Source organism: Fringilla coelebs (assembly GCF_963513975.1).
Source record: "Fringilla coelebs genome assembly, chromosome: 1".
NCBI lineage: Eukaryota > Metazoa > Chordata > Aves > Passeriformes > Fringillidae > Fringilla > Fringilla coelebs.
In genome coordinates, this window is record NC_140028.1 from 150798074 (window position 1) to 151086431 (window position 288358).

At 45.7% G+C, this 288358-nt stretch overlaps 6 protein-coding genes across 25 annotated transcripts; 2 read left to right on the forward strand and 4 right to left on the reverse strand.

The window, feature by feature from the left end:
* Positions 1-757: 757 nt before the first annotated feature.
* ACKR2 (atypical chemokine receptor 2) lies at positions 758-4342 on the forward strand (the record flags this gene model as incomplete). Its single annotated transcript, XM_084214324.1, is given in 4 exon segments — positions 758-778; positions 782-901; positions 1492-1549; positions 3225-4342. Coding segments are annotated over 4 exon segments (1317 nt in total).
* Positions 4343-6595: 2253 nt separating this feature from the next.
* Positions 6596-8181, forward strand: CYP8B1 (cytochrome P450 family 8 subfamily B member 1). Its single transcript, XM_084214209.1, has one exon. It carries the CDS (start codon positions 6611-6613, stop codon positions 8138-8140), a length of 1530 nt encoding a protein of 509 aa, XP_084070335.1. The 5' UTR covers positions 6596-6610; the 3' UTR covers positions 8141-8181.
* Positions 8182-9869: 1688 nt separating this feature from the next.
* OBSCN (obscurin, cytoskeletal calmodulin and titin-interacting RhoGEF) lies at positions 9870-196176 on the reverse strand. 18 transcript variants are annotated; one of them, XM_084214518.1, is made up of 110 exons: positions 195970-196176; positions 185859-186976; positions 178721-178990; positions 175338-175598; positions 172372-172674; positions 171060-171326; positions 169488-169763; positions 166278-166550; positions 163065-163340; positions 161924-162199; positions 160956-161231; positions 156353-156628; positions 154973-155248; positions 153603-153878; positions 152446-152721; positions 150709-150984; positions 149932-150198; positions 149074-149343; positions 148511-148774; positions 146932-147198; positions 146504-146616; positions 145390-145543; positions 143907-144068; positions 143080-143184; positions 142151-142417; positions 141293-141562; positions 140234-140500; positions 137894-138160; positions 136559-136825; positions 135429-135698; positions 134486-134752; positions 133511-133777; positions 131600-131872; positions 127249-127515; positions 126089-126358; positions 118760-119023; positions 117640-117906; positions 116515-116778; positions 113290-113553; positions 112279-112542; positions 111723-111986; positions 109340-109603; positions 107751-108017; positions 107132-107395; positions 106211-106477; positions 104892-105158; positions 103945-104211; positions 102446-102712; positions 100418-100690; positions 97293-97559; positions 96185-96451; positions 95333-95599; positions 92962-93228; positions 91093-91359; positions 90053-90325; positions 85972-86238; positions 83455-83727; positions 82022-82294; positions 77792-78064; positions 75416-76768; positions 74575-74853; positions 73808-73886; positions 73330-73448; positions 72350-72547; positions 71908-71940; positions 71721-71819; positions 71031-71249; positions 70188-70254; positions 70064-70083; positions 69630-69758; positions 68802-68941; positions 67650-67850; positions 67229-67311; positions 66176-66349; positions 64265-64424; positions 63684-63800; positions 62323-62487; positions 60191-60349; positions 59032-59209; positions 57058-57171; positions 56034-56201; positions 55118-55220; positions 54426-54555; positions 53226-53331; positions 37011-37316; positions 34285-34408; positions 33833-33966; positions 33346-33458; positions 31504-31672; positions 30857-30938; positions 30198-30398; positions 29609-29669; positions 28920-28997; positions 28630-28802; positions 28058-28084; positions 27625-27777; positions 26850-26895; positions 26361-26438; positions 21928-25501; positions 21231-21356; positions 19950-20060; positions 19673-19840; positions 19142-19264; positions 16747-16917; positions 15286-15406; positions 14227-14466; positions 12888-13111; positions 12361-12436; positions 11634-11783; positions 9870-11258 (listed from the first exon to the last, which is right to left on the reverse strand). In XM_084214518.1, the coding sequence occupies exons 2-110, from the start codon at positions 186961-186963 to the stop codon at positions 11081-11083; spliced, it is 27534 nt and encodes a 9177-aa protein (XP_084070644.1). In that variant the 5' UTR covers positions 186964-186976; positions 195970-196176; the 3' UTR covers positions 9870-11080. The 18 variants fall into 18 exon arrangements, with proteins under 18 accessions (XP_084070644.1, XP_084070643.1, XP_084070633.1 ...); XM_084214517.1 differs by having other exon boundaries at positions 21231-21353; positions 96185-96454; XM_084214507.1 differs by having other exon boundaries at positions 96185-96454.
* A 10473-nt stretch (positions 196177-206649) lies between these two features.
* On the reverse strand, positions 206650-234990 carry LOC311159164 (uncharacterized protein). Of its 3 annotated transcripts, none has more exons than XM_084215086.1 (9): positions 234890-234990; positions 229183-229309; positions 224888-224996; positions 224496-224662; positions 222641-222742; positions 220348-222127; positions 217547-217669; positions 216103-216283; positions 206650-213394 (listed from the first exon to the last, which is right to left on the reverse strand). In XM_084215086.1, exons 4-9 carry the CDS (start codon positions 224639-224641, stop codon positions 213153-213155), a joined length of 2574 nt encoding a protein of 857 aa, XP_084071212.1. In that variant the 5' UTR covers positions 224642-224662; positions 224888-224996; positions 229183-229309; positions 234890-234990; the 3' UTR covers positions 206650-213152. The 3 variants fall into 3 exon arrangements, with proteins under 3 accessions (XP_084071212.1, XP_084071211.1, XP_084071213.1); XM_084215085.1 differs by lacking the exon at positions 234890-234990 and adding an exon at positions 234513-234657; XM_084215087.1 differs by lacking the exons at positions 224888-224996; positions 234890-234990 and adding an exon at positions 234513-234657.
* Positions 234991-241268: 6278 nt separating this feature from the next.
* IBA57 (iron-sulfur cluster assembly factor IBA57) lies at positions 241269-245633 on the reverse strand. The gene is made up of 3 exons (XM_084208324.1): positions 245318-245633; positions 243657-243988; positions 241269-241675 (listed from the first exon to the last, which is right to left on the reverse strand). The coding sequence occupies exons 1-3, from the start codon at positions 245566-245568 to the stop codon at positions 241284-241286; spliced, it is 975 nt and encodes a 324-aa protein (XP_084064450.1). The 5' UTR covers positions 245569-245633; the 3' UTR covers positions 241269-241283.
* A 10234-nt stretch (positions 245634-255867) lies between these two features.
* Positions 255868-257327, reverse strand: GJC2 (gap junction protein gamma 2; the record flags this gene model as incomplete). Its single annotated transcript, XM_084216518.1, has 1 exon — positions 255868-257327. One exon carries the CDS (start codon positions 257325-257327, stop codon positions 256077-256079), a length of 1251 nt encoding a protein of 416 aa, XP_084072644.1. The 3' UTR covers positions 255868-256076.
* Positions 257328-288358: the final 31031 nt, after the last annotated feature.

The window sequence follows — 288358 nt, forward strand, 5'->3', positions numbered from 1 at the left end:
ACCAGCCCTGAAATTGAGTTAATATCTTGTAATAAATTACAGTAAAGGCCACTTTCTCCAGTGACTCTCAGAGGCATATTTAATTCTCTGCTTCAGGGCAGAAACTCAATTAAAAACAAAAACTTATTTCATTTTAATTGCTGGCCTAATGAAACCTCTGTCACCTGCAGCTTCCTTGTGTCTGTGTCCAGTGTCTCAGCTCTATGAGTGGCTTCTTGCTCTCTGCTAATGTGTGTGTTGCACACATAGTAATATATATTTATTACAGGATATATTTTAAGTGCTGCAGCAGCTGATGGTGGCGGACGTGGAAGTGGGTAAAAGTAACACAAATTTCTCTCTGTGAATCCTCTGAGAATCTCTGTGGATGTGGAGCTGTGGCCATCTGCTCCTCTGCTCTCCTGTTTTTACCAGGCTGGTTTGGGGTGAATAAAATGCACTGGGATTGACACAGGGGAAGCCTTGGCACAGCCAAGGTGTTCCCAGGGCCCTGTTTGTTGGTGAGATGAGGAAACGAGCAGGAGTGTGACACCTCACCCATGCTAATGCCCAAAAACTCCTCCAATAAACCACTTCATCAGGAATGCCTTTGGCAGAGGCCATTTCTGGTCTGGGGGATGAGGGGTGAGGATCCTGCAGCATCAGATTTCCTGGAAATCACAAGGATGTTTTTACAGCAGGGGCTCAGCCCCAGCAGCTGTTCTAGATGTTGTGCTCAAACACAGGGTGGAGATTATTTTTCCAGAGCTGCCAGGGAATGATAAAAAGCAGGAAAACATAACAAAACCAGGGAGGTTATGCTGAGCTCACATTTCCTGACTGTCCTCTTGCACAAACGAAAGAAGTTCCTAAAAGCCTGGTTCAAGCTTCTGGCAGGATGGAAGGAGGAGAAGAAGCTCCTGTAAGTGCCTTTTCTGCTTCTTGCTTGTAGGCAAGGCCACACAAGAAACCTGGCAAGGCTCTCTTGTGTTTTGGAGGGGTAGCCAGCTTGGGGCTGGGATTAATTTCTGAGCTCAGCCCTCCCTTCCACTCTGAGGTACGGGTTGGGGATGTGGACACCAGTGCCGGGCTGATGTGGAGGGAGAAGGATCTGGCAGAGGGAGAAAAGGCATCTCAGTGGGCTGGAAGAGACCCCAAATGCAAATTTAGGAATGGTTTGTCCTGGTGTGGGCAGAGGGGGTGTGAGGGGGAAGGTGTTTATGAGTCTCGGGTGTTGCTGTGATCAGCAGGGTGTGCAGCTTTGGTTTCCTCTCGAAGGCCTGCAGTCACAGCTGAGGGTGAATTTCCTCCAAAATATGACACAGAAAAGAAATTTTTAAAAGCTCATTCCCAGACAAGTCTTTTTGTGGCACTTTCCCATAGCAGATCCCTGCTCTCCGACTGCTCTGTCTGAAGTGCTCTGCAGTACTTGCCAAAGTACTTGCCAAAGAACTGTGAGACGGCACAAAAACATTTCAATCCAGCTCAAACCCATTTTTCTTTTATTTTCAGCTGCCTGGAACTGCCTGGAATGGGTATTTCAGGAATTTCAGTCATGGGACCGCAGCAGGTACGTCCAGAGCTTCACCCCTTACGGCTGCACACCCACTCTGAGCCTGTGGGGTGGAGGGGCACCCCTTTCCCTGGGTGTTTGTGGGGAGGGAGCCATCCCTAAACCCTGCAGATCTCTGCAGGGACAAACAGATCCTCGAGGAGAGACTGGAGCTACACAGCCAGGCCTGTTTGGGATTGCTGGAAAATGAGCCCCAGGAAAAAGATGGGTAGCTTTGGCCATGGCTGAAAAAATGTCTGCTTTAGGGGTAGAGGGGTGTTTGCGCAATATTTTGCAAAATTGTTTTTTGTTTTGCTGCCAAAAGATTAACCTCGATTATTAAACTATTCATTAACCTTCAAAGTGCCAACAGCACCAGGCAAATCCCATCTCCTGCTGTGTGAAATGGGCTCCTCAGTGGCAGCTTTTTTTCTTGAAAATCAGATCCCAAAATTAGGAGGCTCCAAATTACTCACCATTTCGTGAAATCTGGGCTGCAGCCATATAAACAGTGACGCCCACAGTTCCAGGGAGTGACCACCACAGGGGTTGTCTCATGCAGAAGTGATTCCAGCAATGTTCTTCCAGCTGAATCTCTCCCTCTCACCATAATTCAGGATTGGATTCTGGTGCCTACATGCCCTTACCTTGGATGGGTCTTTGAGCAGCCTGGGATAATGGAAGGTGTCCCTGCCCAGGGCAGGAGGGTTGGAACAAGATGTTCTTCAAGGTGCCTTCCAACCCAAACCACTCTGGGATCCTCTGAATTCTGTATTTTCCACTTACTAATGCCTTTTACCAGAATCCATGTCTTGTTGTCCTAGAGTTGGCATGGAGAGGGGTCTTTGTCCTCCAGGAGCAGGGAGGTGTTCAGCATTTCCCCTCTGGGAACAGCCCCACTGACATAAAGGTGCTGGTGGCAGGTTCTTCTTTACCAAGAGTTGAGATGTTGCTTTCTCAGTAGTGACCCAGGTGAATATAAGCAGCTCACAGTGAGCTGTGGTGGTGGATTTCCTGTCATTTAGAGCAGAAACTTCACAAAAAGCTTGTGGTGGTGCCAGGAGGAAGTAGTGACTTATGTTAGAGGAAACCATGCTCATTCATTTTTATGTGTCTGAGTAAGAAAAGCAGAATTAATTTTGGGTTTTGGTTTGGTTGTTTTTTTTTGGTTTTTTTTTTTTTTTAGTATGTACATTTAGACAGCTATCCCCATACTTAGGCAAAGGCCAAGTTGTTCAGGACACAAAATACTCACCAGACAGTGGCAGAAATTTAAACCCATGAAATTCCAGAACCTGCATGGAGCCTACAAGAAAGATGAAGAGGGGCTTTTTACAGGAGCATGGAGTGACAGGACAAGGGGGAATGGCTTCCAACTGAAAGAACATGGGTTTGGACCAGATATTAGGAGGAAGTTCTTTGCTGTGAGGCCCTGGCACAGGTTGTCCAGGGAAGCTGTTGCTGCTTCTGGATCCCTGGAAGTGTCCAAGGCCAGGTTGGACAGGGCTTGGAGCAACCTGAGATAGTGGAAAGTGTCCCTGCCATGATTGGGGTTGGAATGAGATGGTCTTGAAGGTCCCTTCCAGCCCAAACCATTCTGTGATTCTATGAGCTAAAGAAAAGCCCTCTGTGATATGCTGTTTGCTTCCTATGTGAATTGGAACAACACTTTGATCCTTTTCCTTGCTCCTAGGCAGCCACTGGTCAAACACAACCGCAGGAGTGACAGCAACACCCACAGACACATGGCTGGATGCTGCCAATTTGAGTGAATACCCGTATGAGTACCTGGATGAGGAGGATTATGGGCTCTATGGCCTCTGCACCAAAGAGGAGGTGCTGTCCTTCAGCAGGGTGTTCTTGCCATCATTTTACACCGTGATCTTCCTGGTTGGAATGGCTGGGAATGCTCTCCTGTTTACTGTCCTCCTCATGTACATCAAGAAGAAAAAGAAGATGACTGAGCTGTATCTGCTGAACCTGGTGGTTTCAGACTTCTTCCTGCTACTGACCCTTCCTTTCTGGGCTCTGTACATTTCTCAGTGGGTCACCTGGGACATCTTGTGCCCATTCTTGAATGCCATGTACACTCTGAACTTCTACAGTGGCATTTTCTTTGTGAGCTGCATGAGCCTGGACATGTACCTGCAGATAGTTCATGCTTGGTCTCCTCACAGCTCTACGGTGTGGAGGAATTCCATCTGTGTCTTGCTGGTGATGTGGATCCTTTCCATAGCTCTCTCCATTCCTGATGGCCTCTTCACCAGCACAAGGCAAATTCACAACCAAACCACTATGTGCACCCAGGATTATGGCCAGCAACACTTACTTTGGAAAGTTGTCTTTCGGGTGATTCAAAACACCCTGGGATTCCTTTTCCCCTTCCTCTTCATGACGTTCTGCTACTCCCGCATTGCCTGCGTGCTCAACACCTCCCAGATACCTGGCTCCAGGAGAGCTCTCTGCTTAGTCCTTACTCTGGTGGGAGTCTTCTTTGTGCTGTGGTGTCCTTACAACGTTGTGCTCATCCTCCACTCCCTGCAAGATGTCGGTGTGATCAGGAGCTGTGAAAGCAGTAGGAAACTGGACTATGCCCTGCAGATCACGGAGAGCTTGTCCTTTGTCCACTGCTGTCTCAACCCATTGCTCTATGCTTTTGTGAAGAAACGGTTCAGGGCATATTTGTGGAAGATCCCTCAGGCCATTTTCAGGAGAGGTGCTTTCTTTTCCATTCAGGACTCCCAGACGAGCCTGTCTTGTAGCAGATACGCAGCTGAGATAGAAATGTTGAGCATCACAAATGCCTCATAAATATTTACATTAATTACATTATTTACGTTATGTGTGAGCCCTCTGTCCTGCCCATGATGGAGTTGGTGTGAGCCCACACCACTATGTAACCAGATAGCTCATCCTAGCAACAGCCTTGAGATGAGGACTTTCCATACTGGGATTGGAAAAGTACATGTGGGATCTGTTTCTGTTGCAAGTGGAATTATTATGAAATAGTTGTCCTGATTAACACTCGTGGAAGAAACCCAGTTCCCATCTGGAGTATGTGAGGCAATACCAAATAAAGGATCAGATTTCTCAATGTTGTGCCTTAAAAAATGCAAACTAAAACTTGAGGAGAGATTCTCCTCCTCCCTGGCATGGGCTTTACATGGATGGAATTCCCTGCTCATCCATCAGGCCAGAAAGACTGCCAAGGCATGGCTTTGCTCCTCCTGACTCTTACCATCTGCCAGATGATTTAACCAGGATAATCTTGTTTTCTATCAGGAGATAAACAGGAAGGACTGGACACCTTTAAGCTGAGTTGTTCTCTGTAACAATGAGCTGTGCCACACGGACCTGCTGGGTAGGGAACTGTGGCTCTCCAAGGGGCAGAGCCTTGGTTAGAGATCAGTTTTATCATCAGCTGATTTGAGACAGTTTGAGCAGAACAAAGTCCAGACCAGTAACACTCAGTGAGAAAGAGATAAAAAGGGGGCTCAGCAGAACAGTGGTGGAGGTATTTGCCTTCCAAGATCCAGTCTGACAAGATAAAAAAGATCCTTGAGTACCACCAGTAACATAAATATTGGCTTTGAAACACAACAGAGTGAGAGCCTGGCCTGAACAGAAGAGCACAGAGAGCTGATGGTCAATAATTATTACCCAGTGCAGCTTTGAAGTTCAAGGTTCTGAGTTTGCTGACTTTTATTTTTAAGCATTATTTACCCCAAATGCTCCTGAACCTTAAATGGTCCCTTTCCATCCTGAAAACCTATTAAGTCTGAAAGTTGCCTAGAGTTGTGCAAACAAAATTATTAAGAGAAAGTACTCATCACATTTATTTTATTACTACTTAAGGTTACAGGACTGAGAAGGGCTTTGAGTTGATCACTGCTGTTATTTTTCTTCCCAACATTGCTACAGTGTTTTTCCAAAATGGTAAGGTTGGGAGCTTTCCTTAAAAAAACAAAGCCAGAATAAATATTTAGCTGATGCTATGATGTGGCCTTCACTCCTCGGGTCAGGTCACTGGAGGGAACGTGGAAAGGGACAGCAGCTGGGAAGATAAAAAGATGAAGATTGTGATCCCAGACAGAGGAAGGCTCTTGGGACTGTGAAAAACTTCTGATGGGATACTCTAGGGAAGAGCAAAGGTGAGGAATAGAGAGGAGTTAATGTCACTCTCCATCCTGCATGAGAAGAGGTCCAAGCACCAGTGGCTGGGACAGGCTGTGGTGACAGTCTGGGTAGATCAGGGTGGCACCACCTGGAAGAGCAGTGCCAGGGGACAAGGAGTCCCTGACATTGTCCCCAGCCCCCATCTGGAGAGAGGTAACAGGGGAGTTTGAGAAGCAGAAGGGAAAGTGGGTAAAGCAGAAGTGCTGTGGTCCCTATGGGCACTGCTCCCCAGCCAGGGGCTGGATGGAGCATCTGGACACTCTGGACTCCTCTGGTGCCAAGCAAATGCAGTGGCTCAAGCTCTCCTCACTTGTGGGGCAGCCCAGCTGCTTTGCTCTGCACTCAGACAGAGCAGTAGCACTTGCACTGCTCATTGGCAAAGCGCTCCTGGGACAACGTGCTGTGAAGAACCCAAAATGCCAGAGACTTTTCCTTCTCTTGGCTTTTGAGACCAAATCAGCTCAGCTGTGACCCCCTTCCTGTGCTCATTTCCAGTAGCATTTCCAACATCCACTCTTGGTTTCATTTTTTCAGTGGGTGTCCATAGCCTGGTCTTAAAGGCAAAAATCACAGAGTGGGATTCTCTGAACATTTTCCTTATAAAATCTGGGCTCCATGCAGCCTAGAGAAGGAAATTTGCCTCATGCCAAAACCCATCCCCCTAATACAGCATGGATACTCCCAACAGGATTCCAACATACCTTCCACCTTAAAAATCTCTGTTCATCCAGGAATGAGTTCACCCTGAAGAACACTCCACAGGGGCAAGGCAAACACTCACAGCCAATGAGGACAAAGGCTGTCAGCTCTTCATCTGCCTGTCAGCTGCTGGGTGGGGATAAAATACACATTCCTGCCCCAGCCTGCCTCTAGTCCCCGCTCCTGGACAGGCACAGAGCTCTCATGGTGCTCTGGGTGGTTCTCCTCTGCACCTTGGTGTCATCACTGCTTGGTGGGCTCTATGTCCTGGGCGTGTTTCGGAGACAGAGACCCAGTGAGCCACCCCTGGACAAAGGTACCATTCCCTGGCTGGGCCATCTGCTGGAATTCAGAAAGGACAGCTCAGAGTTTCTCAAGAGGATGCAGAGCAAACACGGGGATGTTTTCACGGTGCTGATCGGTGGCTATTACTTCACCTTTGTGATGGATCCTTTCTCCTTTGGCAGCATTGTGAAGGAATCACGATCTAAACTGGACTTTAGGACTAATGCAACTCAGCTGGTCGTGCAGGTTTTTGGCTACAAGCCCATCGAAGCCACTCACAACATAGTTCATACATCAAGCACAAAGCACCTGATGGGAGATGGCCTCACTGTCCTCACACAAGCCACCATGGAGAGCTTTCGGAAGCTGCTGCTTTTCAACCTGAGCTCAGGAGAGAAGAGAGTGTGGCAGGAGGAAAACCTCTTCCACTACTGCTACAACATCGTCTTCAGAGCTGGGTATCTGGCTCTGTATGGCACTGAGCCACCCCAAGGGGCAGGGAGCCAGGAAGAAGCTGAAGAGCAGGATCGCCTCCACTCCAACCAGCTCTTCCAGGAGTTTCGTAAGTACGACCGCCTCTTCCCTTGCCTGGCCTTTGCTCTGCTGTCTCCCAAGGACAAAAGAGAGGCTGAGCGGCTGAAGAGACACTTCTGGAACGTGCTGTCTGTGAAGAAAGTCTGGCAGAAGGACAATATCAGTGGCTGGATAAGTGATCAAGACAAACTTCTGGCAGAAAACGGTGTCCCCGAGTACATGCGGGAGCGTTTCATGTTCATGCTCCTCTGGGCATCCCAAGGCAACACGGGCCCGACTGCCTTCTGGCTCCTCCTGTATCTGCTGAAGCACCCAGAGGCTCTGAAGGCTGTGAGAGATGAGGTGGATAAAGTCTTGAAGGAGAGCGGGCAGGAAGTAAAGGCAGGGAGCCCCCCAGTTACTGTCACTAGGGACATGCTGAACCAGACTCCTCTGCTGGACAGTGCTCTGGAGGAGACCCTGAGGCTGGTGGCAGCCCCAATACTGGTCAGAGCTGTCCTCGAGGACACCTCCCTGAGGACAAGCAGTGGGACAGAGTTCACCCTCCGCAGGGGGGACAAGGTGGCTCTGTTCCCACACATCTCCGTGCAGATGAACCCAGAAATCCACGAGGAGCCTCACAAATTTAAGTACGACCGTTTTGTAAACCCAGACGGCACCAGGAAAGATTTCTACAGAAACGGGAAGAAGCTGAAATTTGTCAGCATGCCTTGGGGGGCAGGAGTTTCCACCTGTCCCGGGCGCTTCTTTGCTACTGCTGAAATGAAACTGTTTGTGTTCTTGATGCTGAGTCACTTTGACCTGGAGCTGGTTGATGAGGAGGAGGAGGTCCCAGGCATAGACATCAGCCGCTGGGGATTCGGCACCATGCAGCCTGTCCGCGACGTTCGCTTCAGACACCGGCCACGCTTCTAACCCGGGGAGTCCTGGGGTGGTGTTTGTTCTGGTGTCACCTGTGGGACAAACTGTCTGATCTCATGGTTGTCAGATCCGTGCAGTGCCAACACTGATATGATCTTGTTTGCTCAATGTTTATCATGGCTTTTGTTGTTACCTCCTCCTCGTGTGCTGCTGTGTGCGTTGTGTTGGTTATGGGATAGAGGGTAATCTGCACAGAGAGACAAAAGGTGCCCTGCCAGGCTGCTCCCAGCCCCATCCTGGGGGCCATCAGCCCATTGAAAGCCAGGAGGAGCACAGGGTCAGATTGGCAGGTGGGAACTCAAATTCAGGGCTTCCAAGGAATAAGGTTTTTGCCCAGGTTCCTCCCGGGGCTACACCCGCAGAGCATCAGCCCCACGGTCCCAGCATGGAGCTGTGTCATCAGGAACAGCTCTCTGGATCACCACCTGGGATAAGGGGGGTTGTGTCAAGGCAGGGGAGGTGCCTGTGCTGTGTAGGGGAAGAGCATTTTGGGACTGCACAGGACTTTAAATAATAATGTGTTTGGGAGAGGAACCAAAGGGGGATAAAAGAGGGATTTGGGTGTTTCAGGGAGGAAAATTGAGATGTAAGGGGATGAAAAGAGCTGGTTGGGTGCAAATAGGTGACTGACTGGTCCCTAGACTTGTCTGGTCACACCCTATACCTGAAAATTTATTTTCCGCATGAAGTATCATTGGCAGGATGGCATCAGCTTGTGGTGAACCCCTGAAAGGTCAGAGAGCAGCAAATATCCTCTCCAGAGATGTAAGAATTTCCTTGGGGAAATTTTCTCTTGTTTATGGTTCCCTTCTTGTGTCTGATGAGGCTTCCAAAGAGAACAACCTCAATCCCTTATGGGCTACAGCCACTGTGATTTTATAGCCCTCAAACATATTTTTTATCTGCTGAATCAGTGCAGGATAAAACTTTGCTCTACAAGCTCTGCTTTGCTTGCTCACCCTTCAACAATTAGGACTCTCACCACTTGCTTACGGAAGTTAAACCCAAGCCTTTCCTGTGTGGAGAACAGTGGATTGATTTTAATGCTGACACTAACCTTGAACTTTGGGGATTATTTGTGGTTGAGGAATGAAACTCAAGCATTTTCACGTGTCCAAACATCAGATCCAGATTCTGCTTTGTCCTGCAAAGGGCAGGATGATGTTGTAACTGCATGTTAAGGGCAAACTATCCCAGCCTGCCACACTGGTCATTAGCTCTGTCCTCATAGTGGTGGTGGAAATTCAGGCAGAAACTATCAAGCAGTTGGGGCAGGACCAAGGGACAAAAAAAAAAAAATTCCTGTAAGGCTTGACTGCAACTGCTGATATTTCCATTAGCAATTCCATCACCTTTTCACTCCTTCCATGCTCCAGCTATAGCTCTCACCTAGTTTTTTTGTTATCCATCTGAAGCCCTTCTCACATTCTGGTCCATGCAAGCTCCAAACCATGCCCAGGAATGCTTTGGGGTAGCTGGGCAGCTCAGAGCCATCATCACATCCTGACCAGGTGATGTCCTCGTTCCAAAGCTCTAGGAAAAGGATTTTTCATGTGGATGTCCTGCATGGAAGTAGTTCCCAGCTAATAGACAGTGTATAGAGGTTATCACAAAGAGCCCAGGTCAGAGTGGAGGGGTGAGGGATGTGTGCTGCACAAATGTGGATTGGGATTAGGGAAGGGATGTAAAAGTAATAACAATGATTCAGCAGAAAAATCTGGCTTTATTTGCTCGTCAGAATGGTTTATTTAACCAAACGGTGTTGAGTCTATAAAAGAGCTCAGACATGCTCAAATGCATGCAATTGTGAGAAGCAAAAGAGAAAAGTCATATATGGAAGAGCATGAAAGCTCCAAATAAGTTAATCTATAATTATGTTTTTTATGTTTAGATAGGCTTTTCCCTGGCACTGACCTTTCCATCCCAAAGTGCACCAGCAAGAGCAAAGAACCAGCCTGTGCCAACGAAAACCTGACTGGATTTGTGAGAGAAGTTAAATTGGACAGGATCCAGAGTCCTGAAAGGTTTCCTGGGGGGCAGCTCTCATTGCAGTGTCTGTCTTGTGTAACTCTCCTGTCCCAGAGAGCTGAGCACGGAGTCTGGCCCTAAGCCCTTGGGTTTCTCTCCTCTAGCACACTTCAGCATTCACATTTTACAGTCTACAGAGTTGGTGCCTGCTCTCCACAGCACAGGGAAAGCTCCTCTGCTCTCAGTCACAGTTCCTGCTCTGCATGCTCAGCAAGGGAAGGAGTCATGATGTTCCATCTTTCAGGTTTGGAACAATATGGGTTAAACTTGCTGGGAAAGAGCATCCCTGGATAAACAGCCTCACTTTTAGTATTGAACTGTAATGTACTAGGAACTGTTTTCTTGTTCACCTTCCTCTAAACCCAGCCAGACACAGCTCTGAGGAAGCCTCCTCTTACTGTTGCTCATACGGGAAATTGAGAGATACATCAATCACTGCAGAGAAACTCAAAGGAACACTGAAGTTATGAGTACAAAGCAATGACACAGCCAACACCATCCTTTGCAGAGGAAAGCAGGGTTTGAAGGTCAAAGAGGAACGTGACATTTCAGGATTTTTAAAAAGAATTAAAACACTCAGCCTTTGCCAGGGACATTGCTGCCACATCTCTAGGTAGATGTGTCCCTGCTCCCCAGGGAAGAGCAGCTCAGCTTCAAAGTGGCAAAGTCTCTTAGTGGTACAAAATCTGCATGTTACAAGGTCACTGTTGGGTTTGCTGCCTTCACTGAACAGTGTCCCAGTTCCCCCCACGAGTCTCACATACCCAGAAACAGCCCGTGGCAGGAAGGACACACGGACAAAACACAGTGGGGTGGGGCAGAGAGCAGCTTGGCAGGAGGGTTGGTACCAAACACCCGGTGCAGGAGGGCACAGGGAGGAGATTCCCGTCTGTCACCACATCCGCATCACTGTGCAATCATGAGGCCGTACTTGGAGCACAGCAGGCCTCTCTTCTTTTCCCGTTCCATGAGGAAATTCCTCAGTTTGGTGGTGGGGAAGGTGACCAGTGCCTGCTGCCTGTTATCCAGACCTGTCTCCTGGAGCCAGGGGCTCTGGAGGCACTCGGAGGCTGAGGGCCTTCCCCTAGGACAGACAGAGGTGAGGGGTCAGTCAGGGGTCTGTGCTGCAGGGGGAGGCTGTCACAGACAGATTTGATGAAAAAATCTTTTGACAGGGTTTTTCTCCTGAGAAGCTGAGAGGCCTCAGAAATGAAATGTAAACAATGATTATCTGCTGCTATGGAACGCAACACGTGCATCTTTGATTGGTCTCATGTGGTTATTTTTAATTAATGGCCAATCACAGTCCAGCTGTCTCAGACTCTCTGGATAAAAAAAATCCTAGCAAAGGATTTTTCAGAAAATATGTCCATGACAGGAGGCTCCTTGCAAATGGAGAGAAGGGGCAACACCCATGATGCACCCCAGCTGTGCTGCAGGGAGGGCAGCAGCCTCTTACCACGGGTTTGCACACAGAGTGCTCTGGAGGAAGGACACTGCTCCCCCGGAGAGCCCCGCGTAGCACCGCGCCAGCTTCAGCTTCCCCTTCCTGGCTGTTCTCAGGAACTCACAGGGCACGTCCGAGCTGATGGGGTAGTTGGCACTCAACCTGCCCCAGGAGGAGAGAATTGAAAACATGAAGCTGCCTCCAGCTCTGGGGCTCCCAGCATGAGGAGGATGGGGAGCTGTTGGAGCGAGTCCAGAGGAGGCCACCAAAGTTAGCAGAGGGATGGGGCACCTCTCCTTTGGGGAAAAACTGAGAGAATTGGGATTGTTCATCCTGGAGAAGGCTTCAGAGAGACCTTAGAGGCCATTCCAGTGCCTAAAGGGGCTCCAAGAGAGCTTTCAAGATGGACTTTGGAAAAGGGCTTGTAGTGGCAGGACAAGGATGAACAGTTTTAAATTAAAAGAGAAGAAATTTATATTATATATTGGGAAGAAATTCTTCCCTGTGAGGGCATTGAGGCCCTGGCACAGGTTGCCCATCCATCCCCTCCATTCCCCAGCTTTCCATGGCATTGCCAAAGGAGGGGCACAGCTGAGATTAACTCTCTGAAACTGTGATTTTAAAGCCACTCACAGGGTAGGGTACAATCAACTGACTCATATGATGGAGGCTGGAATTTAAAATCTGAAACTGTGATTTTAAAGCCAGTAACAGCACAGGGAGCAATCAGCTGACTCACATGATGAAGGCTGTGATTCCAACAGACCAAATATCAGTCTGGGGAAGGGCTCCTTGCTCTGTCAGCAGTTCTGGAGCTGGAAAAGTAAACTTGTGTGAGGCAAGCTCCTCTCCAACACACTGAGAGCAGCACAAAAGCACTGGATACTTTCATGCTTTGCTGCCTTCCCAAGAGGGAAGGAGAGGCAGCTCCCAGGACAGAGAGCTGGTTGAGGAGCTTCCACAGGGATGCTGATTACAGTGAAACCGTAAGAACCTCTGGGCAGCTGGCAGCAATGCTTTATCCCTGGATAAATGGACTCATGGATGCCAGCCAGGGGGGCATCGCTGTGAGCTCTGTCCCCTGTGGTCTGCAGTGGGACAGCTGTCACCACTCACTGCTCCCACAGACTCACACTGGCACTGGAGAGCAGCACCTGGAAGGCTTTTCTTGCTGGGACCACCTGCTGTCTTGACCAATGTTTGTGTCTTTCTGTTTATCAGAGATTGCAGAAAAGCCCCAGGTCGCTGTGACTGAGCTCTACTCACCCATGGTCTCCACATAGTCAGAGCATTTGTCCATGGTAATAAATTTGTCTGGTGTGTAGAACTGTGCATTGCCAAAATCCAGGAGTTTCAGTAGGTTGGGCTCGGTGATGATCATGTTCTCAGACCTGAGGTCCAGGTGCAGGATGTTGTGTGCATGGAGGTACTCGGTGGCACTGAGGATCTGCCACAGGTAGTCTCGGACCTCCACCTCTGAGTATGATGTCCTGGTGAGAGAAGGGGGATAGAAAACACAGGTGTCCTGTCTGCATGCCCAGAAATGCTTTTCTACACCTGCTGTCACCCTCCCCTGGGTGTCTGATCCCATCAGACCCTTGAGAGTCAAGAAGAAACAACTCTAGTTTAGCAAATCAGCTCTGTGTGGAGAGGCTGGTCCATCTGTGAGTTAGGTTTACAGATGCAACAACAGGATGTTGTAGAGCTGAAAGAGAGAAAGCCGATTTGATGCCCACCATTCCCTTTTTTAATCACAGGATTTCAGCAGATCCATTTGGTGCCACTGTGAGAAACAATGAATCTTCCTGACCATCAGTAAACCTCCATGTCATGGTGTTGGGGTTAACAGGTGTTGGTGTGAGGAAACCCTTCATGTATCACACTATGGGAGATAGTGATGCCTCAGGTTTCAGCTTTTATATTTTCACATTCTGTGCTGCTTTAGTGTGTGGGTCTGAGCTTCACATCAGGGCATGGTGAGCTCTGTGCACAGAGCAGGGAGACAAAACAATTCCTGCTCCAGCTGGGCACCAAGGACAAATGAGCCAAATCTCAGGCCAGGAGCACAAACCCCGTGGGCTGGAGAGAGAAAAACAAGCAGGGTGGGACTGCAGGGGCTAAAGCTGGGATGGGACAATGAACTGCAAGGTGCAAATGGAGCAGAGCTGATCCCAGGGAGAGACCCCGTGCCCGGCCGGGCATTTTGGGGCCATTTTGGGTCATCTTGGGTGCAGCCCTGGCTGGGCTCTGGTGCTGCCCAAGGTGGATCCATGGAGGAGATCCTTTGGATAAATCCCTGCTTTATTCTTTAGCTCTGTCCAGCCTCTGTTCTAGGTCAGCCTTCACAAAGCATCAATAGAGTTTCATATCAACCACTGTAAACTGCTTTCAGCATCTCAGCTGGGTGGCCCTGAGTTGTCCCTCTCTAGTGAACTCAAGTAATTTTTTATCTCCCAAGAAGACACAGAACAAACACTTTACAAATCCTGTGTGCAGTGCTAGCACAGTGGAGGAGATGGAGAGGGATGATCCAGTTTGTCAGGAGAAAGCAACAGGTATCTTCCTCCCAACAGCAGACTGGAAAGCTCTTCCCTCGTGTTCTTACCGTAAGGCCAAGGAGTGGAGCAGCTCTGGCCCCACACACATCTCCTGGATCAGCACCAGGTGCCGGGGGCTGACGTAGGCCCCCTTCAGCTGGGCTATGTTGGTGTGATGGAGCTTCCTCAGCACCTGGTACTCCAGCAGCACAGCCTGCTTGTCCTCTTGCCAGTAAGGGATGATTTTAGCGGCCAAGGTCTTGCCGCTCACCTTCTCCCGGCACTGCCGGACGATGCTGAATCGGCCCCTGGTGCAAAGGAACACAAAGGCACGTTAAGCTTCTCTCCTGATCTTTAAAACCACCAGGATCCCATGCTGTGGTTTTCATCTGTGCCTAGTGGGGAGTTATTGCATCTACTGTCACAGTTTGCACATCCTCCTGTGTCTTTAAACTGTAAAGTCACTTTAAATAACAGGAGTGAGAGCTTAACTCCTTTGGAGAGAGAGGAGAGAGCAAGAGAACTACCCCTGTTGGCAACAGAAATCAGTGTCTTTCTTCTAGGCAGAGAAAGTTGAGTCCCAGCACCCTGACTGCAGTGATGTCTGAGCAAGGACAAGAAACTTTGTTAGCCCTGGGCTTATTTAATGATAAATGAATTGGCTGCTCCCCTGCCCAGCACATCTGTTGTGACAGGAGAAGGGGGGATGGTATTAAACTAAAAGAGGGTTAATTTAGACCAGATATGAGGAAGAAGTTATGTTTTACAGTAAGGGTGGTAAAACAACCTTGGCCTTGAGCACTTCCAGGGACGGGGCAGCCACAGCTCCTCTGGACAGCCTGTGCCAGGGCCTCCCCACCCTCACAGGGACCAATATCCTAATATCTAAGCTAAACCAACTCTCTTTCACTTTGAAGCCATCCCCTTGTCCTGTCCCTAAACCCCCTTATGGAAAGTCCCTCCCCATCTTTCTTGTAGGCTCCCTTCAGGTGCAATTAGGTCCCCCTGAAGTTTCTCTTCTCCAGGCTGAATAACCCCGATTTTCTCAGCCTTTCTTTGTAGGAGAGCTGCTCCATCACATGTGGGATTTCCCTCTGGGTCATTAGGAACTCAGCTGGGCTCTCTACCTTTTGATCTCCGTTTGGAAGGCGTAGGTCTGGTAGGTTGGGAAGGGCTCAGGAGGTGAGATCATTTCACTCTCTTCTTCAGGGGCAGCTGATGGGAACTCCTGCGTGGCAGCACGAGGCTCTGCAGGGAGAAGGGGACAGGCTTTACATGGGAAAACAGCTCTGTGTGGAAACTGGAGCCTCTCTGAGTCTCCCCTGCTATCTGTGAATGACAACAAGCAGAACTTTCTCCAGGGGACTCTGTGTTCCAGCTGTGGCACCCACTCCTACTGGAATGCAGCAGATCCTGCTCTGTCCACCCCAAACTTCCCTGATATGGCCACTGCAGACAGAATGAGATGGATTCTATGTTGTCTGCCATGGTATCAATTTCCCTCTTAGCACTGATTCTTATTTTCTCACACAGCAAGTCCTCAGGATATGGTAAAAACTGTCAAGAAATTAGAAACTCTGATTAGAAATTAGAAGCAATTAGAAAAATTGTGGTTGGACATTTCAGAGCAGCAGCTGGAACTTGTTGCTCTGGTTCTGGTGTGTGGTTGTGTCCAAGCACTCCCTGAAATACTAAAGCATCCCTTCAAAGCATCTGGTTGGAAAAGCTGAAATATGATAAGAAATCCTGAGAAAAAGGAAAGCAGAGGACTTGGGGTGAGTTAAAAATATCTCTGTGAACCGATTTTTACAGAGCAATCCTCTCCATTGGGAGGAAATTCCAGCTACACCATCCTTCTGTTACTTTACAGAAGGGACATTTCCTTTGCCATGAGGATATGTTTGCTGTGGGGCCATGGATCTCTTAATTTTAAAAACATGTGTGCAGTACAAAGTAGTCAAACGGTGGCAAAAATAGTAAATCAAGATTTCAGTACTTCAGATACAAAATACAGCTGGAAAATTCACCTCAGAAGGACAATAATTCCCAATGGAAAACTCCAGAATAGACAAGTTAACTACTGAATTTAGGATTTAGTCTGTAATATAAGCAAGTCCAGAGTTTTCACCAGTGCAAGACCTGTATCAGTAGATAAATGCCTCCAGTAAAACATTTTTTTTACAAGACCCATTTCCTCATAGTCTCAAATCAAAACTGTGTCTTCAACAGGTAATATACAGCTCCTAGGTTGTATTTTATTATTAAATTTAATAAATATTATTTTAATAAACAATATACATTTATTTTTTATATTTTATCATATTAAATTTTATATAGTTACACATTGTTTATATTTACATGATGTTGTTATCTTGAGGCTTTTAATATGTTTATACTTATTCCCCTGTGTCCAGAACTAGAAAATAATTAGAAAGTAATTTAATTTTAGATGCAAAAGCCCTGAACAACCCTGAGCCAAGTGGAATTGGCCTTGATTCACTTGCTCTTGGCTTCTGGGTCAACAGCTGAAAAGATACAGCGGGTTTGATGCAGGAAAATCCCAAAGTTTTCTTGGTGTTTGGTCTTACCCATCTGATCCTTGCCAGTGATTGTCACTTGGGCAGAGGGGTGGCTGTAGGGGCCCATCCCTGCCTTGCTGCTGCAGGCTGTCCTGAAGCTGTAGATGAAGCCCTGGGGGAGATTTCTGGCATAGTAGCAGCAGTCAGTGATGTCAGAAGCAAGAGTTGTCCACTCCCCATCTGAACCAAGAGCAGACAGAAAAGAAATCAGGATTCATTTTAAGGTGGTCACAATGGCTTGCAGATTTTTTGAGATTTGGGGTTTTGTTGTGGGGGTTTTTTTGCTGGTTTTTTTCTGCTGTTTCTCTTCTTTTTTTCACCAGCTTTATTTATGTGCTGGGAATGTGGAGAAACCAACTTACCATGGCCAACTTTGGGGCTCTACCTGTGTCATTCTTCTCTAAAATCAGCTGGTTTGTATCTGATAATTCCAAATTGTGCCAATATTGTTCCAGAGGAGTGGTGACATTTTCCTGTGCTTTTTTCTCTTTATCTAATTCATGCCACCAAACTCTACTGGAAATATACATCAAGAACTCCAAACAAAAGATAAATCACTATTTTTTTTCCCTGTTAGCTCTGTATTGAATCCAGCTGAGACCATGAGGCTCAGGATTCCTGGGCAGAACCGTCCACTAACACCAGCAAACCCAGTGTTTGAAACATGGGGGTTTTACTCAGCTTTTATGAAACTCAGATGATTTCTCATGGAATTGGAATTGTAGGTACATTCTGGACTCATTATTCATGAGGACTCAGTTAGGAAGGAGAAAATGCCCAGCAAACATTTAATCAGCATTCCTTCCACATGATGTGCACCCTGTTTTGCTGCTGTGCTCAAGGCTGAACCCAACTTCCTGCAACTGCCTGAGATTAAACCCATCCTTCCATGCAAATAAAATCTGTCAGAGAGCCTCAAACCATTGGATAATCAGCAATTCCCCACCCAAACCCAAGGTATGATGATTTTACAGGTTAATGGTTGAATTGGGGGCTGTTTGTGCAAGAAGGAGCAGATACAGCTTAGAAATAGAGACAAATATGTTCAGAAGCAGCATAGAAAAGCCTGTTTTCAAATAAAGGATAATAAAAGAAATTTATTCCTGATTATCTGAATCCTCCTGTGTTCAGGAGAGCAGGATTTTGCAAGTTCCTGCCAAATACACAGAACACAGTGGAAAATTGTAGATGCTGTTTCCCATTTTCCTTCCTAATTGGAAGAACTTGTGTTTGTATCCTCTGCAAAATCTCTCCTACAGTTGTGTCAAAAGGAATAAGGATAAAGAAAGTGGTGTTGGAGGGAAAGTGACTCACACCAGCTCCAGAGGGAAAAGGCAGAAAGCTGCTGCCCATGCTAATCCAGAAGGGAGGGTTCGTGTGTTTGTTTGTTTGGAGAATTAAGTGAAGGAACATGGAGCAGCAGAATCCAGGCTGTGTTTGTGTGGCTGCAGCAGGAATTGCTATCAGACATCACACTCATAATAACAACAGCAAATCCATCCCAAGAGAGACAGAACAGCCTTGGGGATTTGATACAAAGCTTTTGTAACTAAACAGGAAAACATCCACTTTTTACAAGGGCAGATGGTGACAGGATGAGTGGGAAGGGCTTTAAACTGTGAGAGACTTAGATTAAATGTCAGGAAGAATTTATTGTTCAGGGGGTGGGGAACTCCTGGCACAGGGTGCCCAGAGCAGCTGTGGCTGCCCCTGGATCCGTGGAAGTGTCCAAGGTCAGGTTGGATGGGCTTGGAGCAGCCTGGGACAATGGAAGGTGTCCCTGCCATGGCAGGAGGGCTGGAATTCAGTGGTTTTTAAGATGCCTTCCAACCCAAACCATTCCATGATTAAATGATCCACTGACTTTCACCAGCCACTGGACCAAGCCTCAGAAGAAAATATCAAAGGGGTGATGCAGTTTTGTCAAACTCTTGTCTTATCCTGGCTCTTTGCCCTAAGCTTCCTCCACAGTCAATAGGAAAAGAAAGCACAGCTGTTCAGCAGAGGACAAATTGCCTGTTTGATAAATAATTTTTCTCCAAGTCTGTTCAGAAAGCCTGAGCCTGGGATGGTGTTGTTTCATTAGTGTCTCATTTTGTCAGATTACTCAGAGCTGTGTATCAGACCAGACATTAGCTGCTCACTTTTTGGTTGTAGCTTCCACACAGCCTCGTTTAATTCACACTTTAGCAAAGCCTTGGTACGAATATGCAAATTCCAGGTTGATTTAACCAGTAAAACCCCTACCTTTTAGATTGTTAAATGATAGCTGTATGAATCCCATTCCTAAGTCTAAACTGGGGAGTTAAATCAGGCTGTTTCTGAATAACCATAAAATTTCCAGCTGGTGAAGAGATTATACAAACCAAGATGTTCCTTGCAAAGCATCAGGACAGCACTTTACCTTCAGTCTTGCACTGGACAGTGTAGTGGACAGGGGTGTTGGTTTCCACAGGTTTCCAAACCACCTGCACTCCATCCTTGTAGACCTCCACGATGTCAGGGGGTGGAGGGCTGGGGGGAACCTCTGTGGAGAAGAGGCACAAACCCCATGAAGTGTTAACAGCAGCACTGCTGTGATACAAAACTCTACACCCAGCATGTCTCAGCTGCAGATATATTATTTTTATATATATATATAAAATATGTGTATGTTTTTTATGTATGCATGCATATACACACAGCTAGTGGAACAGCAATTTTGCCATCCCTAATTTAAAGTCAGTAGTAAGATTTTGGAGTGGCTCTTAATCTAGAAGAGAAAATAAAGAGTGAAGAAGAGGGAATGAACTCTGCACAGCCTGTGGACCACAGCAAGGGAGAGATCTTCCTCTGCACCCATGTGCAGAAATCTCAACTCAAAGGTACTGATAGGTTACATTTCTGGGGACAAAATTACTTAAATCCCTATTTCTGTAGCTACTCATTCTCTCACCTGCTTTTCTTATGACACAAGAGGTGGATGCTGAGCCCAGAGAGTTTGTGGCCACACAGGTGTAAATACCAAAATCCTCAGCATTAACAGAGAGAATCGTTAACAGCTGGAAGTGTTTGAGCGTGGATGAGATGAGGATCCGGCTGCTGCTCTGGACAGCTATCCCATCTGGAAAGCAGCAGATGGGGGACATAAACACCCTGCAAATTACACCAAGGTGTAATTTGCAGGCCCTGTCCTGAGGGTCAGGGGCTCTCTGGAGGGATGGCAGTGTCACCTCTGAACCAGCTGATCTGCAGGGAGGAGTGAGCTGCAGTCCGGCACGAGAGCGTCACGCACTGCCCGGCGGCCGCAGCCTGGTCCGTGAGCTCCTCGGTGAATGATGGGGCTGCAGAGAGGAGGGAAAGGGGGGATTCAGGGTGGCCTGGAGAGCTTTGTGGAAAACAAATCCCTCCAGGACATCAGAGAGCATTTTTAATGGTGTCAAGAACCTTTCTGGTTCATGGCGTCCCATTCCTTTGACCACCATTTGGAAAATCCCTCAGGCACAGAGGACATTGGTGAACCCTGTTCACCCATGGGTGTGACAGACCAGATGGATCTTGGAAAATCCATGGGGAATATCTGCATTGCCCAGCCCTGGTACAAAAACAAATCCCTGCAGGACATCAGAGAGCATTCTTAATGGTGTCAAGAAAATTTCTGGTTCATGGTGTCCCATTCCTTTGACCACCACCATTTGGAGAATCCCCTGGGCACAGAGCACACAGGTGAAGGAACCCTGTTCATCCATGGGTGTAGTGTGACAGATCCAGATGGATCTTGGAAAATCCATGGGGAATATCTGCATTGCCCAGCCCTGGTACAGCTAAAGCAGCAGAACAGCTCAGAGCAGAGGGAGACCCTGTCACAGCAAGGGTTTTCTCAGGCCGAACCTAAATGTGGGGACAAAACTGAATAATGGAATTTCGAGGATGAGGGGATCAAATAGGACAAGAGGAAATGGCCTTCAGTAGCCTCAAGGGAGGTTTAGTTTGGATATTAGGGAAAATATCTTCATGGAAGGTGTTGTCAAGGACTGGAGGAGAATGCCCAGGGAGTCACCATCCCTGGAGGGATTTAACAGATGTGTGACACTTGGGAATGTGGTTTAGTGGGGGCCTTGGCAGTGCTGGGGTAATGGCTGGACTCAGTAAACATAGAGGTCTTTGCCAACTAAATGATTCTATGATTGAGACAACACAAGAGAAAAGAAGTCATGAAAGATGGAAATTGGAGAAGAATAAACCCTGTAGAGCATTAAATCTGCTCCTATCTCCACAGGAAAGAGGGAACTCAGGTTTTCTTTTGTGTTTCTCCACAGTGGCCAGGGGCTGCCAGCCTCCTACAGCTGCCCTTCCCAGTGTTTGTCTGGGCTCTGCTGAATGCTGGGACAGTAACATGACCTCAGAAAATGCTCCTGCTGGAGCCAAGGGGAAACTTGCCAGAGATACAGCACTTCTTTCCTGAATCACCTTCTGGGCGTAAAACTAACCAATGACTCCTGCCCCAGCAATACCTTTCTCCTTTGGGATGAGGCTTGGTAGCTTGAATGAAGGGAGTGCTGATTTCCTCTTCAGAGATCCTTCAGCCCCTATTAACAGCTCCTTTTCTGCTGCCTCACTTCCCAGCTCACCAAACTCTGCCATGAGAAAGGATGAGAAGTCATTCAAGGCCATCCTTCTCCCCGTGGCATCTATTTGCAGTGACAGTTCTGCCTTCACACATAAACAGTCACAGGTTCCCTTATTAACCAGCCTTTGATTAACAGGGAAGTCTGTGACAGCTGCTGCAAACAGAACAGGGGCCTGGAAGAACAGGGACTATCCAGGGATGGCAGAGAGAAAAGGGCAGATCCCCATGTCCAGTAACCAGGGTGATTTCAGCTTCTCCCAGTCACTTTAACCTGAGAGATTTGCCAGTTCAGATGACAACTGCAGCAAGGAAAGCATCACCCAGCCCTGGTCTGCTTCTGTGCAACCTCAGACAGGGAATTTGAGCCCCTTCCATCAGTGGATTAACCCAGCTGGCTCTGCACTGAAGCCAGCCAGAAACAGAGACCTGATGGTGGAGACTGCTGAATTCAGGACCTGCCACAGCCAGATTTGCAATTCCAGTCTAACCACAGCTTCAAACATGCTGGGGGAAAAAAGGGTAGCTGTAGCAGAGCCCGGTTATGGCAGCAAATCTGTGAAGGAACAGAGGGAAATAATTACCTTCCTCTGGCTCAGGAGATGTCTTTCCTTTTAGGATTCTTGAAATGTGGGCAACAGAAGCTTTTACTTTCTTCTTCAGACTCTGCTCCACCGACTGCTCCACTGAATGAGACCTTGCATATGGCTTAAAGAGTCCAGGCTTGGTGTGGAAGGAGCTTTTCTGCTTCCCACTGGAGTCCTTTTGGGAGCTATACATTTCTTTATGGCTCTCTGCCCCTTTCCCCATGGCTAATAAGTTAGCTGCCTTTGAATCCTCAGATATTTCCAAACGGTTCTTCCTGTTCTTGTCTTCCTGTTCCCTGATGCACAATCTTTTATCCTTATGGAGATGTCCTGCAGGAGGGGACCTTGCCCTTTCACCAAGAAACATAAACCGTCTAGGAACTGGTTTGGGTGAAGGCTTCTTATAGCTCAGGAACTCAAATGGGAAATAAACAATGTCATATAAATCTGAGAAATTCAAATAGGCTGGCTCCACTTCTGAGATGTCAAATTTTTGGGGGCCGCTGCCAGGACTGGGTGTTTCATCTGACAGGTCTTTGATTTTCACCAAAGAAACTTCTGGGTGTTTGCCAGTGTCCTTGAGCACTGGCACGTGGATGGCTCTTCTGGCAGTGTCCAAGCTCTCTGTGGAGGAAAGGCTCTCTGGGCTGGAAGGAGAGGTCTCAAATGCCAAGTCCTCCAGGTGCTCACATTCATGAGGAACTGTCTGTGCTCCCTGCTCTTCCAGGACTGCTGGCTCCTCACTCACAGCAAGGCAGGGTTCTGCAAGGTCATCCTGCTCAGCGACTTCTGCTCCTCCACCCTGTTGGGCAGAAGGGAATGAGGTGCCCATGTGTGCTTGGCTGCCTTTGTAGGACATCTCTCTGCGAGGAGAAATGTGCCTCTTGCTTCCCTTCTGTCCAGAAACTGACTCTGCCCAAACATTCATCTCCTCAGAGAGGGAAACCATCTCATCCACCAAGCCCTCCAGCACAGCAGACTCCTCGTCACTGTAAAAAGAAGATCTGTGGTGTGACAGCTCCTGGCCATGATGATCCCTGCGGAGCAGTGGTGGGGCAGCTTCTCCAGCATCACCTCTTCCACTTTCTAAGGCAAAACCCTCACCATAACCCTCTGGATATTCCTCATATTCCAGTCCATAGGCTGAAGCTGGAGCAATTTCTGGTTGTGAAGCAGTTAATGCACCTGAGCTGCCACTCTCCAGACCATCCGAAATCCCAGCCCTGTGCTGCTCAAGCACCCCATGTCCAGCCTTGGGGAAAGGAGCAGCCACAGCTTGTCCAGCTGCTGGGCTTCCACTTGCTGTCACAACAGATCTCATCTCCCTGTGAACTGACACCTCTGTGTGCTCTTGATTTTCACCCTGCCAGGCCTGAGGGAGGGCAGTGCTTTGGGAGGACTCAGCTCTGGCTGGGTGTCTGCTCTCCAGAGCAGCAGGCTCTGAGCCATGGCCTTCAGGAACCTTCTGGGGTTCGGCTCCTTCATGGGCCAAACTGGAAACAACCCCTGGGACAGCTGAGCTTTTACTCCTCCGAGCAGCAAGTTGTTCCTTGCTGGGAGCCTGCTGTGCTCCATGGGAGACCAGAGCTGGCGCTGATCCTGGCGCTGGGATTTTGGGAGCAGCGAGCTGCTCTCCCCTCAGGACAGCTGCTGCTGTGTCTAAGTGAGCAGGAGCCTTCTTGTGTGCCTGGCTTTCCTCACCGCGGGCTGATGGTGCAGTGATTCCTGTAACAGCTGCTTCTGCATCTTCCAGGACAGCAGATCTCACATCTTTATGGGTCTTCAGCTTCTGAGGAACACCTTCACCAGCTGCAAGGGTACCTGGCTGTTTGCCCAGCATGACAGTAGCTGCTGGAACACTTTTCCCAGGAATTTCCTCACTTTTGTCTTTACATACCAGAAGTGATTCAGTTTCTGTTTGCTCTGTTGGAGCAGCAGAGCTTTCATGCTCCATGAGTTCAGATTCAGCGGTGCCATGAGCAGAAGTCTTTTCATCTGAATGTTTCTGCCTTTTGTCTTTCCAAGGTGGGGCTGGGGCTGTCCTTTTGACAAGCAAACCTCCACCTGTTAGGTCTGGGTGGGTGTGGGTGTGAGCAGACTCCTGGGGCAGACACACACATCCCTCAGGAGGAGGAGAAGACTTTGGGGTGGGCTCTGACTGTGTGAGGGTTGAAATGGACTCTTTGCCCCCCTGAAAAGCAGAGTCAGAGGCACGGCCAGAGGCAGATTTACCCTCTGTGCTCTCGTGTTTTGGAGCTGATGGTGCTGTTACATCTGAGCACTGGGCAGTTGCAATGGGGCTTTTGCCTTCCAAACATTCAACGTCCTCCTCAATCTCGGTGGCTTTTGACTTCTTCAGTAAACGCTTCCTATTCTCACTCCTGTGGGGTGACACTGGAAGCCCCTCTGCCTGTTGTATGACAGCAGCTGGGCACCCATTCCCCTCACAGTGTGTGGAGGGAGAGGGTTTCTCTCCTGAGCAATCCTTGCTGGCTCTCCTGGCGTCCCCTTGCTCCGCTGTGCCCGCAGAACATCCCTTGCCAGGCCCTGCGGAAGCGTCGCAGTGAGCGCTGCCTTCAGGGCAGCTTTCCTGGGACAGCACATCACAGTCCTCCTCCAAAATCTCTTGTTCCCTCAGGGATCTGGAGGCTCTCAGCCTGTAGTCATCCAGGGAGCGGCTGCGGCTGCCGGCAATGGCAGGGTGCGGGGGCTTCCTGGCCATGTCAAACGATGCGGATTTGGTCAAGGATCCCAGCAGACTTTCTCTGCGATCATCTCCTTCTTCTTCTTCTTCTTCTTCCAGTTCAAACTGCTCAAGGAGGGGCTCACGGAGGCCGCTGAGGGGCACCTTTGAATACCCAGCCTTCCTGAACGTCCTCCTGGCTCTGTCCAGGTGCCTTCTGAACTCCCTGCCTGGTGACGAAGGCGGCCTCGCAGGCAGCTCCGTTGCTTGGCTGTAGAAGGTGCTTTTAATGACGCTCTGCCTGGGAACACAGGCAGATGGCTTCTCTGCCCCATCCCCTGCCTCTTCCCCTCTGTCCTTTTCAGATAAAGGTGTGTCTGGTTTTCCTTTCTGATGCACAAGCGATGTGCTTTCCGTGGAAGCTCTCAGGGATGAAGGCTCAGCAGCGCCGCTTTTTTGGGATGGCTCTCCCCGCAGGCTGGGAAGGAGCCTCTCCTCTTTCTCCTGTAAGATACTTGCCATGAGCTCTTTGCTTTCTGTGGGTGATTTATCCCCCACCTCAGCTTTCATTGAAGCATATTTCCTCCGCATGGGTTTGACTGGTGGCATGGAGCTTTTGGAGTGCTCCCATTCACTTGCACGTTTCAGAGGCTCGGGATGGCTCGTGGCATCAAATACGGGCAAGTGCAGTTCAGGGGTGGAGCCAAAGTGCCTCTTTTGGGGGAAATTCGAGTTCTCGTTGTCTGAAGAGGAGCCACTGGTGCTGGATGAAGTGCTCTCCTCAATGAGGTGTCGGGAGATGGCCAGGGAGCTGTTGTCGTGGGTCCTTTCCAGGATTTCTGGGATGGACCTCATCACCAGGATGGATTTGTAGCACATCAGGGAGCGCTGAGAAGGAAACACAACACAGCACAAGGAGATGGGAACATGGTGGGAGTATGGAAAGCAAACACACCAAAATAATTCCTGCACCCATGAGTCTGATCAGACACTGCCACCCTCTGCACGTGTCACCAGTCCAGGCCTCATTTTCTCTCCAAATCTTCCCTTTCACTGACATGACATTAAATTGGCATTAGGAAACACACTTTCTTTGGTGACTGGGAGGAAACAGGACCCTGTTTGAGATTTCCAGAGTCAATCTGGCCGCTCAAAACCAATGGAAAGGAGTTTTTGATGGAAAACATCAGATGAGAGACTCGCTGGCGTAAACAACTTTAAATCCTTTTACTGCAATACAACCTACAGTGACTTAGGCCAGCAGAAGACCTACCAAGTGTAGGGGATGGGATTCCTCTGCTCTAAATTCTGCCATGTGGGGCATCTCAGTTGAAGCTGGGCCTCTCCTTCCAGCCAGCAGAGAGAAACTGGCATGTTCAGAAGGCAATCAATCCAATTATTTGAGAGAACTTCAGGAAAAGAGGCCTTTTCTTGGCACCTATCTGTAATTCAGCTCCAATTGCAAAGGCAGCTGAGGACACCTAACTCAGGCACAACCTTGTGTCTTACAGGCTCCTGCTTGGGTTTCCAGGCAGTAAAAGCCTAGATAATTCATTCCTCACACATCCATCTCTCCTGGGCTTTTTCCCAGCTCCCAGCCATGCTCATTTCTCTGCTGAACTCGCTGTCCTGACCCTAAAGATTTTCAAAGATTCAGATATTAAATCATCAGTTATAATATTAGAAAATTCAGCAATTAAAAATAGATATAACTAAACAGAATCAACACAGACTGGGGGCAACTCACCTGCCACTTGCTCCGAGCCACAATGAATTTGAGCTGCTTGGTGTTAATGAAGTGAGCTGCTTCAAGAGGGACATTGTGCTGCCAGGTGGAATGAGAGGACAACCATTGGTTAAAAAATCCTGATTCCATTTCTTGAGGCGTTTTTGTGGGGGTTTTTTTTTAGAATTCTCTCTTTACCTAAATTGTTTAATTTAGGAAAGTTACAGTAGATCAACTGCTGCAGTCCTTTCATAGTTAAATTGCAGACAAAATCAGCTTTTCAGTGATTAAATCAAAACCTGTTCAATACCTGTCATGAAATTCTTTTTGCTGTTGGCAATTTTTTTGCTCTTTTCCTTAGTGATTTAAGGCTTTAAAATACAAACTTTGGTCTGCAAGGCCAGTTTCCTTTCTGTACTGATGTCACAGAACAAGAGGGCATGGCCTCAGGTTGCACCAGGGAGGTTTAGCTTGGATATTAGGGAAAATTGAGGACCAGGACAGACTTACCATGAACCATTTGTGGGAAAGACAGTCCAAAGCACTCGGCCTGGATCTGGTAAGAGAACAGATTGACATTTGAGTGGGAAATCCCCTCCAACCGCAATCACTGATCTTCCTGAAGGTGCTGCTGCATGCTGACACCTGTGTACAGCACTCAGGGCTGTGTCCTTGGGATGCTGATTTGGGGCACAGAAGCCAAAAAGACACACAGCAGCTTCCAACTCAAGGCTGCCTTCCCCTGAGTGGAAAACATCCTTCTTTTTTCAGTCTGACACTCCCCACAGATGCTCAGGAAGAGCTCATGGCTCTTTGCAGAGCTCAAGAATGTCCAGAGCAGCTCTGAGAGTGACTTTGCCTCTTTAGGCGGCCAGAGTGAAAATAGCTTTGGCAGCAGGCAGAAAGAGTAGGAATGAAATCAAAATCAAATGCCTGTAAATATGCCTTCAAGCCAACTTTTGTACTTGAGGTTGCTTAATGAATGTGGTCAATGTTATTTCATTCCCTCCATACCAGTCCGTGCTCTTCCCACTCGTCTGTGTCATTCCAGAAACTCCTCAGCCTGGAGGAGGCAGGGAGCCAAGACATTACCACACCAGGGAGAGGCCAATTTGGCAAATATCTGAGTTGTGGGCTGGGTAATGGGGAATTATGGGGAAGAATTAGGGGGAAAATGAAGCACATCTCACACAGCTTTCTACTTTTCAAACCAAATGATGAGCTGGGATGTGCCTGCTGAGACACCAGCAGCTCTGCACAGAGGGAGGCACGGGAGGGCACTCACTTGGGCTGCTGCTGCAGGATCCCTTTCATGAAGTCCTTGGCATCTTCACTCAAGTGAACAACATCAGGAATGGTCCATGAAATTTCCCCGTTCTGGATATTTAGGAGAGTTTTCCTGTCGTTCTCCCCAGCAAATGGAGACTTGCACGTGAGGCTTATTTATTGGACACCACAAAATGAAAGGAGACAGGTTTTAGGTTTCTGTTTTCTGTTCAAATGACAGAAGCACAAATGCTCACGTGGGGCTTTTAAATACTTGAGAGGCTCCGTGCCTGGGACTTGCAAGGAGCAACCAGGAAATGAGGAAACCACAAAATAAATTGTCCTTATTATGGAAGGACTGAATGCTCCACTCAAATCCCTCACTTGAAAGTGCTGAACCTCTGATGGACAAAGGGTTATGGAGGGAATGTTTCCAAGATTTATTTATTTACCTTAAATACGTGATGACTCCGACAGCCCTGAGGAGAGAGGAAACACAAATGTCATTTTTGTCACTATTTTTTCATCCTTCTCAATCCCCTCTTCCTGCCACTAGACACCCTGAAACAGCAAGATCACCTTCTCCTCACCTTTCAATAATAATAAATCCCAAAAGTGATTGGTTTTTTCCATTTATTTTCCCCCTTCAATATTTTTTAATTGTTCTCAAGCAATCCCTAATTTTTAAAGCACAGATAGAGGAAAGGACTCAAAATAATTCCTTTTTTAAACTTTTTTTTTGCCTTTTCTAGAAATCTCTTTAGGATCATTCCCTCTAGTTGCTGCCTGGAATAGAGATCATCTCCTCCAAGATGCTCCTTTGCATTAATTAGCAGTCAGAGTTCAATTATGGCTGAAAAAAAAATTAGAAGGAGCTTTAAAAGAGCCTTGATGGCTTTTGGATTGTCAGCGTTCGCTTTCAGTTTCCTGTGTTGTAATCACTGCTCCATTTACTAATTAACAGCTAATGGAAATTCAGGACATTGTGGGCCTGGAAAAGCTTTTTGAGAAAATGAGAGATTACCAGATATCAGTTGCTTTTGACACTGGTGACTGGGAAACAATTTCTGGGGCAACAAACTCCGGAGAGCCGTATTTGCTGTACTGGGGCTGCACGGGTGTGATCCTCTGGGCAAAGCCAAAGTCACAGATCTTCAGGTCTTCCCTCTCAGGATAAACCATGAGGATATTCAGTGGCTGTTGAATGAAAAATAAATAAAAGGGGAATTTTTTCTTGAGAGCAGGGAGTATTTTCAGTTGTAAGAATAATTCAGAGAACACCCAATGCCTGGCCAACACGTCATTGCTGATTACCTTGATGTCCAAATGAAGGATGTTGTTGTCATGAAGATATTTGATTCCTTCCAAAATTTGCTTGATGTACAGTTTGACCTAAGAATTGAGCCCATTATTAAACAATTATTAAATAAGCAATTATTAAACAGGGACAGTAAATGGGAGAGTCCCTGATTTCACTAAGATTTGATCATTAAAGGTCCCTCCCAGTCCAAACCATTCTATGATGTTTCCCTCTGAGAATTTATCAAAAAAAATTATTTTACCAATAAATATTGGACATCTATCTACTAAATTAGAGATGTGAAACATTTTGAACTTTTAGCACCAAGGATGTAAAAAAAATCTCTTAGAAACCATAATTTCAGCTTTTCTTTTAAAGACAGAAAGGGAGTAGATAGAATACAGTTACAGGGGATAAAGTGGTACTAAGTGGAGATAGGAGCTCCAGATTACAGATAGCAAAGAAATGATGACAAGAGAGCAAATATAATCTTCTTTTTTTGGTGAATGCAATCCTGGGGGTGACCCCCCTGGCTGTTTGTAGTTATTCCCCAAAGAAACCCAACTAGCAATGAAAGTTGCCAGGAATACATTGTAAAGGCTGATTCTGCTTTGATGGATTATCACTGGTTCAAAGACATTTCTCATATTCCAAAAGGAAAATGCAGAAAGAATCAACTCTGGGCTTTCAAATGAGAAATTACCTCAGCTTCAGTGACCACGCTCTTCTTGAACAGACGGTCCAGGAGCTCTTCATTGGAGCATCTGACAGTGGCATTAAGGGACAACAGAACCGCATGGAAAAGCTTATTTTGACTCTGGAGCCTCCTCCATCCAGCCAACAGCAGAGTTCACGAGGTGATCTCAGGCTGTGGGATCATCATGAAAGCCTCTGCTGCAGCAGAGACTGGGCTGCTCTAAACCTGGTGTCACTTCTGCTAAAATCTGCCTGTTGATTTTGGGGGTTCTGCATTTCCCTCATGCTCACCTGGACTGGATCTCATGGAAACAGAGCTCACAACTTCCAGATGTTATAAAAAACTAATTTTGGTGCTTAATGACTCATTCACACTTGTATATACAAGTCTGATTTTTCTCACCCAGCAGGAGCTGAGGATTGCAGTGGAGCTCTCACAGAGCTGTGCTGTCCTGCAGTGCAGAGAAGAATTGTGTGTGCCCTTTTCTCTCAGGAAAAAAAACAAACAAAAAAATTATTAATTACTTAGATATTTAATAAATGAGCTCTACCCAGTACTTCCCAGCCTCTTCAGCCAACTGCACAGAAAAGGATACAACTCCAGAATCAAAATCAGTGTTTTTCGTGTTTCAAACTCATCCAGGAGCCTGGTAATTCTGTCATGGGACAGAGAGGCGAGAATATCCCTCTCTTGATGAGCTCTAGACTTGGTTTTGCTCCTCAGAGGGATGAATTTGGCAGCACAGGACACCCTGTTCCCTTTGTGCACCACCCGTTTCACGAAGCTGAAGCAGCCCCTGTGCAGGAATTGAAGGACAAACCCCGATCACACCCGGGCAGAGATTTTCCCCCAGCCTGGCCTTTGACAGCTCCCTGCTGCTCCATGCTTCAGTTCTGGCTGTGTGTGAGGTGCTGTTGCCCTCTCCTGGCTGTCTCCAAAGGAAAGCAACGTGTTCCCATCGAGGGAAAAGCTGCTGCAGTTGATGCAGGCTCGTGCTGGTGCTCCTGCATCCCTTGGACAGACCAGGTGTGACAGGCTTGGGATGCTCCTGTTGCCAAGAGGCCACATCCAGGCACTAATCTGTGAGCCTTTGGACGTTTTTTCTGGTTGGAGCTGCCCCAGCACACCTTGGAGTGACATCCCACTTCTGCCTTTATTTCCAACTTCTCAGGACCCACTTCTGCCTCAGCAGCTGAGATGGGCAATGAAGATATTCCCTGGCAGGGATGCTGTAGAGTTGGAAAATTCACTTACCTTCCAATCTCCTGCTTAACCTCATAATGGGAGTGGAGCTTTCTCCTGGTGGCCACTTTCTTTCCTTCTTGGTCTTTCTTAGCTTTGGAAATGAAGAAAGACAAAAGGGTAAATATTCAGACAACAGTGCTTTGCTAATAGTGTGAAAAGTTGTTACAGGACTTAAGGCAGGAAAAATCAGAGGGGTCTTCTAAACTTCTAAGGAGAATTAAGTGGAGTTGTTTGATAAGAGAACATGTCCAAATGAACTTTGGGGTTGCCCAGAGAAGTGGCTGCCCCACCCCTGAAAGTGTTCAGGTTGGATGGGGTTTGGAGGAACCTGAGATAGTACAAGGTATCCCTGCCCATGGCAGGGGCTGGAATTAGAGCATCTTTAAGGTTCTTTCCAACCCAAACCATTTGGGGATTTTGGGATTTGATTTTATCCTGGATCCTGCCAGACTGGCCATGTATAAATGCTTCACAGGAACACAGAACACATTCCATGCAGGTACCAGAACATGACTGCAACAAATTACACATGGCCATGGCAGTGGAGGCAACTTCTGCAGCTGAGAGGATGGCATTGCCCTCACAGGTGACAGGGTGGCATTGCCCTCACAGGTGAGAGGATGGCATTGCCCTCAGAGGTGAGAGGATGGCATTACCTTCCCGTACAACGAGCTCTGCTTTGCACAAAACTTCCCCTCCTGCATTTTTGGCAACACAGGTATAAACACCACCATCTTCCAGGGCAGCATTGTCCACGGTTAAGAAATATGTTGTTCCTTCCTTCCCCTGATGGACTCTGTCACTGTCTGTCAGCAGTGAAGTGCCCTGAGGGAAGGAAATGACATTTTGGCACTGGAAAAGCCAAGATGGAACAGATGTTTCTGCTCTCCTGATGCCTCAGGTTTCTGCTTTTATATTTTCAGATTCTGTGCTGCTTTAGTGTGTGGGTCTGGGTTCATATTATGGGAGTGAGCTCTGTGCACAGAGCAGGGAGACAAAACAATTCCTGCTCCAGCTGGGCACCAAGGACAAATGAGCCAAATCTCAGGCCAGGAGCACAAACCCCGTGGGCTGGAGAGAGAAAAACAAGCAGGGTGGGACTGCAGGGGCTAAAGCTGGGATGGGACAATGAACTGCAAGGTGCAAATGGAGCAGAGCTGATCCCAGGGAGAGACCCCGTGCCCGGCCGGGCATTTTGGGGCCATTTTGGTTCATCTTGGGTGCAGCCCTGGCTGGGCTCTGGTGCTGCCCAAGGTGGGTCCATCGAGGAGATCCTTTGGATAAATCCCTGCTTTATTCTTTAGCTCTGCCCAGCCTCTGCTCTAGGGCAGCCTCTCAAGGCATCACTTCAAGGAACAGAGCTACAGCACAGACTATTTATGTGAGCAAACCTCATGGAGAAAATGCTGCTCAGGGGAGTGGTGGAGTCACCATCCCTGGAAGTGTTCAAGAAAAAACTGCATGTGGGTCTGGTTGACAAGGTAGTATTCTGTCAGAGGTTGGACTCAGTGATCTTGGAAGTCCTTCCAACCTTAATGGTTCTGTGATTCTGTTTTGTTTTTTTTTTTTTTTCATAAATGCTCTGAAGAAAGGGGCAGGATGGAGTGTGTGTGATAAAGAGCAGGTTGTGAGTGTTTGCAAAAGGTCCCTGTGACAGTAAAATGCAAGATAAAAATATATAATACAATATGTACATATATGTATATAATACCACAAATATGAAGTGATGCAATCCTGTTTTCCCACATAAAATCTCTGTTTCTGAGGTTTTCTATACTAAACTGTAACAAAAATTTAAGTTACAGTAAATCACTCCACAGCAGCCCCAGTTCAGTGCTTGGTGGGAGCTAAAAGGTACCAGATCCTAGAAATTATTAGGGAAGAAATGAAGGATAAGACACAGAGTATGATTTGATAAATGCTTGGTTTGCCCATGGTGTGGCACTATTTGGTACATCATCATCATCATCATCAGTGTCTTCTGTAAGAGCCTCTGGATGAGGATATTGACAGATTTGGTCTCTTCAGCCTGGAAGGGAGGCTCTAGCAAGATTAACAACAATGTTGTAAGGAATAATAAATAATTTCTCTCCCTTCTATGGGATATTCATTGTCCTTAGTCACATTGATTTTACTAAGCAGTTGCAGGAAAGATACAGAGCCTGGAAGTCACGCTGGCAATTGGGATAAGCCACTCAATCCCATTCCTGCCCCCAGACTGCAGCACACATCTCAGTGGCACTCAGGTAGAAACAATTTCTCTTCCTGCTCCTTTTGGTCCCCAGAACCATCTTGGTTGCCCTCTCTGCAGGGGGACATGGTGACAACACAGGGAGGGATGCACAGGTAGTGGTTCAGTGGGAGCAGCTGGTTCCATAAACTCTGCAGACACGATCCAGAGTCAGTGTGAGAGGTGTGGGAGGAAAGAGCGGGTGAAATTCCCCATGGAATTGTGCACTGCAGTCCTCACTCTCAGCCAGAGAAGAGCCTGCACTCACCTTGAACCACAAAACCGTGGGCTGAGGGGTTCCTTCAATGACTGCCTGGAATTTGGCACGTTCCCCAGAGTTCACCTGCACATCCTCTATTGTCACTTGCATGTAGGGAGGACCTGGTGAGAAAAGAGCATTTGCTGCGTGCACAGCACTGCAACTTCTTTCCCAGTGTGCTGACAGGGGTAGAGTTACTCAATGGGATTTATAGACAGTCCAGTTAGGATGTAACAGGAGTTTAAAGTCAAGTCAAGAGGTACAACAGCAATGTATTTGGGGTTCTTCATGCTGAAATTACTTTTAGGCTTCTTATCTTAGCTATTACTTTGTGTTTAATAAACACTTACCATTCAAAAATGAAACTAAAATTAAATTTAAAAAAAATTAATTAAAAAAATTTAAATTAAAAAAACCAAACAGTTAGGAGTGGTTACCAAAAGAGAAGACAGTGAGAATCATGAGACTGGGAAAGGGAAACAGGGTTTGGTCTTACTTGTTGGAGTCTTCTCCTCAGTCTTATACACACGAGTTCTTTCTGTGGTCTCAATGTAAACTTCACTGTGCACGTCCCAGACCACGTCTCCTTCTCTCCTGTACCAGCCTCCTGCCTCTGCATCTGGGGACGTTCTTTCAAGAAACCCAAGAGAAAAGATCATGGCATAGCCACATACAAGAGGTGCAGGATTACACCCTGCCATTGATCTGTTTAACCAGCAGACAAAGAGTTATTTGCTTAAAATTAATCCAGGAAGAATTTTGTTTTGGGCGGGGGATTAATTTCCCTCCAACTTTTTTTTGCCCTTCTTTGACAAAGCATTGTCACCAGGATTCTGAAAATAACAACAAACCTACAAGGAACTGTTTGGTGCAAGAAAAGCAAGTTCTCTGTGGTGGACCCAAAGTCAGAAATCCAGATATTATGGATATGTGGAGGTGGGCACTTACCTGTTGATGGGAACAGTGCGTTCCCCAGTGCTTTCCCCTCCAGCAGCCTCCTCTTCCCTGGAAGGAGCAGGGCTGGGCTTTGGCACCCCTGGTTCTTCAGCTGGAACCTCCCTCTGTGCTTTGGCTGGCAGCAGAAATTGGGCAAGTTAGACCTGCCACCCCATGAGACCACAGCCAAACCCCAGAGCCAACTCTGGAGCCACCTGAGGTGTGCCTGTGCCAGGACTGAGCCCACCTGACCTCAGCTGGGTGCAGCCACTCAAGGTTAGAGGAGAGTTTGGCACTTTTGCAAAAAGCACACGAAACAAAGGGGTTGGGCAGCACCAGAATGGTGGCACTTGGCTGACTGGGCTAAACTGACTGCTCTGTAAGGAAATGCACACAGACAAAGGTGGAAAAAGCAGCTGGTAGGGACAGGGAAATACAGGTGAGCTGGAAGGATAGTGTGGGTTCACACAGCCTTTGTGGGAGATAATTTAACCATGTTTGAGTTCTGGCTCGTGGCTGTGAGGAAGTCATGGAATCACACAAGCATCCAGGTTGAAAAAGACCTTTAAAAACAAGTCCAGCCATGAACCCAGCACTGCCAAGTCTACCCCTGAAATGGATTCCAGGGAATAACCCAGTGTTAGCTCTGTCCACATGAATTCTTCCATTCAGCTTTGCATTAGAACAGCTCCTGACTCACTGCTGTGATCACAGACAGCACCAGGGACATGAGTGAGCTCACATCCATGTGAGCTGGTGGTCAGGGCAGGTCCTGGCTGAGGACATTCACAGAATTCCCAGAATGACCAGGTTGGAAGAGACCTTCAAGGCCATCGAGTCCAACCCAGCCCCAACAGCTCAACTCAGCCCTGGCACCCAGTGCCACATCCAGGCTTTGTTAAACACACCCAGGGATGGGGACTCCACCACCTCCCTGGGCAGAATATTCCAGAACTTTATCACTCTTTCTGGGAAAAACTTTTTCCTGATGTCCAACCTGTATTTCCCTTGGTGCAGCTCGAAGCTGTGTCCTGTGCTTCTGTCTCAATATGATTGATATGGGGGTAATATGGACTCTTAAAGAGGACCTGGTGACGTTTTAGCATCAGCATTGCTGCACCTCCACTGGAAAATGTCCTTGTACAGCTCTGAGTTATACCAGAACAAGGTCTGGCATCTGGGGCTTGATGAAACCAAAAAATGGTGCAGCTTGATGGCCGTTTCAGTTACTTTTCTTCTTTTATTATTAGTTATTTTATCAGATATAGATTCAAAAACTGCTTTGATCTCACATTCCAGAAGTACCTGATTGTCTTTTGATATTGACCATTGGAATTACACCATAGGATAAAGTGCATCATCTCCTTTTTCATTTAAGGAGAAAAGGTTAAATCCAGAGGAGTCTTCTATCCAGCAGGTAGGAATATTTTAGGGAGCACTCTAGGGATGTTTGGTGCTGGCTGGTTTTGGAAAAGAACAGGTGTTTCTAGAAATCACATCAAACAGCTCCACTGGGGTGGAAAAACATGATTATTCAAGGAATTACTGGATCAGAGATCCCAGATTGTAGGGTTGTGCTGTCCTATCACCAGCACTATTGAAATATTTACCTCCTTTTTATTTAAGGCATGTGAACGTAGAGAGAGGTGTCAAGTCTCCATCTGATTAAAATAATTCCCATAACATGTTTAGTTTAGCACGGATGAAAGACCTGCCAAACCATCTCATTCGTTATTGTATTTTCTCTTTAGCTGTGACTGAGGAAATAATCTGCTAGGTGACATTTTACTTTTGAGTCATCTCACTCCACCATAGGATTATTTCCAAAGATGATTTGTGACTAGAAAGGAAAGAAGGTTTTAAAGCCCTGACATTTTTTTATGCTGTTATTTTGGGACTGATTCCATGAACAGCTTTTATTCTTGCTAAGTAAGAATATTTATTTTTTAAGGAATTATCTGGAGTTTTAGGGCTGAAGGTTCCTTGGCATTGTCCTTTGAGTTAACAGTGGTGGAGAACAGTTATTCTGAGTTGACACAGAGACAGCTGAGACAAGTTGTTACAGCAGAAGCAGAGGAAGAGTGGAAGGGTTGTCGCTCATCCATGATTTTTTAAAACAACAGAAAGACAAAAGGATTGTTCTCCTGGCAAGACAGAGCCACATACACAGCTGGTTTTAGTCACACAGAAGCTGCAAGGAGTCTGTCCAGGCTCCAGGGTCAGTGAAATGCAGGTGAACTTGGGGCACCCATCCCTCTAGAAGTCTCTGACAGTTGGTTTAGGATATTAAAGACATTTCCAGCTTGTTTATAGCAAACAATAAAATAAAGAAACCTCCCTTACCCACCCCACCAAATCAAAACCCAAACTATTCTCTGAATGTCAAGGAGGGATCTCACCCCACCTTCTCCCCCAAAAGTACTTGAAGCAAAACCAGGGAAAAAGCCCAAAGGTGGAAAAGATGCCCTATTCCTTAATTTTGGGCAGGTGATGAACCAAACTCTATTTCAGCCATGCTTTTCAAACACCTCCTGCTTCCAGAAAGACCTGGCCCAAACTTACATCCAACCTAACCCCAACCCACCCTCCATGGTCTGAATGCCCTCTCTCTTAATCTCCATCTGCTCAAAACACAGCGACACAGAAAAACGACCTTAAAACCATCATTACTGGCATGCCCAGTATTTTCCTGTCTCTCAGCTCCCGGGGGCCATCTCCCAGCTCCACACCCAACCTACCATGGCCTCCAGCAGTCTGGGTTTGGGTGCTGGCTTCGTGAAGCACCACGGCAGGCCCGGCTGCTGCCGCCGAGGGCTCGGAGGGAGCGGGGCCAGCAGGGCCAGCAGGGCCAGCAGGACCAGCAGGGCCAGCAGGGCCAGCAGGGACGAGGCCAAGGCCACCCCCTGCTCTTGTGCCCGGGGGAAGAGTCACCAGCAGCGACGCCGAGTCCAGCAGCTTTCTCAGGGCTGTCTTGATCTCCCGGTCAGCGCGCTGCAGCGAAGCCTGCACAGAAGTCTCCGTCTCTGACTGGGGGGAACTCATTCCTACAGACAAGAACAACAACTTTTCTCTCTTCGGGGCAAAAAGAAAAGCAGCAGCACCATCCAGCCTGTGGAAATATCTGCCACCGTGTCATTTTCACCTCTTAGAGAAGGGAGTTGGTGGAGAAATGCTTATTCCAGCAGGAGGGAGTGTAGCTGAGGGCTAAAATAAGAAGGCTGGCAGAAAATGCTTTGGAAAGGTGTATCTCCCCAGGCTGGGGACATTGTGCCACCTCTGTGAACACCTGGCCTGTTCCCAGACAGTGAAACAAAGGATCCATCTCCCAGCTCAACCCAACGTTGGCTGGTCTGTCAAAAATACCTTTATTAATCCTAAACTCACAGAATATCCTCAATGGGAAGGGATCCACAAGGATCATCCAGTCCAGCTCCCGGCCCTGCACAGTCACCCCAACAATCCCACCCTGTTCCTGGGGGTGTTATCCAAACACTCCTGGCAGCTTCAGAGCCGTGCCCATTCCCTGGGCAGCCTGGGCAGTGCCCAAACACCCTGTAGGGAAGAACCAACCACTGGGTGAGACAATGAAATGAAGGAAGATGTTATCCAGGGAAGGAAAAGGAGTGAACAGGAATCAGCCTCATCAGTGACTCTGGAGAAGGGCAGGGGAATGAAGGGAGGGCTGTTCTTTCTCATCAAAGTCTGGCAGAAAAGCCACCCCTTGCTCTAGGGTGATGTGTTTGTCCTGCTTCACGATGTCTGAATATTTCTGATGGGGTGGGAAGTAGAAGGCTGGGATGGGATCACAGACTGCAGGAGCTCATCTGACCCAATCTCCTGCCTGATAAACCTCCCACAAATCCTGAAAGGGCACAACAAAGGGATGGATGTACCTAGGGAAGCCCCCACGTAATCATGAAGACAGAGAAAATACAGGTCAGGTTAAGACAATGATCACGTTCATGATGCAGATGCTCACCAATCAGGAGAGAAAACTCAAATCATCACGTGGTTTGAGGAAAAAAAACCAAAAAGAGAATTTGGAATAAACAGCTCTGACTTGTTTAATGTCATTGACATTAATGCATCAATGAGCATGTCCCATAGGGGTTTTGATTCTGTTCTTTTCCTTGCCTCAAGAAAGTCCCCTCCCTATAATTCCCATTATAGACCTGAGGAATTGAAGCTGAAGGCTATGTGTGGATGAAGACCTCTCACTTGATTTTTGTTTTCAATTATCATGATGGTGACAAAATATTTATTTTCCTGAATCTGTTCATGGAAAAAAGCAAGATTTGCTCACATGATGCCCCAGACTGCCCATGAGTGTTCATCAGCACTGGGCTGGCTGGAAGACAATGAATATTTTCCTAGAGAAATACCTGGATTCTCCTGTGTTCCTGCTGTGATTTCTGCCAGCTGGTGCTGTCCTGTGAACTGGGCAGCTGCCAATGAGGGAAATGATTGGAAAGGCATGAAGCATTCAGTTAGGAAATATATCCACAGGAGTATAGATATAGATCTAGAGGTTATATAGAATCACTGGTCTCCTCCATGCTCTAACCATTTTCCTCCCTGCCTAGGGAATACTACACCACTTCCTTCTTTTGGACACTGATTCAGGCTGAGAAACTTTTATTATCCCCTAAGGTACACAGACCTCACAAACACCACAGGGATGACACCCTGTGATGGACAACCTCTTTCCCAGCTCTAAACTCTCAGTCTCAGAGAAGGACCCAAGAGGATGTGAATCATTCAAGATTCCTGAGTTGGAAATATCCCTAAAAGTGGATTTTTTTTCACTTCAACATTCCTGAAACTGTCCATAAAAAAGGAGCCAGAGCCCAGCTGTATTAATATTCTTGGACTGCAACCCAGTTCCTGCTGAAGTCAGCGGGAGAAGAGGATGAGCTGATGGAATATCAAGTGCTGTAACAAAGAACACAGAAACCCAACAAGTCCAGTGACAGCTGATGCAAGACATTTATTGATTTAAACTCAGCATCTAACAGCATATCTTGCACTTGCCTTTTTTTTTTGTGTGTGTGGTTTTTTTTTTTTTCTTTTTTGTATCTCAAGCAAACTGAAGTTTCCACTTTATTAATACCCATTTACCTCCAGGAATTTCAGTCAAACATTCACTGTATTAAAATCTTTCATACAGCTGTATCTTTTCATCTACAGGAAATAAATCCCCACACATCTCATTAGTTATCTACACAGTTTAATCACTTACAAGCATAATTTTTAACCTCTAGGAAAATATTTTGAAAGTATATGTAATGAACTTTTCATAAACCTTTCAGTTTTTGAACAGAGCCCTGCATAGGATTTTAAAAATTCCCTTCAATCTATTCTCTTTTGCTTAAATATCAAAAGAAAATGTAAACAGATGTTAATTGCTTTGTGCTAATGAATCAAAGTATAATTATTTCTTCTATCACCATCTGAAGTGCAGCCTTAGAGATTCTTTAGAAAAACCTGAGTGTCGACCATACCAGGAGGAAAGCTCCACATTCCTTTACACATCCTCATTATCTTTTGTTTGAATATTATGTTTTTGGAAGGCAATCACAGGGCAAAATCTTTTCTCAGCAGTATCATCGTAAATCTGAATAAAATCCACTTTCTTCAGTGGAATTATTCAAGATTGATACTGGAATAACTGTGATCAGAATCAAACTCAAAATAAAAGAACTATTTTTAGCTTTGAAAGCATTTCCCTGTTGTGTGTGTGTTACTTTCCAATGTACAGTGCAATATATGAAAAAAGCACTAATATATATACCCATCATATTGCTTCATTATAAAACAAACAGTATAAACCAAGGAGATGTTATAAAAAATGGGATAGTACCATAAAGGAAGCTTGATTTCCTTCACCACTGGAAAAGCATCCTATATCATGAAGGTAGTGCACACGACATCCTGAGTGGATGTTGAAAGTGAAAGGCTGTGAAATCAATTTGTTCATTTTAGTCAGCACAAGGTGCAGCTGCAGAAGGAAAATAAAATAACTTTTCTACAAGCACCTTTTGTGAATTCATTCCCTGTTGGCAGGAATATTGCCTCCAAAACAAGCTCCTCAACATCACCTGGCTGGGAAACCCTGAGCCAACATCATCCATTCCTGCCCAAGGCAGAAACTCCCTCCACCCTCTCTCCTCATGCTGCTTAGAAATTCAGCTGTGCCTGAGCATTTCTGGTTTCCCTAAACCACAAATGAACACTTCTACAGAGCTCAGCTGGGACAGGCTGTGGGGAACTTTTCACCCCACATCTCTGTCACCAGGGAGGGCCAGTGCAGGGTCCTGCTTGTGCCTGGGAGCTCATCTCTTCTCAGAGCAGCTTGTTGGAGGTCTGGGCTACACCCATTTATTTTTGGTGGAGCCAACAGGGATGGGCTGTGCTCAGTGCACCTCAGCCTCCCCCTCATGCAGCATTCCTGCAGGAAAGCTCCAGAGGAACCCCACGGTCAGTCCCTCTCTGAGGCATCTCGACCTTCCTGGTTACAGTAAAATGATGCAGTTGCAACTGGCAGCCCGATACATTTGGAACAGATCTATGTTTCAACTGAATATTTATGGTAAAGCTCTTTTTTCTCTCTTTGTTTTTTTTTTTTTCTTTTAACCTGTCTTTGTGCTCCTGCTGCTTTGCCATAGCTCAGTGGTAAATTCCTCTTATCACATATAAGGGACATCATGGATTAATCTGTTAGCAGGAATGTTTCACCACTGGCACATTCAGGAGAACAAATCCTCATCCAGTCATATTTATTGGCAAAGACTACATTTGTGGTCCTTTGAAGACCACATTTGTGGTTCTTTGTACTTGTTAACGTTTGATTGCAGATGCAGAAATTATTTTGTGCAGCACATTATTCTATCAGTGCATGTTAACTGAATTATATTTCAAAAGATATGGTTTATAAATCCACCACACTAGAATGCAGAATAATGAAACCTACATTATCAGACAACTAGGAAGTGGACTTGAAAATATCAGTCATTTATAAAAGACAGTCTTTTTCACTTAAAGCAGAAGAGAACAACAAAACCCTTGCTTCCTCACAACAGTGGGACTCTCTCCACTGACTAGAGTCAAACTGGGATTTCAACCAAAAAAATGCCTGAGCAGCCCTTTGAATCCCTGGTATATGTAATATCTACTATATATCTCATTTATATGGCAGAAGGTTAAAAAAATACAACCAGACTGTGCATCTTGAAAGGTTTATGAAGACATTTTGGTAGAGCTAATTGGTGTCACAAGTGTAGAGCAGAGCCAAAGCACAGTGAAGCTTCATGACCTTTGAGCCCACACGGTGACAGGAGACACCCCCTGTCCTGGGCTGCTGAAGGATGCTGAAAAGCTTAGATACTTTCACCTCCTTGCCACACCAAAAAACTGGCACATGAAAAAATTAGTAACTTCATGGACAAAAAAACCCCCACACTTCCTCATCTATATTTCTGTCATAGGTAGAAGAATCAGGCTTTTCCTAAACCTCCCATCACTGCTCCACTATGGAATGATACATGTTCACCTAGATCAAAGCTTTTAAAGCTACAAACTGTTCTGACAGACTGTTCCCTTTAAGACTGGAAAAGCTTGACACATCATATTTAAATACATTCCCTTGTAATCTTTGCCACCAACTCCCCTCGCCTACAACAACTCTGATACATTTATTTATTGTTTTTAACATAAAGCTGCTTTCTTGGGTGTTAAAAATCACGCTCGCATCGCGCTCAGCTCTGGGAGAGGTCCTCTGTGCTGATGTGCAAGGTGACAGGCTCGCCAACAGTCCCGTAGCTGAGGGTTCTGGTGGACACTTCAGTTTTAAAGCTGGGCTGCCCGCTGTCGGCGGAGCGCTGGAGCTCGGTGCAGAAGGAGGGCTTCACCGTGAAGGAGGGGCCGGGAGGCGCCGCGCGGGCGTCGCTGACGCGGAAGGAGATGTTGGAAGGGCCGGAGGACTTCACGCCAGCCACCCGAGAGGCTGACAGGAACACGGCCCCGGGGACGTGCTCCTCGTACTGGCTGAAGAACCTCTGCCGGGGCTCGGGCACCACGGGCCTGCCCAGGCTCAGCAGCACCGGCTTGCCGATGGTGGGCTCGTTGATCTCCGTCTGCAGCACGGAGATCTCGCAGGGCTTCTCCACCGTGGCCTTCTGATCCTCACACCTGTAGGTCTCGCCTTCCCGAGGGACGTAATCCTCCAGGTCCTCCAGAGTTAGGAGTTTGCCATTGCGGGTTAAAATCTTGCGGTCCCGGGTGCTGATGTCGTCGGTGTGGGGCTCCTCCGGCTCGTCCACGATGACGTTGTCCTCTTCGGGAAGGATGTCCTGTATGACTTCAGGCACCTCCTCTCCAACAGGCCAAGACACATCCGCTGCATCGAGCCCTTCCTTATCCTCTGGACTCACTGGGGAGAACAGGACTTGGTGCTGGTCGCCAGCAGCCATCCCAAAACTGAAGACCAAAGGCTCACCCCCGCAGGCGAGCAGAGGGGAGGCGGCGCCGGACCCGCAGTCAGCACGTGGATCCTGAGGGCAGCTCTTTCCTTCAGTCCCATAATCCATAAACGAATCACTTCCTAATTGCTCGGACCCACACGGGGAGTTTCTCTCTTCGCTGCTGACTTGAGGTCCCTCCTGCTCAGTCGTGTACACCAGAGGCTGGATGTCACCTTCAGAGAGCCCCTCATTCGGCAGAGACTTCGACTGCTCCACCAATTTATTGTTGGAGTTGTTAGTATTTGGATCATCTTCTGGGGAGCGCTTCGGCCTTGAGCTGGGAAAAGTGAACGTTAACACCCCTGAATCATCTTTTTCTTGTTTTACTGGGGAAGAACCTCTTTTCCTTGTGGGCTTTGGTGACTTTTTCACCTTGAATTCAATTATTTCTTCCACTTCGACCCACTTGGGCTTTTTCTCTTCCACTGTGCTCTCCACAACGGTGTCTCTCGCCGCTGCCCCTTGCATGTCCTCGTGTTCTGTGACATACAGCCTGGGAACAGCAGCAGACTTTGGTGCTGCCTCCTGCTCGTGTCTGTGGACAGGCTGCCTGATCTTGGAGACGTAAACCGGCTCCGGAGCCGGCTCCACCCGCGGGGAGCGGGAAGGAGAATGACCTGAAGGAGAACGCGCAGGAGAAACCCTTCCCCTTTGTCGTGGGCTCTTCACCACCGTGGTTATGGTCTCCTCTCTGGTGGCAGAAAGGGGTGGAGGAGTTGGTGGGAAGATGAGACTTTTTGGGGAGCCCCGCTCCACCAGCACATGCCGCGGTCGGCCGAGGGCGCGGCGTGGGGTTAGTTTGGGGTGAGCATTGCAGCTTTTGGGGAAGCGGTCATTTTGGGAGGGACACACACGCAGAGCACACACCCACATGCCCGGCTCCACTTCCTGATCCAGGGAAAACCCCCGATCCAGTGCCCTTTTCCCCAGGGAAAAGCCCAGCTCCATGAGCCTCCTCTGCTGGGTGTGAGCACACAACGAGCACGTCCAGCTGAGAGATGCTCTGCTGGGTGCTGCTGTATTTCGTGTGCTTGTGTTGATCACCTACTCTGCTACTTTGGACCCCCCAAAATTTTAAACACTTAAAGATTTTAACCTTTTCCTGAGTATCCTTGGCTGAAATCCTAATTCCATCCACCTCAATGGCTAAATGTCCTTTTTTGCATTGTAGGGTTGATGTCTTCTTAATAATATTTAATTAATGCAACATAGCTCTCTTTTTTTTTATTACAGCCTCTTTTGAGACCAGAGATCTGCATTTCCACATGCAGAACAGTTACATTGAAAGGGATTAACCCTTAAAATATGGATTATCAGGAAAAGAAAGTTACAACATCTCCTGCACAAGTCATCTATGCCAAAATGAATTTTTTTTTACTCTTCACAATACCATTAGTGCAGACACAGCCTGACCCTACTGCCTCCAATAGACACAGGAATACCAAGCCAAATTGGGATATATAATTATGATTTCTCAGCATATTTCTGCTGGCTTTATTTTCAATTTTTTGACTGAAGTTGGGCTGGTGGTAGATGCCTCATCCCTGGAAACATTCAAAGTCAGGCTGGATGGGCTCTGAGTAGCTGATCAAGGGGAAATTGTCCCTGCTCACAGCAAGAGGCTGGACTAGATTATCTTTAAAAGTCTCTTCTAATCCAAGGCCTAAAGCCATACTTAGCATGCTATTTTTCCTGCAGGTTTTTCCTGTGGTGTTTCTTACCTTTATTTCAGGTAAATACGTTTCTGCCAGTGTTTTCCTGGCAAGCACAAGGAAGCCAATGCTCCACATCTGCACCAGTGGAAATCACAGCAAAACTCATTTTGTTTCTTTGCTGAGATTCTGTCCCTACCTCCAAGGAATGGGGCTAAAAACAAAGAATTAACTGAATGGTCAAACAGTGGCCTGAATTGAGATTAAGACAGCAGTTTTTTAATTCCTCTCTTCCTCCTCACCATTCTCCAGTCACAGCCACGTGGAGCTGAAGGTCACCTCCTCTGCTCCTCAGACATCTCTGCTCTGACTTTTGCCCTTGAGAATGGAGAACCTGTTTATAGCCACCATGTAAGACTAATCCTCTTGGCTTTACTGCAGCCTTTCTCACCTTCTGGTCTTATTTTTGAAAACTTGTACTTCCTTCTCCTCTGGAGATCAGGTTTGTTTCCACCTTCAATCTCCCTTTGAGCACGTGGTGGAGTCCAGGACTAGATCAGCTACAGGGAGATTTATTTCCTTGCAGAGCACCCTCTTTTCTGCTCATTTCCACTGCTTCACTCTTTTCTCTAAGTTTTCTGCAGTTTTTCCATAGACCTTTAAGGTCTGTGTAGAGCCTTCCTACTGGCCATGGTGCCTTTCTGAATTACACATAATTACATCATTTAGATGAGAATGAATCCTTCCAGCACACCATGATCTATGTTGCAAAGTTAAAATGGGTTTTTTGGGGTCTGGGATTTGCATATATGGACATTGTTCAATCCCATCTCTCAATTATCTACTATCTTCTGCCAGTAGTTTTAAAGCTGTTTCTGTTCATCAGCTTCCTACAGATTAAGAATTGAAATCTGCCCTTTCAGAATTATTCCCAAACTTTCCCCCATCACTATCCCAATTTCAGCTGAGGTCCACTCTTATTTAAAGTTCATGACCACAAAAGGAGGGGAATTTCTGCCTGAGATTCCACTCCTGAATTTATCAAACTCCTTTGAGACAGCAGCCCTTGATTTAGGAATCCCTCCTGGAGCTGTCCTGAACAACAGCCTTTGGAATTGAGAGCTCAGAAATTTAGAAATCAGCTTAACTGATGGTATTTTGTATTAATGAATATTATTTGATCTTTGATCCACCAGTATTAATGCTGCTGCTCCTGATACAGGCACAGAGATGAGGTAAAATGAAATTTACCACGTTTTAGATATGGACTGGCTCTGAGATTCCCTCCTGCTCACAATATTTCCAAATGTGAGATTAAAAATAAATAACTCTCTGTTCAGTTGCCCCGGTCTGAATCCTGGTCCTTGAGGTAGTACAGGTAAAAACACTTCATTTTCTGGTTTTTGCAGGGTGAAAAAGATCTAATGGCTTGAAATTTAACTGAGCTTATCTGCAGCTTCTGGGAGGGGAGACTTATAACCACTATATAAACCACTGCCTCCAAAAGGGCCAAGGGCATGAGTCTGCAGGAATAATCCTCACAGACAACAATAAAAGGGAAAAAAGGTAAGCAACTCTTAACCATCCTTCAGCTGAAATTTTAGGTCTAACAAAAATAAAACACATCCACTTAAGCCTCTTGTCCAAGTCAAGGGCTGATTTTAGAATAGTGCAGCAATTGAGGGAAGGCATTTCCCCAAAATATCCGTTGCATATCTCCTTCCTGCCCTCAGGACATGGTTGGAGTGGCTGGGAGCTGCTCTGAAATCTGTCCCAGGTCAGAGTCCCCCTTTCCAGCACATGAAACAATTTTATTATGCATTTTTCTATGGTACTTGAGAAGATAAATTAAGATTTTAATGGCTGCTTGGCTTTTAGGCTGTGTATGACTGAGAAAATACTGCCTTTTGCAGTAATTATTCTTTGTATTTTATCGGCATCCAGTATAAACTAGGCTCAAAGTATCTAAAAAGACCAAGTCATCAGGACAATTATTTATATTAGAAATATAGAGATAGAAGGGGATAAAAATATTCATCTTCCTTCTGCTCCATCATACAAACCTTTCCTGAAAAATTTAAAATAAAGCCAGAAGAAATCACTCTAAGTTCTGATATATTTGTTAAATTGGTAGATATTTTCAGGTAAACCGTTTTCAGCTTTTTTTTTTTTTTCATTCAACACTGAAAGTCAGGCTCTACCTTCCCCAGCACTTCTGAAACTCTACCAGCATTAGAAGGAATATTTTTCCTGTGTAATATCAAAAAAATAACTGTCCCAGGCTGTGTCTAACACCAGTACTGCTATTTTTGGAAAAGAACAAAAGGACTTTTTTTGAGGTGGTCACTTGACATGGCACAGAATTCTGTGGGATCTGGGAGTGAACACACTTGCATGGCCAATGGACACAAGCTTGTTACTGGATCATGCAGAGGCAGCAAGGCAAAAAAACCACAAATGTTACCCAAAAAAAAAAAAAAAAAATCAGCACTTACATGATGATGGTTTTCTTGGGCACTTTAGTCTCTTGTTCAGTGACTACAAAGAGAACAGTATGAACAGCATGGGGTTAAAGAAAGGCAAAAGCTGAAATGATTAAATTATCTTTGCTCAGTTCATCAACATAAACTGGAGTGAAAAATAACCAACTGTACCATCCCATCCATGCTTTCTGTGGTTATTTCCAGCATCATCTTTAGTGTTGCTGACCAGGAATGAGAATCCAGAATGCTCTCTGACCATTTAGCTTTGAAATTAAATATTTTGTGGAGAACGATTTGGCAGAAACTGTTTATTCTACCATTTTTGTTTGCTAGGTCAAAGCTAGGAAACAAGGTCCTTATTTAAATTTTCTTTATCCTAAAATAAGGTAGTGATGGTGTCAGAAACCTGAAAATGCCTCAACCTGGAAAATCCTGGAGAGCGGAAATTCTTTAAGCTGTGCTTTCACTTCCTAGAAAAAAGAGTTCCCCAAACACTGGACTGTGGCCAAAATTTTGTGGACTGAATGCAAAATCCAACTGATAAATATAAAAATTAATATCATTATCATCAGTAGAGAAAATCATCATTAAAAAACCCAAACCCCAAATCCTAGGAAACCAGGACAGCCCAGTGTCTGCTCCATCTCTTTTTTTTTTTTTCTGCTCTAATTTGCAATTTTTCCTGACCCTTCTCCCATGACCAACTGGAAGCTGTTGATGAATATCAAGATCAAAAGTTTTGATTTCATGGTGCTGCAAATATTCCTTAAAACTGACATTTTTAAAAAGTAGAAAGGTCCTGTTTGAAGAACTAACTGAGATTTTCAGCAGGTTTCCCATCCTCTCCACTGGAATAAAATTAAGATACTCTTTGACCAACACTGCTTTGAGCACACTCTGAACTGCTGAACCTATTTCAGATCTAGAAAAAAAAAAAAACCATCAGCAAGCCCACTTTTTATTTAATAAACTAGCAAAATATCTAAAAAACCCCCATAATTTAATCTCCAGCAATTGGTTTTCAGTTTTCCAGCCTATAATAAATAAACCCTGGTAATTTTCAGTCAGTGCAATTTAAGCGAACTGCTTCTTAAAAATATCTATAAAATCACAAACACTTCTTGCCCAGGGAATTTGGAGTGTCTGTATTATTTGTTTAATAACTGGTGATTAGTGCTGATGTTTTCAATGGTGCCCCCAAACCTGCATTGACTGAAAATTAAAAATACATTTAAAATATTAAATGGCATACTTTAATCTAATTTTCCTTCCACTTCACTTCCAAGGGCTCTTCCCTGCCTCAGGTAAAACCACAAATTTGACCATAATGAAAAAGAATTTTGTGCAAATATTGATGTTAATTTCTGACCTAGAGCTCATGGTTTTTTTGCAGAGCCCTGTTTATGTCTGTAAAGATCTGTAATCATTTCCCAGAGATTCAAAGGAGTTGCTGCAGAACTGGGTGAGTTTAAACAAAATCTGTTTGGAAATTTGAGTTTACACTACCTGAGTAAATAAAGAGCAAAATTATTTTCAAGTATTTATCCCTGGACACAATTACAATAAACCCATTTACCTATCCTTAGTTTTTTTTTTTTTAATAACTCAAAACTTATTTTAAATGGTGGAATTATAATAATACAGTGATGGCAGATGAACTGAGTGCTCAAACAATTTACCACACTCAGGTTAAAGATTTTCACTGAATTTTTAAATCACTATTCTGCAGTTTTCAAATGACTTTTAGAAATCTCATTAAATGAGATTAATCCATACTCACTGAACAGATGAGTAAAAATTCTGAAGTTCTGATGGAAATGTTTTAATTAATTGGAATATATGCCTGATAATAGGTGTTCTCTACAATTATTTTAGCAACAATGTATTTAGATGAGAATTAAGTAATAAAACCTAAATAGTTCAAAAAATTTAATGCAATCTCACAATGTCTGTATGAAAAAGTCTCTTTAATGGCTGCTCTATGAATGTTTGTTCTTGAAGTCCTCCCACAAGACACCAACTGTGATATTTCTATTTGTGGTGGATGTCAAAGAGATTCAATATTCAAAAATTCAGCAGGCCTGGGATGAGAAAGCTGAAAATGGCATTTAACAAATTGTCTATGTGCTGTCCGAGGTGTGAGGGAGGATTTGAGCAATCCTATATGGAAGGATAGAACCACACGAAAGTAGGATGAGAAAATTTGGGTTTCTTTTCTTTCTTTTTTGTTTTCTTTTTTGTTTTCTTTCTTTTTGTTTGTTTTTTGGGTTGTTTTTTTGTTTTTTCCTGTTGTTTTTCCCCGAGAGGAAAATATTCTGCATCCATTTTTAGCATTTTTTTTAGGATTTATCATTTCAACTTTTCAAGAGCATTTTAGGCAAACAGCTTTGCAAAGCAGGAGCTCCTGATAAGCAGGTTAAAAGCTGTAAGCATTAGGGACAGCCCAGACATCTCTTTGGTTAATAGATTAAAACATTGGCTTACAAGGGATGGAACACTGAGCTTGAGTGAGTTCTCCTTGCTATGGATGGATGGATGGATGGATGGATGGATGGATGGATGGATGGATGGATGGATGGATGGATGGATGGATGGATGGATGGTTATTTATGGCCTTTATTACAATTTTTAAGTCTCTTTTCTCCACTCACAAGAAGCTCAAACCTATTTTTGCTGCTCAGTTCATGCTGCTGACATGAACCAGAGGAGCACTGCTCTGTTTTCACCTCCTTCTGCTACACTTGGAGGCTAATCTGCAAAACCTGACAAGAACTGCTAAAACTAGTCCTAAAAGGGGCAATTCTTGCAATCCTTGATGTTGGAAAAGACCCTTAAGATCACTGACTCCAACTGCTAAGCCAGCACTGCCACCTTAAACCCTGACCCAAGTGCCACATCCACAGATCTCTGAAATCCCTATAGGGCTGGTGGCTCAACTCATGAACACAAGAGTATTTTTAATTATATAAATGGGATCTCTCTCAAAAATACCCCACCAAAACCTAAACAAACAAACTCCCAAACCCAGACAACCAAAAGGCTCCGCTCCTGCAGTGACTGACACAGCTGCAAAGGCAGATGGGGCTCTCCTGAATTTGCACTGGAAACTCTGTGGCCTGGCCAAAAATGAGACTAAACCATGGTGATAAGACAATAAAAATAATGAGGTAAATACCCTAATCAGGGAGCATCCCACAGGGGCAAACTCCTGTGCCCTATTTCTTCAGTAACACTCAGAGATCTGATGCTCCCCTGTGTTTTAAATCTTCCTTGTAAGAACTTCAGAAGTATTTTAGTGATTTTTAACAAGGTGGCTGCTACAAGGCAACTGAAGAACCTGCCCAAGGCTCTGCATGAAATCTAAGGCAAATCTGTGAAGGAATTGTTGTTGCCTGGCTGTTGCTACTTTGGGAATTTTTATTTATGGCTTTGTCTCCACTCCTGTACCTGACTCCTCCTCTTGTATGGTCTTGTTCTAGGTCCTGACCTGCCCATCCATATGGAAATGCAACACCTTTCCAAGGCACTGGGCTTTGCTTTTCTTTACAAATAATCAAATTAGTGAGCCTGGATGGATAAATCACACCAGAACATGCCAGAGCACATCGGCCCGGGTGTGCAGTGTGCAGGTTAAGCAGCGAGGTGCAAAGCAGACACAGTCAACTGGAAGTCAAAGAGAAGGGTCTTCTTTCAGCTACACTTTTTTTAAAGTGTCTCAAATTCTTCCAATATCCACAGAAAGAGGATTTTTTTTAAGCAACCCTCCATTGACTTCAGCGTAGCGACCAGGTGTGGCTGGAGGTAGATCTCAGCTCACAAGGGATCCCTTAGTCCAGTGGTTTCCATCCTTTTTGGATTTGGTCCATCCAAGGGACCTGCAAACTCCCATAATGTGAATTTGAACCAAAGAATTTTGGTTTTGATACCCATGGTCTTGGACTGTGGACCATCACCAGCTGCAGGTCAGGGGCTCATAAACCACTGGACTAACGGTATCCCAAACCATGGGTTTGGTTCAGCAGAATAAACAGTACAGAAAGGCAGGAGGAGGAAAACTAAAATAGTTGCCCCTTGGGTGCCTCATGAGACCCAGACAGTGGTAATTTCACAGGAACAGAGATAAATGAGGTAAAACTCAGCCCCAAGGTGCAGTGAGCCAGGAAGCAGACACAGGATCTATTCCCTGTTGGGAGAGCAGTAATGTTGTCCTCTTGGTGGAGCTACAAGTAATCCCACGTTCACAAATAGGAAGGATTGTGAGGATGAAAAGAGCCTTCATGACATCCACCTGTCCTCCAGGTCTTTGCCAGATGAACCTGATTTTTCCCCAGGCAGATCAAGGCTGGTTACTGATTCTCAGGAAAGCAACGAGTTCCCTCCTCGGTCAAGTACATTATGCCAAATTCATCCCTGGTGCCATTCTGCTCACAACAATCCTCTTGCTCCATGGATCAGCCTATTTTCTCCACTGGCCTGAAGCAGATCTCCCTCTGTTTCTCCCTGGAGATGACTCAGGGATCTATTTTTTTCCCTATTACTGAGTTCAAGCAGTTGCACACATCACAGAACAAATTTATTTCATGACATTTCTGAAGCTTCCAGGCAAACTCCAATTATATTTCTGTAACCAAGCTCAAAATGAATTTTTTTTGGTTTTGTTTATGATTACAAAATAACAGCAGATGAGAAATTTGGGGCTGAACACACACATTTGCAACCCCCAGAGCTGAAAACGCTCCTAAAATTTTATACAACCCTTGTTAGCTTTTATAACATCTGCCTGAAGTAAACTTCATCAAGATACACCACCCTGACAGAGATTTATTTGTGTTCCTCTACATCCTGCACACAACTTTTTTTTCTCTCTTTGGGGCATAGAAAAGACAAAGAATTCAAGTACTTGAAGGTTTATTTGGCTGAAAAAATTCTAGTGTTTCTACACTTACACCACCCTCCCTGTAATGCTTTTTGATGGGACTCTGGGAAAGAACTAGAAGGAAAACATGTTTAAAATGAAGCCAAGAAAGTTCATAGATCAGGATGCTAATCTTGGTAATTTATTGTGGATGAATCCTCTTAATGTAATAGCACAACATTTGTGTCTACAGAGGGCTGGCCCAAAGGTCCAGCCTGAGCAGGGTCCTGTCTCAAACAGGGCCAACAGCACAGGACTGTAGAAAATGATGAAAAAATAGGAGTAGAGGATTATTTATCCCTGAATGTTATTCCAGACTCCAGCATTTTCTGCCCAGCAGCTTCATGACTCAGAATGTTGGCTCTTAATGGAAGCTGATAATGTCAATTATGCCCTTCAGCTGGGTTCAACACACTTGAACTCCTGTTGTTATCACAAGACAGTGTGGGAATACCAAAGCTGAGGAAAGAAGGTCCTAGAGCTGTTGGTAAAACTCTGGCTTTTGTTAACCATGCCTCCACAGAAGCCTGTGAAACCAAGGTTTGGAAAGGCCTGTGCCTATCCCAGTCCTCTCTCTTGCCCTCCAGATCTGTACCTTACCTATTAAAGGTGGTCCCTTGGCTGTGTCACCTCCTGAGCTGTCCAAGAGAGACAGGACTGGCTGGTTCACACTCAGCCACACCAGGACATTTATAAGATGCACAAAGAATCCATTCCCTATGCCAGGAAACCCTCCCCAGGGAGAGGTAGCCATGGATTTAAACTGGGCTGTGATGGGTTTGCAGCAAGCACTAACACACTGTGTGGAAATCCCTGGGATAGGCAGTGATCCCAGGAACTTTGGTCAGTAATGACCAAAAGTTGTGAAGAAAGATGCCTTTTTGGATGGGTGTAAAATCAATTCTTATTGCCCTACCAATCCAGGTGAAACTGGCAGGAAAAAAAAGGAACTGGCTCTATGGCTATCCCTGGACAGTCCTAAATAATGGATGAACTAATCATTGCTGAGGACACACTGCTGTCAGTTCTGCTTTCCCAGTCATCCCCCATGTCCTTCAGTGGTATTTCAGGAACAATCCCAACATTTCCAAGTTTTCCAACAACACACAACATTTCTTTTTGCACTAGTGGTGGCGTGACAAACCCTTCATTTGCTCCTCCTTTTCCATATAATGCATCCACATTATATGAAGTTGATTTTCCAGGCTTGGAAATCAACAGATGATGATGGGCACAGAGCCGAGCTGCCCTGTGCCCATGCACATCTCCAGAAGACGTACAGGTACATGGACACCAACAACCAACACGGGTAAGATGGCAAAAAATACTGGAATTTTGTTGTTTTTAGGGCTGGTGTACGTACAGAGCTGGGCAAGGGTCGTACCTTCAATGGTGATGGCTTGGTCTCCTCTCCTCTCCTGGGTCAGGGCTGCGGCGCTGTGGTGGTAAAGCTCTGCTCCACTTTTGGCAGACCCTAATCTGTTCATCAGCTGGAGAGAATGGTGCAGTGCCAAATGAAACACAGGTTTTTTGTTTTTGTGTGATTTTTTTTTTTTTGTGTCATGATAAAACCCTGCCTGTGCTACCCTTGGAAATTCAGTGCTGGCAGAAATTGGTGAAGGTGTGAGAGCAGTGCCAAGCTGGAGTTTGAAGGGACACTTTGCTGCTCGATGGAGTTTGTGGTTTTTTAACCAAAATTATTCACACAGATACGTTACAGCACATCTGAAAACTTATTTACTTAATTACTGGGTGTTTGCTCTGCAGCTGGGACTCACTCCTGGGGTAACTCTGTCTCTGCCTACAGGCCCAGATTCCTGCTGCACACACACTGAGGTGGCCATAAAGAGGATTTTTGTTGTTTATCATCCAATAGTTACTGAGTTTTACTCAACCAAAGGAATTCTGGACCTTAGGATCTCGGTCAATGGCAAATGCAAGGTAGTTTGGTTTTGCTAAAATTCCAGTAGAATTCTTTAAAGTATATCAAACTTCCTAAACATTTCTGTGAGCTGAACCATTTCCCATGGAGCAGCTGACCCACGCTAATTTGCTAAACCAATACCAATTTCTTTTATTGCCAAGCCCTCAGAATTTCTTATGTTTTATTACAATGAATGCATAGACTATGGCTAATTTTCATAAAATATCTTAAACTTTTAAAGATTTATCAGCTACTTCCACCTATGCTTGCTAAACAGAACAGGAATTTCAGTGCTTTATCCTTCTGTTTAGACTTAATTTCTTTTTTTTTTTTGGCCCTGGAGTGTTTCTAGTCCTAATTTAAAGACAATCCAGAAACAAAATATCACATCAGAATGGTCACAAATTTTGTAAGAATTTCCTCTAGAGATCTAGATCTGAGTATAAGCCTCAGAACAAGCTCCATCAATTCTTACTTGTACCAACAAGCTGTCAGATCAGAATATTCTGGAGCTTTTGGACATTCACAATCCAGACCTAGCTCAAGACTATCTATAATATTCTTATGAGCAATTCCTCAGCCATGGGTCTCTGCCAGTAAAATGAATTCTCCTGCCTGTACCATTTCAGATGACAGATATTGAAATATCTCCAAACTTACCTCGCATTCATAGTGCCCCATGTCTTCATTGGAAGGGTTCTTGACCACCAGGACTGCGATGCCACTCCGTGGTTCACTGAAAGTCTGGTATTTGCTGGTGTCCTTCAGCAGCACCCCATCCTTGTACCACCTGAGTGGGACAACATGGAGCATAAGCCAGGAGAAATTATGCAGCATCAAGAGGTCCCCAAGATCACTGACCCATCCATCAACTCTGGAGCTGATCCTTAGACAAACATTTGGATCCTGGGAGGGAGGGCTGCAGGGGGGTAGATCACACCTGGATATAAACCTGCACATGTTTATGAGGTTCTTCCCAAGAGATCTCCTCAGTCAGTGCTGGAAAAGGGCTTTAAATGATGACAAGACAAGATTTACTGAGCTTTTTGTCTGAATACGTGGTAAAATCAAGTCAGGTGTAAGGCAGGGGGGATAAACAGTGATAAAATGTTGTTCAGGGCTTTAGATTGGACAGGGTCCTCCTCAGGGTCTATCTGCAGGTATTTATTTTCAAGTTCTAGCTAGAATTAATTGCTGAGAATCTCAGGAATGTCTGGATCATGAAGAGCCAGCACTGGGATTGGGTTAAGATAGGAGACACAGTAAAGAAAGGGTCATAATCTCAAAATGACTTTTCTGACTATGCAAAATGGGAAACCAGGATTTGTTCCCATGGGAGCTGTAGGACTGACCTGATCTGAGGCCTGGGTGCTCCTTCCACAGTGCAGGTGAACTGGACATCTTCACCCTCGACAAGATAAGCATTTCTGACCTTGTTCACAAACCGTGGGGGCACTGCAAAAAGCAAAGGTAAATGTGACTGGTCTCTGGAAATATGAATAGATAGGAAGGGCATGTCCCTGACCAGATAATTTTCACAGGGTCTAAAGGATACTAAAAACCAAATTTTTTGACCTAAAAACAGTTGCCTGCACCTGTATATGTATTTTTCGTAATATTATCCAGTATATGTTGTATAGAACCTCTGGAATGTCCTAAGATTTGTAACATCATAGAAACATAGAATCTTTTAGGCTGAAAAAGACCTCTGGGGTCATGGAGTCCAACCATTAACACTGCTAAGGCTGACTGTCAGCCACATCCCCAGGTGCCACACCTAAATGTTTTCTGAGCTCTTCCAGGCATGGGGACTCCACCAGCTCCTTGAGAAGTTTGTTCTGGTGGTTGACAACACTTTTGGTGAGGAAACTTTCCCTAATCTCCAGCCCAAACCTGCCCTGCCCAGCCTGGGGCCGTTCCCTCTCCTCCTGTCCCTGTCCCCTGGGATAAGATCCCAAATCCCCCCGGCTGTCCCCTCCTGGCAGGAGCTGTGCAGAGCCACAAGGGCCCCCCTGAACCCCCTTTGCTCCAGGCTGAGCCCCCAGAGCTCCCTTCTTTGTCCTCCAGCCCCTTCCCAGCTCTGTTCCCTCCCCTGGACCCACTCCAGCCCCTCAATGTCCTTCTGCTCATGATGAACCCAAAACTGACCCCAAGGCAGCACAGGGGACAGTCACTGCCCTGCTCCTGCTGGTCACACCGTGGCTGGCACAAGTTTAAGGTATTTCACAGCAGACCCCCTTAAAACACTGCATCTGGGCAGGAGTTTACCTTGAACAAGGATCTTTCCCAAGGTGCTGGCATTCCCAGCAGGACTGGAAGCAAAGCACATGTACTGTCCCGTGTCAGCCCCTGTCAGGTTGTCCAAGATCAGTGTGCAGGAACCATCAGGATCTTCTATTATAATGTGGTGGGGATCCACCTCCACGGGCTTTCCATCTGAAAGGGAAATGATTTCTTTTAAAATGGCTTACTGAGAGTTTCCTCCTCAGGAATTTCATCCAGCTTTTTGTGCCTAGAGGGCTGAGAGCTGTATGCTTGCAGCTGGTGTTGGGAGTTGAGGAATCAGCTCTTCATCTTCATCCAGCTCTCTATAAAACATCATCCAGGGCAAAGTACTGTTGAAGGACCTCACACATCACTACTCCTCATTTAAAAGTGAAATGATCCCAGAGTACATTCTGTGCAATCATAATTCTGCTTTTTCAGCCAAAGGAGCACACCCAAAATGCCCAAAAACACAATCTCTAGACTTGAGTATCTCTAGGGGATCAGCTCTGGGAAAATCCTGACACCTTAGGTTTTAAGTTTTTTGCTCTGTGTTGGTGTGCAGCTTTTATCTTTATATTAAGTGTTACTAGAATCTTTTCATAGGGTGATGGAGACAAAACAATCCCATTCTAGCTGGAGACTCCAGGACAATCTCTTCAAACTTCAGGCCCAAAGCATGAACAACATGAAAAGAGGAGGGCAGGCAAGCAAGCAAGCAGGGAGGATGAAACTTCATCATTTAAAGCCATTAATTGGACAGTTAACTCCAATATGCAAATGGACTAAAATTTATAAAAATGTGAGATCTCTTGACCAAGCCCCCTTTGGCTTCCATCTTGGAGCCATCCAGGTGCATCCACGGTGTGGCCTTTGAAGGCTCCTCAATAAATCTCCACTTTATTCCCCTTAACTCTGTCTAGCCTCTGTTCCAGCTCCTTAAGGCATCAACCCACAGCCCAGTTACCCCAGCAATATGGAGAGGGAGCACATCTGGAGGGTGCATTTCACGCCCTGCTGCTCGTACCTTTGTACCAGCTGATGGATGGCTTGGGAGCTCCTGTCACCTTGCAGGCCAGCTTGACTGTCTCTCCCAGCTCAGCTGTGCAGTCTGCCAGCTCTTCCTCGAAATCTGGAGGGACTGAAATGTCAGAGGAAGCGTGTTAGTCTGGAGGAAAGGGCTCTGTCCATGGCACGGCTGCAGCGGAGATAAGAATAATTTCTGCAAATCTGCGAGGTTCAGAATGGAAAAAGGGAACAGAAAATTTTAGCAGCTCAAGAATTAATAGGTGACATGCTCTCCTTGCTTGTCTCTGATGAAATTCAGTCTGTAACATGTCTATTGTTGGATATAAAGTTAGACCATATGAAAAAAAGGGAATTTGTTGCTGAATTATTTTAGACCATGATTTTAATAAGCACATCCATTTTTCAGACAACACACATCTGTCACTGTTAAGGCAATTCCTCAAATGAAATGGAGCCTGGGTATCCAAACCAGCATTCTTCTGGTGTCCTTACAATAAAATCTATATTTTTACTGAATCATAGAATTATAGAGTGGTTTAGGTTGGAAGAGACCTTAAAGATCATTGCATTCCCACCCTTGCCATGGGCAGGGACACCTTCCACTCTCCCAGGCTGCTCCAAGCCCCATCCAGCCTGGCCTTGGACACTTCCAGGGATGAGGAAGCCACAACTTTGGGCAACCTGTTCCTTTATTAAGTGACATTTATTTTAACCCATTGCTACCATATGAAACCATACAAAATTATTCTGATAGTCTTTCTCACTAAACCACTTTACTAAAGGCATAGAAATGAAGTGCTCAGACTTGTTTTCAGTGTTTATGGACTAAATCCAATGCTGTTCTGGCATTTTAAGATGCCAGATTTCCTTACACTACAGTGGGCACCATTTGAAGCTGATGCCTGGAAAATAAAAAGATCTTATATCTACTGATAGATTTTGTAGATTGAAAATTGGTGGAATCTCAAATGACGCTGAGACTGATGAAACGTTAATGACCAGACAAAATTCCAAAGTAAACCCAAGTGCACAGATAGAGCAGTGTAAGCCAGGAACAGAGTAAAGAGCCTGGAACCCAGTGAGGTCACAGGATCTTTTGTACTGGGTATGTAGGACTCTGGATCAGGGTACAGCCCCAACTCTCCCTGCCTTTCCTCCAGGAGAGGTGTTTCAACCCTCAGATTATCTTCTAGGCCTCACCTGGACTCACTGCACCAGCTCCATGTCCATTTTATTTTGGAGACCCCACAGCTGGACAGAGCATTGCAGGTGGGATCCCACAAGAGCAGAGCCAGAGCAGAGGGGCAGAATCCCCTTCCCTGGACCTGCTCCCACATTTAACGACCATAAACAGCTTCCCTCCCTCTTTTATAACTTCCTGAACCTTATGTTTCAGGTTTTAGCTTTTATATTTTCACATTCTGTGCTGCTTTAGTGTGTGGGTCTGAGCTTCACATCAGGGCATGGTGAGCTCTGTGCACAGAGCAGGGAGACAAAACAATTCCTGCTCCAGCTGGGCACCAAGGACAAATGAGCCAAATCTCAGGCCAGGAGCACAAACCCCGTGGGCTGGAGAGAGAAAAACAAGCAGGGTGGGACTGCAGGGGCTAAAGCTGGGATGGGACAATGAACTGCAAGGTGCAAATGGAGCAGAGCTGATCCCAGGGAGAGACCCCGTGCCCGGCCGGGCATTTTGGGGCCATTTTGGGTCATCTTGGGTGCAGCCCTGGCTGGGCTCTGGTGCTGCCCAAGGTGCATCCATGGAGGAGATCCTTTGGATAACTCCCTGCTTTATTCTTTAGCTCTGTCCAGTCTCTAGTCTAGAACTCTGTTCTAGGTCAGCCTTCACAAGGCATCAAACCAAAGAGACCATCCAAGAAGAAAACCAGCGAGGTTTGGGTTGTCTGGTGAACCAAGGAGACCATCCAAGGAGAAAACCCGTGAGGTTTGGGTTGTCTGGTGCCACACTTACTCCAGATGGGCTCGCTGATCCTCTGCTGGATGCCCAAGATCTCCTTCACCCAGGAGTTCTTGATGTTCACGGTCCGCGCCTGCAGCAGGTACTTGCGCACCAAGTCCTCCCGCTCGTGCCAGATCTCAAAGGCCCGGTCATCTCCTTCCACCAGGTCATTCACATCTATGTTGTTCAGCTGAGTGACAAAAGAGGCAAGAAAGTCACCACAAATCCTGTGTTTTTAAGGAATTCCCAACAGCAAAAAAGGGATTTTGTGCTTTCTTCAAAGATTTTTCGGATCGCGCGAGCAAGGCAACGTGGCTTTGGATGAAGAGCAATCAGAGCTGCTTTGAGAGTTATTTTCCCTGCTATATTTGACTTTCTGGTTACCAAACTGACATTTTTGTAGGGTTAGTTTTTCAGGAAAACAATGTCCAGCATTAAAAGCTATCCCAAGGGTGGAACATACTGTCCCTAAGGGCTGGACCCAGGCAACATGGAAAAAAAAATAGAGAACAGGCAGTCTCTGGACAAAGCATGGAAATGCTTCCATTTTATTTTTCTTGGAAAATAAAATCTGTCTATGAATTTTGATAAGGACTTTCATAAAGTCCTGGCTGGGCTTGGTCACAAACTCCATGGGTTTTCTGGTTGGTTGGCTGGTTTTTATTGGAGTGGGAGCATCTCCCACCTTGTGAAAACACTTTCCTCAGCTTCTGGCAGTTTTAACCCTGAATGTCTGAAGATGAGTGGGTCAAATGCTCTGAATTTTTCCATTTCTGAACAGGAATTGGTGTCTGGAAAGGACATAACCAGCAGAGATAACCCAATGGAATTTAGCAAATAAGATTCCTTCTAATTTACTCCCAGTATTACAGATTGCCAAAACCAGAGATTTACAAATGTAAGAAAATATTGTAGGCAGCAAAATCCACATAAATATAATATATTTATGCTGTTAATTAAATGAGGTAACAGAAATAAATAAATGCTTGTACTTGGAATCTCCTTGCTGCATGGTAGAAGTCCACCCTGATGGTTTCTGACATGTTTAAAATAGATATTTTGGGATAAATGTAGATTCTACTTGTACTTTTTGAAGCAAAGGAATAACTCAGAAGGATTAGAAGCTCTAATTGACAGAGAAATGCTTTATGTGAGGATAAAGGGATCAGACCTTCATGATGTTCTTGAAGATGTAGCTGTAGGTGTCTGTCTTTGTGTCTCGCTTTGGTTTGCAGATCACAATATAATTTTTGAAGAGGAAAACATGTCTTTTGTGTCCTTTCCATGCCATTCGAGCTCCTGGAGCTCCTTCCCACACAATGAAGTGGCCCTGACAGGAAAACGAAGGAAGAGCACAGAGTGATACATCAGGAATAATTCCTACAGTTATGTCTCACCATCATTTTTCAGTGCCCAGATAATAAATGTTTGCATCATCCCCTGATGTATCTCTGGTTTATTAAAGCACAGCAGATGGTTTCTAATGCTAAAGGTGACTCATCAGGCACAGCCAGTGGTTGTCATTCATGGACATTTAAATGGTGTTATTTGGTGCCAGAAAAATAGACAGCCCTTGTCAGGTAAAGACAGTCTTGGAAATATTAAAGGAAAATTGTATTTTGTGTATTGTACAGACACTTTATATGATGATTTGGTCAAGTTCACCAGAGCAGGACATTCATTTCACACAGCCTGAGACACAGACAGATGAATTAGTGACATGGGTTTCCCCTGGCATCTCTAGGGAGGAGTAAACACTCGAGGGGTGTGACTGGACAATTTTTGGATGGCTAAATATGAAGAAGTGAATTCCCACAATTTAGCCTTACAACTCCACTCAGCAATGCACCGTGATTCCCATGGAAAACACTGGATGCAGACAGAATAAATTACTTGCCTGCTAGAACACAGTAAATCTATAAAGAGACAGGAATTTGAGTGAGGATGCTGGAGGTCCTAGACTAAAGTGTCCTAATAGCTGGGTCACCTAAAAAGGCACACACCTGGTTCATGGGATAAGCCTGGGGGAGCACATGGGTCTGTTGATGACAGTAACTCCAGGAGCTGCCCCATGTTGCTTCCCAATAATGAGTTACAACCCTTCTAGACCATGTAGGGCCCATAAAAAATTTTTTTGTGTTTGATGAGGAGGTCACAAAGGCAAATAACTGCATTGTGTGTGAATTATTCCATAAGCATCCATGCTCTGGTGTCTCAAACCTTAGTGGTGCCAGAACACCCATTTCTGGGCAGCAGTAAGTGAAATAAGCAAATCATCTCTTTCAGATTGATAATAGAATAGAATAGAATAGAATAGAATAGAATAGAATAGAATAGAATAGAATAGAATAGAATAGAATAGAATAAATATATATTTATATATTTTATATATATAAATGTAATATATAATAATTTAATAATATCTAATAATATAACAATTATAATTAATATAATTATAATTAATATACAATTATATATTGATATTGCAATATTAATATAGCAATAATATAGTAACATATTTATATGTTAATGATATGTAATAAATAACATAATGAAATATCAAATATTAATATAAATTGTATTTACATAATATATTAATATAGATTATATTAATATATTGTATATAAGTGTATATATATAAATGTAATATATAAGATTTCAATAATGCATAAAAATTAGCTGTATAACAATTATAAAAATCAATACATAATGATACATTAATATTATTACAATATTAATATAGTAATAATATATTAATATAATAATATAGTGATGAGATATAATAATTAATAATATATGGGATGGAATGAAAATGGAATGGAAATGGAAAGGGAATGGAATGGAAAGGGAATGGAATGGAAAGGAATGGGAATGGGAATGGGAATGGGAATGGGAATGGGAATGGGAATGGGATGGGATGGGATGGGATGGGATGGGATGGGATGGGATGGGATGGGATGGGATGGGATGGGATGGGATGGGATGGGATGGGATGGAATGGGATGGAATGGAATGGAATGGAATGGAATGGAATGGAATGGAATGGAATGGAATGGAATGGAATGGAATGGAATGGAATGGAATGGAATGGAATGGAATGGAATGGAATAGAATAGAATAGAATAGAATAGAATAGAATAGAATAGAATAGAATAGAATAGAATAGAATAGAATAGAATAGAATAGAATAGAATAGAATAGAATAGAATAGAATTTATAAATAATTTTCTCCTAGGAATTAGGGCTCCCTAGAGACTGGGGAGGGCACACCTGGAGCCAGCAGTGCTGGGACATTCCCGTTACCTGGCGGATGGGCTCCCCGAGGCTCTCCAGGGTCCCTGGGTAATTCTCAATGAGTGAGACGTGCAGGTTGTTCTCTGCCCTCCTGGTAAGGGCAGACACAATGGCATAGGCCTGCTCCAGCAAAGTGCAGTTCTGGCTGTTCCTGGCCTTGTTTCGGATTAATTCCTGCAGGTGAATGAAGAAAATATCAGTGGATAATCAGAGAGGAAATAAGCAGTTCCTTCAGAGCCAAAGATTTTCTCAATTCCTGCTCTGTCTCTTTCATCTCAGCAACTTTTATCCCATTTTTTTTTCACTACAAACTGGTTAGATAACAAAGTCTTTTCTTTCCTACCTACTCAGCAGTATTAAAGACTAACCACTTTGGCTTTTCCTGACATCAGCTGATGCCAAGCAAAGATAAAGTTGAAACAAACACCAGATAGGCTCTGGTGGTTGAAAACCAAAAGTTCCAAAGTGATCCTAATGCACACATTGCATTTCTCTTCTGCTTACCCTCACAAGAGCAGAGTACAAGGAATTCATCTACTGAGTCAACATTTGATTAATAAAAAGAGAGGTTGGAAAAAATGTGAAACGGAATTTTCCCTGTTCTTCCCACATTTGGTCCTGTTCCTCTCTTTCAGCAATGAAGGCATGGAAAATGCCTTTTCTCCTCCAAAAGACCCTTAAAAGTGTTGGTGTTGCGTGCAAAACTGTGTTCAAAAGTAGAAAGTTCTTCAAAATATCCAAACTGCTCATTTATACAACGCTAGTATACATAAATATATTGCCATGATTATTTTCTTCCTGAGTATCCCAGTGCTATTTCCCATGAAAATGCTGTTTAAAATGCTGCTCTGAAATGTTTGCTTATGGTCTAAGACAGTAGGAGAGATGCAAGCCTGAAAGACAAAATATTTCAGGGTGGTAGAATGGGACAAAACTTTTCAGAAAACAAGAATTTCATCTTACTATAATATCAGTATAAAAGGAAAAGCAGTGGTAAGTCATTATCTTAGACATGGAAATGGCTTATTTTTATAATGTAAATGTTGCTGAGTTGGAAGAAAATTTATACCTGTCATCCAATATAATTTATATTATATTCTATTACATTACATTATATTTTTACATATATTTAAAGATAAAGCTCACTGAACTTTCTGGGGTTGGATTCTGTGAACCTCCACCTGGATTTATATTTACAAAACAATTTAGAGAACATCACCACTGGTGATGATTAATCTCTTATTTACCCAAGCAGTTTTCAATTGTAGTTTTATCAGAAGGAAACCAACAAAGAGGAAATAAAAAAAAGAAATAATTTTCTGCACAAGCTTCCCAGAGCAGAACATAAACCTGTAACAACATCTGTTTACCTTAATTATAGTCTGGTACTGCTGGATCCTGTTTATGGGTTTTTCCAGGTAATGCTGCAGTGGTGGGATAAGTGGCTGTGAGGGATCTTCATTAGTTAAATATTCATCTGTGTATCTCTGAAAAAATACATGATATAACAAGGAAAGGTTGTTATAAAAAGCAGTAGAAAAAATTCTGAGTAGCTGGAGCAGAGAAACAAGATTTTCTTGTCTATATTTATGATTTATGTGGTTCTCTTGGTCTTATAATGTGGTGACCTTTAAAATGTCCCTTAATTACATAAACACAGCCACATTCATGCCTGTATAATCTTTGTAATATTAATAAATGCACAAGAATATGTAAATATGTTCCCATATTGGCCATACTGACCAGAAAAAGCTAGAAAGTGAACTAAAAATTTTTGGTTTTAATAATTTTTAAAGTTTAATTAATTTTAAGCTACTAAGTTTTTGCTATTAGATTTAACAAAAAATGCTACACATACTTTTGAGGTTCACATTTATGATTGATAATGACATTTCTTGATGCAGTGGGTTACAGGATGAATTTCCCACGTGTGCCTGGACTCCTGCCTTACCTTGTAGAAATCCTGGACAGCTTTGCTGACAACGATGGACTCTGCCTGGATCCTTCCCACCAGGTACTGGATGTACCTGTTGAACTCTGCTTCGTGCTTGATGAAGGACATGGCCACGTCATCGTCAGTGTCACAGCCCTGCAGGCTCCTCAGGAACACACTGTGGGGACAGGAGCACAGCACCTCTCAGGAGAAGGGGCTGGAATGAGGCTGAAAACACAGCCCCAGCTGCCAGGCTGGGCATCAGGAGATGTCAGGTGAGCACAGGTTATTGTGGGAAAATTGTCCTGGATTGGAAAATATGGGTTTGGAGGTGTTCTATTTGCCATCTGTCAGAGGTGGGGCAGTTCTCTCTGTCCATGGGGCAGTTTTCTTTCTCTCTCCCACAGCCCATCCTCCCTCCAGCAGATCTCTGCTGTCCATGGCCAGTGAGTGTCCCTGCAGGGCTGATCAAATTCCACCATCCCATGGGGAGATGCTGCGCCCAGGGCAGGAGCCAAGCATTCCTACCTGGATACAATCTGCCCTGGAACAGCACAGCAGCCTTTGCCCCCTGCATTCCCAGAGGAGCAGCTTTCTCCTGCCCTGCATTCCCAGAGGGAGAGCAGGCCCATCTCCAGCAGCCCTGGAGCTGCAGAGGAAAACTCCCCCCTTGTGCAGGATCCTGCTGCAGCAGAGCCACAGCTGGCACTGCAGGAGGGCTGAGCCCCCCTGGGATGGGGCTGTGCCCCCACCCTGACACACAGGGACAGGGACTGCTCTGGCTCTGGCACTGTTGGTTTTCTTTTTTTTTTGCACTATTGCATTCATGTTTTTTATTTTCCTAATAAAGAACTGCTGTTCTTACTCCCATATCTTTGCCTGAGAGCCCCTTAATTTCAAAAATTATAACAATCCAAAGGGAGGGGGTTTACATTTTCCATTTCAAGGGAGGCTCCTGCTTTCCTTAGCAGACACCAGTCTGTTCAAACCAAGGCAGAAATGATGGGGGGAAATAAGGGATGTTGCCACGTTAGGATTAGAGTGCTCAGTGCCTCTTCACCCAGGACAATGCCATTCCTCTCAGCTGGGGCTTTGGAACAACAGCCTGGAGGGCAGGACAAGGGGGAATGGCTTTAAACTGACAGAGGGCTGGGTTAGATGGGATATTAGGAAGAAATTCTTCCTGGTGACAGTGGTGAGGCCCTTGCACAGATTCCCCACAGAAGCTGTGGGTGCCCCTGGTTCCCTGGAAATGTCCAAGGCTAGGCTGAGAAGGTCTTGGAGCACCCTGGGGTAGTGGAAGGTGTCCTGATATTCCTGGATGCTGACATCAGTTTTACATGGATTAATATCTCCGTGAAGACACCAATGAAGTGCCTGCAAGATCTTGCTGGTTTTTTAACATAATTCACTATTTCTCAGTTAAATTCACTTAAAAGAGTAAGAAATGAGCTGGACACAGGAAGCCTTGAAGTTCTGAAGGGGATTATGGAAGTCCTAACCCTGTGGTAGGATTTAAGCCACGCCATCATTTACCCTCCTGAAAGGAGCACCAATTCCCTTGCACCTCAGCACTCCCAGTGCTCCACATCAGGAATAATAGCAAGAAAAGTAGTAATAATGATAATAATAGTAGTAATAGTAGTAGTAATAATAATGGTAATAATGGTAATGATAATGGTAATAATGGTAATGATAATGATAATAATAATGATGATTATGGTAATAATAATAACAACAACACTATAACAATAATAACAACAATAACAACATTATAAAAATATAATAATAACAACAAAATATAATAATAATAATAATAATAATAATAATAATAATAATAATAATAATAATAATAATAATAATAATGATGATGATGATGATGATGATGCTACTCTTTGGTCTCCACTAAAGGCACTTGGGAATGCCCACCTGGAATGGAAGCGACCAATGTCATCAATATTCCTGAAGATGGTGGATTTCTGACTGGCAACAGCTCCTGGCACACTGGGACAGGTCTCAGTGTACCTAAGGTGATGAGTCTGGAGGAACTGTAAATCCTGAATGTAATCTTCCTCTGAGATCAACAGCTCCTGAATGAGAACACTGAAGGGGAGACAGAGAAGCAGAAAGAAATCTCAGAAAAATCATCACAATTGTCCTTGAGAGGCTTTTAGGCTGTAAAGTAGGGATTTATGATCAGGGGAACTGATTCCTGGGGTGTGTTGGAAGATCCCATCTGGGGATGGATGGATGGATGGATGGATGGATGGATGGATGGATGGATGGATGGATGGATGGATGGATGGATGGATGGATGGATTAGAAGCCTTAAGTTTTAGCTTTCATATTTTCCAGACTCTGTACTGCACTGGTATATAACTCTGAACATCATATAAAGTGTTAGCAAGTTCTCCTCACAGCTCAGTCACACAAAACAATCCTTTTCCAGCCCCAGAAACAAGGACACTGCTGCAGCTTCAGGCCCAAAAAGTGCAAACAACAGCAAACTGAGGAGAGCAAACTGGGAGGATGGGACTGCATAACCTGGAGCTGGAATTGGACAATTAACCCCAATATGGAAATGGACCAAAACTTATAAAAGTGTGAAAACTTGTGAATTGCCATTCATCTTAGGTAGAGCCATGGCCAGGCTCTAGTACTGCCCAAGGTGTATCCTTTGAAGGCCTTTTAATAAATACCTACTTTATTTCTTTAACTCTGTCTAGCCTCTTTTCTAGGTAGCCTCTTAAGGCATCACATGGATGGAGGGATGGAGGGATGGAAGTGGCCAGTGGAAGGTGTCCCTGTCCATGGGACTCGTTGACACCAGATGGTGTTTAAGGTCCCTTCCAACCCAAACAGTTTAGGATTCTGTGATCTCGATTGCCTGGAATTTTCCTAAGCTGAAATCAATCACAAAATACAAGTGATTCCAAAGGCAGGATAATTCAAAGGTGCAAATACCAAGCGACATAAACTCACCTCAGCTTTCTTTTGTATTCATCTTCAGAAACAAACTCTCCAGGAAACTCTGGAATTTCTGTTGCTCCCCACTCTGGTGACAACTACAATATTAGGAAAAAAAATTAAATAATTTTTTGAAGTGGACAGTGCTTTTATCTATACACACTGAGGAAACTCATGTGTTCCCAGTCCTGTTTAGTCCAACAATTACTAAACCAGTGTGAAATTCATTTTGTTCTGGAGAATTTTTAGGTCTTTCCAACCCAGAAACCCCTGCACAGACCAGAAATATTGTCTAATAAAAACATAAAAAAGTACGACCTTGTTCCAGACCCCTTCAACAATCTCCTCTGCCATCACTCCTTGCCAAAGGGATGGCTCTAAACTGCAACAGGAAAAAGAAATTTTAAATGCGAAATAACCAAACATGAACAATCACCTTTAATTTCTTGTCCAGGTAAGCTGGAGACACCCAACCCTGTCGAGAGGGACTTGATTTTGTGGGTTTAGTCCTGACCAGCCATTTCAGAGGGTGAGCTGAATCCAGGACTTCCACATATTGTCCTTCCTTCAGGGTGATGGTCTCCTTGTCCGGTGCTGCGGGCACGTAGTCAGCAGTGACCATGTAGACATCAAAGATCTGCAGGCATGAAACTACAGTCACTTTGTGCTCTTCATTTCCCTCATGAAGAACTTCCCAACTGTGGGAATCCTTAAAATCAGAGGGTTTTGGGAAAGCTGCAAAAGGCAGGCCTCAGAGACAGCAGAACTGTGAGTAGAGCTAAGCAGTAGCCATGAGACAGGTCAGCAGAAAAATTATGTAAGAAATAGAAAAGTAAGGGCAAATAGAACAATGGTCTGTATTAATGCTTGTCTGGAACAACTCCCTAAGCTGCAGAAAAGTTTATCTAGTGAGATATTAGGAAGTTCTAAGCTTAATAATGGAGCTCTGTGCATTGTGTTTGAAGGCTCACAAGCAGGTGTTGTATTTGAAATAATCAAGCATTGTTTAACCAAAGGCACGTGTGCTTATAGTGGTTGGATGGAGCTACTGTCAATGTGCTTTTGCTTTGTGTGATTGGTCAAAAAACTTTTAAAGTGAGTTGTAACATTAAGTTCTTGGTCTGCTGCCTGGGATGTGAGCTGATGGCATCTTCCCATTGTCATCATGACTATGTAATGAGACTGATGCTGGAAAATAAAACAGCTCAAGGCACGTTCCTGGCAGTCCCATCCTGTTTGTGATCTGTACATAGCCCCCAGCTGGTGATACCCACCAAGATTCCTCTGACCAACTTTATCCAAGGTCACAGAAAATCAAGTTCTGACTTCCTGAAGTTCAGCCATGAGAGCAAGAGGTGCCAAGTCATGTTTTCCATTTTGACTTGAACCACTTGTTCAGGATCACAGGGTGAGCATCAGAATTGGATTCTCTGTGCTCTCTATCACAGACACGACATTTAACTACTAAATACACCTAAAAAACTGAATTACATCACAAAAGAGGATAGAGATCCCTACACCATAGTAGGTTGGTCATTCTAAGTTTAGTTTTCTCCTTGTGTCCAAGTTGCCCATAGAGATGTCATACCTCCCCTCTGGAATCTCCATCTTCAGATTCAGAGGAGGATTCCTGAGCAATGGATGAAGGTCTGGACCGTCCATGGCGAGGAGATGCAGAGGGAGTTCTTGACTCATCATCACTTTCTGCACCTGGTACTCGAAGTTTAGCTGAAGAGGAGATCAACAGCAAAATGTTTAATGAGTATCCCCAATCTGAACATGAACCAAATCCATCATAATTTTTCTTCTTCCTAGGAAGAGCATTCATTTCCTATTGATTTTCTATTGATATTTAGGATTAAATGAATAATTTGGATGTTTTAACACATGGTGTCTCAGGCCTACTGCACGTATTGCCACTGCACTGTTAATGCCTCTATTTTTGCTCCAAGTCAAACTTTTTCTACAAGATAACCAGGGCAGACCCAAACCAGCATTTTTAATTCAACTCAACAAATCACTGGATTGCTGCACAGCTGTGCACAGAGTTTTCAGCCTTGATTTTAAAATTCCACTCTGAGCTAAAACTTGAAGATGTGGGAAGTACAGAAAACAGGATTGCTTTCTGATTTAGAAATGATGAATATCTGAGGGACTCAAAATACCTAGGTTATGCAAAGTACACCTACATTTTTACAATTTACTGTAATGGCTTTTTTCCTAGTTCAAAATTCTAGACTGAGATGTGCAGGTTGGATGGACTCCTACTTAAATTTCTTACCCCTAAGCATTGACAGATGTTCATTTGCTGATATAGAATGGCTGCCTCAAAACCTGCTGCATAAATCTCACTTTTAATTAAACAGAGATTTTTTTTTTCCTACCATAATTAAACTGTGTTTTCCAGATTCCTTACCTTGAGTTATTTTTGCAGATACCATTTCTGAGATACGTGAGGTGAGTTTCTGGAAGAACTCTTCTGAGCCAACATCAGCTAATGAAATAGGGCTTTTAGGCACACCTTCTCTGCCAGCTTCAAGGTCTCCTGGAAAAAAAGAGAATTTGTTATTTAGCTGGCTGTGCCACTGAAAATTCATCTCTTTTTGAGTAATAAATGTTTCTGTGGAAGGAAGGTTAAATTTTCTTCCCTTCTCCTGTTTATAAAACTGTGCTTTCTCTTAGTTCATCCAAATAATTCACCCTTGAACAGTGAGCAGCCCTGAAAGGTTCCAACATTCCAGACAATTCCAAGAAAAGTGGACAAAAATGAGTGGATACATGAAATACATTGACAGCCTCAGCTGTAGATATGGAGGACAGGAAGAAGAGAGAGAAAACAGCTTCTCTTACCTTCAGAGGACTGAATAGTTCTGGAAAAGAAAATAAAGCAGAGTTAAACATTACAATAAAACTGGCAGTAAAGAGAGCTAAATGAGGAACACGTGCCCCTTCTCCCACACATCCAGTCACTTACCCCAGGGTGGTCATGATGGCCTCTGACACCATCACACGCTCCTGGGTCAGGACTTCAGCCTCTTTCACTGCAAGATTGGGGTTTGTCATTAGAGGACAGAAGGAACAGAATGTCCTTTTTTAGCTCTTTAGTGTAGGCACATTTTCACATTTTCTAGATGTGAGTTACTGGGAGCACTGCAGCAGCTCCTGACCTGAGATATATATTCCCAGTCCTGTGGTGGCAATGGTTTCTCCCTCCTCTCCCTGTTCATGGAAAATATGTAATTGCCCCATTTCTCCATACTGCTCAAGTTATACTCCTGCAGCTCTTGGTACAATAAAAATGTGGGATGCAAGGCAGGATAACAGAAAAATTGAATCCTTCCCAGCTCTGCCCCAATTCCCAGAATATATTTGCTTTTCCCCCCTCTTATTGTGTTAAAAGAGGCCTTGGAAAGGTCTACAAAAATCAAATAACTCTAATACAAAATACCTCATCAGAGTGGAGCACTCAAAATAATTTTTCAAAAGGTGACTTTTCCCAGTTACTTTACATTGCTTTTCATTTTTAAAAATTTGTACCTAATTTGGTTGTTCCTTAGACTTGCCTTCTGTTTATACAGAAAATATGTTGCTGATAATACAAGACAGAGTCAGAAATCTAAAATATTGTAGAAGTAAAGAGTGTAACTATTTGCAAGACAAGCAAAATCATGGCTGCTCTTAAGAAAATGCATTTTTTTGGGGTGTGATTGGATAATTTCCTTAACAGTCAAACTTGTTGTTTTGGGGTTTTTTCCCCCTTAGACAATGCATAAAAGGGAAACACAGAGAAATTGTTTGTGTTGCAGCAAAGATTTACCATCTGCAACTTCCAGGTTGGCAGTGCAGATGGACTGGCCAGCCTTGTTGGTGGCAATGCAGGTGTAAGCTCCACTGTACTTCTTCTTGACATCCAACAGGATCAGGCTGTGGTGCATGTTGGAACTGGCCAGTTTGTACCCAGGAGTGTCTGGTTTGATCCACAGGATGTCTTCCCGAGACTCTTCTTTCATCCAAGTGATTGTTGGTGGTGGATGTCCTAAAGGAAAATTGGTGCAATAGGCTTTAGTCCTCCTCTTTGTGTTCCTCCCTTAAAATGATGAGCCTTGCTGTGAAAAAATGCTGTTTTGATCCATTTTCTGATAATTTCCCAGCAATAACAGGCATAATATGCAATAAAGGAGGATAAACCATTTTACATCATGCTCATAAAGACATCAAATCTTTTTGAGAAACCAAAATTGTCAATCACCATAGAATTAATGGTCAATGTGCATCATACCACAAAGTGTCATTATCCCCATTTTTACATACAAAAACATGGAGGTGAAGAAAAATAAGATGCTTTACTGTGAAGTGTCTTTGTAAGAAACGTAAGTTGGGAGTAGAATCCCCGACTTCAGATAGAGGAAATGAGGTTAAAATGACTTAGGGGCAGAGAGAGAAGAATGTGTTGTAAAATTACACATTTCAAGAGTTATTCAAAGAGAGGGGGTATCTGCTCACTTACCTTCAACTTTCACAGATAATGTGATGCTTGCACCCTTTTTCACCTTCTTATTTGTAAATCTTTCAAGGAATCTCGGTGGTATCAGCTGCTCATGGGAATCTGGAAATAATATTATTGATGAAGCACAGTGAGTTTAGACTGAAAAATTCCTGGGGCTTCTGTTCTCACCTGCTGTGACTTCTCTCACCTGTTTTGGATGGCTCTTCTTTCTCATAAGGATCTGGAACACAAAACGAAAAAAAAAAGAACATGACAAATACAAATAAATGTCAATCCAGGGGTTGCAGAATAAAGCTCCCAAAGTGACTCCAGTGGAGATATTACACAGAAATATTGGTATGACTTGTAAGAGCCCCTAAGTTTTAATGAAATGAACTTTTAAGGTTAATGAGGATGGGCAGGAATAAAATACCTGTTTATGGGACTGACCACAGAGAAGTGGCATCATCATCTTCTTTAAACAGTAAATTTATAGGAGAATAACTAAAGAACCAAGAGCAAAGCACATCATCTTTTACCTACAGACTTCCCTACCTCACCTGAGCTACCTTGGGAGGTTTCCTCAGTAAAAAATAACTATACAACATGGTAAGAACCTCTGAAACAGCCCAAGACAGAGCAACACCCACCTTTGACTACCAGCCTGGCTGAGGAATAGGCAGAGCCAGCAGAGTTGATGACAAATATCAAGTACTGGCCGGCGTCTGCTTTGGTGACGTCGCGGATTTCCAGGGAGTGGAATTCCTGCCTGTCAGTCTTGAGGATCCGGTCCGAGGCCTTTAGGGGCTGCCCATTTTTGAACCAATAGAGACGAGGCTGAGGGTACCCTGTGAGGAGCAGTTACAGACACAGAGAACAAAATTCATTGGCAGCGCTGGTTCGGGAGCATCTCCAAACTGCCAGATCCTCTGCTGTTTCAAGGGTTTAACAGGGCTCCTGTTTCAAGGGTTTAACCAATCAGGAATGCTTAAAAAGGCATTAAATTAGGTTTATCTGTTAAAATTCTTTCCTGTCTCCTCAGTTTCTGGCACTCCCCATATTGTCTGCATGTGCAAACGCCTTGGAAGTTGAAAAATCAACACTTAGGTCTGATTTGAATGGTTCAATAAGAGAAATGTTGAAGCCAAATGCATTCTCATAATTTTTATAAGACAGCAACAGGAGAAAACAGGAAAATCCCTATCCAGAGGGATATTTTTGCAGTTTTTACATTGTAGGAGCAACCCCTTAATGGATGAAGGCTTCATTTATTAAAGAGAATAAAGGAGACTGAGTTTATATGTATTGATATTAGAATATAATTATGATTAATATTAATACATTATACTATATTTAGTTTGTATAAATATATCCAGAAACTGAATCCAGAATTCAGTTTTCAAAAGCCTGTGCCTGTCATTATGCCTGGATATATGGACACAAAATGAGGCTTAATCGGTCTGTCTGCTCCAACAGTCCCTGTGCAGCAGCATGAACACATTTGTGCAGAAATGGTGCAAGGTGCTCAGCCCCAGGTCACAGCTGCAGAAGAACACCTTGGAAAACCTAGTCCAGCACTTAAACCTGATATCAGACCTGGAGAACTGACAATACTGTGGGATCCGCTCACCTTTCACCTTCAGGTGAAACTTAGCCAGCGATGCTCCAGGTGCCACATGAATATCATGAAGCTCATCAAAGATCTGGGGCAACTGCTCCTCCTCAGTGGTGGATTCCTCCTGTTCTCGGCTAAGCAGCAATTGGGATTAGAAAGAGGAAAATCAGGACACCAGGTAAGAGTTTGGATTCAGAATGACCTATTTTAGGCAAATTCAGTCTGTGGGTTTTGGCATCCTGAGAACAGACTCAGCACCACCTGACATTTAAAGTAACAGAGTGGTTCCTTGAGGAAATAGCCCAGCTTGCCTGAAGGCTCCAGAGCAATTCTGCCCATGATAAATGTGCAGCTGTTAGTGCATCTCAGCTGGGCTGGATGCTCCTTTATGGCAGTAACCTGGCCCTGCTTGACATAGCAAACCCAGCCCTGACACAAATACACAGATTGATCTCACTGAGTCAGAGGTTAGAGCCACAGTTCCATATTTTACCTTGAAATATATTCCTTGGCACTGTAGTAAGATGATGTCTCTGTTGCATCTGCTGCTGTCTCATAGTCTGTGCTGGTCACTGTTAAAATGGAAGAAGATAGGTCTTGAATCATCTGCGCTTTGAGATTATTTTTCTTGCCTCAATAGTCCTTACTGATTTTAGTTCCCTGACTAATTTGAGTGACTAACAGGTGGATTTTATATTGTAACTGCAGCAGGATCCTACACATCCCTGAATTATGGAAAACACCTCTGTTCACCCCAAAAGCTTTGCTCTGAACCTCGCCTTGGAGTTGGCAAACCCTGGCTAAACCAATATGCTTACAAGTGAAAGTTTTCTGGCCAAAACATCTTCCTTTAAAATGTAAATGGTGTGGAGATTCTCAGTTCAGTCAAAGAAAGAACAGAGATCATTTCTCCCAGGCTGAGCCTGAGAATCTTAGAGGAAAGAATTAAAACAATTATTATCTCTCTTTCTGTAACCATTGTTTATAGTTATGGTTCTTCACAGTGTGCTATTCATAGTCACTAACAGTGTGAGATGTTTCTACTTTGAGACCAATCAAGTATCACCTCAGCAAGTCACATTTTAAAAGACCCATTACTTTCATTAAAGTTGACCTTTAATCCTCAGGCAGATTAGGAGTCTTTCTTTCCATCCCTGACTCAACAGCATCAAATAGCGCTTTCCTTGGGAAAAAAACAAATTAACCAGGTCTCAGCAGAACTCCTTTGATTGTTTTTCCTACAGTGCTTTTGAGCCTTACAGTCGACGCGGAGCTCAGCCTTGGTTGAAGCCACGCCCATGTTGTTCTCGGCGAGGCAGCGGTAGACGCCCATGTCCGTGGGCACCACGGCGGTGATGATCAGCTGGTGACACCCCTCCTGGTCCTCGTTGATCATGTAGTGATCGTTTTCCTCAATAGCTTTGCCGTCCTTGAACCAGCGAACCGTGGGCAGGGGTTTGCCAATGACGATGCAGTCAAAGCTCACTGGGTACCCGTCCTGGACCTCTTGGTTTTGGAGCTCGGTCATGAACATGGGGGCTGAAGTTGGGGTGGTTGGAGAAAAGAAAGGAAAATTTGGTTTTATCTAAAGGTATATTTTAGGCACCTGATGCCCAGACTTATGGTTTCCAATTTTTTAATTGCAGAGTAATATCTTTACTCTAGAAAAGAGTCAAGAAACTCCCTAGCATTACAAAGATCAGCACAGAAATACCACAGCTGCCAGCTATATATTATCCCTGCTCCTATCCTTGCCAAAATATCTTGTCTCCCTCAGAACCATTCTAAACCCTGCATAATTAATTTAAATACAATAATCATAGTATTTATGGTCATGTTGTAGTTGGTGACATTTCTAGCATGAAAAGGGGCTTCACAGATAAGTCAGTAATTGTAACCCCCCCACCAGTGTGCCTCCTCTCCCTCAAAATGAGAAAGAATTAAAAGTCATTATTTTTTTCTAAAAGTGCAAAGTTTTCATAAAAATATCAGCACCAAATTTAAAAGAAACAAAAAAAAACTTGCTTGAGAGTTAAAAAATTACATTTTGACCTGTTCCCACTGTCTTTTCCAAGGAATAGGCAAGATTTGCTTCCCCTACCTGTGTCAGAAGTCAGCAAAGGTGGTGGAGGTCTCGCTGGAGGTGGAAACTTCCCAAGGGTGGGAGGTGATGCCTTCCCAATGCGCAATTCGATTTTTTTGGGGCCTTGTTCCAAGATGTCGATCTCCACTGGAATTCCCAGGGCGCCAAACATCTCTCTGAACCGCGTGGCGGCCGTTTTGGCCTCGGACATGACTTCAAACTTGATGTAGATGTACTGGTCATCCTCACGGTATGTCTGGTGGTCAACCACGTCTATGTCCCCTTCGTCTGCACTGACAAAGAGCTCTTCCTCCACATCAGAGATCTCCGTGGAGATCTTGGCCCTGAAGAGCCTGTGGAGTCTCCTTCCTGCTTTTCGGAAAGCGTCGTCCAGCTCGCTGCCGGACGAGCTCTCCGTCTCGCTGTCGGTGCTCTGCTTACTCCGCTTCTCCTTAGCAAGAGCTTGAGCTTCCTGAGTGCCAACCACCACCTTAGCGCTGTGTGAGACCTTGCCAAACTTATTGGATGCCTCACAGGTGTATTTCCCTGCATCCTTCCTGTCCAGGCCGGCGATAATCAAGGAGCAGGTGCCGTCGCTGTAGCTGTCGATGTGGTAGTAGCGACCATCCGAGAGCTCCTTGCCGTCTTTCAGCCAGCGCACGTTCATGTCGGTTTTGCTGTGGGCCACACACTCCAGGTGCAGGGTGCTTCCAGGCTCTCCAGAGAAGTCTTTGAAGGTCTCAGTGAACACTGGGCACTCCTGTTGCTTGATCTCTTTTCTGACTTTGTAGCCTTTGAAAGCGGCTTGGATCTTCACGGCCGCCTTGTTCATGGAGGGGTCGTCTAAATCTGGCAGCTCTGGTTCAGCTGGCTGAGCAGCTGTGGTGGCCACGGTGGTCTCCACAGTGGATGTCTCCCACTGTTTCCAGAGTTTTCCTGTGGAGGTGGACTGAACCTTGCTGGTAATGCTGGTGGTCTTCTTCCCGGCTTTCTTGAGGTAGTTCACTAGGGAAGGAGTCCCAGCTCTAGACTCATCATCAGAGCTTGTGAAAGAGAAATCTGCCTCTCCTGTCCTGGCCAGCTCATCACACGTGGAGTACTCCTCCGAGTAGTAGTGAGACATCTCTGCTTCCTCCTTCCTCAGCTTCTGAAGCTTCTCATCCTCCTCGGGCACCTCGCTGATGGAATCCAAGGTGGGCTCCCGGCTCATGCGGCGCTTCTTGGCCAGAGCTTCCCACAGGAGGTGCAGATCTCCCTCCTGGGCAGCTTCGGGAGGCAGGCTGGGCTGGATGTGTCCATCCACCTGCTCCTCAGCTTGGCTGGCAGGGGGAGCTTCCCTGGCAATCTCCTTCAGCATCGACACTGTGGGAACTGCAAGGAGTGAAACAGATGAGAAGTTAAATATCTGTGAGTTTTGAGAGAGCACATGGAAATATTCTACTCTGGAGAGTCTCAGAAACATTTAACTAAGCATCATACTGAGAAAAACTTGGGAATTTACAGAATCACAGGATGGGGAAGGTTGGAAGGGACTGCTGGATATCATCTAGTTCAACCTCCCTGCTCACACACAGAGTCCTAGATTACTTTATTCAATGTCCAGATGGATTTTGAATATCTACAGAGAAAGGACTTCACACCCTCTCTGGGAAGTTGTTATAAGAGATTCTGTTCCTGGTGAACTTGTCCTAGCTGACCACACTTTGAGGAGGAGGATGGACCACACCATCTTCAGGAAGTCTGTCCAACCTCAACAGTCCTGTGATTCTATGCATGCAATTAAAACATTACCAAACAACTTTTTAAAAATTTATTTATTCCTTGCACATTTGAACCCAATAAATAGATTTCTGCCCTTTTTAATTTTGCAGTTGTTAAGACTACTAGTGGGGCCTGGAAAGCTACCCAGGCTCATCCAATCTCTGAGATATGCAGGGCTTCCCTGTCTTTCCTGAAAAGATCTCCAGTGGCTGTGCTGGGAGCTGAGACTCCCATCTCACATGGACACACCTGCTTGGTTGGATGGGCCTCAGTCTGAAGGTGTCTGGGACACATTCACGTGCCTCTACATGTTGCCCAGTCCCTTTTGAGATGCTCCAGGTTGTCTGGGACCTCCACAGAATACCCTAATGCATCTCAAAAGGCACCAAAAACTTGTGTAGAGACAATATTGCCACACCTCAAATATCTGTCTCCAGAAACTCTAATCTGAGCAACTCAAAACTATTTGGGATGCAGGAACGCACTGGGCAATGCTAAACAGGAAAATAAAAATTCCTTGTGGATGGTTATCATAGCTTGAAAAAGAAAATTAATTCCAGTCCAAGCTGTGGAGATGGCCCTGGATGTCCATACCAGACCTGATTCAACACACCAGCAATGCACACTCCGTACCTTCAAGACACAGGCTGGCAACAGATTTGACTTCTGGAGAAGCCATGCAGGTGTAGCTGTCCTGATCCTCAGGTTTAAATCCACGGATAACGAGTATCTGCTTTGCTCCATCAGAGAGGATTTCATATCTCCCTCCAGCTTTTATTTGCTCTTTTCCCTTGAACCAAGTCACTTTCTCCTCGGTTTTACTTGATAATGTGCACTCCAGGCGAGCCAGCCCCCCTTCTGAGACAGATCCTCCCACCAAAGGTTGGGTGATGGTAACTGGAGGCTCTGCAATTACAAAAATAAAATTAATTAACACTAAGAAAAATCATCTGTCTTTAAGGCACTCCACTCCATAAAATATCCAAGCAATCCATACATCATTTACAGATTTTTCAGCTGTTGAAGATAACTAAAGGAAAAAAAAAACCAAAGACTGGCAGCATCCAAAGTATGCATTTCCAACGATAATATCAAGACAACTTTCCAAGCTCTCCCAGTGCTTAAACCAGCTCCATCTAAACACATACATGCAGAAGTGGTTGCATTTTCCACATTCCTGTGTGTTTGCTGGTCTTCATTTACCCATCATCAATATAAAATAAGTTCTACACATTTTTAGATCTTAAATGTTTTTAAGTGAAGAAGTTGTGATGCAAGACAAAAAAGAAACAAGAAATATAATGAAAAGAGATTATCCAGTGGCATTCATCTCTGCCTTGAAATAAAAAAAAAAAAATAGATATATGTTGATGCTATCTTAGGAAGAGTAAAAATTATCAAAAAGCATAAATAATTTAACCAAAATATTCTATGCATTTTCTTTACTTTGGAAGGAGGTCTACCAACAGAATGCTGTTTGTAGAACCATGATACCTCAAAGAAAAACACATTAAACTCAGAGATGTTGACTAGGATGTAAAAGAGGATTCTGGGTTCCCAAAAGCAGCACAACCCTCCAGTTTACCTTCCTCTCTGCACATCTCACCAGGGTGAGACGATTGCTGCCCAAAATGCTTTGGGTTTGTTGTTGACAAAATCAGCATGTGCAGAGTCATCAGGGTCCAGCACTGGCAGCAGTTATTGTTGAAAAAAAAAGGTCATTGTGCACCTAAACCTTAAGCAAAAGAGTATTTTTCTATCATTATACTCATTTTGAGGAATTTAGATGGGTGATACCGAAGAAAGAGTTGCAAGAAAAGAAAGACTCAGAGAGAGAGAGAGACTCCCCATCCTGCTGAAGCTTCCAAAATTTCACCATCAGACAGCAAAGAAACTGTGTCCCCCAGCATTTCTTTGTGGGGATTCTTAAAAAGATGCATAAAAAACAAGAAAAAGGAGAAAGATGGGTGAAGAAGACAACATTGCCCACTCATGGTCACAGTCTTGGATACTCCAAACACATTCCAGCATGCCCTTTTACACTCATTCCGTCCTAACTTCACCAGAAAAGACACTCATGGCCAACACATGGGTGCACTGCAAGAAACCCATGGCGAGGGGCCAGCACGTGGATGATGCAGTGCAGGCTGCAAGACAGCTGGATGCAGTTTGGAGGGAATCAAAGAACAGTGCTAAAAACACGGCAGCTTTTGTTCACAGCAGCCCGGAACGACTTTTTTATCCCAAGCTCTTCCTCCTCTATTGTGCTGGCAGCCAAGCACTGAAAGATACTGCACTGGGAGATGCCTGGAATGGGTGAAGCAGGCATGCCATGCAAAATGTAGGGTCTGCAGGAGCTTGCAGTCCTCCCTGGAGCCTGTGCCCATCCTCACCTAACCGCACCGTCTGGGGGAAGTGCAGCGCCTCGCTGGCCCCCGCTTTGCTCACGGCCGACACTCGGAATCTGTAGGGCTCCCCCGGGCTGAGGCCATCCACCGTGAGCTCCGTGCTTGGGATGAGGCCCTCACTGCAGGACTGCCAGCCAACTCCTGGGATTTTCCTCTCCACCTTGTAGCCCAGGATGTGCTGGCCGCCGTCACCCAGCGGCTTGCGCCAGGACAGGGTGACGGAGTGGCTGCTCTGACTCAGAACTTGTGGCGCTTCGGGTGGCTCGGGGAGGGCTGGGGGCACAACAGAGGTGCTGTGATGCATGATGTGAGCAGGAACACTCCATCCTAAAACACCCAAGAGTGTAGGAGGGTGCCCCTTGTTGACGGAGTGACAAAACCGTCCTTTGTCCCCTTAAAAAGCAAAGAAGCCCAGAAGTTTCTCTCCTTGAGTAGGTGAAAAAGCCACCTCCTAGGTTTAGGGGACTTCACCTCAAACTTGGATAGCTCATTGGACAGGAGCCAAAAAGTCCCACCTGGCCAATTTATTAGAAAAAGAAACTAATGGCTTTTGTGAGGTGTTTTACCAGGAGCAAGAACCTCTGGCACCTGGCTCGATTTTTCTCTGTAAAGAGCTTTGTTATTTTGCCTTTTTTTAAACCTTCTTGTTTCCAACACTGCAACAGAAGCCATCCTGCTGGTTTTATGGCTTCTAAGGTAGCTGAGCTATCTTGGGTGTGAAACAGACCTCCAAGAGCTTATGAGACCTGGCTCAAGGAGGATCCTATTTCACATGAGCCTTCTGCAAGCCATGAGGACAGAAGCACAATGGACTGAGTATTCTCCTTGCTGTAAAATTGAGTGTAAAGTCATCAAAAAGTCACAACCTGTGCCTGTGCACCACTGATTTATCCTTGTCTGCCCTGATCTATGACAAACATTCCTTTTCCAACTCTCATGTCAAATAATTTACCTCCTTGTCCCACCACGCTTAAAACAAAGATAATCCTACACAGTCCATATTATCAAGGAATTTAACTGAAAATTCCAAGCACATTTAAGCCTTGATTGTGTTTATTTTAAGTCTGGCCTTAATTGAAATCAAGTTATTATGGGAACTAAAGAATAACACAAATATTTTAATAACGTGTCACTCCGCTTCTGTGTAATTGCAGTATGTGTCACAGCATCAGGCAATAATAAATAAATATGTGATGGGAATGATCAGGTGTCCTAGTGTCCATGATCATAGAATGGTTTGGGTTGGGAATTTGAAGATCATCTAATCCCAATCCCTACACTCAGCACACTGGAAAATGTTCCTTGCTTACATTACACTTTGGCCTAAAAACCAGAAATAATTCTTTCAGTCTTGAGTTCAAGACACTTACAGTGTAAATGACCTGCCATGATATACCAATCCAAAGAATAAAAGGCAAATATGGTCAACAGCCAGTTCTTTTAACTCTGGACACCACAAGAACAACATAAAATCTTTTCTCTGTTGTCAGCCAAACTTCATAGAGAAAAATCTGTCAACAGGAAGAGCATTGTATTTTTATTTTGATGTTCATTAAATGTAAGTACCCAAAATTAGAAAAAGCTGATTTAAATCCATCAAACTTGTTGGTTTTGGTTTTTTTGGGTTTTTTTAAATGTGGTGGAAATGACTGGAATGTGTAACAGAGATCTCTGAAGTCTCAGAAATCATTAGAGATTGCCTGTAGTCATTTAAAATATGGATAGTCCATCAGTGACATCTTTAACATCGCAGCTACAGCTAAAATACATTTAATTATCTCATAACCATCACTGGGATGGTGCTGTGTGACCACTGCTGGGTCACCCACCTGTCCCACTGCGGGAAGGAGCCAGATCCTGGGTGCTGAAATGGACACTGATGGCATCATCCAGCCTGCTCCACGAGGGAATTAGGGAATTATCACCTTCCCTACTCAACTATTAACTCTGTGTCTCTGAAGCAGGAGGTGTGTGCTCCATGGGTGTCCCCCAGTTGAGGGTTTTAATATGCTACTCATTAATCTGGAAGACTGCTTGCCCTGCACCTGAGCTGATTAGCAGATTTCAAAGATTCCTCTGCTGTTCTGGATAATTTTTCCACATGGACTCTAGCTCAGGTCCCTCCTGTGTCCACGTTTGCCAAGAGTGAAGTTGAGCCCTGAGAATACTGATTTCCATTAGAGTTTATGCTACATTTTACAAAAGACTGCAGCTAAAGAAAGTCAGGGAGCATCTCTACCATCACTAGCCTGATATATTTTTCTTCTGATGAGGAGGATTGCTTCTGGTCAAAGAGCAAGTTGCCAGTAGCATCTTCTCAGCCTAAGAACACCATTTTGGTACATGTGAGGCAAAGTAGAAAGAATCAGCACAAAGATTGGAAAATTCAATACTGTAGGTCAATACCAAAGTTAGAGATTTTGAGCGCCCCTGGGCTGGAGCAACACACACTTACCAATCACAGAAAGCTTGGCTGATGAAATGGCCTCCCTGGAAGCAAAGGTCACCTCTCCAGAATGATGCAGCTGGGCTTTTTTCAGGATAAGTTTGTATTTGTTTCCATCTGCTTGTACCTCCCAGTCCTCCCCCGACTGGATCTCGATGTCATTACTGTACCAGGACACTTCATTAACAGGCACAGCTTCACTCAGGACACAGCTAAACGTTGCTTTTTCCCCCAGAGACACTTCCACATCCCTGAGGGGCTGCAAGAACTGCAGGCGCCACCCTGTAGATTAAAATCAGTGATCAAGGCTTCAGTTACAGAAACAATCAGGAGATTTTGTGAATATTTGTGCTGAAGCTCTGAACAGCCAGGCCTTGGAGAGCGAGGAGATCATTAAAAGGTTTATGGATATTGCCAGAACAGAATGGTTTGGTTTGGGAGGGACTTTAAAGCCCATCTTGTTGTGTCTCCTGCCTTGGGCAGGGACTCCTTCCACCAGACCAGGTTGTTCCAAACTCTATCTAATCCATAAGTGGGGACTAATCTCTGCTTTTGTAATCTTATTTTCTTGTACAGGAAGGGCTTCTGGTCCCCACTGGGGTCTCCTGTAATAGCATAAAGTAAAATGATACAGAGATAATGTTGTTGCTGATAAAACCCTCCTCTCTGAAGCCCTGAAGTGTCTATAAACACAACCAAACTCATCAGAATCATGACAGCTCTGAGACAGTCATTTGCTGCTCACTCAGTGAAATGCTCAACTGGTGCTGCTTATAAACCATCTCACATCCTACAGAGCAAGAAAACAAGGAAATTGTAAAGCATCATCCATTTAGGAGTGAGAGAACTGGATTTTTTTCAGATTTTTATTTTTCAGGGAAAACAAAAGGATTTGGGATGATCTAATTTGCACTTTCCAGGATATGAAGGGAGTGGACAAGAAAGATGGAGAGGGACATTTTGCAAGAGCATGGAGTGACAGGACAAGGGGGAAAGGATAAAGATGGACAGAGAATAGGTTTACATGAGATAACAGGAAGAAATTCTTTGCTGTGAGGGTGGGGAGCCCTGGCACAGGCGCCCAGAGCAGCTGTGGCTGCCCCTGGATCCCTGGAAGTGTCCAAGGCCAGGCTGGACAGAGCTTGGAGCAGCCTGGGATAGTTTAAGGTGTCCCTGCTCATGGCAGGGGTGATACTGGATGATCTTTAAGGTCCTCCCCAACCCAGTGCATTCTGTGATTCTGTGGGTTAGTGGTGGGTTTGATGATCTTAGAGATCTTTCCCAACCTAAATGATTTTATTATTTATTGTGTGGGAAGAACATTTAGGTAAAAGAAACAACAAATGCAACATTTCTTTGCTGCTACTCATCATATTTCCCTGGTTTCTTTCCCCTTTCCAAGCAGAAATTGAAGATTTCCCCTGCCCAAGCACCTGAGTTACCTTTCACTGTGAGGAAAGCTGAGGTCACTGCATCACTGCACATGAAGGTCACCCTGCAGCTGTCCTGGGGAGTCAAATTCTTCAGCAGCAGGATATGCCTGAGTCCATTTTCAAAGTAAACCATCTCAGTGTTTTCTGTGGTTTTGGCAGGTTCATCATCAATCAGCCAGTTGTAGTTGTAGGTCTCGGGCTTGGAGAGGTAACACTCGAACAGGGCTTCCCCTCCTTCCACAGCCTCCACGTTCTCCAAGCCCTGGACAATGCTGTTCTTGGCTAGAAAAGAAGGACAATTAACAGAATTAATTGTTTGGCCGTGTATCTCTGAGTATTAGCACGCCTCAGAGCACTGGATGATTCCCACTGCTGCAAAGCTGATGGAAAAATGTGGATGTGATAAACTGTGCTTGTGGGTTTAATTGCTGATTGCAATCCATCCTCTAACAAAGTATTACAATAAAAAGATTTAAAGAGAGTTTAAAAGTAATGATAAACCTCTAGAACCTCCAGCATTTCATCTAGAACCTCTAGCATTTCACCCAGGCTTCCTCCAAAAACCTGGGTTTTTTAATAAATAAAGAAAAGAATGGATGTATTTGTATGAATCAGGCCAATGGTCAATAGGAAGGCATAGCTCAGGAAGATAAAGTGCAATCACATTCCTTTTGTCCTATGACAGTTTCCCAAAGATCTCCCAGGCAACACAAGTATCATCATGGCAGGGGAGATGTGAATCCACTGACAGCTCATGATAAAATCTCACTACTTTTCTTGCAAAGCAAACATAAGAGAATATTATGGCTGGCAAAGCTATAGTGAAGATTATCTGAAATAATTCTGCCTCTAGGAAACACACAAAGTCAAAATCTTTATCAAGATTCCACTGAATGGTAAATTTCTGAATTATTGTAACAGCTCTGTGCCATTGAGGTTTATTTTCCCATGCTGTGTGGTGAGTTGTGGGGTCAGAAGCATGCACAAAGCTCCACACTCCAGCCATGCATCAGCTGGCACCTGGACAGAAACAATCAGCTGGATGCCAAATTAAATGTGGGCTGGTGCATGTGGGGATAATTCATGCTGCTGCAGGGAGAAATGACATGCACAAGGGTGGAGTATATACAGTTTGCACAAATGCCATAAAATGGTCAGCATGATTTGTGCTATAAACCAAGACCCCAAGCATCCACATCCCTGTTTGGATCTCTACAGATCATTTGGAACCATGCCCAGCCAAAAAGAAAAAAATTAGTAAAAATAAATAAAATGTTATAAAACCTCCAAACAGAGGCATTTATTTAATGGTAAAAACAAACAAACATACCCAAAAAGCACAAACCACCAGATATTTATTACTTATTACCAAATACAAGGTGCCCAGAGATGTTTTGTGTGGGCTCCCCATCCCAAGGTCAGGTTGGACAGGGCTTAGAGCAGCCTGGGACAGTGGAAGGTGGCCCTGCCCATGGCAGGGGGTTTGGAACTACATGACCTTGAAGGTCTTTTCCAACCCAAACTATTCTGGGCATCTATAATACTGAAAATATTCTGAATTTCATAAGTTTATACTTATGGAGAACAATGAGGGGGTTGCAGACTCTTCTTGGAGAATGCATAATTTTTTTTAGAACAACCCAAATTGTTTATCTGTGTACTTTGGAAGCACTGGTTTCCCTAATTATGGAAAGCAGCCAATTGCTAGCCCTACCTCCTCTGGGATGCTTTTAGATTATGTTCATTAAAATCTTTTTAAATCCCTACAATGGAAAGTGCTTATCAATGTAGAAAACATTATAATAAAAAACACCCTGTTCTTCTGCACTGACAACCAACTGCAGTTAAGCAAGAAGGCAAAATAGCCACAAATATTCAGAAATCAGAACCTGCTGTTGCTGATCACACCAATTGACTTGGTAACCAAACACAGGAATTCCTTATGCAGCAGAAAAAAACAAGAAATTTCCATGTAAAATCCTAACTTTTTGTTAATTTTGTATATGTTATTCCTCAGGGTCTCCAGAAATGGGAGTGCTGAGTGAGGAGGTAATTCCTGAGGGATCACTGTTTGAAATAGGTAAATTACCAAACTCTCCTTTACTCAGCAAAATAAAATGGAATTCCATGCTAACCATTAGTTACTGGTTTTATGTAAAAAGTGCTGTAAAAGGTGGTCTTTCAGAAAAAAAACAAAATTTGTATTATTACCAACAATACACCTGTGATTTTACAATTCAGCAGGACACATCCCATCACACTCACATCCCATTCCAGCTCACTGCAGAAGAGGTGGAGTGGCTAAGTGGTGCAATGAGTGAGTGCTAATTAGAAATAAGACAACTCTGCAGTTTCACACTCAATTCCCATTATCCCCCAACTATCTTTATCCTCATTTTCAGTGCTGGAGCGAACACCAAGAGCAGGTATCTGATCTGTCCCTTATTGCAAAAGCCTTGCCATGATTTTTCTACCTCATTTATTTGGAACCCATGGTAGTCTTCCTCTCTGGCTGGAAGACCTCACCTTGAACATCAAGTGTAGCCATCACTTTAATGCCTTCAGCTTCACAAGAATAGATGCCAGTGTCTTCTGGGACCGTGGGGTTAATTTTTAGCATGCTCACATTCCAGTCCTGCTCGATAATCACTCGCTGCCCATCTGCATGTATTTCCTGATCATTTTTCTTCCAGATGGCGTGCACTGGCCTAGAATACTGGCATATGAACTCTGCTGGGCCATCTTCATCAACAGTTATGTCCTGCATGGGACTGACCACTTCAATGGTGGGATCTGTTAACCAACACGTCAGGAAGGACATGCATTAGTGGATCCCCATGGAAGTCACCCCTTGGAGGGTTTTTGCCAAGCACAGAGCCCGTGGGGAGCAAGCAGGGTGGCAGTGCAAGCAGGGTTAGCAGTTTAGTCCGTGCCTGTGTCAGCATCAAGCAGGATGGAAGCCAGACTGGTGCATTAGAACGTGACCATGGCACTGGGAAATGGGCCACCAGGAATTGAGGCTTGTGCTGGAACAGTCCTGAGTTTGGACTGCTTCTCCAATGTTGTGTTTCTCCCAGTGTTTCTGAGATCTTCCAGGCTGGGAAGCACTGGATGTGAAACACTTCTGATTCCCAAATGTGGAGCAGAAGTGTGATGCAGAGGACTGCAGAGTGAGGGGTTCCCTGCAACTCTCAACCTCACAGAGCAATAGGAAAATACCACAAACCCTACTGGAAGCTCCTTGTGTGAGTAAAATATAACTACTCATCAGAAAGAAACACAGTCCCCAAATTCAGTCACTCATTCCTTGTCCTTGGGTGGTCTTGGCTGTCAGAAATCATGTGAGGAGCAAATATCCAGGACAACTGTGACAAAAAAAGGGCACTCCACAGGAGCAGATGAATACTGTTTGGGTTATTTGTGTGTTTCTCTGCAGCAGACACATTATTTGGAGAAAAACAATAGGATTTCCTTTACAGTATTTCATCTAGAGATCACTGAGAGATCGTAAACCACTGACATCTCAGACTGAGAGCCCATAAAATGCTGACAGCAGCTGGATATGCAGCTCCTCTAAGGTGGTGAGATCCATGAGGCTGCTCTCAACCACTTTTAAAACCCAGGTTTTGCTTCTTGTGAGGCAGCTGCAAGGCACAGCTGACCTTAAATACTGTGAGTTCCCAAAACAGCCAAGAGTCCCTCCTGAGATGTCAGACTGGATCATCCATCTACAATGCAATATGCAGGCCAAAAGGAAAAATCTCAATGCAGTCTGAAAATAGAAGTCTTTCTGAAACATCATTCTTAGCAGAATTACGTCAACTTAAAAATATATAGATATGATAGGGCTGCAAAGGGACATAAAAAGATGACAGAGAAAGCTGGGATATCATCAGGAGCTTGGCATGATGATCCTTGAGGAGCCCTTCCAGCTCAGGACATTCTGTGGTGTCCTTATTCTTCAAACAGTTGCTCTGCTCACAAGCCAGCTGGGATAACCCAACAGGATCTCTGTCTGGAATGCTCCTCTGGAAACTGCTGCAGCGGGCTGAGGCTTTGGGGTGCTCCTGGCAGACCTTGGGGAGCAAAGAGAGCTTTGCAAAGACCATTTGGAAACTTGCTGCAGGGCTTGATCCCACTCACTGAGGCTCCCTCTGCCACGTGTGTTTGTGCAGAGGAGGCCTCTGTGGAAGATCTTGGAGATGTTTTGCTGACTGAAGAAACAAGCAGGTGTCTGTGCAGCTGGGAAGAACAACCTCATCCCCTTCCATAAGATGTAGAATTGTGTTTCTCACAGCAAATATCACCTGTGGTACTGGAGAAGGTCCTGGTTCCACTGTCCCCTTGCTGTTGGCTGTCATTGTCACATTTTATGAAAAATTCCTTTGCTAGGATTTTTCTCCTGAGAAGCTGAGAAGCCTCAGAAATGAAATGTAAATAATAATTATTTGATTGCTTAAGATGTGGTTTAGAAGTTGCTCACCAACAGGTGCATCTTTGATTAGTTCCATGTGAATTGTTCTTAATTAATGACCAATCCCAGTCCAGCTGTGTCAGGACTCTGGTCAGTCATGAGTTTTTATTACCATTCTTTGCTGGCCTTCTGATGTCTCCTTTCTCTTTCTTTAGTGTAGTTTTAGTACAGTATTCTTTTAATATAATATATATAATAATATAATAAATCAACCTTCTTGAAAACTTGGAGTCAATTCTCATCTCCCACCTCGTGCTGGAGACCCTCAACAATTAATAACCACAGTTATTAATTATTAATAACCACAGTTGGCCAGGGCAAGGACTTTGGTGGCCCCGTTCACCTGTGCAGCTCTTTGGGACTGAGGAGCCAAGGTGTGCCCTGGAACCTGCAATTCTCACCTGCCCAGAGGAGCTAGGAAACAGCAGCAGCTCCTTCACCCTTCTCCATCCTCCCCCCATCACCTGTGAACCATCCCTCCAGGCCATGGAATGAATGCAGTCGTAGGGCAATGATGCTGTGGAGGCCCAGCATGGAAAGCTGAGATCTCCCTTGTTGCAGAATAAATCAAATTACCAACGTGCCTTAAACCAGGAGAATGAGGCACAAGGAACAAAGTCAGCTTGCTCCTTGAGGAAGAGCAAGCCATGGATGGCCTGATAGACTGAAATATATTTCAAACAAAGATTTATGCTTAAATTTGGGGACAAAATAAACTGTACAAAATTGTACAATGATGTACAAGGATGTACAAGGATGTACAATTGTACAAGGATGGTTGGAATTTTAAAAGTGTTTCACTTTTCTATGAAATCAAGTGTGAGCACAGTGTAACTGGGGTTATCCCAACCCAGTTATAAAACACTGCTAGTGTGACTCAGCTTTGTAATTCAGGAATCTTGGCTTCATGGAAGCACAAAATACCCATATACATGTGTGTACCTGCACGAGCTGTGGGGTTGGACTGGATGATCTCCAGACATTTCTTCCAAAATCAATGATGCTGTGATTCCATGAAATGGAAATATCTCAGGAGCTTGTTCATTCACTGAGCAGAATACCTAACAATGCATTTATTTTCAGCTTATGTTTTAGGCCCACTGGATTTTTTTTTTTTTTGGCCTGGAGATCTCAGAACCAGGTTCTGTCTCTGAAAATGGATGCAAACTGACACAGGACTAGTGGGGTCTGCCCACTGTGTTGTCACTGCATCATTCCATATAATGAAGAAGTGATTTCACATTCTATCTTTGCAGACAACCAAATTTCCTGAATGTACAAGGGACACATGATGCAGAGGAGGAGACATCAACCACTGACTACAATTCCATATTTTGGATAATTCCTGCTATGGCCCAGTTAAAGCATGGGAGTAGATTTACATAAAGATATTTTAGCTCTTTATATCTCTATATATCCATTTTATAAGCAGGGAATAAGCCTTAACTTTGCCTGAAAAACGACAGATCTTCCCCACAGCTATAAAAGGACTGGGTGGGAAGGAGCTTGCTTTATCAAGTCTGGAGCTCAGTGTTATTTGCAGCTTTTGGCTACCCTTACCAAATGGGAAAAATATTTATTCAACAGACCAGAAAGCTTTGCCAGTGCAGGGATGAGCTTTCAAAAACAAGGCACATTTTGTCTCTGTTACTGGAATGTCACACACCCATTGGATTCCAGGAACAGCCCAAAATCCTGTCCTGGGAACGTGCTGACCTCAGCACCAGTAGCCCAGCTGTGGAGCAGCACAGTGGGAAATTTGGGAATTACCACTCCCGCAAGATTCTGTGGTATTATGGAAAAAAAAAAAAGTTGAAGTGGGGGGATATAAAGTCAGGTGCTACCACAGATGTTTATGTTCATCTCTTCTCTGATGTCAGGTGAAAGCAGCAGCCCTGACCCTGCAACCCTCCCTTACCTATAAAATCCAAAACCACCTGAGGGTGAAGGGAAAAAAAAAACAAACAATGTGGTTGTACCCAGAAAAATTCTGGGGTGAGAGTGGGTGACTTGCAGAGTGGGAGGGCTGCAGGGCACATGAAGGATTTAGTAAGGGTAGCCTGGAAGGCAGAAGCGCCAGCACATGGAGCAAGTCCAGAGGTGGCCCCGTGTTTCTTGCTCAGAGGGAAATACCTTTGACTAATAATTTAGCTGAGGATATAAGGGAGCCAGCTCTGAAGGTGACAGTGCCCGAGTCGTGGCACGCCACGTCATTGAGGGTTAAAGTGTGGATCCTGCCGTCCTGCTCAGAGATCTCAGTCACCAGGTTGTTGTGGAGGGGCGTCCCGTCCAGCCACCACTGCACGTTCCTCACGCCCGGCTGCGAGAGCTCGCAGGTGAACGTGGCTGACTCGCCCACAAAGACGTCTGTGCTCCTCAAACCAGACACTATCACTGCTGCTTCTTCTGCGTGACAGAGCAAGAGAAGGTGCCAAAGGAAAACAGAAACAAACGCGCACGGCGCGCTCCCTGCAGAGCCAACCCAAGCCCGAGCGCAGCTCCAGCAGAGTTAAACTTGTAGGGCTTTTCCAAAGGGGAAAAAAAAGAACTAAAATTGTCTTGAAGAGGGTTAGAAACCACCTTCCATCCCTCCAGCTGCTTGTAGGAGAGTTAAACTTGTAGGGCTTTTCCAAAGGGGAAAAAAAAGAACTAAAATTGTCTTGAAGAGGGTTAGACACCACCTTCCATCCCTCCAGCTGTTTGTAGGAGCAGTGTGTGTGTCTGCAAACATCATTTCACTGGGAGGAAACTCCACTCCTTGCCCTGGTCATGCCTGACCCTCCTGTGTTTTCCAACCATCTGCAGAAATTGTATGAGTCAGGGAGGTACTTAAAGATTAAAATGTTCCCTTGGGTGCTTTAAAGGAGTAATAAGATTATCAACAATGATAGAAGCTGCAATCAGTTCTAACAAGAATTTCAGTATTTTTATGATCACTGCTCCAAGTCTTTCAGCAGTACCACCACCTGTTCTGAGACACAGTAGGGTCAGTACTTTAAACTGGCTTAACTTTAAAAGATGGGTCAAACCTCAGTCTGGAGGTTTATATCTTCGCTGGAATCAATAAAGAAATGAATGGACTTTCTGCTGTTTGGCCAGTTACTGTCAAAGATTTTGGAGCAAGAAATCCAGGCAGAAAAGCAGAGCATTTCCACCGAGTTCCACCACCTTACCTTGCACATACACAGACCCTGTGGTGATCTCGTATCCGGTGCTGCAGGTATAATCCCCACAGTCATCAGCTTCCACACCGTGGATGATCAGCTCAGCCACGCTGCCCTTCAGCTTCACCTCGTACTTGTCACTGGGCTCAATCACCACCCCTCCTTTCCTCCACTCAACGGGAGCGTCCGGCTTGGAGATCTCACAGTGCAAAACTGCTGTTCCCCCTTCTTCAGCCTCTACGTTTTTCAGCTCTTTGTTAAACAGCACTGGCAGTACTGTGGTGAAGAAGCAACTGCATCAGTGACAGCGCTCAGAGGGGAGAAACCTGCTTGTGATTTCTGCAGCCGGGCTGCTCCCCTCTTTCTGGACCACAGTTGTGCCTGCTGGCCACTCGTGGAATCAGTTGCTGATGCTGCAAAGGTGTCCAGGGCTGCTCTGGACTTCTAAAGGTCTTCACATGGCCATACTCACCATTCTCACACACAGCACAACATCACCAATCACAACACTGAGTCAGAATCCTTTAGGTTGGAAAAGACCTTTAAGATCAAGTCCAGCCATTAACCCAGCGCAGCCAAATCCACCACTAAACCACATCCCCAAGCGTCACATCTACACATCTTTTAAATATCTCCAGGGATGGTGACTCCACTGCTTCTCTGGGCACTCTGTGACAATGCTTGGCCACCCTTTCAGCAAGGAATTATTTCCTAATACCAAATATAAACCCACCCTGGTGCAACCTGAGGCCGTTTCCTCTCATCCTATTGCTTGTCACTTGTGAAATAGACCAATCCTTAACTCACCACAACGTCCTGTTGGTAGTTGCAGAGAGTGATAACATCTCCCACAAGTCTCCTTTTCTCTAGGTTAAAAAACCCCAGTTCCCTCAGCTGGCACTTGAGATTTTGGGTGTTTAACCTCTGAAACCACATGCTCTGAGCAGGAGTTTGTTATGGTGACTAAACTCACAATCTACAAGTGTGATTGAATCTAAAAGACTTAGAATTCTTAGCACAAATTGAATAAAACTCTAAAATCACAAACCCATAGAGCTCTTGGACCGAAATGAATAAAACTGCAAATTCCAAACCAACAGAATTCTTAATACAAAATGAATAAACTGTAAAATCCCAAACCACAGAGTTCTTAGTAAAAAATGAATAAAACTGTGAAATCCAAACCAAAAGAATTCTTAATACAAAATGAATAAAACTATAAAATCAAAAAACACAGCCACTAAGAAAGGTAAAGAGTCATAATTCATGGGCTGCTCAGGCACCAAGACATACAATGGATCAATTTAAAATGGACTTGTCCTAGGTATGGTGAAATACTTCAGTTTGATTTCACAGAGTGCCAGTGATAACTCAGCAATAAAATTTCCATGTGGATGTGGCACTTGAGGACATGGTTTAGTGGTGGAGTCGGCAGAGCTGTGTTAATGGTTGGACTCAGAGATCTCAGAGATCTTTTTCAAACTAAATCAGAGAAGGGTTTGGGTTGGAAGGGGTCTTAAAGATCCAGTTCCTGCCATGAGCAAGGTACCTTCCACTGGACCAGGTCTCTCAGAACCCCATTCAGCCTGGCCTGGATGACTCCAGGATCCCCACTGTGAAGGATGGACAAACAATCCTTGTCCTTTGACTTGTTGGTAGTTGCAGAGAGTGATAACATCTCCCCCAAGCCTCCTTTTCTCCAGGTTAAAAAACTCCAGTTCCCTCAGCTGGCACATGAGATTTTGGGTGTTTAACCTCTGAAACCACATGCTCTGAGCAGGAGTTTGTTATGGTGACTAAACTCACAATCTACAAGCGTGATCCAATCTAAAGGACACAGAATTAGCACAAAGTGAATAAAACCATAAGGCAACCTACCTTTGACCTGCAGCGAAGCCGTGGTCTGCTGATCCCCCGAGTCACAGGTGTATTCCCCAGCATCCTGAGCCTCAGCCCCGTAGATGAGGAGCTCAGCCCGTGTCCCCTCCAGGCGCATCTCGTACTTGTCCCCGGGCTGCAGCACTGTGTCCCCTTTGCGCCACTGCAGGCGCGCGTGCGGCCGCGTCAGCTCGCAGCGCAGCACGGCCGTGCGCCCTTCCTCCACCTCCTCGTTCCTCAGCCACTGCTGGAACAGCACGGGCAGGCCTGGCCAGGAGGGAAGGAGAAATGGGTGAGGAAAAAATAGAAAATAGAGGGGTTGTTATGAGTAAAAAAAAAAAGGGGTTACCCATTTTTTTTTACAAAGGTTGTAGAATTACAAGTTGAGCCAGTTCTGGCAGAGGAGAGTTCTTTGTTAGCTTCATGTTGTAATCCCCTGTTAAGAGTTGGTTGTTAACTCCCTGTTGTTGAGAATTCCCCTTTTTGTCAGTACCACCATGTCTGCTGCCAGGAGGATGGCATCCCCTCTTGGAGGGTGAAAGGAGGGGACATGGGAGGACATACAAATAACCTCGGAGCCAGGATGCAACAGGGTAAACCCCCCACCAAACTCTGCAAATAAACCCCCAAAACAACGAGCCAACCCAGAATTAAGAGATCAAAGTGATGTCTGGACGTGAGGAACAAAGTGCAGAGCCTGCAGAGACACTGAGACTCTTTTTTTGCCCCTCACCATAACCTAAAAGATGTTGGCTGGACAGAGGACCTCAAATGTCAAACCAGGAAATTGGGAATCTCCTGGTGGTCTGGTGAGGAGGGAATCCCCAGCTCTGCCCACAGATTAGTGGACAAAGCTGCACTTATCCTCCTGCACCACTCCTGGGAGCAGCGGTGGCGTGAGCGTGACCTGTTGGCTCTCCCCACCTGAGCTGATCACTTTTAATAAAGGCATTAAAAAGGAGAAAGATCTCCTGCCCGACTTATTTCAGGGTGTTTTATCATTAAGGGGAGGATAGAGCTGTTAGCAAAGTTGGTGGACAATTTTCTTTGGGCTTCCCTAAGGAGAGTGTGCAGGGATGCCAAACCTAGATAGAGGAGGAGGAGGAGGAAGGGGAGTTAATCAGCATAGTAATAATTAATTAGAATAATCTATGTGAGCTAAGTTTCTCTCCCCATATCCCAGGCTTCTTTTCACAAAGAATTCGAAGTTCAGTAATTATCACTGAAGGCCAGACAGCTTCCTATCCTTGAAATAAAATCATAGAAAGGGATAACATCACTGAAAAACCATGCCAATATTAAATATATATATACACACACACACACATATATATATACACATATATATACACAAAAATATAAAAATATACATATGTGTATATACATCATATATATTAATATATATTAGAATATATAGAACATATCAGAAAATTAGACTCTATTGAGTATATTATATTATAGAATATATAGAATATGTAGACTAGTATAATAGAATAATATACAAAATAGAATTTTATATATATTATAAGAAATGTTATTAATATAGAGAATAACATATGTAGATTATATTAGAATATATACAGAATATAAATCTGGGGTTACAATCCAAGACTTGAGATCTTGCAGCCAGAGATCAATTACAGAATAATTAAGGCTTGCAGGGACCTCTGGAGGACCCCATGGATGGAGATTCCTGCACTCCTCTGGATCTCACTTCTAACGTCTGACCACCCCTTCATGTTAAAAGTCTGGCTTTTTCTAATTTGAATTTCTCTCACTTGCACTTGTTGCCTGTCATCTCTTTACTTGACCCTCCAAGAAAGCTCTGTGCCTCTCTCCTCTGTAGATCTCCACTAGGAAGCTGCAGAGAGCAACGAGGTCTCCCTTCCAGTTTCTCTTACCCATTATCAAAATCAGCTGCCCTCTCCTCTGCTTATACCTAGATCCCAGAATGGTTTAATAAGAAGGTTCTATCAACTTTTTCAGATATATGTGCCTGCCACTGTCAGGGACACCTTCCACCATCCCAGGGTGCTCCAAACCCTGTCCAATCTGGCCTTGGACACTTCCAGGGACTCAGGGGCAACCGCAGCTTCTCTGGGCAGCCTGTGCCAGGGCCTCACCATCCTCATTGTAAAAAAAAAAAATCTTTCTTATATCTAATCTAAATTGTCCCCCTTTTGGTTTAAAACCATCACCCCTTGTCCTATCACAACAGGGTTTGTCAATGTCCTTCACGTGCTCCAGCCCTCTGACAGACTTGGTGGATTCTGCTGCACTTGCTCCACTGATCAGCGTCTCTCTTGAAGTAGAGAGCTCTAAAAATCGATGTTCCCTCCTCTCACCACTGCTGGGCAAGGAGGAACCCTACCTTTGACCTCCAGTCTGGCCGTGGTCTTGCCAGCAGCCGTGTGGCAGCTGTACTCCCCGGAGTCGGCGCGGTTCAGGTCGCGGATGAGCAGCGTGTGCACCTTCCCCTCCTGCTGGATGCTGCACTTGTGGCTGGACTGGATCACAGACGTGCCCTTCTTCCACTCCACGGGGACATCAGGCTTGGACAGCTCGCAGGACAGGCGGGCAGTGCCACCCTCCTGCAGCTCCAGGTTGTGCAGAGCCTTCACAAAGGTGACCGGGGCAGCTGTGGGGAGAGGGGACCAGCACTGCTGCAGCATCCTCACCCAGCATCACCCTCGGGGCAGAGCTGGGGGTCTTTGGTTACATTTGGAACCAGGTCGAAGAGGAACGAACAGCACAAGGCATTGGCATGGGCCGTCCTTCAAAAATCATTCTGTATATCTTAAAAGAAAGTTTTTTCAGAGCTTTCAGACTTTTTTTTTGTAAATATGATCTAAAAGCACCATAAGTAGGAGATTAGACTGGAGTATATTCTTGACACTCTTCAGCATTGATTGTGACATGTGATCAGCTGTGTAGTTGGATGGTCTTCAAAGGATGTTAATGTTAATTATTATATTAAATAACATCAAAGGATGGTAATGTTACTTATTATATTAAATAACATCAAAGGATGTTAATCTTCATTCCATGTACAATGAAAAACAACTGGAACAACTGGCTCAGATGCACCTCTCTAAATTGCTAAATTAGATTAGCAGAATCTCCCAAAATTTCCAAGGCTCCCTAATCCCAAATCCACCTCTCCAGAAGTCAAAGCAGTGCCTGCCAGTACCTGCTCAACCCCTCTTCCTGGGAGGCTGCTCACCTTCCACCTTCAGCTGTGCCGCTGACGAATGCTGCCCCACTTTGAAACTGATGGACCCACAGTCCTCCAGGGTCACCTTCCTCAAGATCAAGCTGTGACGTGTCCCTTGCACTCTGATCTCATTCATTTCGTTGGATTGCAGGGGAACATCCCCCAGGAACCACTGGGCATCCTGAGCTGTTTCCCGGGACAGCCTGCACTCAAACACCGCGTCTTCTCCTTCGTACGTGGCCACGTCCTTCAGCCCCTCCACGATGGTGGCTGCTGCTTCTTCATGGAAAGGGCAACAGAGGTTGAGATCGACTTTTAAGTGATGCTTCCTGGGTTAAACATGTCGTTAGGCTCTTTCTTGACAGCACTATGTTGTTGCTATTTGTGGCCCTAAATAATAAATCTGGGGGTGTTCAGCTTGGAAGAGAAGGATTAGGAAGGCTTATAAAAAAGAGGAAGAAGGAGTTTTTATAGGGGTGACAGAAAAAGGGGGAATGGTTTCAAACTGAAAGAGGACAGGGTTAGCTTAGATGTTAGAAAGAAATTGTTCCCTGTGAAGATGGTGAGGCCCTGTCACAGGTGTCCAGAGAAGCTGTGGCTGCCCCTGGATCCCTGGAAGTGCCCAAGGCCAGGCTGGGCTTGGAGCAACCTGGGATGGTGGAAGGTTGGAACTAAATTATCTTGAATGTCCCTTCCAACTTGAACCATTCTGTGATTCTGTGATTCTAAACTCGTGAAAATATAGGTACACAGGCACGTAGCAACATACTACAATACTACAGATTCATGATTCATGTCTGCACGTGTATTAAAAGCTTGCAAGTTTTACTGTGTTGCGTGCACAATAAATATTTAATATGTGTATAATCATAACCTGTGTGCTGTGAAAAAAATTGTCAAAAGATTCCCATGGGTGAAAATTAATTATCATTAAACCACAGAAGCAGTGACCAGGGACCCATTTCTAGAAGTAACTGACACAGTTCTTAGCCCTGTGAAACCTCTCTCATCTCCGAGATGCCCGTTTCAGGACAAGATTTAGCTGCCAAATTAGTCAATGCTGTGTCCCTGCCGTGGTGCCAAGCTGTGCCCAGCCCTTCCCCATGCAAAGCCCCACCTTTCAGCCGCACTGCTGCCGTGGTTTGCTGGTCCCCTGTGTCACAGGTGTAGTCCCCAGCATCAGCTTCGCTCAGGTTGTGGATGGTCAGCTCCGCCACGGCCCCCTCCTGGCGCATCCTGTATTTGTCACTGGCTCGCAGCACTGTCCCCCCCTTCTTCCACTGCACAGGGGTGTTGGGTTTGGAGACCTCACAGCTCAGAGTGACACTGCCACCCTCCTCAGCTTGTTGGTTCTGGAGTGGTTGTGTGAAAGTGGCTGGGGAAGCTAAATCAAGAAAAATCAGAGGGGGAAAAATTCATGTGTCACTGCTGATGGCATTACTAAGCCTTGTGTTTGATGAAGCTCTGGTGCCGTCCTAAATTTGGTTCAAACTCAATTCCAAAGTTAGTGTGAAAGCGAAACAAGGAATGACAGAGGATGCTGAGTGGGAAATGGATTTGTGGAGAATTCTCCAAGCCTGACAGAACGCTCACGCAGTGTGTGCATCTGTATGCAAACTTTGAGGCAAGAAATGCTGACTTAGAAATGCCATGGAATAGGACAGACATTGTCAAGAGAGAAATGGAGGTAGAAAAAAGTTTCAAAAGATGGCCTTGCAAATAAGACTGGATACCTTAGAGAAACAGAACAGGAAAGATGGATTATAGTGAGGCCCACGAGGGGTAATTTTAGATGGTGGCTCTAAGGCATTTTCAGCATGGTGTGGCTAAAGCTGACAGGCCAAGAAACACTTTATAATGTATTGGAATTAGGAAATGGTTGGCTTCTGGTTGTGAAGGTGTGAATGGTAACATCTGTATTATCTCACCTTTCTCATGAGACTGAAAATGGAATAAAAGTTTTTAAAACACCTCTCAGTTGCCCCAGCTCTGAGTCAGGAAAAGGCTATTGTCCAACAGTGATGGATTTCCGAGAGCTCTGAGCACTCTGCACTCCTGAAGAATCACTGGACACTGCATACAGGGCTCATACACTGAGCACCTCAAGGGTTATGCTCCTTCTTGCACAGGAATTGTGATGGATACAGAGTTTTGAGCATCTCAGGGCATGTATCTCCAAATGGGTACCAAATCCAGACCTCAAAAGCCTACTCCTGGTATCCAAATTCTTGTGTATGTGGGAGAGGGCACAGAGAAACATCTTTCTATAATATTCCTTATTTGAAAACTGGACCAGCAGAGAAAGGAAGCATGGCAGTCTCTGTGCTGATTGCATCACTGTGGGTCAAGGTGGAGTTTTGATGGGTGGATTTATGAAGTGCCTCATGTAGAAGTTTAGCTCCTCAAGTCCAGTTCCTTGGAAGAACCATGGTGGCTCTACACTTATACATATTTTTTTTTCCAGCCAATTGGCTGAATTGCTATTTACAGTGTGACTGCACAGGCTTCCTCAGCTTCCTAGATTTGGAATATTTTTCAAGGAGTGCTGGAGTGGCTGAGACCACAGACAGAGACACAAATTGGCCATCAGAGGACCTGCTTACAGCACCAATATTCTGGTATCCTTGAGTTGTGGAGTCAGTGTGACTGCAGGCACGTTCATGCCCTTCATGGGAGAGCCCTCAGGGATATTTCAAAAGGTGGGATTTAACAATATCCTGGCTCATCTTTGTTTTTCCTGATTGTGTGTCTCAGAAAAAATCACTTTGATATTGTATTTGTATCAGATTTGAAAAAAAAACAGACATATTGTCACATTACATCTATATTAAAGACCTTTGGCACTAGAAGCATTTAGGTGCCTTGCTCATTAGCTGGAGTTTTGTCCAAGTTTGAACAAATTCTCCTGGATCACCATTTTCTCCAGGCAGAACTGCAGCTCAAAGGAAGATTAGGCATCAAAAATAGTCCTGTCCTAATTTTAGCTCCAGCCCTGGTTGTCTGAGTGACCAGAGAGGGTCTCAAAGTGTGGAAGTCATTCCCACACTTGGGTCCCTGCGTTTTCTTTGCTTAAGACACAACAGGACTTCCAAAAGCAAAAGCACTCAGCTGGTTTTGACAGCACATCTGGAATCAAGGACAGTAGAAAAAAATCCTCTTGGCAGAGCCTAACTAAGGGAGTGGAGCAAGTTTCTCATCTTAAAAAAAAACCCAACACAAGCCACCTTTAACAGTCAAAGTGGCTGTTGTTTGTTCATTTCTGTTAGCACAGGTGCATTTGCTGAGCCTTCTGTTTTTTAGTGATAAATCTATAAAGTATGGACTGATTTATCAGTCCTCGTGGCTGATTTCATACTTGGAGAGATCACCTGGGGGCCCTTTTCCCATTTCACCTCAGCACTGGGCTGGGAGAGCTGGCAGCAGAGGACAGCTGGGTCCTCCTCCTGCACTTCCCTGCTCTGCAGTTTCTCCTTAAAGACTGGAGGTGGCACTGAAATTACAAACAAAGAAAAGGATTTGTTTTGCTTTGTTTGCTTTGTTTTCCAGGCACCTTTGTCTTGGTGTTAAAGCTGCAGTTGAATGGTAGAGTATTAAAAATATCCTCTGACTTCTGTGTTATTTACTGAGGGGTTAAAAGAAGCTTCTCCTCTTGGGAAGGAGAAGGAAAAGGGAAAAAGGAAAAGGGGAAAAGGGGAAAAGGAAAAGGGGAAAAGGAAAAGGGGAAAAGGAAAAGGGGAAAAGGAAAAGGGGAAAAGGAAAAGGGGAAAAGGAAAAGGGGAAAAGGAAAAGGGGAAAAGGAAAAGGGGAAAAGGAAAAGGGGAAAAGGAAAAGGGGAAAAGGAAAAGGGGAAAAGGAAAAGGGGAAAAGGAAAAGGGGAAAGAAAAAACAGACCTGAGCGACCTGATCTGGTTGAAGATGAAGGATTGGACCAAATAGCTTTTAAAGGTCCCTCCAAACCCAAATTATTCTAGAATTCTAAAAGGGTGGTAGAAGCCATGAAAATTCCAGGTCTACCCACCCAAGTACTGAAGCCAAGCTAGTAATTTCTCCAGGAATCAGTGAGCTTTGGCAAGATGGTGAAACATCCCCTGCTCATCCCTGGTGATTCCAGCCACAGATGCTTTGAAGCACAAGCACCCCCAAGACACAGGGGGTGAATTTTTGGCCTCAAATTTGCTGCCAGCATAAGAAAAGCAGCCCCTGTTCCCACTGGCCCTGCTCCACAGCACAGGGAGCGCTCACCTTTCACCGTCAGCTCTGCTGTGGACGTGTGGGCTCCCACCCGGAAGGTGACGGTGCCAATGTCCTGCTCTGTCACCTTCCTCAGGGTCAGGGTGTGGATCTTGCCCCTCTCCACCGAGATCTCGTTCATCTCGTTGTTCTGCAGAGCCACATCCTGCAGCTTCCACTCGACATCCCGGGCGTTCTCGTGGGAAACCTGGCACCTGAAGGTGACATCGTCCCCTTCGGCCACCACCGTGTCCTTGAGGCCGCTCACGATGGTCACATCGGGCTCTGCAAGGAGGCAGAAATGGGAGATGAAAGGGAAAGCATGGATCAAATCGTGGAACCACGAATAACCCGGGTTGCAGCGGGGTTTTGGGAGTCACCTGCTCCACCCACTGCCCAAAGCAAGCCCGGGTTGCTCACTCAGCACCTTGTCCTTCAAGGGTGGGGACAGCCTCTGAGAGGACATGGAATAAATGTCTATTTGTGCATCATCTGGAACAGCACAGCCTCTCAAACCCCATTTCAAACTCTGCTTTCAGTGTACTTGGCAGCAGGACTAATGACTTTTGTCATTTGTAGTGGCTTTACGACTTCTCCTTGATAGGAGACACATTGCATATTGGTTTTTTTTTTAAATTATGCTTGATTGGGTGAACAAAGCATAAATGCTGGTGTCAAAATCAGGATTTTGAAATTTGTTCCGTTTGCACTTAGACATCTTCACAGGTTAACATTAAAGCCTGACCCCCTCTCTTGTACTTCTGTGAACAGATTGGCATTTACTCCATGCTGATGCTCCAGCCTGGCTGAGGCCCTGGCTGGCTTTGTCCTCCCAGCAGGACTCACTGGTTGGGGTGAGCACAGAGCTTCTGCACTGCAGTTTGCCTGAGTCCTACTTCCAGGACAGCTGGACACCTGTGCAAGGATCATACAGACAACCCCCCACCGCAGGCAGAAGCTGTAAATACCCCAAACCCACTGGGGAATACCAAAGGAATCATGAAATCACTAAGGTTAGAAAAGACCTCTAAAATCATCGAGTCAAACCATTCAAAAATCAGCCCAGTCTCCCTCTGAGCAAGCACAGTGGATATTCCTTCAGCTGAGGTCATCATCTGCATGAGAAATGGTGCAGCTGGGTGTGATGTGCAGGGGATCCACCACATGGAGCAGCCCGTGGAGATGCTGGGGGTGTTTGTTCCACACCAGTGGTCCAAACTAAGCTCTGCAACGATACTAAGGCCAGATGCAGCTGCCACATGACTGGAAGCTGGGGCTGGACCATCTGTTCAGTCCCACGCACAGCAAATATTCCAAGCCATGAGTCACAGATTATAGCTGACTTATACTCTCCTGTCCACCAAGTCAATCTTTGCTTTGGTGCGTCCATTGACCATAAGATTTTTAATTTTTTAAAATTTAAAATTTAAAATTTAAAATTTATTAAATTAAATTTTCTATTAATTTAATTCTTAATTTTTTAATAATTTTTTTAAATTATACCCTTCTTATGCACCGTGTTGATCACAATTGTGGCATTCATATTCTCTGATAAAATCCCTTCGCCCAGGATTTTGTTCTTGTGAAGCTGAGAAGCCTCAGAGAAAAGGAAAACAATTCTTATCTCATTTGCTTCTCCTGTGTTGTGCTCATGTGGAATGTGTTTGGGGATTGTTCACCCACAGGTGATTGTTCCATTGCATTCTGCTGGGAGTTGTTTTCACTCTTTGGCCAATCAGGGCCAAGCTGTGTCAGGGCTCTGGAAAGAGTCACCAGTTTTCATTATTATCTTTTTAGCATTCTGTAAGTATCCTTTCTGTATTATTTAGTATAGTTTAGTATAGCATTCTTTAATATAATATAGTATTATAAAGTAATAAATGAGCCTTCTGAGCACATGGAGTCAGATGCATCATTCCTGCCTTTGTCAGGGCATTCCCAGCAAATACAATACACAATAACTCATTTCCTGTGTGTGTATATAACTCAATCACATTGGGAAATCTTAGAAATCTCCTTGTTCCAACAAACAGGTCTTGCCTTTCACGGTGAGTTTGGCAGAGCTTGTCTGGTCTCCAGCCTTGCAGGAATATTCCCCAGCATCGCCAGGCTGCAGGTGGTGAACGCGGAGCTCCCGGAGGGTCCCATCCTGCCACATTTCATACTTGGAGCTGGGGTGCAGCAGGACTCCATCCTTCCTCCACTCCACTTCTGCTTTGCTGATGGAAAGCTCACAGCGCAGCCTGGCTGTCCCTCCCACTTCCACTTCCTCGTTCCTCAGCTGCTGCTTCAGCTGGGGTTTGATGGCTGTAAAAGGAGAAATAAATAATGCATCAGCTCTCTGCTTGAATGCCAGGTCTGCACAAGTCAGCACAAGGCACATGGGCTCTGCTGCTGCAGTACAGTTTTGCATTAAGGGGTGATGTGATAATAAACCCTTTATTTTTCCCCTGTAAACAGACCTATATTGTGTATATCCAGAGGATCAGAAAGTTCCCCAAATATTTTTATACCCCATAAAGTCCAGGGCATCCACATCACACCAGTTATGCATCTGCTCAGCATATTGAAAACTCCAACACACAAAGGTTTTGACTAAGCAAAACCTGTCACTTTCTGTTTAAACCAGTGTAAATCTTTTGACTTTTACAGAAACATTCCTGATTTTCAACAGCTAAATAATGTAAAGCTTTAAACTAGTTTCTGATTTCTCAGCTGTCTTTTTAAAACCCAGATCATCATCACTGAATCCTTCCAGAGGATGTACAAATGGACATTTATTGAAGTAGATCATGGAACAGCTCAGAAAACAGCTTGCCACTGATGGAAGCAAGGAGGGGATATCCATGGGGTGTGTGCAGTTAGAAAAAGAGGAATTTCAGTGCCTGTGGTTCCAGTAAAAACAGTGCTGTGAGACAGGTAAAGCAAGCACTGGGCTCTTTCACCCATAGTTGACCCTGTGGCTGCTTTTTTGAGTCAGAGTCAGCAAAAACATGTCGTTTGAAAGGCTTAGATCACAGCCACAAATTCCACCCAGCTTTGAGACAAACACAAACATTTCCTAGAGGGTGCTGGCATGGCCCTGTTTGAGCAGGGAGGTTGGACCTGTGACCCATTCTGTGATTCTGTGATCAACCACAGACATTATTCCTGGTTAGGTTAAACCCAGCATTCTCAGGATCTTCACAGAGAGATTAAAAATAGCAACCTCAAAATGCTTTTTTAAATGATGTGTGATTTTGCTATTGATTCAAGTGAACCAGCAAAATTGCAAAGTGCCAAAAGAAGTTTTGTTAGTATTTCAAAATCCCCATGACGCAGAATTCCTTGCTTTTATCTTATCAGAGGAAGGGGTCAGTGCACTGCACTCTTTCCAGGCTCAAAAAGGAACCCTGTCCCACCAGATCCACTTCTCTGTACTCTGCTTTATGACTGGGCACCTCTTCCCCTCCTTATCTTAACTTTTGGATTAATTAACACCTTGCACACAGTTCCACCAGTGCCTCCTCTCCTCCAGCCCAGGTGGGTGCAATGCTAACCATTCACTCTGAGGACTGCAGTGCTCTGCTGGTCTCCTGTGTCACAAGTGTAATCAGAGGCATCCTCTGGCTCTACATTATGGATCACAAGCTCAGCTCTGCGCCCACTTAATTTAATTTGATATTTGGCACACGGGAAGAGCTCCATGGTGCCTTTCCTCCACTCCACGGCCGCGTTATCCTTTGTCAGCTCACACTGGAATTTCACTGCAGCTCCTTCTTCTGCCTCCTCATCTTTGAGCTGCTTTTGGAAAAGAACTGGCAGAGCTAAAAGAGAAAAGAAAAGGATCAACAGGATCTTTTAGTGAAGCCTGGTTAACACAGACTGGCTCCTGGAGAACAAGATATTCTGCTTTTCACTGTGATATTCCTAGGTAGGATCCGTGGTTTTCTAATTTTCCTGGCACAATTAGGAGATCTTGCTGCATCAGAAGAAGCAATCTGCACCCATAACATTTATTTCCTTCATTCCTTCACTCAAATCCTTCCCAGTGGTGAATTCATTGAAGGATTTTATCCCTGAGTTGATCTAACAATGACCTCAAGAGCAAAGAACTTCAAAACTCCGTGGACAGCCTTGAGAGGTCAGGGATGTCATCTCTCTTCTTCCAGTATTTGAAAGAAAATATTCTTTTTAAATATTCAAACAACATGTTGTGTGAAATGTCCAGAGGTTATGTTAAAGCACTGCTTTTTCTTTAATATCTCCTCAGGCACAAAGCTTGAAAGCATTTCCTATTAGAGCCTAAAATTCAAACACAGCCCTGGAAGAACAAAGCATCATCCTCTTCCATTCTCATCAAAAATAAAAAAATCCTAATATATCAGATGAAAAGGAAAATATTAATAGAGAATAAGAGTAATGCACTTAAAAATATTCCTATTGAAATGGGTTTTTTGCCTGTTGGAGGAACCTATTCCTTGAGGAGCCAGCTCACACCACGTACCTTTCACGTTCAGAGCTGCCCTGGTTTCCTGATCCCCCGTGTCACAGCTGTATTCTCCTGTGTCTTCTAATCTGAGGTCGTGTATCAAGAGCTCTACCAGGCATCCCCTCTGCCTCATTTCATATTTCTGGCTGGGCTGCAGCCCCACACCTCCTTTCCTCCATTCCACTGCAGCACTGGCTTTCGACAGCTCACAGCAGAACGTGGCTGTGCTTCCTTCCTCAAACTCCTGATTTTGTAAAGGTTGCTTAAAGGTGATGGGCAGTGCTGGAAAATTTGAGAGGAAAACGTTTCAAGAGTGTTTTAGTGCAAGAAGGATTCAGTCCTAACATCATCCTTGAGGTTTGGCTTATTCTAATGATTCCATCATCCTGGGGATTATGCAACTCTCTGTCTCGGCAGAATCTTTCTTGAACCACTAAAGGAACAAAGAGCTGAGGACAGGCAAAGTTAGGAAAGATCTGCTCTTAGTGGACAACAGAATGGCCTGGTTTGGGGTCTGAAGGAGTCAGACTTTCCTATGGAAGAGTTTCCATGTCAGCTATGGATGCTTTAGGCAAAGATCACTGGGAACAGCCCCTCTTACACAGATCCCTGTCCTTCAATAGAAGTCGGTGAGTTTGCAATATTAAATAGATAATTTCTGCCCCAAATAAGGCTTCTGTCAATGTATAAAAGATCAAGTTAGTATTGATCACTTAGCAAGAGACCACAGTGAAGAGATAAATGGGAGGGGAAATCCAGATTTCAGTCAAGGATGGTACAAGGAGTGAACACAGGAACACAGGTGTGGATTCAAGTTGTCTGCAGTCATCATTTGCACCTGAAGTTCAAAGCCTCCAGTAACAATGCAGCACATTCATATATCCTAGAAATCTCTTGTCCCCTAATTGGTGCATCTCTCACCATCCCAGGCAGGATTACATCTAATTAGGCATCCCTTATCCTATTCCCATATCCAGCACTACCTGCACTCTAAGGGAGGGAGGGTTCAGCATATTTTTACATCAACCTTCAAAGCCAGGTTGGTTGGACCTCTGAAAAACCTGGTCTAGTGGAAGGTGTCCCCACCCATGGCAGAGGGATGGAAGTGGATGATCTTTAAGGTCCCTTCCAACCCAACCTATTCAACTGCTTTAATTGTCATTAATCCCTCCAGACACCGCAAGAAGAACCTTCCTACTTTGCCGTGTGCCACGCCCAAGAAGAGCATTTATTCTGGCGTGGACCAGCAACAAAACAAATCAAAGGCTGCAGAGAGCAGCAGGAAAAGCTCCTTTCACTGCACTCCTCCTGAGCCAAGGGTCACCAGTGCCTACCATGCACGGCCAGCACAGCCGCTGTCCGCTGGTGTCCGGAGTCACAGGTGTAAACTCCTGAGTCTTCCACTTCCAGGTCATAAATGACCAGTTCAGCAGCACAGCCCTGCTGCCTTATCTCGTATTTCAGACCAGGGTAGAGAGTGACATCCCCTTTCCTCCACTCCACTGGAGCCTTGGGTTTGGTGAGCTCACACCTCAGGGTCACTGCGCCGCCTTCTTCTGCCTCGGTGTCCTGGAGCTCTTGTTTGAAAAGGACTGGTAGGGCTATAAAATAGAAACATGACTTGGACCTGCTGCAGCTGGGGCTTGGGAAAAAGGAAGTAGAGGGAAAATTAAAGCACCAAAAGAGAGGTTTTTTCCAGATGTCTCTAAACCTCAATGCTCTAGATTCAAACTATGAAGCTATTTGCCCAGAGAAGTAATAGGAATATCTGCAGAGCGAGAAGAAATGGATTTCAAGAAGTTACATTTGCCATGAAATATATAGAACCTAATCTATGATCTAAAAATGGAATAAGAGTTTTCCTGCTGTAAAAGCAGCCAGCATGCTGCCCCGATCATGGAAGAAGTGTTCTGAAGATCAGCAGGGAATTTTCTGAGTTCAGATTCCCTCCTAATACAGAGACTTGCAAGAGTTCATACTCCCTCTTAAGGCAGGGAATTTTAAGGGTTCAAATGCCCTCTTAAGGCAGGCCACTTGCAGGAGAGATTTTGATTATTCTGACAGCAAAATACAGAAAAAATGCACTTAGTTCTGCATTGCAATTCCTATTTTCTGCCTGGCCACTCCATGAGCTGCATAGACCAGGCTATTCTGCACACCTCATGATTTACAACCTTTTCTTTAAGCAACACTAAACCACAGTTGTTATTTTAATTTTCAGAAAATTTTACAGCCTTTTCCCTTTAGCTTTTTACCATTGACTGTCAGTGTGGCAGTTGTCTGCTGATCTCCACACACACAGGTGTAAACTCCAGCATCCTCCTCCTCCAGCTCGTGGATAATCAGCTTTGCAACAGCACCATCCTGACTCATTTCATGTTTTCTGCTCTCTTTGAGCACCTCCTGCCCTTTCTTCCACTCCACCTCAGCAGGTTTTGTCAGCTCACACTGCAGAGCAGCTGTGCCATTTTCCACAGCTTCCAGGTCCCTCAGCTCTCTCTTGAATTCTGGAGGCAGCACTGAGGAGTAAAAGAGTTACCACAGAGAGGGTGAATTTTCCTTAGAATGCAGCTTGGTATGTCCTGGGGGAGAGGTTTCATGGGGCAGCACCAAGCCCTGATCCAAGTCAGTGGAACACGATGGAAAAACTTCCCCAGCTTCCCTGGACACTGGATCAGGGCAAGGAAAGTGAGATGAACCAGAAGAGCTGAGGGGGACACAAACACCAGCAGGGAATGTTTTTCCCAATTCTACAAAAGGAGGAAGCACAGAGAGTCCAAAGGAACCAAAAGCCCAAGCAAACAGAGAGGGACAGGAGCAGACCACAGAGAGTTGGGCAGGTTTGGAGAACGTTCACCCCAGGGATTACATTACCATGAACTGTTAAGGCAGCTGTGCTGGTCTGGTCTCCACACACACAGGAATAGTCCCCAGTGTCACTCAGGTCCAAGCCATGGACCAGCAGCTCCACAGCACGTCCCTCCTGCCTCATGCTGTACTTGGAGCCCGAGGTGAGGATGTGCTGGCCCTTCCTCCACTGCACACAAGCAGGGGCTTTGCTCAGCTCACAGTGAAAAGTGGCTCTTCCACCTTCTACTCCTTCCAGGCTGGTCATTTCTTCTTGGAAAAACGGAGGCACAGCTGAAGGATGCAGGTAAAATGTGTTACAAACTGAGGGTGTCTCCAGGGAGGGGTGAGGAAGTGACAGGAGAAAGGTGTGAAGGTTGTGGCAGAGGGAAGCTGTCAAGGGTGAGCATCAGCCACAAAGAAAAGAAAGAGAAATGAAAATATCCTGGTGGGAACAGACATCCTAATCATTTTGGATTTACCCTGGCTTCCTACAGCAAAGCTGCACAGTCTTCAACAGAGTTACACCTGCTTTCTACCGGGTTCCTCCTCAGAAAAAGCAGAATAGCAGCTCTGAGCTCCTCAATTCACAAGTACTGGTGTCTTCCACAAACTTCATGGCTTTGCACTCTCTCTTCCTACTCACAGAGCTGCCCTGCTGTGCTCTGACTTGACACAGCTCACTCCTTCCTCCTTGAGATATCCTTAAAGAGGAGCATCCAGGACTCACAGATTCTTCTTGACCCCAAAGCAAATCTCCAGCTGCTGAATTCCAGCTCGGGTTCTTGTCTCAGAACACATTTTCCCCATTTAACATAATCCTTGTGCCCATTGCAACTTGCATCCTTGAAATAAATGTGGTGACCTTCATGTATGTCCCTCCATTAATAGCTAGGTGGGATAATGGCATATTTCATCTGTTTAACAAGGCTGGATCTCTCAGATCTCAAAATCAGTGTCCAGTATTAGAGACTTAGTTAAAATATCCAGGCTAGAAAACAGGCTTAGCCCTGATTTGGCACATTTCCCATTCCAGCAGTGATAAGCTGAAACACCAGCCAATGGTTCCTCCAACAAAGGAAGACCAGAAGGAGGCCACAGAAAGGATTTATTCTTTCTTTAGAAAAATCAGCCTTCTAATGGAAATCTATCTTTGGGCATCAGGGCAGAGATTATGGGCACAAAACCCAAAATGGGCATAATTTAGTACAGAGGAAATTGTAGCTAACAGAACCTTATTCTGGATACTCCTTATTCCCTGTATTAAAATGGTTGCTATTGAGAATTCCAGAAAGGAATGGCAAAGAATAAACAGATCTGTGGTTTAGAGAATAAATGCAGGAAAGGAAAGACCAAAGAACAGTGGGGTTGCATGGCAGGAAAGGAATGGCAGAAGGGAAAGAAGAAAGTAGGAGAGCAGGCTTGTGTTTAAGGAAAGGAAAAAATGGCACAGAGAAATGCAGACAGGTATTTTCCATGAGGAAGGGCAGGGAACATTTTCAACTGAACAGAACTTCAGTTAATAAGGATGAAGAGACAGATGTGGAAAATTGAAGAGCTCAGAGTAGAGGACAGAGGTTTCCAGGCAGGAGAGAGGAGGTCAGGGATGGCTTTACCCTGTACTGTCAGGACAGCTGTAGTCTGGTGCTCTCCACACACACAGGTGTAGTCTCCTGCATCCTCCTCAGCTATTCCATGGATCACCAGCTCTGCCTGGAGCCCTTCCTGCCTCATTTTGTATTTCCCACTTGGCCTGAGGATCCTCTGGTCCTTCTGCCACTCCACTGGAGCAGCCTTGGAGAGCTCACAGAGCAGGGACACTTCTGCACCTTCTTCTGCTTCCTGGTCCTTCAGCTCCTCCTTAAAGAGTGGTGGCAGAGCTGGAGGATGCAACGTGGACAAAGGGACAGCAGAAAACCAGAATTAAACCCCACATTTCTGTTTTGAGATTATTTCCCCTCTTGCCTTTTTTTATAAATATTCTTAGCCACAACCAAGTCCAGAAGCTCTGAAAATGTCTTTCTTTGAGAGTGGTTGGGAGTAATGTGGTTTTAGTCACCCTGAGGGATCATTGCCTGGGGTTTTGTTGTTATTTATTTTGAAAGAGCAAAACAGAAAGACCCAGACCTCAGATTAACAGCACTCACAAATAACACTGTTGGATACAGAACTATTTTACCCACAAAAATGTTATTTTTTGGAGGCTGCTGTTGTTAGTTTCTGGTTTGTTTTTATTAAACTGTCTCAGCCCCATCTACATGAAAGCAGACAGACATCCAAATAAAACTACTCCTAGTTTTAAATTGAAGTTTGAAGGGCCATTACATCTAATAAGAATTTCAGATTCTTATTACTCCTCATTTTGGAAATCATAAGTCAAAGAAAACAACCTACAGGAATTAGCTCTGGAATGATAACGCTTATCTCACTCAGCATGTCTGACTTTAAAGAAGCCTTCAAAAACACCCATGGCCAGAGAGTTGCCTCTTCTTTCTGCTGCCCCAACCCTCACTTCTCCTTTCCAGTTCCTGGAGAAGAGGCACCTCACAGCCCATAGCTGGCTGTTTTGGAGAGGTGGACTGAAGTGACCTATGGGGTCAGAGCTGGAAAATGCAAATATCCAAGAAGAGGAGACTTGCCCAGAAGGAAACATCTCATTTTCTCCTTTTAAAGGAAAGATTAATAATGACCAAAAAATTCACCATGAGTGACTTTTTTAGAAAGAAATAGAATGAAGAAAGAAGAAGGGATGAAAACAAACTACTGACCCAGGGAAAAAACTACTGCATTTAAGAATTATGTCTATCTCAAGAGATATTTATCAATTTTAATAAGTTCTTTTTACCATGAACTGTTAAAGTTGCTGTTGTATTCTGGTCACCACACACACAGGTGTAATCTCCAGCATCTTTTACTTCTAGGTCACAAATGACCAGCTCTGCAGTGGTGCCAGACTGCCTCATTTGATATTTGTCACTTGCTTTGAGCACTTTGGGCCCTATTTTCCACTGCACAGGAGCTTCTTTGGTTAATTCACATCTCAGAGTCACTGATGCTCCTTCTTGGGCTTCTTCATCCTTCAGCTCTTCCTTGAAAAGCACTGGCAGGGCTGGGGATGAAAAGCCAATAGAAAGTGTATTTAAACTAAGTGTTCAGCATTGTGAATTCTCAGCTGAAGTTCAAATCTGGCCAATCAGGGGGTTGAGGTTATCAGTACAAATGATGCCTCAGGTTTATCTTTTATATTTTCACATTCTGTGCTGCTTTAGTGTGTGGGTCTGGGCTCACATCAGGGGATGCTGAGCTCTGTGCACAGAGCAGGGAGACAAAACAATTCCTGCTCCAGCTGGGCACCAAGGACAAATGAGCCAAATCTCAGGCCAGGAGCACAAACCCCGTGGGCTGGAGAGAGAAAAACAAGCAGGGTGGGACTGCAGGGGCTGAAGCTGGGATGGGACAATGAACTGCAAGGTGCAAATGGAGCAGAGCTGATCCCAGGGAGAGACCCCGTGCCCGGCCGGGCATTTTGGGGCCATTTTGGTTCATCTTGGGTGCAGCCCTGGCTGGGCTCTGGTGCTGCCCAAGGTGCATCCATGGAGGAGATCCTTTGGATAAATCCCTGCTTTATTCTTTAGCTCTGCCCAGTCTCTGTTCTAGGGCAGTCTGCACAAGGCACCACAGAGATCTGGAAAACTGAATCCAGCAGTGAGACAAGAAGTGCTGAGATGACAGGCCAAAGTACAAGATTAATGTAGAATTCAAAGGATTTCTCACAGGACAGAACATCTCATCTGCTCCAACATTTCCTGGGTGCAATTCCCTTAAACCTTCAACACAGCAGTGTGTCTGCAGGGAGAAACAGTCCTGAGCTCAGCTCCCTTTCCAGCAACACCAGACAAAAAATAAACACCTGAACAAGACCTGGACACAAGTTAACAACAGGTGGGCACTCCATGGGGGTTTCAGAGGAACAGAAAATGGGCAATAATCTGCATTTACCCTTCACAGTCAGAGAGGCCGTGCTGTGCTGCTCCCCACACACACAGGTGTAATCTCCTGCATCCTGCAGCTCTAGGTCACAGATTTCCAGCTCTGCCAGGGCACCCTCCTGCCTCATGATGTATTTTTCACTTGCCCTGAGTATTTTGTTCCCTTTCTTCCACACCACAGCTGCAGCCTTGCTCAGCTCACAGCGCAGAGTGGCTGTGTGGCTTTCCGTGGCTTGCAGGTCCTTCAGGTCTTCTTTGAAAAGGGCTGGCAGGGCTGAAGGCCACAAAAAGCACAGAGGACATTAAAAATGACATGTGGCACACGGGTGACAGGAGGGGTGGGGTGGTACAGAAGCAGAGAACACTTTAGGGTGGAAACAGGGTGTTTTCCTCATCATTCTGAGACATTAGACAAACCAAAACACAGAAAGAGAAAAGCAGCCTGGATACAACCAGACCTTACAGAGAGTTTGCAGATTTAAAGAAATTCAGGCACAGGTGAACACACAACCAACATCAACGAGCTGGCATAAAAACCCACAATAATACAGATATATTATTTTTACCATGCACTATCAAGGCTGCTGTTGTCTCCTGCTCTCCACACACACACGTGTACTCTCCAGCATCTTTCAGCTCCACATCCTGGATAAGCAGCTTCCTGACCGTGCCCTCCTGCCTCATTTTGTACTTGTCACTGGCTCTGAGCAAAGTGCTGCCCTTCCTCCACTCCACGGGGGCAGCTTTGGTCAGCTCACAGCTCAGAGTGGCCGCTTGACCCTCGGTCACCTCCTCGTCCCTCAGGCTCTCCTGGATGCCTGCAGGCAGCACTGGGGATGCAATGGGAACAGGGTTAAAGGGAGCAGCAAACACAGCCTGCAGGGCATGGCTGTGAGGCCTCACATTTAGATTTTATATTTTCAGACTCTGTGCTGCTTTAGTGTGTGGGTCTGGGTTCACATCAGGGGATGCTGAGCTCTGTGCACAGAGCAGGGAGACAAAACAATTCCTGCTCCAGCTGGGCACCAAGGACAAATGAGCCAAATCTCAGGCAGGAGCACAAACCCCGTGGGCTGGAGAGAGAAAAACAAGCAGGGTGGGACTGCAGGGGCTGAAGCTGGGATGGGACAATGAACTGCAAGGTGCAAATGGAGCAGAGCTGATCCCAGGGAGAGACCCCGTGCCCGGCCGGGCATTTTGGGGCCATTTTGGTTCATCTTGGGTGCAGCCCTGGCTGGGCTCTGCTGCTGCCCAAGGTGGGTCCATGGAGGAGATCCTTTGGATAAATCCCTGCTTTATTCTTTAGCTCTGCTCTAGGGCAGCCTGCACAAGGCATCAGGTAGGGAGGTGTCTTCAGGCTTGACCTCACATCTGCTTCAGGAATTAGGTCCTAAAACAACTTTGTATGTGGAATTGAGGAAAGGTTTTACCCCTAAATCCCAAGTTTCATCCTCGTGGTCATGCCACACCAGGTCAGACTCAGAGGAACTGTGCACAGATGACAACAGTGATGTTGATAAAAACAATTCCAACCATAATCTCAACAATGATGGCATCCAGATGGAGTTGGTCATTACCATGTACTGCCAGGGAAGCTGTGGACTGCTCCTCCCCACACACACAGGTGTAGTGCCCAGCATCACTCTGGGTCAGACTGTGGATCACCAGCTCTGCAGTGACATCCTTCTGCCTCATTTTGTATTTCTCGCTAGGTTTGAGGGCTGTGTGTCCCTTTCTCCACTCCACTGGGGCAGGTTTGGTCAGCTCACAGTGCAGAGTGACTGCTTCACCCTCCTTGGCCTCCTCATCTCTTAACTCTTCTTTGAACAGAGCAGGAAGGGCTGAGAAACAGAGCAGCAAAGGTTCTCATGACAAGCAGCTCTTGACCACCAAAATGAACAATGTTCAGCAATACCTCTCCCTGCATTTTACTGACATGAAGATCATCTCACAGAAGGAAAATGCTGATTTGTATCATAGACAAAAAGGGTCTTGTCATTTCTTTCAACAAATATTAAAGGAATTTGCTGGTTGGTTTAGAGATGTATGGAAAATAAACAGCAAACATGGGGAAACTTCATGTATGGTCAAAACTGCAACTTTCTCAGTACAACCCAGCCTAGAAGACTAATACAACAGGTTACACCATGATCAGGAAAAAAGCTAAAGGAAAAAAAATATATAACCTTTTAATTCACATTTTAAGGATGGCTTCAGACCTAGCCCAGAGTTAGGATAAGACTGAAGAGAAGAATTAGAGAGAGATCCTGAAAGTGCTTGGGTAGGAATAAAAAGGAAAGAGAAGGATGATGTATCCACTGCAGAAATCTGCCATAATTCCCTCACCCCAGGAAGTTCAGGTGCTTCCTGGCACCTCATCCCTTTTGGAACAACAAACAGAATTATTCAGACTGTAAGGCTGGATGGAAATGTGGCAACATGTGGAACCAATAGGATGGGGTGACATCCACTAAGTCTTTGGAATGGGGTGGGAACTCCATTTGGATTTAAAATAGCTAAGAAAGAGCTTGAGAGGATGGTCTCCAACTCCTGACCCTCACCAGCAGGAAAGAAATAATTGAGAATAAGGATGTGGAGGATAACTGTGCAGACATTATTGTAAATAGATCAGAAGGAAGGAAAACAACAGGGGAGATGTTGGTCTGCCTCTCTTTCAGGAATGTAAGTTGATGATGAGTGGACATGGGAAAAGCTGAAGTGTTTAATTCCTTTTCCTTCATTATTATTAAATGTTAGTTTTAATTAAGGAAGTAATAGAAATTCTGGCTTGGAAGAGGAAAAAAAAAGTATTAGAGAATATTTAAATAAATATATTCTCAAAACAGCTTGGTGTGATGAAATTTGTCCTGGAATTCTTAAGGTGCAGGCACAACCAATTTCAGACACTAACAGTGACACTGGAGAAATCAAAGAGTGTGGCTGATGTTCCACAAGTATGGAAAAAACAGAAACTGAGGTGAAAAATATATCTCTGAAATATACACATTAAGTTCCTGCTGTGTAAACTAGGATTCTAAAATCCCAGAGAGTAAAGAAAAAAAAATCACTTGTGTGAAAGTCAGTAGAGCCAATAGAGCTCCAAATGTAAATGCCAGATTTAAAATGAGCTGGTCGTCTCCCTGATTCCCATGGTCTGAGTTTGATAGATCTTCATTGACAAAAATGGGAATTTGGGAATACTCTTCAGTCTTGAAGCTGAATCCCATTCATAATGTTTGTCATAGAAAAAAAGAGAGAGAGCAGAGAGAGGATCCAAGGAATTATGGCCATCTCAACATAATTCTTTGAAAAACTCAGATTTGCCAAGAGCTTTTCCCTTCATGAAGGAGTGGACCAGGGTAATTTTTTCTTGGTATAGATTAAGCTTCCTTGACAGAAGGACATATTATATGTTCCATATTACTATTATTTTAGCAAAGTTTTAACTTTGATATAGGTGGAATTACAGAAGGGAAGTGCTATTAATCTGAAAACCACAGTTACAGGATATTGGACTGAGGTTTACACTCACAATGCAAGAATTAATTGAGCAGAGTCTCACTAGCCTGAGTTCAGGATTATTCAGCATTTTCTGTAGAGACTTGGACAATGAAATGCAAAGCTTCATTAATTTTGAAGATGACCTCAAGGTGGGAAGGGAGAAAGGGTAAAAGCACTTCTTTAAACTGGCTTGAGATATAGAAGATTTGTTTGAAGGAGGTGTGATAAAATAGCCTTCAATACAGCAAGGGCAGATGGAAAATATTTAGAAACAGTCAACAACACAAACACAAGAAGAAGCAGGTCTGCAGTGAGGGATTTGGGGTTGCAACAGTTTGTGGAGCAGATTCAAGTCAGAAAGTTCAAGCCTGATGCAAATAAATCCTCATAACTGAGATGTGTAGCTTGGAGTGTCACATTACTTCTTGGTTTAAATTTTATACAAATATTTCTCTGGTTCTATAAGAAGTAATTACATAAGCCAGTTCAAGAAAGACTTTTGTTGATATAAAGAAGAACTTTCTGGCAGTAATGATGGCGACTTGGGGCTCAAGTCCAAGTCCATTTCAATTCTATTTTTCATGGTTAAATTGGAAGTTCAAGACTGAAGCAATCCTTGTTGTATTGACAAATGCAAAGATGGGCAGAAAAGCAAAGAAATCAACTCCCTGAATTCAGACTTAATGTGTTTCCAGGTGAGAAAGAAGCTGAAACTACTTTTGTGTTAATAGTGAAAATAAAGTTTCCCTCTTTTCCATGGGAAGTTTGCAGATTAATTTGGCTGAGAGCTGTGAAATATTCTCCTATTCTAATGCTGAGTATTCTGGAGTACCTGAATACAAATCAACATTATTCTTGGTCAGAGTTACAGAGAAAATTACACTGAACCAAGTTTTCTTTCCATTATTTAAAATTACTTGTTAAATCCTGAAGCAACTAAATTGTTCTTTTAAAGAGCTATGAATGTTTCTGCTGCTCCATCTGTCTAGGTTCAAGTCAAAAAGTGAGTAAAACAGAATAAAAAAAAAGCAAATCTGTGACATCCTTCAGCCTTTACAAAGAAACACAGCCCTGCACCAACAAGAGCAAGGAGAATAAACAGGGAAAAATTTAGTAAAATCAATGGAACTACAATCGTGGTTAGAATTAGACAAAAACCACAATAAAAAGAAGGAAGCCTGTTACAAACAGAATTATTGATGGCAAGATTAGAGGAAGAACTCGTGGTGTGTGAGTACCGAGGCTTGCAGAGGAGGAGGGACAACCACCACCCAAAACCGTCCCGTTTCGGGGCTCTTTACCGTGTACTGTCAGTGCTGCTGTTGTCTTCTCCTCTCCACACACACAGGTGTACTCCCCAGCATCCCTGAGCTCCAGGGCACGGATCAGCAGCTGGGCTCTGCTGCCCTCCTGCCTCATGGTGTATTTGTCACCGGGTTTGAGCACTTTGTGCTTCTTCCTCCACTCCACGGGGGCAGCCCTGGACAGCTCGCACTGCAGGGTGGCTGTTGCACCTTCTGTGGCTTCCTCATCCCTCATCTCCTCCTGGAAGTGCACAGGCAGGGCTGGGGGGTTCAAAAGGAGCAGAATGTGGGACCGTGGCAGCAGCTCCAGTAACCATTTCGTGTGGTCTGGCAAGCACAAGTGATCAGCAAAGGCTTTCCTAACCAAATCCGCCAGGTTTGATGGCCACTCTGAGAACCATGAGAATGGCTTTATAAAGCTGGAATACACCTGATGCTTAAGTCAGAGAGGGTTTTTTATGGTGAAGTCCATGGTGTGAAGTGAAGAACCACATCAGTCTCACCTTCAGACCTGCATGACTGAGAGCTACCTGGATATTGCCTGCTAAAGTGGAAAATAAAGCCTAACCAAAGCATCTAAGTTCTATGGAAATGCAAATTGTTACTAAAAAAGTTCATAAATGAACCTATATCTGAGGCATCAGTTTCACTTTTCCATGAAGGACCTTTAAAAGGTCCTTTCCAACCCAAACTATTCTTTCTTTTCACCTCCTACAGTGGTCTAGCAGTGCTTGACCATCAAATTATACTGAAACACTGATAACAGTCACAAAAACATCTCATCAAAAAATCTTCTCAGCTTTATGATTGCAACATCTTTACAACCAACATCACAATAACGTGATTTTCCATTTCTCAGCACCTATTGCTGAACATAGGGATCAAAAAAATGAGTTAGCACCAGGATGAATATCTGCAATTTTTGCCTTGAACTTCCAACCTGTGCCTGACACTGCCCAAAGCATCCAGGAATTTATCCCCATGTCCAACCAGATTTTGCTAAACCCATCAGAAACAGAGCTGCACTTTCAAAGCTGACACTCCCACGCTCTTAAAAACCCAGAAAACTGTTTGAAAACCACCTCTAATTTATGATGCATTTCCTTTTTTTTCGATTTTTACCATTGACTTTGAGCGCCGCCGTGGTTTCCTGCTCTCCACAAGAGCACGTGTAATCTCCAGCGTCTGCCAGGACTAAATCATGGATCACCAGCTCAGCCACCGTGCCCTGGCAGCTCATGGTGAACTTGTCACTCGTCCCCAGGGTTTTGTCTCCTTTCCTCCAGGCCACAGCAGCTCCAGCTTTGCTCAGCTCACAGCAGAAAGTGGCCGTGCCATTTTCGGTGCCTTCCACATTCTTCAGCTCTTTCTTAAAGTGAGGAGGGAGGGCTGAATATCACAGGTGAAAGAGAGCACTTTAAAAATGAGCAAACACCGTGTCTTGACTGCTCCAGTGAATTAAAACACTTCAAAGTGGTTTAGAATGTACAGAGCCTGGGAGCAAAGGATGATTTCAGGGGCATCCCTGACTTGTGCCTTGCAAGACACCACATTCAGGATCTCACAATGAGTTGGAAATCAGTGTTGATTTATAACAACTCTGAGAACCATAAAAGAGTGAGTTTGGACAGCTGGAAAACACCTTATTCATAAATCAGAGGGGTTTTTTTAATGATATGAGACATGGCATGGCATGGAGAACCACACCAGCCTCCATCCCTGAGCTCTCACTGATTTGGAAATCTATAAAACTAAGATATCAGTTCTGGGAGGTATGTTTTAAAAGCATTTTAAGATGTAACAGAAGGTTGATCCCAAGATTTCAAGGAGCTATGCACAGCTCATTCTCAAAACCAGATTAAGAATTAAAATGTACACCACGCTGTTTCAAATTAAAATTTCAACACTTTTCAACTTTGTCCAAGAATACCAAATGAAATATCAGTGATATACCCTAAAGAAATTAATGTGTGAAAATACTCCAAAGTGCTATTTCTGACTCCATCCAGCTTTTCATTATTCACTTCCAGCTTTCATCAACAGGAAAGAACAGGGACTCAAAAGAATCTGTGATGCTGTTTATCAGTCCCAAAGCAAGGGCTTTCAGTGGAAGATATTCCCAGTGGTTGGAACAGCTGCCACAACATCTTAAAATAACAGAAGGGACCAGGAGCAGATTGTGATCCCACAGGAGGATCACAGATGACAATGCAGAAAATTCCTCTTAACCCAGATATTTTACCATGCACTGTCAGGGAAGCTGTGGTTGTCTTGTCTCCACACACACAGGTGTACTCTCCTGCATCTCCCTCCTCCAGGCTGTGGATTGTCAGCTCAGCAGTGGTGTCCTTCAGCCTCATTTTGTATTTTTCACTGGCTCTGAGCACCTCCTGCCCCCTCCTCCATTCCACTGGGGCGGGTTTGCTCAGCTCACACTGCAGAACAGCCGTCCTGTTTTCTGTGCCTTCCACATTGACAAGATCTCTTTTGAACAGTGCAGGCAGAGCTATGGGGTGTAACACAAACAGAGAGGACATCAAAACCATTAACCAGACCTTGGGGAACTCAGAGGGGGGGGCCTGTGGCCAGTCCTTCACCGTTACAGGAAAACAAATCAGTCTGGAAAGCTGCCCCTAACAGAAAACCACTGCAGGATCCCACTGGGATAATTCCATCATGACTGCTTCTAACATTAACTTGTTCATATTCACCTCTTCACAGCTGATTCCAATATTCCTCTCTATCTATTTCACTCTGAAATAATCTATCTTGAACATTAATGACCTGAATGCTGATTAAAATCATCAGCCAGGGTGACAGCACTGCTGGAGACCCCTGCCTTTCCTAACATCATGATTTATATTTCTGGTTCAGGAAAAAAAGCCAGTAATATAGTTTCAGGTGCCCCTTTAACACAAGATTTCCAAGAATATAATGACACTAATATCAGGATTACAGGGGTTTTTTAGCAGCATTCAACAAGTTGTCTTATGATGTGCCACTAAAATAAAATGGAAGTGAGTTGCATAGGGATGAAAATGAAAGGTCAAAAGACGGGAAGAACAGAAACTCCTCCAGCTGTGAGAAAGAAGATGAAGAAAAAGTATGCAGAAAATCTGGGAGAATAGTTTTGCCTCCTCAATTTCCCCTTGTCCTTGTCAGCTTTTTATCCATAAGGGATATCCTAAATAAAAGCTGTTCTTCCATCTATGAGAGCTGTACATGAGCTGCTCCTGGAGGGGCAACCAGAGCTCACCACCATTCACCATGGCAAAGCCAGGAACGAAATTCCCCCCATTATTCCCTAAGTCAGGACCTGCAGAATAATGCTGAGGGGTGGGAATTTCTATAAGTACCATTTTCTCAGCAGAATATACCAAAATCCTGCAGAAGAGGAGGGTGGTCACTCATTCCTGAATGGGAAAACCCCTCACTGACTGAGCTCAGCAGATTTAAAGAACTTTCCTTCAGGTTAAGCATGAAAATCCCCTGATGTCAGGGAGACACAATGAGAAACCCCCTGAGAACAATCTTCTGCTGGAGGTCTGCTCACTCTTGCTCCCTGAGATGAGAAATTCTCACAGCTTTTCTTTACTCTGACATAAAGCCATCAGTTTCAAACTGACAGACAGTGGGAGATGGGATGAAACAGCACCAGCAAACCAGGAAAATGCTGCAGAATCAAAACACCAAAGCAAGTGGGAGGGAGAGAGAGAAAAGGGATGTCCTGGAGGTACTGCTATCCCAACGGAGAGCGGCTTTTTTACCATGCACTGTCAAGACAGCTGAGGTCTTCTGGTCTCCACACACACAGGTGTATTCTCCTGTGTCTTCCACCTCCAGGTCTCGGATCAGCAGCTCTGCAGCTGTATCTTCCTGTCTCATCCTGTACTTTTCACTTGGTCTGAGTGCCTTGTCCCCTTTCTTCCACTCCACCGGGACGCCCACCTTGCTCAGCTCGCAGCGCAGAGTGGCTGTGGCGCCGTCTGTGGCTTCCCTGTTCTTCAACCCTTCCTTGAAAAATGCAGGCAAAGCTGAAGGACAGCAACATCAGCAGTGAGATGTAGCACTCCAAAGAGCTAAAATTATGTTTTTAAGTTTCCTTTTCCCTCTTATCTTGAACTTGATTTATCAACGCAAGAATAGATTCTCATGGGTCTCCATGAATCAGCGTTGGGAAAGAAATGCCATCACCAGGAGAGGATTTAATGCTTGCAGTAATCCAGAGAGGTATTTTGCACAAATCAATACAAATAGAGATCAAAACACCATTTTTTTTCCCTGTGAAATTTCAATCAAAAAGAACAAACACCAATTTGAAATTTCTGGAAAGAAAATGGTTTCCTTTTATGACATTTTAAACCACAATGGGAGGATGTTTGCTGTTTCCACATACTTAAGCAAACAAAGAGACATTTTACATTTTTTAAAAAATGAAACAATGGAGTTTCATTTTAAATGTCAGTTTGAAATGAAATTGTTCATTTCAATACATGGTGGGAAAACAAGCATTTTCACCTGAACTGACATACCCTTTCAAAGATGTCAGGTTCAGTAAAAATCAAAGTTCTCCCTGAGAATGATTGTCCTTTAAAAGTTCTGGGCTTGTTTTACACAGAACACCAACTGAATTCTGTGACAACTGAGCTGTAAGTATAAAAGCACTTTGTTGTCTCGGGAATGGAGTATGGGCATAAGATTCCACTGAATAACCTAACCTTTTGGAATTTTACAAAACCTTAAAATCCCTAAGACATAATCTCTTTGAAGCAACCCATTTTTGTCTTGAGCACAACAGGGAGTCTAACAAAGAACCTTTCAAGGGAAAAGCAAAATGAAGGCCCCTAATTAAAAGAGTGGCAGCAACCCTGGTTGCCTTACTCTGAGCTTGGACACCAATTTCCCTCTCATGCCACAAATTCCAGCTGCATGGATGCCAATGGGTGCATTTCACTGGCACGGGGGAGCTGTGCATAAAGGTCTGGCTGAAGAAGGAGATGGGAGGGTAACCAGGGCTCTGCCCAAAGGAACAGAGAAATCAGGGCAGCTACTTTCAGGATGTGCCTTGTTTTGTTTGTTTTACCATGAACTGTTAACACTGCCATGGTCTGCTGGTCTCCACACACACAGGAATAATTCCCAGCATCCGCCGTCTCTAGATTTTGGATTGTAAGCTCAGCCACGACACCTTCCCGACTCATTGTGTATTTGTCACTCGGCTTGAGGGTCTTGAGGCCCTTCTTCCACTCCACATTAGCAGCAGCCTTGTTCAGCTCACAGCTCAGGGAGACACTTTTACCCTCAGTGGCTTCTTTGTCCATGAGTCCCTTGGTGAAAAGAGCAGGCAGGACTGCAGAGCAAACACGGACATGGCATCAACCCTGGGAAAGCCTGAATGCATGACTCAATCCCTCTCTCATCTCCCTGGAGCCACCAGACCTTCTTGGTCTCCTCCAGGATTTAGTTCCTCCCCAATTTTTCTCCAGCCTCTAACCCTTCAAAAGGTTTAACCCTTCAAAAGATAATTCAGTCTAATTTTTTTCTGTCTTCGTACCTCAGAACTTTTTAAAATTCAAGTCTATCTGCAAATTAGTTGACAAATCAACTACCCTTTTCTTTATACACCATAAAGTCAAAGACATAAAATTAGAGGCTGTATTTCAATATGAGACCCAGAGCATTTTGCTTCCTTTGAGAAAAGCAGGAGTTCTACAGAAGGGCCTGATTCATGGCACTGTCTGAATTTTTATAAACAAGAGTCCCTTAAAGCAGAGCAGTTGCAAACATGCTGTCAGGTTTTTGCAGAAATAAAATATTTGCTTGGGAAGTATTAAGCCAAAATTGGTAAAAAAAGAGCTGGGAATAGCAGGAGCAATAAAAGCCTATTTTTTATTAAGACTGTCCTTGTGTAGCACCATACATTGATGAAAATTTGTTCCTCTTAGGAGCAACAAGTGCCACAGTCTAAGTCATGAAAATTCAATATTATTCCCACTTTTAGATCAGTTGCTATGGGAAAACTTCTAAACAAGAAGCTCTTCTGGACTAGGGAGTTTGTGTTGAGTTGGGAACCTGTTCTCCACTTGTCTTTTGACTAAAGCACCTTGGAAGCACATCAAGAAGGCATCAGGTGAAAGGAGAAAAAGAGAGAAGGAAGAAAGGATAGGAAGATTAATCAGCAGAAAGGAGGACTGGAAGTACGCAGGGATCAGAGGAAGCAGAAGTAAGAGAGGAAGAGATCTTGGAATTACACAGGCTGGCTTGGAACATGCGCTGAGAATTTCTTTTTTACCATTTACTGCCAGAGCAGCCGTAGTCTGTCGGTCTCCACACACACAGCTGTAATCCCCAGCATCTGCCAAATCCAAATCCTGGATGGTCAGCTCCACAAAGGGACCTTCCTGCTCTATTTTGTACTTTTCACTCGGCTTGAGCACCGTATTCCCTTTTTTCCACTCAACTGAGGCTGGTTTGCTCAGTTTGCAGTGCAAAGTGACTGCCTCCCCCTCTGTAGCTTCCTTCTTCATCAGTTCTTCTTGGAAGAGGATAGGCAAGGCTGAAGGATGCAACAGCAACAGAGAAGGAGTCAGCACCAGAATAAAATGGAGTTACTGGGCTGCAGTGTGTGCACTCAATCAAAAATGCTCTGTTTCTAGGTGGGTACAATTGAAAAAGGGGGGGAAACCTCCTAGAGGAGAGAAAAACAAATTAAACAATGGACAAAATACAGGTGGCTGTCTCAAGGCAAAAAAAAAAAAAAATCACAAGGGAATATTCACTAATAAGGTGACTCTCTGGCACTACAGAGCCAAGAACACAAAAACCCTAAGAAATCACACTCTTGTTGACCAGGAATGCTGCCAAAACTGCTACACTTTTGTGGGAATCCTTAAAATCAGAGGGTTTTGGCAAAGCTGCAAAAGGCAGGCCTCAGAGACAGCAGAACTGTGATTAGAACTGAGCAGTAGCCATGAGAGAGGTCAGCAGAAAAATTATTTAAAAAGTAGAAAAGTAAGGACAAATAGAACAATGGTCTGTGTATTAATGCTTGTCTGGAACAACTCCCTAAGCTGCAGAAAAGTTTATCTAGTGAGATATTAGGAAGTTCTAAGCTTTATAATGGAGCCCTGTGCATTGTGTTTGAAGGCTCACAAGCAGGTATTGTACTCAAAATAAGCACTGTTTAACCAAAGGCACGTGTGCTTAGAGTGGTTGGATGGAACCACTGTCAATGTGCTTTTGCTTTGTGTGATTGGTCAAAAAACTTATAAAGTGAGTTGTAACATTGAGTTCTTGATCTGCTGCCTGGGATGTGAGCTGATGGCATCTTCCCATTGTCAGGACCATGGAATGAGACTGATGCTGGAAAATAAATCAGCTCAAGGCATGTTCCCAGCAGCCCCATGCCGGCGATACATTTGGGCTTCAAAGAGAAACGTGGGTGGGAGGGTTACCATTCACTCTCAAAGCAGCTGTGCTCTCCTGCTCTCCACACACACAGGTGTAGCTCCCAGCATCCGTCAGGTCGAGGTCTTGGATCACCAGCTCGACAAAGCGCCCTTCCCGCCGTGTTTGGTACTTCCCGCCGGGCACCAGCTCCTTCCCATCCTTCCTCCAGCGCACGGAGCCGCCCGGCCGGCTCAGCTCGCACTGCAGCGTGGCCGTCCCGCTCTCCATGGCCTCCTCGTTCCTCAGCTCTTGCTTGAAACGGACTGGCAGGGCTGAGAGATGCACAACGGAAAGGGATTGCCACCCTAGACCCCGCTCAGAGGTTGAGTCAGGGTTTGTCGCGTGTCTACCTAAGCCTTACTCCAACACCCTTATCGCTTAAGTGTGGCAGTCACATTTTCTGGAAAAATCCCTTCACCAGGATTTTCTCCTGGGAAGCTGAGAAGCCTCAAAGAAAAAGGAAAACAATTCTTATCTCATTTGCTTCTCCTGTGTTGTGCTCACATGTGGAATGTGTTTCGAGATTGGTCATTAAGTCAAAACAATTAACATGAAACCAAGGAAACAATCAGGGCCAAACTGTGTGGAGCCTCTGGGAAGAGTCACAAGTTTTCACTATTATCTTTTTAGCCTTCTCTACATATCCTTTTATACTTCTGTAAGAATCCTTTCTGTATTCTTTAGTATAGTTTAGTATAGCATTCTTCAACATAATATAGTATCATAAAATAAGAAATTAGCCTTCTAAGAACATGGAGTTCATAATTCCTTCCTGCCACGGGGCACCCCACAAATACAATACTTAAGCACATCCTGTCTTTTTTCATGGGTGGTAAAAGAAATTCTCTATTGAATTTTTCTTTGGAAATCATCAAAACCATGATCTTCATTGGCTGAGATCATGCATAAAGAGAGACAAACTCATTCTCATCGTTACACATGATGAACCCTCTGAAACAGAAAATCCTAAAGAATCTTATGCTTCCATGCTAATTCAGGAAAACACACATGCAGGACAACATCCTTCACTTGAGGGAAGGTGAGAAGACAACAGAACACACACACATCCAACATGGGGTACAGTGAAATGGAGACTGGGGACAGGAGTGACACCAGCAAGTGGATGGAAGAAAGCAGTGGAGGCAGGACATGAAGGCAATTGTTGTGAGGGAATGTACAGAGAGCAGGAGGAAAGAGGTGGACAAAAACACTCCAGAGTTTCACAGGTTATTTCTGCCTTTTTACCATTCACTGACAAAGCTGCTGTGGTTTTTTGGTTCCCCACTAGACATGAATAGTCTCCAGCATCCTTTGGCTCCAGGTCGTGGATCAGCAGCTCAGCCACGGTGCCCTCCTGCCTCATCTTGTACTTGTTACTGGCCCGGAGAAGAGTTTGCCCCTTCCTCCACTCCACGGGGGCCTCTGTGCCCAGCTGGCACCTCAGGGTGGCTGTCCCACCTTCCACAGCTTCCAAGGGCTCCAGCTCTTCCTTGAAGAGCACGGACACAGCTGAGGAGTGAAGCATTCTCAGTTTACTTCAGGCGCATTGTCACCACCAGGTGACCTCACACTTAAAGGACTTAAAGCCAACACAAATTCACATTCTCTTGGCACACACAGCAAAGAAGCTCTGACCTACCTGTACCTCCAGGAGTCTGCTGATATTTACAGTAGCAACAAGAGTTTTGGACCAAATAAAAAAAGAACAATTATTTCCTAATAATTAGAATACCAAAATAGTTATCCTTCTGCTGCCCAAAGTAGGTCACAGACATGTAAACACTTGTTGAGAAAGTGGAAAGAAGACAGAATATTCTTCAATAAAAGGTGTAGCTGAGACTCTCTTACCTCTTGGCTTAGACTTTGGACAGTCACCTCTAGCCAAAGCATAAGAGACATTTCATAGGGAAGAAAAGATATTATATTATCAAGTACCATTGATTGATAAATTTTAGCATTAAGTTATCATCCCAAAAAACAAAGAACATAACGGGCCCAGCCAGAGGTGCCTTTTGTTTGTGCTGATCCTTGCTCTCCTGAGCACTCTCTGAAAGTGCCCAGGGTTAGCAGGACCATGGCAAGAACAACAACAAATGGTCACAAGCAGGTGTCTCATTCCTACCATGGATTTTGACTTGGGCTGTGGTCTGCTGGTCTCCAGTGTCACAGGTGTATCTTCCCGCATCTTCTGGCTCTGCATTATGAATCACCAGCTCTGCCACTGTCCCCTTCTGCTTCATTTCATATTTGGCACTTGCCTGGAGCGTGGCTTCTCCCTTCTTCCACACCACGGTGGTGGCATCAGCTTTTGTGAGTTCGCAGCGCAAGGAGACGGATTTCCCTTCTTCCACATCCGTGTTCTCCAGGGCTTGTTTGAAAAGCACAGGCACAGCTGGAACACAGAGCCAGGGGTTAGGACAGGCCCTCCTGATCTGCTCTGTGTCAAGTCCCCCCATGAGAGCTGTCACCTCTTAAATCCAGGCCTTTTCCATGTGAGCAGAGCAGCCCTAGGCCCTCCACTGGCTGTGTGGCACAAGGAGATTCTGCCTGGCAGCAGGAATAAATCTCTCTCTCTGATGTTACCATCTCACTGTGGATTCCTAGAAATGTGGGGCAAGTTTCTTTTATTTTTAAAAAGGACCTTTTCAGAGTCCTCTGGGCACCATCAGCTAATGAATTCCCTGCTCCTGCAGGGCTCTGAAATAGCATTCATATCCTATATTTCTCCTGCTTTCCGCTCCAGCACACACTTCTAAAGGCAGTGCATTTGTTTAAGAGCAGTGGAGAGTGGAGGTGGCACCTAAGAGTCTTTGAAAGGATGTTTTGGGCAGTCTGGAGTCTAATAATTACTTGTTCACCTTCAATTTTCCAGGGACTGGGTTCCTGTTTTCACATCCTTATACTCCAGTACTAGTGATCTCCACCTCCAACTCCAGCTTTAACCACAGCCATGTAAAGCAGCTGATAGGGCAGGGACTACTGAACAGAGAAAATTAATCCTCTGCACTTAATTTTCTTTTTTCCCCCCAGTGGACAGTTACAGATTGAAAACCCCAGACACAGAATATGAGATTCCATGAATGAAATACATCCAGGTGCCTACAAGGGCTTTAAATTTTACTTATTAAAGATGATGCTGCCACAAAAAAAAAAAAAAAAAAAAAAAAAAAGACATGTCATGTGATTTTTGTTTAATAGATCCAATGAAATGTTATGTAATTTTTGTTTAATAGCTCTATTAAGCACCTGATTAAGTGTGGCAATGTCTCAAACTGTACCCACCGTTCACTTTGACCCGAGCAGTGGTTTTCAGTTCCCCAGCACTGCAGGTGTAGTCCCCAGCATCTACAGATTTCACATCTCGAATTATGAGCTCTGCCACAGTCCCATGCTGCTTAAATTCATACTTCTCACTGGCATAGAGAACTGTGTCTCCCTTCATCCACTTCACTGGGGTGCCAGGTTTGCTGAGCTCACAGGTCAGCCTGACCTGCTTTCCTTCTTTGGCCTCTTCGTTTTGGAGCTCTTGCTTGAAGAGAACTGGTGTTTCTGAAAAAAGGAGTAACACAAATTTTAAAAGAAACATGTGAGGCTGGAAATTACTTTTCTCTTTTAGAATCAGACTTTGTTTTTGAGACAGAAAACCGCAGGAATGAAAAAGCATTAGCAAAGAGTAAACAGATGCTGACATCTCACATCTGGCTGCCAGCACTTTACAGCAGAAAAAAAACACCCAAAACTTGAGGCCAGATGCTTATTTTCTTTTTAACCACTATCTGCACTGCTGAAGATGCTGCTGCTCTTGCTGCTTGCATTATTAACATCAGTGGCAGATGCTGCACTGCAGTTAATGACACAAACTGTGCTGCTGCTGGCTGCTCAGAGCTGGACCACCAGCACAAAAAACATAAAACTTCACTGAAGTCAACTCACACACAACACAGAGCACACAGAGGAATGGCAAAGCACTTTCTGTTGTGACCAGCAGTATTGATTTCTCATCATAAAAAGCCCTACAGTGTAATTTATTTTTTGTGTCCAGCATAAACACAGGTTTAAAACCAGCACAGAGCAAACACAGAGAGGGAAGCACAGCTGAACGTGGCAGGGTCCCTGTGGAGATTCCCCTGCAGGCTCTGTCACAGCCTGGGATTCAAGGCTTTAAGGTGAGCAAGTGCAGGGAAGGCACTTTTGGGGGAAAATAAACTCAACTGAAATGTTCAGATAAGGAAAAAATAAATTCTTCTTGAATTATGCTGTCTTAAGAATATACAAGTCAGCTACTGACCTGTGATGGACTAAACCTGTGGCTGTCAGAAATTTACACCCTATTTTCCTGTTCCCCTTTTACCTCCAGTTTGGGACACTCAGTGTCACATGACTACTGAATTTCTATTTTCTAGTCTTGCATTCTGCTGTTCTGATGTGACTCTGACAGATAAAGGAAAGTTTTCCAGCAGTGAAATTCCTTGTAGACATCCTCATGACTCGACTCCCTTAACCTGAATCTGTGTGTTTAAGTCCTACATCCATCCACACCCTTCTCTGCGAGGGGAAAAACGGGGCTGTTGTGGGAGCATTACAAACGTGGTTCTTTTCTAACAGAAAATTGTTCATCCAGGTCCTACTGGAGTCAACATAGATCTTTGTTTTGTGTGTAATGGATGGTGGGAAAATATCCTTGTGCTACAGAAAGACAGAAAATCAGGATCATTCACAACCAGCTCTTCTTCATTGCATCATCAAGATCTTCTCTTTCTTGCATGGCCTCAAGTGGGTTCTTTGTACTCTAAAAAAATCCTGTGAGCAGCCTGACCTCCCACTCGCTGCTCTGGCATCCAGGTTGACCATTCCAACAACCCAAATGCTTTTTTTGTTCATGCTGACTTCCCCAGTCCAGACACAGCTTCTGACCAGTCCATCCCAGGTGTGCAACACCAGCTGCACACAGGACATCCTCTGGTCTGGATAAACACAGCCTGTGCCTGTAAAATCCTCCCTGAACCTGCTCAAACCTGCACAGGGCAGGGATTTAATTCACAGAGAGATTTAACTCACAGAGGCAGGAGCAATTATAAGGCGATATTTGGTGAGCCTGGTTCTGACCTGGATGAAACCCAACCCATACCCAACTCAAGGTTAAAAGACTCACCCAAGAAAAGAACATTTGCCTCAGCTCAGACAACAGCCCTTTAGACCATAGAGTCATAGAACACTTTGGGTTGGAAGGCCTTTCAAAGCTCATCTATTCCAACCCCCCTGCCCTGACCCAAGACATCTTCAACCAGAGCAGGCAGCTCAGAACCCCATCCAACCTGATCCTGAACGTTTCCAGGGATGGAGAGAGAATCCACCACCTCTCTGGCAAAATCCTATAGTGTTTTACCACTCTCATTGCAAAAATTTCTTCCTTACATCTGTTGCATTCACATTTCACATTTTCTGAAAAATCCCTTCACCCAGGGTTTTTCTCCTGGGAAGCTGAGAAGCCTCAGAGAAAAAGGAAAACAATTCTTATCTCATTTGCTTCTCCTGTGTTTTGCTCCTTTGGAATGTGTTTGGAGATTGTTTCATTGCATTATGGTGTGAATTATTTTGACTTTTTGGCCAATCAGGGCCAAGCTTTGTCAGGGCTCTGGAGAGAGTCACGAGTTTTCATTATTATCTTTTTGGCCTTCTGTAAGTATCCTTTCTGTATTCTTTAGTATAGTATAGCATTCTTTAATATAATACAGTATCATAAAATAATAAATTAGCCTTCTGAGAACATGGAGTCAGATTCATCATTCCTTCCTGCCACAGGGCACCCCACAAATACAATATTACATCTACTTAAATTAACCCTTTTTAACTTTAAACCATCTCCCCATGTCCTATCAAGCAGGAGAGCACCTCCTGCCCCCTGATGCTCTTTGGGTGTTATTTCTTATTCATTGCTCTGAATAAATCTGGCTGCCTAAAGCAATTGCACAGCCAAGTGTGGGGCTGTGAGCTCCCTCCTTGGGGAGGGCCATCACTGGGACAGCTCCAGGAGGTGATCCATCCTTTCTGGGGATTACCTCTCAGCCTGGGGTGTTCTCCTGCTGCACTCTTTTTGGGGTTTGGAATGAGGTGATTCATGTACCTTCCAACCCAAACCATTCCAGAATTCCATGATTCTCAGAGGCACTAAGGGTTCCCAGAGCTAGAGCCAGGTCAGATGAAGGACTCTCCTGTTTCACATTCTGCCACCTCTCTGGCTGCTGTTCCAGATGGCTTGATGAGAACACCTCAGTGCACACCGCAAGGTTCCTTCTCAGTGTAGTTTCATGGTTTTCATTCCAATTAATTACTCTGGGCTCAGTGTTAGGACCCAAATCACCCCAAAAGTTCTTACCCTTGACATCAACAATTGCACCACTTTTCACTGCCCCAGCCTCACACTCAAATCTGTCTCTTTCTTCAGCCCTGTGAATGACAAGCTTGGCTTCAAACCCTGCCTGCCTGATGTTACATTTGGAAGAATTCCTAAGGCTTTTCCCATCTTTGCACCACTTTCTCAGGGCTGTCTGACTGGATGTTTCACACTGAAGGCTCACATCCTCTCCCTCAGTGACTTCATTGTCAATCAGGTCCTTTGTGAAGACACAGGGCTTCTCCAGATTGATATAAAAAAACATCTGACATGGTTCAGAGGAGTTGTGGATTCTCAGATCACAAGTAATCTGTGAGATTTGCATCCAGGATTGCTTGCATGAAAGCTATAGGTCAGGGTTAGTAACAAATAATTTGGTGTTTGTGACTATAAAGCCCTCAGGAAGGCACCAGTGATGTTCTAAAGTGATGTTTAACTTTTAAATGATATCTGGAAGAAACTGAGAAGAAAATATTCCTGCTGAAGAATATAAATAATTAGCCTTTTGCAAACAAAACCTTTCATTTTCCTTCAAGAAAAAGAAATCCATTTGCGTTTCTGCAGCTTAGCAATATTTGGGCAAATTTTCAACTTTTGTTAAAAAAAAGTTTTTCTAAACAGTGGTTATTCTGAAAAAAAATGAGATTATGATATGACACAGTGGAGACTGTGTGTTTAACATCTGGGCCATGAGAAGTATTTATATTTCCAGTAAGGAAACATCTCTCCAATCCCACATTCTTGGGCTGTCTGCCATTCATTTCATTCATTTATCTTTGCTACCAAACACTGCAGTTTTACCTCAGTTTAACTTTTCCAGAGAAAACAATCCATTGTCAGCAATAAATAGCAGGGAACACATGCAATATTTCCTTTCAAACAATGAAAACTGGATTTAAAACTTACTGGTTGCCCCCTTTTTTTTTTCCATTGAATTAATTGATTTCTCCTCATGAGTCATCACCTCATCAGCTCGAGGAAAACAATGGGGCATCCACTGTACCATCAGAGCATTATAACATTCCCATCTAAAAGCAATAAACACTCCCAGAGCTGCCCAGGATTACAAAGAGTTCATTCTCCAGCCATAATTTCATTATGGAATTAATCTTATTCTTGAAAACGCACAGATATACAATGACGGTGCTAAATTTTTGCCCTTTTTTTTTCCACCTACCCACATTTAACCCCGCTTATTTCCACTCATCATTTCCTCTCCTGTTGTGATGATGGATTTACCTTTAACAACCAAACTGGCAGATGTTTTCTTATCACCAGCTTCAAATGTAATGACCCCCGAGTCCTTCAGGGAGAGCTTTCTCAGCGTCAGCAGGTGATATCCACCAGGCTGGGACTGGATCTCATTAAGTTCATTGGTATGGAGTGGGGTTTTATCCAAAAACCACTGCACTCTGCTATAGTCTACGGGAGAGATTCTGCACTTGAACATGGCAGATTCTCCTTCTAACACAGTGACATCCTCCAGGTCTTCTGTTATTAGCACTTTCTGGCCTGAAAGGAACATAAATACATCAATTACTGCAATCTTTGGTTTCTGGAGTGAAAACTCCCAAGATTTCCCACGTGAGCATCTCAAGTGAGAAACACGTTCATGACAGAGAAGATTGAAACAGAATTTCCCCAATATTGACCACAAAACCCACTCACAGGAAGATAATGTATACAGGACATACAACAATCATAGGGCAAAGACGACTTTAAAGCACCAGAAAACATAAAGCAGAACAAGTAGCCAGTACAATGCAAATCCAGGGCTGTAAATTTTCTCCTAATGAAATCCCTGGAAAGGTTGGAGTCTCTGACAGCATTCCTGGGCTCTAAACATCACCAAGAAATGATCTCTCCCTTGGCAACCTGGCTGATTTTCTACGGCAAAAATAACTTCCTTTCTACGGAATGGGGACCACTGATCCCACGCCCTCTTTGAGTTCAGCCCAACCCCTAACACAGCAGGAAATGGAGAAAATGTCTGAGTGTGGATTTGGTTAAAAAAACCCCAAAACATCTGCCCTGAAAACCTCCCTGTATAGACAGATACATGCCTAACTAAAAATAAATACATAAATGTAAGCAGACATACAAAGATAAAACTCACTATAAATATATATAAAATAAGGTTAGCACTGTATACAAAAATATCTCTGATGTTCCTCCTACTTATAAAACCAGCACAGGGACGTTTCACTTTGATATTTGTGACAGAGACGTGTTTCTTTCATTCAGAAAAGCTGGTGTTAAAAACCTCAGAGTGAATTCAGCTCAGAGCCTGAGATTATGATGGGGATTAAACACATTTCTGTGCTTCTTGAGGATGCTGTGGCAGATGATCAGAGGAGGAGTCTGACTTCACCCCATTGTCTTTAAAAACTACAACAATTAGCAAGTGGACACTGCTGCTGCACCTCCATCTGATTATTCTTGAATCATTTCTCCAGAGGACAGGGTTAGGTGGGATATTGGGAAGGAATTCTTCCCAATAATTAAGTAAGGGTGAGGAGGCCCTGGGAAGCTGTGGCTGTCCCTGGATCCCTGGCAGTGTCCAAGGCCAGGCTGGACAGGGCTTGGATCACACTGGGATAGTGGGAGGTGTCCCTGCCATGGCAGGAGGTGGAACTGGATGATCTTTATAAGGTCCCTTCCAATCCAACCCATTCCATGATTCCATGGACCATTCTATTTTTCCACCACCTTTTAGGAACCGCTCCTGGGAAGAAGAATCAAGGGGTATAGAGAAAAGCATGAAGGCAGGATAATTTTCCCTCATCCAACAGCAGGCACTGTGAATCACATCCATTTTGTGTTCACATAGGAACACCAATCTCTCCCCTCACATCAGCCTTTAAATCACACCCAAAATACTCCAGCTGTAATTGCTTCCAACTGCTCTGCACGTTTTTTATGTTCACACAGGAACACCAATTTGTCCCTCACATTTGCCTTTAAATGACACCTGAACTACTCCAGGTGTGATTTTTTCAAACTGCTCTGCATGTCCAGCTCTACATTCCCATATTTTTGGCCACGTGTTCCTGCCATCCTGAGTGAGGCAGAACCAGAAATCAGCAGCTCTGCCCGTACATGCTTCCCATGGCAGAAAAGGGATGTAAATCACATTCCTCTCATCCATACCTTGCACAGTTAGCTTGGCTCTGGTCTGGGCATCCCCAATGTCACAGCTGTAAGTGTCACTGTCACTTTTCTCCAGGTTCTTTATGGTCAGCTGGAGGACTTGTCCTTTCTGTGTCATCTCATATTTCCTGCCAGCCCTGAGCTCAGCGATGCCTTTCCTCCAGACCACAGAGGATGCAGCTCTCTCACTCTGGCACACAAAAACTGCAGTTCCACTCTCATCCACTTTCAGGTCTGAGAGTTCCTTGACAAAATAATTAGGTTTTTCTGGAAGAAAAAGGAAATAATTTTTTAAAATGACCAAGACAGATTTGTCATCCAAACTAGTCCTGAGCATCCAGAATCATCTTGGATCCTCTCGGCTCCAACTCATAGAATCATCAAAAAAATAATCATAGAATCATTTAGGCTGAAAAAGACTTTAAGATCACCAAGCCCAACTATTAACTTAATCAAACCATATTCCAAATAATCACATCTATACATCTTTTAAATCCCCCCTCAGTGGTGACTCCACCACTTCCCTGGGCATCCTCTTCTAATGCCTGACCACCCTTTCCATGAAGGAATTTTGTCTTATACCCAATGTAAAACTTGAGAGCATTTCCTCTCATCCCATCAGATGGAATGATTCTAAGATTACCAGGTCTCCCTCCTGTCACAGAACACAGCTGGTGAAATATCTCCAGGGAAGTTTAATGCCATGGTCTATGGACTGGTGAAGTCTCCTCTTGCAAACAATTGTCATCACTCATATTCAAAATAGAATAATTCAAATTGCCATTTTTGATTGGCTTGTCACAGAGCATCCAAATGTGCTTTTTCATATCTAATTTTTTTTAAGCTTTTAATCAATGAAGGTTTTTTTTTAAAGCTAAAAATTTATGCTGCCCAGGGAGGTGGGGGAGAAGAAGTCTCCCATGGTTGTAGATATTCACACCCAAGCTCTGAACCTGCCAGCTCCCTTCAGCTGACCTTGCACGGTGACCCTGGCTGTTGTTTTGGAGGTCTCAGTCTCACAGGTGTACTCCCCACTGTCCTTGACCGTGGAGTCCCGGATGATGAGAGTGGCCCGTGTCCCCTCCTGCTGCAGGTCGTACTTCTGGCTCTTCCTGATGGCTTTGCCATCCTTGTACCACCTGATGGTCACATCAGCTTTGGACAGCTCACAGCTCAGGCTGATGTCCTGCCCTGCTGCTGATGTTTTATCTTCCAGCTGCTTTGTGACCTCGGTAGGTTTTTCTGCAGAGATTTTAAAAAAAAAAAGGTATCTTTGAATGAAAACCATCTCTATATAGTTGGGGTTTTTGCAATTCAAATCACAGAATCTCAGAATGGTTTGGATTGGAAGGGATCTCAAAGATCATCCTATTCCACGCCCTGCCATGGGCAGGGACATCTCCCACCATCCCAGGCTGCTCCAAGCCCTGTCCAACCTGGCCTTGGGCACTTCCAGGGATCCAGGGGCAGCCACAGCTTCTCGGGGCACCTGTGTAAGGCTGGAACAAGATGATGGAAGATTCCTTCCAACCCAAACCATTCTGGGATTTTCTGATTCTATGGAAAAGGACTAACTGCAGATTATGAACCTTGTCTGAAAATTACTAATTTCTACTCTCCACTGACCACCTGGGAGCCTTGAGTGCTCATCTCTGATGCACAATCTGGGCTGTAATTATCTGTACACACCACCTAGTGTAGCCAGTTCTCAAATATCTATTAAAAGCTTCAGAATTTCATTGTTTTTAAGGGAAAATCTCAGTTCTTCAAGGCTCACAGGGAAGGGAAAGGAGATTTTTCAAGGGAAAATCTCAGTTCTTCAAGGCTCACAGGGAAGCTTGCTGTTGACTCAGACCATAACAAGTGTTTGCTGGCAAACCTTATGAAAATACACCCAGGACTTTTCTGATCCCATTACCTTTCACAAGCAGGGAAGCCTTGGAGGTGAGACCACGGGCAGTGAAGAGGACTTCCCCAGTGTCACCAGGAATGACATTTTTGATACTCAGTGTGTATTTCCGACCCGCATTGGAGGCTTTGAATCTCCCCTCACTTTCCACTTTTCTCCCATTCAGCATCCAGCTGAAGTCATCAATGCTTTCATGGGACAAAATGCACTCAAAAGTGCAATCTTCTCCCTCCTGGATTTCAGTGTTCTTGAGCCTTTTGGTGATGCCAATGTTCAGTTCTGGAGAACAAAAATTACATTAATACACGATAAAAATGCTTTATGATAGACATGAGTAGAGTAATGGAGTTTTTAATTCAGAAGAGGAGTTTATATGCTAGATTGGCAGGACACCACTGGGTTCCTTATAGATGGCTGTGACATGGTAGAGATTTTTCAGGCTTAGAATCATCTCAAAGTTGTACAAAAAGAGAAGTGTGAATCTCCTGGCTGTGCTCAGGAAGGATTGAATGAAGAACAGCTCAGTGGGGAAGATTAAAGATTTAATGAGTTAGAGAAGAGAAAAGCTGTCAGAAAAGAAGCCTCTGGGACAATGGATGTGGTTCTCCTCCATGCTGATAGAAGAAATGTTTGAGTTTTTTGACTTGTTACTCCCGGTGTTCAAATCAGGAAAATTCAAATTTTTTCTCATTAACATTATGAGTTTGGAAGCCATGAACAATTCTTTGTCCTTCAAGCTGACACAAGGATTAGAGGACAGGCTGAACAGCTGGGTTCCTCAACAGATATTGTCCTGCATTTGTGTTCCTACAATGAACTCTGAGTCAATAGCTCCAAATAGCAATCAGGCTGCTTGGGGGATTTTTTTTGTTAGTTGGGATTTTTTTTTTTTGAGAAATTTTCGCTTTTTTGGGAGGATTTCTGCACTTTAGTGATGTTCAGGAAGAAAATATTGTCGCTACATTCCTGACACCTGATTTTCACTTAGAAACCCCAGATATACTTACACCAAAACTAACAGGAATTGTTCAGACATCACAATATTATGAGAGATTTTTGAGGAACAGCTAAGAGCCCAAGGGACAAAGCCCACCCATATTTTTAACACTCCTTGAGAGGCCACTGTCTACAGCACTTACCCTGAACGCTGACCTTTGATTTGGCAACATCAGTGCCGATGTCACAGGTGTATAACCCCGCATCTGTCTTTTCCAGGTCATGGATAAGGAGGCACAGGGTCTTGCCAGACTGTGTCTCCTCATACTTCTTGCTAGAAGTGATCTTCACACCATCCTTTTTCCAAACAGGTTTCACCTTCTCTTTGGAGACTTCGCATTCCAGTTTGATCACTCCTCGCTCCTCACCAAAAACATCATCCAAGGATTTCATGAAGACAGCAGGTTTCTCTGAGGGTCAAGAGGCAAAACAGAGAACAACCAGGATGTCTGAGAAACTTTCAGTTGCTATCAAATATTTAGAGACATTAATAAACCCTTGGCAATATTGCTGATACCAGTGCAGAACCTAAACAAGTATCACCCTCCAGCACCCCCAACTCCCTCATCCTGCTCTCAGTCCTTCATCCTGCTCCAAATCCCTTCATCCCAAGATGGTGTTGACACAAGGGGCTGCCTTGACCCAGGTGCAGCACCTCACCCTGGCCTTGTTGAACCTCAAGAGGTTCACATGCTCTCAGTTCTTGGGCATGTCCATGTCCCTCCGGATGGCACCTCAACCCTCAGGCATGTCACCTGCCCCACTCAGCTGGCAGTCACCTGCACACTCTGAGGGTGCCCAAAAATGTGTTAAACCACAAAAACTCAGTTGTCTGACTGAGCTTTTGGACATATGAAGGACAGCAGGAAACTGTCTTCTCATGGCTGATTGACTCCAGCTCCAGAACTGATGTGTTAAAATCCACAGAATTACAGAATATCCTGCATTGGAAGGGACCCACAAAGACTATCCAGTCCAACATCTATCCCTGCACAGACACCCCAACAACCCCACACTGTCCCTGAGAGTGCTGTCCAAACACTCTTGGAGCTTTGGCAGCCTTGGGACCATGATCATGCCCTGAGGAGCCTTTCCAGGGCCCACCACCCTCTGGGGGAAGAACCTTTTCCTGAAATCCAACCTAAACCTCCCATCACTCAGGCCCAGCTGTTTCTTCAAGTCCTGCCACTGGCCACCAGAGTGAAGAGATCACTGAAGAGATCAGTGCCTGCCCTTCCACTTCCCCTCACCTGAAGATGTTGAAGACCACAGCAAGGTCTCTCCAGCTGACCAAACCAAGTGACCACAGCTGCTCCTCTCAAGGCTTCACCCTCCAGACCCCTCACCATCCTCATGGCCCACATTTAACAGCTCAATGTTTTTTATCTATTTAGCAGGATTGGATCCTGCTTACCAAATCCCCATGGATTTGGTACATAATGGCTCATTTGCACCTCTCATTTTCATTCTGGACCCACCTATCACCTTCAGCCGCACGGTCTCCGACACCTTGTCTGACTTCATTGTCACCGTGCCAGCATCCTCGGGCTTCACCTGCTTCATGGTCAGCATGTAGCACTTGCCCACGTTCTTGATGTCATTGAAGTTGTTGGTGTAGAGGAGGGTGCCATTGAGGAACCACTCCACGTCCTCGTCGTCGTGGGACAGCTCGCAGGAGAACACAGCAGAGCTGTCCTCCTCGATCTCCACGTCCTGCAGGTGCTTCAGGACCTCCACGTTGCGGGCTGAGGGAAACCAAGAGGAGTCAGTTGTGGGTTTCCCTGGGTCTGGACTGAAGGCACTTGAGACAGCAGTTCATGCTCACACTCAGGTGTTTATTATTTCTGATCACTGAAACAGTCTCACTGCTGGGAGTTCAGCAGCTTTTCATTGGAAGGCACAAAATGCCCAACAATCTCTTGTTCCAAGGCCTTTTAAGACTGAACTGTCCAATGAAGAACTGACACCTGGATTATTTTCCCTTTTAACCCAAGAACTGATCCCACAGAGCCCCAGTGCAGACTCTTCTGCCCAATTACAAAATGCCACCCAAATCCATGGAGCAGGAAGAAGAAGAAGCATGAGGAAGAAACCCAGGATGACACCCTGTGCCCTCCATCCTGCTGCCATCCACAGCACACTAAAAACCCCAAACCCTCAATTTCTCACCCAGTGACACACGCACACTCTCTCTATAATCTATTGCACACTTTTGTGGCTTCCAGTCTATCTTGAAGTCTGGGAAACTTTCTCCATGAGTGAGGGTCAGAGTCAGTGCTGCCCTGGGGTCAGGGCACCCCAGAGCAGACACAGAAATATTCCCAGTGCTCTGGGTCTCCACACACCACCATCATCATAAATCAGTTGTTATCACAAACAATGTCATGGAGTTTATTAGATGATTTGTTCTGGTCTCCTGCACACCTTTGGTTACCACGTTTCACTTAATTGGTTCTGCACTTGCTCCAACAGAAAAAAAAAATCTATTCAAAAGGCTAATTAGAATTGTCTAGAACCCTCAGTTCTCTTTCTATATATATACACCAGTTTGGAGGTTTTGTTTGTGTTTTATTTAAAAACAAGTAATTTTTTTCTAAAATGATATTACAGTCACCTTAAGCATCCCACAGAGTTCCAATCCCTGTGTGCCTGCCACTGCACACACAATCACATTTTAACTAAACTGTCCCTCATTTCCAGGGAAACTGTGACACAGAGGATGAGATGAAGACAATGATTTTGGCCACAAAGGTGTGGTGTTAGGAAGAGGTTAAGCAAGTTGCTCAGGTTTAGGGAGTAAGAGGATTTTGATTAATTCCTTTCCCAGTCCTTGGGCAGAGATTTCTCCTTGCAGCTTCTCTGCTCATGGAATGCTGTTTTCAAGGATGAGATAACTCAGAAGAGGGTTTGGGACTATTACTCAATTCTTTTTTTTTTTTAAATATATATTTTTGTTTGGATAGAATAGAGTCACAGAATTATTTAGGCTGGAAAAGACCTCTAAGATTGAGTCCAACCAGTCCCCCAGCACTGCCAAGTGCACCATGAAACCACACCCCCAAAACTTTTCAATCCCTCCAGGGATGCTGACGTCACCACTGTCCCAAGTAGCTCATGTCAATGTTTGACAACACATTCAGTGAAGAACCTCTGCAAAGCCAAACTGCTACAAAGAGCTACTCCCTGGACTTTTGGAAATTATTCTGTAGCTCAGCTCCAAGTCTTTCTAGGAGTGACACAGTGAACAACTTTTCTTGCAGTGTCACCTGAGGGGAAGAACTGGCTAAAAACAGTTCAGTGCCCAGATGAGGTAGAACACCACTATGAATAATAATTGCATTCAGATGTATAATAGTAGCTATAAAATATATTTATAGCAGGTAGACAAATGTATACACATGTATAACAATACAAATTTATAACAATGGCAGATAGAGAAGCTGACTCAGACATCAGAAAATGAAAACCACTGCCAAGATCACCAGAACTGGAGGCCTGTAGCAGCTTAACATAAAGGATATTTTTAGGTGAAAGCCCCAGAGGTCTAATTCCTTGTATGAAAGGGACAATGATGTGCCTTGACAAATGTTAACTTGTGCCTTACCCAGATGCTGCCCTCCCACACGCATTACCAACTTCACAGCAAGAGATGGATTTCAGGATTGTGGAATCAGCAGTTTGCTTGTGACACTGCTTTTATGTAAAATCAGAAGATAACTGTGGGAATCTACCTCTCCTCAGGAGGAGGAACTTTGAGTGAAACAGAGAATCACAAAGACCAGCAGCAGGCCAGCCCTGTTGCTGCAAACCTCCCGTACCTTCAACGCTCAGCGTGGCTTCGGTCTCGGCGATGCCAGCCCTGCACTTGTACACACCAGCATCCTCGGGCTTCACCTTCATGATCTTCAGCTCTGCTGAGTACTGGTCCCTCTTGATTTTGTACTTCTCCGAGGGCTCAATGAGCACTTGGCCCTTGAACCACTTGACGTGCTTTGGGGAAGGCCTGAAGTCACAGGACAGGATGACCGAGTGTCGCTCCAGGACGGTCTTGTCCTCCAGCTTCCTGGTGATCTGGATGTGGTAATCTGCCAGGCAGGGGTGGGGAAGAAGAATGGATCAATCTAAAGAGGAGGAAGGTTTTAATCTGTATTTCATGCCCATTAATTTAACGTATGACTTTCTGTTTTGTAAACATCTCAGGTCCTGCTACAAGTGTCTCTAAGAGATCTTGTGCTTTAAAGCTACAGCAGCATGATGATCTATAAGGAAAGCTGATTTCTGTAAGTCAATACTGTATATTAACCACCAAACTCATGGTCCACTTCTGGCTTGGTGCTGGCTGAATTGCTCTCTAATTGAGGTTTTCATTCAAGTAAGAGTAAATGAAAGACAAAACAAGGACTTCAGGATGTGATTGAAGAGATTTACCATGGTGACAGCAGAAGATAAAAGGCCTTGAGGCTTTGTCCTACATCAAGTCAATGACAAAATGAATTAAGTAAATGAGCTATCAAACTTGTCTAGTTCATAAAGGGGACAAAACAAACTCTCCTGGCAAATTTCATCTGTTTTGTCCTCCTTGGTAAAGTCAAGAGAATAAAAATAAAAGAGAAACCAGTTTTAGCTTGACAGATTTGAATACCAGGGACACCAAAGTCATTTAATCAGATCCCTTCCTAAGACATTTCTGGCTCAATTGGTGCATCCAGCATTGCTCCCAACAACTTGCAGCTGGGAACCAAACACATCTTCCATGCACACAAGCATTTCCAAGAACCCAGCACAGAACAGAGAATATTTATTACAAATTACTTTCCACCTGTGAGAGGGAAGATCTTGGTTCTGATTCACATAATATATATTAAAAATGACATTACCTCTGACGAGCAGGTTTGCTGTGGATTTGGATTTGCCAATGGAGAACTGGATGGTGCCTGTCATATCAACACTTGTTTTTATTATTGTCAGCCTGTGGATGGTGCCTTCCTGCTGCATGATGATGTTTCTGCCAGCCTGCAAGGCTGCTCCCTTCAGGAACCACTTGGCAGGTTTCACAGATGGAATGGATGTCTCACATTCAAAATTGGCTTCTTCAGGCTCAGTCACGTCCTCATCACACAATTCTTTTACAATATTAATGGCTTGCTCTGAGTGGAACAAGAGAGCAGGGATGTAGGAGCCAAGAAAGCTTTTCCATTATCAGCCTGAACACTCAAGACATCTTTTCTGCACTTATGAACTCAAAATGCATTAAAAGATCTTTTGTTCCATATGAAAGCAAACACATATTGCTGGTCACAGGCCAGAATGTGAATCTGTATCTCTTGATTCCTAGTCCTAATTCTAAGTCACCTTCCTATCCTGATATCAAGTGCTATAAAATGCAAAAAAAGGTTCATTGGAATGCAGTGTTGATAAAAGGACCTGCAGCATTCATCTGAAAAGCAGACTTTACCCAATACATCTGATAAATGTCTCTGGAATGGGAATTCCCTCATTTTCCTTAGGAGAATATGCCAGATATTAATTTTTCAGCATGTTCCTCTGTGTAAAAGGATTGAACACCAATGGACTTCAAAATAAATAGCATAAAATAAAAATCATTTTTAAGCAGTATTGTGTTTCCAAAATAAACAACGAGTTAGCCAGACCCATCCTTTCCAAAGCAAACAACAAGTGAGTCAGCCCATCCTCCTCCCAGTGCATTGTAGGGGTGAAAAAAAGAGGTTTTCTACCTTCAACAAAGAAATTAGCACTGGTTTTGTCATCAAAGGCATCGCAGGTGTACGTGTCCTCATCCTCGTAGTCAGCGTCGTTGATGACGAGTTTCCGATAGACGCCCTCGCTCACGATCTCGTATTTCACACCAGGGTGAATTTCCACGTCCTTTTTGAACCACCTGACCTTGGCATTGGCTCGGGACACCTGGCACTCCAGGACCCCCCGGTGCTTCCACAGGGCGATCTTGTCCCGCAAGGGCTTCACGATTTTCACGGGCAGCTCTAGGAGGGAAGGAACGTGGAGCAATCAGTGTGGCCATAAAAACTCATCAGCAATGTTTCGTTTACGTCCAGTAATTTGGATGGTGACAGGGAATCCCCGCTATGCTGAGCACTCAATTAGCAACTTTAATTAATTAGAGTTAATTAAAGGGAAACTTTTGCTCTGTGTTTTACCGCTGGAGTGACTGAACTGCAGAAGTAACAGGTGGTTTTTCCTCAACACCTCACAGCATTGCTATGGCAAAACCAGGGACTGATCTCCAGTTTCTTGAGTTCCTCAGCAGTGTGTCAATTCAAACATCTTCCTTTTCTCTCCTTCTATCACATTGTTTTAGTTAAACACACCAAAAATGGTAGTTTTTGTTATAACATACACCAGAAAGTGAAAATGCAAGAAAAAGTCAAGCTACAGCTTTTTGTCCCTCAAATCTCTAACACAACTTTACAAGTTTAAAGGTGCAAATCCAACCTCCTGAGACATTTTAACTGGAATTAAGCCGAAATAAACTCCCAGCTGATATTTACCAGGCAGCAAAGTAGGCAGGTTTTCTTTCTCTGAACACTGTAGGACTTTTTTTAACCTTCACATGCAAAGTGAGGGAAGTGAATTGGTTTGTAATGTGAGAGAGCAGAAGCAGTGCTGGCACGAACAGCAGAATTACCTTTTACAGTCAGCTGAGCACGAGATTCTGCCTTTTCTGCTACGAATTTGATCTCAGCCGCATCCTCGACCTGGACGCGTGTGTACGTCAGGGAATACGTCTTTCCTGGGAACAGACACACAAACACAGCTCAGATATCCCACAGCAAAACCCTATTTCCTAGTCTCCCATCCTAGCCGCTCCTCCAACCCACCCCCCATTGTGTGGTGGTTCTGGTGTGGGTTTCCCTGGGTCTGGACTGAAGGCACTTGAGACAGCAGTTCATGCTCACAACTCAGGTGTTTATTATTTCTGATCATTAAACAGTCTCACTGCTGGGAGTTCAGCAGCTTTTCATTAGAAGGCACAAAATGCCCAACAATCTCTTGTTCCAAGGCCTTTTAAGACTGAACTGTCCAATTAAGAACTGACACCTGGATTATTTTCCCTTTTAACCCAATAACTGATCCCACAGAGCCCCAGTGCAGACTCTTCTGCCCAATTACAAAATGCCACCCAAACCCATGGAGAAGGAGGAGGAAGAAGCATGAGGAAGAAACCCAGGATGACACCCTGTGCCCTCCATCCTGCTGCTATCCACAGCACACTAAAAACCCCAAACCCTCAATTTCTCACCCAGTGACACACCCACACTGCTCTCTGTAATCTATTGCACACTTTTGTGGCTTCCAGTCTATCTTGAAGTCTGGGAAACTTTCTCCATGAGTGAGGGTCAGAGTCAGTGCTGCCCTGGGGGTCAGGGCACCCCAGAGGAGACACAGAAATATTCCCAGTGCTCTGGGTCTCCACACCATTCCAGACCAAAATCCCCTTTTTTTTCCTCCTACCATCCTGCCGCATTTTGATGTTGTCAGAAGTCTTCAGCTTGTTGTCATTTTTGTACCACTGGGTTTCCACCTCGTCGTGTGAGATCTCACAGGTGAAAGATGCACTCTCGTATTCATTCACTTCCACATCTTCCAGTGGTTTTACAATCTTGACATCTCGGGCTGTGAAATCATTAAGGCAAATATTTATTTGGGGGTTTCTCCATAAGTGAGTATGGTGTGTTTACTTTCTGCATAATTACATGGAAAAAATGGTATTATGTTCTATTCTAGACCAGCCTCTCTTCCTGGGTAGTTTCTCTCTTCAACACAGTGAAGAGTCTGTGTTGCGAGACACGTTTTTTATGGCTGAAGCTTATTGTAAGAGGATTTTATGGATGCTGGAACTCATGCAGGTATTAATGAAAGAAATATACGTATCAATGAAAGCAAATTCACCCAGAAAAACTAAACACACGTCTACAGTCCTAGGTCATTATAAACTTGCCTCATTCATGCTTCTCTGCATGCTCTCCTCTGTTTTACATAGGAGATATCTTTTTTCCCTGAACTGAGTACAATCCTCTTTAACTCTGCACCTTGGCACTCCTTTTGTCAGAACTGATCTATTTATCTGTGCTACTGCAGCCCTTTCTCTTTGAAAGAGAAGGCCTTGATACACCTTGGATCAGCCTCAGGAGCAGAGCTGAAATGCAAGCAACAACCCATCCCAGCCCCAAAACCAGGGAGAAAAGGGGGAGTCCATGGGGCAGATGTTCATGAAGGCACTGCAGAACCCAAGTGGCCACATGAGGACAGCATCTAGTAAGCAATGAGAAAGATGCTCTGTCTTTCACTAAGAAAGAGCTGATCTGTTTTTCAGATGCCCCTTTAGAAAGTAGCATCTGCCGGGGCACAGCAGAGCTGTCTGTAGAGCAACTTGCCTTTATCTCAGGGCTTATCTCAGGTGCTTCAGAGCCTGGTGACAAAACACACCTGGTGCTTCATCAGTTGCTCAGTGCAACACTCAGGTGGAAAAACTGCCTCGAGCAGAAAGGAGAGGTGCAGGCAGAAATAACCACCCTCTCCTTAGCATTTACAACCTAAAAATGAGGGCACTTCTTGAGCTCATACCCAAGGCTTGTCCAGTCCCTGTCCAGGCAAAGTCCCCTGTGACAATGGTGCCACCAAATCACATTAGCACCAGCCACTGAACCCCTGCTTCAGGCCAAGCTGTCCAGTATTTCCTGATGTGCCAATCCAGAAACACCATTCAGATTCCAGAGAATAGAAATCACTTATGAGAAATGGAAAACTGAGTTAGGACCTCTTCCAAAAATACTGCAAAGATAGAGCAAGCACAGGACAGCTTTGCCAGCATTTTTCACCAGGAAGAGAAACTTAACCAAAATGAGCAATTGTGAAAAACACTCCACGAAGAATTTCTTGCTGTGTGGCCAAAAATACTGCAGTAAATGTATTTTCCTACTTCAGCCAAACATACCATGAACCTTTAGAGTAGCTGATGTCTTGTCTTCAGCTGCTTGACATGTATAGGTTCCCTGGTCTTCATATTCACACTTGTGAATAATGAGGCTTCTCTTATTTCCTTGGGAGATAATCCCAATGTTTTTACTTTGCCGGATCTCCTTCCCATCCTAGAAGGGGAAAAGATCAAAGCAGATCAACCTCAACTCCTGTGGATCTGCAGTGAGTAAAACAGACATTCAGGTCTGTGTTTATTTCATCCTTCTTGTTGGACTAAATGAAAAACTGTTTAAAGGAACATGTGTTGAATATTCATCACAGGGTAAAGATTTCAGGAAGTTGGGATAGCTGAAGAACACACAGAAATTTTGGATGATCTCCAACGCCTTTTTTGAAGGCTTAAAACACCATGCAGGGTTGGCAGTGAGTCCCTTCAGACATAAATGGTTTTAAACTAAAAGAGGGTTAAATTTAGACTGGAAAAAAGGAAGAAGCTTTTCACAGTGAGGGTGGCCAAACACTGGCACAGGTAGGCCAGAGAGGTGGTGGATGCCCCATCCCTGGAAACATTCAGGAGCAGGTTGAACAGGGCTAATCTGGTTGCAGATGTCCCTGCTCATGGCAGGAGGTTGGAAATGAGATGACCCTTCCAGCCCAAATTCCACCTTGAAGAACTGCTGCTACCCCAAATCAAGGGAAGTATCAGCTGAGCCCCAAGGGAAGTACATGAAATGCCAGAGCTGACCCCCAAAATGACTCTGTAGGGAAAAGGAACTGGACTGTCACTGACAAAGGAAACTGAGGCTTCCCTTTATATCCCATTTCCCAAACAGGCTGTAAATCCTGGGTGAATACTGCTTAGTGTGGAGTGAAGCACAAGACTGCAAATCTGTTACAGCAGTGCTCACATTCTGTGCAAGAATAGAAAAGTTTAACTTTCAATCCACATTATAAATAAAAACCTGAGAGTGACAAATTGGGAGGGTAAATGAACATAAGGACAAGACAGCTATGCTAAGAGCTTTACTGCAAAGGCTCAGGCTTATATTCCCTGGAAGTAGAATTAAAGGCTCCCATTCCCTTCCAGAGAAGTGAGAAATTAAAATATCACAATCCATTAAGTGCTGTACCTTGAACCACTTCACATTGGCATTGGGTTTGGACAGCTCACACTCGAACGTGGCCTTGAGCTTCTGAGTTACACTGACATCTGCCAAAGGTTTGCTGATCCTCACAGGCAGTTCTGGGAAAGAAAGAGAAAGTCCAGTGAATGGGGAATGGAGTCAGACAAGCACTGATGGGTAGGCAGAGCTTGGCTTTTGTGATAATTAAAATTAGTATTGGTTTGGGCACTTTATCATTCCCTCCCACTTTGTCATCATTCTGGTGGACAGTGATGCCACAATGACCCAGTTGGCATCAGAAAGAAACATTACTGTGCTTTACATCCCTTGCAGTGACCAGGAAAATTTGTTGCCCTCTTAAGTTTGCTCTGCAGGTCAGGAGGAGACAGTTTCACCCACCCCAAGCAGGGCTGGAGCCTCCTGTGCCCGTGTACCTTTCACAGTGAGCCTCCCTGATGAGTTAATGCCCTCTGCTTTGAAGGAGATGAGTCCTGCATCTTCCAGAGCCACTGAGGAGAGAGTCAGGGAGTGTTTCTTGCCCAGGACACCGAAGCTGACGTTGGGTGCGGGTTTCAGACGAACACCATCCTTCTGCCAGGTCCCCTCCACGTCCTCGTGGGACACCTCCACCTCGAAGGTGACAGTCCCTTTCTCTGCCACCTCCAGGGGCTGGAGGCCTTTCACCAGCTTGATCTGCCTCACTGGAAAACAACATGGAGAAGTTGGAGATCTCACACCTGTGAAACAGCCTGAGGAATTCCAAAATGGATTATTTCCCCATTGCTCATGCCCCTGCCAAGTAGTTGGTATTTGCCAATTAAACAATCACTTTTACAGGAAATAAAACCTGTCCATGACCACAATGCTAACAGAGCTGCTATTTTTTAAATGGATCTTCTCATGAGACAAACAGGTCCACCAAAAATGGCAGAAAACACCACTGGCTCCTTTACTGTTGAGGTCTATCAGATTTTAGTAAAAGAAAGACATGGCAATACTGTGCAGTCCTTCAATTAGGATAAAACAAGGATGGGAGGAAAAAGCTATAGTAAAAGGAAAATAAAATCCATGCCTGGTGCAAAAAGTGCTGACACCTCACAGGTTGGTGGCCAAAGCATCCATGGTTTGGATAGATATCTATTCCAGTGACAAGACATCCATGCCCTGTCATCCAGTAAAATGGATTTAGCGTTTAAACTCGTATCACTGCTAAAAGTTGCCAATTAAAAAACCCCAAAACCAAAATGAAGCCTCCAAGACCTCTCCAGACAACCTATTCAGTGATCTGACCATAAAAAAGCTTTTTTAGAATATAACCTAGATCTTTCTCACCGCACCTGAAGTCAATTATTTCCTGGCATCACGGAGTTTGTTCCCTTCCACTTTGTAAGACATCAAACACCCAAAAGACTGTTTTCAATTCCTTCCTCACCTATCATTTAGAATCAGCCCAGAACCAGTTGGTGGCAAGGACTTTACGGAGAAAATTAAACAGTCCTTGAGTACTTAAATCCTGTTTTCAACTATCCCGTGACAATTATTACAAAAAAAAAGCAGGAAAGAGACAGAAGTACAGGGCTATGGATGAGGCACCATTCATTTACCCAGGAGTGAAACACCCTCAGAGAGAAGATTTGCTTTTGTAGTTTTTTAGACCTTGACTGACTATAAAGAGACATTCTGAACGAGGTGGTTTGCAGAGAAAAATCAGGGCAACGGATGGCTGAAGAGGGATTTTTGGTAAAAAAATCATTCCAAGGAAAAAACACAGAGCATATCAGGGAGTGAGAAAGAGAAGAAAGAGAAGACTCTTTCAAGCAGCTAAAAGGTCAAAGCTGGTGGGTTGAGATGGAGGCAAGAGGAACCAGTCAGACATTCTCTGCTCATGGCTTAACTTTCACCTCCTCTTGGTCATTTGGCTTTGTCCCTGTGTCCCCATGACAACGCAGAGAGCAGAATCCACCTCCAAACCCTGCCTGTGGTATTTATAGAGCTGAGGGTCACTGAACTCACTTTCCACATTGATCTTGGCCTGGGTCTTGTCATCAGGGCTCTCGCAGCAGTAGAAGCCTCGGTCAGCGAAGGAGATGTCCTTGACCACCAAGGTGTGCTTTGTTCCCTCGGCTTTGATCTCTATTTTGTCACTGGGCTTCAGCACAATGCTGTTCCTCATCCACTTCACCTCTGCAGGCTTGGTCAGCTCTACCTCCAAGGTCACTGTCTCCCTCTCTTCAACTGTTTTGGGCTCCAGCTTCTTCTTGAAGGAGATTGAGGCCTCTGCAAGAGAGGAAATATTAGTAGGAATGCAGAAGATCCAGAAAACAGGCTTTGAAAGAAAATTAAACTGGTGGCTCATGTACCTCCAAACCCAAAGCATTCTGGGCACCCCTAGTCAATGATGCTAAAGCAGAAATTCCCTGCTGCCAACATAATTAATTAGAGGGAAAGCCACATAAAACAACATCATCATAGAATGGCTTGAGTTGGAAAGGACCTTTAAGACCATTTAACTCCAAGTCCCTGCCGTGGGTAAGGTGACATTTCCAGCCTGTCAAAGGGGCACTGCCACCTCTTACCTCTGACTCTGAGGTTGGCTGTGCTTTCCACACCCTCAGCATTGGCAGTGATTTCAGCTGCATCTTCCAGTGTCAGGTCAGTGATGGTGAGGCTGTGGTTGGTGTCCTTCTGAGAGATCACGTATTTCTTGCTGGCTTCAATCTTGGCACCATTCCTGAGCCAGGTGACCACGGCATCACTGGGGGAGACCGTGCACTTGAACACGGCCTCTTTTCCTTCCTCAGTCACCACGCTGTTGAGACTTGTGATGAATTTCACCACTCTGGGAGCTGATGGATAGAGGTAAAACATTCAGGGGCACGCCCTTGAAATATGGCATGAGCACCTCCCAACAGCCAAAAGCTTCCACGCCTTTCTTGGAAGCAGCAATTTGAGTACAGCATAACACTGCGCTCAAATACACACAGGAAACTCATTAAATACAGTAATAAATACTCGGTAAATACAGCAATAATTACTCAGTAAAGACAGCAATAAATACTCAGTGTACAGTAATAAATACTTAGTAAATACAGTAAGTGATCACAAAAGTGGATCATCGTATTTCCCATGTCTGAGTAAATTTTTTGTACAAAGAGAAACAAAAAAAAAGGGGAAATAAAATCCCATCTTTTGTTTGGGAAAATGAATTCCAGCTTCAAATGCAATATGAAGCTCAATATTAAGAGACCTGAGCCAGGTCTCATGATCATGTCTTTCACAAATAGAGGTTCTATTGACACTGAGAGGGGAGTTCTGTATTTTGTTCTCAACGCAGGAGTCACCCCAGACACATGCACAAATTCAGCTTTGCAGGGCTCTAACAGCTGAGGACAAAACCCAGGCACCCCTCCACACTGTCACCATCAGGGACATACGTTTGGGGACGATGGTGATGCTGCTCTTGTCATCCCTGGACTGGCAGGAATATTCCCCCTCATCCTCAGCCCGGATCCCCGTTATGGTCAGGGTCCGTTTGATTCCCTCCTCGCGGATCTGGAAACGCTTGCTGGCCTTGATCTCCACACCATTCCTGCTCCACGTCACCTTCCCCTTGGCGTGGCTCAGCTCACAGCTCAGGGTCACGCTGCCACCAAGCTCAGCTTTCACAGGCTCCAGCTTCTTGGCAAACTTCACCGGGATTTCTGGGATCCAGGAGAAGGGGAAAGCGTGGCGGGGGAAAAGAGAAGAAACCTGTTCTAAGAAACTGGTTCTGCCCAACTGTGGGAATAAATAAATATGTAAATATAGTGGCCCTAAGTATTTGGGAAGACAAAATCTAACCAGAAATGTGGAAATTCAGGCAGATTCCTTTGACGTGGTATTTTCAGATCCCTCTCATTCTATAGGAGGATACAGAAACGGGAGGGGAGCAAACACCAGAAGTACCCATCATAGGCTTCCAAACTGGCCAGCAAAAGACAAAAACTGGACCTTTTTTTTACTTTTTTTGACCTTTTTTTTAAATTTTTTTTCCCTTTTTTTTACTTTCTTTTGGAAACTGAACAACTTTGCTGGTCCATGGTGGGGCATCCAGACAAGGTGCAACAAGCCTTGAGGTTGGAACAGTTTACAGAAGAGTTTGGATTCCACCTCCATCCCACCATGTGGGAAGTGCAGCTGTTGGGCTGGGCCATGACCTGGGCACTGCTCACCTTTCACCTGGACTCTGAATTCCTGTTTGTCATCCTTTGTCTGGCAGGTGTAGAGGGCAGAGTCTGTGCTCTCAGCTGCGTTCACTGTCAGCATCCTGGATGCCCCCTCGCTTTTGATCACACATTTCTTGCTTGCCTTGATTTCTGTGCCATCCTTGAACCACCTCACTGCAGCTGTTTCGGGTGTGACTGAGGTTGTCAGCGTGATGCTTTCGTGTTCTTGAACAATGAGAGGCTCTTTCTGGACAACTTTCTTTTCAAATTTAGCCTCTGGTTCTAGAAAAGATAATAAACCAGGAAAATTAACAACTTTATGCTCAAATCCTTGAGCAGTTTTAAAAAAAAGCAGTTTAAAAAAAGGCATAAAACAAAGCAGTTTTATATTGCTCTCTTCAAGACTCACACCACCAGCTCATCCATAACCTGTAATAATGCAGGGAATATGGTTCAATATTTGTGGCTGGTATAATCTTTTCCTGAGCAAGAAAGAAAATGATCTCTCAGGCAACCCAGAGCTTTAGTTTAGAAAACAAGCAGAGGAAAGAAAATGCAAATATTTATCTTTTTTCTGCTGCCCATAAAAGCTTGTTTGTTAGAAGTAAAATTACCTATATAATTCTTTCCCTTCCCCTTTTTAGGATCTTAGATACAATTAAGAAGGGACATTAACAGGCTGAATTTATGGCCTGTTTTCTATTTGCTCCACTAGCAGGAGGGCTGGAACTCAACCTTTAAGGTTCCTTCCAACCCAAACCATTCTGTGATTCCAGTCCTTTCTTCCTGGTCTCCTTTCTATCTTGTATACTGGTTTCTCTGGGTCTGGATTGAAGGCAGTCCAGACGATAGTTCATGTTTGGACTCAAGTGTTTATTATTTCTGATCAGTGAAACAGTCTCACTGCTGGGAGTTCAGCAGCTTTTCATTAGAAGGCACAAAATGCCCAACAATCTCTTGTTCCAAGGCCTTTTAAGACTGAACTGTCCAATTAAGAACTGACACCTGGATTATTTTCCCTTTTAACCCAATAACTGATCCCACAGAGCCCCAGTGCAGACTCTTCTGCCCAATTACAAAATGCCACCCAAACCCATGGAGAAGGAGGAAGAAGAAGGTAAAGAAGAGCAACCTGCTCCAGCCTCAAACCTCCATCTTGCCTCATATTTATTTCTATATTCTAAAATCCCAAACTCTTAAGTTTTCCACCCTGGGATATTACACACTTCTAACCAACTCCACACCCACAATCCCAGTACTATCAATCAATTTTGGAAGCCTGTTAATGACCTCAGGTCAAATGCAATGTTCTCTTGTGGGTCTGTGCCTTTAAGCACAGAATGTTTAATATTCCCAGCATCCAGGATTCCAATATCTGTACAGCCTTTTTTGCCACAAAACCAGGCTTTTTTGGGGTACACACAAGCAGCAGACCAGGTTTTCTGAGTCACTTTTTCCCATAGCTCCATTGCCCCTCTGCAAACTTCCCACGTCTACTTCCAACTCCCCACCACTGAAAGAGGTTGGGTGTGTGAAAGAGACAAGTAAAAAGCTAGGTAGCACTTCCAGACCCTGAAAAAAGTCCAAATTTCCCACCTCTACACTGCTAGATTAAGAATTAATGTGCCATGTAGCTCAGTGATGTTTCTCCAGGTGAGGCAGTGGCCGCACCAAGGCTGCTGTGTCAGGAATATCCTCTAAGCCACAGGGACTGGTTCTTCCCAGCACAAAGTGAGCACTCACCAGTTGGTTCCAGTTTGAAGGTCATCTTCTGGCCTGCAGCCTCGCAGATGTATTCCCCTGCATCCTTCTTCTCCAGCTGCTCCACCACCAGGCGCCGGGATTTGCCCACGGTCTCTATTTTGAATTTCCGAGAGGACACGAGCAGTTTTCCATCCTTGTACCACTTCACTTCTGTTGTGTCCTGTGCTACCTCGCACATGAGGGTGGCACTTTCTGTCAGGACAGCCTTCACCTCCTTCTGGACCTTTTCCTGGTTTATAAATGCAGGTTTGGGCTCTAAGCACAGAAAAGGAAGAAAATAATTGTTGAAGGGTTAGAATGAGTATAACCTTACAGATTTCTGTGGAGAGGTATGGAAAATACTTAGGTTGCCACTTGCCAAAACCAATTGCCATCACTGAGCAGTGTATACCCTTCTGTGGGATGGAATTGCCACTTGGAAAATTGGGAAAAAAGAGCCTAGGAACAGAAAGGACCATGAGGAGCCTTCCCATCAACCCTACAGTGGCAAATCACTAGGTAAAAATATATTTTATTCAAACTTTCCCAAAGAACATCTGTCCTGCATATCATTATAAACTCCCAAATTCCATTTACTTAAGATCTCAGACACAATAAAGCAATTTCTTGGAATATTTCACAGCAAAGGAGCATTTAGCACCTGGCAGGAATAGTAAGACATCTCAAAAAACCTGAGATCTCAATAACACAACAGCCAAAGCAAAAAAATGCGCTGTTTACAATCTGCTGCTGATACTGCAAATGACAAAACATATTCCAGCCTCTAAGTCATCCAAAATGGGATTGCAAGACTAACAAGGAAGGGATTCTGTACTGGCTCTTTGCTTTCAAGAAGCTCAATGTACAAGAATCTTCCTTTGGGATCACAGGAACGGAAGGGATCTCAACATTAATTATTTCTGTTATATTTATAACTACTATTAAACTTGCTAAGAATGAGACAGAGCTTGTACCATGCTCAAGCCAAATATTCCCATTTGCACAAATCCAGGCAACCAAGCACAGAAAATCAGGTGAACCCTGCAGGCTGCAACAAAACCCAGACTATTGCAACTGAGTCATGATGGAGTAGTTATTTCAATTATTGCTGCAATAAAATGGCCTCTACTGAATTCTCACAAATAATTTTCTCCTACCTGTGACATTGATCCTGAAGGTGAGTTTTTGGCCTGCAGCCTCACAGGTGTACTCCCCTGCATCTTTCTTCTCCACCTGACCCACCACCAGCCGACGCGATTTGCCCTCCGACTCCACCTTGAACTTCTTGCTGGAGGTGATGAGTTTCCCATCCTTGTACCACTTCACCTCTGTTTTCTCCTGGGCCACCTCGCAGCTCAGAGTGGCATTTTCTGACAGGGCAGCCTTCACCTCTTTCTGCACCTTCTCCTTGTTTGTAAACACAACTTCTGGCTCTGGAAAGAGAGAGAAATCCAGACTTTCTCTAAAATATGATTTTGCTCGATGTCCTTATTGTGTCTTACAGGTAACACTGGAAAAAAATCTCTCTGACGTGATAGTCTACATCTAAGTCTATCAGAAGAATATGCAAAGGACCTTTTTGGTGGTTTTTTGCCTGTTTTGCATTTTTTGACAGCAGTAATCTCTCTATGGTTCATAAGAACATTGACTGGCAGGTCCCAGTCAAGGCAAGACACGTTTCGGTTGAATTAATTGGAAACTATCAAATTTTCAGAGGAAGGAGCTGTTCTGTGCTGCATTATAGTCCCATAAAATTTATTTATTTGATTCTCAGCAGCTGCTTCTGCTTTTTCTTAGATAATTTTGTGAAGTGAGAAAGGTGCTAGACCAGCAATGACACATCCAGGACCCTGTTATTTTTTCTCAGTGCAACCTTGAGAAAAGCTCAGCTCATCCAAATGGTGAAATCCCCTTGCTCTCCAGAAGACACATCAGTCACATCACTTGCAATTGGATTGGGAAGCTGTGAGGGATCTGGGAAGCTGAATCCATTCTACCTCTCTACAGCCCCAGTAGGGAAATGCAGCTGGAATGAGTCTCCATGACACCTTCTTTCCTTACTTGCCATTTTCTTGACACCTTAAAGACCTTAATACATATCAAGCCCTACTTCCATGACTCCCTTCAGGCTGAAATGAGCACTTCCAAGGGAAATAAATGGAGTGTGGACATTGGACAGACTCTTCACCATGACCCTGCACTGAGAACGAGCTGTGGTGCAGATCTGTTCTTGTTGCACCAAGACAGAAGGAAGGAGATGCACAATCAGTACCTTCTTTATTACAGCCTTTTTCATCAAGTGGTGTGTAGCTTCCTAAATTTTCCAGGGATTCAGCTCCCTGTTTTAAGGATTTTAAATGTTTAACAAAGAATATATGAACAAAACTTGTATTTGTACCCATCCTAGGCCATGCCACTGATGTACTCCAAAAATTTGAAGCGTAACACGAAGAAGACTTATAAAATAACGTTAATTTTTCTAAAGATTCTAGAAATAAGACTGATGAGCCAAAGAATCTTCTCCTACCTGTGACATGGATCCTGAAGGTGAGTTTTTGGCCTGCAGCCTCACAGGTGTACTCCCCTGCATCTTTCTTCTCCACCTGACCCACCACCAGGCGACGCGATTTGCCCTCTGACTCCACCTTAAACTTCTTGCTGGAGGTGATGAGTTTCCCATCCTTGTACCACTTCACCTCTGTTTTCTCCTGGGCCACCTCGCAGCTCAGAGTGGCATTTTCTGACAGTGCAGCCTTCACCTCTTTCTGCACCTTCTCCTTGTGGACAAAGGCATCTTCTGCCTCTGCAATTGAGGGTATACAAGGGCAGATTTTGAAAATTCACAGATCCCTTCCCAAATGCACACATCACCTTTTCAATTGTGGTGCTGAAATTAATTTCCCATTTACATTTCCCTGCTGCCAGCACCTAGTGCATTTTTAACGTCTGAATTACATCAAGTGCCAGTGAAGGAGACATTCTCTGGTAGACCAAGACGCAGCTTCAAAATTGCTTTAATTTCCACCACTATCTTTCTTCAAAATCTGAAGAAAATAACATATTCCTAAATCCAGCAGCACTAAGGTGGATGAGGTCTCTCAGAATTAGGTTTGCTGTAAGAGGACAAGCATTAAATTGTCCAACCAAGGCAAGAGTTGTAGTTACTTTGCCAACAAAACAAAGATAGTGTTGGGAAAACAAACTTTGTGAGCCTATTCTGTCTGTATCTTTATTTCCCTACTGTTCTCAAGATGTGAAAAAATTATTTTTTTCTAATGAATGAAAATTAGCCAGCCCCAATTGTATCTGCACCATGCCATGACCAAAAATAAATCTAATATACGAACTCTTCAATTTGCTTTAAATTCATCAGGATCTTACTGAAGGATGTCAAGATTAAAAGCTGTCTTGAATATCAAGGTGAAAAGAGCTGGTTTCCTCATTTCCTGAGAACAGTTCTGGCATTTCCATCCAGTTGACTGAGGCCATAATATCAAGGTTTCCCCTATAATAAACTATATTTCAGAAAGGAGCTTTCACAAGAGAATGCCTGTGCTCAGATTTGCCGTGCCCTTTGATTACTCCAGCAATTATTGCATTCTCACTTTGCTATCAGTGCATCTCCCCAAAATTCCCAGGGAAATTCCCCAGGGATCTTTACCCTGACCTGAGTTTGGGGCTACAGAAATCCACTGCATGCTCAGTTTCTGAAAGTCAAAGACAAATCTAACAGCATGAACACAATTTCATGAGTAAACCAACACCAGTTAAGTGCTGGCTCGGCCACTGCCTGTTGAGATGGAGCTTGACAAGCCATATAACCTTCCCCTCCTTCAATTTTTCAGGATGATAACAGGGTGTAACAGTTTTTCAGGGTGTAAATCAGGGATGCAGCACATCCTCTCACCTTTGACATCGATCCTGAAGGTGAGTTTTTGGCCTGCAGCCTCACAGGTGTACTCCCCTGCATCTTTCTTCTCCACCTGACCCACCACCAGGCGACGCGATTTGCCCTCCGACTCCACCTTGAACTTCTTGCTGGAGCTGATGAGTTTCCCATCCTTGTACCACTTCACCTCTGTTTTCTCCTGGGCCACCTCGCAGCTCAGAGTGGCATTTTCTGACAGGGCAGCCTTCACCTCTTTCTGCACCTTCTCCTTGTGGACAAAGGCATCTTCTGCCTCTGAAAGACGGAAAATATATAAGATATAAATATCTTTTGTCAAGAAGTTCTTACTTGCACAACGTGTGGATGCTCTGCAGGATCTTGGACTTGGCAGTGCTGGTTTCCCCATTGGGTATGATGATCTTAAAGGTCTTTTCCAACAGAAATAATTCAATATTAAACTCTTGTAAGTTACCCAGCTTACCAGTTCTATTTATCTTATAATATAAAGCAATGTACCCTCAAAATAGAGTCCATGTAATTGTCATCCCTCTCTGACTTGTCCTCATGAACAGCTCAACCACCCCATTTGTAAATTTCTTACAATTAATATAAAAATGAATGAATATAAATATAAAATTCTCTCTTGTGTCTAGATGATATTTCTACTCCCCACCTTTGGAACAAACCAAATACAGCACAATGGTGAATTGCCACCTCCAGTATCACATTATTCAGAGGATTTTACCCATTATTTTAGATCAAAACTGGGTGTTGCTCAGAAAATACCTTGTAACCCAATCCCAAAGACAGGGCAAAGACATGGTTCTCAACATGGAAAAGCACTTGATGAACATTACACAAAAAACTAGCATATAAAAATTGAACTATGTCACCATGATATTTTATGAAAAATCCCCTCACCAGGATTTTTTCTCCTGGGAAGCTGGGAAGCTTCAGCTTCTCTCTGTTTTGCTGCTTTGGAATGTGATTTGGAGAATTGTTTATCCTGGCATGTGAATTGTTTTCACTTAATGATCAATCCCAGTCCAGCTGTGTCAGACTCTCTGGTCAGCCACGGGTTTTTATTATTCATTCTTGTTTAGCCTTCTGATTTCTCCCTTCTCTTTCTTTAGTATAGTTTTAGTATATAATTTCTTTTAATGTAATGTATTATCATAAAATAAAATAAATCAGCCTTCTGAGAACATGGAGTCAAATTCTCATCTCTCACCTCGTCCTGGAGACCCACAACACCACAGAAGTGCAATTTTATTTCCTAAAAATTCTGTGAATTTCCAGCAAAATGGCCTTCTGACAGGAGGGTGCAGCCATGGGGATGTCGGACTCTACTCCCAGAGAACAAGAGACAGGATGAGAGGAAATGGCCTCAAGCTGGGCCAGGGTAGGCTCAGGTTGGACATCAGCAGGAATTCCTTCCTGAAAAGGGTGGTCAGGCACTGGAAGGAGCTGCCCAGGGAGTTTTGGAGTCCCCATCCCTGGAGATGTCCAAGGAACACCTGGACATGGCACTCAGCGCTCTGGGCTGGGGACAAGGCTGGGCACAGCTGGCACTCCATGGGCTGGGAGGGCTTTGCCAGCCTCAGTGACTCTGTGACCTGGGAGGCTCTGGGGGATGCTGAGCCACTTCCATCCCCTGGGCCACTGCCCCTTCCATCATCCCCTGGGCCACTGCCCCTTCCATCATCCCCTGGGCCACTGCCACTTCCATCATCCCCTGGGCCACTGCCACTGCCATCCCCTCTGCCACTGCCACTTCCATCCCCGTGCTACTGCCTCTTCCATCCCCTGGGCCACTGCCTCTTCCATCCCCTGGGCCACTGCCTTCTCCTCCCCAGCCACCCCTGCAGCCTCCTGGGGCCATCCTTGGCTCCTCCTGGGTGACTTTCTCCTGTCTCCATCACGTCTGTGCTCCAAGCAGGAGGGTGAGGAGAAGGGGTAAGCTCAGGTCAAGTTCCTCCACTGCTGACATTGGCACCACATGTGGTCCTGGGCCACATCACAGCCTTGCTATGAATATTGCACAGTCCACAGAAAGAGAGGAGTCCTGCAGGGAGCAACACAGAGCAGGAATCCAGCTCAGGGGCTCTGAATTTGAGCTCCTCTGTTTATATTGGCTGCAGAAGGGGTGTGAGGAGATGCTGTTGTCATTCAGAAGGCACATGGTCTGTGCTGGGTAATGCAAAGCTCTTCAAAGGGACATGTCAGCAGCATTTTGACATCTGAAAGGGCTCAAGCTTTGCACTCGAAACTGATTGCAAAAATATTAATATTTAAACTCCCGTCTACAACTCCTGGTGTGAATATGCAGAGTGTATTCAAAATTGGTTATAAAACAAGTCTGTGTTGATGAGGGCTGTATTTAAAATGCCAGGTTAGCAGAGCAGAAATATTCCAGACTCATCTCACTTGTCCTTTACATTCTTGATCTTTCATATAAACCATTTTTATACGGATAGGAAGTGTGACTTAAACTTTTAATCAACTTCCAAAGTGATTTACACCAGTTAATAATTTCTTTTAGAAGCTTATTTAAAATTTAAACAACTTTTCAGTGAAGATGACATTTCCAAACTTAAATTAAACTGGTTAGTGAAGATTCAGTGGAAATGAGGAAAAATATTTTCAGGACATGAAACTTTCATTGATTTATACCCTGAATCCTGAAATACTGATATTTCAGAATCAGCTCTTTTTCTGTGTGTGCAACTCAGTCCCAAGGTGTGCAGCAGCTGATTTTTATTTTTTATTTTATTAACCCAAAAACTACAGTGGCATCCCAAAACCCAACACTAACCATCTAACCTTCAACCTGTCCTTAAACAGGGAAGGCTTTGTGCTACCCACTGGAGCCCTGGAGTAGAGGAACCCTGGAAATCTTTCCAAGTGCAATGGCACCAGGATAAATTAAGACCCAGAAATCCTCTGCACTCTGGGATAAACCAGTAAGAGAAGGATTTGTGCAGCAGAAGAGCCAACCACTCTGAGTACGCATAATCCCTCCTGACTTTCACACTGGATCGTTTTCCAGCCAGGGCTGGAGTGGCACGTGGTGCTACAGCTGTCCCCATGAGCAATACAGCAACGGTAGCTAAGGCAGGCTGGTGGCACAGGGCAAGGGGTCACATTACCCTGTGCCACCATGGAAAGGGAGCTGGAAACCTTTCTGAGGCAGACTGCCTCCTCAGAGAGACAGGTTCATGTGCAAAACACTCAATTTCTGTTTTCTGACTGCACCTCTGCAGCAATGTATGCACCAGTGTCTGCAGCAAACAATTAATTTGGTTTATAAAAACTTTGCCTGGAGAAGCTGTGACTGCCCCTGGATCCCTGGCAGTGTTCCAGGCCAGGCTGGATGGGGTTTGGAACAGCCTGGATTGGTGGGAGGTGGGAGATTCCCACCCCAAGGCAGGGGGTGGGAACAAGGTGATCTTTAAGGTCCTTTCCCAACCCAAATTACTCTGTGTTTTTATGATGGTCTATCAATGTCCATATTGAATTTTCTCTGGAAGACACCTCTCAAATCTATATTAATTGTCCTTCCTTCCTTACCTATCCTCCACAGAAACTGGCAGCTCCCTCAGCCAAAGAATGAGCTACACAAAGAATGAAAAAGAGCCAAAATGCCTCAGCTCACAGCCTGGGTACCCCACACAGAGTGGGGTCAATAGATTCCCCACACAGCAGTTCCTCTACACAGCTGATAAAATACCAAACCTCTGTTTGGTACTATAAGGAAACAGAGGTGAAAATTGCTTCCCTGTTCTGATCACATCTGCATATGAGACAAGAATTTTAATGTTGAAAAAGAGGGATTTGGCTGTAAAGATGGTGGAGTGCTGTAAATATTAAAACACACAAATCCTTTCTTAACATCAAATACAGAAATGATCACAGAATGTAGCTGCTGTCCATGGCTGCCTGGAGCCTGAGATAAAATTCACTAAATATTTTGTAAAATATACTGAGGCCAAAGAAATCACAGAATCATTTAGGCTGGAAAAAACTTGGAAGATTATTGAATCCAACTGTTCCCCCAGCACTGCCAGGTGCCCAAGTGCCACATCCACACAGCTTTTAAACCCTTCCAGGGACGGGGACTCCACCACTTCCCTGGGCAGCCTGTTCCAATGCCTGACAACCTTTTTGGTTAAGAACTTTTTTTCCAATATCAAAACCAAACCTCTGGTGGAACCTGAGACCATTCACTCTTGTCCTAGCACTTGCAAAGACAGAGGAAGGAAAACAGTGATTTCCATGGAAGAATACCCATAACAGGAGGAGGAATACCAGTAGTGGTGATCAAACTGGAAGAGATTTTTTAACACAGTGCCTGCTATTGAGAAATATATCTGAATATATCGAGAAATCTTGTTCACTTCCTCAGCTGCAGGATATATAGGGAGGTGAGGAGCTGGCATCAGGATATGAACAGGTCAGCTCCAGATCTGCCCAGGCCTACACAGCCTCACTGAAACAGCAGCTCAGACCAGCATCAGAAAGTACTTTAAGAGCTTTTCTAATATTGCATCAGAGAAAACTGAGGAAAACACCCAGATACAAGGAAAAGCCAATGAAATGCAACCCAAAATCTGTTTCCTACCTGTGACATTGATCCTGAAGGTGAGTTTTTGGCCTGCAGCCTCACAGGTGTACTCCCCTGCATCTTTCTTCTCCACCTGACCCACCACCAGGCGACGCGATTTGCCCTCCGACTCCACCTTGAACTTCTTGCTGGAGGTGATGAGTTTCCCATCCTTGTACCACTTCACCTCTGTTTTCTCCTGGGCCACCTCACAGCTCAGAGTGGCATTTTCTGACAGTGCAGCCTTCACCTCTTTCTGCACTTTGTCCTTGTTGATAAATGCATCCTCTGCTTCTGTGGAGTGGGAGAAGTAATTTTAAAATCACACACAAGCTGATGTTGTCCAAAGTGATCACACCCAAATAAAAAACATGGCAATTTCCACATCTTTGGTATTTTTTAATGCTCAGAAAGGATGTGGGCTTTTGTCATGCCTGAAGACAACACATCAGCCATTTCTGAAAAAAAGGATCCCATGCCTCAGGATTTCAGCTTATTCCCATCTCCACAAGAAACCCATTGCTTTGTTCCAGAATGTAATGGATAAATAAATACCAAACCTCATTTGCCACTGGGACCTCTATGGAAGCCTTGTTCATTCTAGGAGCCCTGTTTTCCTACTTCTTCCAGACTTATTTTTCCTACATATCCGGGAGACAACCTTCCCTTTATCCATGGAAAGGGATGGAAAGGGACGGAAAGGGACGGAAAGGGACGGAAAGGGACGGAAAGGGACGGAAAGGGACGGAAACTTTCTGTATTTCCATTACTGGGAAATCAGAAAACACCCAGGGGCACTGAGGGGTATTCACCCAACCCCATGGATGAAGATGTCCAGCTGTGAACATCAATGTGACAGTGGATGAGTGATTGACCTCCATCCCTACTCAAAGATGTTTACAGCTGCACAGCAACTGGAGCCCAAAGCGTGGTACATTTTTTGGTGCTAAAGGACCTTTCTGTGATGAGAATGAACAATCTCCCACCTGTGACATTGATCCTGAAGGTGAGTTTTTGGCCTGCAGCCTCACAGGTGTACTCCCCTGCATCTTTCTTCTCCACCTGACCCACCACCAGGCGATGCGATTTGCCCTCCGACTCCACCTTGAACTTCTTGCTGGAGGTGATGAGTTTCCCATCCTTGTACCACTTCACCTCTGTTTTCTCCTGGGCCACCTCGCAGCTCAGAGTGGCATTTTCTGACAGGGCAGCCTTCACCTCTTTCTGCACCTTCTCCTTGTTTGTAAACACAGCCTCTGTCTCTGTAAGGGAACCCCGACAGTCACATTCAGCTTTTTGCAGTCACTGTCTCTGGTGTTTAACCAAGTTCCTCCTATTTCACTGCACTTGCCCCCTCAGGTAATATCATGATGGGCCATTCATCTCTGTCTTGCTAAGAGGTGAATAGGAATGGGAATTTGGTGGGAATTCTGGGGTAATGTTAAAAACTCACAGCTTTAGGACAGATTTAAATGTAGGACTTGGAGTACCAACTTGCATTGCCTGAACCCTTCTCCTTCTTCTCTCTTTTTCTCTCCCTATGTCTCTCCAAGATCACAGTGAATCAGTGTATCCTTATGTCCATGAACCATTATTCTTTTTTTGCCTATTTGGGACAATTCTATTGTTTTCCATCTAATCATGGAATCGTGGAAGGGTTTGTTGGAAGTGACCTTAAAGATGATCCCAATCCAACCCACCTGCCACGGGCAGGTTCCACTAGACCACATTGCTCGAAGCCCCATGCAATGTTTAAGGGGGGGGGTCTAATCAGAGCTCTTCAAACACCTTCCCCTTTATCCATCCCTCTGCTCTCCATCCCTCACACCATTTTCTCGTGGGAGTTTTTCTGCAGACACACCAGCTAATTGTGAGAGAAGAAGGAATTTCCATCCTTTCCTATGGTTTTTTTATCTTTTTTGTGGTCACAACCAGTCATGGATGTAGAACCATGTGTATAAAATATTGTTATGAAAGTTGCCCAGAAAAAAAAAAAAATTAGTACAATGGCTGAGATCTGTGTTGAGATCTTTCACCCCAGGGAGATTGTGAGATGATCCTCTGGATGCAAGACACCACTTGAAATGGAATTCTCCTTTACCTTTGGAATTCCTGGCACTTTCTCACCTCTGACTTTGACTTGGAATGTTGTTCTGTCGTCCTTTGTCTCACAGGTGTAGCTGCCTTGGTCTTGCTGTGTCACCTTCTTGATGATGAGCTTGCGTTGTGTCCCCTGGCAGACGATTGTTGTCCTCTGGTCCTGCTTCACCTCAGTCTGATCCTTCCTCCACACCACGGCCCCACCTGCAGCTGACACCTCACACACCAGCTCCAGGCTCTCAGAAGGACTGACTGACACCTCTGGAGTCGTCTTGGGCTTGTTGACAAAAGTAACAGCTTCATCTGGAGTGGAAAAGAGAAAATGGTTTGTGCCTTGGTGCAGGTTTATCTGTACAAAGTTAGGGTACAGTGGTTATTGATTTTTATTCCATTATCACACACTCTTGATGCCTCTCTGACAGATGGTGCAAACCCCTCTGATCTTCAGATAATTGTTCTCAATTACAGTGAAATCCTCTTCATCTGCCCTACATCCTCCTGGATCTTTCAAATCAAACTGAGACGCCCTCAAGTTGCTCACACTTCATTTATTGCTCCTTGATTCCGATGTCAAGCACGCTCTGGGGGATGTGTTGATGTCTGAGAGCAGAAACAGTTTTGAAAAGACATGGGAAGTCTCAGAAAAACTAGTTAGAGGAGATGAAGAGCCTTTTTTAAATGTTTCTAAGCCCATTCCTGCAGCTTCTTGTTCACAGCACCAATCCTACTGGACTATTTCTTGTCCAGGCCAAGGCAGATATGGGATAATCTTATTGATAAAACATTCTCCAAGTTAGGAAAAATCTCTGAGCAACGTGGTCTAGTGGAAGACATCCCTGTCCACGGCAGGGGGTTGGAAGGAGATGGTTTTTAAGGCCCTTTCCAAGCCAAACCATTCCATATTTCTGTGAACATAAGAGTCAATAATCTCATCTCTTTTGGTTGAAACTCATCTTCCAGCAGAGAACTCAGAGCTGCTCACACAGTTCAGTGGAGGTTCCTGCGTGGATAGCTCAGCTCAAACCCTGCTGGCAGCACAGATATAGGCTGTGCAAACACAGGGTATTTGTCATGCAGGTAGCAAAACCACAACATTTTTATAAATTAAGACTCTTTGCACAGGTAAAAATCAAAGATTGCCTGTCTTTGAAGACAATCAAGTGAGGACAGAGACCTTGGTGTAAAATATGAGCAAACCTCCTCAACACACCCTGTCCCTAAGCCAAGGAGCAATATCTGATGGGCATGCCAGGTATTTCAGAGCCTTTGTTCCCCCTGGCCTGAAGAGCAGGCTGAGGGCTGTCACTTGGAGCCAGCCTCAGCTCAGTATTGCATTTCCTTTAGCAGCAACTGCTGCTTTCCATCACTGAGTATCCCAAGGACAATTGCCACGCCAGACAAGTGCTTAATTAAAATCTGCATTCATTAGGACTGACGTATCCTTCCACAATAGCTGACCAAAGGGGGAGGGTCCCTCCAGAATCCTGCTGTTCAGGGTTTTTGGGGTGAATCATTGCCCTCAAGGCAGACTGACTCCCTGCCCTGACACCACCCTCTGAGCGTGCAGTGCAGCTTCTCAGCACTCTGGAAAATGTTTATGGTGACACGTGAAACAAGGAGGAAGCTGCCCTGGCTAAGGTGTTGTCACCAGGTTGTAATTCAGTCCTTCCCCACCAAAAAGTTTGTGGGGATAGAACACAGCATAACAACTTCAAACTGCCAGAGGGCAGGGTTAGATGGGGCATTAAGAATAAATTCTCCCCTGTGAGGGTGGGCAGGCTCTGGCACAGGTGCCCAGGGAAGCTGTGGCTGCCCCTGGATCCCTGGCAGTGCCCAAGGCCTGGTTGGATGGGGCTGGGAGCACCCCGGGACAGTGGAAGGTGTCCCTGCCATGGCAGGGGTGGCACTGGATGAGCTTTAAGCTCCCAACCCAAACCTTTCTGTGATTCTAGGATTTAGCAGACAGCAGGTTTTTTTGCCTCAGCTATGTGATAGGAGTTACAGGTGAGATTCACCCAACCTGCCCATGGCCAGCCAAAATTTTATACCAAGCTCAGGCAATCCTCTGTGCCTGATGCTCAGACAAAAGCACAACCACGATACTTTTAAAACCCATCTTAGAGTGCTCTAATCAGACAATATAAATGAGATTGCACAAATTGCCTTTTGAGGGGTCACTTTGGGCAGAGCCTGGTTGGCTCTTGCAGACCAGTTTTTCAATGGGTTAAGTCAGGGACTGGGAATTACACTCCAAGAGAAATTGCATGATGTTGGATTCTCTGAAGAGAACTGGAGGTGAGATGCAGAGTAATTACCTGAGCAAACACCACTCCCTCCAGCCCACTAAATCCTGCAGCAATCCCTCCAGACAAGTGCTGTCCTAAATGAATCAGCTTTGCTGAGTTTTTAGTTAGCTCATGGACAGCATCACAGTAACCTGGATATTCTGTTACAGGTCACGAGCACTCAGTTGTGACTTCTCTTGAATTGCACTGTACTGCAGACATGCCAGGAGAAGCTTTCAGGGGAGTTTCAATCTTAAATTTAGGACCAGGTTAAAAATTAGGCTCCAGGCACAAGCCAGAAAACCCCATTTAGGAGAAAAGTTCCCACAAGCATGCAACTCAAATCAGCTGAATTTCACAGATATTGAATTTCACTGATGAGTTCTTGTGTCATTTTATACTCTGGCTCCATCCTGGGCTGGAATGCAGTGGTGACAAGCATTTCTCCTCTGGGTTTGGCCTGGCAGCCACGTGCTTTGTGTGATGGGCACGTGACTGACGGAGTCACAGCACCACAGGGAGGGATCCCTGAGATCACAGTGTCCTTTGGGAGCATGTTTAACTCTCAAAATCAGGAATTAAACTTGTGAAAGGAGGGCACAAGGCTCTCACAGCAAGGCTTTGAACCCCTGACTGAGGTGATCCTAAGATGATGCACAGGCTGAGCTGAAAGAACAGAGGCCAGATGTGGCTGCCAGCTGTTCAGCACACTGTGTTTGGGTTGTGCTCCAGCCCTGGAAGAAGCTCCAGCTGACTGAGATAAATCACAGCATCACTATATTACCTGCCCATACTCTGAGTTTGCACCAGCATCACAACAAGGGTCAGAACCTCTCCAAGTGTTGTGCAACCTTGGCCCAGAAATCTGTCAGTTTGTAAGGTAGGACAAGTCTAAAGAACAAAATCCTGTGTTTCCCACACAGACTCTGATCCCACACTTGCAGTACAAACTCACCTGACACTTTTAAATCAAAAGTAAGGGTGTCATCCCCGATTTTGCAGGTGTAAGTTCCTTCATCTTCTTTTGCCACAGCCGAAGCCACAAGCTTGTGCAGTTTTCCTTTGTCTTCCATGGTGAATTTCTTGCTGGCTGTGATCTCCTTCCCATCTTTGTACCACTTCACCATGATGTTGGCCTCAGAGGTCTCAGACACAAGCTCAGCCCGTTTCCCAGCAGTGGCCTTGACAACTCCTCCAGTTTTCTCTTTGTTTACAAAGTTTGCAAGTGCTGAAACAAAACAGGAACACAGCTCTGGTAAAGAACTCTGTGCACAGCAGCAAAAATGTACATTGACATCGACATTAGGTATTCATTTATCATAAAACAAATCTATTTATTTAATTATGGATCTAATCACTAGATTCCAAAGCAGAAGCAGACAAATTTCCAACTGTAATCCTGATTATCCCATGTCCAAAAAGCAGAGCACATAAATGGCACAAGAGGCTGATTCAGGGAGAAGAAGCCCCAGGAAACAGAGCTATTATATTATTAAAATATGTTATTAATGTATTCTTAAAATAATATTTTAAAGGGAGGTGAGAAAAGAAATAAACTGGAGGTAAAGCCAGGAAGGTTATTCAATCATTATATTGTAACCACCTGGAAAGTAAATTGACTCTAAAAGAAGTTAAAAAATAGCCTAGACAAATTAAATTACATAAAATTAATAACCTATATGGATACCTCACAGGACTAAAATTAAAATAAATGTATTCCTGGCAATTAACTGGAGCATAGAAAATAAACAATAAATCTGGCATCATATTAACATGGAATGAAATAATTGAGTCACCAATTGCCTCAAAGCAAAAGATTCAAAACCCACATCAATATCCAAATGGGGAGGGGAGGAGAGGGAATGGGAAAGGGAATGGGAAAGGGAATGGGAAAGGGAATGGGAAAGGGAATGGGAAAGGGAATGGGAAAGGGAATGGGAAAGGGAATGGGAAAGGGAATGGGAAAGGGAATGGGAAAGGGAATGGGAAAGGGAATGGGAAAGGGAATGGGAAAGGGAATGGGAAAGGGAATGGGAAAGGGAATGGGAAAGGGAATGGGAAAGGGAATGGGAAAGGGAATGGGAAAGGGAATGGGAAAGGGAATGGGAAAGGGAATGGGAAAGGGAATGGGAAAGGGAATGGGAAAGGGAATGGCACTGCCAAGACATTCTTTCCCCAACATTACTGAAACTCAGCCCACAGGTTCATGGTTGTGGGAGGAAGAAGGGGGAGATGAGTTCGTTCATTCAGCTTTCCCTTCCTCAGAAAACCAGAGTGAAAAATACACCCAGAGCAGCCTGAAGGAGACGTCTCAGATGTCCCTTGTCACCACAGGAGGTCATGTGCCAGAGGGTGCCTGGCAGTGGAGCTCAGGGCACTGCAGTGACAAATGGCAAGTGCATTTCTGGCTGGCTTGGGCAGGGGGCCCAGGCAGTGACAGAGTGGCCATGGCTTGGCACAGTGGCCCCTCAGCAGCCACGTGATGTCCATGTGCCACTTACAGCTGACCTGCTCCTCAAATGATTCCCAGCTCCCTGGGCCTGATAAAAGGTGGTGATGATGGAAGGTAAAATGTTGATACAGCATTTGTGAGGCTCATCCCACAAGGATGAGAGGTACCAAAGGGGATTCACCAGGAATCAAGCTGTAAACAGCAGACTTTAAATCACAGCTTGTCAATGCACACTGACATTATTATTATTATTACTATTATTATGCTTTTATGTTGTTTTATTATGTCATTACTATGTTGTTTTATAATGCTTTTATGTTGTTTTCACATGTCATTACTATTGTGTTATCTTAAATAATAACATTGATCACTCATTTGATAGGCACACCACAGTGAAAACCACATGGAAACATCCATTAAGTAATTCAAATAAATGTGGGCAAAACTGTCAGAATAAAAAAGTTATGCTAAAGAGGCAGAGCAAGAGAGGAAAAAAAAAATCAAAATGAAGAGCAGGTGCCAGTTGTAGACAGAAATTCCACTCTATATAAATTTATTCACAGGTTTGTTGTTTTTTCAGCTCTCTCAAGTTTGCTCTTTGAAATATCCAAACAAGTTGTCAAATGAGGAGAAAAACCCCACAATATTCTCAGGCTTTGTTGTTCCTACAGAGACCAAGGAGGGTCAGGTGCCAGCAGAACATGATGATGAAACACCTCAGACTTTCTCCATGCAGGAACCTGTGATCATGTTGGAGGGTTTTTGTTTTTCCCTCACTTTTGGTGAGTCTGACAACAGGCTGGACTGGCCTGGAGTAAGATTTTGTGCTCTGAACCTCAGCACACATCTGATGATCCACATGAGGAACAGTCTGGGGATAGACTGGGGGTTTTAGGTAAAATCTGGTCCCCTGCAAGGCAGAGATAGCTTTGCTCTAGTTCATAAAATCTTGCACAGATGGAAGGTTTGGAAGAAGGAGGCTTAATGCTGTTGGTTTCAGGGTAAAGGTAGAGACTGTCAGGAAAGGAAGAAGAGCCAAAGGAAAAAAAAAGGCAGCTGTAAAACAGTGCTGGTTCAAGAAATACCAAAATGAAGTGCCACCTTGCTGATTTTTCTACACATCTGAGCACCCTGTAAACAGGAAGGGGTTAAGCCATCCAGCATACCCTGGAAAGGTCTTTTCTCTTATCCACCACTGCATTGACAGAAAAGAACAAAAAAACCCTCAAACAAATAATAAAAGTAAAAACAAAAACAAACAAAACCCCACTCACCAAAAACAAACAAACAAAAGCACCAAAAAAAACCAAAACAAAAAAAACCCCAAACAAACAACACCCCACCATGCCAAGATGATCTTGTACAATCAGAACTGAAGTCTCTTTTCAGTGACAGGACCCTGTGCCATGCCCTGCCCCTGGGGCTGGATTTCTTCATCTCAAGAGCACTTTTCCCTGCCAACCTCTCACCCTCATGAAATCATACCAAAATCCCTGGAACATGAAGATGCCAACTGGAGTGAAAGCACAGCTCTCAGCACCTGGCCAGCCGCTGTATTTGCTCCCCAGCTCTGCTGTGGGACACATTACCAAGGCTGGATGTTGATGGACAATTACCCAGCTCCCTCTGGAGTCTCCCTTTGTGTGCCTTGATGGCTCCACTGGTTTAGGGCAGGAACATGATCAGTGCAGAGCAGCCCAGGCAGTGTCTCACCTTTCACTGAGAGCTGATAAGCCATTTTATCCCCTTCACAGACACACTCGTAGACTCCAGCATCCTCCTCAGCAGTGCTGCGGATTTTCAGGATGCGCCTCTTCCCCACACTTTGGAACTCATATTTTTCACTGGCCTTGAGCTCCTTCCCATCTTTCATCCACTTCACAGTGGCCTCTGTGTCTGAAAGCTCAGCCTGGAGCTTGGCTTCTTCCCTCAGCCGAGCTGAGACTTTTTCTGTGTCTTTGGTCTTGTTGGTGAATCTCACTGCAGCTCCTGCCAGGACAAGAGGCTTTGTTATTTTGAGTTATAACTTATCCCTGATACAGGTGTGCTGGAGACTGTGAGACTCTGAAGGTGTTAGGTCCTGTTCCTGCCCTCACCCACTGTTGGAGCCCTGGCTGCTGAGAATTTCAGATTTCTCTGCTGCCAGGCACTGACCCCCCAGAGAACACTGCACTGACCTGAGGCTGTGGAGAAGCTTCCAGAATGGAATGGCAGAACTGGGATTGTGGGGGTGGAGTTTGGATAGAAGTGTGTGATATCACGGGGGGGAAACTCAGAGTTTAAGGGTTTAGAATATGGCAATGGATATAAAGCAAGAGGGAGGTTTTAGGGTGGAGCCTGATCCTTCTTCACCTTCTCCTCCATGGGTTTGGGTGGTTTTGTGTAATTGGATAAAAAAGTCCCCATTGTGGCCATGGGTAGTTGGTTATTGGGTTAAAAGTGAAAATAATTGAGGTGTCATTTCTTAATTGGACAGTTGATCCTTAAAAGGCCTTGGAGAGAGAGAGATGGGGCTCCATTTTTAGCTTGGTAGAGAAAAGTACTGTAGAACTCACAATTTGTGAGACTAACACTCATGTCAATACTGTGCATTCTTTCTCAGCTCAGAAAACTTTATCTGTTTTTACTGTCAGAGTCACTAAGAAAAAAAAAACCCAACACATTTTTTTTCCTACTGATGAATAATACTCTAAACATGCTTCTGCAGAGATCTTCTCCCAGGCCAAACACATCCTTCCAGAAGATATGATTCATTATGAATTCATTATGCTTTGCCTTGCAATGTGGTAGGTACAGATGTTACAGTCATTTCATAGAGGAAACCTTGATCTTAAATCAAGCTCCAGCACACTAACTTTATATCCCACACATGGTGGACTAAAAAACCTACAAGAAAAGCTTTGTTAGTAATGAATGCTCTTTTAGTTATGAAAGATTATTACAGTCAAAGGGACTGGTCAAAGCTAGAGCTGAAATTGCAACTTTAAGGTGAATTAGTTGCAGATTTGGTGACAGAATCCACTGACAGATGGTTGTGAATGATATAAATTTGACAGAAATTCATGAGCTGATGTGAAGCAACCTAGTTCAGACACCACCAGCTGGCCAGATCAACTCTCTCTGAGCTGTCATGTGAGGTCATTACCAGGACACACATTAATCACATGACACAATTTCAGGTGCTTCCCACAGACCAAGGAAAGCCTCCAGCCCCAGTTTTAATCCTCAAGTCCCAGCAACCACCCCCAGAGTGGGAAAAGGATGGACAGCATTAACAACAAATACCTCTCACTCTCATCTTGGTGCTGGTATCAACATCATTGGCAACAAATTTCACTTCTGCCCCATCATCTTTCCTGGTGACATTTTTAATGACCAGGGTATGAGTGGTTTGGGTTCTGTTGATGATGTAGGTCTCACTCTCCTGTAAGACTTTGCCATTCAGGTACCAAGTGCCAGAACATGACTTGGTCAGGTCAACAGTGAACAGGGCATCACCTCCAGGTGCAACTTCAGCTGTTGTCAGGGGGTTCTTCACAGCCAGGATGGGTTCTAGGGAAGAACAACACACACCTCTGAGAACAACACTGTCATGGAGGATAACTCATCTTAGGAACCAAATTGTCAGGGTAAACAAGACGTGAGAATTAATTAATGCAGCTTTATAAAATTCTCATGCACTGAAGGAAATGCATGGTTGATCTAAAGGATTTGTTTCCTCCAGCTGCAGGTAGCTGACCTCTGGAGTCCTGTTTTTGCAGGTCTAGAAAACCAGGTGTATTTTACTTATTTTTTTGTACCCCTAAAATGCATAAAGGCATAGGCCAGAAACACCTAAGTCCCCTACAGGTGTGTTGTTTATTGAATAGCCAACATTATTCTTAGATTTCAGAAGGAGAGACTTCTAGATATTCCCTATGAGTCAATGCTAGATATTCTAGGACAATACAGGCATGTTCAGGCAGCGAGGGACAAGGATGACACAATCACAAGACACGCTATGATCAAAGTTTGTGTGGGTCTTCAATATCTGTACAGATATTTTCTAGTGCAGTGATTCAAAGGAAGAAGAAATCCCATTACACCCAATGATTCTATGGGCACATTGGCACCCTAGAAATAAAGCAAAACCATTGGATTTCTCCTAGAAATTCTTAGATTAAAGAGAGACTGGCTAGAACTTGGTTTTCATACTGGTATGATCACCCATAAATATTCTCCAGGTGCAAGATCGATATCTCATGTCTATATATTGAAAATTATACCATAAGGCCATCTCAAGTTTTCCTTTCATTGCAGGTGCAGAAGAAGCATTTACAGGTTTACAGCTCTGCCTCCTCCCCAGCCTGATGTGGGATATTGGAACATGAACACACCCACAGCTCCGCCACAGAAACCCAACCACCCTCACTGGGGTGGGTTTGGACTTTTTCCTTCCTCCCTTTGGTGAAGGCCAGTGGTTGGCATGAGGCAGGAGAACCAGCAGTGAAGGCAGAGAGGATTTGCTGGGCTATTTCTCCATCCTCAAAGTCAGGGGAAGTGTTTTCAAAGCACCCACGTGTCCGACCACCCCGTTTAGCGCCGGTTTCGTGCTCACCGAGGTGCAAGCTCCCAGGGAACTCCAGGTAGGGGCTCTGTCCGTAGGCATTGACAGCAGACACTCTGAACTGGTAGTCAGCCTCTTCTGCCAGGTTGCTCACTGTGAGCTCGGGGCTGGGGACGTGGGACTCGTGGCACCTCACCCAGGTGAAGCCGGTGAGTTTCTTGCGCTCCACGATGTATCCGTCCACCGGGATGGGCCGCTCCATCCTCGGAGGGGACCACGCCAGTGTCACTGAGGTTTCTGTTTTATTTTTCACCACAGGGTCAGCTGGGGGCTGGGTGGGAGGTTTTTTGGGAGCTGTGCGAGGGAAAGAAACAGAACAAAGGAGAGCAGTGAGTTCCATCAGAGGAGAAAAGTCACAATAGCTTACGCTGGACTAAAAGTTCATCCTGCTTAATAAACCTCAATAAAACCTTGATGTGAGGTGGAAAAGAAAGAGAATGGATGGAAGATGCTTTGAGGATGTTTTAAACAAAGATCACAGAATCATTATCATTCCAGATCAAGTTCAAATTTTGATGTCCAATACTTGAATTGCACAGTTAAACATATGTGATTTCTACACAGAGCATTACACTGTCAAGACAATCAGAGAGTCTTCAACAAACATTTTGTAGGCTTAAATCTTCAGTGCTGGATACAGACCCACATTTCTGCCCTTCACAGCTCCTGGGAAAGCAGACTAACACTCAGCTTCTTAATTTCACTCTGCTGATGGCTTTACCCATCTTCTAAGGTTGTTCAAATCTTTAAAGAGTTATGAGGAGCCTGGCTTGTTACACAGGCTCGGATGTTCCCTGCAGCTTTTTTCATCTGGGTATCTGTCCTGCTCCTGAATCTTGTGCTACCCCCGCTCAGAAGCTGTAATTTTGTCTCCCAAGAGTGACATCATTTGGGATCTTTGTTTTAGCAATTTATGCAGAACCAGCTTCTGGGACTGGGGCATTAACTTCAAAAGGAAATGACAAAGACATGTCCCCACCATGAGAACCTACTATTGAGGAGATGTGGATATTTTATGGTACCTGAGGCTACAAACGTATTTCTGGAGGTATTTGCATAATGAATATTTATTTTCACCCTTCCATTCCTCTTGAACCCTTTAGAGAAGGCTCAAGTCCCATCAGGATTATTCACTATGTGCTGCCACTTACAGGGTCAAGAGGAATTACCTGATGTGCTCTAGTTACACCTCTACTGACATGGCCCAGGATTAATTTCATTTAATTTTGGCTATCTGGAAGGTGTCTGGGTTAAGTCAGTCAACCAGACTCCAGCTGTGATCCCATGAACAGCACACTCAGCAGCAATTAATCCAGCTTAAAGAAGGTATGGGAGGTGGGTGAAACACACAGTGGACACACTCAAGAATTCCTGACTGTAGATGGAGTCTGTTGATGAGTCTAAACTAAAAACTGAGCTCTGGGACAACTGATCTCCTTCCTGCCTCAGTTTCCCCATCTTTAAAATGGGCATGGTAACAATGAAAGATGACAAATAATACACAAACATGGCCTGTACATTATAAAAGATATCAGAACCACAACCAGTCTCACCCAGCTAATTGAAAAAGACATGGACATAGCACAGAGGATTCTCCAAGCAGCGAATCTGATATGCACAAAGTGTAAAAATAGGAAATCTCAAGGCGATACGCTTTTCCTTCCTTACAGAAATAGACACAGAAGTGGTTTGGGGTGCACAGTTACCAGCCTGTCAGTAACTGTGGTCACAGATAGATGTCAAAGGTCCCATTAGGGTAACATTAAGCTGAACACTAAGCCCTGGAATGGGATCTCTTGACCTTGCCATCAGAAATGGTAATGCAATGTTTTCTTCAGCAATACCTGTGGGAAGGCAGTTTCTTATAATTTCTATTCCATGAATCAACCCTTTCTTCATAACTTAAACAGCCATGTCTGAAATCAAACTGAACTTTATTGTTCCCATTGCACAGGTGCTTGTTTGGATGGTACAGCTTTACAAATACCTTAGAAACTGTCACAAAACCAAATGTGACACTTTCCTCATTTTTCCCTCATTTTAGTTCAATGGCTTCAGAATGCCCAGACCAAGTTTACATAATTCAGCAGTTACACATTTGTTAAATAAAAGAGTTCTTTTTGCCACTGCCCAATTGCAATGGTGGAAGAAAAGATTTACTCTTCCTGAATTGTGACTGGAGTGGGTGGTTTGTTCAAATATGAACCAGAACTGTAACAGAGCCAGAAATCATATGTATTTTTGTCTTAAATAAACCAGATTTCACCTGGAAAATGCAGTGTCATCAAAATAATGCCAAATAAAATTGGGCAACTTCACCAAAATTTCATTTCAGGTCCAGTCTTGATGATGTTGCACCTGCTGCTACTGCTCTGTCAAGTAAGATAAGATTGTGCCATGGTCTTTCCCCAACACTGCTTTTAGAGAAACCATGGATGCTCCACCCCTGGACGTGTTCAAGGCCAGGCTGACAAGGACCTGAAAATCTTGGTCTGATGGAAAGTGCTCCTGCCCATGGCATGGGGTAGAATGAGGTGATCCCATCCAACCCAATCCACTCCATAACTCCACAGATATTGTCTCTGTTTGGATCCCTCCAAACACCTCACAACACTCACAGTCAGGCTGTTGGCTTTTTGTGGCAGACCTCAAACCTTCAGCTGGTTTTGGACACCCAAAATTATCACGGTGGCACTCAAAACAACAACGTTGCCATGGGAAGACACAACACCAAGGCCAAACTAAATAGAAGCTTATTGGCCACAGTGAACTGGGTGGAAGTCCTGTTTGGATCCCTCCAAACACCTCACAACACTCACAGTCAGGCTGTTGGCTTTTTGTGGCAGACCTCAAACCTTCAGCTGCTTTTGGACCCCAAAATTATCACGGTGGCACTCAAAACAACAACGGTCCCCTGGGAAGACACAACACCAAGGCCAAACAAAAGAGAAGCTTACTGGTCACAGTGAACTGGGTGGAAGTCCTGCTTTCATCAGCCAGGAAGGCAATCTCCCCAGCATCTTCCACCCTGCACTCCCGGATGGTCATGGTGTGCTGTTTGCCGGAGCAGGTGATGGAGATGCGGTCGCTGGGCTTCACTTCCTCTCTGTTCTTCAGCCACCTGACGTTCTGGCAGTCGTTGTCCAGCTCCACACAGAAGGTGGCTGTGTCCTTGATGAAGACAGCAGTTTTCCGTGGGAGTTTTTTAATGATGTTCCCTTCAGATAACAAAATAATCATCGTCAGCAAATGGCAGATATTAAACGCTTTGGACCGTCCAGACTGAAACAGGACTAGTCCACACCCAGTCAGAATATTATAGACATCATACAGACACCTAAAAATTAATTCCAAGGCTCTGAATCACACAGAACAGATGACCCCAAGGATTCATTTTTGCCTTTAAAGAGAGAAAAGCAAATCTTATTTGACTGCAGTCACTCAGGTTTCTCGTCTACCAAGCAGAGCCAGATGCTGGGTAAACACAAAATATATATGGCCTTGCAAGAAAATAGATTTGACAGCTTTCATTGCCCATATATGCTGGGAATTCAAATTACAACTTTGCTGAAGTAGATCAGTCTAAAGCCAGACAGGTGTCTCCTCTGCCTTCAGGATGTCACCTCCATCAAAGCCACATAACCAACATGGCAGACACAGAAGTTACCTGAATTAATGAGAAAGACACTGAAAATCTCAGGTTTCTTCTTAGTGTCAGACGAGAAATTCACATTGAATGAATGTATGTCCTTTCCAAGTGACTGTAATTATCATCACTTACTAGGACAACCTCAAAGCTATAAGATGTGACTGCTCACAGAAAAGATTGGCCAGACCATAAGGAGATCACCCCAAATGACCAAACAGTGACTGGCTCCAGCTCCAGAGCAGTCCCTGAGAGGTGAAAGAGGCTTCCTCCAGGCAGATCACCCAGAGCTGTTTAATGGATAGCATTGCTGAACTCCCTCATAAAATAACAGAACAGGCACAGGTTTCACCAAAGATTCAAGACTTGATTCTCTGCTCATCCTCCTCCTTGACCTCTCTGCCCTCAGCACTGTCCTCATCCCACAGCTCTTCACCTCTGGCCAAGCTCTCACATTGTCCCCACCCCACCTTGCCCTCTCCAATCCCCTCCCAGGGCAGGCACAAGGCTCCCCAGGAAGGCTCTGCCTCCTCTCCCTCCAGAAAGCTCCACCTGGCTCAGTCACTCTCTTTTGGATGGAACATACCATTACAGCACAAACAAGTAAAAAAAATACCAGCTGTCCTACTGGGACCAAGCACACAGGGGTGGGCTGGTCCAGACCTATCAGAAGGTGCAACAAAAAGGTGTCAGTCTGAACTCTCCCAAGTCTCTGGACTAAATTTTCAATTTTCCTTTCTGCATCCACCTCTGTGCACTCCCAGCTCTTTACTGGTGGCACAAAAAGGAATTTGCACGAGGATGCACATCACCCAGCTGTCATGTAGCAATTTATATATGAAGAACTCCTGGTCTCACTGGGAGTATACTCAGGCTTCAAATGAGACAGGACAAGATTAATCCTGTAGCTGTGACAGCCTCCAGTGCCTGCAGCTCTGGGGTTTGTCTCTCACTGACAGACACCCACACTATACCCGACTACACCTACTTCCACTCCAGTCTGAACCAGCAGACTCAGGACACCTGGACATGGCCATCCACACTTTGTCCTTTCCTCGTCCCCTTCCCAAACTCCAGAGAACAGCTCCCAGGGATCTGGAGCTGTGTTTTCCAGTCTAAACCATGCTGGTGTTGACTGCAGCCTGCACCACACATCTGGCCACAAAAACCCCCCTTTCCATTGTGGTCAGCACCACTCCTGGATGAAAGTCGGCACTCTGTTCACTGGACTCTGGGCAAGATGGGTGGGACAGTGCCAGGGGACACATCTGGTGCTTGGAGTCGTGTTAAGGCAATGCCTTAGGATTTAGATTTTATATTTTTCAGATCCTGTACTGCTTTAATGTAGAGCTCTAAAACTCCATAGCCTGTCAGCTCCTGGTCTCCCATTTTATTCAGACAAAACAATTCCTCTCTAAGCCTGAAGCTCAGGGACACCTGACTGTCTCAGGCCCTGAGAGATGGAAACAGTGAATTCCCCTCAAGCTGTGTCAAGGGAAATACAGGTTGGATAGCAGGGAAAAGTTTTTCCCAGAAAGAGTGATAAAGTTCTGGAATGGCTGCCCAGGGAGGTGGTGCAGTCCCCATCCCTGGGTGTGTTTAACAAAGCCTGGATGTGGCCCTGGGTGCCAGGGCTGAGCTGAGGTGCTGGGGCTGGGTTGGACTTGATGGCCTTGAAGGTCTCTTCCAACCTGGTCATTCTGGGAATTCTGTGAATTTGGGGGAGAAAACTTGGAGTAAATGACTTCATTACCTGAAGCTATAATTGGAGGATTAACCCCTGGTCTGTAAATGGACCAAACTTGTAACTGCATGAAAAACTCATGACCATCATCCATCCTGGGTGTTGCCCCTTTCTGACTGCCCAAGGTGAACCTATTGAAGGCCTTTAATAGAAACCCACTTTAATTCTCTTAATCTTGTCTAGCCTCTGTTTCAGGTAGCCACTCCAAGGTATCAAAGAGAAGTCTACAGGGCCAGGCCACAGCTGGAGGAAGCTTCTTTCAGCACGGATGTCACCCACTGGGTGACATCTTGTGCAGCACAGCCTGTCCCTGCTGTGTGACCCTGTGTCCTGACACACCCTGCCAGGAGCCCCAGGGACCCACTGACCACATCTTCACACCACAAGGGACTCTGCTCCTCTTCAGTGCCCACATGGACGTGGCAAACCCTGCTCACAAGGCCAAACCCAGAGTCTCACGTGTGAATCCCACACTTCTGGCCAATCTGAAATACCAAGGGCTGTTCTTACCTATAGCAACGTGCCCCCTGTTGACACAGTGACAAAACTCTCCTTTGTCTCCCTAAAAAGGAAATAAGCCCAGAAGTTTCTCTCCTCAATTAGGTGAAAAGACATCTCATAGGGGACTTCACATCAAGCTTAAGGACAGCTGATTGGACAGAAGCCAAAAAGTCCCACCTGAGCAATTTATTAGAAAAGAAGAGAGCAAAGGAACTAATGGCTTTTGTGAGGTGTTTTACCAGGAGCAAGACCTCTGACACCTGGCTGGGTTTTTCTCTGTAAAGGGTTTTGTTATTTTACCTTTTATTAAACCTTTTTGTTTCCAACACTACCCCAGAAGCCATCCTGCTGGTTTTTATGCCTCCAAGGGTAGCTGAGCTATCCTGGGTGTGTTACAGACCTCCAAGAGCTCACGAGACCCGTGTGGAGGATGCTCCCATCTCCCTTACCTTGGACAGAGAGCTCTGCAATGGTCCTGCTCCCTTCCTTCATCTCACAGATGTAAACAGCGTCGTCGTCCGCGGTGACGTTCTGCACGGTGAGCCGGCGGTAGGTGCCCTCCTCCTCGATGTTGTACTTCTTGCTCTGCTGCAGCTTGGTCTCCTCCTTGAACCAAGCTGTCTCTGTCCCAGCCACCGGCACTTCGCACTGGAAGGTGGCAGATTCCTTCTCCCTCACCTCCAGGTCCTGCAGTTTTGCCTTGAAGGGTATGGTGGGCTCTTAGGGGGGGAAAAAGAGGAAGGAGAATGAGAGATGAGGAAGGGTTTCCATGGGAATTTAGGAAGGAATTCCCTTTGAGGGTGGTGAGGCCCTAACACACATTGCCCAGAGGAGCTGTGCTGTGGGTTTTAGGATGAGGTGAGAGATGAGAATTGACTCTAAGTTTTTAGAAGGTGAAGAAATGAAATGATGCAATGAATTGATGAAATTGAAATTGAACTGAAATAATGAAATTAAATTGAAATTGGAAATGAAATTGAATTGAATTGAAATGAAATTGAAATGAAGTGAAATTAAATTATATTATACTATATGAAATTATATTAAATCATATCATATCAATGATATCATATCATATCAATGATATCATATCTATCATATCAATGATATCATATCTATCATATCATATTAAATCACACTGTATTATATTATATTAAATCACACTATATTATATTATATTATATTATATTATATTATATTAAATCACACTATATTATATTATATTAAATCACTATAGTATATTATATTAAATCACACTATAGTATATTATATTAAATCACACTATATTATATTACATTACATTATATAGTATAGTATATCGCGCTATATTATACAGAATTATGTTATATTATATGGAATTATGCTATATTCTATGGAATTATGCTATATTCTATGAAGTTATATATTAAAATTACACCAAAAAAAAGAGAAATTAGACATTAGAAGGTTAGACAACAATGATAATAACTTGTGACAGACTCAGTCTGACACAGTTGGCTGTGTTTAGACATTAAATTAAAACAACTTACATGTTGAGTAAACAATTTTCTAAATTCCATTTTAAAGCAGCAAAACATGAAGTTGAAGCTTCTCAGCTTTTTAAGAGAAAAACATCTTAGCAAAGAGATTTTCCATAAAATACCATAGTGACAGAGATGTGGCTGCCCCACACCTGGAGGTGGTCGAGGCCAGGTTGGAGTAAAAGGCCTTAAAAAGAATCCTTCTGGAATTGGTTTAATGACAAACAAGCTGGTCATGGGACAGAGCACAGGGCAGAAATTCCAGGTGAGAGTGAGCAGCTGAAAGAACCAGTGTTTTAAGGGCCTGACAGCAGAATCCAGCCCAGCAGAGCGATTTGAAAGGGCACAAGAGCTGTGAGGAGGCTGTGCACAATCAGACCTGGGGGAAAACACAAAAGGAGGAGTTTTCTGCTCTCCCCACCAGCTCCAAAGCTCTGTAGCAGCTTTTGCCCATGACAATAACAGAAATAGAGTAGGAGCCCCAGCCTCAGCCCTCCCCAGCAGTGGGGCTGCAGTGCCCTGGCTGCATGGATCAAACGCACAAAGCAGCTGCACGGCAGTGAGGGACATCATTTCATCAGCTGAACAATGCCAAACTCCAGCAGCAGCTGCACTGGGACATCCCCCTGACACCCCAGCCCTGAAGGGGGGAAAGGAGCTGGGCTGAAGAGCACAGCTGGTGCTCAGGGCCACGGGGCTGGTGCCACAGTCTGGTCACACACTGGGATTAGCCAGCACTGAGACACTGCTCGTGCTCCGTCAGAGATCCTGCCTGGATATGCACCTTCACCCCCAGTACTGGCTGTGCCAGCTCCCAGCTGCTTTTTGTGACTCCATCCCACCTCACCACCCTCACAGTAAAGAATTTCTTCCTAATACCTGATATAAACCTCTCCTCTTTCAGTTTAAATAAGGTACCTAAAGGCTCTAAAGGCTTGACAGACCACCTGGAGGGAGCAATGCCATGGACTACCTTTGCTATCCTGAGGGTAAAACCTGACTGGGAACCCACACTATGTCCAGGCACAGGAAGGTGACACTAACCATGCCAACTTAGAAATTATTGGTTTTTTAATGCTATGCCTAAATACACCTCAGTTAAGGCAAGTCAAAGTCTTGCCTTGAAAAGCCTTCAGCTATGGTTACACAGATCTGCTCTGCCCACACTCCAGATGGAGATTAGCCTTTTTTCTTTTTTCCTGATTTTTTTTTTTTTTAGGGTAAAATCAGGCATTATGATGAAATTCTTTATTCTGAGGATGGGCAGGCCCTGGCACAGGTTGCCCAGAGCAGCTGTGGCTGCCCTGGATCCCTGGAAGTGCCCAAGGCCAGGCTGGACAGCACTTGGAGCAACCTGGGATAGTGGAAGGCATCCACACCCATGGCAGGGGGCTTGGAAGGAGATGAGGTTTAAGGTCCCTTCCAAACCAAACCATTCTGGGACTCTGTGAGGCCAAGCAAGCTGTGATCAGAAGGATGCAGCCCTCTGGCAGGAGGGAGGCTGGAGCTGCCACTGGGAGCACGCAGACCTGCACAAGGGCCAAAAAGAAACACAAGCTGCACCTGAGAGGCACACAAGTGGATTCCCATACTTGGAGCAGCTGGCCATATCATTAACCCCTCTCCCTTTACAGTCACTAAGCAGTACTCAAAGTGAAAAAAAAAAAAAAAAAAAGCTATTCCAGGAAAAAGCTCTTCAACGTTCAAGCACAGCAGGGTTGGTTGACTCTTAGGAGCATGCTGCTGTAACAGCACGGCTCTCCCAGCCAGGGAAAGGCAGTGCAAGGCTATCTTTGGCAGCTTGGGGTCACAGATATCCTCTGAAAACAACTCTGCTTTCGTCCTGCTGACATGTGCACGCACGTCTTATCTCCCTCTGAATGGAGCTTCGGAGCAACAGCAGCTGATAAACTGAACTGAAGCCTGGGGTGAACCAGCCCAGGGATTTTGGAGATGTCAGAGTGGCTCCAAAACCCACCAGCCTCCTCCTGAGCATCCCTCCATGCTCTTTACAAGGTCTAGAACGTGCCTGGTCAGGCAGAGGGGGCAGATTTGGGTCAGGGGACTACAGAAGGAGCAGAGGGCTCCTGAGAGCAGGCATCCCAAATCATCTGGCCCATAACCAGCACCACAGCCAGGTCAGAGAGGTGCAAATAAACCAGAAAATAAGAGAGCTGCCAAAACCTGCCCACTGGGAAAAATGTGAGAGCCACACACAGCAGAGCAAAACACTGAGGGGGCACAGAGCAAGAGCAGCTCGTGGAATTAGCAGGAAACTGCAAGAAATTCAGAGATTCATTATGCTGCTTATCCTGAGGAGATATTTCTCCAGTCTGTCATAGGCTTTTTTGTTTGGCCCACAGCAAGCAAACTGGCAATGAGAGGATGTTATTTTTAAAAAGCAAGTCCTGCTAACACATATTTTGCTAAGAATAGGTGCAGCCTGCAAAGAAGCCCAATGTTTTCTTAACCTTATCAAGGCACATCTGCCCTCTGGACCTCCCTTCTTCACTTGCCTACATTTCCTCTTTCTTATTGCTGGAATTCTCACATTTATTATTCCAGAGGCAAGTTTTCCCTCTGCCTGATGAAAAAGATCCAGGAAAGGTAAGAATATGGAAAATCCTCCCAGTAAGAGCTGGCTAAATGTGGATTGCAAAGCTTCCACCATCTTCAGCCTTTGGTCTTCCTAGTTACTGTGCTTTCCAAATTTCCTTTCTACCTCCTCATTTCTCAAGTTGCAATTCTTTTTCAGATCTCTAATATGACTATCATGACAGTGACCATCCAAAATCCCATTTGATCAGAGGGAGAATAAGGTGGCCTCAGCACCAGAGTGTTTTTCCCATCTCCATCCTGTTTGGCTTGAACCTTTAACCTTCTCCTCCAGTATCTGGTTACTTTATTCAGGGATTCCAGTGAACACGGCTTGGCCCAGGGTGGAGACCTGAATTCTGTTCTCACCAACTTTCCACATGGCCTAGGGAAATCTCCAAAGCCTTCAGCAAACCCAAGCTGGTAATTTCTGTTCCTCCCATCCTCCCCACTCCTTGATTTGTTAAAGGTTTATTCTTGGCCACAATTCCCCCAATTCCTTTTACAGCTCACATCTCAGTGCACAGATTGTGATTTTATCTCTGTTCCAGACACATTTCTGAATCTAATCAAGCTTCAGTTTTCCTTGTTTAGGAGAGTGATTCTCTGCCCTGTAGCCTTTCTTTAAGTCTGATTCACTAAATCTCATATAGGAACAGCTCAAAAAAAAAATCCTTTTTTTGGTTTTTTTTTCAGCTCAGTGGTCTGTAAGGCTCAACAAAGAGTTCACAAATGTTGGGTTCCTGTGTCCTTAGGTCCCTAGGATGTAGATTGACAGAATATAGGAAGCTTTCTGTGGATGTCCCGTCCCTGGAAGTGTTCAAGACCAGTTTGAACAGGGCCCTGAGCAACCTGGTCTAGTGAGTGGCACCCCTGCCCATAGCAGGGGTTGGAACCAGATGTGCTTTGAGGTCCCTCCCAGCCCAAACCATTCTGACCCCATGATTCTAGGGGTGGCTGCTTGGAGAATTCACTCTCTCCTACATGGCTGAGCAAAGACAAGCTTGCATGGCAAGATGATTTCCCTCCCTAAGCCTGACAGCTGATGAACCAATGGCATCACCAGTGACACAAACAACAGAATTAAAAACTCAACAGAATTAAAAGCTTTTTTTTCATCTGCTGCATCATTCTGACCTGTCTTGGGAGGGCTGAGAAGAACTTCTGGTGACACAAAGGAGAGTCATTTATCAGGGCCTAATTATAACCAACACACGTAGATTTTCCATGGCAGCCTTGGCCTGGACAGGGAGCCAAACGTGGTACGGCATAAAAAATAAACAATCCATAAACATTTCCACTTCAGCCTCCTGACTCACAGGCAGCTCTGGCCAACAGTCAGGGATCAATAACCCTTTCCCAAGCTGCTTGCTCCCAGCCTGGCTGCTTCCCTTGCTTTCCCCACCTCCTCTGGAACAGGTTGCAGCCATGAGAGCAGTAAGATGAGCACAGGCAGAGCAGGGACATTTGTTTTTGCAAGGTGTTGGGCAGGGAACTGAGCTTGATCCACCCCCAAAGTGATCACCCACCCAAGGGCCAGGATTGATCTTCAGCTCTGAGTCCCAGCTCATGAGGTAAGCACAGCTTTATGGAACAGGACAAATGCCCTTCCCCACGCCACTCAGCACCTCCAAGGGACAGCAAGGGGTGGGACAAGTGCCAGTGAGTTCCACGGATCAGGTGTCACTGATGGGCACGGGGACCGAGCCACTTTCCAAAAAAGGGAAAACAGAAAATCAAATAACACCTGAGAGTCTTAAAGAAGAGTATGAAACACAGACAATTCCTACTTAATTGTGCTTCTAATTTATTTTGCTACCATTGAAAAGTCCTTGTGTTTTCCCACTCGAGTGGCAAAATCTTTTGGCTCTGGCAGCTCATTTACAGGTGCTGCCTGGGTTGCAAACTGCCTGCTGTCCCCTCTGCCAAATGGGAGAGCAGCTGGAAAATTTAGAGCTTCCTGGATTGTTCAAGGCCAGGTTGGATGGAGCAACCTGGTTTGGTGGAGGGTATCCCTGCCCATGGCAGGAGGTTGGAATGAGATGATTCTTAAGGTCTCCTCTAATCCAAACCATTCTGGGATTCTATAAAAACTGTGTGTCACACTTTGGTTGCCATTCTGAAGAACTAGAAATGACCTTCACAAGTGTGGAGTGACCCTCTGAAGGCAAGTTCTTCACCACTGACTATGACAAACCAAGGCATCCTGGACCTGGGAGGTTTTCTAGGATTCAAGGAGCACAAACTATCCAGCAAGTCAGGCTGGGAAAAGGCTGAAGAGCCTGGCAAGAACCAGGCTGCTGGTGGGTCACTGTACAGGAAAACTGAGCTGGATTGTAATTAGAGTTGGAGTAGGTCCCCCAGGGGATCTGAGGCAGCCTGACGTGCTCATCTTGTAGGGAGGGGCTTCCACTACTACTACACATGGCATGTCTGAGTAAACCCCATGGTGAACACAAACCCAGATGTGATTAAAGCCTGGAGGGTGAGACAGGGCATTGGCAGTCACTGACCCAGAGCATGGGAATGGATCTCTGACATCACTGTGAAACCAGGACTGACAGCAGCCTTAGGGATCTGGTGCACCCCAGCTGCCCCACAACCAGCTGATGCCTTGTGCAGGCTGACCTAGAACAGAGACTAGATGGAGCTAAGGAACAAGGCAGGGATTATTAGGAGGCTTCAACAGATCCACCTTGGGCAGCACAAGAGCCCAGCCAGGGCTACACCCCAGGGGAACTTAAAAAGGTTACTAAATGGACAACCAGTCACAGGGTCTAACACTTTTATAAGTTCTGCTCCATTTGCATCTTGCAGTTCATTATCCAATTCCAGCTTTAGCCCATCAAGTTGTTTTTCTCTCTTTGATCCACCTTTGTTTATGCTGTTGGGCCTGAGATTTGCATCATTTGTCCTTGGTGCCCAGCTGGAGCAGGAATTGTTTTGTCTCCCTGCTCTGTGCACAGAGCTCACCATGCCCTAATAAGAAGCTCAGATCCACACACTAAAGGAGCACAGAATGTGAAAATATAAAAGCTGAAACCTGAAGCATCACAGCCAGTTCTGCCTCATCCATCCCTACCTGGCACCTCTTTACTGCCCCTCCTAAGAACCATCAGCAATGGGACTCTGTCCCCAGGTCATCTACTCAAGTGCCCAAGCCCTTTCCACCAGGAGAGCTTTATTCAGCCTTTCCCAGCTTGGGTTGCTGGATAGTCCATGCTCCTTGAATGCTCCCAGAAAACCTCCTGGGTCCAGGATGCCTTTGTTTGCCACAGTCAGTGGTGAAGAACTCGCCTTCCATTGGGTCACTCCACACTTGTGAAGGTCAGTCCTAGTTCTTCAGAATGACTCCAAAAGCGTGACACATCTAACACAGACATTTTGTTCAAACCAAACCACCCACCCCACCCTAATTCAAGGGCATGTCCTTGTGGGCACACCCACCCTGGTGAGACCCACATCCACCCACCTTTGACGGTGACCAGCACAGAGCTGTAGGTCTGCCCCGCCAGGTTGGAAGCCGTGCAGGTGTACAGCCCGTTGTCCGCCTGCTTGCAGAAGAGGATCTTCAGCACAAAGTTCTCCTGGTCGTCCTCGTAGATGACGTGCCGCCGGCCTTCCACGATGACCTCGTTGTCCTTCTTCCACACGATCACGGGCTTGGGCTCGCCCGTCACGTAGCAGCTGAGCTTGGCGTGCTTGCCCTCGGTCACGCTGCAGGTGCGCGTCAGCGCCCCGAGCGCGGCGTTGCGGGCGCCCTTGGCCAGCGCCGCCGCCCGCTCGTAGTCCCGGGACAGGCCGTAGCCCAGGCTGGACAGCCCCTCCACCGCCGAGTAGGAGTGGGCAGAGGAAGAGTCCAGAGTGCCGTGGGAGATGTCCGTCTTCCTGATCTCCTCCCGCCTCTTCTGCAGGTGGGACAGCAAGGAGGCCGTCTTGTCGCTGCCCGGGTTGGAGGAGCCGCGCGTCTCCACCACCAGCGCGGCCGAGGCGCTGGCGGAGCCGATGAGGTTCTCTGCCCGGCAGGTGTAGGTGCCGCTGTCCCCCAGCTGGGCACACTGGATGGTGAGGGCGTTGGAGTCGCCAGCAGACTCGATCTGGAAGCGCCCGGCGTCCGCTTTGTTCCTCAGGTATCTCCCGTCCTTCTCCCAGTTCACCGAGAGGGGAGGGCTGCCCTGGACTTTGCACTTGAACATGGCGTCTTCTCCCAGGGTTACTTTGATGTTGGAAGGTTTCTGGATGAAGTAAGGAGCTGACTCTGTGACGGTGGTCTCCTCTCCCACCTTGATGCTGACAGCAGCAAAGGCCTCCCCGATGGTGTTCTTGGCCCGGCAGATGTACTGGCCGCTGTCCTCCAGGCTCAGGTCGTAGATGGTTAGCCGGTACAAATCCCCATCCTCCGTGGTTTTAAACCTTCCCCCAGACTGCACTGGAAGTTTATCCTTTTCCCAGCTCACCACTGGGATGGGGTTTCCAACGATCTGGCAGCTCAGCGTGGCGTCCTTCCCTACAGACACCATGAAGGCCTTGGGCCGGGTCAGGAAGCGCGGGACCCCGCTGAGCGAGCTGTAATCCATCCTGGCTTCCTTCCTGCAGGGGCACAGAGAAAAGTGTCAGCAGAGAGCAGGGCAGAGGGGGCAGGAAAACAAAAATAAAAATCACTGCAGTCCTGTGGCATCAGGGTGTTTGTCACCTGGAACCCCCACATGTGATGATGCTCCCCTCGTCTTCAGGACGAGGGAAGAGATGAGAATCTTGACTCTATGTTTCCGAGGGCTGATTTATTATTTCATTACATATAGTAAATTAAAAGAAAATTATATACTAAAACGATACTAAAAGAATAGAAGAAGGGACTTCATCAGAAGGCTAGCAAAGAAAGGAGAAGAATAATAAAGTCTTGTGACTGACCAGAGTCCCAACAAAGCTCGACCTGTGATTGATCACCAAGTAGAAACACTTCAGATGAGACCAATCAAAGATGCACCTGCCACATTCCACAGCAGCACATAATTATTGTTTACATTTTGCTTCTGAGGAGAAAAATCAGCTTCTTGGGAGAAAAATCTTAGCAAAGGTATTTTACAGAAAACACATCTGTGATACCCATGTTTTAATGCCCTTCTCATTATGGGTGAGAAGGCCTTGGAATATTATTGGTCTTGTTGATTTCTTCTATTTGAGGTTAATGAACTGTTCCATAAGGCAGCTCACTCACCCACAGAGCCTCTGGGCAAACCAGAACTCTTTGGGCTGTCCGTACAGCAGGAACACAGTGATGCCTTCCCTCTGTGGCACTCAGAAAGTGACCTGCACTAAAACAGTGACAGAAGGGCTGGTTCTGCAACCACGAGGAACAAACTGGACACCCCATTCTGAGAAACAGGTGTACCCATCAAGGTACTGCCTCCCTCTCAGAATTTGGGTTGGAAGGGGCCTTGAAGGTCACCCCATTCCACCCCCTGCCATGGGTAGGAATGTCACCCTCTAGACCAGGTTTTCCAAGAAGAATTGAGTGCACCATTTCTCTTCAAGCTGTTGTCACAGATGAGTAATGCAACGATTGACTCTCACAACTAATGGACAAATATCCTGTACATAGGTTAAGAAAAGTTTATAGATTTATAGTTATGCTGTACCCCCCTCACGTGGTTATGGAGGGACATCAGGGAGGGCTGGCTTGTCACTGGTGACATCTGAGCTCCAGTCAGGATTTGAGGAAGAGATCTCCACCACTGGACAGCAAAGAAGGGGTTGGTGGGCAGAACTTTGGGAGGGGTTGAAGGGTTAAAAGGGAAAAATCTCCATGGTGAGGGGGCTGAGCATATGGCAGGGAAAATCTTTCGCTCCCAGCGCTGTAACCTTTTTTCTTTATTCAGTCTCCTGTTGTAATTTTGATAAGGTTTCATAAACCTTCCCAAACTATGAAAAGTGAGCAGCTATTTCTCACACTGCTTTGGCCTCATGATGCCAGACCCCTCTGTCCTGGCAGCTCCTGACCATGGGAATGGTCCTACTCCAGGTGAGCACATCCCTGCTTTTTCACCTTCCAAGTGCTGCACACAGCAGAAGGACCAGGGCTCTGGGTGCTCTAACTCAGAAAGGAAATAAAACCCAGTCAGTGAGACAGAAATATCCTTCTTAATCCTGCAGCAGTTTGGCTTCCCTGCTGGCCACACATCCACCCACTCTCTCACCCAATGGCAGGTGCTCTCACCATCTCCCCCCAGCTCCAGCAGAAATCAACAGGAGCAGGCCAAACCCTGCTTTACTTTCTTAAATCACCATTTCTCCATCCTCCTCCAGCTCCTGTTAATGCATTTTTGTTAATGCACAAATCACTGATGGCATCAGGGACTGAGGGCTGGAACAACTTTCTGCATGACCTTGGGAAAAATCACTTATTTTACCAGTTTCTTGTCTCCCCTCCCATTTCTTCAGATCAAGACAGGGATGGGCTAACAAATAATTTTGTGCACAGTGTATATATGTCAATGTACTTGCTGAGGTAAATGACAAATAGTGCATGAAAATTAATAAGAGATCCCAAATTTAAATTCCATTTATGCTGCTGGGGGTTGAAAAATACAAGTTTACCATTAATTCCATACACTGGAAAAGGGGTGTCACAAAAATACAAAATGGTATTTTTTATGAGAGACCAAGAAACTTTTGGAAAGCTGCCTCAGGCACAGGGTGGGATTCTTGGGGCTGTCCTGAGCAAGGCTTGGAGCTGGACTCAATGGTCTCTGTGGGTCCCTTTCTGCTCAGGATACTCCATGATTTTGGGATCATTATTATTATTCCTGATGGTATTGCTGAACCAAACTTGAAACTTCATCTGGGTCACAGATCTAAGGCAAAACCAAACGTAACCTTTCTACACTTAACAGAAAATCTACACCATGTCCTGTCCTAGCCTGTGTCTCCCACTCCAAAGAACACACAAAATGACAGGGAGCAATCCAAGGCTTTTCCTTTTAGATGAGATCGACCCTTTCTAAACTATTTCAATTTTGGTAGCTTTTGTTTCCTGGTACTGAGCAAATTTCATTATTCTGCCACAAATCTTTAGAAAATAAAGAAAGAGGTTTCAAACATTAAATCTGGGAGGGGGGAAAAAAGTAACAGGGAAAATTTACTTTTAGTAAATGCTAAGATGGCAAAGAATGATTGACCTGCAGTCATCAGTGCTAAGACCAGCTGACTTTCTGCCAAGTGGCCACCTTCAATACACAAATCTTTTTCTCTTGGTCTCAAACTGAAATCTGTGAATTAGTTTAGACTTCTCTGGATCCTCTTACTACCTCCAACCTCTGCCCTCAGCCGAGCTTTAAAATGTGTTTTCCATAAATGCTTGTGCAGCTGCAGGCAGAGGAGCTGCATGAATGGTTAGAAGGGGCAGATAGGAGCCTGGGGCTTGAGCCAAAGTACTCTGAAGTCAGTGGAAATTTCCACTGAAGTCAATTGATTGACAATCAGAGTCTTCTGCTCATTTGGGGAAGGACCATTTCAATGCTCAGGAGGAGATGCTGATGTTCAGCTCAACTCTGGAGAGCCCAGCAGAACCACTCACTGCATTGCCTAGGAGTTAACAATCCAAACACAGACTCAGAGCTCAGAAGGAGATGCTGAGGTTCAGCTCAACTCTGGAGAGCCCAGCAGAACCCTTCACTGCATTGCCTAAGAGTTAACATTCCAAACACAGACTCAGAGCTCCTGTCCCAACACTTCCCAGCCATTAGCTTGAACTTCAGGCTGCACTGTGCCATCAGAACACTTGGATTCACCCTCAGAAGACACTGCCACGTCTCACCCTTCCTGGGTTCCTTCTGTGTCCAGTAGAGGCATCACTCTGAGTTATTTCCAGCTTTGCAGTGTCAAAAAAGAGCAGAAAAATAGAGTTGCTTCACTTCTCCATCAAACTGGGCTCTGCATAACATGGACAAGTGCCTGGAGCACTGAGGTGGCTACAGAGACATGAGAGGAGCTGCCAGGGACCTCTCAGCAACCAGGGGGCCATTTCCATCACCAGGACAACTTTCTGTGCCTAGAGGAGCAAGGGGAGGGCTCTCAAAGCCTGGCTCTTATGCTGCTCACTTCCTAAAGCGCATCCTTCTCTCCCTGCTAAGCTGTACCCAAACAAACACACCCCAGATGCTCCCTGGTGCCTCTGAAGGTCAGGAATAGCCAAAAATGGTCAAAAAACAGAGAGTCAAGAACAGTCCAAAAACTGTCCAAAAACAGAGAGTCAGGAACAGCCAAAAACAGAGTCAGGAACAGTCCAAAAACACCCCATTCCTGTTGGTTTTGCTCCTGAACCAAAATGGTGCAGCAAATCCATCCAAGATGCTTCTTCCCAGTGGCCCCCAGGTCCAGCCTTCCTCTCCCATGGCTCCCAAAAACTCATCTGCTGTTTGCAGATGATCCTCCCCATCCAGTTCAAGATCCTGTGTCCACAGACCTCCTAGTGTGGGGTGAAAACCCCCATCCCCTGCTCTTACCTACACCTTTCACCATGTACCCTCACACTCTATAAGGTTTTTTACACTTTATAAGTTTGGTTGTTTTTTTTTCTGGCCAGGATGCCAGAAAAAAACCTGGGGATCAGTGAAAACAGCGCATGCTCATCATTATTTTAGATGTTTTTCTAACATGGAAAGAAAAAATAGAGTTTCTTCCTTGCTCTGCTGCTGGCTTGCTTTTATAATTATGAGATAGACACTCCAGTTCTTGTATCTCTAGTCCCCATCTGAAAAAGAAGGGGGAAAACTTGTTTTATGGGTGTGCAGAGCATGAAATGCAGTAAGAGGCATGAAATCCTAACCTGCAGAAGGATGAGGCTGTGGATGTCTCTAACACATCTAACAAGCTGGACAGGCTACACAAGATAAATTACATTTCATGATTTCAAATGGGATAAAACACATCACTCTGGATTAGGATGATAAACAGATTTAGGAGTCAGGAGAGGACAGACTTGTGAATTTACTCAAAGGACAATATTTAATATTTCTGCTTGCCAATCTTAATCAAACTTATTCAATAATTACTCTGATTTCAATTATTTACATGTTCATCCAAACTTCAAAAAATCCCAGTAACTCTGAAACTTTTAAAAAAAATAAAAACTCTCTGCAAGTGCCAGGAGAGCTCCCTTGGAAGCAACAGGAGCAGCAACAAAGCATGAATAAAGCTAGTCAATGCAAATGCCCTTTCCAATAAATCTCAGACATTTGCCAGTGTCACATTTGCCCACGTAATCCCTCTGTAATTAATCATTTGCAGCAGAGATCACATTCCCATCTGGGGCATTTCTGAGCACGCCAAAGGCAAACTGGCAGCACTTATAATTTTGCTTCTGTCTTTATTCATTCGGACTTTCCCTGGTTTGTGTTTGGGGAAAGAGGCAGAACTGCACAGAGCTGTCAGATAAATAAATAATTCCCTGCCCTGGAGCCAGCACAGAGCTGGTCCAGGCCTCCTGCCCACTCCTGTGCCACCACTGCCAGTGTTGGCTCCCCATGGGCAGGGCAGTGAGTGCCCTGCAGTGGGAACCACCAGAGAGCTGATGGAGCACTCAGAAATGGAACTCCTCAGGAGGGGGAGAGCCCTGATGGTGGTGCCACCGAATCCCAGGATGGTTTGGGTGGCAAGAGACCTTAGAGACCCACGGTCTGCCCATGGTCAACCATCCAGTGCCACCCCTGCCATGGCAGGGACACCTTCCACCATGCCAGGCTGATCCAAGCCCCATCCAGCCCGGCCCTGGGCACTTCCAGGGACAGCCACAGCTCCTCTGGGAAACCTGTGCCAGGGCCTCACCACCCTCTGAGGAAGAACTTCCTCCTGATATTCAACCAGCCCTGCCCTCTGGCAGTGTGGAGCCATTCCCCCTTATCCTGTCACCCCACTCCATGTCCCCAGTCCCTCTCCAGCTCTCCTGCAGCCCCTTCAGGCTCTGAGCTCTCCTTGGAGCCTTCTCCTCTCCAGGCTGGACACCCTTGGCTCCATCCCAGCCTCCTGGGATTCACTGTGCAGTGCTGGCTGATGGGTTGGGTTGGTTTCACGTTGCTTCATCCCTGCTGATCTGCACCTAGACACCTTCTAGAGCCTCTGAGAAGGCAGAGGGCCCCCAGCATGGGGAACTGTCCCCCAGGCTGGCAGCAGCCTGTGATGCAGCTCTTTGTGTGGGAGAGGATGGGGGAGCAGGTTATTCTCTGTCCAAGCCTTTCCATTCAAGGATCAGAAAGAGAATCCTGTCCACCATGTTAGGAAAATTAATCTACAGACTCCAGAGGTTGATGTCCAAAAAGGAGACAGAAGAGTCCTTTTTGGCTTTATTCAAATAAAGGGACAGGCCGTGGGGCATTGCCCTGGGATCTCTCCAAGTTTTGGAGGTCACAGCCTCCTTTTTATCCCAGTTTCCCAGCCACATTTCCCTTCTCTCTTTCCCCATTGGCTGAGGGACTTGAGAGGTTCAGACTTCCCAAAACACTTGATACCAGAGATTTCCCTCTAAGGTACAACCCTCCCTTTTCATTTTTAATTCTTACAGAATTTAAGGGTTTTTTTCTTCCCCATTGTTTCTTTCGTCTTTCAGTGTCTAATTTAATTTATCAGCAAACCTCAAGTTTATTTGTAAAAGCAAATCTCTTTTTCTATTCATCAATCAGTGGAATCCTTCCCACTGTTTCTTTTCTCTCCCAGTGCTGGTTTTGTCTACCAGCAGACCCACAGCTGGTTTGGAAAGACAAATCCACTATTCCTCTCAACCAGGACTCAGAGCAAAAAGCACGGTGCAATCCATCCCATAAAACATTCCCAAGACAAAGGTGGCCTCGAGTAGCAAAATTAGAGACTTTGGGGACATAATTAAACCTAAGGGATCACCAAGGTCCAAACACAGATCAGAAGCACAGAATTTCACCACCACATTAAGCCCCATCATGATCCTGTTTGCTGATTTCCTCAATCCTTTTACCCTTTCCTTGCCCAAGTCAAAAATGCCTTGATTTGAGGTATTTTTCTTGCCTTTGGAGTTTATGTTTCCTGAACTTCCTCTGCAATGCTAAATTCTAATCCTCTCACTCCTTTTCCTGACAGGAAAGGCAGGATTTGCAGGGAACCTCCTGCCTCTGAATCCTGAGCTTTCAAAGAACATCCCTGAAATGAAAGCTCCTGATAAAAATCAAGGCAGCACCGCTATCACTGCCGTTTACATGGCTTATCTGCTTGTATTGTTCCATCTAAAAACACCAGGAAATGGAGTCCGTGGGTGGGAGGGGAAGTCCATGAGTTGTCAAATGGGAAGTTTGGGTTTCCTTTGATGTTTAAAATCCTGCTGAGGGAAAACAGCAGCAACCCGGCTGCCCTCTGGCTTCCAGCAGCCTCCCAGGGAACGACAGCTCTGGAATAGCACAAGTGTTGGGTGTCAGCTGCAGCCTGGGTGACATCAGCCGGGCTCTGGTGGGTGCCTGAGAGCCACCACAGCCGACAGGGAGCTCTGGGGGTGAAATGCACACCGGCACAGCCAGTGCTGCCTGCCCGTGACACCCCCAAATCGGGGTTCAGCGCTCTAATCCGGGCAGGAGGGATTTATCCCCTTCCAACGGTATCTGTGCCTCAGGAGCTGGGCTCAGGGCTTAGCTTGGCCTACTCTGCATTCCACTTCAGTGAGGGAGAGGCGATTTTGGCATGTCCAAAGGTCACTGGATGGGTAGATGGGAGAGGTTTCTGTGGGGGATCCATTACTGGAGGTGTGGGACACAGAGAGCCCGCGGCGCACGAAGCCTTTTGCAAGGAGCTTCTAACTGGACTCAGAGTAAGGCTTGTCTGCATTCCCTCCCATCCACAGCCTCCATCCTAAGCCAAAACCCATGGGAGATAGATTTTGAGGGATGATTTTTTGGGAGATGTTGAGGGAAAGCTCCTAGCAGGCCAGGGGCTGACGTGGTGTGAGCAAACCTCAGGGTAAAGGAGAAGCTCGAGAAAATTCTGACCTTCAGGGTAGGGCTAAAATGCACCAAGTGCCCCAGAGGGACCTGCACCCCCTCATGCTCCCCTTATTAACCCCTTATCAATAACCTGGGTGCTCCCAGTGATTGGTAGCAAAGAAGGGTTCAGACATTTAGAGAACTCCAACAAGGAGCAAGAACAAATCACGTGGTTTGTGCACATCACTGGGCAAGAGGGTCAGACACCTCCCAGCCACGTTAGCAGCACACACTTCATGAAAACCACAAGAGATTCAAGCCACTTAGGTGGTTTATACAGTTAAAACACTTTTTATCTTTCTACAGAGACAGACCTATCTTTGAAAACTCATCCCACTTTCAACCACCCGGCCAGAAATCATTTTCCATCAACACTCTAACAGCTCCAAGAAACTCCATGCAGGGAAGGGACTTCACCCTCCTTGAGTTTTACTGCAACATGAGGACCTCACATTCCACCCTTGATGGAGCTAAAAAAACCCCCTGAAACTCCCAGAGGCCTCAGACTGTACAGAGCAGCCCCTCAGGACTCAACAGCAACCACTTTTCCTTCAATTTTTCTGAGCCTCCCAAGGCTGCTCTGACAACAGCAAAAGGCCAAAGCACCAGGGAGGTCTGGGCCCATTTTGATGTTCACTCCTGTTCTGTGGGGCTGAGAATAAAGGAGACAAATAGAGAGAAAGCACACAAAATTCTGGGCTTCCCACCCAGGAGACAGAAAAGGAGCAATGAAAATACAGAAATTTTATCACTAATTTCACCCAGCTGCATTTTGCTTTACACACAGGCCAGAAGAGAAGCAGCTGCAGCAGAATCCCAGAAAAAAAACAGGCTTGCAAAGGTAAAATGCCCCTGGTTTAGCCCATGTGATTTCCTCCACGAGGGAGTTGCAGGATCACAGCTCCCATATGGACAAAGAATTCCCTTGGTGACAATCAGCCACGACCTAAGCCCTCGTATTTTAACAAGTGGACGTCATTGTCATTACAGTCACTCCACCCCATTGAGCTGTAGGGCCCAAAATAGCCTCAGCTGTCCAGCTCCATCTCTCCCTATCTCCCCTCAGAACCATTTGGAGAAATGGGAGGAGGGTGGGGGGCTGCAGAGTGAATCTGTATTGACACCAGAGAGGAGTTCAGAGAGGAAAAAAGTCGTGGCTGAAGAGAAAAGCTGCACTGAGATGATGCCCTGGAAATAAAGCTTTTTGAAATGTTCCTTTCTGCCACCTCTCCATGTGTTTTCCAGGCTCTCCATGCCCAGCTGTGTCTCAGATTTGGGGACAACGTGCATCAAGTTGAGTCTACAGCTCTAAACCTGACCTTTTTCACTTTCCTCCTCTGGAGGCTGATCATTGCTCAGAAGTAATTAAGCAGAAAAATCCACATTTGGCTCAGAGCAAAGGAAGGATGGATTTACTACCTGCACCTCCAGCTCCATCCCCAAATATGTTTCATAAAGCAAAACATCCTTCAGCACAGCACAGAGACAACCTCACCCCTCCCTCAGCTACCAACGACCTTCTCCACTTCCTGCTGGACATCAGCATCCCCAAATCCACCTCTCCTTAGCTGAAGGGTTTGGTCTTACCTGGAGTCTTGTCTGAGTCTGAGGAGGACAAAGCTCTGGGCAGAGGAAGAAAAATCCGATTCCTACTGAGATGAAAGGAGGGGGAAGAGGGAAGAGGGGACCAGAGGACATGGGGAGACCATGTTGGCTTGGGTTCCCCCCCCCTTTCCCCTCCAGGAAATAAAACAGAAACCCCAGTGACGGCAGGGAGGTGCAGCAGAAGGTCCCCCCAAGTCCCCCTGCAGTGGCTCTGCTGGCCAGGGTTAGGCTGTGCCACCCCCCTGACCCTCCTCTGGGTCGTCCTCCTCCAGTCAAATCGCTGACGTGCTTCTCCTTCCCTCCAGAGCCCAGCTCCAAAATAGCTCTGGGTGTCATTTACCAGGGAGATTAAATTTCCTGCAGCACACAGGCAAAAGGGCAGCGTTTTAGGGACTCACTGCCACAGCCCAGCAAGAGCAGGGGGCAAAAACCCCAAAAGTGGGGGTTTGGGTGGGCTGGGGGACAGGCTGTGGGTCAGAGCCATTCCTCAAGGGTCCATCCACAGCTAAATGTGATGTGGGCACTCAGGAACGAGTGGCTGCTGAATTATCAGCATCGCACACTGGACAGGAATTCTGTCCCAAAGGCATCAGATCAATAGCAGGTTTATTTATAAATAAATAAATAAATAGCTAGCTCCCAGGCAGGAGCTGTTACAATGGCAAATCAACAGCAAGTTAATAATCCTAAGTGTGTCTGTGCCCCTTCACCTTGTACACCTTGTATGTGTGTGTGTATATATATATATAGGTAATACATGGGTTATATGTTTCCCCACCTTTTTGCAAACCATGCACAAAAATCACCTGAGCAGCCAATCCATCACATCTCAGAGGCTCAAGATCATAATTTCGATGCTTACAAGTCAAATTTCTCATTTTTAAAAACTATTTCCTTGGGGTCCATGCCAATTCTTAGCGGGAATCGCAGAGTTTTAAATTGAAAACTGATTTTTGCTAATGGCCGAAGAGCTACAACAGAGCTCAGCAGGCTCCCCCACAACCACTTCAGCTCTGTGCAAGTATCAGGAGTGAACACAAGATATGCTTATTTTTGGCAGTAAACAAAGCAGATAAGGTGCTGCATAGCCCAAGGCCCCGAAGACACAGTGATAGGTTGTGTTAAATCACTTTTCAGGGCACAAAACCACCACCAGGGAGTTCTAGCTGAGATTTTTGAAAGCAGAGCTTGAGGAAAATCACAGAATTCCAGAATGGTTTGGGGTGGAAGGGAGCTTAAAGATCATCCTGTTTCATCCCCCAGGAATTGTCCAAGGCCAGGCTGGACAGGGCTTGGAGCAATTTGGGATTGCTGGAGGTGCCCTTGCTCACACAGGGGGTGGAATGAGATGAGGTTTAAGGTCCCTTACAGCCATAACTATTCTGTGGTTCTGTCAAAATTACCAATAAGATGACAGGCTTGAGGAGAAAGAAAGATTCAAGGTGCTACCTGAATGCCCTGTGCATTGGCTGAGGGACTTTATCCAATGTTCAGTTCTGTGGAAAACTCATCCCCCTTCCTCTTAAAGACAGTGCCACTGTGCTTGTTCTGCCCTCTCTTCTGAAGGGGGATTAAAGTTTCAGCTGTAGGATTTACAGAGCTTCCCAAAGACACAGGAATGTGCCCAGGGTGTGTTAGCAACAGCTCTCAGCAGGATTCTCTCTGAATCAGCAGGATTTGGTTTCTGAACAGGCACTGCTCCACAAGCTGGACATCAGCAGAACCCAAGGTCTGTCCCCAGCTGATCCCTCAGGTTTCAGATTTTATATTTTCACATTCTGTGCTGCTTTAGTGTGTGGGTCTGGGCTTCACATCAGGGGATGCTGAGCTCTGTGCACAGAGCAGGGAGACAAAACAATTCCTGCTCCAGCTGGGCACCAAGGACAAATGAGCCAAATCTCAGGCCAGGAGCACAAACCCCGTGGGCTGGAGAGAGAAAAACAAGCAGGGTGGGACTGCAGGGGCTAAAGCTGGGATGGGACAATGAACTGCAAGGTGCAAATGGAGCAGAGCTGATCCCAGGGAGAGACCCCGTGCCCGGCCGGGCATTTTGGGGCCATTTTGGTTCATCTTGGGTGCAGCCCTGGCTGGGCTCTGGTGCTGCCCCAGGTGCATCCATGGAGGAGATCCTTTGGATAAATCCCTGCGTTATTCTTTAGCTCTGTCCAGCCTCTGCTCTAGGCCAGCCTGCACAAGGCACCACACCCAGTAATTTGGAATAATCCAGCATCCATTTGGAGCAAACCAAAGGAAATTTGCTGTTCCCCAGCCCTCCGTGTCCCCACCTTGCATTTCCCTGCCCTGTGCAATCGCCAGAGGCACCAGGGAGATTTTTATGGGATTAAATGAGCAGTGCCTTTCCTTTAACATCTTGGTGGCTTTGAGGAAGATCTCAGAGACTTTATGATCTCCATCTTGGGGTTTTTTTGATAAATGACCACCTGTGTGTAACAGAATTGCAAAGTGACTCCACCAATGCCCTGTTCCAGGGCTTGGCAGCACCTTCAGGGAAGAAATTTTCCCCAATACCCAAACTAAACCTCCCCTGGCACAACTTGAGGTAATTCCCTCTGCTCCTGTCCCTGTTCCCTGGGAGCACAGCCCAACCCCCTGGCTGTCCCCTCCTGTCAGGAGCTGTGCAGAACCAGAAAATCCCCCCAGACCTCCTTTTCTCCTCCTTTCTTTTTGCCCTAGTTCTCCTGACATGAGCTGGATTGCCTGAGCTACCCCTAAAAGTCACTACAAATGAAAAAGAGAGCAATACCTCCAGTCCCAACGAGTTCTTAACTCATTCAGGAACCACAGCTGGTCATGGGTTTAAAATAAAGGAGCATCTTAAAATGATGAGCTAATAAAAGTTCCACTTTATAGAGAGAACAGTGAAAGTCTTGAAAAACACCCTGAATTTGGATGAAGACAAATGAAATATCATCAGGCACAACTCCAGTCCCCTCCTCTTTGAAATAAACACTGAGAGCTTTTCCATAAATGTGTTTTCTCCCCATAACAAACATCAGGAAGATGTGCTTGAAACAGAAACTTGTGCAGTTTTAAAACACAGAACAATCTTCCTTTGTCCTTGAAAACCATATTTTGGAGCTCCAAACCCACCCATCTGAGCAGTTCAGTTGGAAATAAAAGGATGCCAAACAGAATTAACCAGAGTTTACAGGGAGCAAAACAAGCTGTGGTTGGGCTTTCTCCAAAAAATCAGATTAAATTATTTGTATTATAATAACTAGCAAGGCCTGAGGCATTACATCTTATTTCAATATTCCTCTGAAGTATGAGATATTTTTGCATAAAAAGGCAGGATTTTGTAAAAAAAAATATATTATTCCTGTTTCTCTCTGTGGGAGAATTTAATTTGATTTTTTTCCCCATGTGATACTGCACAAGAATTTAAAAGCTGACACCATTTATTTTTCCTCAGTATGTTTACTTAGATTTTACAATTTAAAAACCCTGATGTGTTGTCTCCCAATCTAGCATTGTCAGAAAAATGAAATTAAATAAAAATCAATGCTAATAAAAACTTCATACAGAAACTAGTTACATAAGATTTTTTTTTCCTACCACATCTAATTTTGATGAGAAGAGCACCAAATTCTGAATTAAACCTCACAAGAAATTCCCTAAGGCACTTCTACCACGAGGGAACACATTCCCCTAAAAAGTTTACTTATACCTGGCAATGTTAATTGAGAAAGTCATGGTGGACACAAAAAATAAATATATAGAGGCAAATTATGTATTATATTGAATTAAAAAAGAATAGAGGAACTGGGTTAATTTTTCTTCCATTCCTAAGTGGATTAATTTTTCTTTAATTTTTTTTTTTTTTTTTAAGAATTTCAGGACAAATAAATTTTGAACAAACAATGCTGAAGTGACACATCTTGCCAAGGCTTCCAGAAAACCTCATAAATATTCCTTTCTATTTGATACTTTCCTGAGCTTCTCTGAACATTTAACCTTTTTCTATATTGCTAATAAAATACCTAAATTTAAAAATTCCTGTTGTGATTTAACCTTGCATATCCCAAACATTTTGTCAGGATGCCTGGAGATGTTTGAAGAGAGGACACATTTGTGCATCCCATTATGGATTTTTGCCCATTTCAAAACAACTGAGGAGTTGCTGCTCCCAAATCCATCTTTGCTTCCCAATAATCCCCAAAATTTCCCAGAGCTACCCCTGAGCAGCATTTTCCTGGCATTAAGAACTAGACTGAAAAAACAAAAAAAAAAACCACATTAAATTAAACCATTTCCTGAATTTTGTGTTGGTGGAAGTCTAAGCCTGGCTGAAGCCTCAAGGGACTCTGCCAAAATCAGATTTTCAATCAAATTATCTCTGATGGCAAAATCTGTGTGGTTCTGTTGGACCAATCCTTCAATTTTGACATTAAACCTTCAATAACTACACAGTGAATAAAGCTTTGCACCTGCTCTGCACCACAATCCAAAACTGTCTGCAGTCTCTCCAGTGACAAGTTATTTCCTACAGGAAAAAAAACGAATTTCATGCTGGTAGAAAAACACATTTTACAACTTCTCTTGCACTGAGGGCAGTGTAATTGCCATAGAAAAACACCACACTTGATATAAAAGTGGTTTTCTTGCCCACAGAAGATGTGGACTCCCCATCCCTGGAAGGGTTCAAGGCCAGGTTGGATTGGGCTCTGAGCAACCTGAGAAATAGTTCTATTTAAAAAAACCCAAATAAATAAACAATCACAACACAAAGCAAACAAACAAACAAAAAAAAAAACACAAAAAAAATTCCAAATCAAACAAACACAGAAAAAACAAATCAAAAAAATACCAAAAAACCAACCAACAAACCCAAAACAAAAAATCCAAACAGAGAATCCCAGAGTGATTTTGGTTGGAAAGGACCCAAACAAATTCTATTGAAAAACCCAAACAAATAAAGAAACACAGCAAAAAAAACCCCAAAGAAAAATCAGCAAACAAGAAAACAAAACCCCAAAAGAAACAAACACAAAAAGCCCCAAAAAACCAAGAAACCCAACCAACCAACCCAAAACAAAACACCAAACAAAAAATCCAAGCAGAGAATCCCAGAGTGGTTTGGGTTGAGAAAGGACCCAAACAACCTGAGAAATAGTTCTATTAAAAAAACCCAAACAAATAAACAATCACAGTGCAAAGCAAACAAAACCCCACAAACCAACAAAAAAACCCCCAACCAACCAACCCCAAAAAAAAAAAACAAAACAAAAAACAACAACAAAAAAAACCACACCCCAACAGAGAAGTCCAGAGTGGTTTGGGTTGGAAACGACCCTAAAATCCTCATTTTCCACCCCTTCTTTCCACCCTCCACTACCCCAGGTTGCTCCAAGCCCCATCCAACCTTCCCTATGTTAAAAACACCACTCAGCCAACAGCTGGACACACAGGGCAGCACTGACTCTGACCCTCACTCATGGAGAAAGTTTCCCAGACCTCAAGATAGACTGGAAGCCACAAAAGTGTGAAATAGATTATAGAGAGCAGTGTGGGTGTGTCACTGGGTGAGAAATTGAGGGTTTGGGGTTTTTAGTGTGCTGTGGATGGCAGCAGGATGGAGGGCACAGGGTGTCATCCTGGGTTTCTTCCTCATGCTTCTTCTTCCTCCTTCTCCATGGGTTTGGGTGGCATTTTGTAATTGGGCAGAAGAGTCTGCACTGGGGCTCTGTGGGATCAGTTATTGGGTTAAAAGGGAAAATAATCCAGGTGTCAGTTCTTAATTGGACAGTTCAGTCTTAAAAGGCCTTGGAACAAGAGACTGTTGGGCATTTTGTGCCTTCTAATGAAAAGCTGCTGAACTCATGGTTGTGAGACTGTTTCACTGATCAGAAATAATAAACACCTGAGTGTGAGCATGAACTGCTGTCTCAAGTGCCTTCAGTCCAGACCCAGGGAAACCCAGAACTGGCTGGATAGCAGGAAAAAGTTTTTCCCAGAAAGAGTGATAAAGTTCTGGAATGGCTGCCCGGGGAGGTGGTGCAGTCCCCATCCCTGGGTGTGTTTAACAAAGCCTGGATGTGGCACTGGGTGCCAGGGCTGAGTTGAGCTGTTGGGGCTGGGCTGGGCTCGATGGCCTTGAAGGTCTCTCCCAACCTGGGAATCAGCAGAGAAACCATTTCCTTTTTTGCCAATACTCCACGACCAGTGGCAGTGACTGCTTTACCCAAAATAAAGATTTCATGGCCACATTGTTATTGGGTGAGTTCTGCTTTCCAGGGAATTCCAGACTGAGTGCACATCCCATTTGTGACTCACCTTGGAGAAGCCAATAGAGTTGTTTAAGCTCTAAATTCTTCCAGCACCCCTGAGGGACCAATCCCAGTACAATCCAGTCAATCCCAGTACAATCCAAACACCAGCAGCGCCTCTGTGAAAAGCTCAGTCTGTCAGAGATGTGACATTCTCAGCAAAGGGTCTATAAAGACTTGATACATACAGGAAAAATGGGATAAAAAGCTGACAACCAGGTTGGTTTTATTAATAAAACTATTTTAAATATTTTACTTGCATGAAAATGACCTTGAATTACTTTTTAGGTTATTTGAACTTCACATAAATATTTTGCTGTTTGGGTTGTTTTTCCATTACCTTCTGGAAGGCAGACAAAGATCCCTCAGGAAAGAGAGAGGGAGCAAGCACCAAGGTTTCATTCAAAAGTTCTCTCCTCAAAGGGCCCCATTCATTTAATTATGGATATTTACATAATTATACAACTATTGGCTGTAGTCAGTGTCACTCACAGATCTTCAGTGTGATTACCTCCCAACAAGATGCACACCCACACTTGAAAAACACAAAGTGCCTGCACAATGGATTTATAAGCCTAGAAAGGCAATTCCTTTCCACATCACAACAGGATTCAGCCCTTAAATGTTCCTCAGCTAGAACACAAATCAATCATTTACAAGATGATTAAGCACCCAGGAAAGCTTTCACTCACACACATTTACCCCCTAGAAGAGCTTTGCTTCACAACAAGTTGTTCTTGAAAATCTAACTTGGATACTCTGCCTGAATTTTGAAGTGATTCTGATGAAAGTAAAATGTAACTTTGCTTGTGATAAATGATGCTTCTGCTGAACAGAGGGAAAAGGGTTCTGTCAGCTCAGCAGGGGCTTCAGCTGAGCTGCACCCACCCTGGCACAGAAAGAGCTGCACCACCAGGAAAACAACCCCACCACCAGGAAAACAAAACAACCCCACCAACTTCACTGCCAAGGGCTCAGAGGGGGACCTGGGACAGGGACCCGTTCTGGGAGAAAAGGGAATGGTTCCAGATTGGAAGGGAGCAGGTTGGGATGGGATATTGGGAAGGAATTCTTTACTCAGAGGGTGGGCAGGCCCTGGCACAGGTGCCCAGAGGAGCTGTGGCTGCCCCTGGATCCCTGGCAGTGTCCAAGGCCAGGCTGGACAGGGCTGGGAGCAGCCTGGGATGGTGGAAGGTGTCCCTGCCCATGGCAGGAGGTGGAACTGGATGATTTTTCATGTCCCTTCCAACCCAAACCATTCTTGGATGCCATGATCTGCAAGGAGAGTGGAGTAACTTACTCTGTGAAGGTTTGTGAAGGCTGAACAAATACCCAAGAGTGAATTCCAGACACGCCTCCATCCCTGTTCCTTCCTGGTGACACCAGGACATTTCATTTGAGCACCCTGATAAAAAACCTTGACATGAGCCAGATTTTATTTCCCCCATTTATAGCTGTGACTTCCTCTGTTCAATCCCTCTTAAAGAGCTGTTTGTTTTTCTGGACACTGAATTTCAATGGAATTCCCTGTAGCCTTTACAGTGCCAGGGATCTACCAGGATAACAAACCCATCTTTTCCATAAAAATCTCCTTCACAACAGGTCAGACATCTGTTGAAAACAAATTTATGGATTCCAGAATGAACAAAGCAATACCCCACCAATTCAGCCAATCCCCTAAACCCACTCACTTCTATTTAAACTTCTGATAAATCATCCCCTATCTCATTTTTCAAATCTAAGTGACTACAGTCCCTCCTGTTCAGGGGGAAATCCCCGAGCTGCCAGGGTCACACTGGTACAATTATATTGATTAAACTCCAGCAGACCTTGAGTTCTTCCCTATTTGCTTCAAGAGTGGACAAACCAGCCTGAGACCCATGAAGAACAAAAGGAACTCTGTCATTGGGAAGCTCCCATACCTTCTTGGTGGTTTCTCATGGGGCAGCTCCTCACAGCACAGCCAACAAACTCCAACTCTCTTCTCAACCAGCTAACCCCCCTTTTATAGCACTCAGCCTGATTGGACACAGCTGTGGCCTGTTAAGGGCAGGCCTGTTCCTCATCTTTGGTAATTAGCACAGCTGCAGCTCCTCAGGAGCCAGATTGCCTTCTGCACTGTATTTTCTTACATTCTATCCCCCCACACTCTCATTCAACAGGTTCTATAGCACAGCAAGGAGAGACCAGGAACAGCTCCTGGGAGGGGGATGTTGGATTAAGCCCTTTTCTGACCCAGAGCTGGGGCAACTGAGAGGTGTTTTAAAAGCTTTTATTCCATTTTCAGTCTCATGTGAAGGGTGAGACAATACAGATGTTACCATTCACACCATCACAACCAGAAGCCAACCATTTCCTAATTCCAATATATTGTAAAAGTGTTTCTTGGCCTGTCAGCTTTAGCCCCACCATGCTGTAAATGCCTTAGAGCCACCATCTAAAATTACCCCTCGTGGGTCTAGCTACAGTGCTTCTTTCCTAGTTCTAGTTCTCCAAAGTATATCCAGTCTTATTTGAAACTGGTTCCTGGTTCCATTCCTCCCTCAGCAATGTCTGTCCATTCCAGGGCATTTCTGAGTCAGCATTTCTCATCTCAAGGTTTGCACACACATGCACACACTGAGTGAGCCTTCTGTCAGGCTTGGAGAATTCCCTACAAATCCATTTCCCACAGGAGGAAGCTGTGGGTTTACAGGAGAGCTGAAGAACTGGGAATGGAACAGAGCCTGAGATTCAAAGCTCACCAGAGGACACTGCATTTTCTAATTACTGATGAGATTATTGATTATCCCAGGCCAGGCTGGACAGGGCTTGGAGCAGCCTGGGACAGTGGAAGGCGTCCCTGCCATGGCAGGGGTGGAACAAGCTGAGCTTTAAGGTCCTTCCCAAGCCAAACCAGTCTGAGATTTAACCAAGTGACTTCTCACAGCTCTGAAATCCATCTGCATCTCCCAAACCAACAGCAAAGTTAAAGATCTGTGTTACCATAAATTCTCTCTAAGTCAGAATGCCCCCACAGCTCCTTCAGTCATGACCTACCCAAGGCACAAAGATCTGGGAATTCTGTACCACAAGCAACAGCAGCAACTATTTTTTCCCCATTTATCTAAATTCCCTGCTTTTGCAACCCAACACTCTTAAATTAAATATTTATCTAAGGAACCTGATTCATCAGCTCCAAAGCAAAGGTCTCCTCAGTAAGTGGAGGTAGTTGGTACTGTGGAAACACAGATTTTATTTTTTATATGGCACTATTATTCAAACCAGAACAGCACTACTGAATTTCACAGCTTCACAAAGCCCAGCCTATCGCACAAACATGGATTTAAAACGCTTTTGGTTAATATTATTTAAAAATCATTGTAAACCACTGAATGTTATCAGACTGATTTGGGAAGAACACATCTCCCTGTGCCTGCTTTCCAACATATCTCCACTGGCAAGCTGCCAGCACAGCCCCACTAAAATAGCTGCATTTATTCCATCACAGGTGTTTTGGAACAAGTATCAAAGCAACCAAGCTGCAGTCAAATAAAAGCAGAGATGCCCCCCCAGGGAAAGGATGTTTCTCTCATTATCTCCTCTGGAAATCCCCCTCTCTCTGCAAAAGGAGGGAAAAAGAGGAGGCTTCTTGGCAGGGTCTCCAAAATTAATTTATAAAACAGGTGTCCAATCAGCAGCAACAACAGAAACCTGCTCAGAAGGGTCACTTGGGTATTTGATGTGTACAGCTCAGCTGAAGATGGAAACACCTCAAAATTACATCTTTAGTTATCCAAAGTACCATTTAAAAATTTTTATAATGTCTTATAAGTTTTATAACTTCTCCACCAATGAAAAAATAATCATGTCAATTATTTTTTCCTGTCACCAGAAAAGAAAAAATGCTTTTAGATTTTTAGATTTTAAACTCTAAAGCAAGGAGTCCCAGTCAAGGTTTAGAACATCACACTCAACTTCACAAGACAAATCAGCCAAATTCTGTTGTTACCTGTGCAATTCTTGACTTTGGCTTCAGATCTCTGCCAACAAAACCAGATCTGGGACTTCTATCAATTTATTTCGAGAAAAATGCTAAATTCATCCCAATTCCCCCATGACATCCTTTGAGGTCCTCACTGAACTCTTCCCTGAGTTCTCAACTACCTGATGCAAATCTGAATTTCTGTGTGATGCAAGAAATCCCTCAGCCCCAAGTTCAACAACTGCCCAAACTTCCACAGAAATAAGGCAATTAATTCTTCCAGAATTAAGGCAATAAAAGCAGTCACAAAAAACACAAAAGGTTTTAATTTCTGTCATGAACACAGAACAGGTCAATTCAAGACAGAATTACCAAACTGAAATTCAGCAGCTGAGAAACAGTGTGAGTGGATCTAAACAAGCTGTCACCATTTATTAGGGACATCCACACAACACAGGTGATTATTTAAATAAAAGGAATCAAACCACATACATAAAAAATACCAGAAAATTACACTGGCCATGACTTATTACAGAATTCTCCTGGTTCTGAAGACTCTCCCACGTGTGACACAAACCCCATCAGTTCAGCACAGGTGGACATAACAAGGCATCCTGGTGTTCCACAATAAAAGAAATCGGATAAAATAAAAGGAAAAGCAGATGAAATTCCCAAGTTAAGGTGCACAACACCCTGTGGCATCAGAGCACATCTGTGAAGGGGAATTTTAAGGATGTTACACAAGAGGTAGAAGTAAGATTTTTGCAGCGTTCAAACATCCACAGTTGTTTTACAGAAACAATTAAATAAGTCTAAGTTGATTAATCATTAAAATCTTGCATAATCTACAAATTTTTTCAGCTAAGTTATAATTTCACATATTTCTGTTGGGCCCAACCAAAATCTCCTTCAGTAATATTTCACTCCCAGTGTAAAATGGGATCTTTTAAGGAAATGAGTTTGACCAACACACAGGCAAATGATACACTTCAGACACCAAACAGTAATATTAAAATATAGACACTATTCATCTTTGTATATCTGTCATAAAAAATAAAAGGAAACTTATTTTTTCCCATCTATATATTGGAAACAGCCTAATTCTGTGAAAAAAACTATGCTCATTAAGTAACTATTGTGCATAAACAAGTTGTGTTTTAGTCAGTAAAAAACAAAGCAATCTTTGTCTGGCAATGATTTTTACTCTGATTTACTCTCTCTAACCAGTGCTTTTTTTTTAATACACCAGATGCAAATATTTTCCTTTTTAAAGCTCATTTGGCAACAAGCAAAGAGGATTTGTAACTCTACTTCCTCAAGCTGTTTAGAAGTTGCTCCTAACCCAGTATATTTTCAATCTCTAACAGCACAGATAAGTACATTAAACACATTATTTTGCACCTTTGATTACAGTATTGCTAATGAAGAAAAACAAGAACCTTCCATTCTATAGCACTGATAAATTTGCTTGGCAAAGTTATTATTTTCTTTTAGAAAATTACAAAGCAGTTCTCTACCAAAAAAATAATTGATAGAAAATCAGACATCTCAAGTGCTACAAACAACAAAAAAAACCAAAACAAAAACCCAGAAAGTGCTGGTGACTGCCATGGATAAACTGCACAGGGAATAATAAATCAAGGTCTCAGCATGGTTAAGGCTCTATTTCCCTTGAAGCAGAACAGGAGAAAACAAAGTGCAAAAATTCCCAGAAACCCTCCAGTTCCTGCAGCAGGTACATTCCTCAGCTTTAAGAGAAATCCAAATTATCCAGGCTAATTCCAAGAATCCTTCTCAAAGAGGCTGGGAGCTCATCTCTCCAGAGTTTCACAATAAAAGTTCAAGGTGAGCCACTGAGCTTGTGTTTAATGAGCTCCTGAACTCAAGGCAAAGCAACAAACCCAAATCAAGACAGAAATCTCTTAAAAGCTGTGGCTTCAATGGAAGCAGGACCACACTCAGCTCTTCAGCAGTCCAATTACTCAGAAATAATAATTAAAATACATATTCCACAGTCAACTGCCCTCATATTGACTGATGGGAAGTGCTCCCTGCTCCTGTTCAATCTACAAACACTAAATAATCAATAACTCCAAGTTTTGCCACTTTAACGACTCCATTAGGAAAAATAAATGAATAAATCTGGAGCAGACTGTGGCCAGAAGGAATTTAACATTTAGTTTTGCAGCTAAGAGCACATACTCTGCCACAGAAATAAAGATATAAAGAACAAAATCCCCAAACCCCACTGCTTTGGGCTGTGCCACCTTGCAGAATTTGTGAAAATTGAAACTCTCAAACAAAGAATGGGACAAAAAAAAAAAAAAGAAAAAAATTCCAATACCCAGCTTCCAGAGCAGGGAAAAATAGAATATTTTAAAAATAAACATATAGGCTTAAGGTCTGTTTGTTGCATAATTTTTTACAGTATTTCAACAAAACCAAAATCCAGTTTCCTGCAGAATCAGAGCTAAGACTTTCTGGTGACTTGGTAAATATCCCACAGAGCCAAGGTGGATTCTGCCCCTGGGGGAAGAACAGATATAAACCACAACCAAACCCACCTTGTGCTCACTTCTCCTTGCTCTTTGTCACCTCCCAAGTCTAGAAAATAAATGGATCAACTGCACAGGGAATAATAAATCCATTAAATCCTGCCAGCAGCCAGGAGAGGAGCTGATCCTGACTCCAGAGGGACAACCCCATGCCCTGGGCTGGGCCAGCTGTCCCCAAGCCCTGTCCTGGCCCCTCAATTTAATAAAAACACACCTGGCAGGAAGGTTGGCCACGAGGGCAGGGCAGGAAGAAACCAACAATGCCCAAAATCTGCACCCTGACAGCATCCAGAGGGGAAAAGGATCTTGAATCAAGCCAAGATTCCTGGTCCCTCAAGCCCTCCCTGACCATGGAAGGGAAAAGAAGAGAATTCTCCACTGGAATTTGGGCTCCTTCCTTCTTGAAGCTCCTTTTTCCTCCTTTTTATCCCCCCAAAAAAGGGCTGCAGATCAAAGACAATGCCAGGAGGTTGGGCTCTGGAAAAGTGCAAAAACCTGGACTCTTCTTATCCACACACCTCTCTGCAAACAGAAATCCCTCACCAAACCTCTCACTCACCAAATCCCCACCTTAAAACATTAATTTCCTTCAAAAGAAATAACCATAACAGACTTAGCATGAACTAGAGCAGCAGTTCTGACTAAGGCAAACATTTCTCAAATTTCACATAGCCAGGGACTGACAAAAATATCAGTACTGGTGGTAAATTCCAGCAGCAAAGAAAAAATATTCAGTTTGAAATGGATAAAAATGTAATAGCAGCAGTTTGGGAATTAAAGTCACCCACTCCTGAAAAGGCCACAGCAAGACAAGCAGCATGAACTCAAATAACCTCCCTGCATGCTGCTCTAATGGAAATAACAAATAATTACCAATTTCTGAGTTTTAGTTTTATATAAATAGCATCAGAGCAACTTAACTGCCAGAGGGACCCTGTGGGTACAGAAAAACAGAGGTACAGAACCTATAACCAGAAAAAAAAAATAATAAAGAGTTAAAAAATAAAGTAAAATAAATAATTAAGAGTTCTTGCCTGCTGCTGGCCTCTCTTCTGGGAATTAAGAAGGTTGAATCACCAAAACCCTTCAGTGATTTACACAGAATACAGAAATAATTGTAATTCTTAAGTCTATGCTGTTCTGGACTATCAATTTGGGATTTTAAAGCATTAAAGATTCACTAGCAATTATCAAAAAGCCCCCTGATAATAATCCTGACTCAAAAAGGGGCAATTTAAAGAGGAGCAATCCAGTGTCCCTGCCACCAGGACTGGCTACAACTCTGCCACCTTCTTCAGCTCCCCCCCAAAATTTTAAAAGTATTTCAAAACAGGCAAAAAACCCCAAATAATTAAAACCCATGAAAGCTAAGTGCAGGGGTGGAGGTGGAAAAAAGGGGAATAAACTGAATTTTACCTGATAGCTTCTCAAAATGAAGAGGGAAAGGGGCATTTTTTTTTTTCCTCTCTCTAAACATCAAAACTAACTCTGAACCAAAAGCACCTCTGGCTTAAATGTGACCCACATCCTCAATTCTGCTTTCCTGAAGTCAGTAAAATGTGAATACAATTAGTCCCTAAAGCCACAAGCATTAATTATACTTGTGCTCATTCCCACCAAAAACTCAGTGCAAGACTTGCAGGGTTTGTGCCTTGCTACCAAATTAAACACAAAGCAGCAAAAATAATGTTCTGACTGACAGAGCTGCTGCAACTCCAGGTGTTATTTTACAAAATAAAGTGGGTTTTTTTCCCCTTAAAATGCAAAAAGTTTTGTAATAAAACAACAGAAGTGGAGCATTCTGAAATTAGGAACTGAAGACACAACTCATTCTAGGTCTGAAGCTGTCCATAGCCAACTCATTTAAAGAAAAGGGCACTGAAAAAAATTATTAAAACTTATTTTTGTAAATAAAATCTTATTTTTGTTTGAAGAGCTGGAGTTTTTGTGAAGAAAAGTGAGCGAGGCCAAGTGAAAGAGGAGCATTTGTAGGGCATGAGCAGGAGCACCTGACCCAGCACATGATCCAGGGGGACATTCCAGAGCCCAGAGCTCCCTCAGGAACCCAACCTGGAGCAGCTCCTGAGTGCAATTAACATAATTAACAATATGAGCTAATTGCAGTTACGTGTAACCCTTTCAAAATGCAGTTTTTAAACAGAAATTGGAACCAGAAGTGACCACACAGCTTTTTAACACTCTGGAAAAATGAGATTGTTAAAGGCACATTAACTATGAGCTAATTAAGATCATTAATTAACACATGAGTAGTACAATTAGAACCAATTATACCCTAAACATTCAACAGGACAAAACAACCCTGGTTGTGTAAACAGAAAAAAACCCAAGATCCAGACTCTGAAATTCTGATTTTCTGTCAGCACAGCAATGGTAAATTAATATTAATTTGGGTAATTAAACCCCCAAATCACCCAGGAACTGAAATCCTACAAACTCCACTTTGAAGCTGTGGAGTACAATCAGTTTCACAAATGCAGATTGAACCTTCTTAAATTAGTTTGTGCAAATAAATTCCATGAACACTGAGAGAAAACACACTAAACTCTGGTACCTGTTTTTTAGGCCAAGGCTTGAAATAATCTTTTAAGCAGAATTCACTTTTTTTTTAGGGGAAAAAACCCCCATAATTTTGCTATACTAATTATCTGATTTCTATCTACTTTTGTTTTTAAGCTTCACCCATTGGATTACAGAGAGGCCTGGGTAAACTTTAGCTACAAATTTCCACGCCTCCATAGAGTTAAGGATGGCACTACTGAGACAAAATCTGCTCTAGAAACATCCATAGACCCAGAACTACACAACTGCATTTGGAACAATTTTGCAAGTACAAATATATATATGAACAGTTCTATAATTACCCACAAAAATGTCAAATTTGACACTGAACACCACATGACATAAAAATCTTCATTTTTATCCTTCAAATTTTGCTTATATCCCCAACTTAATTCACTTTTAACCCAAGAACTGCTCTCCAAAGCTGTTCATTAATCTCCTGGTACTCATGAACCTTAATTATTAGTACATGTTAGGAGATTGTGGAACAGTAAGACATTTGTTAAAGCATTAAAATATTCCTAAATACCCTAAGATCACCGCTTGAATTAATTATTCTTTAAAAGTTTGCACCCTGAACAACCACACTCTGATTGTCTAAGCCACACAATGGAGACTAATTAACAGCAATTAAATATATTAAACCTTCCACACCAAAAAAATAATCAGTGAAAGAGCTTTGGTAACCTAGTACATAATTAGCTTTGTGTAAATATTTTGCAAACATCCCTTTCCCAAAAAACCCCTATATACCACGTGTATATTTATGTAATAATATACAGAGTTCCTGAGTAAATCATTAAATCTGATTATTAGGAAGATTTGGCAAAATATTTAACTTCAAATTACTAAAATAGATTTTTAAAATAAACATTCAATAAAGGCATTAAAATAAATATGGAATGTGTCTGAAAAAAATTATAGTACCATGAACATATATTAGTAACAAATAATATTTTTTATATATAAGTGCATACTATGTTATAGGGTTACTGCTTTTAAACCCACTGAGGAATCATTAATTTAATTTCTAATCCTGAGCAAGTTTTCAATCACCTGCTGATGAGCACTTCCACGCAGCTCACACTGCAAAGCTACAAAAATCCACTTTTTTACTGGAAAAACCAAAGTGGACAATTCTATGGAAAAGCTCAGCTCACACTGGTTTTGCTGGAAACTGGACTGGCAGCACAAAACTCTCTCAAAACCAGCACTGAACACTGATTATTCCTGTCAAACACAGATAACCTGTCCCAAGCACAGCACCACAGCAGCACGGATTGCTTCTGACACAGTGATGGGGTGCAAGCTACTCAGTGATCACTTTGGCTCTGGAAAGAACTACACATGGTGCAAAAAATGGAAATAAACCCTGAATGACTACTGAGTACCTTCAAATATCCTAAATTGTCTCATTAGCCAAAAAAAAAAAAAAAAAGAGAATTGAGTTCTCCCAGATTCTGGTTGCTCAGGGACTGGCTGGACTCAGAGCCTTGGGTAAGCACAGGAGGAAAGCTCAGCTCTTGCTCAGCTCCTCTGAACATTAAAATTCTCAGCAGCAGACACCTGCAATATTAAACTGCATCAGCATCACCACAAGCTGTGTCTCTCCACACCAGAATCGCAGTACCACAACTGCAGCACTGACCAGGCACCTTAATTAACCCCTTTTTTTTAATTAACCCCTTCCTGACATCCAATGAAATCCACCTCTGGCAGCGCTGGGCAGGACCTGAGCCCTTCCCTCCCCATCCTCAGCCTTCCGTTTATTCTCGGCGATTATTCCAAAATCTTCCTCGCTTCCTCAGCTTCTTCACTTCCTCTGCTTTCCTGCTCCAGGCTGCTTTTTTCCTGGCTGTTTGTGCTTGAAGAACAAAGCTCTTGCAGGAGCAGCTGTTGGTTGTCAGGTCCAGCAGGAGGGGCTTTGGGCAGAGCCAGCTGCAGCGCGCACCAGAGCGCGGTGCGAGCCCTGCGCGTGGCTCCAGCCAGGGCTCGCAGGGCAGCTGCCAGGGCCAGCACATCTGCAACAACAGGAAAAACTCATCAGTGGACAGGCCTGGAAATGTTATGGCCAGGTTTTGATTTCTCTTTCTATGATGAGGTCTTTGGTGTCAAGATGACCCCGAGGTGTTAGAAAGTCTCTTTTTCCCAGCCCCGAGATCGAAGATGGAATTCCTTGGCTCTCATTCTCAAGGGTGTTTATTTTCTGTTATCTATCACATTCTTTCTCCAACCTGCTGAGGTCTGTCCAGCACGTTGGTTCATGGCACACTGACCACCTTCTGGGTGGTGTTAATCTTTTTATACTAAAAATTACATGTCCTTTATTTACCATAATTTTCCAATACCCATTACCTATGTTAGACAGTCTGTCTCTGCTCTAAACCAATCCAGCAGTATCACCATCACAGCAGAAGATGGAGGCTGAGAAGAAGGAGAAAGAACACACCCACATCCCTCCATCTTGCCTCTTGAGCCCCCCTTCTAAAAAACCCCCAAATTCTACTTTTTCACCCTGTGAAAAATCAACTCTTGTGGCTTGTAACTCCTCACACAAAGTTGGTAATTGTTTCCATGGGCTAAAATCCATGGCACAGGTGTTCTGGACTCCATGCCAAGGTCTCTGAGCCCCCTGCCAGGGTCTCAAGTACTCCAGGGCAGCCAGAGGAATCTCCTGGGTTCTGACATTTCTGCCTCTGTCGAGGTGGGGATTGAAGGCACTTGAAACAATAGTTCACGTTTAGACTCAGGTGGCTTTTTTTTTCTTATCTATGTTACAGTCTCACAGCAGTGAGTTCTGCAGCCTTTCATTAACAAGGCACAAAATGACTAATTATCTCTTGTTACATGGTCTTTTAAGGGTAAACCAGCCAGTTAAGAAATGACACCTCAATTATTTTCACTTTTAATCAAATAACCAAACAATCATGGCTGCAACGGGGACTTTTTTATCCAATTACACAAAACCACCCAAACCCATGGAGGAGTAGGAGAAGGAGCAGCCTCCTCCCCAAAACCTCCCTCTTGCTTTATATCCATTACTATATTCTAAACCCTTAAACTCTGAGTTTCCCACCCTGTGGTATCACACACTTCTATCCAAACTCCACACCCACAATCCCAGTTCTGCCATTCCATTCTGGAAGCTTCTCCACGGCCTCAGGTCAATGCAGTGTTCTCTGGGGGGTCAGTGCCTGGCAGCACAGAAATCTGAAATTCTCAGCAGCCAGGGCTCCTACACATTATTAAATTATTTTTTTAAATTGCATAAATTTGTTCAACTCTGACCCCTGAGCAAACTGTGCTCAAGGAGCAGCTGAGCTGCTCTGGTAACGACAGAGGCAACATCTCAGGTGAATTGTCTGTGCAAAAAGGGTCAAAAATGCAGCAAAAGGGCCCAAAATGCTGGTGGATACTGGGCAAACTGGTCTGCTGAGGCTGCAGGCAGTTTTTTGATTTTGCAGGAAGGAAGGAACACTGATTTTTGCATGGAAGAATGAAAGCACAAGTATCTGCTCAAACACAGAAATTAAATCATAAAGCAGCTCCACAGGGGATTTGTTTGCAACTGCAAATCCTGCAAGGCCAGGGATTGCAAGCCTGCCCATTTCCAGCCAAAACTGCTGATACTGCAACCTTTCAGACAGAAATATTGATGAAATCTGGGACTAACTGGACCAAGCTGCTCCTACACTTCTCTGGGAATTCAGGAGGGGAGGGGGGGTCTCACCAAAACCTGTGACTCAACAAGCAATGACCAGGACCTGCTGATGCCATAACTCATTGTAACAGATGACAGAGCTCTTATTTATAGTGTTCGCAATATTTAGATGCTGTATTGGCATTAAATCTAATCATAATCATCCACTTAACCAGTGTCCTACTTCTCCTGTCTGGCCAAGAACCTTCCTTCTACTAGTTCTGACTCACACTTGGAGCTAAAATAACATGAAAGTTTTAGGAGTTATTTTAAAAGCCAGGTTGCATATAGGACTATTGTCTTAAGGGCATGACATTTTACATTTTCATTTTTGACACCTGAATTGCAAAAGCAAAACATTTTGTTTCTCTTTTCAGCTTATCACAAGAGCAGCTATTCTGCAGCTAAAGGAGCCTCACTGTCCACTTCAGCAGTAAGGACTGAATTTCTCTTTTGTTCTGAGATCCAGGTATTTTCTGAAGAAAAATAAGATCATCTTTAACCCCAAACCATAAATTGCCACATTTACTGCTGCTACAGGTTATTCTGGCTTTACTTCAACAGAATTTGGGAAACGTGGAATGTCATTCCCGGTGGGTTTGTGATTTAGGGAAGGTAGACAATTGCTCTGCACAACATTGGCATTTTTTAAATTATTTTATAAGCTGAAGAGAAAAGAAAGTTTAGCCATACCAGGAAATAATTCTACCTGCTTAAAAATAAGCACATTTTTGCTTTTAGGACAACCACTTATGGCTATATAATGTCACTGTAGAGTTTTTACAGTTGTCTTCTAGTCAAGAGGAAAAAACTTCAATTTTTTTAAAACAGTTAAAAGGAAAACAAAAAAAACCCCAATAGAACTCAAAGTCATTTAAAGTCTTAAAAAGTAACAGGAGTGTATTTGCAAACTTCCTTGCTGAAGTGACAAGAATTGCTGGGTATTGCAAATTTACATTTTTAAGAGGAACAAACTCACAATTAAATCCTAGAAAAAGCTCTGAGGGCTGCAGGAATGGGCAGCATTACCTTTCTCGTTGTTGTAGCGTGGCCCCCCGTGCCTCTGGGGGTTTGCAGCATTCCCAATCTCATCCTTCCGACGTGCCTGGGTCACCTGAATGGCTTCCAGGTGCAGCTCCAAGGTCCTGGAGATGTTCCTGTGCAGGGGAGCACCACAAAGCCTCTCCATCCTTCCTATCAGTGCGAGCACCTGGCAGAAAACTCAAACTATTGTTTCATGTCCTTGCTGTACTATTGTAACTTTTCTACTTTTAGACTTTACAGCTGCTCTAAGTTCTCTGCTCTTTCTGCTCTGGAGGCCTGCTTTCAAAGATTTCTGAAAGTCTTACTTTTATTATTTCCCACATTTAGTAAATACCCTCACAAAGATCAAACAGCAACAGCACCTCCCTTCATTATACAGAAACTTCTCACCATATAAAAGAAAGATGTACTGTCCCAGTGGGGAGCAAAAGTAGAAGCAGACCTTTAATAGAGACCATGTCAAAACCCACCATTCTAAAGCTATCATAGAAAACTAATAACCCTATTGAAATTAATCAGTAAACTTTATCAAAGAAAAACCTAAGTACCCTTGAAAATTTAATAAAAAAAAAAAAAACAATTGCAAAAAAAATCACATCACACCCACAAACAGTCCTGTATTCATCATCCACAAAAAGACTTCTAACTCCTAGAGATTACTTCATAACCTAAAGAAAATCAATAAAGCAATCAAAAAACATGACACTCCTCCAACCTAGACTCCCCTCTCTATCAATAACTCCAAGAAGCTAACCTCTGGTTGGCTTCAATTTAAAAGACTATTTTCATAGTTTAAAAGGCAACTACTTTCATCACTATTTTCATAGTTTAAAAGGCAACTACTTTCATCAATTTAAAGGACTATTTTCATAGTTTAAAAGACTATCTTCATAGTTTAAAAGACAACTATTTTCATCAATTTAAAAGGCTATTCTCAACATACCACTCCATCCAAAAAACCACCCCAAAGTTCACCCTTTCAATTCACAGAATCACTGGGCTGGAAGAGACCTTAAAGACCACAGAGCCCAACCCAAGCTCCTACACCTCAACTAAATCCCAGCACTGAGCTCTGCTGATCAGTGAACTCAACGACCAGTTCCAGCTATCAGCCAAAGAGAACCACCACAAACCACCAAACCCCTGAGGTTGGGTAAACAAACAAATCCCAGATTTGGTGATGAATAAAAGGACAAATCGAGGAGAGGTGCAGGGGTGCAGCCCCTGCAGGCGTACCCGGGCGTGCTGGCGGGCCTGGTCAGCGAGCAGGCGACCCACATGGGATGGAACCCAGCTATCAGCCAAAGAGAACCACCACAAAACCACCAAACCCCTGAGGTTGATGAGTAAACAAACAAATCCCAGATTTGCTGATGAATAAACACACAAATCGAGGAGAGGTGCAGGGGTGCAGCCCCTGCAGGCGTACCCGGGCGCGCTGGCGGGCCTGGTCGGCGAGCAGGCGATCCACGCGGGACGGATTCACAGGGAGCCGCGGCACGGGGCTGGGGATGGGCTGCCCTGGGAAGTGCCTTGCAAGGTCAGCCTCAGCCTGAAAGGGAAATCATTTGTCAGTGTGATGGTTTGAAATCAGTGCAATGTGTTTAATCTGCTTTTGGCGCTGTTTGGAATTTTCAAGCAGATCAGGAGCGAGGGCCTGATCAGCTTCTGAGGGCGCTGACAGAAAAACATTCCTAAATATCACAGGATCCCAGAGCGGTTTGGGTTGGAAAGGGACCTTAAAGCTCATTTATTCCACCCTGTGCCATGAACACCTTCCACTATCCCAAGGTGCTCCAAGCCCTGTCCAGCCTGGTTTTGGACATTTCCAGGGATCCAGGGGCAGCCCCAGCTGCTCTGGGCACTGTGCCAGGGCCTGCCTTCCCTCACAGGAACAATTCCTTCCTTTTTCCATGAGGGAAAAGCTAAACCACTGGTTTAATCCCAAACTCCCTGGACGTAAATTTGCAACAGAATCATTTAGGTTGGGAAAGGAGCTGACACTTCCACTATCCCAGGGTGCTCCAAGCCCTGTCCAACCTGGTCTGGGACACTTCCAGGGATCCAGATGCAGCCACAGCTTCTCTGGGCACCTGTGTCAGGGCCTCACCATCCTCACAGCAAAAATTTCTTCCCAAATCTAATCTAACCCTGCCCTCTTTTGGTCTGAAGTTATTCCCCTTGACCTATCACTACATGCCCTTGTCAGAAATACCTCTCCAGTTTCATTGCAGGAATATTTCTCTAATTCAGCTCTCCCTCTGAGTTCAACACCTCTCACTGCTTCTCTCAAATGTCCCATATTATGATTATTAAAAAAAAACCAGGTGATAACAGCAAAATAAATCACATCTCGAGTGCATCAGGATAAAATCACATTTAACATAAACTGATACCAGCTCTTTAAGCCAGAAGATATTTTTCTTTAATAGAGAAAATCTTTAACACAACAGCCAAACTTCCACTAAGAAAGAGTGGCTTAGCCAGGGTCTAACACAGACAGTGACTAAACATCACCAAACCTATTTTTGGTTAGGAAGTTCTGACACTTGAGTAAAAAAGACTCAGCTAGCAGTAGATTCCTTATCTCATTCCTTCTCCAGGGTACCATGGATGTAAGAGAGAGGGGTCAGGTGCTGCACTGCAGTTCAAGGCAAGCCTAAGTCCATACTGTGCATATTTGTACTGAAAGTATGTGGTGAAGTCCTTCTCTTTTTGCTTTACTTATTATTATTTACTTATTATTTATCATATTATTACTTTTATTATTATTATTAGTAGTAGTAGTAATATTTAGTCCCTGCCCCCATCTAACATAGATTACAAAAGCTGACTCCACCTATATTCATCATCTGAGGAGCCTGAAAGGCATCCAGGAAAAAAAAATGGATGGAGAAAAGCTCATGGATTCATATAATGACACCAGGTAATTAAGAATTACAGTTAATAAGCAGTTAACTAAACTATGTGCACATTTAATATTGCAGACAATTCCTAACTTGTGGAAATGCTTTAAATGTGAGATCCCTGGAAAAGTGGGGTTTATGAAAGGAGACAGGTAAGCTGTGACCCCAAAGCAGCTGCAATGAACAGGTTTCAGAGAGCTGAAAGGGCTGAGTGATTAGACAAGGTAGAGAGAATTAAATCAAATCCCAGGGGGAGTTTCTCTCTCCTTGCAGTCATCCCCTCCTGAGCAATGTGGTTTGGCTGCAGGAATGGGAGCCAGGCTGTGGTTTGGAGTACTGAGAACAGTTTCTATTCTGTAACCATGAAACACCCTGAGAAACCCAGAGCAGCTCACTGGGATAAAACTGGAATGGACCAGAGCTAGGGGTCAATTAAGCCCCTTTGATTAATGAGTATAAGGATAAACAACCCTCCTTTCACAATGAAATTAAAAGCAGGAGACAAAAACTATGAGTTGGTCTTTACAAACAACTTAATTATCCCAAATCCTGCCTGAGAACAGGAGACAAACACAGGAGCAAGAACCATCCCTTGCTCACTTCCAGAGCATGCCTGGAAGGCCAGAGAGGCAGAGATGAATCTTATCTAAAGGCATCCATGAGAGAACAACACAGGCACCTCCATTCACAATTCCAGAAGTCCATTAGCAAGGCCCCACAGCTGATGATGGAAAGAAAAAGGGATTTTCCAGGTCAAATCTGCTCAGACACCTTTATCCAGTGACCAGGAGGCTCCTCATAGGTGGGAGTAGCACCCAGTGCATTATTAGAACCAGGGATTATAGACAATTTATTTTCTGAGACCTGGCATGGAATTCAGGGATTTGCTTCCTCTTGGGAAAGCTCTTCCTGCTTCTTTAGAGTACAGAGTTCTCATTCCCAAGTGCAATACCCTCATTATCTGTGAGATCCTTCCCCTGCCAACAGTTCTGGGAGTGAGTCTGAAGCAGGAAAGTGACCATAATGAGAAAAACAAACTGAAATTCCCTTTGGGAAAAGGAAAAATATTGTAGGTTTTCTCTAGAGACACATAGAGAGTGCCCAGATTAGTTATTTCCTTTTCTTTCTTACTACAGCCAGAGATTTACTACAACAAGGAAAAAAAAAAAACTAGAAGAGAAAGCTGTAACTGTATCATGGACAGTAAAAACCAAACAAAAAAAAAAAAAAAAAAAAAAAGACCAAAAAACCCCAACAAAGAAGAAACACCATAACACTTTCTCCCTTAAAACCAGCCAAGTCTTCATCACCAGCTGTGTTTTACCTTCTTCCTCTCCTTCTCCAAAGCTCTCCACTGCTCGTAACACTCCTCCAGGCGGACGTGGAGCTCAGTAGCGGGGCCACTGCGGCTCCTGGGAGCTCTGAACTTGTTAAAAGGGGCTGGAAAGGCAAAGCAAGGGGCAGGGATTTCCCCAGGGAACAGCTCACTGGCGAAGGGACTCAACGGGTTGAAGTCGTCGCAGTGAAAAAGATCAACGAGGTCCGAGAATGGAAATGGTGGTGGAGGGAAGTTGAAGGTGTTTGCTGATGGAAACAGTTGGTGATTAAATGGAGGGAAGTTGGGATTTTGTTTAAAGTCAGACATGAATGGGAAGGAAGGAAGCAGAGAAGGACTGATGAAATCTGACAAGCTGCCACCGCTCTGCTCGTGCTTTTTCGGAAACGCGTTGAAGGGCTGGCGGTTCGGGGCCGTAGATCCCAAGTGAGGGATCCAATTCCTTCTACCTCTTCTGTCATCTTTATTGCCACTCTCCTGGCTCTGCTTCTTTGGGAACCTGTGGTATTTCTCAGCAGGGTCTTCACCTGCAGCCTTCTGCTGCACGAAGCAGTCAGGTGGAAATTGAACGGGGAATTTGCGGCGCCGCCCGTCCCTGCTCACCCCGGCCTCCTCCTGGGACCTCCCAACGGGTCTCATCCGCTTCTGGCTCTCTGAGATGAAATGAGGAACCCCCAAATGACTGGAAACTCCATTTGATGTCTGCAACCTCCCATCTTTCCTGGGAGGGAGGGCAGGAAGGAGCTGGGAGTAAAAGGAGGGCTGTGTGAAAGGCTGGTGGGTGGGAGAGCCCCCAGACATGGTGGAAACCCCTGATGAGGACTGGGGGCTCGTTGCCATTTGTTTTCCATATGGAATTTCAGATGCAGCAGCTGCCAGACTGTTCCCATCCAGCCATGCACACCCCTGGTATGAGGAGTAATTCCCATTTTGCACAGCATTTTTCACAGATAAATCACATTCAGCTGCTTGAGGAGAGCTTTCCTTAGGGCCCATATTCACTTTACACTCATTATTATTATTAAAAGCATCCCCCAAAGTAAAGCCACAATGGCCATTTTGCACATAGCTTTCCTGGGGTTTTCTGCCTGTTCCTCCAGAAAATGTATTTTCCTTAGGGGGTGGGTTGAAAAAATGTAGGGATGGATGGACAGGTGACTGCAGTTTGTGAGCAGCTGGGAAGTTCTCATATCTCTTAGAGAACAGGTGGCTGTCCTGGGGTATTTTATCCCAAGAGTTATCACCAGGCTGATTGGAAAGATCAGGGGAATACTTAGTTTGTCCTTGAGCGTAATTTTTCAGAGCTTTTCCTCTTTTCCAAAACTCCTTCTGGGCGCTGGGGTTTTCCTTCATCCTGTTCCGAGCAGCAAAAGGGCTAAAACTGGACCCACATTTTTCATAACCTCCATTTAACCTGCCATGGTCATAAGTGCACAAATGCTGGTTCCAGCCCCCATTTGGGAAGGAAGCTCCTTCCTGGGGAGCTGTGGTGCTGTTCTGCAAGGAGGAATTGTCAGGGTTCCTCAGGGCATTGCTGGGATGAGCATGGGGAGAGAGCCAAGTCTCCAGGAGCTGAAGGTCCCCCAAACCTCTGTGCAGCATCTCCACCTCAGGAGGCTCCTGCAGGGGTTCCTGGTGGCAGCTGGAGCTCAACAGGTTGGGAAAATCCTTGGTTTGGACCCAGTGCTGAGCTGGCAGCCCTGGGAACTCCCCGTTGCTGGCCAGATCAGGTGCCCACACAGGGGGGAACAATCTTGATAGAGAATTCCTGGAACAGAGTTAAACCAACCTCCCATCAGGATTTAAAACCTTTCTTGCTTTAAAATAATTCACACATCATGTGTTACATTATTGACCAGCCATGCACAGCTCTCCTCAAAAACAGGAGGAATATTCCCACTGTAGCTGAGCAAGTGCTCTGGGAAATCTCATCACCCACACTGTTTATTTTGCACATTCAGAAATGCAGACTTTATTTGGATTAATTAAATATCTCAGATTCCACTGTATTCTGTCAACTCCCTACTGGTTAAAATTAATCATATTTTTTCCCCTCTTCAAATGCTGTAAAGCTGATAGAAAACTTGAAAAAATCTGCATTTTTAACAGTTCAGTATTTTTTTTTACTGGCAAATGAAGTAAAGACACTTCCACATTTTAAGCGGATCTGAAAGGCTGTCATTACTCAACTCTGAAATAATTAAAAATGTGTATCATATCTGTGTGACAACAGGCATAAAAACCAGCACAGAAATTGTAAGCACCCTCAGAACAAACTCACCAATCTGTTGCTGGCTCTGGCTTGTTTGGCTCCTCTAAAATGCTCGACACCAACCCAAAGACATCAGGGCCATTGCCAGAGTAAGATAGATTTATTGGTGTCCTGAAAAAAAAAAGCCACAAAGGAAAAGTTTAAAATAAGTGTTTTTCTCCTAAACAAAACAGACAAAAAGAAGATCAAACCTTTATTTTAGCAGTATTTTTTAGTTCTGAATTTAATGTATCCTCAGCATCCCTCCACAGAAATCCCTTCCTGCATTTGTGAATTCTAGAGCCCAAGTGAAGTAGAATTATTTTCCTTCTTGTTTCACCAGAGACCTTCCAAGCAGCAAAATTTTTTCTCTCTTCCCAAGGAAAAAAAACTGCTTCATGGACATTCCTTCAAACCTTGACTGTAGTTTAGAGCATAAATGGAATCAATATTCTCAAAGTCTGGAGCACTCTAATTTACCTACTGCCCAATAATTCAAAACCTATTATGTTACTCTCAAAAAAAATTTTATATTTAAGTTCTATATACTTAACTTGAACCACTTGTTAATCCCCTTTTGGACAGGTCAAAATTTTACTAAATATTTCTGGTAAACACCCAAGGTTTCCAACAATTTTTAAAGAAACCTGACTTTTTACTTCAGGTGTAAGATTCAATTTTTATGGAGTTGTTTGGAATGACTCCTGACTCTTCCTCACAAGTTAATTATAAAGCTCTCCTTCTCTCCATCCTCATTATTTTGCTCCAATAAATTTCTCTCCCCACCTGGAATCCTTTCAGGGTCCCTACAGATCTCTGAGATTTCCTGGTCCCACCTTACCCAAACCCCCTTGGCTACCAAATAATTGCTCACTGCCTTTGCTGATTAACAGAGACCACACAACTGGGACAAATTCATACAAAAATCACATTTTAATCTCAGTGAGAATCACACCCTGCTGGCTTTTCAGACCTCACCACAGTTCCACCTCTAACTCAGTCCCAGATTTACCCCATGACTGCTCAGTTTCCTCTCCAAGGAACCTGGATTTAATTTAGGATGCTCAGAAGTGCAAAGACTCTTGAAAATGTTTTGTGAATGCAGAACTGATATTTGATAAGCAGATCTTTTCTGTGTCTTGGTCAAATAGCAAAGTTCTTTCAAAGTTTTTTTTTTTTTTTTGGTTTTTTTTTTTTTGGTTTTTTTTTTTTTTTACAGGGAGACATCAAGGAATTTTGAATATCCACTGGCTCAGAATGGGTGCAGACATGGATTAATTCTAATTCCATAACTTTTTTGTTTTTAAAGCTGCCTTGCAATAATCTAAAGGCTGCTTTAAGAAAATACTGTATATTTTAATTAGCAAATTGCCACTTCTTGCTTAAAATTAACTCTCACAGCTGACACCAAACCTGTGTGATCTTTTATTCAAAAATACACATCACTCTGACACTTCCCACAGAAAACCAGTTTAAAAAAATAAGGTTTTTCACAATCTGTGTATTTCCTTAACTGTTTCTTTGTGAGCCAGTGGACTCCACTTTTCCCCCACCTCAGATTTTGTCTTTCTTATTAAGCAAATAATGCAAAAATTCATTAAGGTATTAGAAACACTCATTAAAAGAGCATTTTCTCATCAGAAGCTGCTGTGTCAGTCTCTATCACCCCATTCCCTCCAAAAAAAGGCAATATTCTGTCACCATCACTTGGCTCTAGGATAGAAAAAAGAAAACCCACACACTCCTTTTTTTCACAACCTCAGAGCAAAGAAAAGCTGCAGAGTTTCCAGAGATGCCTGAAGCTCTCCCCCAAAAATATCCAGAATTTGTTCTGTAACAAAAAAGTGATCCAGAAGCCCCCAGGCCCCAGCAGGGATGCTGATACCTCGTTTTTGGGCACTCCTGGAAGGCAGTTTGGGATCCAAAATCCTCAGCACATCCCAGCCAGTCCCTGCACAGCTGGGAGGGCTCTGGGTGTGTGGGGGGACTGGGCACTGCTCCCAGGAATGGGGAGAACAACTGGGTGTCCATGGTTTGCCTCCTGCTATTTACCTGCATGGAATAGAGAAAAATGTTTTTTTAATATTAGATGTTCATCCAGTGAGCAGGAAAGGCAGCAAAGCAAAGCTTTGCTTTTGTTTCCTGAAATAAATTAATTTTTCTGTGTAACATAGCCATGACAAAAGGATCAAGTCTAAATCATGGTCCCTCCCTTGCCTTAAATTAACCCAGATCTGTCTTCCAAAAATAAATATGCAAATATCAGAGCTGACTTACTGCACAGTAATAGGAATTCTCCACAGGTTTCACATTTTAGGTGTTGGTGTAGCACCTTCACAGCTCTATGAGACTGGGAATGCACCTGTGCCAGGCAAACACATCCCCTCTGGAAAACAAGAGCCATCACCCCTGTTATACCCCAAAACCCACAAAATATTCCAGTGAAGAAGGGAGGGGCAGCTGGGAACTCCACAGAGCAAAATGTGGGTAAAGAAAAGTAACCCAGCACTGCTGCAGAAAGGAATATTACAAATAAATGATTTGTTCCCAGGTTATTTATGCCAAGAAAGGAATATTACAAATAAATTATTTGTTCCCAGGTTATTTATGCCAAGAAAGACTGGAGCAGATGATATCTGAGGCCTTTTCCAACCTGGAATTCACTGAATTTAATTAATATTAATCCTTGGCCTACTGAAAGTTGTCACAAACTCAGATCTCACTTCCTGGGGATTTTCTGAAGAGGTTGGACAGAAATATTCTCTGGTCATGTGTGCTCCTTCCAAGAGCAGGGCAGAACAACCCTGCAGTGAATGTTTTTAAATAAATAAATAGAAAGTTTACACTGAGACTTTATCACTTGCTACAAACTGATTTTGCACACCCAAACCAATCCCGATTAAATAACAGAATTAGAGGCACCAGGACTCCATGGAGGCCACACAAATACCCTGTAAAATTCCATATAAGCCTTATGGAACATATGAACAGTCTGGCAGTATTTATTTAACCAAATATTAGGTTAAATAAATACTAATATTAAGCCAAAAATCCCACAAGAATTTAGCAGCAAATCCACACCCCCTGGTCCTGTTTGGGCCACAAAGAAGCAGCAGACAGAGAGAAGTTCCTGCTCCTTGGCCAGAGAATAAAACACTTGTGCACAGATTAAAAATAGGGTCTGTAACAAATGGATTTATGTTTTATTTCCAGAGCCATTCATCACTGCTGATGGGAGTTGTGCAGGACAATGTGTCTAAAGCCCAGGAGAAGAGGGACTTCATGTACCCTAGATAAGGCTCAGTGCTTCCAGAACACTGGAGCCTGTCCTTCCCCCCAGGCAAACACTAATTCTCCTCTGGGGTTTGCATAGGAACCACTAACAAGTTGCAGGGAAAAAAAAAAAAAGGGATTGAATCAATCAGAATCTCAAAGTTAAAAAGCAATTAATTAAATGCTGACCTTAAAAAAAAAATAAGGCAGGGGGGAAAAGTCAAATTATAACTCCCACAGACTTCAGCAGGGCTTTAAGTTCATTCCCCTGCAAATCCTGGGAAAGCCACTGATCTTAATAAATTACCTTCAAAAACAACAATAAAAAACTACACCTGAAGCCCAGACAGGTCTTTTGGACTAATTTTTTTTTCATTCAAACAGTGAAAGAACAGGCAAAAAAAGTATTTACCAAAACCATCCACCATTTCCAAAAGCCTCAAGCAGTCCTTTAAATTCTCTTCCAAGGTTTCTTTTGAGGAGAAATACATGAGCACAACTTCACCAGTAAAATGTTAATATTTCAGGTATTAATATATACTAAATTAAATAGTATTAAAGCTATTAGACATTGATATTGTTGTGGTATCTGTGACTTGAAAAAAAGGAGATATTTGGATCAGACACTGAGAGAAAGTTGTGCCCTGTCAGGGTGGGGAGGCCCTGGCACAGATTCCAAGAGAAGCTGAGGTTGCTAAAAACCCTGGAAGTGCCCAAGGCCAGGCTGGAGCAACCTGTGATAGCGGGAGGTGTCCCTGCCCATGGCAGGGGGTGGGATGGGATGATTTTTAAGGTCCCTTCCAACCCAAGCCATTCTGTGGTCTGCAAGATCAGTGAAAGATGTGTCCCAGCCAATTTCCACACAGAGGCTTCTCCCGGATGGGACAGCTGGAAACAGAGACCTGCACCTTGTAAAAACCCTCTCTCTGCCAGGATTCCACAGCAGGACACTGGCTGGAGCCTGGCTGCTGAGAATTTCAGATTTCTGTGCTGCCAGGCACTGACCCCCCAGAGAACACTGCATTGACCTGAGGCCCTGGAGAAGCTTCCAGAATGGAATGGCAGAACTGGGATTGTGGGTGTGGAGTTTGGATAGAAGTGTGGGATATCACAGGGTGGGAAACTCAGAGTTTAAGGGTTTAGATTATGGTAATGGATATAAAGCAAGATGGAGGTTTAGAGTGGAGGCTGCTCCTTCTTCACCTCCCTCTCCACGGGTTTGGGTGGTTTTGTGTAATTGGATAAAAAGTCCCCATTGCAGCCATGGGTGGTTGGTTATTGGGTTAAAAGTGAAAATAATTGAGGTGTCATTTCTTAATTGGACAGTTGATCCTTCAAAGGCCTTGGAGAGAGAGATGGGGCTGCATTTTTAGTTTGTGAGAGTGAAGTGCTGCAGAGCTCAGGGTTTGTGAGGCTGTGACAGAGATAAGAACTGATAAACATCTGAGTCCCAACATAAAATTCCATCTCACACATTTAATCCTGACCCTGGCAGAAAAGAAGCAAAAGAATCGACAGACACTCCCCAGTTACTCCTCATCACTGGAAGGGTTTTGCTCTCAGAGTTGTCCAAAGCCCTGGCAGCAGTTCAAGACTTGTGCCTGTCATTCCAAGATGCCTGGCAAAGCATGGGAAGCCCACTGGACAGGCTGGAAGGAGTTCTCAGAATTTTCATGGAGAATCCTAAATGATGCCATGGTTATGAACATCTGGGGGACTAAAAGAGAATGGTTTGGGATGGGAATGGACCCGCAACTTCCATCATCCCAGGCTGCTCCAAGCCCCATCCAACCTGGCCTGGGGCAGCCACAGCTTCTCTGGGAAGCTGCTCCAGAGCCTCAGCACCCTTTAGGAAGAATTTCATCCTCTTTAGAGGTGAGAAGAGCGTCTGGCTCATATCAGGAGTTCTCTGAGAAGATATAAGCTGAAAAATAACCTAACCACAGCTAAATAATGCTTCGTTTTACAATCAGGAGAAACTGCTTTCACTGACATGAAATCCCACCTGACAAAACTCCTGATTTTCCAAAAAAAGCACTAAAATTAGCCAAGAACCTTTTTAGAACCAGTTATCATAAAGCTGCAGGATCTCCCTGCCCCAGAGCACTGCAACAACATCCCTGATAACAACAGTAAACAGCAGCACTGCAGCATTATCACATCCACACTGAGGGTATTCTACTCTCATTCCTTGGCAGAGGAAGTATTTCCTGTTTATTTCTTGGGGTTTGTTTCTTGGCAGGATAAAACAAGCACATAAAGCACTGTTTTGAGGCTTTTTAAAGATTTTTAATAATTCCCACCTATGGATATCTGAATGTGTAGCACACAGGGACTGCCTGACTCATTCAGGGTGCACTGCCAGGGATTCTCTGAAAACACTGGATAAAAAAATAAAGTAAAAAAAATTAAAAAAAACCAGAAATCTCTAAATTTCTTTTTTGGGTTTTCCAATAAATGAACCAGCAGAAATAAACAGGCAAAAAGACTATGTAAAAAACCAAATTCAGGGAAGAAAATAGGTCAGTTGCTCAGACCTCCTAATATCAGGGATAAAACTATAAAAATGGCAGATTACTGAAGACTTCCTTCTAAATCCTGAACTCACATCATCAAAATGATTTGTTGCAGCAGCAAAAGGAAAGGTTCCTTTTCAGCAGACAAAGAAAAAGTTTCTTGATTCTTTCTCAAAGGAAAAGGACCCAAGTCTGCCAGACTCCTCTTAGCTGGGTCAAAATCACCTAAAAAAGCACTTTTTAAGGAGGGGGAATAAGATGTGTGTGTGGGAATAAAGGTAAATAAAATAAATTTTAAGAGGTGTGTGGGAAGAAATTAATAATTATAATAATAGTAAAGAATAAATAAAATTAATACATTTATGAGGTGCTTGTTGAATACATGGCTTCTGTTGCTAAATTACAATTAAGAATATTCAGAAGCTCACAGGCCATTTGTTTATTTTGTTTTAACACAAGCATCTAAATACTCATTTCATACTAAATACCCATTTCAACTAACAAAGACTTTTTTGGGTTTTTTTTTTTGGGTCCATGGAAACACAGCTGTTCTCCAGGACTTTGTGGTGAGACTGACTAAGACAAGAAGAGCTTGGGAGGATCTGCTGGATTTCCATGACCAGAGGATGACTCTGACACAACCAAGGAAAGCTGCTCCATCTGGGATGTAACATTCCCTCCAGGTGCTGAGGTTGCTGTGTAATGTGGTTATTCACTATAAAACAAACCCCTCACCCAAGTTTCTATTTCTGCTGCCCTGCAAAAACTCCATTTTAGACTCACCTGTGGCTGGCACTGCCCAGGGGTGGCACTTGGACCATGTCCTTGTCATCAGCAGCCAGGTTGTCTCCCCTGGAGCGAGCAGCATTGCGTGCAGGCAGGAACCAAGGCTCCTAAGGACCAACTTCTCCTGCTCAAAAGCAACAAAAACCCCCAACAAAGCAGTTACCAGGTCTGTCAAAGCTGTATTTATACACAAAACTCATTTCTAACCCCCCCTCATTTGGCTCCTCCAGTCCAGCCATCCCTAGCCAAAGGCCAGATGGGGAAGTCCACCCTGCCAGGGAAGGGGGGATCATTCACTTGTGGGGAATTTTGGAAGGAATTTTATCCTTGTTGTTGCTTTTAATGAAGGGATGGGACTAATTTCAGGTTAGGAACTATTCATTGCTCAGATAAACATCAGTCTCAGAGGCTGTGAGGTTTTAGAGGAGCAAGCCATAGCTCAAGAATAGTCAATTTCTCTATTACAAGACAATATAGAACTTTCAAAACCAACAGACAGTTGTCACAGGTTTATTTTGCTTTTCTGACCTCTCACCTTTACTCACTTCTACTACACTGTGGATATTTTTGTCCAATGGGCTTTTGTCTCACATGCATAAATATATTTTTATTACAACTTCTAAACTCTTAGCTCCATACAACCACACCCCTACATTATAAACCCTTCACCACCTTATCAATACAATTTCTCACTTATTTAAAGCCCATTCTTTCTTACAACTATAGAAACATAAGTGTATGATTTTCCTACCTAATATCTGTATATTGTATTTTTACATCAATCCAAGCCTCTGCCAAAGCTACAGATCAAATCCTTCAGTGTCCATAGAAGTTTCTAGTTTTTTTCAATTCCCACAGAATTTGAGACAGGACTTTTAATTGTTTTTGATGATGTGGTTTATTTTTCTAATCTTTTGTATAGATAGGAAGGGTGAGTTTGGTTTACACCTTCACTGTGTGGCTCAGAAGGTTACAAGACTCTTAAGTTACCAAACTTTTTAAGGAGTTATTGACCAATAACACACTGCTAACAAGGAAATTTATGTTTTTACTTAAATGCATGAATCAGAAATGCAGGAAACTCTCAGAACTTTGGGCCTGTGAGACAAAGCTTAGAATTAAACCCAGGATTTGATCTGAGACCTTGGAAAAAGCTTCCAAATGGAGGTGCCAGAAGTGAGAATGTGGATTTATAACTTAAAGCAGAGACACGTTAAGCTAAGTAGAGGAAAGTGTAGAGTTTTAAAGTTTAAGATCTAGAAAAAATAAAAGTAGTAACAGAAGTAAACAAGGAGTTTGTAATACAATACTGTAGGTTTGTGTGTTATGACATGATTGGCTAAAAAAGCTTACACTGTAGCATGGGTCCATAAGACAAAATATTTAAATCAAAAAACATAAATATCCTTGGCATAAATATCCTATTGGCAGTGTTTTATTGGTCAATAATTCCTTAAAAAGTCTTGTAACGAAGGGTCTGGTGACCTTCTCAACCATGCAGTGAAGATGTGAGCTGAACTCACCCTTCCTGCCTGGGTGGAAGATAAGAAAATAAAACAAATAAACACATCATGAAAAACAACTCAGAGGTGCCAGCTCAGATTCCTTCCAAGATTCCCCACAGGTGAATTATCAGAGGCAGGCATTGGAGCAGGATGGCAGGGAGGGGCTGGAATCCATCACTCCCATCACTGGTGGAATCATCGCCAGAGCTCAAAAGGCCTCAGAACGTGACACGTGGGGACAGGGCTGGACTCCATGACCTGAGAGGTCTTTTCCAACCTGAACGATTTCCTGTCCCCAAGAGCACTCCAGGTGGAATGTTCTGATCCCAAAATCCTCCCACTTTGACCCATTACAGCACAACCTCTCTGCCACAAGGGACTGTCAGGCTGTGGCTGTCCCCTGCCACTCGTGTGACACTTGTCAGGACACAGCAACATCCCAGGTAAGAGAACCAACACCCTGCACAAACCTAAGGCTTCATTTTCACTGAACTTCACTCAGCAAAGCTTTGTGGCAGTGCAGCTTTTATGATTAAGATAAATTAGGACAAATTTCACAGCAGTCACGTTATGATAAATTCTCCAAACCTGACAAAGCAGCTGCTCCTGTCCTAAAGGAAGGAGATGATGTCAGACTGTTGGAGCCCTGGCTGCTGAGAATTTCAGATTTCTGTGCTGCCAGGCACTGACCCCCAGAGAACACTGCATTGACCTGAGGCCCTGGAGAAGCTTCCAGAACTAGAATTGTGGGTGTGGAGTTGGAATAGAAGTGTGTGATATCACAGGGTGGGAAACTCAAGAGTTTAACAGTTTAGATTATAAGTAATGGATATAAAGCAAGATGGAAGGTTTAGAGTGGAGGCTGCTCCTTCTTCTTCACCTCCCTCTCCATGGGTTTGGGTGGTTTTGTGTAATTGGATAAAAAGTCCCCATTGCAGCCATGGGTGGTTGGTTATTGGGTTAAAAGTGAAAATAATTGAGGTGTCATTTCTTAATTGGACAGTTGATCCTTCAAAGGCCTTGTAGAGAGAGAGATGGGGCTCCATTTTTAGTTTGTGAGAGTGAAGTGATGCAGAGCTCAGGGTTTGTGAGACTGTGGCATAGATAAGAACTGATAAACATCTGAGTCCCAACAAGAAATCCATCTCACACATTTAATCCTGACCCTGACAGAAAAGAAGCAAAGACTCCACATCCCAGTGTGGCTGATCCCCTCATCCTGCAGCACCAGGGATTTGGCTGATCTGATGTCCAACCTGGATTTTGCTCCCAGAAATGGGATCTCACCCCATCAACCTTTTATCAGCTTTTTTTCTCTCAAGGCACCCCTCACCATACACATTACTGACCTGGTTAATCATTACCTCTGTGCCACAACCCTTATTTGCAACTTCAGCAGTGGATTTCACAAAGCACCCAGGGATATCCTGAAGCCCAGACATTAATCCATTGATCTCTCTAAAACAGGAACTCCCTGAAATCATGGGGAACTCCCAAAGTGTTGCAGGAGCTGCATTTAGAATCCACAACCCATGCAAGAGTCCAAGTGAAGCTTAAAATTTACACAGGTGCTCAAAACCAGCTCAGGGTGCTGCCCCTGTGCTCCAGCCTCCTTCAGAAAAATGGATTTTCTGTCTGTGGCTGCCACAAACAGATGCTTCCTGCAGTAGTGGTAAATAAGAAGGGGATTTCAGGGAGGAAATGGGGAAGGCCTGAGAACTCCCAACCCCATTACGAGCTCCAGAATCAGGTGCCAAGCTTGAAGACCCACATTTCTCTCAAACACATCTTTTTCTTTTTGACTTATTTTATATTTAGGCCTATCTGCTTTACAAAGCTACATAGCAGAAAGGTTTTGGGGATAAGAGGTTCCAACCAGCTCCTCAATTCCACCCCTGAAAGAAGGCAGTGAGTCTCTGTCAGGTGCCTCTTCCTGAGCCAAAACCCCTACCCAAACACACAGAACACTTCTGCAACCTTTATATTAAAGCTTCTAATTCATTACCTCCCCACTGACTGAAATTCTTGCTTTGTGTACAAAAAAATAATAATAATTTGCCAGCAGATAGTTTAGAAACAAAGCCCTGCTCAGGTTCATTTAAACTATTTCAAAAAGTTACTAATATTGTTTTTAATGATAGATCTTACAGCTCTACACACTCCTAATTGTTGCCCAAAGCCACAAGTACTCTGAACACTCCAGTCCCACTATTTCCAAGTATTTTACTTAGAAGTTTTACTCAGAAGTTTTGCCTTTTTTTTTTAATACAGACTCCATGCAAGTATAAGGGAATGTAATTCACCTCCACTTACAATTCCTGTCACATGTCACACTCCATTATCTCCTGGTAGTCCCAGGAAACACAAGGGAATATTAAACAAACAGGTAATGAGATTTTAGTGGACTTCCACTCACTTTAAAGTCAAATAATTCGAAGGCACTACAAGTGCCTGATTTGTAGATAATGCCCTGTGCTGTAAAACAGGATTATTGGTACTAAAATAAACCTTTTTGCTCAGGAATATAAAATTCCAGCTGGAGTTACAAAATATTTCTCCCAATTCATTCTGACCTATCCAGTACAGTTTAAATTCCACTAAATCAAACTCTTTCCAAATATATCTTAAAACACACAAAAATGCTGAAACCATCCATTGCTGAACAGGGAAAACCCACACTTATTGAAGTTACAAACTGGTGTGAAATGTGCAAAAATAAAGAGACCTTTTTAATCAGCTGAACAGGGATCAGGACAACTAAATGTTATAGAAAAGTTTGTGTCTTAATTTCATTAGACACAAATGAGATTTAAACCATTTTCCTACTTAACTTCCTCCTCCCTTTGTGAAATTCAAGTCATAATTAGAACAAATTAAATCAGAACAAAACACTGTCACAATATCCCTTCAAACACCTAAACAGTTCCTAAAGAGAAACAGAGAAGTTTTTAATGTTTTCATTACCTGGCTGTGAAGTTACTACACAGCTCAGGGGAGAGATGACAGCAAGATTCCCAAATTTCCTATTCACTTTGAGAAAGACTTTTAAAGCTTCCTGCCAGAAGACTCTGGTGCTCAGCACCACGAGATACTTGGAGAAATCTGGGTTTTGTCAGGCACTGGTATCAAAGAACCACCTGAAAGCACTGAGAAATCTGAACACTACTAGGAAAGGAACTCACCACACTTTTCTTTAAAGTACAACAACCTCAGCCAGTGTTACAGTGCAGGCATCACTGAAACATCAGTATCACAAAATCAACATCAGTATCATCAAAATCAGCAGAAATCAGTATCCTGGGTGGTTTTCCAGATGTTTAAACCACCAGCATCTCTCTGGACACCCTGAATTATCCTGTGGGCAGCCCAAGCATCCCTCTGGACTCCCCGAGTTAGTTATCCCCCCCAGATACCCCAAATTATCTTCTGGGCAGCCCAAGCATCCCCCCCGACACCCCGAATTATCCTTCGGGAAGCCCAAGCATCCCTCCAGGCACGCCAAGTTTGTTATTCCCCCCTAGACACCCCAAATATTCTTCTGGGTAGCCCAAGCATCCCTCCGGACACCCCAAGTTAGTTATCCCCTCCAGACACCCTGAATTATTCTTTGGGCAGCCCGAGCATCCCTCTGGTCACCCTGGATTATCCCTCTGCACACCCCGAGTTTGTTATCCCTCCCGGACACCCCAAATTACCCTTCAGGCAGCCCGAACATCCTTTCGGGCACCCCGAATTATCCCTCTGGACACCCCAAGCTTGTTGTCCCCTCCGGACACGCCGAGCTTGCTATTCCCCGGGCAGCCCAAGCATCCCTCCGGTCACCTCGAGTTTGCTGTCCCTTCCGGAGGCGCAGAAACCTCATCCCGCATCCAGCGCCAACTCGCACCGAGACCACCCCGCGCAGCCGTCAGGTCGCACCTGCCATTCCCCGGCTGCTCCGTCTGTCTCCGGCACAGCCCGGCGGGCAAGGGGCGGCCGGAGCCGAGCCGGTCCCCGGCGCTGCCGAGCCGGATCCCCGCTCAGCCCGCGGTTACCACACGCGCTCTGTTGCCAGGCTATGGCAAAGCGTCTCCTCCACCCTCCCGGAGCCGCGGGACAGCGCGAAAAGCGGCGGGAAAGCCCCGGGAAAGCGGCGGGCTCGGGGAACGGCCCCGCCGGGCGCAGCGCGCCCCGAGCCCGCCGTGTCCCCGCGATGTCACCTCGGGCTGGCCGGGCCACGGAGCCTCCCGGAGCGCTGGGGGGCGGCCCCGGCGGCGGGCTCGGGCTGCGGGGAGGCCCCGGAGGAGAGGGGAGAAAGCCGAGCTCACATTCGGCCGCTGCCGCTGCCCAGCCAGTCCCGGCCGTGCAGCGCTGATGTCACCGCAGGGCCGGGACGCGCGGGGACTCTGGGAATTGCAGTCCGTGCCCGGTGTGCCGAGGATCGCGAATTGGGAATTGCAGTCCGTGCCCGGTGTGCCGAGGATCGCGAATTGGGAATTGCAGTCCGTGCCCGGTGTGCCGAGGATCGCGAATTGCGGTCCGTGCCCGGTGTGCCAAGGATCGGGAATTGCGGTCCGTGCCCGGTGTGCCAAGGATCGGGAATTGCGGTCCGTGCCCGGTGTGCCAAGGATCGGGAATAGGGAATCGCAGTCCGTGCCCTGTGTGCCAAGGATTGGGAATTGCGGTCCGTGCCCGGTGTGCCGAGGATTGGGAATCGCGGTCCGTGCCCGGTGTGCCCGAGGGTCGGGATTGGGAATTGCGGTCCGTTCCCGCTGTGCCGAGGATCGCGAATTGGGAATTGCGGTCCGTGCCCGGTGTCCCCGAGGATTGGGAATTGCGGTCCGTACCCGGTGTGCCGAGGATTGGGACTCGCGGTCCGTTCCCGCTGTGCCGAGGGTCGGGATTGGGACCCGCGGTCCGTTCCCGCTGTGCCGAGGATCGGGAATTGGGACTCGCGGTCCGTTCCCGCTGTGCCGAGGGTCGGGATGCTGCTGCCCGGGGGTTTATAATGAGCTGAGCCGTTTAATGAGGAAACGCTGCCCAGGTGGGAGAGCAGCGCCTGCAGGTTTGGGAAATGCGGCTTCTCCTCCCCAGTTAGCGACTAATTGTGCTCAGGTGATCACTGTTCTGTAGTTATAGAGAAATATAGAATATTCGATATACATATATATTATATATATAATATGTATATAATATATAACATGTTATATATGATGATATGATATGTAATGTAATGTAATATAATATATCTTAAAAAGTAAAAGTATATCTATATATAAGTATATTAAATTCTATAATAAAATATAATAACTAAATATATCTATTTTTATATATAGGTATATAAATATAAATTTATATAGAGAAGTATGTATATGTATGTGTGTATATATGTACATATAGTTAAACTATATATGTATATATATTTTAAAGTATACATTCATATGTATACTTTAAAATCTATATACATATATACATATACATATACATATACATATATACGTATATGTATTTGCGTGTGAAAATACATTTATAAAAGTATGTAAGTATAAACATATATATGTGTGTGTACATATATTTATGTATATTTAAAGTATATATATGTGTAAAAGTACATATATATAAAATAAGTATAAAAATATAAATCAAAGTATATATGTATACATACGTATGTATATATGTGTATATTTATTTAAAGTGTATATGTGTGTAGAACTACATATATATAAAATTATATGACTATAAAAGTATATATATAAAAAAGTATGTGTGTATACAGATGTATATCTATTTAAACTATATATGTGTGTGTATATATATATAAAAAGAATATCAGTATAAATATATATCTATAAAATATATAAAGTCCATATATATATAAGTGGATATCTTAATTTATAAATATTATATTTATATATCTTTTATATATAAGTATATATGTATTACTATTTATATTAGTATATATTCATCTGTACATACTATATTTATATACTTATATATTAAATAAACAAATATATATACATATAATAAAAGCATGCATATATATTAGTGTATAGGTACTATACTTATAGAGTAATAAACTATATATTTTAATATTTCAAAGCCATTTAAGCTGTAATCAGAAAGCACAACCCAGCAGGGAAATTTTAATTGCTTTAATAGACAGATAAATTTACAATTACATCCTATTTCACAGTAAAAGGATTGTACACCTCTTGTATCTCTGGGGGTTTGGCATCTCAAATAATTCACTGGAATTCATGTGGTTTTGGTGGTGGTGGCACTTCTGTTCCTGTGTCCCCACTGAAAATAACACTAAAAAGAATTTTAAATGAAGTTTATTTTAAGTAAAGGGTTTCTTCCATGCTAAGCTGATTTGCATTTTCCCCTTTATTAAATTTCTCAGTGACAGTTGCATTTTATCACCTTTTAGACATTATTTTTCCTTAATAAAATCATGGTTTTCCCACAATTCTTCGCCTGAGATTACAAATCCTGACCGTCCCCACACATCAATCTATTTTTAGCCCTACCAAAAAAAAAAAAAAAAAAAAAAAAAAGCAAATGTTATTTCAGCAAATAAATGTACCCAGAGACAATGGGAATGGCAAACAGATCCATCTTCATCTTTCTGAAGAAAATGACACAAAACCCAGTTAAAATGCAATTTAGTTGGGTTGCTGGGAAGTGGAGTCCATCATCAGTCAGGAATTATTAACCTTGAGACTGGAAAAAAGAGAAAGTGCTAAATTCCCACAAAATTTAAAAAGAAAAACCACAAAAAACCCACCCCAAAATCTGCCTTTGGTGTGAATTTATTTAAGTTAAGCATCAAAATTTGAATAAAACTGTTCTAATAAAAGAGAATGTGACTGGCACACAGCACACAACCTTCCCCAAATATCAAGTTTATTCCCTGCAGCTTTTCTGACACAGCAATAAGTAGGAAATGAGATCAGCTCTAAAAACCCAACTTTTTTTTTTCTGAGTTGCTGTTCCCCCTCTGGTTTGTCCCAAAACTTCCAGTGACATTCCCAGACACCCTCCAGCTGCCAAGTCAGCACAACTGGAGAATAAAATAATATCTCAAACTGAAACAAGAAGCTTTTCTAATAATTTCTACTTTTTTAAAATTTTTTTCCCCTCAAAACCCTGAAAGATGAAAAATCTCAGCAGGGATGAAGGAAAAGAGAGAAAACCCAAAGATTTCCAGAGTTGTGGCAGCAGAGCACTGAAACACAAACTGATTTTAGTGATTTTAGCAGAATTCCACACTCCTTTGGCCTGGATGGACAGAGGGAAAGAGAGGAAATCCAGACAAAAATCCACAAAAACAGTTTAGACAGAAATTATTTCTGCTGGTTCAAGAACAGAGTTACAGCAAGAAAGTATGAGTATTTATGTTTTTAATAGGGAATTTCAGTGGTTTGAACAATCTGCAATAGAATACATATATATATATATCTATATATCTATATATGTTATATATTTTTAATATGTATAAAAATATATATAGTTATATATCTATGTAAAGATATACTATAGAATATATAGAGAATATAAAGTCAAATATGTCTAATATATATAGAATATATATAATAGAATATCTATATCTATATATGTTATATTATATGTATTTCTAGATATAGAAATAGAAAATATATACCTCTATGTATAGATAGAATACAGAACATATAGAATATATATAATTATATATAGAAAATATATCTATGTAGAATACATAGTAGAATATATATAGAATACTGATATATCTCTAGAATATATATTATATATAGTAGAATATTGATCTATAGATATGTTATATATATATTATATATAGAATCTCTCTCTATAGATATAATATAGAATATATAGAATTTTTTTAATATATATATAATATATAGTGGAATATATATATAATATATATGTTGTATTATATATGTTTTTATTTCTATTTGTATTTCTATTTATATAAAATAAAGTAGACTGAAGTATAAGCAGCAATCTTTCTGCACTCTTCACCACACCAAGACAACTTTTTTTTGGCATTTTACTATGACAGAGAAGGTAAAAAAATACAACAATGAAGACAAGCACTGGTTCTCAAAATTAAAAAAAAAAATAACTAAAGGCAGAAAAAAAGAGGAAATTTTTTTCCTGAAAGCAACCATTTCATGTATTCCCCTCCGCAATCTCTGCCAGTGACTCCTGTCTTATCCCACTGGGATTTCAGGTTATTCCAAGTGATTACTCCACTCTTTTCCCTCAGAAAGCATCACTGAGGCAGAGGAAGGGGAAACTGAGGCAGCAAGGGGAGACCCACAGAAAAGGGATCAGGAAGGGCCCCACATTTTCCAGCTGTTTGGGTTGAGGCTGGAAGCTGAGCAGGTCACCTGAGAGCCCCCCTTGGGCACTGTGTTGGTGCTCAGGAAAAAATTCACAGAATTCCCAGAATGGCCAGGTTGGAAGAGACCTTCAAGGCCATCGAGTCCAGCCCAGCCCCAACAGCTCAACTCAGCCCTGGCACCCAGTGCCACATCCAGGCTTTGTTAAACACACCCAGGGATGGGGACTGCACCACCTCTCCGGGCAGAACATTCCAGAACTTTATCACTCTTTCTGGGAAAAACTTTTTCCTGATATCCAGCCTGTGGTGGTTCCAGTTCTGGGTTTCCCTGGGTCTGGACTGAAGGCACTTGAGACAGCAGTTCATGCTCACACTCAGGTGTTTATTATTTCTGATCAGTGAAACAGTCTCACTGCTGGGAGTTCAGCAGCTTTTCATTAGAAGGCACAAAATGCCCAACAATCTCTTGTTCCAAGGCCTTTTAAGACTGAACTGTCCAATGAAGAACTGACACCTGGATTATTTTCCCTTTTAACCCAAGAACTGATCCCACAGAGCCCCAGTGCAGACTCTTCTGCCCAATTACAAAATGCCACCCAAACCCATGGAGAAGGAGGAAGAAGAAGCATGAGGAAGAAACCCAGGATGACACCCAGTGTTTGTTCAGGCTCTGCTCACCCCAGGACAATAAAACCATTCTGAGCAGCCTTTGCACAATGGGTGGCAGAGAGGAAAAGCTGTTCAGGCCAAGCTGGGCAGCACAGCCTTATCTTTGTGGCCTCTGAAGGGTCCAATTTAATTTATTTTCTCAGCAGAAAGACTCTCATACCAATCCTACACCTGACCATCAGGCTAAGGCATGGCTCTTGTCAGCAAGCAACCTGAAAATGCATTTATTCTGTTGTATGTCTTCACACCAAGCAAAAAAAAAAAGGCATCTTCTCTTTTAGATGAGTCCCATTTCAATCAGAGGCAATAATTAATGAGGCATTCCACAGCACCATTTTACAGCAACCATAGAATTTTAATCAATATAAGTATTTTTTTACAGACAAATTCCATTCACAGTAACATTGAAACAGAGGCAGAATGTGATTTGGGACAGGTTCTGTTACAAATATTCATGCAAAGGCTTTTTTGGTTTTGTTTTGGACAAAATGGGATCTCACCTGGGCAGTTCTCTCATTGTGTAATGGATTGATTACAATACAAAAATAAAAAGGGTTCCTATAAATCACTGCAGGTTGACAGGGTCAGGAGGCACTGAGCTGGCTGGCTTTGGAAAAAGAGAGGAATATCTTGCAGCAAGAAGAAAAACTGAGGAAGCAGAGGAGTGTTGGCAGCTAGAAAAAAATTAAGGAAAGAAATGCCCAGGCATTGAGCTGCTCTGAAAACCCTGGGGATGGTGGATGGAGAGAACCCCAGCTGCAGGTGGCAGCAGGGACAGGGTGAGGGGCACAGAAAGAGCCAGAACATGGTGAAAATCCTCCCTCAGCAAGGCCAGGCCAATCCAGCACATGTGGCACTGAAAATATCCCTTGCCCAAAAAATGGTTTGAGTGAAGGGAGTCACAAGAACTGGCTCTGCTCCCTCCACTGGCACCAAGGCAGGAGACAGGACAGGAGGTTTGAGACCTTTCTTCCCCAGCTGGGATGAGTTAAAATCAAGGTCTGACACGTGAAGCACAAGGTGTTCCTCTTCCTGAACACAATTCCAGTGGTGGGAAGAAACACCAGCCGCATCAGCAAGTTGAAGAAGCTCAATGCAAGGAGCAATTTGCAGCAAAAAACTTCAGCCTGAGAATACATCTTAATAAAAGCAGCATGATCTCCACTCAAAAAAAACCCCAGAATTATAATACCTCAGAATGGTTATTGTGAACCAATAAAATTATAATACCTCAGAATGGTTATTCTGAACTGAAAAAATCAGTGCATGGAACAGGGAAACTTCTGATCCCACTGCTTGGGAGAGCACAGTCTGAGGGAGTGAGTGTTGGCCTGGAGATCCATCCAGAGTCCAACCCAACAACACAGGGCACTCCCTAAATACACAGGGTCCCAAAAAGGCACCCCTAAAGAAGTGGGGATTAGCCTCAGGAAAAGCTGCAATTCCCTGGATTTTTCTCTCCACAGCAGATCCAACCCAGTGATCTGCCACAGCTTTGGGTTCTCGCTGTGAGGAATCCTGCAAGACCCTCCCCACAGAAGAGCAGCATTCCCAAATTCCCCACCCAACCCACCCCAGCCTCTCCCTAAGCTGCTCCCTCACTACTTAGCAGCAGCTTTTGGCCACCACTCGGGCGTGGTGGCCCTGAGCTCCACCCTGTCCCCTGCCAGGGGGATGCAGAGCGGCTCGTGGAGGTGAGCCAGCCTCAGCAGGGCTATGCCCAGCTCTCCTCCTCCAGCACGGAACTTTCCAGCCTTTTTTCCTGTCTGGGTGAGGATCTCAGCCCCCTCAGGGATGCCAGCAGGGGGAAGGGGCCCCGGGAAGGTGACGGGCAGCAGGCGCTTGCGGATCACGCCCATGTGGTGCGTCCTGGCCGTCAGCTCCTGGCCGATGTAGCAGCCCTTGGTGAAGCTGATGCCGTTCATGAAGGCCAGGTTGGATTCCAGGGGCAGGGCGACTCCAGGGGGGAGATCCTTCACCCCTTCAGGGATTCCTAGGGTGAGAACAAAGGCAGCAGGTTGGTGCCTTGAGAGGGAGGATCTAGAACAGAGACTAGACTGAGCTAGAATAGTGTAGCAATGCGTCCCCCCTGCTGACAGTGACAAAACTATCCTTTGTCCCCTTAAAAAGGAAATAAGCCCAGTTTAGTATGGAGGGGATTGACAGCTGGCCTGCAAGCAAAGTTGAGTTAATAAAAGTTAATAAAATCATCATAACAATTGATGATTTTCGAGCGTATCCATAGCAAGGATGAAGACAAGGCCGTCAGCGTGGAAACAGAAAAGATACATGAACATTTTTGTAAACCAGCCTACCTGAATAAGTAGATGTGTATACGTGCCTTATTAAACTTCTGTAAAACCTTTGCCAATGATATTGACACTAATTGCTGTGCACCAATGAATAGAATAAGTTATTGTGATGCACTTAATGACTTAAGATCACTCTTTGTTAAGGGTATATAAACTGAAGAACACACAGAACAAAAACGTTCTTCTTAGACCCTGATCACATGTGTGTGTGTGTCACATCTGGCCTAATGGTGACATTTTCTCTCCTCAATTAGGTGAAAAGACATCTCATAAGACCTGAGGGACTTCACATCAAGCTTAAGGATAGAAGCTCATTGGACAGAAGCCAAAAAGTCCCACCTGAACAATTTACTAGAAAAGGAAGAGAGCAAAGGAACTAATGGCTTTTCTGAGGTGTTTTACCGGGGGCAAGGAACTCTTGCACCTGGATCGGTTTTTCTCTGTAAAGAGTTTTGTTATTTTGCCTTTTATTAAACAAGAGTTTTGTTATTTTGCCTTTTATTAAACCTTTTTGTTTCCAACACTGCCCCAGAAGCCATCCTGCTGATTTCATGCCTTCCAAGGGTAGCTGAGCTATCTTGGGTGTGAAACAGACCTCCAAGAGCTCATGAGACCTGGCTCGAAGAGACTCCTATTTCAGAATAGAAATAATAAAGAATAGAAAGAATAAAGCAGGGATTTATCCAAAGGATCTCCTCCATGGATGCACCTTGGGCAGCACCAGAGCCCAGCCAGGGCTGCACCCAAGATGAACCAAAATGGCCCCAAAATGCCCGGCCGGGCACGGGGTCTCTCCCTGGGATCAGCTCTGCTCCATTTGCACCTTGCAGTTCATTGTCCCATCCCAGCTTTAGCCCCTGCAGTCCCACCCTGCTTGTTTTTCTCTCTCCAGCCCACGGGGTTTGTGCTCCTGGCCTGAGATTTGGCTCATTTGTCCTTGGTGCCCAGCTGGAGCAGGAATTGTTTTGTCTCCCTGCTCTGTGCACAGAGCTCAGCATCCCCTGATGTGAAGCTCAGACCCACACACTAAAGCAGCACAGAATGTGAAAATATAAAAGCTAAACGTGAGGCATCAAGGTAAATGCTGCTCCTCGTTAGATTTGAGCTCTGAATTGTTTGGCTCATTCTCAGTTTGATTTTCCAACCCAAAGGGATCCCAGTTTCAGCACAGGACCATCATCTTTCCCAATTAATTTAATCCTTTATCAGCATGGACACACTAAAATCAAAGGCACTGGATCCAGTCTCTCTGACCTTGGAATTAATTCAGCAAATCCAGCCACAAAGTTTTTAGGAAGCTAAGTCTAGGTGTTTCCTTTTCCTTCTTCAGCAACAAGCAAATGCCTGGGCTGTGCATCATCCCAAAATAATCAAAATTACTCCAACCACAGAAGCTTCTCTCAAAGAAAATGAATAATCCTGGCTTTCTTTTAGCATTCCTGACAAATCCCCATAATCTGAGTAAGAGAAAATTATACCCAAACATTGCCACCAGACAGAATTATAACCACCAGCACCCTTTAACACTCAAAGCAGCAATTAATACATCTATTAATGAACAAATTAAATGCATTAAAACATGAGAATGAAGGGTTTATAACTTATTACTGCCTTAAATCAGCACTCCCAAAACCCATAGTGCAAAACAGGGCTTGGCTTTACCTTGTTTATACCTGTGCCTGTGGTAATCCTGCACATCTCCAACCTGGCTCCCAGGGATAATCTCTGACAGATTTGCTCCTTTCCTTGCAATCAGTCTCCAGCCCATGACTTCTGTCCTGGGGTCAGGGGTTAGGAGCAGAGCCTGGTCTGCACATTTTGGGAGGGAACTGGTGTCCCCTGGGATGACAGCCCACAGGGAGAGCTCGGGGCAGGGGGTGATGGTGACTTTCCTGCGGATCTTGTAGAGTTTCAGGTGTTTCTGGATGGAGTCCAGGACGCTGCTGTCGCACTCCAGCAGGATGTGAGGCTCCTCTGCTGTGTTCCTGTGGAGCCTAAAAAAAAACACCACACCCCCAAGGTCAGGAAGACAAACCCCCACAGCAGCAGGAGCCACAATTGGATTTTTATTTGGATCCTGGTGGAAATCCACAGAGGGATTTCTGGATTTACACAGAAATTTCTGGATGGCACAGAGGGAGCAGCACCCAGGTGCCCACAGTGAAATACCTGAGCTGTTTCAGCCACCTGCTGAGGCATTCCCAGCAAACACTGCCCTCACTTCTCCCAGGGGCAGAAACAGGCCTGCCCGTGTGGAATTCTCTATTTCTACCTACAGTGAAGGGAATTTCACAGAATCACAGAATAATGAGGTTGGAAGAGACCTCTGAGATCATCGAGCCCAACCTCTACCCTAGCACCTCAACCAGACTGTAGCACCAAGTGCCATGGCCAGTCTATTTTAAACACAACCAGAGATGGTGATTCTGCCACCTCCCTGGGAGGAGCATTCTAGCACTTTATTATTCTTTTGGTGAAAATTTTTTGCTAACATCCAACCTATCCCTTCCCTGCCGTAGCTGGAGGCTGCGTCCCCTGGTTCTGTCAGAGCCCAACCCCAGCTGTCTGCAGCCTGCCTTCAGGGAGCTGTAGAGAGCAATAAGGGCACCTCTGAGCCTCCTCTTCTCCAGGCTGAGCAGCCCCAGCTCCTTCACACGTCCCTCTCAGGGTTTGTGTTCCCAGCCCCTCTCCAGCCTCGTTGTCTCCTCTGGATGTGCTCGAGCATCTCCACATCCTTCCCAAACTGAGGGGCCAGAGCTGGACACAGCTGGGGGAGAAGCTTCATTCAGTGCCCTCCACTGTCACACAATCCCAGGATGGATTTGGGTTGGGAGGGACCTCAAAGCCCACCCAGTGCCATGGCAGGGACACCTTCCGCCATCCCAGGCTGCTCCCAGCCCAATCCAGCCTGGCCTGGGACACTGCCAGGGATCCGGGGCAGGACAGCTCCCCTGGGCACCCTGTGCCAGGGCCTCAGCACCCTGCCAGGGAAGAATTCCTTCCCCAAATCCCGTTTGTGCCGCTGGCAGGGGCTCTGAGCTCTCCCTGGAGCTCTCTCCTGTCCAGGTGAACACCCCGAGCCCTCACAGCCGGGCTCCAGAGCAGAGCCTACATGCAGGCGTGGGGATATCGCAGCCATCACACGTCTCTGCTGCGGTGATCCCCAGAGGCTGCACCGAGTGACGGCAACACGCACGGAGGAAGCGATTTATTGCACATTCATTTTGACATTTAAGCCGGAAATGTCAGGAGCCACCCCCCGCCACCCGCAATGGTCTCTCCCACCTCCCCCCACCCCCCCGGACCGCGCCGCTTGGTCTCACCTGTACAGGATGACGTCATACAGGCAGCGGCCCTGCACGTTCAGCGCGTGCGCGTAGAGCGCGGGGGGGGCGTCGCCCTCCGCCACCAGCTGCGTGACGTCATTGGTGAGCAGACCCTGCAGGAAGGCGGCGGCCTCGGCGCCCCTCACGCCCAGCAGCGCTCGGCCCAGCGGGAAACAAGCGGCGGCCGCGCCCCGCTGGCTCCGGCACCACCGGCGCAGCCCGGGCGCCGTTATTGCCCTCACCAACATGGCGGCGCCGTCACCGAGTCCCCCCACCGCCGCCGCCCGCCGCCGCCGCCGCCATCTTGTGTGTGTCCGCCGGGTGGGCGACACCTGCTGGTGGGGCCGGGACGCCGCGGGACCGCCCCCTTTCCGGGGGCCACGCCCATTTCCCCTCTAGACCACGCCTATCATTACGCTCAGTGGCTGTAGTGGCCACGCCCCTTGGATTTGGCCACGCCCCCGATGCCGAGCGGCGCCCGGCGCTCCCCGGGATCCCCAAGGAGGAATTTGGGAACCCCCGGCCATGGAACGGCGGGGGAACAGCCCAGAGTGCTCCCCAAGGAGGAATTTGGGAACCCTCCGGCCATGGAATAGCGGGGGAACAGCCCAGAGCGCTCCCCAAGGAGGAATTTGGGAACCCCCCGGCCATGGAACGGCGGGGGAACAGCCCAGAGTGCTCCCCAAGGAGGAATTTGGGAACCCTCCGGCCATGGAATAGCGGGGGAACAGCCCAGAGCGCTCCCCAAGGAGGAATTTGGGAACCCCCCGGCCATGGAATAGCGGGGGAACAGCCCAGAGAGCTCCCCAAGGAGGAATTTGGGAACCCCTGGCCATGGAACGGCGGGGGAACAGCCCAGAGCGCTCCCACATCCCGCGGGTCGGGTGTGGGCACCGTCGGGGGCTGCCCAGCCCAGCTCTCCTCCGTGTTATAGATGGATAATAAGATGATTTGCTCTCGCAATTAAAAGATAACTATTGTGTGAATATTGAGAAAAGCTTTAGTGAGATGTCCTCTGTTCTCCCCTTTCCTCCCCCGTATTGTGACCATCAGACAGCCTGGGCTGCCTGTGTGCCCCTTGCATGGGACAGCTGGGAATGGAAAAGCTTGGTGCTCAGGGGGTGAGGCATGGCAACACCTGACCTCCAATCCAGTGACAAGAAAGCAGTTTGCACCGATAAATGGCACAGAAGAGCTGGCTGATGCAACCCCCAGGGGTATAAAAGCCTGAGCATCCCTCTTGAAGATGAACTGGCCCCGAATAAGCACTAGGGCAGTTCCCAGCGCTGCAGCTTTTTCCTTATGTAGTCCTTTGTTGGATTTTTGTTAAGGTTTAATAAACCTCTTTAAATTTTCAAAGTGAGCAGTTGCCTCTCACATCCCTGTCCCAGCTGCTCCCTGTTTAATTGGAGAATCAGCCAGGCTGGAAAGGACCTCTGGGGTCATTGAGTCCAGCAGCATGGCACATCCAGTCATTCCTTAGCACCTCCATTCCTGCCCCTAAAATCCACTGGGAGCTGCAGACAGAGAGGGCACAGAGCCATTCTCCCCCTCTGGGTACATTTTGGCTGTCAGGGTGGAAAAGAGATTCCAAAGGTTCCTTTTTTCCACTGGAAAAAGTTTCCTTTGTTTCCACAGGACTCCCCAGCTGCTCTCCATCCTCTTTTAACACCCTTGGAGAAACTGTCAGTGGAGTAAATTGTAATGTTTGGTAGTGGGAATTTCTGCTTTAAAGGTCATTTAGTCCAACACCTTGCAAGGAGCAGGGGCATGTTCAGTCCAGCAGGGACAGGTTCAGTCCATCAGGGACAGGTTCAGTCCAGCAGGGACAGGTTCAGTCCATCAGGGGCAGGTTCAGTCCATCAGGGACAGGTTCAGTCCAGCAGGGACAGGTTCAGTCCATCAGGGGCAGGTTCAGACCATCAGGGGCATGTTCAGTCCATCAGGGGCAGGTTCAGTCCATCAAGGGCAGGTTCAGTCCATCAGGGACAGGTTCAATCAATCAGGGGCAGGTTCAGTCCATCAGAGGCAGGTTCAGTCCATCAAGGGCAGGTTCAATCCATCAGGGGCAGGTTCAGTCCATCAGGTTGCTCAGCTCAAACTGATCCTGAATATTTCCAGGGATGGGGAATCCCTGTGTTAACCCCCCCCAGTTAACACCACAGAGCTGGAGTGCTGTTTCTCTGTATTTCCAGTGGCTGCTGCTCGGTTTGAGCCCATCCTGCCCCTTCCCTCTGGCAGCACCAGCAGCTCTCCGGACAGGGGGAGCCTCCTGCCCCCAGTGACCCCACTAAAACCTCCAGGACAGGCAGCACCAGCACAAACCCAGGATCCTAAACCCCTGAGTGAAGGGAGGCTCATTTTCCAGGAGCTGCAAATGTGCTGAGTTGATGCAGGGCTGGGCTGTTCCCTTGTGCCCCACAGTGATAACCTTATCACACATCCCCCAGGGTGTCCTGACAGCACTGAGACATGTGGGGTGTTCACCCTGGAATTCATTCCCTGCTGGAATCTGGGGCTGGGTCTGCAGCTGGAGAAATAAAGGTGTGGGCAGAGGTGACTCGAGGTGACCTTGGCACCTGATTGTGCTCTGCCTGCCTGCTGGCACCAGCTGTGTCCAAAACGGGGCTGGGCAAACCTGCCTGGCTCTGGGGCAGCTGCAGGAGCAGAGAGTTGATGCCCAGGGTGGTTTTTTCCTCTCCCTGGAAATGGGAATGTGCCCAGAGCAGGAGCTGGGTTTGCTTTTTGAAAGAGAAAGGGGAAAGTCACAAATCTGGAAGCGCAGCTGGGCTGGAACTCCAGATCCAACAGGCACCATGGAGGAACATCTGAATCCGACTTTGTGGGGTTTTTACCTGTTCCACACCCCTGCTTCACCCACCAGGCTGTGGGATGGTCACTGGCCATCCCCCAGGCAGCCCTTTGCCATCTCCCTGCACTCCCAACCACCACAGATGTGCTGTATCAAACCCCACAGAGATATTTGAAAGGGCAGCAAGGGAAATAAAAGTGAAAATGGAAAACAATCAGGCAGCCAGTTTGAGTCTTTGTTTGTTTTACTACTTCCTACTGCTTCTATTCCCTTCTCTCTGGGTTTGCTTTTCATTTCTCATGGAGTTATTCAGTTATTACATGCAAAAATGCATGTTTGAGTCCAGAATTTATTGGCTGATAAAATCACATTGAAAAATTTCAGTGTCAGAAACTACCACTCTGCCAGTTTGGTGCATTAAATGAGCTCAGGGGATGGTTTGAGACAATCCATGGTGTAACTGAGAGCCCTGGGAAGGTTTGTGCCAGCCCTCAGTGAGTGTGTGTCTGTCTTCACTCAAAATGGGGGGCCTGAAGCCTTGGGTGTGAGGGACAACACAAGCTTCCATGACTTTAATTTCTACTGGGAGGTGTGGAATTCTAGTGGGAAACCTCTAGTGGGAGGTGTCCCTGCCTGTGGCAGAGGGTTGGAACAAGGTGATCTTTAAGTTCTTTTCCAACCCAAACCATTCTGGGATTCTGATATTGCCCCTGATGGACACCCCCACCACCAACTTCGTAATTTCTGGGGGTGTTTGTGGAAGGAGAGCTGGTGGCACAGGGTGACAGGAGACAAATTCCCACCTCTCAGCCAGTGAGATGTGTCAGGGTGGCTCAGGATCCCTCCCCACAGCTCAGAAGGTGGTGACAAAGGACAGAGGTTTCCTCCCTGTCCCTCAGCAGCCCCTGGGTGCTTGCACAAGCTGCCAGCAGCCTCCTGCTCCATCAGATTTCCACTCTCTGCTCTCCCACTGCCTGAAACCCTGGCCAGCCCAAGGCTCCCACTCATGAGGGCTCATCCTTGGCATTTAATTGTCAATAACTCATGCTGACCAGGGATAACCTCTGCAGCCAGCCCTGCAGGGTAATGCTGCCATAATAAACTCATTTTCTCCAACTTTTTCCCGAGGTTTTAAGCATAACACCCATGTGAGCTGCAATTATTCTTCCCAACCGCTGTGCATGAAATATTCTGGGAGGTCAGCCACAGGCAGCTGGGACACAGGGCTGTGGTAAACCACAGCAGCACTTCTGGGACAATATCCCACAGCCTTGGAGAGGAAAACAGGGACTGTGGCAGCCTGGGCAATGCAAAATCACTGCTGATGGGGGGGAATTGCAAATACAACAGGCAGGAATAGAGCAAAGTGGAAGCTGAGCTTGGAGGGAGTGAGTTTGTGCATCCAAAAGGCTGCTCTGAAAAGAGGATGGGCACCACTCTCTTCTCCCAGGGAACAAGTGACAGAGGAAACAGCCTGAAGTCTCACAGGATGAGGTTTAGATTGGATATTAGGGAAAATTTCTTCACTGAAAGAGTGGCCAGGTATTGGAACAGGCTGCCCAGGGAAGTGGTGGGATCACCACCCCTGGAAATGTTTAAAAACCGTGTGGATGTGGCACCTGGGGACAGGGTGGGGTGGTTGTGGTGCTGGGTTTAAGGCTGGACTCAAACTCAGAGGGCTTTTCCAACCTTATTTAAGGGCTCTGAGATTCCTGCTGGGGGGACTCAGAGGGAGAGACAGCTGTTACTGCATTTCCCTGGTGTGGCTTGGTGATGGGTGAGAGTAAAAAGGAATAGATTGTTGTGTTGTCTTTATATATAAAGTCTTTATTTAATATTCTTTTAAGATCTTTTGAAGGTGAGAGTTCTAAGGGGATATATTGTTATTTTTGGTGTGGTAGCAGTAGTGAAATAGTAATAATTGAGTGGGATTTTGAGTAGGTAAGAGCTGAGCTTACATTTTGTCTGGGGCAGGATAATCTTATAGAAATACCACTACCATGGTGGAATTGTGCCTATGAGCAAAAAGGCCTCTGCTCTCTGCTCCAGCTTTTTAGATCAAGGCACTTAGTGTAAGTTTCTACTAAAAGCTAAAATCTATATTCTAAATCTATATTTCTATTTCACTTTGTAGCTTCATATATCTCAGTTTCTCCAGGGGTTTCAGGTCAATCCCTGTGCCTAGATTTTCCCTGTGCCCTGAGGGGCTTGCATTCCAACACACTGGGAGGAGGGATTGGGAGCCAGGGGGATGCTGTGGCTGGAATTCTGGAATTCTGGAATTCTGTCTGCAGGAGGAGCAGCCATGGGTGCTGTGGTCCCAGAAAAAACTGGAGAGCCACTGGCAAGTTCACTCTTTCCAAAGGAATGGGAGGAGTTGTGTGTGGCACTCACGTTCTCTGAAAAAATCCCTTCACCCCTTCACCATTTTTCTCCTGGGAAGCTGAGAAGCCTCAGAGAAAAGGAAAACAATTCTGATCTCATTTGCTTCTCCTGTGTTGTGCTCATGTGGAATGTGTTTGGAGATTGTTCACCCACAGGTGATTGTTCCATTGCATTCTGCTGGGAGTTGTTTTCACTCTTTGGCCAGTCAGGGCCAAGCTGTGTCAGGGCTCTGGAAAGAGTCACCAGTTTTCATTATTATCTTTTAAACCTTCTGTCTGTATCCTTTCTGTATTCTTAGTATAGTTTAGTATTCTTTAATATAATATAGTATTATAAAGTAATAAATTAGCCTTCTGAGAACATGGAATCAGATCCATCATTCCTCACTTCATTGGGGGTCTCAGAAAATACAGCAGTCAACTTAGCTCAACCTCCAGAGAAACAGAAAAAATAATGCATCTTTGAGTCCAGGATTTTTTTTCCTGAGGACATTTGGAGAGGGCTTGTGAGTGCCCAGTGTCTGTGATTTAATGGGAGCAGCACACACCAAGGGGCTTGGAAAGCCAGGCTCTCTCACAGAGCGCTCTCCCATCGTTTGCTCAGCCTGAATCATCAATTTCTCCCAGATTCCCCAAAGTTTTCTTGCTTTTGAAAGCTCAGGCTTCCCTCAGCAGCCTGAGCCCTGTGCCTGAAGGATCTGCAGTGATTCATCAGGGAGACAAGGCATCCCAAACAACCAAGGTCAAATGCTTCTTAAGGCAAAACTATTCTGGGATGGTTTGTAGCCATAGCAGGGAAAACAGAGCTCCTATGTGGCCAAACCAGGCCAGTCATAGAGGGAGAAGGATTTCTCCTCATCACTCAGAGCCCTGCTCAAGCAAGCACCACACAGTTTACTGGTACTGTAACAAAATGTAAGTTTTATTCCATATTATTAGTAATGGATGTGGAATAGCCACAGTTGAGTTGGACTGATGTCCCTTTCCCTTTTGACCAGTGGTTCATATTGTAACTACAGCCCAGATGTAACATTTACACTGAAAAATACTTACAGATTCGACCTGATACTCCAAAAGTTTCTAGTACAAATACAGTTAGTACATTAAAAAAAAAATAACAACCAAAAAAAAAGAAAAAAGAAAAAAAACCCCACCAATCCCAGACACTTTGTAACAGCACAGACTGGTTATGGCCTTGAGTTTAGTTCAAGTATTTCCCAGTGGAATGCAATGCAAGCAAGAAGGTAATCTGGCTTTTGTGGGACATTCCTGGCCCTGAATGGTAAGAAGAGGAAGATAAGTGTGGGCACTTTATGTGACCAAGTTTAGCGAGAGAGTCAACGTTTATGATTAGTTCAGCCACAAAGCTAAACCTGTCTGGTGTGTGGACAAAACTGCTACCTGGAGAAAAGACAAAATAAAAGCAAAGCATTCATTAGACCATTGGCATTTCTTCTGTGGCTGATGCTCCACCCTCTAAATGAATTTCCTTGAGCTGCTGGTTGAGTTAGGAACAATTGAGGTGGGGATTTTGCTTGTGGCTGGGAATATTTTGCTGCTCTATCCTTTTCCTGCCCCCAGTGACAGGATGAAAGAAGGGACTGATGCTCCTGCCTGGAAAGGAGTCATTCCTGCAGAGTCATCATTGCATTTGGTCACCTTTGTGGCAGTGACTCAGTGGAGAAACCCAACATCCTAAAGGGTGTCTAGGTCACACAGTGGAGGAGGAAGGGAGGAAGTGAGCAAATCAGTATATATAACAATAATAATTATAATAGTAATAATCTTGTCTGTTCCTAGAGCTGTCTGACAGTGCTGGCTCCTGTGTGTGGCCCAGATGGGATCTGGGAGAGCTTGGATCCCTCCTCCCCATGCTCAGAGGATCAGCAGTGTCCTCCAGGCTGGCTGGGACCTCACAGCCAACTTTGCATCCCTGCCAGGCACCCCTGACACCAGCTGGGAATGCACCCCTGTGCTTGAGTCCCTGGCAAAACCCTTGGAAAACATGGGAAAGCAGGAGCAGCTCCTCTTGGGATGGGATGTTATGCAGGAAAGAACTCCAGGCCTGAGGGATGAGCAGGGCTGGGAATGGTCACCCCGTGTCCCTGCCCAGTGAGGGGGTTATTGATCCCCCAAGAGTCTGCCCTGGCTCTGGTACCCATCAATAATGCAGTTATTGACTCTCCCTGCAGAAAACAGCCTGTGCATGTGAGATGTGAGGGTGACACCAGCTGGGGAGAGGCTCCAAGCCCTGTGCAGGTGCCAGGGGTCACTCAGAGCCCCCCTGCTCACTGTGTGACAATAAAAAAGAGGTTTGAAGGAGGGCAGGAGGATTCTGACTGCACAACCACGCATCTGGAGAGGGGAGCAGTGGGGTTTTGGGGAGGAGCAGAGTGCAGAAGAGAAGGAGGGAGGGAAAGCAGCACTGCCACACTGCTGGGAAGACTTCAGGTGACTGCTGTTGGTCCAAAGACACCAGAGAAAACCGTGCTAGAAAATCAGCCCTTGCAGAAAGGTTGGTGGGGCTGGAGGTGTTCAGCTTAAAGCACATTTGAGGGTGAAAACAGACTCCAAACAGCCAAAATGTGCTGAGGTTAAAGGCATGAGACTTCTCCATGTCTCCATGGGGTTGCAGAGAGGGGGTTCATGTCACCCTTCAGGGAGTCATCTGCTGGTGGCAAGCTGGCCAGAAGATCCATGGTCTTTTCCCACCCTGCTGCTCTGAAGCTGGAGTCTCCTCCTGGGGTGTTGCTGGGGCAGCAGGTGCAGCCCTGCTGGACTGACTGATTTAATGAGTTAACCAGGTCTCTGTGACCAGCTTTGGGGGGGTTTAGCTTCAAATCTGCCCCTGGATTTCCCCACAGCGAGGTATTTGCCAAGATTTTTTCCTGGAGCAAGAACAAGGGAGTCACATTCCTATCCCTGGTGTGGTGACTCAGGGGGGATCTGCAGGTCAGCAGGAGCTGAGGGGCAGATCTGAGTCACCAGCAAGTGCTCAGGCCATGAATGGTGCTGAGGGAGGAGGTAGGGGCAGGAGAAACCCAAAGTCCTGCACTCTGCCTTCCAGCATCCTGTGGGAAGCACAAGTTTATCTGGGGCTGTGGGATTGTTGCTCATGGAAAAGGAATCAGAAGAACCCAGGCAGCATCCAGCCATGGCTATCCTCAGAGTTTCCATCCCTCCCTTGGGATCACAACTTTAAATGCACACAGTTTCCCCTGGGACACAGGGCTGGGAATAAAGGAGAAGTGCCCCTGATGTAGAGGACAAGCTGGTACCCTGCACAGCTGTAAAAACCAGGGGACAAATTTCCACCCAAGATCACCTCTCTCTCCTCCCCAGCAGCCTGGGCTGTGGCCCTGCAGGCATTTTTTTTTATTCCAGGTTTCAGCAGCCCTGTGAGCAGCCAGCCTCTCCTGCCCTGCCCAGCACATCCCCAGCCAGCAGGGAGCACATTCCCACACTCAGGACAAGGACAAACAGAGCAGTTGGATATGTTTGTCTCCACTCCCCCGTGGTGTGACCCTTCTGAGCCTTTCCTGCAAAACTCCCAGCAGAAGGGGATGGCTGGATGGCTCTACTGGCTGCTGCTGTGCTGATCCTCCTCCTGCATCCACTCACTCACTTGTGAGGGGAAGATCTCGAGCTGCAAGAGCAAACAGCATTCCAGGCATTTTACCAATGCCTTCAGCAGCACCAGGAGCAGGCCTGGAAGGTTCCCCAGACAGCTACACAAAGCCACAAAGCTGAATATTTGCTGCTGGATACCTTGTAGAATGTTTCTCTGCTTTCCTTTTAATTCTACTTTCTTTTTTTTTTTTTGCTTCCAGGGCTGTTCTCTAATGCATCACAGAGCTCAGCCAAAGTTCCCAGGAGATGAAGGGCATATCCAAATTCCCTGCCTGTTCCCAAGAATGGCCAAAGGGCTGGACACTTGGAGAACAGGGCTGTTAGGGACTGACATGAAGACATGAGAGTGATGCCCAGAGAGAAGTCAGGAGTATCCCATGGATAAGAGATCCTGGCACAGCCCGAGGGAACAGCTTGGCACAGGGACAGTGCAGTGCTCAGGGAGAATTCACTTCTCTTGCAATAGGTTTGATCTTGAAGGTTCTGCCTGTCTGAGTTCCCTGTGGTGGAGATGAAACCACCCTCTGACAAAGAACAGTAGGAGCCTTGGAACTCAGCAGCTTGATCTTAACACACACCCAAAGTACTCCAAGTGCATGAAAACCACCCCAAAGTCAAGCCCAGCTGAAAAAAATTCCCCATAAACTCAGGAAAAACTTCCTGCTCTCGTCCTGGTCCTCTCCCCACTGAAGCCAGACCTTCTGCAAAGCCCCCCCAGCCAGTGTGGGACCCCTCCCAGTTCCCCAGCTGGGGCTGGAGGCTGAAAGCCCCAGGATGAGATCAGCCCCAGCCCTGGAGCATCTGGGTTTTCTCAGGGGAGGAGGGAGGCTGTAGAAGGAGCAGAGGGTTGATATCACATTTACACCTAGCTCTCTATGTCTACGTTCACACTCACGTGTTCATAGTGTCTGTATCTACACACGGACACACGCACACACCGCTATGCATAGATCTGCCTCCTGCCACGATTTATAAGGGTTTGATTAATCAGAAAAACAAATTTGCCAACAGTGCTTTTCCTCAATTAATCAGAAAAACAAATTTGCCAACAGTGCTTTTCCTCAATTAATCAGAAAAACAAATTTGCCGACGCCGATCGCCTAAAATTCAGCAAGTAAAGGAGCCTCATCCCTTTACACTTTTGTTTTCCTGGTTGCATAAAGGCACTTTCTGATGATGTGAAGCAGCAGTTTGTTAAAAACCCTGTAACTGCAACAACTCCCATCACATCTGTAGCAAGGGCTACACAGGCACCAGTAGGATGCAATGTCACTGCTCGCTGCGGCTCCAGAGGGTTTGGAGCAGAGGAAGAAAAGGTGAAACCTTCAGCCCTGTGCTGGTTTTGGGTCCGTTCGCTGTGTTCCTGCCCCAGACACGACTCGGTGCCAGCTCTGGCTCACAGCGCCCAACGAGGCCTTCACTGGCATCTGCCAGCCCAGGCAGGCCATCAGCTGTGAGCCTGCCACGAAGGTCCCTGCAATATGTCAGTGCTTTTCTTACCAAAGGATCAGGAATTAATTTGATTAAGGGTGTTTAGTAATTAAACACTGCCTGGCCTGCAGCACTCGAGCCTTGCCATGCAGGAGGGTGGCTGATCCCTGCCAGCCTCACTTCCCTCCTGAGCCACCAGCAGCTCCTCTTCCCAGCACAGCACATTGTCCAGTCCCTGCTGGGGGCTCTGCTGCTGACCAGGCGCTGGGCGGTGGGGAGGGTTTGCTGTCACTCACTGGAGGTTCCCAGCTGGAGAACACGTTGGAAACAGGGAAGAAATGTCTTTTGTTAACTGGAAGACAGCACTAAATTGGTCCGAAACTCCTTTTGCTCTCTTGACTTCCACACAAAAACCGTGCCCTGCCAAACGAACGCCAGATAACACCGAAAACCGGAAACGAACCAGAATCAAAACCCCGCTCACGCCTTCCTGACACGGTTATATCCACACGGACGTCTTCCCATCTTTACTGCTGGAGCTGCCTTTCTCCAGCGAGGCCTTGGGCTTAGCACCTTGTTTCTCCTGGGCGGTGTTGGCCCTGTTCTGCTCCACCACGGTGCCCCCCGAGGCGGGGCTGCTGGTCCGAGAGGGCTGCGTGTTGGCCTGGGTGCTGCTGTAGCTCTGGAAGGCGATGTCCAGCTGCTCCTGGGCCACCCGCAGGTGCTTGTGCAGCGTGGACAGATCGGCCGGCAGGTTCTCGTCGGGGCTGGTGCACTGCTGCTCCTGAGCCACGTTGGCCAGGTTCTGCTCGTGGGCCATCAGGCTGTTGGGGATCTTGGTGGACTTCTCGGATTTGACCACCAGGTTGTACTCGGGAGGGCAGGAGATGTTCTTGGGGTAGGCGTAGTTGTAGGGCGGCTGCCGGAAGCTGTTGATTTTCCGGTTGCGGATGGCGTCGCGGATGGTGCCGAAGCCCAGGTGGAACATCTCGCACATGTTCAGCAGCAGGCACAGGCAGCTCACCACGTACATCACCAGCAGGAAGATGGTCTTCTCCGTGGGCCGGGACACGAAGCAGTCCACGGTGTGGGGACAAGGGACCCTGTTGCAGACGTAATAAGCTTCCACCTCGAAACCGTAGAGCAGATACTGCCCTATCAAAAAGCAAACCTCGAAGGACGCCCGCGTGAGGAGCTGGAAGACGTAGATCTTCATCAGTCCCTCCTGCTGGATGCGCCTCCTCCCGTCGTGCTTCTGCTGCTCCTTGCACTTGGGCTTGGCCTTGGCGGCCTTGTCGTGCTCGGCCGCGTCGTCGGAGATCATGGGCTCCTCCTCGTCGGCCTCCATGGCGTCCTCCATGTTGCGCACGGCCTGCCAGTTGAGGGCAAACTGCTTCTTCTTCTTGAAGCCCTTGAGCCTCTCCTCCTCCTCGGCCGAGCGGGCGATCCTGTGGATGGCGTAGCCCAGGTACATGACGGAGGGCGTGGAGATCATGATGATCTGGAAGACCCAGAAGCGGACGTGGGAGAGCGGCGCGAAGGCGTCGTAGCAGACGTTGTCGCAGCCCGGCTGCTTGGTGTTGCAGGTGAACTTGCTCTGCTCATCGGAGTAGATGGACTCGCCCCCCACCGCCGTCAGGACGATGCGGAAGACGATGAGCACGGTGAGCCAGACCTTGCCCACGAAGGTGGAGTGATTGTGAATCTCTTCTAGCAGGCGGGTGAGGAAGCTCCAGCTCATGTTGGTCATAGGGGCTGCTCAGTTAGAACCTGCGGGGAGATTAAAACAAAAACAGGGATGGGGAGGTGACATCTGGTACCAGAGCAGGGACTGAGCCTTGTGCTGGGCACTGCTGAGGCCACACCTTGGACCCTGGGGTCAGTTTTGGGCTCCTCATGACAGGAAGGACATTGAGGGGCTGGAGCGAGTCCAGAGATGGGGATGGAGCTGGGAAGGGTCTGGAGCCCCAGGAGGGGCTGAGGGAGCTGGGAATGGGCTCAGCCTGGAGAAAAGGAGGCTCAGGGGGGACCTCATGGCTCTGCACAGCTCCTGACAGGAGGGGACAGCTGGGGGGTCGGGCTGTGCTCCAGGGAACAGGGACAGGAGCAGAGGGAACGGCCTCAAGTTGCGTCAAGGATTGGATATTAGGGAAAATTTCTCCCCTTAAAGGCTGGTCAAGGCTGGAGCAGTGGAGGATGCTCCCACAACACAGAGACTTGCCCTGCTGAAACATCTTTCATTAGTAAACCCAGAAAAATGCAAAGAATCAGTGCAAGAATGGGAATATTTATGTTTACAGGCCGATGGCCCTTTTAAGTTCCTCTTGAAACAAAGCAAAACAAAACTAAACTTTAATCAAATACAGACCGTTTCAAAAATAAACCTTGAGAAGCTTTCAAGAGAAGACCGTGGATTTATTAGGAGACCTGGACAGCTGGGGAGGAAGAGCTTGTAACAAGCATTTTGTGTTTAGCTTAACGTGCAGCAGGGCCTCGGCCCGAGTTCCTTGGGTGACCTCAGGCAGCACTAAAGACAGGAGGCAATTTCACTGCTTGACTGGCTCAGTTTCTGAGAGATGAGAGCAGTAGGGAAAGCACCTGCACCCAAAAAAAAAAAAGAAGACAGAAGGGAAAGGAGCTGTTTAAGAAATGTGGGCATCAACCAGAACTCTCCATGCTGGGTGAGCATGGCTGAGTGGGGGAAATGATCATAAAGTCTCAGAACCCTATAATTTTTGGGGGTTGGAAGGGTCCTTAAAGATCATCCTGTTCCATGTGCAGGGACACTTTCCACTAGACCAGGTTGCTCAAGCCCCATCCAACGTGGCTTGGTGATGCTATGAGACACCAGCCTGGCTTGGCACCACTGGAGGCACAAAATGCTGCTGTAGGGTTTCCCTGGTGGGAGCAGCAGGAAGGGAAACATGCCCCACTCTGTTCTCCACATCCAGCCCTTCTGGAATGCAGCTTTGCTCCCACTGCTTCCCAGGAGAGGAGCCAAGCAGGGCTGGTTTGCTCAGCGCTCTCGAGAGCAGGCAGATGGAATTTTCTAACCCTGCTATTTCCAGATCAAACAAATCCCCTGCGAACACAAACCCCCAAGTCTTCACACGCCGGGCTGAGCCTGTGGGAGAGCTCTGCAGATGGTGCTATTCTTGTCCTGGGGCTGGGGAAACTGAGGCACAGCCAGAAGGAGAGGTGGAGAAATTCTCCTCTCTGCCATTGACCCTCAAAGCTGCTGGGAGCAGAATCTCTCCTGCCCCAAAAGTGATGCCTTGGTCAGTGCAACTGTGCAGGTGAGGCAGCTCAGCCCCTGCAGCACGTGGGAAGTGATGCCCACTGAGATATTCTGTATTTATTGATGAAATTTGGTTTGTTCAGGGGTGAGATGGGGAAGTTCCCTGTTTGAGTGGCTTTTTTTTGCTTCCTTACAGTGGGTACACCCTAAGGGGTATTTAACTCTTCCTCTGCCATGTTCACATTCAGGTAAGGGCAAATTGGGGTGTTAAATGATTTGCAGAATTAATCCAGGCACTCAGCCAAGCTCCAGCTGAGGGGGGGCTGGGAAGGGAAGACCCTGCTGGGTGTGGGGCATGGTGCATCTGTCTGTGGAGCATCCGGGTCTGGGTGAGGCAGGGTGGGTGCAGCCCCACCTTGGCTGGCCCCGTGCAGGTGTCCAACCCCCCCACCAGCTCCCATCTGCACCCCAAATTAGCTGCAAGCCCCAAATTGCTCTTAGAAATGCACTTTGAACGTCCTGTAGAGCAGTTCACCCAAATTTCAGTGCTGCCCTAAAGGGTTGCTGAAGCCTGCACCGAGGATAATTCACCACAATGCCCAAAGCTCCAGTGCACCTCCCAGGAGCTGTGTGCTGGGGCAGGGAGGGTCTGACCAAGGTTGTGACAGCTTTTGGAGTAAATATTCAAGTTTTGAAGTGGTATTTGTCAGGGCTGTTAGCAAAGCTCCCCCTGTCTCCTCTAGGAGACACATTTTGGGAAGGAGAGCCCAGTGAAGTGCTTCCAAATCTCCTGAGCCGAGGAAAAGGAAGGAAATTGTAAAATAACAGAAGTGGGGGGTTGTTGGCTTCAGAAGAACATCCCTGGCTACCAGCTCCACCCTGAGCTGTGGGTCCTGCCACTGCCCCTGCTGCCCAGCCCTCTGTGCACATCTGGATCTGCAGGAACATCTGCAGGAAACAGCCCCGAGCTGTTCCTGCACCCTGGGACCATGCTGTGTGGGGTCACACCCCTGTGTGTCCCCCTGCCCTCCTGGCACTGTGTCTGAGAGCAGGAGCCAAGGGAAATGAGGTGAAATCCCCTCCCTACAAACCAGTTTGGTTAAACTTCCAGTGGGGTTTAGGACTCACTGGTTGCAGAGACCAAACTGTGGGATTTAATTTGCTTGGGTGGGAGGTGAGTGCACCACGATGTTTTGGAATCAGTTATAAATAAAACAAGCTTCCAAGGAAAGCCTTGTTCTCAGTGCAGGACTGGGAAAAGGCTGTGTCTCCTCTCCTTACAGTCCCAACCATCAAAGCACAAAACACAGATTTTTGCACCTTGCCACCTGCTACAGACTCTGTGCAGTGTGAAAGCTATGCAGTCTGGGTGAAAAATAAACCCATCTGGGTGGATCTGCAGCAGGCAGAGGGATTAGATGATGTAGGTGAATTATCTCCCCAAGAAAGGACTCCCCACCCCTGTGGTTTTGAAATCCATGCATTCAGTCATCCATCACCTCCAGAGGTGACACACAGAGCATGAAACACACACAGGGCACAAGCTGCACTTCAAAACAGCTACAAAGGAGAGGCTGGACTGCTCAAACCACCAGCAGCTCCTAAAGTAGTCAGGACTGTACAGGAATGAGATGTTCTCAACAGAGTGACTTCCCAAAACCCCTGACCCCTCCACACAACCGCAGGCACAGCTGTAGGAACTGGGAAAACTTTAAAAACTGACTCTAAAATGCACCAAAGAATGAAAAATACATAAATCACTGCTGGCTGGATTTCAGTGCTAGCTGCATGTCAGTCCATTCTGCACGCTTCCTGAACTACAGGGTAGATTCATGTGGTTGAATTATCTCCCCAAGAAAGGACTCCCCACCCCTGAGGTTTTGAAATCCGTTCATTCAGTCATCCATCACCTCCAGAGGTGACACACAGAGCATGAAACACACACAGGGCACAAGCTGCACTTCAAAACAGCCACAAAGGAGGAGTGCTCAAACCACCAGCAGCTCCTACAGCAGTCAGAACTGTACAGGAATGAGATGTTCTCACCACAGTGACTTCCCCAAACCCCTGAACCCCTCCACACAACCACAGGCACAGCTGTAGGAACTGGGAAAACTTTAAAAACTGACTCTAAAATGCACCAAAGAATGAAAAACATATAAATCACTGCTGGCTGGATGGCAGTTCTAGCTGGATGCAGTGCTAGCTGGGTGTCAGTCCATTCTGCACGCTTCCTGAACTACAGGGAGAGGGGTACAAACCTACTTACAGAGACATGATGCTCCTCGCGGTGGCTTTCCCTCCTCCACCGACATTCCTGTGCCTCCAGTCCCTCCTCCTGGCCCTGGATAAAGCCCCAGCAGCTCGGTCCAGCCCGATGCAGCGCTGGGCGAGCGGAGCTCCCTATTTAAGGCGCTCAGACCCCGCCTTTGCCGGCATCCCCTGCCCGACCCCCACCGCCTGTGCCGAGCCTCTCCAAGCCTCGGGAGAAGCTGGGAAGGTGCTCCACAGCCAGGCCAGGAGAGAGAATGGCACCGGTTTGAAATCCAAACAAGCCGCCGGGGCTGGTTTTAGGAACGCCGCCTGGAATTTTGCTTGTGTCGGTCGGGAGTAAATTAATGTGGCACTGGTGAGAGGTTTGGAAAGGCTGAGAGCGTGACTAATGGGGAACATGTGGAAAACACATTCTGGCAAAAGCTGCTTGGCTGTTGGGGGTGAAAAAATAATTTGAAAAGAAATTTAAAAATAAATAAAATTTAAAAAAAAAGGAGGGGAAGCTCGCTAGTGGGGAGAACTGCCCTGAAGGTCCTGCTTTGCTGCACTCCTAGGAAAAGCTGTCCCTGGAGGAGGTGGTTCCCCTCTCTCCAAGCTGGTGGAGGGAGCAGAGAGCAGGTGAAGGATGGGAAGGGGGTTTTGAGCACCTACAGAGACTTTTCCAGCTTCTTTGCAGCTGCAGGATGGAATGGCAGGGATGGGGATGCACAGGAAGCCTGAGGCCAGTGGTTCTCAAGAAGAAACCTTCACCCTGATGGTCCAAGGAGCACCTGCTCCATCCATCAGGAGCTCTGGCATTGCCATTCCAGCAGCACCAGGGCTCGGGGTGCCAGTGCTGTCAGCAGAATAAAGAACATTTCTGCTGTGCTCAGAGTGGAACAGAAATTCCAGCAAGGATCAGATCCCTGAGGGCAGAAAACGTGGGAAGATCTGCACTGGGATTACAGGGGGTGTTGGAAACTGTATGGTTTATCAGGAACTTTTCTCCCTGGTGCTGACAAAGCAGGATATTCAGAGCTCTGGCTTCCCAAAAAGCCTGAATGGACCTGGAAGGGCAATTCCTGCTCATTGGAACTTGTTGCCTGGATGCTCTTGCAAGGAGCAGCATTTGCTGCATTTTATTGCAGTTCCATTCCTTGTGGTTTCCTGTTATAAACTCATTACTCACTTATCATTACTGGTAAGTTTATTCCCTGTCTGGAATTAGTCACCCAAGATAGGCAGGAAAAGCCCTATCAAGCTGAGTGAGGTGTAGGGATGAACACACCTTGGTGGGAATTTGCCACACCAGGAAAAGCAGGGTCTGGGGGGAATTTTTGGGGAATAAACCTCTAAAAAAGTTCAAGTGCCACAACCCTGGCTTCATGTTTCAACTTCAGCACGTGGCACAATGACAGCTTGCTCTCCCCAAGCACACAGAGAGGTTCCAGAGGAGAGCACTAGGGCTGCAGATCTCCTGACCCCTCCAGGGATGGAGATTTCCAAAGCCTCCCAGGGCTGGAGATTTTCAAACACCCCCAGGGCTGGAGATCTCCAAACTCTCCAAGGGTTTGGAGATCTCCAAATTCTCCAAACTTTCCAAACCTCCCAGGGCTGGAGATCTCCAAACTCCCCCAGGGCTGGAGATTTCCAAACCAACCCAGGGCTGGAGATCTCCAAACTCTCCAAGGGTTTGGAGATCTCCAAATTCTCCAAACTTTCCAAACCTCCCAGGGCTGGAGATCTCCAAACTCCCCCAGGGCTGGAGATCTCCAAACTCTCCAAGGGTTGGAGATCTCCAAACACCCACAGGGCTGGAGATCTCCAAACTCTCCAAGGGCTGTTGATCTTCAAACCCTCCCAGGGCTGGAGATCTTCAAACCTCTCCTCCAGGGCTGGAGATCTCCAAATCCCCCCAGGGCTGGAGATTTCCAAACCCCTTCAGGGCTGGAGATCTCCAAACTCTCCAAGGGTTGGGGATCTCCAAACTCTCCAAGGGTTTGGAGATCTCCAAATTCTCCAAACTCTCCAAACCTCCCAGGGCTGGAGATCTCCATACTCTCCAAGGGTTGGAGATCTCCAAACTTCCTCTCCAGGGCTGGAGATCTCCAAACACCCCCAGGGCTGGAGATCTCCAAACTCTCCAAGGGTTGGGGATCTCCAAACTCTCCAAGGGTTTGGAGATCTCCAAATTCTCCAAACTTTCCAAACCTCCCAGGGCTGGAGATCTCCAAACTCCCCCAAGGGTTGGGGCTCTCCAAACTTCCCCAGGGCTGGAGATTTCCAAAACCTCCCAGGGCTGGAGATCTCCAAACTCTCCAAGGGCTGGAGATCTCCAAACCCCTCCAGGGATGGACATCTCCAAACTCCCCCAAGGGCTGGAGATCTCCAAACTCCCCCAAGGGTTGGGGATTTCCAAACCCTCCCAGGGTTGGAGATTTCCAAACTCTCCAAGGGCTGGAGATCTCCAAACCTCCCAGGGCTGGAGATCTCCAAACCTCCCCTCCAGGGCTGGAGATCTCCAAACGCCCCCAGGGCTGGAGATCCCAGGGCTGGAGATCTCCAAACTCTCCAAACTCTCCAAACCTCCCAGGGCTGGAGATCTCCCACAGAGAGAGTGAGAACATGCAGCAGGCTGAGTTCACATTATCCCTGCCTGTTCCTGGGGCAGGGATTGGCCTCCAGCAGGCTGGGGCAGTGACCTCCTTCCCCTCAAGGTCCTTCAGCTCTGGAGAAGCAGTGGGTCACCTCGTGGTCACTCCACAGGGGCACTGGATGTTCCTTGGGTGTGTCCCCTACAATCAGGGTCCCTCCTGCGCATGTCACACCTGCTCCTTCTGAAAGCCACACGCTGTGACACCCACCAGAGCTCAGGGACGGCCACCAAGAGCTCCTTCCCACCCAAGAGCTCTGACAAAGTCCCACCTGCTGCTGCTGGTGCAGGACAGAGCTGCAGGGAAGTGCTGTTGGTTATTTAAAAATAACCAGCTGAGAACAACTCCCAGGCTCAGCTCAGAGATAAAAGGCAGCTCAGCGTGGTCCCAGCCCCGTGGGTCAGGCAGATTTTCCAGGCCCTTTGCTTTCTAACCATGAGGGTTATTTATACACACAGCTCTCATGGCTGGGGAAAGATTTCTGGGGCATCTGTGCTCCAGGCAGGTCAGGCAACATCTGCTCCTGCTCCAGCCATCCCACTGGCAGGGACTGAGGGCCTCCCATCACCAAAGCAGCAGCCAGGGAAGGAGGCAGCAGGCAGAGCCATAAAGGAGTGTTCAGGGGAAAACCCACCCCTGCAGCATCCTGCGTCCTCAGTTCAGTGCCTGGCCAGGAGAGATGGGAATAAAAGAGAGGAAACAGAGGGGGAAGGGTGTGATGGAGCTTTGGATAATTCTGGCTGCTGCTGGGAGTCACCTCTCCAAGCCACCTATCCCCCAGGCACCATTTGTGTTTCAGAGCAGTGATCTGTACATATTTATTTAAATGCCCTATGGAAATACAGAAGTGCTGTCACCAATGATAATGAGACCTGGTGTAACATCTCCTGCTACACCAGGGATGAGGAGAGACCATCATTACCCACTCTGAGCACAAACCTACAAAGCTCTGTGCTGGATTGTGCTGACAGGTCATTCTCTTCTCTGATTTTCCTCCTTTGGATGTTCATTTGCTCAGGCAATGAAGGTATGCATCTTTGTGCAAATAACAAGGCTGTTTTTAAAACAGGGCCCGCTGTGTTGAGACAGTTGTGACAAACTGGAATAAATTTAAACCACCCTCTTTTTACCTTATTGATTATTGTTGGATTTGAGCTTTTGAGATGATGGAATTTCCCATCTGAGAAGCAAAAATGTTTGAACACCACGTGCAAGAGCAAGACATGAAGCAGCAGTTTTAGTTCTTATCTTTTTCCTCTTGGGCTAACCTCACTAAACTTTTCTTCCCCTGACTTTTGGAGGTGGGATGCAGGACTCGTCCTCACCTTTGGAGGCTGTGGGTGCTGCCCACTTTGAAAGGGATTTGTGATGGAAAGTGTGGCAAAGGCACTGCTAAAAGGGAATACTGGGATTTGGAAGGTATTATTTTTCTTTTGCATAGATTAAACAGCCATGGAATTGTGTTGTTATTCTTATTTATCTGTAACTAGGTGGCAGTTATGGGGAAAAAGGGATCTGGGGAGGCACTCTGAGGCCTTACCCCCTTCAAGATGGGCTTCAGGGGCTGACACCCCCTTCCTCAATGTGTCCTCCTTTCCTCCACCCCCTCCTGTGCTCCCAGAGCTGCTGTCCCAGGAGCACACAGGTGTGGGGGGGATCCATGGGTTTGGAAGAGGATTTGGGCTCATTTTTAACCAGTTTGGTTCAAGCCAGCCCTGGAATTTGACATTTCCAGCAGCACGTGCCTGGCTGGGAGGACGAGGTGAAGGGAGCCCTGTGGAGAATTCCAGAAGGGTTTGGGTTGGAGGGGACCCTAAAGAGGCTCCAGTTCCACCCCTGGCCATGGCTGGGGACACCTGCCACGGCAGCAGCTCCTTGGGCCTGAGGCCCAGCTGTGTCCCCTGGGACATCTCTGTTTGCCTTTCCTGGGGGGACAGGGGCCACCAGCTCCCACAGGAGCCCCTTCTTCGTGGCTGGAGCCTCCAGAGCCTCCAGCAACACCAGGAGCCAACCCCAGGAGCCAAGGTGTCCCCAGGGTCCCAAGCTGTGTCCCCTGGAACCCAACCTGTGTCCCCAAGGTCCCAAGCTGTGTCCCCAAGGACCCAAGCTGTGTCCCCAGGGACCCAAACTGTGTCCCCAAGGTCCCAAGCTGTGTCCCCAAGGTCCCAAGCTGTGTCCCCAAGTTCCCAAGCTGTGTCCCCAGGAACCCAGACTGTGTCCCCAAGGTCCCAAACTGTGTCCCCAGGGCCCCAAACTGTGTCCCCAAGGTCCCAAACTGTGTCCCCAGAGATCCAAGCTGTGTCCCCAAGGTCCCAAGCTGTGTCCCTAAGGTCCCAAGCTGTGTCCCCAAGGTCCCAAGCTGTGTCCCCAAGGTCCCAAAGTGTTTCCCCAGGACCCAAAGTGTGTCCCCAGGAGCCCAAACTGTGTCCCCAAGGCCCCAAGCTGTGTCCCCAAGGACCCAAGCTGTGTCCCCAAGGACCCAAGCTGTGTCCCTAAGGTCCCAAGCTGTGTCCCCAAGGTCCCAAGCTGAGTTCCCCAGGGCCCCAAACTGTGTCCCCAAGGTCCCAAACTGTGTCCCCAGAGATCCAAGCTGTGTCCCCAGGAGCCCAAACTGTGTCCCCAGGTCCCAAACTGTGTCCGCAGGAACCCAAGCTGTGTCCCCAGGGCCCCAAGCTGTGTCCCCAAGGTCCCAATCTCTGTCCCCAAGGTCCCAAACTGTGTCCCCAGGGCCCCAAACCGTGTCACTGCCCCGGTGACATGGCAGGGCTGTGCCACATCTCCCGAGTGCTTTGGGACAGCCCAGCAGCTCCAGCAGGGATGGAAGGCCCATCCTGGGAGGGTTGGGTGAATGGGTGGAGGGGCCACACCTGGGGTCAGAAGGAGCCCATTTCCTCCTGAAACAGAACCCCACCAACAACTCCAGGGCTGAGGGGATCAGGGACAAGTGTGGCTGTCCCAGGGAGCCATTCCAGAGCTGGGAAACTGAGGCAGGGGTGAGCAGGTGGGAATGCCCTGGTGCTGCTCCACTCTGCCCTGCCAGCCCAGGCCTTCCAGGCTCATTTTCAGTCCCACCAAACTCCCTGACTGAACAAAACCATCCCAGCTGTGCAAACTCCTTCCCCCCTTCACACAGAGCTTTGGGTGTTCTCCAAGATTTGGGGCTAATCAGGGCTTGCATCCTCAGAACTCAGCCAGGACCTTAACTCTCTTTAAAAATCCAATTTACAAGCAGCAGGGAAAGCTGTGCCAGGGTCTGCTGCTAAAATCTGCTTCTTCACAAAACTCTGCTCAGACTTTTCAGGGTAGGGTGACACCAAGCCCAATGCAAATGTGCCACTTGAAGGACAGACAGAAAGACAAAATCTCTGCTTCTTCATCATCAGGTTGATTTTTATGCTGCATCCAGCTCTGTTGGATGAACCCAAGAAGGTTTTGATGTGGAAAAAAATTGTGTGGCTGGCTCTTTGCAAGGATGAAACAGGGAAAATCTGGTCTTACACATTTTTCCAAAGCCTCTGGGGATTTTGGCTGAATAATGCAAGAGTGTTTGAAAGCGAGGTGAGGGATGTTTTCCTTCATGCACTCTGAAAATGTAAACTCTGGCTCTGAGCTGCCATGACATTTGGACCACAGCTATGCCTCAGTTAGCACAAAGATAGGTCAGAAAATGGAATTTCTGTGAAGTTTGCATTGGTTTGTGCCTGGAGCCAGAAGCCAGTGCTGTTAGCAGAATAAATAACATTTCTGCTGAAAAACAGGAAAAGTTTCCTTCAGATATTGCTGGCTGAGGACTGCAGAAAGGTAAAAGCACTTCACTTTGAAAATGACCTATAAACTTATCTGATATGCTTAAATAACAACAAGATTTCAATTCTAGAGTACAAAACCCCAGAGGAAATGTTTAAACCCAGGCTGGGGAGCAGAAGGGATTTATTCCAGCCCTTCCCAGCTGAACATTTCTCTGCAATGGACACATTCTTGAGATAAATCTCAGTGTTGAGAGAAAAACACATTCATTTTTCTGTGGGGAACCTTTCTGCTGAAAGGCAGAGGCGGTGAGATGACCCTGAGAGGTGGCAAAAGGGACTCAGGTGGAACCCTGGGACGTGGCTCAGCAAAGCCCTTTATTGCATTTTTTTTCCCCAGCATCTATTCCTGCTCCAAAGAAAACATCTGCCTCGATAGCCAGAGGTCAGACTGAGCCATTATTCCCTCCTCTATTTGCTTCCCTTTCCTGAAGTAGCTGGGGGAGCAGTGGGGATGAAAGGGCATCTCCAGCCCCACCCATCAGGGTCATCCCTGGAGCTGCCTCTGTTCCTCCTGGAATCCCATCCTGCCTCCCCAAGCTCTCATAACAGGAAACAATAAAATTTCCACTCAGTCTTGCCAGCCCTGTGAAGCCAAGCCAGGCTGGACTCGCTCTAGACCTTCCTGAACTTGTACAAAAGAGTGAAAAAAAAAAAATCAAAAAAATTCAAACGATTCAATTAAAATCAGAGGAAATCCATCCCCGGGCCATGCAAAAGTTCACAGCTCATCTCCTCCTCCCTCTGCTGTCCATGAGGACATTCCTGCATCCAGCAGGGCCTTACTGCAGGTGGGGGCAGAGGAAAAGGGTCAGGGTGTATGGGAGAGGTTAGGGATTGCTGGAAAGAAAAGGGAAACAGACACATTTTTGGCTGCTCCACAAGGTGTGGGTTGGGTGGTGTTGTTCCCTAACACCTGTGGAGGGGCAGGGATGGAGAGTTAGGAGGGAGCTTGGAAGAGCCCCAGGAAAAGGGGTCAGGAGAGGGTGGAAGCTCAGCCCAGCTTCTGAGCTGCATTCAGGAGCTGCTGGGTCAGGCCCCTGACTGGTGCCAAGGGGGTGAAAAGAACATTTTCCCCTGTTTTTCAGGAGCACAAAAACCACATTCCCAGTGTCAGTGTGGGAAGAGGGAAGGGGATGGGAGCAGCAACAGCTTAGGGACAGCTTGAGCATAAAGACAGCAGCCCCCAGAGGGGAGGTGGAGCAGTTCTGTCCTTGGCACCCACCCAAAGAAGGGCATGGAGGGGACAGAGCTGCTCCAGGGCTGGAGCCCCTCTGGAGCCAGGCTGGAGAGTTGGGAATGTTCCCCTGGAGAGGAGAAGGCTCCAGGGAGAGCTCAGAGCCCCTGGCAGGGCCTGAAGGGGCTCCAGGAGAGCTGGAGAGGGACTGGGGACAAGGGATGGAGGGACAGGACACAGGGAATGGCTCCCACTGCCAGAGGGCAGGGATGGGTGGGAGATTGGGAATTGGGAATTGCTGGGCTGGGATGGAATTCCCAGAGCAGCTGTGGCTGCCCCTGGATCCCTGGCAGTGCCCAAGGCCGGGCTGGACAGGGCTGGGAGCAGCCTGGGACAGTGGGAGGTGTTTGGAACAGGATGGGCTTTGAGGTCTCTTCCAAGCCAAACCTTTCCATGATTCCATGGCTCTCTGAAAGCTCAACACCTCCTCCAGCCTTCCTCACCAACCTCCCCCTGCAAACACCTGCAGTGCTCACAGGTTTGGGGTGGTTTTGTGTGTGGAAAATGCTTTGCAATGTCACAGCCAGGCTGCTGACCCTGACAATCTCTTTTTTATTTCCTCAGTGGAAAAACTGATGGTGTCACTTCTGTCACCACACACCTCATCCACGTCAGACACTGCACGACCTGCTCCCACCCAGCCAGGACTGCCATCAGAAATGGTCCACAGTTATTTAATGTTTTTATCTTCTCTTGGATAACAAGTGACAGGACAGGAATAAATGGCCTCAAGTTGCACCAGGGGAGGTTTAGATTGGGTATTAGGGAAAAATTCTTCACAGAAAGAGTTGTAAAACACTAGAACAGACTGCCCAGAGCAGTGGTAGAGTCACCATCACTGCAAGTGTTCAAAACTGCATGGATGTGACACCTGGGGACATGGTTTAGGTGTGGTTATGATAGTGCTGGGTTGACTGGTGATGATCCTTTACAATTCCATGATTCTAATTTTTTACAAACACAAAAATATCTGTAATTTGCCAACCAAAAGAAACCTCTCAACTCTGACAGGGCCAGGAGCTTGCAGTGAGCAAGAGCTCCATCGATTTGTCCAGGAACAGGACCCAGAGGAGCCAGCCCAGGGCTTTGCATCAGGTCCTGGTTTGTTTGCTCTGCCAGACCCTGGCACCACTGAGGACTCCCTGTCCCACACCCTCCCTGGGGCAGAGCTCATGTCCTGCTGCTCTAAACACCCTGACAGCTCTGAGGTGGTTGAAGAACATCTGGGGGGCATTTGGAGCAGCTGCTGGGCTTGAGAGCAGCTTCAGGGTCCTGCTTTGGTGTGTCACCTCCTCGGGGTGCTGTCACACTCTGGGGCTCAGCCTGCTCTGCCAGCAGTGGAGTCACAGAATGCCAGAATGGTTTGGGATGGAAGGGATCTTAAAGTCCATCTTTAAAGCCATGGGCAGGGACACCTTCCACCATCCCAGGCTGCTCCAAGCCCTGTCCAGCCTGGCCTTGGACACTTGCAGGGATCCAGGGGCAGCCACAGCTTCTCTGGGCACCTGTGCCAGGGCCTCCCCACCCTCCCAGGGAACAATTTATTCCTAATATCTCATCTAAAGCTACCTTCAATAAATTTAAAGCCATACCCCCTTGTCCTGTCCCTCCATCCCTTGTCCAAAATCCCCCTCCAGCTCTCCTGGAGCCCCTTTAGCCACAAGAAAGGGCTGCAAGGTCCCCTTGAATCCTTCTCTTCTCCAGGCTGAGCAATCCCAATTCTCTCAGCCTTTCCCCACAGCAGAGGTTCTCCATCCCTCTGGTCTCTCAAACCCCAACACAAGGGTTCTGCTTGCAGGAGCTGAGGTGAAGCTCAGGCAGCAGGACTTGTGAGAGAAGACAAAATTTTACCCAAACCATCATTTCTGAAATACCAGCCCTTTCTGCAGATTCCAGCACTCAGTGCTGGGATATCTATTTTATCTATTTTATCTATTTCCCAATCTTTTGGCTTTGGAGAAGCCTCTGACTCCTCAGGTCAGACAGTGAGGCTGCTCCATGCTCCAAGTGTTGTGCAAACAGGGACAAGGGCTGGGAACAGCTGTCAAACCCTTCTCTCCACCATGCAAACCCATCCCTGTGCCCTCCCCAAACAAATCTGCTGCACACTCGCCACCCCAAATCACCAAAATATCCTCCTGAGCTCAGCCCTGGACACCAGGTTTTCTTTATGGCAAAAAATTCTTTATGGTAAAGGAATTCAACACCAACTTTAAAACTCTATTGAAGACCACAAGAAGTTGCCCAGAGAGGCTGTGCCCTCCCCATCCATCCCAGAGCTGTTCCAGACCGAGCTGGATGGGGCTTGGAGCAACCTGGGGTAGTGGCAGGTGTCCCTGGCAGGGGTTGGAATGAGGGGGTATTTAAGGTCTCTTCCAACCCAAACCATTCTGGGATTCTATGAAGATGAGAAGGAAAATGCCAAAGCAGATCCAAGACACTTAGAGGTGACTTTGTGGCCCATTTCCCCATTAGTAATTACACCTAAAGGGAATTAAAAGGGAAGACAGAGACTCGAGCATGAAAAATAAGGCAGCAAATGGGCTGGATGTGCTCTTGCCAAACTGTTCTTAGAGAACAGACACAACAGAAAATAAGGAAAAAAGGAAACATCATTTCCACAAGTGCTTTCCTACCCTCCTGGCCAGGTTCCCAGCACGACCAGGGCAGGTTCCCACTCTGCTCACCGAGATATTTCATTACACAGATATCACCAGCAAATATTTAATAACCCTTAGGTAATCAAGCACAGACTCAATTACACAGCCAGGTTTGCATGCAAAGAGGAGGATGAGAGAGAAAAGCCCAGAGGAGAGCCCAGGGCTGGGGGAGCAGCACGGTACCTTCCAGAGCTGTGGGCTGGAGCATCAGTGAGAGCTGCAGGTCCTGATGTGAGAAGGGTCTGATCTGAGGGGTGGAACAGGGACAGGAACCTTCCTGGACCTGTTTACATAGGGGCCCCCACCCGCTGACGTGCAGAGGTCAGCAGCTCCTGCCTCACATCTGGACAGCCCCGGTGCCCCGTGCCAAGAAGGGACACTGCCACAGTCAGATTTTCTGGAAAAATCCCTCTTCCCAGGATCCTTCTCCTGGGAAGCTGAGAAGCCTCAGAGAAAAAGGAAAACAATAATTATCTGACTTGTTTCTCCTGTGTTGTGCTCATGTGGAATGTGTTTGGAGATTGTTCACCCACAGGTGATTGTTCCATTGCATTCTGCTGGGAGTTGTTTTCACTCTTTGGCCAATCAGGGCCAAGCTGTGTCAGGACTCTGGAGGGAGTCAGGAGTTTTCATTATTATCTTTTTAACCTTCTGTCTGTATCCTTTCTGTATTCTTAGTATAGAATTCTTTAATATCATATAGTATCATAAAATAATGAATTAGCCTTCTGAGAACACGGAGTCAGATCCATCATTCCTTCCTGCCACGGGGCACCCCACAAATACAACAGGACAGTAGGACCACGTGCCTGATCATCCCCAAAGCCTGCAGGGCTGCAGGGGTGTTGGATCAGGGTCCCTCTCCCCCCTCAGGAGTGGGGAAGGTGCTCCCAGGCTGGCATCCAGGGGGAATGGAGCCAGTGCCAGCTGGCCCTGGGGCACGCTGCTGCTCAGGGCAAAGGCTGACCCTGAATCTGCAGTGCTGGAGTCCTTTGGGCACCAGGGGGGCTCCAGCAGCACCTTCTCCACCCTTCACCACCATGGGCATGAGCCACACCTGCCTAATGGCCAAACCCTGCACCAGCAGCACCAAACCCTGCACCAGCACCACAAAATTCTACACTACAGCACCAAACCTACATTGTCACCACTAAACCTATACCAGCACCACCAACCTTACACCACAGCAGCACCAAACCCTACACCAGCAGCACAAAATCTACACCACACCCCCAAACCTACACCAGCAGCACCAAACCCTACACCAGCACCATCAGCCCTACACCAGCACCCCCAAACCTACACCAGCAGCACCAAACCTACATCGGCACCACAAAAATCTACACTGCATCACCAAACCTTCACCACAGCAGCAAACCCTACACCACCACCATCAGCCCTACACCAGCAGCACCAAACCTATGTCAGCACCACAAAAATCTACACCACACCACCAAACCTACACTGGCACCACTAAACCTATACCACAGCACCAAACCCTACACCAGCACCACAAATTCTACCCTACACCACTAAACCCACACCACACCACAGCACCAAACCTATACCAGCACCACCAAACTCTACACCAGCAGCACCAAATCCTGCAGCACCACCAAACCTACACCAGCACCACCAAACCTATACCAGCACCACCAAACCTATACCAGCACCACAAAACCTCCCACCAAACCTATACCAGCACCACCAAACCTATACCAGCACCGTGAAAAACGACCCAACACCCCCAGAGCTACACCAACACCACCCAACCCTACACCATCCCACCAATCCACAGCCCACCCTCACCAAAACCTGGAGCATTCCCCCTGGTGTGCCCAGGCTGGGACCATGATCCCAAGGGTTTGCTGTGATCCCATCCATGCCAAGGCAGATGATCCCAACCTTACTCCCTGCCCTGTCCTACCAAAGGATGGGCCAGGCTGGTTGGACAGGGATGAAAGGAGGCAGGAGATGTGGGCTGCAGCCAGGTGTCCTCGGGGGGCCATGATGGGATGGCACCTTCCTCCCTGCCCAGACAGGACCCATGGCATGGCCCCACTGCAGGAGCACATAATCCCTTCCAGCCTCAGTGCTTCATGAACACGGGGGGCTGTGCAGGTCATGGAATCACAGAGCCCTGGAAGTGTTGTGGTTGGAAGGGACCTCTGGGGATCAGCCAGCCCAAGCCCCCTGCCCAGGCAAGGTCACAGAATCACAGAATAATGAGGTTGGATGAGACCTCCAAGATGACCAAGTCCAACCCATGCCCTAACACCTCAACTAAACTGGCACCAGGTGCCATGTCCAGTCTTTCCTTTTGCTCCAGGTCACCTGAAGCAGGTGGCACAGGAACTCATCCAGGGGTGTCTCCAGAGAGGGAGACTCCACGCCCTCCCTGGGCAGCTGCTCCAGAGCTCTGTCACCCACCATGGGAAGAAGCTTTTCCTCATGCTGAGGTGGAACTCGTTGTGTTTTTGTTCATGGCCATTGCTCCTCGTCCTGTCCTGGGGGGGACAGCAGCCCTCACTGCCCCTGGGGCAGCCACAGCAGGCTGTGCTCCACGCCAGCACACACTCTGCTTCCCAACAGGGGCAACGAGCAGCAATAAAAAGCTGGAGAGAAGAAAGGATAATGTGGAATCCAGCTGTGAAAACAAAGATTAAATCCCTCTGGGCCCGCGACCTCCCTTGGCCGGCGCGCGGGAAGAGACGCGCCAACACCAATTCCTGTCCTCACGTCCTTCCAGCTGGGAACTTTTCATGAATGAGCAGGCTGGGGTGGAAGGGGAGGCAGGGAGGAGGAGGAGGAGGAGGAGGAGGAGGAGGAGGAGGAGGAGGAGGAGGAGGAGGAGGAGGAGGAGGAGGAGGAGGAGGAGGAGGAGGAGGAGAGCCCTTCCATGCCTGTTCCATAGGGATGCTGCAGCTCGAGGCTGCAGCGCTCAGCGCTGATCCACAGCCTGGCAAGGGCAGATGAGGGCTCTGTCTTTGCTTTCAGGTCAGTCCTGAACGCAGAGAGCTTCCCAAGGGAGGAGCAGGCCTGGGGGTGCAGGTGGGAATGTGCCCCCCCGTTGACAGAGTGACCAAATTATCCTTTGTCTCCTGAAAAAGGAAAAAAGCCCAGGAGTTTCTCTCCTCAATTAGGTGAAAAGACACCTCACAGGACCCTGAGGACTTCACCTCAAACTTAAGGATAGCTCATTGGACAGGAGCTGAAAGGTCCTGCCTAAGCAATTCACCAGAAAAAGAAGAGAGCAAAGGAACTGATCACTTTTGTGAGGTGTCTTACCAGGAGAAAGAGCCTCTTGCCCCTGGCTCGGTTTTTCTCTGTAAAGAGCTTTGTTATTTTGCCTTTTATTAAAACTTCTCTGTTTCCAACACTGCCACAGAAGCCATCCTGCTGATTTTATCCCATCTAAGGTGGCTGAGCTATCTTGGGTGTGATATAAATCCCCAAGAGCTTATGACACCTGGCTCAAGGAGACCCCAAAATCAGGTGCAGGTTTTGCTAGAGAAAAGAGCAGCTCAGGTGAGCCCTGCCCTGCTCACCCCAAACCCTCCACCACCCCTGGGAAGAGAGGAGCTCTGCTGCCAGGGCAGGTACTCCTGGTGAATTTGTCTGGTTCCCAGGCAGGGATGGCTGAAGCTCCACTGTGAGGCTGGGGATGGGACACAGAGGATGTTGCAGTCATGGTTTAATTCACAATAATACTGAAATCCCTCCATGACGTGCAGCGAGCCCCTTCCCAGGCTCCCAGTCTGGTGCTCACATTTCTTCCACACTCTCTGCCAGCCCAGGGCTGGTTCAGCCTCCTCTGCTAAGTTTAAAGAGGCAATCAGCACAGAAAATGCTGTGGAAAAGGGGCATTTAAGAGAAAAAAACTCTGATTCTCCTTCACTTAGTGATAAATAGACATTAGAAAATGCCAAGTCAGAGTCTCTGACCTCCAGGCAGCTTTTGGGACTTGTCTCAGTTTGTTGCTGCTCAGCTGAGGTCCATCCTCTTTGCTGTGGTGGTCCCTGGCTGGGCACCCAGCCCACCACATTTCCATATTCCAGGAAACCCCCTGAGAATTTTCTGGAGTGAAAAGCTGCAATCCCTGACCCTGGCCATTACCAGAAGCTGAGGAAAGAAGATGAAGTGGTGGGAGGCTCTTCTTGAAAATTCAGTCTTTCCATCTCTGGTTCTTTCCCTCCCTTCCTCCCCAAGTCATCCTCCCTTCAGCCTCCAGACAGAAACAATTAAGAAACCACACCACCATCTGTGTTTCTGAGAAACTTGAAGAAACAACTGAACTCCAAACCACCAAATCATGTCCTGCTGGGGGGCCTGGAGCCAGAGGAGCAGCCCCACACCTGACTGGTGGCACCTGACTCCCTGAGCTGTGATAAATACAGAGCCTCTGAGCTCCTTTGTGTAATTTAAAATCAGATCTGCATCCATTACAATCTTTTTTCCTGGCTGCTTTTTTGGTCCCTACTGACCTCAAAGCCTTGGAGCCTCCCCTTGATTCCTCTGGAGCTCATGTCAGCGCTGCTTGTCCAGCTCTGTGCTGCTTCTGGGGTGACTGCAGGGAGAAATGAGCAGGAGATCCCTGCTCCATGCCCTTTATTCCCTATTCCACCCCTGTGCAATCCCACAGGGGGTTAGCTGCAGTGGTGGAGTGTTTGCTCAGCATGTGTGAGGCAGTGGGGTTGCTGCCTGCATTCTCCTTCTGGGAACCAGATGATCTCTAATGTCCAACCCACACCACTGAGTTCTGTGATTTCCCTCTCTCCCAAGGAGAGAAATCTTGGTTTTGTCTTCCCTTGAGCTGTGAGAGCCCTGCAGAGCAGGATTGTCAGTACCACACACAGCTCTGGGGAGGAGGGTGGCCAAGACAGGATGAGGGAAGGGACCTGCCTGCTGGGGGACAATATCCCAACCAAGCCCAGGATGTCCCACAGAAGGTTTCTGCCATGGCACTGTCCCCCTGTCCCATGTGGGACCTGATCCCAACCCTCCTGCAGGGATGTGCCTCTCCTGCTGTGACAGGATTATTCAATATTATCACCCTGCTGTGACCCAGACCCCACTTTGTGTCCATCCCCCCTTTTTTGGGGGGGCTGCTGGCCCCAAAACTGAGCAGGGCTTCTCCTGGCACACCTGAGCAGACCCAGCCCTTGTCCTGCTGCTGCCCATTCAGAGCTCCTCACTCCACCCTTCCCAAAAATCCCGCTGACCAAGTGGGATTTCTCCTTTGGCCGAAGCCCTTCTCTTCTGCTCTCCATTTCATTGCCAAGAATTTCCAAAACCTGGCGGGAAATTAGAGAACCAGCAAAACCTGCCCTGCCTTGGAGCTCATTTCCTGCCAGCCATCCTCTGTCAGGCACTGGGAGCAAAATATTTCAGGCCTTTCCAGGCACTAAATCACCCTGTTGGACTGGTGATGGGGGCAGCTGAGCTACACCTAGTTCCACCTATTGAAATGTGGGCAGCAGCCTCCATCCCACAGGAACTGACCCCTCTGCTGCAGCTGGAAGTGCTGATGACATCCCTTTCCAGAGGTGTTTGTGGAGCCACTGCAGAGCCTGGGGTGGAGGGCTGCAAGCTCCAGGGACTGGAGATGGCATGTGGGGGGTTCAACCCAAAGGAGAAGCCAAAAGCTTCATGGAGAAGGAGAAATGAATACAGCTTCAAAGCCTGAAGAAGGAGCATCCTTGCAGAACACAAACCCACAAATTTATTACCTTCATTAAAAACCCTCCCCAAACCTGCCACAGGCCCTCTGATTCCACTCATGCAATCCCCTCCACTTCCCAGGGATTCCATGGATGTGATGAAATTCAGCCACAGTGGCCTGGCTGAATTAGCCCTACCAGACAAATCATTAAGGGTCATTAAGGTTGGAAATGAGCTCTAAGATCAAGTCCAACCATCAACCCAGCACTGCTGTGTTCACCTCAAACCATGTCCCCAGGTGCCACATCAACGTGCATTTGAACATTTCCAGGGATGGTGACTCCACCACTGCCCTGGGCAGCCCCTTCCAAAGCCTGACCAGCCTTTCAGGGAAGAAATTTTCCCTAATATCCAATCCAAACCTCCCCAGCCCAGCCTGGGGCCGTTCCCTCTCCTCCTGTCCCTGTTCCCTGGGAGCAGTACCTGACCTGCCCCTGGCTGTCCCCTCCTGGCAGGAGCTGTGCAGAGCCACAAGGGCCCCCTGATCCCCCTTTTCTCCAGGATGAGCTCCTTTCCAGCTCCCTCAGCCCCTCCTGGTGCTCCAGCCCCTCAATGTCCTTCTTGTCATGAGGAGCCCACACATGGACACAGAATTCAAGGAGTGCCAGCACAGGGGGACAGTCCCTGCCCTGGCTCAAGGCAGGTGCCAGCTGGTCGGTCAGAATGCTCTGCACAATCAGCCTGTTCCAGCCACAGAACCAGAGAGCATCCACACTGGAAGGGATCTACAAGGACCAGCACTCTCCAGTCACCACTGAAGTTCTACATTCAGAAACACCCAGCGTGGTCACTGGGCTTCATAGGACTGAGAAATGGGGTCCCCATGGGCTCCTCCTGCAGCTCTCTGCAAAGTCTGCCCAGCACAGGAGTCCACACTACCCCCAGCACTGTTTCTGTTCATTGCTGCTCACCAGCTCTCCCTGCCCAGTTTCTGTCCAGCTCCCACTTCTGGAATTTTTGGTGCTTTCCCTTGTGTTTTGGGAGATGACCAATTTCCCCCTGCCTGTCAACACAATTCCCTGTTAAACTAGGGACAAGAAGGGGAATTGGGAACATTCAGCCTCTCTGCTGTGCAATGGAAGGGGCTGGGTGAAATCTGCTTTCCTGGGCAGGCCTGTTTTTGAAAAGCAATTACTGGCAGGGAAGACCAAATCCTGCATTCCTCAGTGAAGGAATCTGGATGATGTCACCTCCTGCCCAGTGGCAGGAGCATTCCTGCCCGAGTCCTCCCTCCAGGCAGCCCCTGCCTTTCCTCCAAATATTTGTTTTGGCTGTTTTTTTGGAAGCTTGGAATAACAGCAGGATGGACTCTCCTACTGTAAGGTTTGTCCCTGAGCAGCACGTTCACAGGGCCATGGGTTAACAGAGGCTCACATGTGTCAGCCAAAATTTTACTGCCAGTAGCAAAGAGGGGGATTTGTTGGTTTTGTGTCTGTTTTTTTTTTTTTGTTTCCTCCTCTTTCAGAATCTGTGTGGTTCAGTGCAGGCTGAGAGATATCAGAAACCTCTTAAAATAGAAGGTTCTCTGCCTCACTAAAACACTTTGAACCAAATTCCTTAAATTTTCTCGTATGAGTGACCAGACTAGAGGCACGTAGATGTGCTTGTAATGCTGTGCCCTGCCTTGCCCCCCTTCTTGTTAGATCCACCCAGCAGGATGCATCTACTGAGGTGTCTAATGCCAGCCAGGACCTTTCCTAAGCAGCTGGCCTGGGATAAAGTGCCCTTTTGCCTGGCAGGGGAGTCCCAGTGGATGTTTCTGGGATAAGGGTTGCAGGGTATGGAGCAACTGTGGGGTGATGCAGAGGCAGGACCCTGTGCCATGGTCTCCTCAAAAGGATAAAACCTCTGTGACATCCTCCTAGACTGGTTTTAAGGCACCTGGGTGGGATTTCATGGTCTAAATTTGGGTGGTCATCCTTCCTTGGAGCAGAGCACAGGGTGCCCAGAGCAGCTGTGGCTGCTCCATCCCTGGAAGTGTCCAGGGCCAGGCTGGATGGGGCTGGGAGCAGCCTGGGACAGTGAAGGTGTCCCTGCCCCTGGCCCTTCCACCCCAAACCATTCTGGGGTTCTGTAACACCCAGGGACTGTCTGGGACTCATCTCAGCCTCCAGCTCTTCCCTCCACTCCTCCAGATGTCACCCCCTGCTCCAGGAGACCCAAAGCACGCCCTGCCCAAGCTGGGGCATCCCCCTGCAGCTCTTTCCTGCTGGTTTACATTTCACACTGCCCTAAGAGTTCCCCAGCCCACAGCAAGGTGCTGCTCACACCCCATGGATCCCCCACTGCTCCTCAGGACCTGTGATGCTGGAGAAGGGCAGGTGGACATGACTGGAGGGATCAGGAGCTGATTTTAAAGTAGGTTTCTTATGGCAGGTGGGTAAATTCTTTCCCTGTGCTCCAAGATGATCCATTGCTGGCACCTGAAGAAGTTTCCTGCTCTCAGACTAATTCTGCAGGACTAATGGGAGAGGGACAATGCAGTGGAAAATGAAGGGCAGGAGGTTGTTTCTTGTGAGGTGCTCATGAGGTTCAATCACTCCAAACCCCACAGATGATGATGGGGTCTCACCAAGACACTGATTTCACTGAAACCTCAGCTGGGACACTGAGATCCTACAAAGACTTGGGGAGAGGAGTGGTGGGATAGAAATGAGCTGCATTTCCAACACCAGCACAAGGTGTTGCCCCACATCTGAGTTATAAAAAATTACCACATTTAAGCAACTGCTTGTTTTTCCCAAGCTGAGACCTCTTACATCTGCTGAGCATCTTGTTCTGTCAGGCTGTGAGCAGGGACAGGAGCCCGAGGCACCACCACAGTCTGTCCCTTTCAGTGCCACTTGTGACCTTCACTGGCAAAATGGCCCAAGCTGGATGGATCCCACCCTGCTGGTGGCTGAAATCCTCTCTCCTTCCCCATGGGGACTGCAGGCAGCAGCAGCCCCTCAGAGCCAAGCATGTTACAGCCCCAGCCCTAACTCAGCCCCTCTGCAATTAGCACAGGACTTTTCATCAGCTCTCTTTTTTTTCAGCCCTGGTGATAAAAGGCTTCAGCAATCATTTCCAGCCGTACACAAACTGCAGCCTGCCAACATAAACACCATAAAAACACTCCCAATAAATCAGGGCTCGCCCTCACTAGGACTATTCCAGTTCTCTGGATGGCTAAAAAAGTGCTGTGGGCTGCCAGGAGGCTCTGCAGCCACGGGATCCTGGAGGGAAGGAGACAAACAGGGAGAAGGATTGAGAGGAGGCTGGAGCTGAGCTTCCTCCTCATCCTCCCAGCCTGGGATCTGCAGGAGAGCTCTGCTCACAGAGGAATAAATAAAGGAGCTCCATGCCCACACGGGTCCTGGCCAGCACACAAAACCTCGGGTGTTTGCCCTTAGACACAGAATTTCTTGCAGAAAGCTGAACCTGTGAGCTGGCCACATGCCTCCCCCATTTTCCAAGGTATCCCTCCATGCTGTAACCACCAGGGGTAAGGTCACCCCACACAGCAGCTTCAGGAGCCCCCCCAGCATCTGAGGATGGGCACAGCAGATCAAACCCTGCATTTGTTCTCCCCGATCTCCAGGCAGAAACAGCCTTGGCCAAACCCTCCAGCAGCCCCAAGAACCAGACAGGGTCTGGAGCAGCCCCCAGGCAGGGTCCAGCTCCACTCTGCTCATTTTGTCGTGGGTCCCACCCATAGAAAGAGCAGCCCCAGGTCACCCCCCAGGCTGAGGCTGAAGGAGAGGGCACACAAGTCCCCCCTTCTCCCAAAATCCCAGAGACACGCGGCCCCTCTCCTGGCATTCCCGGCAGAGCTCCTCACCTCTGCACTCACACCAGGACGCCAGGCAGGTCTCCATGGCCCAGGCAGGGATGTCTCATGCTCCACCAGCCCAGCTCTCCCCAGCACACGCCGCCTCCATCCTCTGCAAGCCTCTGGCTCCATCCAAGCAGGCGCTGAAGCTGCGGCTGATCTCACCGTGTCCCTGCGGCCCCGCAGCCTGGAAAACGCTTTGTCCGGGGATGCTGCCAGCCTGACAGCGACCACCTCCCATCAAACCAAGCCAAGCATGCAGCAAAGCCCCGTGGGAGGCAGCCTTGCTCTGGATGCCCTCGGAGGAGAGGCTGCGGGAGCGGCTCCTCCTGCGCGCTGCTCCGGCAGCTGCAGCATCCCGGGAGCCATCAGCTCTCCCCGGGGCCACGGCAGAACTAACGGGATGTGGCATCTGGAAAGACCCTGAACACCTCCCCAGACCAGCCCAGGGGCTCTGGGCACTGAGGTCAGCACAGGGTCCTGGCCCTGGTGGCCTCCCCTTTCCTGGGGGATCTCCCAGGAGAAGCCACACTATCAAACGAGGTTGTGTCTACAGGAGAGCTTGCTTTGCAACGCCCCTGGCATCATCTTTTCCCTCTCTCTCTCTCCTCCCTTCTTCTTCTCCTGCTGTATTTGCAGGGATTCCTGTGGCAGGGAGGAATGATGAAACTGACTCTGTGTTCTCAGGAGGCTAATTTATTATTTTATAATATTGTGTTATATTAAAGAATACTGTCCTAAACTATACTAAAGAATACAGCAAGGATACTTACAGAAGGCTAAAAAGATAATAATGAAAATGTCATCTTATCACAACTTCTAGGGTCATTATAGCACAAGGGATTTTATATCTCCAGGGCCTCATACCTCCTTGAAGTTATTTCTCAACGCAGCTCCTCTATGTGCTGCCTGTCCCTGGTCCTTGCAGCAACCATCTGACTCCTCTTCCTCACAGCCAACACATCCATCTCTCTTCACAGCTAGCCAGCAAACTGCAGTTCTCTCCTCACAGCTAGCCAACCTGCTCTTCTGTAGCACTTGCCATTATTGGATACAGGTATGGCTTGTTAAGAGCTGGGCCTGTTTCTAATCTTTAGTAATTGGCTCTGCAGCAACTCCTCAGCTGTGAGATTACCTGCTGCACCATTTTCTTACATTCCATCTCCCCACATGAAAACTCCTGGCTCTTTCCAGTCTTGACACAGCTTGGCCCTGATTGGCCAAAGAGTGAAAACAACTCCCAGCAGAATGCAATGGAACAATCACCTGTGGGTGAACAATCTCCAAACACATTCCAAACTTCTTGTCCCTGAGCAGAAGAAAAGCCAGCTCTGGCATCCTTTGATGTCAGATTTGCTTTGCTATCTTTCCCTTGCAAGGTTGGATATTTGGTCAGGGCAGTGAGGTTGTGATTGATGATTATGTTGTGAAGACTATGATGATGATTTTATGTTTTATTATTATCTAGTTGTAGTTATTAGGATGACTATTATGGTTATGGTTTTATTATATATTTATTGTATTTGCCAGGTCCCCCGATGAAGGGAGGAATGATGGATCTGACTGTGTTCTCAGAAGGCTAATTTATTACTTTAAGATACTATATTATGTTAAAGAATACTAAACTATACTATACTAAAGGATACTTACAGAAGGCTAAAAAGATAGTAATGAAAACTCCTGATTCTCTCCAGAGCCCTGACACAGCTTGGCCCTGATTGGCCAAAGAGTGAAAACAACTCCCAGCAGAGTGCAATGGAACAATCACCTGTGGGTGATCAATCTCCAAACGCATCCCACATGAGCACAACACAGGAGAAGCAAATGAGATAAGAATTGTTTTCCTTTTCTCTGAAGCTTCTCAGCTTCCCAGGAGAAAAATCCTGAGCTAAAGAATTTTTCAGAGAATGTGAGTGCCACATTCTCCAGCCCCGCTTTTTATCCTCAGCCTGATCTGCTTTGAGCGAAGCCGCGGAGCCGGCGCTGGCTCCCACCTGCCCCGGGGCACAGGAGGTGCAGGGAGGGAGCCGGAGCCGAGTGATGCTCCCGAGCTGCAGAGAGCCCCGGGGCACGGGGCAGAGCCGGCACAGGCCACCGGGTCACTGAGACATCTCTGATGATGCTCCGGAGAGCGGCTCCTCCCCGGGGCTCCGAGCGGAGACACAGACACGGGCAGGGGGAGGAAAGGAAACGAGGACATTCATTTCTGAGTTAACTGTTTCTGTCTGGCAGCGCAGAGGAAAGGGCTGGGCAGAGCCCTGAGCAAAGCCATTGTCAGCGGCAGGAAAAAAAAAATAAAATAAAAAAAAAAGATGATAAAAACGTGCCCGGAGGAATTTGGCTCGGGTTCATGTTTGAACCGGGTGTTCTCTGGGGGCTGGCACCAGTAGGGAACAGGATTTGGGGTCGTGGCATGGATTAACCCTGCCTCCATCCGGAGGGTGGCACAGAGGAGGGATGGAAGCACCCAAAGGTGCTCAGGGCTGGGCTGGAAGCGATGCCTCCCCCGGTGGGGGACGAGCCCATTTCAGGGCTGTTTTCCCGTGATTTTGCCCATTTCCATCCCACTGCTGGTGCCATCAGGGGCTCTCTGCCACCCTGCCATGTGTTTGAAAGGTGTTTCACACCAAGCAGACTTGCACAGCTCCTGGCAGGTTTAAAAGGCTGTGAAAAGGGGTGAGAAATAACAACACAAAGCAGAAACGCAGCCCCGGAGGTGCCGACCTCCCTGAGTCCTTGCTCTGCCAAAATGGAGCTGATCTTTGGGGAAATGGGGATTCTGGGTGTAAAACCCTCAGAAAATAGGGTTCTGTGGCTGGTGCCACCCTGTCACCCCTCTGTGATGGTGACAGGGCCCAGCTGGTGGTGGCACCTGCCAGGGATGACGAGCAGGGACGAGGCTGTGGAGTGTCATTAATGATCAGGGTGATGGGACTGAGTCTGGTGGGGTGGAGAGGCTGTGCTGCTCTGCGCTGCTCACAGACACCCCAAAATACTCCATGGAAGGCCAAGATGCAGCCAGAAGAATTTCAAGTGGATAGGAAATGAAAGTCTCCCTGACATGGGGAGCTGGTGGCATCTGTACCTCCCCAGGGACCTCCAGCCTCTGCTGGCCTGTGATTGCACAAGTCACCCTCAGATCCTCACCTTCTCAGCATTTCCCACACCTCCACACCCACTGGGAGCCAGGAAAAGTTGGCATCCACCCCCAGAGGAGGGAGAAGGAGCAAAAAGTCAAACTGCACAAGAAAGAGAGTGTGCAGCTCTTAGAGGAGCAGTTCTGACCTGCTCAAGGCTCGGCTTGTCCTTCTAAAGTCACTTCATGTCAGAACCCAGGACATCCCTCTGGCTGCCCTGGAGCACCCCAGACCCTGGCAGGGGGCTCAGAGACCTTGGCACACAGTCAAACACACCTGAGCCTTTGATTTTAGCCCATGGAAACAATCACCAACTTTGTGTGAGCAGTTACAAGCCACAAGGGTTTGAGTAGAATGACAGTGAATTTGTCACAGGGTGAAAAAGGAGAATTTTGGGGGTTTAGAATGGGGGCTCAAGAGGCAAGATGGAGGAATCTGGACATGTCCTGTCCTTCTTCTTCTTCTCAGCCTCCATCTTCTGGGTGATGGTGACACTGCTGGGTTGGTTTAGAGTAGAGACAGACTGTCTAACATGGGTGGATGGGTATTGGAAAATTATTGCAAATAAAGTACACATAGTTTTTAGAATAAAAAGATAACTCTGCCCTGAAGGTATCACTGTGCCACAACCTGACCTGCTGGACAGATTTCAGCAGGTCAGAGAAAGAATGTATGAGATAAGAGAAAATAAACAGCCTTGAAAAGCAGAACCGAGGAATCTTGACTTCTTTTTGGTCATGGGGCTGGGAAAAAAGACCTCAGGAGCCATTTCAATCACAGAAACCTGAGAACTTCATTCCTCAGGGACAGCTCAGGATGGGACATGGGGTCCTCACCTTCTGAGGGTGCAGCCAGAGAAACAGTGGCACAACCCACAGCACCAAAAAATGGGAGAGGCAGAGAGATAAACAAATTGCTCCAGCAAAGTTTATTCTCATGTGCCTTAATTAATAGCATGGAGCTGCTCCTTTTCTGTCCATGTTCCCTGTCTTCTACTGCTACAGCCCCAGGTTGCAACGTGCAGAAATCCCACAAAAACTCCTTTATTTTCCCTTCTCCTGGCAGCAAGGAGCAGAAACCACGTGGATTTCATGGTTGCTCATCAATCTCCAAGGGACAGAGCAGGTCAAAGGGAGCTGGGCAGCCTTAAATCTGACCCTTGGGTTGCTGGGGTGAGCACTGGGTGGGAGAGCTCCAGCAAGGCCAGAAATGAGAGGAGAAGAGAGTTGTCCCCAGCCCTGGGATCACTCAGGAATATGGTGCACACCACATTGCTGGGGAAGGAGGGGTTTCCTTGTGACACACACACACAAAAATAAAACCCTCCTGGTATTTTGGTCTTGGACAAGACCCAAGGATTGTCTGGGAAATGGCTCTCCCAGCTTGCAGGAGGAGCAGGAGGTGCAGATTCTCCATCTGCCTCATGGCTCTGTTCCTGTTCCCATTGTCTGGAGCTGGGATTTCCTCCCTCTGCCTCTCTAAGGAAGTTTGGACACAGGGCAGGTTGCCCTCCTGTGGCATTCCAAGGGAATTTGGGAGAAAGGAGAAGGTGCCTGTGGCCTCCCAGGATTTAAGGGACTCTGCTTCCATTTGGGGGGGGTCATGGAATATTTGCTGTCCTCCCCCCAGGAGAGGACACAGCTCTCTGCCATCAAGCAGAGCCTAAATAAATCCATTCAGCCCAGCTCCTGTGCTTGGGATGGAAGGGAAGGGATTTTTGGGATAGGAGGAGATGGGGAGAGGAATGCCCTCCCCTCCCAGGCCACCTCATGAACAAGGGGGGTCAGGAGCTCCTTCCAGCCCCCTCCTCCAGGAAACCCTTGGACAAACACTGGTGGCAACTAAATCTGCAGAGATCTGGAGGTAGAAGGGACACAGCTCAGGGTCAGCCACCAGCCACAGGGAAGATCTTTAGGATTTTGAAGGATGGGACAATTCAAGGCTGTGGAACTTCAACAGCATCTCCACATGAGGTTCACCTCAGGAGCTTGAGGTGGGGATGGGGGATCCAAGTTGGAGATCCCAGCCCAGAGGAGCATCCCAGGTGTTTGGTAGCCAAAGGAGAGTTTTCTCTCAAGGAAGGTTGGCCAAGAAGGTGAGGCCACCCAGGAGCAGGTTCAGCTCCCACTGGTGGGGATGCTGCTGAGCCACGGGCTCCCCCTGCCTCAGTTTCCCCAGCTGCACAGGAGGGAACACAGCCTTTGCAAGATGTTCGGGGTGTGAAGATGAAAAGGGTGCTCACAGCCTTGGATCTTATTTTAAAAACAAGCCAAAAGCACCTTACAGAGGAGATAAACTCATCATGGATTAGAGACACCAGCTGCAAGTCCCCATGGCTGCTGCTCCCCAGCTGTGCCTGGCCTCACAGCCCAGCTCAGCATGCAGGAGCAGGGGCATCTAAGCTGATGATCCCCAAGCCAGGAGGATGCAGATCCCAAATTTTGCAGAAACCTCAGGAATGGAACACAGGAGCAGCAGGAAAACCAGAATCTGGTGTTCTTCCCCCCAGCTTGGGTGGTCTGAGATAAGAGGAGGTTTGGGATGGGGACTGGCCAGGAGGTCCCAGAGCTCAGAGGGGTTTCACAGAATCCCAGAATGGTTTGGGGTGGAAGAGACCTCAAGGATCACCTCATTCCACCCCATGGGCAGGGACACCTTCCACTGTGCCAGGGTGCTCCCAGCCCTGCCCAGCCTGGCCTTGGACACTTCCAGAGATCCAGGGACAGCCACAGCTGCTCTGGGCTCCTGTGCCAGGGCCTGCCCACCCTCCCAGGGAAGAATTCTTTCCTTTTTCCGTGAGGAAAAAGCTGAACCACGTTTGTTTTAATCCCAAACTGCCTGGACACGGATCTGCACTGCCCTCCTTGCCGGGGGATGATTCACGCCAGCACACTGTGCACAAACCGACGCCAAATAGGGATGTTGTGCCTCTCACCCCGGCAGGAAAGGCACCACAGGAACATTCGGCCTCAACAAACACATTTCCCACCCCAAAAACTGGGAAAGGGCAGAAAATGAAGAGCGGGGTGGGAGCAGAGCGGGGGTGCAGCTCAGGGAGGGGATCCGCGCCGAGCTACAAACCCCCGGCAAAACCAGGAGGAGGGAGAACAGAACGAAACAAAACAAAACAAAACAAGCACGAAAGCAACATACGGAGAAGCTCTGGGCTCAGTCGTTCCCAAAATTGTCCCATCCTGGCCGGCTGCGGGTGCCTGGATCCCGGTCCGGCGCCGCTCCCAGCGCCGCTCCCCGCCCGGCACCGCCGCGCTCTGACGTGGGACGGGAAAACTCCTCGGGAGCTGCACCCCGCACTCCCGGCACGACGAGGATTCCTCTGCTTCCCTCGATTTTTTTTTTTGATTTTCCTTCCCAGCCCGCGTGAAAAACGCCATAAAAAAAGAGAGCGAGATGAATTCAACTCGCTCGCTCTAACAGAGCCCGGAGCGGCGTTTATGGAAAAAAAAAAATCAAATAATTCAAATAGTTGAAGGGTTTAGGGCTAAAAATAGCAAAAAAGAGCTCCTTGGAGCAGGAGAGGAAGGCGGGAAGCGGAGGTGCTGCAGCTGGAGAAGAATGTTTCCTTCTTGTATGGGATTTCTTTTCCTTTCTGCACCAAACCTGGTGGAAAGTTGGCACAAACTCTCCCTGTCCTCGCAGCTACAGTGAAACACTGCAGCACCACCAAAAAACTTCATTTCCCCCCGCAATTTTTATGCCCAAAGCAGTGCCTGTTGCTGAAATTTTGTATTTTAATGGTTTTTGTTGAGCAGAGGCTCCTATCCCAACCCCATCTTGCAGGGCAGGGGGAACAGCTGGAAGGGAAAACAGCTGGAAGGGGACAGAGGGACATTTTCCTCCTCCCCCAGAGGGATTTTTCTTCCCCCTGCTGCACAGGGGGGATGTTGCCCCTGACTCAAAGCCACAAGCAGGGATTCAATAATTGCCCCACGCAGAGGCCACAACCTTTGGCACGCTGTCATCTGCTCCCTCCCGTTGCCAACCCGCATGATTTTCTGGCTGACCTCACAAAAATTGATGTTTTCCTTAAAGGCCCCGTGGTGTGAGGGGAGATTTGGCTTCCAGGAGCCCAAATCACTGAGGTTTTACTCGCTGCAATTAAAGAAAACCCCAAAACTGAGCAAAATCTGGCATGAAGAAGGCCCTAAACTTTTAAAATCTGGTGGCTCTTCATCTCTTAAATACACAACCCTCAGTGCGTCTTAAGCAGCTCCCTCCATGTGAAACTCCTCAAATTAACTTGTTT

Bases quoted from the DNA above. Each gene is read 5' to 3' on its own strand.
- CYP8B1 (XM_084214209.1), top strand. From the start codon at position 6,611: ATGGTGCTCTGGGTGGTTCTCCTCTGCACCTTGGTGTCATCACTGCTT.
- OBSCN (XM_084214507.1), bottom strand. From the start codon at position 186,963: ATGGATTACAGCTCGCTCAGCGGGGTCCCGCGCTTCCTGACCCGGCCC. The intron at 73,887-74,574 runs GTAAGGCTCAAA...CCATTTTAACAG, and splicing joins GGCTGAGCTCCGCGTCGACT to TGACCAGCACAGACTATGAG. The intron at 62,488-63,683 runs GTAAACAGATGT...ATTCACCTGCAG, and splicing joins AGTACCAGACTATAATTAAG to GAATTAATCCGAAACAAGGC.
- LOC311159164 (XM_084215086.1), bottom strand. From the start codon at position 224,641: ATGGACACCCAGTTGTTCTCCCCATTCCTGGGAGCAGTGCCCAGTCCC. The intron at 222,743-224,495 runs GTATCAGCATCC...TTTTTTTTTCAG, and splicing joins CAGGAGTGCCCAAAAACGAG to GACACCAATAAATCTATCTT. The intron at 217,670-220,347 runs GTAAAACACAGC...TTTCCCTTTCAG, and splicing joins TGGAGAAGGAGAGGAAGAAG to GCTGAGGCTGACCTTGCAAG.
- IBA57 (XM_084208324.1), bottom strand. From the start codon at position 245,568: ATGTTGGTGAGGGCAATAACGGCGCCCGGGCTGCGCCGGTGGTGCCGG. The intron at 243,989-245,317 runs GTGAGACCAAGC...GTTTTTTTTTAG, and splicing joins TATGACGTCATCCTGTACAG to GCTCCACAGGAACACAGCAG. The intron at 241,676-243,656 runs GTAAAGCCAAGC...TTCTCACCCTAG, and splicing joins CAGGCACAGGTATAAACAAG to GAATCCCTGAAGGGGTGAAG.